At 46.0% G+C, this 288,358-nt stretch overlaps 1 protein-coding gene across 1 annotated transcript; it reads right to left on the reverse strand.

Annotated features, from left to right (window-relative positions):
• Positions 1–23,944: 23,944 nt before the first annotated feature.
• Positions 23,945–130,324, reverse strand: RPL22 (ribosomal protein L22). Its single transcript, XM_069610285.1, has 4 exons — positions 130,148–130,324; positions 119,297–119,401; positions 82,344–82,468; positions 23,945–24,148 (listed from the first exon to the last, which is right to left on the reverse strand). Exons 1-4 carry the CDS (start codon positions 130,157–130,159, stop codon positions 24,004–24,006), a joined length of 387 nt encoding a protein of 128 aa, XP_069466386.1. The 5' UTR covers positions 130,160–130,324; the 3' UTR covers positions 23,945–24,003.
• Positions 130,325–288,358: the final 158,034 nt, after the last annotated feature.

Here is a 288,358-nt window from a genome sequence, read left to right on the forward strand (position 1 = left end):
GCAGTGGTTTCATTTTCCTACCATTGTGCATTTTTAGCACAGGCTGAATCCTCAGCTGCAGTATTGCACCCAAGGGTGCCTATTTTGTCAAAATAGCCCAGTCTTTTTTCACCATTTGTTTGCGAGGTCTTTTTTGGGTTTTACGTGCCTAACCAGGTTTTACCCTTTTGTTCGTTTTGCCTTTGGCGGACTTCAGTGTTGAAACCCACTTCTGGCAGGCCAGCAAGCAAGGGAGGTGCCCGAAACTCCCTGTCCTTAGTCTCCTTGGTTACCTGAATGCACCTAGTGGTGATTGGCTGGCTGGCTGGCTGGCTGGCTGGCTGGCTGGCCTTGCTATTGACCGATAGCTGTAACCGGCAGCTAAAACCAGGCAGTGCAGCTGAATTGGAAAGATCCCATAGCTGCCAAAGACCTTCAAACCACAGTGCAGGAGTCCCCAGACGTCCTCCCTCTTGTCCCCACGACTGAGGCCCAGAAACCCAGGACCTGCAGGACTGCAACAGGAACAGAAGCCAGCTGGATCCTCTTCCAACCAAAAGGTACTGTCTTGACAAAAGGGGTACTTACTTACCTTACTACTTGGGTCTAGCTTGCTTGCCCTAACTTGAGACTTGAAGTAGCTGCTTTTTGCAGAGTTGATTCTAGATCTGTCCTTCACAAGCCTTACAGTTTGTGGCCCGACAGTGATTCTTTTTACTACAAACTCTAATAACAGTGTGCAAGACTTTTGTACTATTTGAAGAAGTGCCTCAGCTCCATAGACATTGCACAAAGTGACTTTGGCTGTCCTGGCTCCCTGCACTCTCCTAAACCATTGACTTTGATTCCAACTGTCCCTCATAGGTGGTACATAGGTATCGTTGTATTGCTGGGAAAGATCTAATCTAGACTTCATTGGGAGATTGAAAAGTATTTACATGCTCTGAGAAACTGTTAACATTTTCCGATACCTCAGTATTTCAAACAAGCGGTGTATTAATGCCAAATGTTGTCCTAGCAATTGAAGTCACCACAGGGTGTAGGAAGTGTGCGTGAGGCATCCTAAAAGGATATCTACTTGTTGATTTTAAATCTGAGAATGTGTCACAAAGTGTATTTTTATTGTTGCATATTGCCCTTTCCAAAGAAGGCTTATTTAAAACTGACCGTTAAATAATTACTTTACTAGAAAACCTTGAGTGTAAGTGATATAGCTGTGAATCTCAATGTTACCTCTCATTTACCCTTCTTGAGATAAGTCTGGCTGCTCAGTCACTACCAACTTGTGTAGTACAGAAATATTCCAATATGTGGGCTAGCTATTAATAAGAGGACAAGGCTGGCGTGGTCTTCCACGGGGTTACTGCATCCAATCTTGCCTAACCGATCTTAAGATAGCCAGTCTGTCTCGCCTAGAAGATATACAAAGATAGCCAGTCTATTTACACTTAAGACTTTGAAGGTAGCCGATCTATAGTGCCTGGAAGAGCCTGCGAAGGTAGCTGGTCTTTTTCACACCAACAACCTGATCACACAGCAAGATCAAAGATGAGCTTTGTGATGCTGGAAATGCATTGGAGGGACAGGGCATCCATGTCCTCGCCCTGTTCTCCTTTTATCATGCGTGTTCTGTGTTTTTTTTCTTTACAGGAGTCCATGTGGGACTCCTGGCAGTGCAGCCCTTCCTCATTTTGGTTTGAACAGACCCTTAGGATACCCTTATGGCACCCATGGGTTGGGGTACAACCCTGTACCCTTAGTATATGTTTTTGGGCACCTGTGTGTGGCTCACAAAACAGGGTATGGGCTGGTGGCAGCTCCATGCCGATTTGACAGGTGCTCCAAGTATCTTCCAGTTTGGGATACCCAGGCCCTACCATTGGAATCAGTGGATTCCTGATAGGAGACGAGATGGCCCCTGTGGCCTCTTGCTTTCTATTGCTCGTTACCTTATTTTCCCAAAGACCTGGGAAGCCCCGACTCGGTCCCTTCCCCTGACTGGCCATTGGGTGGAAGTTCCGTATATGGCATTGTGAGGAAATCCAGGCCAGACTGGCTGAAGCCTTCCCAGTGACTATGTTGTGGGTAAACCCTTGGGGTGGGTCCTGGGTGAATGAAGTACACACTGCATGTTATGGGTGTCTGGTTTCTGGTGTTTGACACAATGACCGAGACAGCCCTGCCCAAAACTGGTATGAATGCAGTGTGGAGTGCTGAACGGCAGAGTGCTTGTCACAATCCACATACCTTGTTGTGAGTGTCTGGAAGGAGAAGAATGGCCTGAATGCACTGTGAGCCTGCCTGACTGCTGAATGCCCTTCTGAGTGATTGGTTGCTGTGACCCAGCAGAATTAATGAGACCAAACAATTTATCTGGGGACCGCTCACTGATGGAAATCATCCAGAAGCTCAAGTGGAAACTTGATGCTTACTCTCGAAGCCAGGCCGGAAGAAGGTTTACTGCCGTTTCCCTTCGACGCAATTTGAAAGCTGCTGTGCCTTCAAGAAACTGATCCAAGAGAGGACCTGGCTAAGAGACCTCTTCCCGAGCTACAAGGGAACATCTTGCAGACCGATAACCTTCACCAAAGCGCCCTGGAAGCCAACCTTCGAAAGACTGTTGACCGAAGACGTGGACCGGTGAGGAATCTCAAAGTAAGCACTGGGACATCGAGGTCCATTGTTGCCGTCGACCAGGGTTCAGAGGATGACAATGACCGCTGGAAGCCGTCAAAGCCGTGTTGCCCAGATGCAGGGACAGCTTGACACTGTGCTGCCGATGACCGCAGCCGCAATGCTCCATTGCCTAAGAACACTTTGAATCAAGGACTCCTTTGCTCATCACCATCAACAGCTTTGTCCCGCCAGAGAAAGTCAAGGTGGCCGACATACTGAGGGGAATCCGCCGGTGGGGTTCCTGCCACCCAAAGACGCCGACAACCCGACACCCTTGCTGGGCCAAAGTTCTTCATGGACTCTTTGCGGCAAACAAACTATAGTCGTTGAGGTGCACCGCACACCTCATCTTCGCAGGAAGTCCACAACCAATCGTCAATGATCACCGCAAGGACTGAAGCTGCTGCCTCAACGCCATCGTTCATCTTTTCTTCGAAGGATCTCAAAAATCCATGGCTCCAGCCTTAAAAGCAGTTCACTCAAGAAGGATCCATCGATGACCAGACGTCAAAATGTGCTAAACCAGGTACATTGGGGTGGTAGAACTTTATAGTAGAAAATAAGACTCTGATAAACAATATATGGACTGGGCTTGTTTATCTTATTAACAGGTTTCCCAGGTGGGGGGATCCTCACACGAGCTGTGCCTGGTGGTAGGGGCCCAGTATTCTGCCAATTGTTTAACCATTAATTTTCCTCCTCAAGTCTAGTGTTGGTTCACATTATTAATTGATTTGTATGACATTTTGAACTGTCTACAGATGGTGCATTTTAATGGAATCAAAGAGGTAATTGTGGAACCACATATATACTGTATATATTTATCATTATAGAATTGCCTGAGCACAAAGTGTGTTATTTTATGTGTACATAATCAAAGCCTTATTTATATAAAGAACTGTTTTCACAAACAGTGTGTGGACATTCCTTTGTGGGTGCTTGGGGGCTATACTGTACTTAAGAATCAGCCTGCATCACCTCCTGAGAGCCTAAGCCTTGATTGCTCGTCCAACGTTACCAAATAGAAAATTTTGGCTGGGGTGCTCTGTGCTTCTACTCTGCTATATAGAGAGCAGGTGTACAGATTCCCCCCTCCAGTCCTTTACAAGCTCCATCTGAGCTTAAGGTAAGTATAAACGCACCACTCTGTCGCAGGGACTGCTATCCAGCCACACACATTAGAATGCAGCTACGACTATGACAAATTCTGTCTAGCTGGACACGCAATGTCTTTGCTTCCTTACACAAGACTTGCCTCAATACCTCTGCTGTTCGAATGCAGCAACAACCCTCTAGCATACCCTCATGACCCATCCACATGCCTAACCTTGGGGTGCTTACTGGAGCCTAGCCAGCCCACCCAATTTCTAATGTTGGCCAAATGCACATACGCATTCCAAGCTTTTCTGAGAATGTTAACATACCTGGACTTTGGTCCCTGAGGGCATTCCCACCACAAGCACGTTGAGGCCATACAAAAATGGGAAAAGGTGCTACATAAAGGACTACTCCTACACTACTTGCTCCTATATTCAAATGTTCAAATTTCTCTTGGGATATTTCCTTTCTGTTTCAAAGTGTCTGCTGTCAACAATGCTGGATGGCGCTCTGAGAAACTGTCCCTTTTCAAATTCCCACTACTCCTTTTCGAATCCATTCATGGGTTAGTCTCCCACTCACCTATCAAACAGTCACTTACTCATCTGCTCTAGCACAGTCCTTTCCCTCTGGCTTGTGCCCCACTGGAATGCAATACCTTCCCAAAGCAAACATCCACTATGATCCTCCCAAACCTGCAGTGATGAGACACCTCCCTCTCCCCCCCCCAAGCCTACAAAGAGCACCCTAAAGCTTACCCCCCCCCCCCCCACTCTATTTAGGACCTTGTACAGTGACCCACCTTGACATCCGTCATTGCATAGAGGGGTACATCCTCTGTTGCAATGACCCCAACAAGGCAAACTACCAGTGCCCAGATGCATGGAGCAAGAACCATCAATATTGAGTGGAGTGAGCAGATGTTCGGCAGGAGAATGAGTAAGTTGCTTCATGGGTAGCACTCAAGGAGAAGCCAGAAATGTATGCAGGAATGGAGGGAACAGGGGAGATTAAGGCAGCAACATTTTTACAGGCGACTGGAGTCGTGTGTGGCAAGTAGGAACAGGCAGGTGAAGGTGGTCTCCTTCCGCCCCCCTATTCTAGGACTGGCCAAGCAGTATCACCAAGACTGCACGGTGGGGGGCAGAGACCCACAGTTCAAATCTCTAAACCAACAATACCCCCACCGCCCCAACAAAGGGAATGCAAGAATATAGGAACACAGATGCTGGTTTTTCCCAATGCAAGGTAAGCATTCCCAACTAACGGCCTGAAACGTTTGCCATTTTGGTGTTTTTTTTTTATTTTATTTTTTATCAGCATCCTTATCAGCATCCCATGGCAGCCCTCTGCCCAACAGCCCCTGCAGCTAAGGGCCACAAGGCAAAGGGTGGCTCCTAAAGCAGCAGCTCCAAACTGTCTGCAGGTGTCAGCAAGGGAGGACAGCCGTCAACCAGCAGCAACCATCAAGGTAGGTGTGGAGTAGAGCAATCACTCTACTCCAGAAGCCCTGCCACTCAACTTACCCTCAGAACATAGCAGACCAGGATATTAATACTAACCAGCTTAAAAAGTAGATAGAACTGTGAATATTAGCCTGCGTCACATCTAAACAAGATTGTGAATGTTGGCCTGCGTCACATCTAGACCGGATTGTGAATGTTAGCCTGCATCACATTTAGATAGAATTGTGAATATTAAATCGCATCACTTCTACAGGATAGTAAATATTGGCTTGCGTTGCTTCTAGACACAAACAGAAGCTGCCAACAGCACATCACTGCTCTCTTGCACTTTTCTCGCTCTGTCGCACTAACTCACCCAGCCAGCCCCCCCTGTCCAGATCCACCAAAGCGCCAGAGGACCACTCCAGTTGCGATAGCGCACGGTACAAATATCCTTTAATATTAACATGCATAGATCGCGATACAGGACAGGGTGCAGCAGAGACATGAAACCACTCGTGCAGAGCCAGTCCCCTCGGACCACTGTTCTCTAGGCCAGTGTCTGGTTTATGCAATGTGTTCCCTAGTCTCCACTTGTCAATCCCTCATAATTCCCTTTTATGCAAGGCACTTAAGTAGCACCATATATTGTCACAACCAGAAAAAACTACTCAAACATTGTTTCCGCGAAGAAATACAAGGGGCCTGCGAGAGTCTTACCTACATGTCACCTTGGCGCATGACCACATTCATTTTTCATTGTACATCCCAACATTGTAGTCATTGACCACCACCCAAGGGTTCTGCATTAGCTTCCTGTACCCAATGAAAAATATTTTGGCATATATTCGATCAGCTTGGCAGTCCATTACCTGCCATAAGCTATCCAGTTAAGCAGTGGAGTCCCATAAGCAGCAAAGGCAGACTCAATGTTTAGGCCTTTTCTGATCTAGCCGGCCCAGTGCTATACGACCCGATTAACACCGGCATCAGGATGTTCTCAAGAGCCAAAAAAAAAAAAAAATACATCAACTGCTCCATATTTGGTGCCATCTGTGCATGTGGAGCCCTCAAGACCATGTCCTTATCTTGGACTATTCTCCAAGCACTATGTTCCTGCATATCCAGCCTAACTGCCCTTTATACCCCCCACCTGCAGGCAACATGTCCCCCACCGCTACCCCCGTCCCAACAAATTCTTGTTCACTGCCTGCAACACCACAGGTTACAACATATATCTTTTCCACCTCCTCTCCCCATCATCTCCTGCTCTCCCACTCACCTCCCCACCTCGGTGACCGTCTCCAACAAAATCAGCTCCTCTGCCTTTTCTCACCATTTCATTACAAACACATCACTGCCCAGCTTCTGGTACCAACCCCTCTAATTTCATTAGGTTGTGATGTGTACAGTGCACTGGTGGCATTTGCACGGCCTACAGGCACACTGGCAGATCTGGAAATGTGGGTTTGGTTAGTTGGGAGGAGATGCATTATTGTAGTACTTTGTGTTGATGTTGTTACCATAGCAGAAAAGGCTGCGCCTCCATGGCTGCTTCTGCAAAAGCAGATTTAATAGTCATTTTCTGATCTTCAGTCTCTGGTTAGTAGAGAGATTTTGTTTGGAGGAATTCTGCTCTTTCACCTTTGGTGCTCTAATACACTGAAGCATTTTGCCTTAAAGGCAACTTGCTGCAATGGATTAGTCCAAAATAAGCCTGCCATCATGGGTCCAATCCAGGCTGCTTTAACAAGTGTCCTTTGCCTTCTTACATCATGCCTGTTACTTCCTGTTCTTCCTACAACAAACTGGCCTGTCGCCTGCTACAAAGGCAATACCGACTCCCTGTCCTCACCAAGAAGAGAGTCCACATTCAAGCTCATGTCTCGGCAGCATCTAACAACTCAGCCGATCTCTTTAAAATCTGCAAGGAGCTGACCAACCCTGCTGCAGTCTCTACACCTCCTGTTGCCTCCAAGGCTCTTTGCAATGCCCTTGCCTCTCACTTCATTTAAAAAACCCAGGACATCCTGTCCACCCTCTCCAACCACGCCCCTCTTCCCGCTCCATCGGTGCTTGCTGACACTGCTTTAGCCACCCCCACACCATCCTTCTCGTCCTTTCCTCTTTTCTCCCCTGACGAGGTCGCTAGACAAGCCGATCTATGAAAGCCTTGTCAAAACAGGTTCATCCCTGTTCCTCTAAAACCATCAAGGGCCACATTGACACACGCACTCCGGCCATTGCTGATTTTTGCAACCACTCCTTTGCCTCGGGATTCTTCCACTCCCCTCTGAAGCACTCCTTTGTCCATCCTCTTCAAGAAACCCACAGCTGATCCTTCTTGTCCAGCTATCACCTGATTTCCTTTACTCCCTTTCTTGGCAAACTCCTGGACAAGTTGGCCATCTCTCAGCTTAACCTTCATTCCAATTCTGTTGGCTGTCTCCATGACCACCAGTCTGGCTTCAGAGGTGCCAGAATCACAGACACTGCTCTCCTGAACATTCGTGAAAATCTGCTCTCCAACCTTGACTAACATTCCCTCTGTCCTCTTCTGCCTTCGAAACGGTCAACCATACCATCCCGCTCAACCGTCTGTGAAAACCTGAGTATCACTGATCGGGCTCTGGCGTGCCCGACCTCTTTCCGCTCAGATCAACCCTCCCATGTCCAACTTAGGTCCTTCCTTTCATCCATCTTCCTCTCTACCTGTGGTGCTGCCCAGGGGTCTAACCTCTCGTGCTGGCTTTTCAACCAATACCTGGCAACTCTCACCCACGGCATTGCCACTTTCTGCTCAAATTTCTAGTGCTACGCTGATGACAACTCAATTTCAGGCTGCCCTCTGCCAACTCCTCTCCCTCATCTCCGATTGCCTAACTGCCATTCAAGATTGGTGTGCCACCAATGATCTTTGTCTGAATGCCAGCAAGACAGAGATCCTCCTCATCAACACACCTTCACCATCCTTTCCCCTCACTCTCTGGCCGGCCTCCCTTTGCCCTCCTACCCCCACCTGCGAGGCTAAGGACCTTGGGGTCATCTTTGACTCCACCCTTTCCTTCTCCCCCCACATCTGAGGTCTCTAAAAAGTCAATTTTCCGACTGCACCTCCTCAGAGGTACTCTGCCTTTCCTCTCCTTCCCCCAGAAGCTCATGGTATCCCAAGGTCTGGTTCACTCTAGCTTGAACTATTGCAACAGCCTCTTTCTAAATCTACCTGCCTCTACTCTCCGCCCTCTGCAACCAATCCAGAACAGGACTGCGAGACTTGGCCTTGGCCTCAAGCCCTGGGATCGTATCTCTCCAGCTTTGAAATCTTTCCATTGGCTCCCAGTGGATGCAAGGATTAAATTCAAAACCCTCTGCATTGTCCACAAGGCTTTCTGGGGCCTGGGTCCAAAATACCTTCAGCTCTTCGCTCCTCTACCTCCAACTCCCTTAGGGTCAGTCGTTTTTCAAAGAAACAAGCTGGGGGTAGATCTACATCTTCGGCTGGGGCCTCCCTCTGGAACAGCCTCCCTGCCACTCTAAAACTTGAGAACCATCTCCAGTTCCAGAAGCACCTCAAGACCTTCCTCTTTTCTTCTGCCTTCACTCCCCTTCTCCCCTGCTGATCTGTTCTCTTGGCACCGTGCACCTGGCCACCCTCTGTCCTCTGGGCCCAGGTACCTGTTCACCCTGCCACCCTCCTGCACTGTCTGCAGGCCACCCCTTGCACTGGGGTCTGTATCTGTACCCATACACCCTTCCCCCCCTTTTTCTTCCTGCACTTATCAGACCTACCCAGTCTGCTGCCTTATACCTAGCACTTGCAAATTGCTGGCTGTACTACCACGGTTTGTTGCCTTTATTATTTATGTTTCTCCTCTGCTTCACACTTTCCACTTCTCCCCCCTTCCATGCACTTTTCCCCTCCCGCTCTCCCATGCACTTGCACGTTCTCAATGTCACTGGGCCTAGTAAAATCGCTGTTTTGTTCTCCCATGTGCTCCTCCGTTGCCTTGTCATGCTCTGAAACACTGGAGAACGAGCTTGATAGAAAGAAAATATCAATACCCAAAGTACTTGGTCTGTAGGAAATCCTTTTTCATGGACAACTCTGCTTAGCAACAGAGTGCCCCTGCTCATCAGTCTGCAATCTCCAAATCGTACAGGGGTGGGCATTTGATATTGCTGATTAGCTGAATGCATGCATTTAAAGTCCCTGTTTTTATAGAAACTTCCCTCTTGCACTAATGCAGTTGGCGTTGCTACTGTCATTATCTCACATCCCTCCTGAAGATAAAGCTTTTCCACAGCCTGTGCTACCAAAACAGGCTAAGTAGTTATGCCACTGTGCCAACCTTATGATTGGCATCACTGCTGGTTTAGTACTAGGGTTTGGCATAGCAGGCAGTAGAGCGACTATTCATCCCTGTACTCCTGCAGAGCAGTAGTCATTTCGTCACAGTAATACAAACTACTTTCCAGCAGTGTTACAGGGATGAGGTCACATTTTTTTAACCTATAAACACTTTGCTATAGCGTAGATGTGCACGAGAGACTGGTGCAGTAAGCCTTGTTTTTTCAAATGCACCTTTTCCTTAAGCAGCGCCATATACTGAAAATGGTGGTAATCGTGGTATAAGCCATGTCTTTTGACCATCTTTTTGGCAGTCTTCCTCCAGAAACTCCTCAAAAGGTAATGTTCCAGCACTGGATTCCTGGTCAGTGCTTGAAACTGGGAGGGGGACAGACTGATCACAAGCAGCATTTCAGGTAAGGGGCATCTGTTGCTTACCAAATAGGAATCATCTGCAGCAACCAGAAGACCTTAATGGGTGCCTTCAGCCACTAGACTGGTGGCTGAGCCACTGTTGTGCTGCACTGCTTTGCTACCATCAGTGTATTTCACAATTGTCGTTTGAACGTTCTGACATCCACTGAAGGCGCATTATCGCTTCAACTGAGTCCTTCCTACAAGTGACACTTGGAAGATCCTAGTCACCTGCAGAAGCTGCTTACTTTTGAAGGGGTGCTCGCCTGGAGCCTGCATTTCACCACCATCAGGCACTGTGTCTGCAGAGCACTGGGGACTGTCCGTAATGGGGTCAGTGGTCTTTCAAGATAGCCAGTTATAGTGAATTTTGAACCACTTCCGGAGGTCATAACTGCTGCTAGACAGACGAAAAACCGACACGGAACCAGACCCAACTGCAACCCCTGGGCCCGGACCAAAGCCGTGTAGATGGCCCCCAAGTGATTCCTACTTTTTGTGGGGCGTTGTGAACCAGAGTTAATGGGCCAAAAGAACGCACCATTCGTGGTGACACCTTCCATAGAGTTTTAATGGGCGAGGACTAATCCCTGGTTACTACCCTTAGCCAACAATGGGAGGTGAAGTCCTGTTGAGGGATTCCTTCCTGGGGTACCCTCAGTAAGGAAGTCCTGTTGAGGTATTCCTTCCTGGGGTACCCTCAGTAAGGTGTAATTGATAGTTGAAAGCAGTTTCCAAAAATGAGCGATTAAACACAAACTAGAGCCATGTTTTGTGAAAGGGCGACTTGGCAACTTCCTAAGCCCCTATTCAGGAACTTTCCAGTAACTATTTTGTAAGCACCTAGGGACTTAACTGGCTTGGGAAAGGAGCGTTTAACCTTCCATGGTTAACTATCGTAAAATTATAAAGCATCGTTTTACTTGCTAAATGTTCTTGTCCCCTTTTAACAGTTGCCACTGTTGCTTACAGCAGTGTATAATGTGTTGGAAGCCCTGGCTCGCGCCCCGCTTTGGGGTTACCCATAGTGTATAGTTTATGGTAGCCTTTATTTTGATCTGTTTCTAACATATTTTTTGTACATTTGTGTAGATCCCCAAATACTAGGCAGTAACTTAATTGTGGCAACTGGCAAATTCCTAAGTGTAAGCCTTGCTGCTCAGACCAAGCTACCCAGAAAAGGTGGTTGGACTAAGTGTCAAACACTATCCATTAGGATGTTCTCTCCATATCCTTCACCAGTGTAGATTCTGAAAAGCCTAACATTTTGGTTCAGTTAGCAGAATTTGACAATCTTCGTGTCTACCATATCCACCCCACTATATTTAAATAAATGCGTCATGTTTTACTCAACCCCCATATCAGACTTTTGTAAGCATTTTTTATTTCAGCTGGCCATATATCCCAGTCCACAATGTTCGCAACAATTGCATCAAATCTAAAATGGTTTCAAGTTTGAGGAACAAGTGGTGACTTCAAACTATCCAACACATAAGATTTAAGTATTGGTATTTATAATGCACCTATACAGCAAAGGGCGTTTCAAGGTACATCAAAACAAGCAGGTTTGGGGGAACAGGGATGAAGAAAAACAAGGTTCCTAATGGGCCTTGAAACATTGGGATCGTGCAAGTGCTGTAACATGAAATGCAGGGGAGAGGGCACATACAGGTAGGGGAGAAAGAAGAAATAAGGAGGGTGGTACATTATGTTTAAGGGAACAGGTTCAAACACAGCAAGGCTAGAATGAAGCATCAATTGGAGAAGGTGCATGTAGAGACTCCCGTAGTTAGAATGTTTGTGCCTAGCTAAGGTGTCTATCTGTCTGTCTGTCTCTCTCTCTCTCTCTCTCTCATATATATATATATTCTGGTGGGCGAGAGCCGCGTGACCTGAGAGGGGCAGTTGGGCGTTTGAAAGACGAGCGCTGGCTGGGGCTTCGGGGAGCTCCGTAATAAAGAGGAACTCACCAAAACTTACTGTGTCCCCGTGCCTCTTTCAGTGCAGTTAGGGAAAGCCTTGCCTCATGGTATAGGGGCTACATCAAGTATGCAGGTACAAGTAGGTACCTTTTGTGTGGAGAACAGAAAGTATGAAGGGAAGAGTAGGTAAAATGCAGCAGAGGAATGCCACGCCTAATGGTGCAGGGGGGGGGGGGGGGGCTAATACAGGTACACAAAAGATCAGGTAGGAGCAGAAAGGCAAGAAACAAAGCACTGCTAAGCTGAATTAAGTTCAGATAGGAAGCAAGCACATTGGTCGGGCAGAAGGGAACAAGGAAGGTGCCAAGCAGCCAATGTAAGCTGCAAAAGATATAAAAGAAGATATCCAGCAGCAAACATGTACAGGGGGAGGAAATAAGGTGGTGAAGGGCAGAAACATATGCCACCAGTGGCAAACTGGTGGGTGCTGAGCAAAAAGGAGCAAGGCGGAAATCAAGCGGTTAGGGGCCCAGGTAGCTTACTGGTGCGGTGCAAGCAGGAAGCAAGTCAGCAGGCAGGTGTGTAGACTCAAGCACATCGGGATATGAAAGTCTTCACCTTCCAGAAAGTGAGGTTGAGCCTCTCAGAGTAGTGAAGCTGATGCGATCCAGCGAGAGATCAGAGTTCCATAAAGTCGGTGGCACAATGGTAAGTGGGCATAGGAAAAGGCCTGAAGCGCCGTACACATCCAGACACGGGCTACATAAGATATTCCTGCCCATGGTTAATCGCAATTTGCAGAAGCGGGCTGAAAGGAGGCTGCATGTCTACAGCTTCGAGGCTGCTCTGGCGGACATGATGGAGCGATCGGCCCGCTCAATCTTAATCTTGGGAGCCGCAAGGGCTCATCAGCAGCTCGGTGTTCTGGGCATGTTGGTTCTCTGGCACGGACAGAGCTGCAATTTTTGGCTGCACCAACTGCAATTTTTCTTTGCTCTACTATTTGTCAGCAAAACAATGACAGTGCAATGCAGACGCTAAAATACATAACATGAAATACAAAAATATTGATATCTTAAATTACAAAATAGATCTCGGAAGTAGATAATCTGATGAGCCAAGATTAAGCGATCCACAGCAAACTACGCTCATGGCTCGGCACAGATTTTCAGCCCTAAAGTCGCTTACTTGCAAAATGTGAAAGCATAGACAAAGCACAAAATAAAAGGCATTAGAAAAGGCAAGATACAAGCACAAAAACAAATCCCAAGATGGCATGAACACTGCCACTAAAGCACTCCTAAACTAAGTGTGTAATAACGGGGAGGGGCACTGTTTGCCCTTTCAGATGGGCACATCAACTGAATATCAAGCAATGGGCCGCCCTTGCTAGTTGAAGGACCTCATCGCTGCCTTATTTCCTGCAAGACCACTGCATCACCTCTTAAGCTTCTAGACAAAATTCAATTACATCCAGACACTAACTAGAGAGGACACCACTTTCCCCACTGGCATCACCTTGGTATAAAAGTTTCTCATTTGCATTTTTTATTCACAGCAGGATGCAAGTGGCAGCAGCAAAAAATAATTTTAAAAAAATCCTTTGCCATTCTTGCCAACAAAACGGCAGCATCTGCATATAGAAAAAAGTGAACCAAAATACAAGATTATGAATAAATCAGAGTAAGAAAAACATGATACCCAAAATGTCTTTGTTTCACATATAGTGCCTCCATAAAATTCATCCATGTGTGATCCTAAATTTAGGCTATTTAAAAAATTACCAGTGGCCGAGTATGAAATTTTGTTAGTGCACAAAATATGACCATTGATGGGTATCATCCAGAGAACCTAAATAATCACAATGAAGCTTAAAATAGATTCTACGAGCCACCAGCATTGGACAAAGCGATATTAAATGTTCTAATGATTCAGATACATTTTGATTCAAACAAAACCAACAGAAGTTCATCGCTTTGCATATTAGTTTTCGCCTTGCTTGCATCTCTCTGGTGGGCCACAGGTTGAAACACACTCGCAATATGGCAGAACATATCGCTGGTGAAGGCGACCTTAACAAGTAGGGTTCCATAGTTCTAACATGTTTGGGGTGAAAGGAGGCCACCATTATGTTTATATTCAAGACTTTCGGAACAAGTTTTAATCCAATCAACTATATAACGTTCTTTGCCTCATCTGGATTGCTAATTAAAGTTTCAATGGAAATATCAGCATTGCTTAGAGTGGTACACCTCCTTCATCCAGCTTTGTACAAACTTGTGTGTTGATGAAAACATACGACATGGTTTGTAACATTATATTGGGTTGATAAAGCATTTGCGGAATAATGCACAAAGTCTCCAGTGATACAAAGCGTAGAGGGGACACCAAACCCAACTCTTATCTAATCCACGCTCCCAGAGTACACTGTGGCAGGTGAACAGACTTCCAGAATTTGGACTCCCATTTGTTTAGTAGTTTAGGCCAAATTGGTTCGGTTTCTAGGCCATATAAAAAGGCATGGAATGGCTTTTTGTTTCCAGTATAGTAGTGCTGGATTTATGGTAAATTTGCCAAATCAATATAAAATAATTAGTTTGGGAAATGGCAGGGTTTAGCTTCTGTGCCACGCTAACTGACCTTATGACAACCTTCAAAGATTATTCCTAGATGCATATATCTTGGTACAATTTCTAATGTGCTTTGGTTAATCCTCCATATAAATTTGTTCCATTGAGTTTAGCAGGGTGAATAGGTCACTATTTGGGTCTTGTGTGTTTTATGAGTTGGTTAGAAGCAATGTAGGTTTCAAATACCGAAAGTAATTTCTGAAGACCTATAGGTGTTTTGGCAACGAGAACCAAATCTGCATAGATTGTTTTGATTGGAATGCCAGTAAGAATCAGAGCATCTGCCAATATCACTGAGAAGGTTTCGGTGATGTCATGAATGAAATTAAAAATTGCAGATTCCAATAAGCAACCTTGTTTGAGGCCCTGTGCCGTGGCAATTGGGGTTGATAGACCGTCTAAATTCAAGCGAATGTGGATGGAAGTTTGTGAGTGCAGTGCATGAATTATTTCACATAATGTGCTCAGGCACTGGTCTCTTGCCAGTTTGGCCATTAGAAACACACAAGATCAAATCAAACACTGCGTGTAGGTCTATGAAAGCACAATAGACGGCCTGTTTGATTGCTTGGCATTGATTTTTAATCGCATTCAGAGAGATTAATGGTTGTGCCCATGCCAGCCACAAAGCCCGACTGTTGTGGGTCTCGAAAGTGCTGGTGCTCAGTCCAGGCACTGAAATCGCACAAAATGAGTTTGGCAAAGAGTTTACCAGGGGCATCCAACAATGCGATGGGACGATCATTTTCAGGTAGTGTGCGATCGCATTTTTATAAATTGGGACAATTATCAAGGTTTTCCAAGACAGGTATTCTCATCTTTAAAATGTGCTGGAAGATTTTATCCACAATCATAGCCCACTGAGTAGGGTTGGTTTTAAACCTTGCATTGTTGAGCCCATCTGGGCCAGCGGCTCTAGATGCACTAGTAGTCTTGATAAACTGCTCAATAATTGCGGGTGAACACAACAAGCCACTTTCTGATCGAATAGGCAAGACAATTCATAGTCCGCATCAGCATAGAGGGCAGAACAAAAAAAATCCATTGCTGTTCCTTTACGTTGTTAATTGGGCTTCTCCTTGTCTAAGGTTGGAGCACCGATTAGCGCCCATGTGTCTGCTGAGGTTTTTAGTGGCAATGGTTTGAAGCATTTATTCACCATCTCTGATATTGATAGGCTTTACGGCTCCTCAGCTATGATATGCTCTATGCGCTTTCCTCAAAGCCTCTGCTGTATGGTCATCTTGTTTATTCAAAATCATTCTCCATTGTTTACGATATTCAGCTTTTTTGATCTTTACTTCTGGATCAAATTCATGGATATGTGGGGTCCTCTGATGGTGCAACATTTTGATCATGCTTTGAAAGGGTGTCATGCTGGTATATCTAAGATTATGTTGTGGTCAATTCTACCCAAGCTTCTTAAATTGGTGGATGACCATCGGAAACACGTTTTAACAGGATTAGTTTATGCATTCAAGATTTTTTAGTAGGTTTCATGTCCCACCTTATACCCGCAGATACTAGATTGTGATCGCTTTGAGCTTGGGATATAATTTCAAAGTGCTGTATTTGCTTAAACAAATTTGCAGCAAGTCAATTATGCTTGTCATGGAATTGCGTTGCCATGTGGGTTTCAGTGGTAGGTCACCCTCTATTGCGCCATTGAGCATATAGACGTTTCTTTCGCTCATTAGGGAGATCCATCTGTCTACGTCTTGATTGGATTTGCTTTTTTTCTAAGCAATCCAGGTTCAGTTCAACAATTATGGAATCAGTGATCTCAGTGGTCATCAAGATTAAGTCCAATAAACGTACTAAACATGCGTAAAAATCATCACTTAAGGCAGCCGGATTTCGATATACATTCACAAGGGCAAAAACAAGTTGAGAACATTCAATTCTGACTGATTGGATATAAGAACTTACTGAGTCCCATGCACTAATTGAGAACCCAGCACTTATATTGACTCCCACCAGGCCCGAGGATGGTCTGCCTTTGTCACCTCCCTTAGCTGGTAAGAAGGCCATGTCATAGCTGTCCCAGGAGGGTGTATGTACCAGCCATGTTTCTTGCAAGGCAATGAGGTTATAGTTTATAGGAAAATTATGTATCGAGTCTTGTAGTTGTGAATGGCCTCATGTTCCAGCTAGCCACCATTAATGATTGAGTCGGAGAGATTGATGGTTAGCTTCCTTCGGGAATAGCAACTGACATGGGATTGTTATCTTGCAAGCACCTAAAGTCTGTAGGAGATGTTGCTGTGCATGTTTTGTGGTTCTTTCTGGATCTGGAGTTAAGAAACCCATTCCAAATAAGGGCATTTTTACTTTACAGATTGTATTAAGAACACCACCAGATGGAATCCATAAATGCTTGAATATGTCTCGTCAGAGAAACTCAATCTGATCGATGTCTCTAGACAAGACATCAAGTTCAGCCAGATCTCCAAAGATGTTAAGTACACTGTCCGTTTAGAACATATGAATCAAAGGGACCATCTCTACATTTCATAATGTGATATTCAGAATTTTCTGGATGGGCATAACATGATCTGTCTTGTGCATATGTGCCAGCTCGTTGGCCATCCAAATTAACATGGGGATTCGCATTGTTAGCAGGACAGGCCTATGGTTGGAAGGCAGGGATAAATCTGTGGTCGCATTAGTGGCAGACGTCCATGGTCTCACCGGATTACTACTTGAAGGTTCAAACAATTGTGTAAAGTGTTTATCTGTATTTATGCTTGGTAAATTTGTGGATGAGGATGCTAAACGCTGTGCCAGGTTTATGTCCACAGCTGGTTTCAAATTGTCAAGCGACAGCATTCTATCAGAATCTTCTCTGTGGAAGCTCTGCTCGGACAGTTTTTTGTGCAGATTTTCTAAGCCTGTGTTTTTTTGGCATTCTTGGCTGTGGTAATCTTTGTTGGATCTCATACCAGATTGTTATGGGGTGGATATGACAAGGGGACATTTGCCACAGGTTTTATCTTAGGGGGAGCACGGTGGCAGTACATTGGTCAGACAGGGTTTTAAAGCAGCTGCCCAATCGCTTAAAAGGAACTCAGCGAGTTCTTAGTATGTCTAGTGGCCAGCATATTTTTTTGATAAGGTTGCGGGCCCCCCAGAAGCAGATTGTCTCTTCGATATGGTGAATTTTCACTGGGTTGCAAGGGTGTTCAGTGATAACCGTATTATTTGGCACTACTTGCCCATGAGTCATTTACGCCTGGAACAGCCTGAATGACTATGGGCTCCATAATAGGTCGAATGTCTTGGAAGGGAATAGTTTCTTACCTGTAACTCCATTTCTCCAGCATTGGTATCTTTCATGGATTCACATGCTTAGAATATTCCCCGTCAGACTGGGACCCCTCGGTACACCTATATAGCCTTTTCCAATAGGAAAAGCTTCCGACACTTTTGTGTCCTATGTCCTTTTAGGACCCGCCTACGCATGCTCCGTAGGCCGTCCAAGTATAAGAGGCCCGCCCTCTGCGGCTCCCCTTCAGATTTCGGCCCCTCCAAAGTAGGAAGGGTTAAACTTATCAATACATTACATTCCGGGGAGGTTGGCAGGCGCATGTGAATCCATGAAAGATACCAATGCTGGAGAAATGGAGTTACAGGTAAGAAACTATTCCCTTCTTCAGCATTGGATCTTTCATGGATTCACATGCTTAGAATAGATTGTATAGCAGTAACACTTGAAACGGCGGTGAGAATGTAATGTAATATACCCTCACCATACTACACAATGCATATGTACAGTAGGAATAAGTTAACTCATATAACCTTTCCCACATAAAATATACTGTCATTAAAAAGGTAGACAGATTCTCCACAGCGTGGAGCTTACCTTACTGAAACAGATGGCGCAGGACAGCTCTTCCCATCTGCACCTCGTCCGCATGCTGCCTGGCAAGGCAGTAATGGCGGGTAAACGTGTGGTTCACTGACCATGCCGCAGCTTGGCATATGTCCGTCAACAGAATTCCTGCCCATAAAGCTGAGGAGGACATCGATCTTGTAGAATGGGCTCTAGGATGTCCTTGCAGTGGCCTTTCGGCCTTAGAGTGACAAAACGCAATCGTCGATGAGACCCATCGAGCCATTCCTTGTTTAGAGATTGCTTTTCCTCTCGTCTACGGACCATATGCGACGAACAGTTGTCGAGTAGACCTGAGTTCTTGTGTACGTTGTAGATAAAATTTCAGAGCCCTCTTAACGTCCAGGGTATGAAGAGCTCTTTCTGCTGCCGATGATGGTGTGGCGAAGAAAGTAGGGAGAACAATGGACGAGCGTTTGTGATACACTGTCGGAACGAACAAAGGATTAGTTGCCAGGACTACTTTGTCCTTAAAGAATCTTAGGTATGGCGGGTCTACGACCAGCGCTTGCAGTTCCGAGATTCTTCTAGCTGATGTGATAGCAATCAAGAATGCCAACTTCCACGAAATGAATTTTATGTCAGATGTGGCCATAGGCTCAAAAGGCGGTTTCATTAAGCCTGCCAACACTGTTGAGACTCCAAGTCGGGGGGGGGGGGAACGTTTTACCGGGGGGGAAAGCTCGAAATAAACCCCTCATGAATACAAGTCTGAAGCTAAATAGAGGAGACGACTGCCTCTTCCTTGTGAGCCTCGAGATGGCCGCCAGGTGAACCTTTATCGATGTGAAGGATAATCCCCTCTCCGCCAAGAGGAGCAGGTAAGGTAGAACTTGTTCCAGCGTCACCAACAACGGTTGTAGGCCCTGTTGTCCTCGACACCACAGAACCTCCGCCACTTATAGGAGTAAGATTTGTTTGTAGCAGGGGCTCTAGCCGCCTGCAGAATTTTTTTTTGACAATCCTCCGGAACGTCTAAAGCACCGAACTCCGAAAAGTCAGGAGCCAGGTTGTAAGGTTGAGACTGTCCGGGTCGTGATGCCACACCGTGCCTTTGTCCCGGGATAGTAGGTTCGGGACTTTCGGAAACGCTATGGGATGTTCCAGCGACGGGTGAAGCAGGTCGGAGAACCACGGTTGCCTTGGCCAGTATGGTGTCACTAGAATTACCCGGCAATTGTATCTGCGTATCCACTGTATTGTCCTCCGTATGAGGGGGAACGGGGGGGAAAAGCATAGAGGAACATGTCCGTCCATGGGAAGGAGAATGCCTCCCCCATGGAACCCTCTTGAGGCCATCTGCTTGCAAATTGCTCGCATTTCTTGTCTTTGGTCGCGAAGGCGTCCGGGGGGGGGGGACCCCATTTCTCGAACACTTTCATCAGATGAACTGTGTCCATTTCCCACTCGTGTATCTGGGCCATGCTTCTGCTGCGGGAGGTGATGAGCCACAATGGAAATTTCGTGCTTTAATGCCCAATGCCATGTTTTCTGGGCTTCTATGGAAAGAGTTCTTGATCGCGTCCCTCCTTGTTTCCTCAGATAAAACATGGCCGTTGTATTGTCGGTCAGTATTCGTACTCGTGAACCCTTGATGTGTGGTAGGAATGCCTTCAAGGCCCATCGTACTGCTCTGAGCTCTAACACGTTTATGTGTAGGAGTGACTCCGTTGGAGACCAGCAACCTTGCGTTTGGAGAGCACCCATGTGAGCTCCCCATTCAGTTAGTGACGCATCCGTGACTATGGTTCGCTGAAACTCCGGCTCCTGTAAGGGTACACCGTTGTTTAGATTGTGGAAACTCTGCCACCACTGAAGGGTCCGAAGCAGGTTGTCGTCGATGGTTATCTTGTCTGACCACGATCCTTGAGCCTGCGTCCATCGGTCCGCGAGGAATTCCTGGACTGGCCTCATGAATAGGCGACAGTTTTCCACCAGATGGATGCAGGATGCCATGGCCCCTAGGAGCGAAACGTATTTTCTCACTGAGATCTTGGTGTTTCGCCGTAGTCGGCACGCTTGTTGAGTCTTGAGGTTCTGTCGAGAGAAGGTTTCACTAACCCTAACTGGGTCTCGAACTGTGCCCCCAGGAATACCAGCATTCTCGATGGCCGCAGAGAGGATTTTTCGAAGTTTATGGCGAATCCCAGCTGTTGTAGAAGCTGCATGGTGGCTTGTAAACTTGTGTTGGTCGACGCTGGGGAGGATCCCCTTACCAGCCAGTCGTCGAGGTATGGGTATACATGGTGGCCTTGCTTCCTTAGCCAGGCCCCTACTGGAGCCAGGCATTTCGTGAATGTTCTGGGGGAGGTCTTGAGCCCAAAAGGAAGAACCGTGAATTGGTAGCGAGTCCGCCCTATTACAAATCTTAGGAATTTCCTGTGTTTGACGCATTGGAATATGGAAATACGTCCTGTAAATCCAGGGACGCTAGAAAATCCCCCTCTTGAACGGCGCGGATCACTTCCTGCAGAGTGAGCATCTTGAATTTTAGGCTCTTTAAAGACTTGAGATCGCGTAAGTCTAAAATGGGACGCCATTTGCCGTTCGACTTTTTTACGACGAAATATCTTGAGTAGACTCCTTGACCTCTCTGATGTTGGAACTAATTCTATCACGGCCTTTGCTAACATGAGTGTTACCTCTTGTTGCAGTATCTTCAGATGGGAATGAGCGGTGAACGCAGGTTTTGCGGAGGGCTGTGTTTGAATTGTAGAGTGTCCATTTCTTATAGTGTCCAGCACCCATTGATCCGTCGTTATTCGTTCCCATTCGTCGACATATGCTGAAACTCTTCCCCCCCAGAAGGGTGTGTTGTATGTCACTGCTGATCTTTATTTTGCTCGTCTCTCGACGATGACGGATATGATGGTCTTTTCCTGGAAGTCTGGAAGTTCTGGCGACGGTTTGCCGTTTGGGAGGCACATCTGTAACCCTGGGAGGGGTAAGCCGATCTGCCAAAGGATCGGTCTCCAGACGCAGAGAATCTTGAATTACCTGAAGCCCCTCTAAAGAGACGAAAAGACTTGTAGCTTCTGCCACTCTGGAGGGCACCCAATGAACGTGCCGTGTCCGAGTCCTTTCATTCCCTTTAGGGCTTAGTCTACCTTCTCACCGAAAAGAATGACTCCCTCAAAGGGCATATCTAAAACTTTGTATTTTACTTCTGTCCTGAAGTAGGTACACTTAAGCCATGACTGTCGACATAATACGACCCCATTATTGACTTGCTTGAAGCCTGACTCAGCGAGGTTCACCGCGATGTTTATTGCGTAATTTGAGGCTTCCTCACCTTCTCGGACAAGTAACATCACTGCCTTCCTATGCTCTTCCGGAAGATGATCAAGCAACGGAGCTAGCCTGTGCCACATCTCCCTATCGTATCTGGCAACAATTGCCAGAGAGTTTGCGGCCTTTACTGTGGTCGCTCCCACGGATAGCACTTTTTTCCCCAAAGGCATCTTGGCGTCTCGCTTCGTTTTCAGGCGGAGTCGTGCACTTGTGCTGGGCCTTCGCCTTCCTCGCCGCTGCCGCCGACACCGAGTCTGGCGTTGGTTGGGAGGATAAACACTTGGGGGTAGGTAGACTCTGGAGCCTTTTTTCCAGGCGACCTTTCACTGCCGGCTCTGAAAACGGGTGACGCATTGTCTGCAACCCCTCCTTCCACACATGGTCTAGTATTGGTATCGAGCACACAGACCTTCTCTTACCCATGTGGTCGAACATAAAAAAAACAGTCCTTTTCTGTTCTTCCTGGGACAAACCAAATTCTTTGCATGCCTTCTCCATCATAGAATGGAATGACGCAATGTCGTCCGGAGGGGACGGGTGAGCTCGGCTTCTAGGGGTTCCCAACTCCACCTCTGACTCCCAGGTTGGATCCCTGGAAGGGGATGATGAGATATCCGACATGGCTCCCCTGTCAGACTCCGAATCTGGCAGCTCACCTTCCTCTTGTGCCAGTGCCGAGATTGGCGTCCGTAGGCTGACGGGACGGGCCCGGCTCGTCGACGGGTGACTGTGGCATGTTTGCCTGAGGTAGTCTCTGATCCAACGACTGTAACAGACTGAAGCGTGGACAGAATTTCCAACAACAAAACAGATTGAGGATTGAGAAGAGGGGCAGATACCGGTATAACGGATCCCCTCGTCGACGACTTGTCAGCCACTCGTAGCCCTAGGTCTGCTGGGCCAGCTATTCTCTCGTTCTCGTCCTCCGAGGACAGCAACACAGCCTGTTCTTGTAGTAAAGTATCCGGGGGGGATCGGATCAAAAACTTCAGGCCTCCAGGCCTCCCGTAGGACCCCCGTCGACGAGGCCATCGTCGACGCCGTTGTCGGTGGGATGGTGGATGCCACCTGCGTAAGTGGCAGGATGGAGGCCGATGACTGGACTGCCGTCGACAACAGTGACTTAGCAGGTGGTTTTGGCGGTCCCGCCTTTTCCACACTTGGTTTGCTTTTACTCGACTCGTGGTCGATCTATGATGATCGCCCGAGGAGGATTTCCTTTCCTTCTCCTGCTTTTTTGATGAAGATGATTTCTTTGACGAGGATTCTAGTTGATTGACTTCCAGACGACTTTTTCCGTCGGTCGAGATTTCTTTGCCGGTGGTTCCGACGAGGTAGCGCGGCGTGATGTTTTCGCCGATTGTGTGGAGCCTACCTCCGAAGGGGGGTATGCCCCTGCTCCATCATTCAGCCATGCCACCAGTCGTCAACTCCGGTCTTTGAGGGTTTTTTGAGAAAACCCTTTGCATATGTCGGTTATCCACCGAATGATGAGGGTGGAATCCATAGGTCCGTCCCCCTCGTAAACTTTTTTCAGGCCGCACGTCGCGCATGGACGGAACAGCGCCTTTCCTGACACGGAGGACATTTTCTTTACTCAAAAGTAATGCAACCGTGTACAAAATAGTAAGACAACGCGAGGAGATCCCACTACTTTGGAGACGGTTGAAATCTGAAGGGGAGCCGCGGGGGCGGGCCTCTTATACTGGGACGGCCTACGGAGCATGCGTAGGCGGGTCCTAAAAGGACGTAGAAAGTTTTTCCTATTGGAAAAGGCTGTGTGTACCGAGGGGTCCCAGTCTGACGACGGGGAATATTCTAAGCATGTGAATCCATGAAAGATCCAATGCTGGAGAAGCTTGGTAACGCAGCGGAGAAGACGTAGCGTGTATGGAGCCATTGATTTCAATAATGGAGGTATCTTGTGTTGTAGGTAGAGTATGCTGTATTGGCTCGAGTGGTGTAAAGCATGGTCTCAAGCACTTGCGCTCCAGCCATTGTGATTGTTGCTCAATCTGGAGTCCTTGGTTATTTAATTTGGACTCCAGAGATTAAAAAAACTAGTGTTAGTAACGTGCTGTTAATAGCTATAAGAGCCACTTGAAGCATGGGAGACGTCATGTTCGAGGCATCTACAGATGGAATGTAGCTAATCTGTAGAACATGGAGAAATAGATATGTAAAACTACATAGTAAAACTACATAATGCAATGTCCCTATTTAATAAGATGCTAAAAAAAAGAAACGGGTCATTTTTTCCAACATTTATTTCAGGAAATTAATGTACAAAAATGTTTCCAATATGCGTTTAATCTTCGTCCTCTTCCTCCTCTTCATCCTGATTAATTTGGAAGTATCGCAATTCATAGCTCTCCTTGCTGTTTGCAACCACTCTTAACCAATCACGAAGATTATTTTTCTTCAGATATTTCTTAGTCAGATACTTCAGGTACCTGTAAAAATATTGAAAAAAGAAAAAACCCCATTAGAATAAATACCTACATTTGAAGGACTTTAATGCAAGCGGACCATTTTAAATTAGTTAACAAAATCAGCCCAATCCTTTAACATGGGAGTGAAAAGTGTTAATGTAATGAAACGTAGGAGCTGCCGCATCAAAGTCCCTGTACCAATTCACCAATGTGTGTGCAAAGATAATTAAGAATCTGAGATAAAGTACTACTGGGGCAAATGAATACAATTTAAATAAGTACTCTGCTGCAGGCAGTGGTGCATATGGTAGGACAGTTTTACATATGCCCTCTAAACACAAAACCTTTGGTTGCATTACTGGGTTTTATACCATGCTACTCATCTGCATGGTTTCTTGGCATCCTCGCAAATCTGAGGCGCTGGGTCTAGGAGCAAAAACAGTAGCCAAACCAGTGAGACACCTATGAGCAAAATGAGAGGCAAAATGTATGGTCGGACACAGGAGACCAATTAAAGGGTAGAAATAATGCAGGAAACCTGGAAGCACTATAAACGTGTGACAGTACAATGGTGAGCAGGGTAGTAAGAGGTAGAAACAATCAAGAAGCCACAAGGCATAGAAAAGGATGGAACGGTGCAACAGGCCAAACATGCTCCTATATTCACAAATGGCAAGTTTTGAATCGACCTCCCACTAAAAGACGTCTGCCACAATATATACCAAAAGGGGATGAGAGTGGTCCCACATCTCAAACCTTGGGCAAAGGGTCACACAGTGACTAAGGGGAGTATTTTGTGACTGGGGCGGGTGGGGAGGGGAACAAAATGCGTGACTGCCACTAGGAGGCTTGCCAAAAATGTGAGAAGAGTGGGTTGGTTGTTGAGGGTTACGATTAAGTGGAAGCAGACAGCTTGAGCAGCAGAGTAGCCACACCTGCCATTTCCTGCAAGTTAAGGAATAAGGCACATTTTAAAATTATGAATGTGGTGGCTTTAATAAATCATGTTGCTGCACAGGTCAAGAATATTTCTGAAAACGGTGTCCAATAAGAATTATTGCCTTACTCAGTGCAGGAAACTTTCTAACTTCTATAGTGCTTTCAGGGTTTCTGCAGCAATTCTACCCTCTAATTTTTTCAGTGGAGCGGTGAATAGTTCATATTCCACTTTAAAATGATGCGTCATGCCCAGACCGCCTGAATCACCAGCATGTTTTTAACTGGATGGTGGAGAACCATGCCAATGGGAAAAAGGAACAAGTACTTACTTGTAACTGTTCCCCAGCATTGATTCACATGCTCATGAATATTCTCAGTCTAGCTGGGAATCCTCAGTAAAGAAAAAAAAAATTAAGTTTCACTTCTGAACTGTCTTTATCCTAAAAACCAATCACTGGTCTCTGGGTCATACTGCTCCCAGCCAATGACTGCCCTCTCCCTAAACCCTCCTCTGGCGTTGATCTTCAGATTTTGTAGCATGTAAAGTGGCAGTAGGACCAACCCCAGTGGGGGCGGTGGGAGGATTCAATGTGAATCCATACCAGACCTATGCTGGAGAACAACCGTTACAAGTAAGTAACTTGTTCCTTCGAGCATAGGGTCTGGCATTGATTCACATGCTCATGAATATAGAATACATAGCAGTACACAGATGCAACCACGGGAGGTGGCAAGGCTCAACATTGAACAGGTTGCGCAGCACTGCTTGGCCGTCTCTCGACTCCCTGTCGACGCTTGTGAGGGTGTGCAACCACCACATAGCAGCCCTGCAGATGTCCGGCAGGGGCACACCAGAGAGGAATGCTGTAGTTGCAGCAATCGCTCTGGTCGAGTGGGCTCTCGGATGGCCAGGCAACGGTTTGCCAACCGGTGACAATGGGTGATGCAGCCGCAGAGCAACCTGGAAATGGAAGCCTTGAGAGGGCCTTAATTCCCAAACAGCTGACGTCTTCTGAAAACTGCAGTCCACGTTCGACTTCAGCACTCTAGCCACATCCAGCGAGTGCAAATCACTCAGCTGGCGACGGGAAGAAAACGGGCAACACCAAGGGCGTGTTGAGATTAAATTCCAACAGCACCTTGGGCATGAAGGAGGGATGTGTCTGTAGCACTACCCTCGTCTCGTGAAATGTTAAGTACGGTGGTTTACAAGAGAGGGCCTGATCGCTCCCACTCGTGTGGAGGTGATGGCCACAAGAAACTCAGTCTTCCACAGTAAGAATTTCAGTGGCGTTGCATGCATAGGCTCGAACGGTGGACCCATGAGCCTAGTCAGTACCATAATGAGCTCCCACGCCGTGGCTGAAGCCTTCACCGGGGAGAATGAAAGGAAAAGTCCTTTGACCAGGCGGTGTGACCACAGCGCCGACAGTCCCGGAGTTCTGGTGTAGCGGGAGATAGCCGCCAGATGAACCTTGATGGAAGCATGCACCAGTCCTGCTTTGGCCAGCGACAGCAAATACGACAGCACGGCACCAGACTACAAACCTCTTCCACTTTGGTCAGTAGCATCTCAGTTTAGATGAAGCCCTGGCCTTGGCAAGTACCTCCTCGCAGTCCGCCATGATCTCATATCCAAACTCTAGCGCTGCAGGAGCCAGGCCTGCAAGTTTAGCGACCCTGGGTCGTGATGCTGGATCATACCTTCTCGTGAGAAGATCCGCGACCACCGGAAGCTTGACTGGAGGCGATGCTGACGTTCGGGTACCACATCTGTCTTGGCCATGCCGGTGCGACGAGGATCATCCTGCACTGGGACTGCGAGTTGATGAGTCGTAGAAGCAACGGCAACAGTGGGAACGTATAGAGAAACAGGCCGTACCTGGGGAATGAGAATGCATCCCCCATGCTCCCCGGCTGGGGAAACCTGCTGGCGAACCTCCGGCACTTGGTGTTCGTCGCAAACAGATCGATGTGGGATTGCCCCATCAGCGGAACAGAAGACCCACTTGGTCCTGCCGAAGCTCCCACTCGTGGCACGAGCGCAGCTCCCTGCTGAGGCAATCGGTGATGTTCTTCACTCCTGCCAGATGAAATGATCGAGGAACATCCCCACCGCAACTGCCCAGTGCCATAGGTCTTGCGCCTCACTGGAGATCTGGTGCCCCCCCCCTGCTTCCGGATGTGGAACATCATGGTGGTATTGTCCGTGAAGACCTGCATCACCTTGCCCTTGAGGGACGGAAAGACTTGAGGGCCCAAAACACTGCCCGTAGCTCCAGTACGTTGATATGCAACAACTCCTTCGGTAGCCACAGGCCTCTTGCGTGGAGACTTCGTGTGCGTGCCCCATCCCTCCAGGGAGGCGTCCGTCGTGACAGTCTCCTGATGAGGTGAGGTCTGGAAGTCCGAGCCCGCCGACAGATGCGTGCAGACACCCCGCCATCTTATCGCTTGACAGAAATGCTCATCGGGAGTGCTCTTGTCCTCGAAGCTTTCAGATACCTGAATCCAACAGGCGTCAAGGAACTCTTGCAGTGGCTGCAGCCGCAGCCTGCACAGCCGAATGAGGTATATGCATGACAACAACATCATGCCAAGAAGGGACTTGATGGACCGGAACCATGCAATCTTCAGAGTCAGCCGTTTTACCTTGCCCAGGATGGCAGCTATCCTCTCCTCCAACGGAGACACCAGGCATGACACTGTCGAGCCGAGACCCCAGAAACAGTGCGACTTGCGGTGGCACCAAGCACGACTTTGCATAGTTCACAGAGAACCCCAGACCCAACAGCAGCTGGACAGTTTCCGCCATGTGTGCGACAGCGATTTCATCCAGTCATCCAGGTAGGGGTAAACATGGATCCCACATAGACGCAGCTGAGCCGCCAGGCACTTGGTGAAAACCCTTGGCGCCGACTTCAATCCGAAGGGAAGGGCCTTGAACTGAAAGTGTTGCCCTTGAACCGCAAAGTGCAGAAACTTTGTGTCCCTTGTGAATGGGGATGTAAAAGTAGGCATCCTCCAAGTCCAGAGACAGGATCCTTCTTCCAGCTGTCCCAGCACGTGCTGAAGGGTGACCATCGAAACTTCTGGGATCTGATGTACCTGTTCATATGGCGGAGGTCCAGGACAGGCCTCCAACCGCCAGTCTTCTTGATGAGGAAGTACACAGTACACAGAGCCCTGGAGTCTCTTGGGACCAGCTCGATCGTGCCCTTCAGCATGGCCCGCACCTCCAGCAAAAGCTGAGGGGATATGGTTTTCCTGCCTGGCCTCCTTCCAAATGTTGTCCAACAGAGGAATCGACAGCACAGTCTTACTCTTTGCCTTGTGGCATTAGTACATGAACCCCTCGTTTTCTCGAGGGGTGGAGGTGGAACAGCTGAAACAGGTCCGAGGCCCTAGAGATCATGGCATGGAACGAGCCTATCTGGTCGGGCAGGGAGGCTCTGGCCGACGGAGAGTCTCCTAACCTGCAGCCATCCGTGCCCGTTCTTTGTCGTCACCGTGCCCAGGTCCGTATCCTCCCTTGGGGGAGGGGAGGGAGACTTGAAAAGGTGGTGGAGGGTGCACTCTCCTCTTCGCACCTGATGGTGGCCCTGGTATCTTCCAGCGCCACGGGATCCTCTGTCGGCGGAAGGGGCATCCTCGTCCGAATACAAGGTGTGAAGTGCCTGGAGAATGTCCACCAAAGGATCTGCTGGGGGTTGCAGTGGTTGCTGAGGAGGCAGAGGCGGGTGCGACAGTGGCAGCACTGTCGGGTACTCCCAACTCCTCCACGTCTGCTCCTCCTAGCCAGACTCGTTGCCACTCTCGATGCCTCCCTCGTCGTGGTCCCTCCAGTAGGCCTTGGCCTCAACAAATTTCTCCTCCCAAATGGTCCAGTGAGTCGAAAGCTCCTCATAGGAGTCGTCTGTGCCCTGCAGGACTACCGTGCCACCCCCCCCCTTCTGTTTGACCAGGGTAGAAGGTTTCAGGGAGATGACGGGCATCACCTTCTCCGGCGTCTTCTCTATGGGCTGGAACAACGATTCCCTCCTGGCAGGCAGGCAAACTAGTCTTGGGGACCGTACGGAACATCACCACACCTTCAATGGATGGCTTCGCCAGGTGAATCAGGGCATGCAAGACCTTGGTCGAGCTAGGGGCCTTCACCTTGGGGGGTAGGGTCAGCGCCCCACTCTCCCTTGGCCTTCTCAGACTGACCCCGTCCGGGGCTTCTCCAGAAGCTTGCCTGGGTGGTCCAACTTCCTCGCCAAATGTTGGCTCGTGGTTGAAGGAGCAAGGGCGGCTGTGCCCACCCTGGCCGCCAGGGAGCCTGTCGCAACAGTGCTCCCGGTGCCCCTGGACTCGCAGTGCTTGGCCTTAAGTTGGGCCCCTGTCGCCAGGGCGCCCTCAAGGTCTTGACTGCTCAGTTTTCTTCTTGTGGATGGGGGAGGCATGCTGCTGGGACTCACCTGCAGCTACCCCGTGAGACGCCTCCGCCGATCCTTCATGGTGCAGGGGACCATCTCCTGGCAAAATAGTCATTCTCCATGTGCGATTGGTCGGAATGCAGGCAGTAGAGGCCCACGGAATGCCATCGTCCAAGTAGATGTTCCGCAGGCCACATCCTGGACAAATCCTGGACCGAGGCGTCAAGTCTTCCTTCTCTGCCATGTCCACGCGGGGTAAGCCTCAAAAAAGTGCCTGGAATCCTCCAAGAAGAAACTAGAGTACTCGAACTTGAGGGGCGCTGAAGAATCCAAAAACGGGTCCCCATTAATCGGAAGATGGATTGGAAAAAAATAGAGTAGAATGAATAAAAAATAATAATCGCAAATGCAGTAAAAGCTTAAGAGCTATAGCACAAGGACTCCCAACACTTGAATGTGCGGTAAAAATCTGAAGATGGCTGCCAGAGGAGGGGCTTAGGTAGAGGGCAGTCATTGGCTGGGGCAGCATGACCCAGAGACCAGTGATTGGTTGTTAGGAGAAAGTTCAGAAGTGAAACAAACTGATTTTCTCTTTACCGAGGATTCCCAGCCTGACAAAAGGGAATATTCATGAGCGTGTGGATCCATGCCAGACCCCAAGCTGGAGAAGTAACTTCAAGCAGCACTTGAGCGCATGCAGTTGGGCTGCAAACCTTTTCACATGTTGGATGTAGGAGTACATGACTGGGTGGCATAATCTGTTATTGTTGCCCAACGACAATCTTTGGGCATATATATATATATATATATATATATATATATATATATATATATATATATATATATATATATATATATATATATATATATAGACAGCCATTGCCCCACTGCATTCAGACAATGAACACAACGTTCAGGGGTTGCAATCAAATGCAGTTGCGACTGGATGTTGCTTACAATTAACACTGCCTTTAGGAAAAGTGCGCTAGTGGGTGACGAGATTGACCAAGCGTAATCAGCTTTTGCTTTAGACAAGACTATAAACATCAAGGAGAAATTGGATTTGATCGAGAAACTAAGGAATTTATCAAATTGAGCACGAATAAAAAAATGGATACATTGAAAAAAGATATCCAAGCCCTTTCCAAGGAAAGTGCCCATCCATACTGAGCGCAGAGTATGCAAGTCCTGGGTATTGGCATGACCCAATCACTGCAATAATGAACAAGCCTTCTAGAAGTAAAGGGTCACCTTTTCAGACACCTCTTCAGATAGGAGTGTTTCTTATCCCAACAAGAACCCCTGAGGGTCTAGAGGCCGCCATTGGAACAGAGGCTAAAACAGGGGAAGAGGGCGTCGATATTGGCAAAATCAACATTATGGTCAACCATCAAACTTTGCCCCTCAAGGGACATTACCACCAATCTCCCTTTTCCTTCCGCAGATCTAGGGCCACCTCCAATAGAAAACTTTTGAGACCAGGAGCAGAGCCTACCAGAGGTAGCTAAACCTTCAGCTGTGAATAAGATTTCAAACAAGATCTTGGAGCAAGGACGAAATATTGATCCTTGAAAAGGGGGTTTTCATTTATCCCAGTGAGGAATCCTAGTAAAATGGAGCTTGAAATGAAAAATTTCCTGCAAAATTCATCTAAAAGATTACTTCGAAAGTAACAGTCAAATTAACATCCAATTTCACCCCGACAGACGATTTAAAAGGAAACTGCCATTTTCGAAAGGAGCAGTGCTGAAGGATTTCAATTCCATCTATTCATCTCCTACAAAACGTAATCAAAACGAGCTATAACTTTTCAAAAATAAAAGAATGAGATTGTCTTTGCAAATTGAGAGATGACTTCTTAAAACAGGAGGACAAGGTTGGTTGTCTGCGATGCAGACAACTAGGAAACTCCTCTTACTTTAAATTAAGAGGTGAGCATACAGAGCATTAGGAAGGAAATTATCTCTTCTCTATAGATAATATATAGCTCTCTCTATATAACTATTTCCAGTTTAAAGAGTTCCATTTACAGATGAAGGGGACTGCTATGGGGCAGCTTTTGCCCCCAATTATGCCACTTTATATATGTGGATTTTTGAAAACATACTCACTTTTGACTACTAATCCCTTCAAGCAAGCAATCATTTACAAAAGATACATTGTCTTTATCCCAAATGATGATGATATCGTCAATCATGAAGAATTTTTGGCATGACACTTTGAAAGCTCATTCATGCTTCACCATGTCCTCTAGTAATCAATACCATTCTTGGACCTGCTAGTCAAGATTCAGGATGGACATACTGTCGTGGACCTGTACCGCAAGGTGACTGACAGGAACACAATCCTTCACTTTGATAGCTTCCATCCTAAATCTCTACGCGAAAGCATACCCTATGGCCAATTCGTAAGAGCCAGACGCAATAGCACCAACACTGCAGTTTTTCCATCCAAGCAGATATACAGGACAGATGGTCAAATAGAGGACATCTGTCGCATGTACTACGACAATCCTATGAGAGGGCCAGGAACCAACATCGCGAAATACTACTAGCCAATAATACCAAAGACAATTTGACCAATGCACAGATTGTGCACAATGACTTAGCACATACCATAACACTATTAAAAAAGATATTTGCAAGCAGTGGCCTTTGCTGCAATTAAACAATCCTACCCTAGGATTCCCTATCCACGCTTTTGAGAAAGGAAAAATAAATCTTAAGTGAAACAAAGCCTAAAAACCATTCCGGGCCTTTGGGGATGTAAACTAATTTGGGGACATTTTCCATGCGGCTTTTGTTGCGAGTCCACCAGTGCATGCACTTCAGTTACCATCAATAAGAAATTATAGGCTCTTAAATATTATACCACATGCAATGTTATGTTTATATTGCGCTGCAGCCCGCAGGCATCAGAGCGCATTACATTAAGACAGACTAAAATATACAAAACAGGACACGGCGGGGGCCACAAAGCAGGACAAAAGATGTAGGGCTAACTCAAGAAACTAAGGTAAGCCATTTGAAGAGAAGTGTCTTTAATTGTTTTCTGAAGAGTAGGTGGTTGGTTTCCAATCTCAGTGTGGGAGGGAGTTTGTCCCATTTAAGGACCGCTTTGGTCGTAAAAGCCCTACCTAATCCTTTTGCTTTTTTTGTTGGAATAACTTGGATGAGACCAGTTTTGTTTGATCTCAGGTTGCGGTTTGATTCATACCACGTGAATTTTTTTTTTTGGTAGATTGGCGCTTTTCCATACAAACATCGATGTACTAGGGTAAGGGCTTTAAATATGATGCGTTCCTCGATCGCCAGCCAATGTAGATCTTTTCTGTCCTTTGTGACATGTTCTCTTTTAGGTTTACCGGTGATTGTTCTCATAGTGTTGTTTTGGATCACTTGGCCCTGTTTTAGAAATGTGCTGCTGGGTCCCATTAGTAAAGAGTTGCCATAATCCAATCGGGAGAGAATTGTGGCTCTTCGTATTGTTGTGCTGTTTTGTAAGCTCAGCAAGGGTCTGATTTTTTTCAATAGTCTGATTGACAGTTCCTCTTGAGGTAAGCGGCGTGGGCTTCTGCTCCTAAGGATGCCTGTAGATAAATGCCTACTGTTTTCACTTTATCTACTATAGGGATTTGAGTCTTTGGATCATCTCATGGCAGAAAAAAACTAAGTCCGCAATACACAGCATTTAAGATCAAATATCATGAGCTCTGTTTTGGTGGCATTGAAGCACATCCAATTGTCCTTCATCCAACTTTCGATGTTATAAATTCGTGAGTTTTTCGCTGTCCTGTTCGTAGTTAACACTAAGTTCAAACACCAGTTGGGTGTCGTCAGCGAAGTTGGTGAAAAATATACCGAGTTGGGTTAGCAGTGAGCATAGGCAACGCATGTATAAATTGAATAAGGGGGAGAAGCTTGCGCCTTGAGGGACTCCACAGTCAACTGGTTTTGGTTTAGAGGAATGTTTCCCCCAGACAATCTTAGACTGCCTGTCCTGTACAAAAAAGAGGGCACCCAGTCTATGGCCTCTTTAGAGCAGTTTCCTGATTGATCTAAGGCCTCTCGTAGCCTCTGATGATCCAGCAGATCAAAGGCTGCCGAGATGTCCAATAAGATCAGCAACCCAGTTTTGCCTTGGTCGAGGATGCCAAGCATTTCTGTTTGCAGATCCAATAGTGCGGATTCCGTGCTGTGGGCTATCCTAAAGCCCGATTGTTGAGGATGTAGTAGTTTGTTGACATCCACAAAATGCTGAAGTTGTTCGGTGGCGATCCTGTCCAGTATTTTTTTAATAGGAAGTTGCAGTTGGTAATGAGCCATAGGTTTGCAGGTTCTTGTTGATTGAGTTCAGGTTTTTTAGGCAGTGGTGTAACCGTGACAGTTTTGATGATGGCAGGGACATTGCCATCTCTAAACGAAGCATTTGCCATTCTTGTAAGAAAGGGCGCAAAGGTTGCAGCATTCTCAAGAATTAGTTTGGTGGCAGTACATTCTCAGTGCATGAGGTACTTTTAATACTTGAAAGGGTTTTATTAATGTCTTCCAATGATATTGGTTTAAAATGGAATTTAGGACTTTGTGAGTCGGTCTTGTTTTCTCCTGTATTGTCTGGGATGGGAATGTTAGTTGCATTACAGTTGGAGATTGTCTCTCGTGCCTTGATAATTTTATTGTGAAAGGCAGTTTGGACTGCTTCACAGTCCTTTCCAGTGGGCTGAAATGGGGGGGAATAGTGCTATAGGTTTTTCAATGTTCGAGTATCTGGAAAAGTTTCCCAGCCGAGTTAGATGCAGTAGCGATCTGTTCGTTATGATTTTTCTTTAGGTCAGTTATTTTAGTCCTGTATTTAGTGTCAGCAATTTGCCAGTTCTTTTTGTTACTTACTGTGGGGTTTTTTAGCCATGTCCTTTCATGTCTGTTTATCCTTTGAGTTTCAAAGCTTCTGAATTGAACCATTTTTGGTGGTTTATATTGGGTCGAACTTGCTTGTTTTTTAGTGGGGCATGTTGGTTTAGTAGATCATTCATGTGTTTATTGTTTATGGATATAATACTTTCACAGGTATCCTCATCCTTAGTCTCGCGCATGATTTGCGCAATACCTTCTGAGAGGATGGATGTCGTGATTTTTTTTAGGTTTCTAAGACCATTTTCGGGGAATTGTTTGGTTTGACTGCTTTTGATCTGAGCACGAACTTCGATTCTATTTTGTGATGGTCTGACCATATGCAGGGATATGTTCCTAGTACTGTCATGTCCATATTATTTGTAACTATCCAGTCTAGCTGGTTGCCCGTAGTGGCTGTGGGCTCCGTATTTATTATGGTGTAAGAGCAATTAGATAGGTCTTCTAGGCTTCTAGCATCCGGGTCAATGCTAAGAACATTTACGTTATCTGTCCTCGCGCTAGGCAAAACATCTAGGCCTGTCAATTTAGAATTACTGAGCATTAAGTCCAAAATTAGGACCAAAAATATCACATTACCTTTAGTGTCCCACTTTATTGAAAACCACCATAGCTGCGAGCAGCTTAAATGGTGGGTACTTGACATGCGAGGGGCGTGTACTCCAATTCCATTGCTAGCAAATTATCTCAACAAGAGCAATGGTGGATGTACAACAGTTACCACACTGGCCTTAACCAGCAAGAGTGGTTGCTATGCGCCTAATATGGTCACTAGATTACTTTGCCGTCTACTGTTGGTCATTGATTGCCTTCAAGACTGGAATTCACCCCTGGAGAATCCTAGGTTTTTCTACAGCCCGTTTCCATCTTTTATGCTTTTTTTATATATATATATATATATATATATATATATATATATATATATATATATATATATATATATATATATATATATATATATATATATATATATACATACACACACACACACACACTTTTAGATTCATTTACGGGTCTATATATATTTTATGGTGCGTCATTATCCACTGCACAGCATGCGCTGTTCCTTTGCCATGCCAAGAAGGATTGTACCGGTCTTTTCAATACCCAGTAGCAGATTAGACACGACTTTTCAGTCAATCACACCACGAGAGAGGTGGGTGCGTGTTGCAGATATGATCAGCTGGTTTCACTCTTCCAGCTTTACGAAATTAGACCGACATCATGTGCTCCATTCTGACATTTCCACGCAGCCTGCCCACATAAGATATATTCACGTATATCTAGTGAGGTAGTTAACTACAGCGACAAACCCTTGACGGCTTTCTACGCAGCACACCATTCGAAAGCTGACGTTCGTCACATCCATACTTTTTCTCGGTTTCTTTTGATCCCTGTAGTTTGATTCTATACTCTATACGCCATTCCTAGTCAACGACTAATATATATGCCGTTGGGCAGCCAATATACGAGGGCTCTAGACATGACGCCAGCACGTTTTTTTTGGGTCATATAATGGTCAACAGTTTGGCTACACTTTGATTCCAACATCCACTAAAGCGTCCTTGACCTCTTCTGGGCCCAGGACTCACGTTACTAGGAGCCCCTCTTCTGATGCTTTTGCATGGCTACACTGTCCTTGAATTTGCTTAATAGCAGAAGCCATTCAAGACCCGACTAACATTTTCAGTTTCACCCCCATTAGATATTCATTTACTTACACAGCATTTTATGCTCTCTTGCAGCGATCACGTACCTTGTACCGCCACAAGACAATGTCCATAATAGAGCGGACCGGCACACTTTATGATTCAATCTGGCCTTTTGGCATGCCTTGCTGATTTTCGAATTGCGATACATTAAGCCACTTCTGGCTTTGTCCGACAGGTGAGCGTCTGTGCTTCACAGTCTGAATCCACTTTATTTAGCCCTGTGCTGAGAGGGCGTTTGCGGATTCTCATTTTTTAACTAGGGTTTGTATTTTACCCAGTTCCCTTTTGTCCTTTGTCTACACAGATTCAATTAGGTCTGTTTCTTGGACCAGGCTTGATACTGCAAGGAATGTTTGCCCAGTTCAGCCTTTTGGTATATATTGTTCTCCCCTTCAATTTGTATTGTACTTTATTGAACTTCAGTTTTGCTGTGCAGAGAGGTTTGCTTGGTCAGAGTTTGACAGGTTTGGTTTGCATTTCCTTTTGACAGAATGTGTGTTTTTAAAATCACATCACAAAACTTGCTGTCTGAATTAGAGCGACACAAACAAGTTGTGATACCTCAGCAGCAGCTATTACTGTTACCATCATCTTTAAATGTGATATTTTGTTTTTAGTTTGAGTGCTTTGTCCTGAGGAAGACGATTATCAGTCTTTCAAGAATAGACGTATTCAATAGTCAAAACTACTAATCTGGTTTCACCCAGCCACCTTCTGTGTTAAGGATGGCAGGTTATCGACCTTCAGTAATTATGAAGAGGCCGAGGCTTTCCTGAATGACTTGGACAAGGAAGGGGATTTGGAACAACCCATCGAAGTTGTTGCCTCTACCTCAGATCGGTGCCATTTAAGAAGAAAAGATTAGCATAATCTGTCATTTGTGTTCAGGTACATTTATGGTCTTTTACTTAATTGCCAAGTTCATACTTTACAATGATATCACGGCCGCAACGGATCTCTCAAGCCATTGCAGTTTACATTCAGATTTTTGAGCCGCGAGCCATCAGAAAAAGGCCCTAGCGGCGTTCGTCACATTGCGTGAAGGAATGTGTATGTGTAAGCGCCAGGTCTGGGAGCCGGCACAGGAGAGAGAGACTCTACTCCGTGTATCAGATATTGGGGTTAAACCGTAATGGAAAAGCTCAATTGTCGCGGACGTTGGAACGATGTTATATGTTAAAGGCATTTGAACCGCGCACCTTCACCAATGGAATTGGTCCCCAGGCGCTCTGGCGGTCTAAACAATAAGGTGGGATGGGTTAGTAAGGTGAAGAGGGAGTAGGATAGTGAGAGGAGTGGTGTTCTGTTGGCAGCTTCAACTCGGTATACACCGGGTGCTGAGCTTTGGTGCGGGTATTGGATCGTGTCAGTCTGCGTATGCTGTTGCTCCGGCTTGTGTTGTAGCAGTGGTGTGAAGTGCGTGCAGCTTGTGGTGCGAGATGGTTGTGTGAGCTTTTGAGTGAGATAAGTATGCAGAGTTTGAGATTATATTGGTTAGTGGGTTACCTGACCTTTAGCATGCTAACATTCACAGTTTTGTCCAAGTGTGGCACTTGTTGGCCTTCACAATCTTTAGATACGGCACAGGCTGGTGTTCACAGTTCTAAGTGTGGCACATGCCAACATTCAAGTTTCATCTCGGCGCGGGCCTGCTATCCTTCAATCAAAATCCTATCTGGATGTGACGCAGGCTAATGTTCACAATTCTATCCAAGTGTGGACATGCTAATATTATGGCATTATGTTATTGGGAGGTAAGATAGAGTGGCAGTGGTTTTCTGGAGTAGAGTAATTGCTCTACTCCCCACCCATGCCACACTCACAGTTTTTGTTGGTGTCTGTTAGCTGGTGGCTTCCTTGGCGTCCCCTGCAGACACATCTTGGAGCCGCCAATGTCGGAGCTGCCCTTGGCCTTGGGGCCCTTAGCCACAGGGGCTGCGGGCTGCCCTGGAAGGGTTCATGATGTGGCCAGGAGACCAATCAGGGTGCCGGGGGGAGGGTTGGGAGGCGGGTTTGGGCTGGGGGAAGGAGGGGGGAGGAGGAAGGGTACTGGAGTGCTGAGCGCGCTGCAATGCTATTTTAAACACTTTTACAGTGTTTAAAATGGTAGACGGGGCATCTGGGGGCAAACTCACCGTGGCCAGCCTAATGTATATAAACATTCTAAAACCTCAGAAAAATGGAATATTTTCATACATATATAAAAAAACTATTTCATCCCTCCCTTCCTGTGGGTGTTAAATCTATTTCCCGCTTATTCATCCTCTTGCTTATTTTATTTCATGCAGCAAACGGAGGTCTGAATAACCCCGACAGGTTCACAGTACGCCACTCCAAAGACAAGCCTAGTTGCTCTGCAACTTCTACGATGGGGATGTGGTGAAATATAAAAATATAGCATAGGATTTAAAAGAAAATGCTTTCAAATAGAGAACCAAACCGAGCATGAAAAGATGTGTCAAGTCAACCATTACACAGTAATATTAACAAATGCATAAACAAACATTTCCAAATTATTTACTATCTCGTCTAAAAAGAATTCAAGAAGATTTAAAATATTTGTGTTAGCTTACTTACATATAAGAGGGGAGAAGTGCAACAACGGCTTGGGTATCCTCAATGCTCAAAAAATTGATGCTTAGAAGCCTTTCTTGTTCCAATACTTTGTTCAGTACCTACTAGCATTAAGTACTTTGCACAACATGGTTTCAAACATAAAAACCACTTGATCAGCAATTTCATTAATAGAAATGAATACCAGACTTGCTCCTGGAAGCCGATTCTAGATACCAGATGGAAAAGAAATCGTGCTGAGAAACTAGTACTACGCGACGAGTGAAGCACAGACCACCCCGATCCTGTATGTCACACTGTGCGCTGATAAGGTGAGGGGACTCTTTACAAGACTGGGCTGAGTAGTATTGTCCAAATGGAGCCTGACTGATCATTTAATCGGTGATCGTGGATGTGGGTCCCATTCCCATTATAAACACGGACATAGCCCATGGTGAGGAAAAAGGTCAGGCATTATTAGTGCACTTCAACAGGAGAATTGGACATGGCACGGTTTCAATTTTTAAGATGTATAAGGAGGAGCAGTGGCCAAGTCTGCCTACTGCAAATGTAACTGCAGAGTGATTGATCATGGTTTAAGGAGATTATCACGTCGCATGTCAAGCAAACTCTTCTATTGTGCAAGATTTGTGTGTGCTGGAAATGGGCATGTGTGAAACGTATTCTGCAAACTTTCACTCCACATCTGACGAAGTTCTGTTGTGTGACAACAGGCAGGGGGTATTTGGGCTAGCAAGGGGGACTGTGATGAGATGTTCATTTCTATTATTCTGCTGTGGGCACGTGGATTTGCTAAGCAGGGGAAGCTTATATACATATAGAAATTAAAAAGAGCAGGGCCTGAAGTTTGTAGATTTGTTTGTGTGCTCCATTTGTCTTCAATCCTAAGTGGATTCCATTTAAAACTGCACAATGGTCATCGAATAAGAGGGATTTAAGACTTGGTTATGGGTAGCCGCTTCTGAAGGTGCTGCTCCCAGGATAATTGTCATGGAGTAGTGCTGTTTTCCATTGATTACTGCTGTGGAGTGCATGTTGCCGTCTTGTTATGTTTATGCACGGACTATAGGTGGCCATTTAATAATCCTGTCACATGCTTACTGGGAGAAACAGTGAGTCATAACGAAGTGTCATTCACAATGGTTTGTTTTGCACAATTAGTGTGGTGGTATTAACTCCTACATACGTTGCGGGTGCATGAAATGAAAAATAGTGAGGACTATGTCTGCAATGCGACAAGAGTAAAGTATGCAATAAAGGTAGTGGGATGCTATTCTAGCTAGCTATGTGTTTCAACTGTAGGTGGATTAACTCAGATGGTGGGTATGCATATTCTATAATATGGTAGAAAGTATATAATAAGTTACAGCATGAGAGTTATAAATTTTGACATTGGAGGAGCTGATCGTGTGCAACCCGACCCAGGATACTCAGTAAGGACTATGGTTTGAGCTGAAACTGATTGGCTATAGAGATGGATTTGGACCTCTATCGATGACAGGAACGGGAGGATAATTCCTTGCCAGTTATATAGGTTTTAGTATGGGGAAATGAATAGGGTGATGTAATTTAGGAGTTTGTCAAATGAACTTAGGGATCTTTGAAAATGGTGGGGGTGGGATGGGAATGATTATTATATTGTGCTTATTGAAACAAGGAACCAGGTGTAGGCTTTGGGGTAATTCCAGTTCAAGAAGTTGGTTTTTGTAAATAGCGACACTCAATATCACCTTGCAATGATAAAGTTTCATCTGTATAGGTTGTGTGATGTGTATTTGTCCATGTTGTATGTTGTCTTGTGGGCGCCTGTACGATTCACGCCATCTGAATCTCCCCCCCCCCCCCCCTTTCATCCTGTGAAAAGGATGGAATTTGGATTACGTGGTTAGGTACATATCTGGAAGGGACGGTTGATGGGCGATTTAAATGTGTGCTTGTGGAATGTTAAAGGTCTCAACATCCCAAGGAAGAGAAAGGAGGTACTGACCAGACTGAAGAGGGAAAAGAAATCGTGCCTTGGTTCAGGAGATTCATCTGCTAGATGAATCAAAGCATCTACTGAAGAATAATTGGTACACAAAGACTTGAATTGTTACTATACCAAATCTAGGAGGAGTAGGTATACTGCTAGGCAAAGGTCTAAATTTGAAGATGGAAAAAGCAGTGATAGATGGGGAGGGTAATTCTAATGGAAGCCAAGTATGAAGAGACTAATTACAATAGGGTCTATTTATGGGCCATGTACTAGTGCTTTCTTTAAGAAAATATTGCTTTTAAGAGAAATGAATGGAGAATGCACAATCGGGTGACTAACTTATTGATTGAAAAATGGATTGTTCGGCACAGTGTAGATATACGGCTGAGCGCACGAGTAAGACATTGAATGAATTTTTAGAAGTTCTGAATCTGGTTGACGCTTGGAAGTTTTTGCATCCAAGGGAGAGGGAGTTCTTTTGTTCGCCAGTCCATGAATCACCCAAGGATTGATTACTTCCTGAGAGGTTGGCTGAAAAGGTCCATAGTGGGAATATCAAAGAAAGAGGAATATCAGATCATTCGTTGATAACGATGCAGAAGAATATGGGGCTAGAAAACTCTGGGTTTTCAAAGTGGTGTCTAAAAACCTCCATAATAAAAGAACAAGGGGTGATTAAATCTCTAGAAGGATTCACAAAATAGGTCTTTGAAATAAATGAGGGCTCAGCTTCTGATGTTCTAGTCTGGGACAGTTATAGGGCAGCTGTAAGGAGGTGAGGAACTAATGAATATTACATCCTGAGTAAGGAACAAGGGAATGGCTGAGCTTAAGAGGTTGGAGGACGAGTTGGGTGTGTCCCAAAAGCAGTGCGTAATATCAAAAAGTGATTAGGATAAAGTAAAAAGTGGGAAGGCTTAGGGAACAACTTAAAGAAATGGATATTCAATATGAGAAAGGCATGTTCAGGAGTCAAAAATTCTGGGAACAAGGAGACAAAAATGGTAGGCTACTGGCAAATATACTACGTGGCCTTACAGAGAGTTCCTTTGTCCAGAAATTAGGAGAGAATAGAGAGTATAAAATCGAAAATGGTGAGATGTTAAGGCTTTAGGAGATTTTATGAATCTTTATATAAGTAAAACAATTCCCAAAGACTGAGCATATTGGCTTATTTTTTGATAACCTTGTTTTGCCATGGTTAGAGGAAGAGTCCTATTATGGAAGAGGAATTATTGACAGCGATTAAAACAACTCAAAGGTAAAACGCCAGGCCGGGATGGCCTCCTGGTTGATTTTTACTAGGCATTGGGTGGGGTGTTGTGTCGTTTTTGTGCACCCTGTATATGGTTTCATAAGGGATGGGGTAGTCTGTCCCACAATGAGAGAGGCGTGTATTGTAGTACTTCCAAAACTGGGAAAAGAAAATGCAAACATCGGCCGGTTTCGCTATTGAATGTTGATCTTAAGTTTATTTACATGGATTCTAATAGGCAAGATGCATGCATTGGTAACCTAATCAGTAGCTCTCAGGTTGGATTTATGAGAGGTAGATATGGGTGTGACCATATTAGAACGCTAATTGACATTATGGGATTACCAAAGTCAAAAATCCAGGATACCTTAATTTTTTTATGGATGCAGAAAAGGTCTTTGATAGGGTCAACTGGTCTTTTCTGTACCGCACCCTTAAGAAAATGGGATTTGGGGACACATTCATAAAAAACTTTGAACTCCTCTATTAGTGCAAAGGTCTGGGTAAATGGTGTTATGTCTTCTAATTTTTATTGTCCAGGGGTACTAGACAAGGATGCCCAATGTCATCGTATCCGTTTAATTTAGCATTGGAACCACTCATTGCATACATAAAACAAGAACAGTCTTCATGGTCTTAAATTCAGAGATAGCAAAGTTAAATATTGTGTTACGCAGACGACATGACTAATCAAATCCAGGAGGGATGTGAGAAACAAAACCAAAAAGTACCTGTAAAAGGATGGGGGATTTGGGTATCCAAACCAGAAGTACTGCACTGGATGTGTCCAAAAAGTCTACATCTTATTTCTCTGAAGTAAACAATTATGTTCCCAATTGGCATGTTATTGAAAACGCTCAATTTATGCTTTCTGCTCTGAGCGATATGTATTCCATGTCAAAAATGCTGAACTACGAAGTAAAGCCACCTACTCGGGATGCATTACGAAGTTTTATGATAGAGGGGAAATCTGGGTACATTATGATGCATCTTTGTGGCATAATATGGGGTTGATAATGGCAAATAAAACCTTGTGCTGGAAAAGTTGGATCAAAATGGGCATACTTAAAATTTGTGACATGTGGCAAAATGATGGCACGATTCCCTTTGATCGATGAATCCTTTGGGATTGGGTTAGGGAGCGTGAACGTTATAGGACTTTGAAGGTTCTTTTGAAGAAATGAATGTTGAATGATGTTATGAAAGAGACCCTCAGTATGTGAGATCATTTGCTCTGCCCTGTGTGCTGTATCCACATACATGAAGCTAATGTCAATGGAAAGGTCTAATGGAGGCATGAGAAGCTTAGTCAAGCTTGGATGGAGGATCTTGATAGATCTTCCTATGGAGGAATGGGAATATCTGCTTCATGTTAGACAAAGTATCCTTTACAGGCTATATTGGACACCATCTAAAATGGCCAGTTTAGGACTTTTGGAAGCAGATGCCTGTTGGGGTTGTGGATGTGGTGGAGGTACTCTAATGCACATGTGTGAAAGTAGGCACCTTTTGGTCTTAAGTACTAGATAGACTGGGCATCGTACTTCCTCTATGAAAATAAAATTGTCAAATAGAAAGAGGGAATAAGGCCTGAGGAAGAACAGATTGGATTAGGAACAAGTTACTTACCTGTAACTGTTGTTCTCCAGCATGGGTCTGGCATGGATTCACATGCTCATGAATATTCCCCGTCAGGCTGGGAATCCTCGGTAAAGAAAAAACCAGTATCAGTTTCGTTTCTGATCTGTCTTTCGTAGTAGTAACCAATCATTGGTCTCTGCGTCATACTGACCACAGCCAATGACTGCCCTCTACCTAAGCACCGCCTCTGGCAGCCATCTTCAGATTTGGTAGCACGTGAAGTGGCAGTATGACCAAGTGAAGAGCCGCAGAGGGGTAGGCGGGAGGGTTCGCATGTGAATCCATGCCAGACCCATGCTGGAGAACAACAGTTACAGGTAAGTAACTTGTTCCTTCTCCAGCATTGGGTCTGGCATGGATTCACATGCTCATGAATAAAGAATACATAGCAGTACACACATGCACAACCACGGGAGGTGGCAAAGGCTCAACATTAAGCATCACATCAAACTCAACATTAAGCATCTTACCTCCTCACCAGGCTCACCTCAGGCGAACAGGTTGCGCAGCACTGCTTGGCCGACCCTGGACTCCTCCCTGGAATCACGATCGACGCAGTAGAATTTCGTGAAGGTGTGCGTCGACCTCCACGTAGCAGCCCTACATATGTCCAGCAGGGGCACACCAGAAAGGAACGCCGTGGTAGCTGCGATCGCTCTGGTGGAATGGGCTCTCGGACGGCCAGGCAGCGGTCGGTTTGCCAACCGATGACAGTACATGATACAGCCGGAGAGTCATCTGGAAATGGAAGCCTTCGAGAGAGCCTTCCCCTGAATGACAGGTCCAAAGTTCACAAAGAGTTGTGACGTCTTCCGAAAACACTTCGTGCGGTCCACGTAGAACTTCAGCGCTCTAGCCACATCCAGCGAGTGCAAAGTCCTCTCAGCCGGCGATGAAGGCGACGGGAAGAACACAGGCAACACCAAGGGTTCGTTGAGATGGAAGTCCGACGGTACCTTGGGCATGAAGGAGGGGTGCGTCCTGAGCACTACCCTCGTGTCGTGAAAAGTCAAGTACGGGGCCTTGCAGGAAAGGGCCTGGATCTCTCCCACCCGTCGTGCGGAGGTGATGGCCACAAGAAACGCTGTTTTCCACGACAGAAACTTCAACGGGGCCGAGTGCAGAGGCTCGAACGGAGGTCCCATGAGCTTGGTCAGCACCACGTTGAGCTCCCACGCCGGGGCCGGAGCCTTCACCGGCGGGAACGATCTGAACAGTCCCTTCATGAACTCTTTCACCAGACGATGAGACCACAAGGACGTCCGCCCCGTGGTTCTGGTGTATCGGGAGATCGCAGCAAGATGAATCTTGATGGACGCGTGTGCCAGTCCAGCTTTGGCCAGCGTCAGCAGGTACGGCAGTACCTGGGGAGCCATAATCCGTAGAGGGTTAATCTTCTGTGTGTGGCACCAGACAGAGAACCTCTTCCATTTGTGTCCGTAGCTTTTAAGAGTCGAGGACGCCCTGGCCTTTGCAAGAACCTCTCTGCAGTCGGCCGGTATGTCGTATCCTCCAAACTCTAGCGCTGCAGGAGCCAGGCCTGCAAGTTCAGCGATTTCGGGTCGTGGTGGAGGATGGCGCCTCCTTCCCTGGAGAGAAGATCCACGTCCACCGGCAGCTTGATTGGCGGGGACGTTGACAAGTCCAGAAGGTCCGGGAACCATATCTGCCTCGGCCACGCAGGTGCGACGAGGATCATCCTGCACCGTGACCTCTTGAGCTGGTTGACGAGCCGGATTAGCAGTGGCAAAGGAGGGAACGCGTAGAGGAACAGGCCCTCCCAGGGGAACGAGAAAGCATCGCCCATGCTCCTCGCCTGGGGAAACCTGCTGGCGAACCTCCGGCACTTGGAGTTCGTCGCCGTCGCGAACAGGTCGATCTGGGGTGTGCCCCACCGTCGGAAGAGGCGATCCACTAGATCCTGCCGTAGTTCCCACTCATGGCACGAGCGCAGCTCCCTGCTGAGTGAGTCGGCGATGGTGTTTTTTATCCCTGCCAGATGAAACGGCACCAGAAACATCCTTTGGGCGATGGCCCAATGCCACAGGTCCTGCGCCTCCTTGGACAGTGCTGGGGACCTGGTTCCGCCCTGTTTCCTGATGTAAAACATGGTGGTAGTGTTGTCGGTGAAGATCCTCACCACCTTGCCCTTGAGGGACGGAAGGAAGGACCTGAGGGCCCAGAACACTGCACGGAGCTCCAGGACGTTGATATGGAGGGAACTTCTCCGTCGGGAGCCAAAGGCCTCTCGCATGCAGATTTTCGGTGTGCGCTCCCCACACTTCCAGGGAGGCATCCGTGGTCACTGTCTCCTGGTGGTCTGGGGTCTGGAAGTCCATGCCCATCCGTCAGATGCGCGCGGGTGCCCCACCACCGGACCGCTCGGCGGAAACACTCGTCGAGTGTGATCCTCTCCTTGAAGCCGCCCGTCGTTTGGATCCAGCGCGCGTCCAGGAACTCCTGCAACGGGCGCATCCGGAGCCTGCACATGGGAATGAGGTAGATGCAAGAAGACATCATTCCGAGGAGGGACTTCATGGACCTCACCTTGGCCGCGTCGGAAGCCAACATCCGCTGTACCTTGCCCAGGATGGACCTGGTCCTTTCCTCCGAAGGGGAGGCCAGAAGGGACACTGTCGAGCTTCGCTCCCAGAAACAGTGCGTTTTGCGCGGGTACCAGGTGGGACTTGGCGTAGTTCACGGAGAATCCCAGGTCCGTGAGAAGTTGGACGGTCCTGGCCGTGTGCTCCACGGCGAGCTCCCTCGTCTTGGCTCGGATGAGCCAGTCGTCCAGGTAGGGGTAGACGTGGATCCCCTCGCGGCGCAGATGCGCCGCCACCGGTGCAAGGCACTTGGTGAATACCCTGGGTGCCGACCGTAGTCCGAAGGGGAGGGCTTTGAACTGGTAGTGATGCCCTTGGACCACAAGCCTGAGGAATTTTCGGTGCCCCTTTAGGATGGGAATATGGAAGTAGGCATCCTCCAAATCCAAAGACAGGAATTCTCCTTCCTCCAGCTGACCCAGGACGTGCTGGAGGGTAACCATCCGGAACTTCTGCGCCTTGATGAATTTGTTCAGACGTCGCAGGTCTAGGATGGGGCGCCATCCTCCCGTCTTCTTCACGAGGAAGTATCTCGAGTAAACTCCGGAGCCCCGAAGCCTCTTTGGGACGAGTTCGATGGCGCCCTTCCTGAGCATCACCCTTACCTCCAGGAGAAGCTGAGGGACGTGAAGCCCTTTCCTGGCGACGGGGGGTGGAGGGGAACGCGCGGGCACCTTTGAAACTCGAGCGCGTGGCCCCGGGCTAAGGCGTCCAGCACCCAACGGTCGGTGGAGATGGACTCCCACACGCTGACGAAGCTCGCCAGCCAGCCTCCCACCGGGGTGCATCGGTGGGGGTCCGACCCCACGGTCGGTTCAATCCTGTTTCGACGAGGCTTTGCCGCCTTGACCTCCTTGGCGACGACGGCGGGGTCCGCCAGACTTGCCTCGTCCTCTGTAGGCCTCCTGAGACGACAAGCGGGCCGCTTGACGGTAGGTGGAGAAACCGCCGCCGGAACCTTTGGAGGCGCCCTTGCCTCCGCTGCTCCGAAAGGGCGTCCGTCGTTGCTGCAGAACCCCAAGGGCCCGGGCCGTCTCAGTGTCCGCTTTAATGGCCTGAAGGGAATCGTCCACTGTTTTCCCAAACAGGTTGTTCCCATCGAACGGCATGTCCAGGACTCTGGTCTGTACGTCTTGACGGAAGTCCGTAGCCTTGAGCCATCCACGCCGCCTAAGGCACACGCCGTTGCCCAACTGGCGAAACCCAGTGTCGGCGATGTCCGTCGCAATAGTGATGGCGTGGTCCGACGCCACCTCACCCTCCTGTAGGATCTCCAGGGCATCCGCCCTCTTGTCGTCCGGTAGGAAGTCCAGCAGGGGAGCCAGTTTGTACCATAGCTCCCTGTCGTAGCGGGCCACGATAGCCAAGGCGTTGGCCGCTTTAATCGTCGTCGCTGCAGACGAGATGACCCTGCGTCCCATAGTGTCCAATTTCCTTCCCTCGCCGTCCGGTGGGGAAGTCGATGTGGAGGCCGCACCCCCCCCACCCCGCTTTCTTCCTGGCCGCCGCGGAGACGACGGAGTCCGGGGTAGGCTGCGCCCGGAGGCACAGGGGGGCCGCGTCCAGGACCCGGTACTTCTTCTCGTACACGTCTCTTCTAGCTGGCGTAGTGGAAGGGTTCTTGAGGAGGGCGAGGCCCTCATCCCAAATGTCGTCCAGTAGAGGCACCGCAAGGACCGTCTTCCTCTTGGCCTCGCGCCGTTGATAAACGAATCCTTCCTTTTTCTTCTCCTCAGGGCAGAGTTGGAAAAGCTCGGATGCCCTGGCGATCATGGAGTGGAACGAACCAATCTCGTCGGGCGGAGAAGCCCTGGTGGGAGGTGATGACGGTAGATCCTCGTCGTATACCTCGTCGTCCGTACCCGTCGCTGCCGTGTCAGTCCCCGTATCATCCCCTCGGGTGGACGGGGAGGAGGGCTGGACGGTGCGCGACGGCTGAAAAGGAGGTGGAGGGTGAATCCTTTTCTTGGGCGGGGGAACACCAGAAGGTCCCGGTTCATGATCCCCCGACGGGAGAGGTTCCTCCGTCGGCAACGGTAGTCTCGTCCTTATCTCTGAGCATAAGGACTATATAGCCAACAAAATGGCCGCAGAGTTGTCTTGCAGCGCTGGCAGAGGGGAATCCGACGGGCGATCAGGGGCCCCGTCGGCACCCTCGACGATGTCGTCGTCACCTGCGTCGGGATCCATCCCGACAGGCCGGTCTTCTTCCACGCCAAGGCCGTGGCTTAAGACCTCGATCAGCTCTTCCTCCGAGGTTGAAGCCGAATCTACGACGACGCCCTGCCCCCCCTTTTTCTTCCCCGCCGGGGATTTCACGGGGGTCCTATCGATGGGCACAAAAGAGGACTCCCTCCGAGGTGGCAGGGAGACTCTGAGCCTCGAGGTCGCCACCACTGGTGTAGCCTCCACAGGCTGAGCCAGGGTCGCCGCGACAGTATCGATAGAGGGCTTGGCCGGATGGATTAAGGCCTTCACCACCTTAGGTGCGCTCACCGCCTTATCCTTGAAGGGGGGGGGGGGAACACTGCCTCGCTCCCCCTCCGATGGGGCCTTCGAGCTCGACCGGGGCCTCTCCAGGAGCTTTTCCGGGTGCTCGCCCTTCCTCTTACCCGACCCAGAGCGTTGGCTCGTGGTTGATGGTGCCGGGGAGGGTGCGCCCTGCCTGGCGCCCGTAGAGCCCAACCGTTCGGCGCTCCCGGTGCCAGCGGACTCGCAGTGCTTGGCCTTGTGTTGGACCCCCGTCGCGTCCTCAAAGGTCTTAGAAGACCGCTCGGATTTCTTCCTCTTCTCGCCTGACGGGCTCTTCCCTTCCAGCCAGTTGGCGAGACGTTGATGGCGGTCCTTTCATGGTCCGCTCCGACATATTGCCGCAAAACGCACAGTCCTTCTCCACGTGCGTCTTGTCCTCATGTAAGCAGTAGAGACAAAAGGAGTGCTCGTCCTCCTTAAAGACGTTCTGCCGCTGGCATCCAGGGCAGACCCTGAACAGCTTTCCGGGCGTCGAGCTTCCCTTCTCCTGGGCCATGTCCGGGCCTGAGAAGCTTCTGGAGTCCTCCAAAGCGTAGCTCGACGAAATCTTCACCCTTGAGGGGTGCAGACGAATCCGACACGGGTCCCCGTTGATCGGATGGAGAGTCGGTGGAGCTTGAGACTCTTTTGACCGAAAAAATGAAGTTTTTGAGCAAAAAACGTGAAAAAATAGCACTAACGCTCGAGAGCAATAGCACGAGGATCCCAACACATGAACGTGCGGTAAAAATCTGAAGATGGCTGCCAGAGGCGGTGCTTAGGTAGAGGGCAGTCATTGGCTGTGGTCAGTATGACGCAGAGACCAGTGATTGGTTACTACTACGAAAGACAGATCAGAAACGAAACGGATACTGGTTTTTTCTTTACCGAGGATTCCCAGCCTGACGACGGGGAATATTCATGAGCATGTGAATCCATGCCAGAGAAATAGGGTTTTGGTAATGGCGGTACTAAGAGTTTGGAAATCAAGAAAAAGCCAAATGTGGATGAAAAATGTATGCTGTTAAAACAGGGAAGAGAGTTATTCTCGGATTTGGGGAACCTTTCATGAATTGTATAAAAGCCAAAGACCACGTTTATTAACGTTTGTATATATCAATTAGGGGCTTAGTTTTGATCGTTATATGGAGCATTTATGGTGTCCATCTATGTTGTTTTGTTTGTTGCAAGTCAAACGTCTATAAATTGATTGTATAATAGTGCTTTGTAATTGCCATTAGTTTCTCCATTTCATAAATTTAGGATTAGTAATGTATGTTTTTTGGCAGAGTTGTGTATTTTACAAACAAGATGCAAGGTTATGATGCAATTTTGTTTTGATCTTTGTAATTTCATTTTAACACAATAAAGTGGATAAAAAAAAACTACAAAAAAACTACTAATCTAAGGATTTGCTTGGGTGCCATTTTGGCTTATGTTTGTGTACCCAGAACGTGCAGTTGACTCGATTCACCTCATTTGACTCTAGATTTACGCAGGTCAAGATTCAGTGCACCTTAATGACTCCATGAACATTAATGGATTGTCGATTAAAGGTACTTTTGACAATATGCACTTTAATTGATTAGTTAATGGGTCTCAGATTTAATGCACTTTAATCTATGTACTGCATTTTATTACTGATCAAGTTTCAGTGTTGCTCTATTATAGACCTCAGAGTCAGACTTTATACGTGAACCTCGGATCACAGCTATTCGGTCCTGTTCCCTCAGCCATTTCCACACTGGCACATACTGCACAATAGGTCTGTATTGTTAGATTCTAGGCATCAGTTTCTACAATCTGTTGTGTTTTTTAGAATCTTTTGAGGCCCCACATGAATTATGGGCAGAATATCTAGACTGCTAGTTTTTATCTTTATTATGCGAATAAAAATAAAAATTGATTATTGGACTTGTATGTTGTATTGACTGTCTTCATCTCAGCCATCCGTTCAAAGTCCATTACACATTAGTAAACAAATATTTGTTTACAGTTCAGCGAGACAACCTCCCCTTCATATTTTACACACTGTAGTCTTGGGCAACATTAAACCGAACGCCTGACCTGTAAACTAGCACCACCTTTGTTTGTTTTGTATTCTGAAGATAAACTACATTTTTTAATTAGTGCTAGCCAAAACCTGTGCACTTCCCAAACAAGCTGTATACATGAGAAACTGGGTGAGATCACCAGCGTTGGCCACGCCCTTTTAGTAATCACTACATGTACACAGTTCGATAAATTCAATCTTTTGTTACATTACAGCTCCTGCATTTGCATACTGTCCTCTGTGGTAGATACAATAGACAATGGCCAATGCATTTCAGACCTTTTGTCCTTTGTAAGGTCAGTCTGTTATCATACAGAGTATCTCAGCCTTCACCCACTGGTCTTGGGTAGCACACTACTTGGTTTGAAGGGGGAGGGGGGAGAGATCAATGCTACCTAGGCCAATATGTGGAAGTGCTCCCACAAATATGGTGTTGTGTGGGCCAAAAGGGGTTGGCATGGCCAAAAGACCAAATTAGTAGCAAGGGTAATGTGGGTGACTACTATAGTATCCCGAATAATTGCTAAGTGGACAGTGGCCAGTGGGCCCTGGCAAAGATTAAGCATTACAAAAGCCTAATATTTAGTGCAAAAACTCGAGTTAGGATAATCCAATTCATTGCAACAAAACAAAGTAGGGAACCGTTGAAAATCTCTGCAACCAGAGGCCTTCACTACCACCATTCTGGCAGAATGCATCAAGGGTTTGATGATTAAAACGAATGACTGATGTCCCGAGACACTGATTAACACCGATAATGAAGAAATCATAGTTCTGTTAGACCAGACTGCTCCATTAAAAGCCAGAACGGTCAGAGATTCACCAAAACACCAGAAGTGGTTCTCCCCAGCCTTAATGGAACTTAAAGCTTAAAAAGAAAAAATTTAAAAAAAAGGTGAGGCAGAGCATGTTTGGGTGAGAGAAGACTCCTTGGAAAACTTGACAGCCTGGAAACTTAAAGATAAAGAATATAATGCCAAGATTATAGAAGCTAAAAGCAGCTTCTATAACTATCAACTTAACCATGCCGGGAATCAAACGAAGGCGCTCTTCTATTTAGGTCTTGGTAAAAACCTGCAGCTAACAGTCCCTCCATTAAACCAACTAATGAGGACTAAGAGTGCATGCAGAAAGCTTTTGCTGAAAAACTGCAAAAGGCTCAAAAAAGATCATGGAGGAATCAAGGATTATCCCCCCTCCCTGTAGCCACTACAGCAAATTGTAACAAGACAATGAAAAAAGAGGATCTTGTTAACACTCAAATGAGACCCCCCCCCCCCCAAATACCTGGAACAAGAAACTAAAACACAGCCGGAAACTCACACTGGGTTTTAAGGACTTACCCACGGCAGAGATGCACAACGTCCTTCAATCTGTCCATCCTACCAATTGCCCAGGAGACGGATTCCCATCTAAAAATATCTTGGAGCACAAGGACCGCTTTGCTCCATTCCTCTGTAGCTTTGTAAACTCGTTGTTCCAAACTAGCCTTATCCCACAGTCCATAAGTGTGGCAGTCACCCCACTACTAAAAAAGGTGGGCTTAGAACCAGATGACGCAGCCAACCACAGGCCCAAACACACTTTTTCAATAAGCTAATGTATAAGGTTGCCACCCTACAGCTTCAGTTCTATGTTCTCGGAGCTGGCATCCTGCATAAGAAACAAAAAGGCTTCGGAGCATTCATGGCACCGAAAGTGTGCTGCTTAAACGGCAGATCAACATGCTCTCTAAGTTGTAACATAGCAAGTCAGGGCTGCTGATGCTGTTGGATTTGTCGGCAGTCTGGACTTGCTAGATCATGGAATCCTAATCGACAGGATTGCCATTGTGGGGGGCGTCTCCATGGAGGCAATAAGGTGGCTTGAGTCTTTTGAGGACTGCTGTTAGTCAGTCCATTGGGGTGACAGTGTGTCAGAAGTAGAAATGTGGTGTGCCTCAGGGGGCCTGACTTTCTCCTTTGTTTAACATTTACATTCTCCCAGTGTGCAGGGACCTGGAGTCCTTAGACATTCTTCTGCAACTATGCTGATTATATTCAGCTCACTCTGGAGATCAGTGGGGACCACGAAAAGGACAAACTGATGCTGGACTCCGTGTATCAGACCATTAAGTGCTGGATGTCAATCAACTGGCTTTGCCTGAATGCGACAAAGACCGAACTCATGTTCGGCCCTCGTCAAGCCAGAGATGGATTGGGTCATTTGTATGCCAGCTTTGAAATTGATGGCAGTCAGATTATGGTAGTGCATAAGGTAAAGACCCTAGGCACTTATTTGGGCATTTCCAAAGAAACACTTGGGGCAACAACGCCCATGTTGCAGCCATTACTAAAAGCACCTACTACTGCAAGTCGCTCCTATCTACTAGTTAGAACGGTGATCCTCCCTCGTGTAGACTATTGCAATGCCCTGTTGGGAGGCGCCAACAGGACAGACATTCAAGTACTGCAAAAGATACAAAATGCTGCTATTCATATTATATACCAGATGAAGTGTTCAGAACCAAATTCGGCAGCACGAAAGAAATTGCACTGGTTGCCATTATCAGCACAGATCCAGTTCAAGCTGCTGTCCATCTGCCACAAGTGGGTCTTTGGAGATGCCCCAGTTTACTTGAAAGACTGAATGTCTACCAACCCAGAAGAAATCTGCGATCTGAGGCCCGTCTGCTGGAAGTAAATCACGTAAAGCAAGCTCGTGGATACAGCCGCGCCTTTCATGTACAGGCTGCACAGGCATGTAATGCCCTACCAGCAGTTACGCAAAACAGAAGATCACCTGGTTTTCAGAAAGCAGCTGAAAACTGCTTTATTCCTGAATAATGAATACAATTGCAGTCTTTACATCCGGCTCTCACCATCCCAGTCTTATTGCACCTGGATGGCTTGGGCACATAATATACAAAAAAATTAAAAAATAAAAACAGGGGTGGGGTGTGTAGGGGGAATCAACGCCCAAGAATACATACACGAGATCACAGCAGGGAACAATGGGATCCAATTGACATGGGGACGGAGAGAGTTAAGATGCAGTCACTCCCCCAAACGGAAATTCCGGGACTGGATCATCTTAACGTAGCCTTGAACTAAAGTGTTATACAAACACACTTTAACGACTTAGCAAATGCTTTTGATGGAGAATTTAACTTGGAAGTGTAAACTTGATATTTGCTTATTTGGCTGGATCCAGTGGATCAAAAGTTGGGAAATAAACTTGTATTATGCCATTCAAGCATAGTTCAAAGATTGAAGTTTAAGGAAAACCATCTTTCTCGTGAAAAATATGGAACCATATGAAGTAGTACTTGCTCCTGGAGTACAGCAAATGTAATTATCGGATACTATGGTCTAATTATCGGATACCATTACTAAGATTAGAAAGTGTTGCAAGCGACTAGTAGCAGTAACATTTTGCATGGTTTGAAATTCAAGGTTGCAGGGTGCAAATCACTCATGACAACCAATTTATTGCAGGGTGGGAGGTTTCCACCTTTCTCAGGATTTGTCTGTTTCTTTTGCCAGGACACAGTGGGTTTAAAATACTAGCAAACCTTTTGCCAAGAGGTGAACATCTGTCTAGAACATGAATGTAATTGAGCTAAAAACTGAATAATCTATTGCTGATGCAAATTCTCCCACTGCTAAAAATAACTGAAGCCGTCAGACTAGAATCAGCCAGATGAAAAAATAGGTTATAGGTCAAAGTTGACTCAAAAGGGTCGAATGACAGAAGGGCAGAGTCAATTCGACCGAAAAAAGGCTTTTTTGCCCCCCCTACACCCCCATGAGAGGTTGCTGCTTTCTTTAGAACAGGATCTGCAGGGCATTATTTGGCTTTTCAATGATAACTCACACTTTTAACAAATTCAGTGGGCTTAATGGGGCGGATGGGCATTTAATGGGGTAGGTGGGCTGCTCCTCGGATAGAGACCTATACATTTCTGGGTTCAGTACACAATAGCTTTGAGTGATCCGAGATGCAAGGAAAAAAAAAAATTCTCAAATCTTTTATAAATCAAATCACAAAAATTCAAGCTTTTCCCCGCAATACAAAACGACAGTATTCACAATATGAAGATTTATTTTAACATAATTTGGATTGAGATTCAAGTTTCTGAAGAGGTTTTGAATGTGAGCACACTAGCAGGTTTTAGACTTGGTAAGGAAAATATCTTGGTAAGGAAAATATCTTGTTCAACAGTTACTCCTAAAAAAAAAGAATTCAAAACGTTTAACAGCGTTTATTAGATGACTGAGGACTAATGCAGTGAATTTAATATGTCCGTGAAAATCTGTTTTGTCCATTATTTCCCACACCCCCGAGCTGCCATTACCTGGTCTATTACGAGTTGAGTGCTCTGTGCCTCATTTCCATGGCAACTGAATATGAAATGGCATGCGTTTTGAAAATGAAAAGGTTTGCATTGACCCTTTGTTGCTCCAAGAAGGGAGCTCAAAAGCAATTCACACAGGCAGTACAGAAATGATCACAAGAGTTCAATTTACGCCTGAAAAGCTCCAATAGTGTTTCCAGGTGGGATACATTTCCAGAGTAAATGTAAAGCATTTTAGCATATTTAAAAACTATATCAGCTTATGAATCGACTTTATCGAGCCTCAAAAACAGGAACAAGCCTAAAAGTACTCCAGAACGTAAACATGGGACATGCATTCAAAGGAAAAATTGAAGGTGGGAGAAAAATGAAGCGTTTCCTGCATAATTGCAAACAGTACCATATTGACATTCGATTAATTTACCAGGGATACATTCCTTAAGGCCAAGGTTTCCAACCACTAGATAGCAAACCACTGGTAGCTCGCCTCAGGCTACCCAGTAAGCCCCATAAGCACTGTTTATTTTGGTGTCTGAAATCCCTGGGCCTCTTCCCACTAAGCGGCCCTCCCCCCAACAGAAACCCCCTCATCTCTTCCTGACACGCAGTGAAAATCTGTGTGCTTGGTCGAGAAAAGCTTCATCCGGGCTTGAAGGGCTTGGGGCAGTGTCCCAAAAAAGGGTTAACTTGTCAATAACAAATGTGGCCATTGTTCACCAAGATGGCAGAACAGAAAGAAGGAGTGCATAAATCTGCATGACATGTGAAACAAATCGGGGCCTGTGATCATTTCGGTCTCACCGTTTTAGATGCATTTCGTTTAGCACTACTTTGAGCTTTCAATCAGAATGGGTAACAAAGCTAAAGCTAGAATTGTTTTTGCGCTGCGCATGTGTAGAAAAAAAGGCATTCCGTGAGACCCCGCCCATAAGAAAAAAGAAAAGTTACATTTAAGGGTACACGTTGCAATTATGGTAAAACAATTATTTGAAGATACATAGTTACAGTTTTAAGACGGTAGTAACCAGATTGTGTTTAAGGTTAAGAGGAATTTGCAGTGATATGGACTTCTATGCATGACCCAAGACAAGCATTCAAGCGCGAACTGCAATTTTACACGAAAAATTACAAGCTGCACTGCATTCTGTTGGTCCACTTCCATTTATAAAAGGAATTATTTGCCATCAATAAGGACTTTAAAAACATGTTTCACGTTAGGAAACAAAAGGTGAGAGGTAAGTGGTGTGCATGTATATATTTTTATATGTATAGGATTAATGTACCTTAAGCCTAATCGAAGTGACAGCACTGTGCAAAACAGGGTGAATATAGGAAGAGAGCCACAACGGGAAAAATGTGGAAAGGGTTGATCCCCTACACAAACCAAGAGATGTGGGCAACCTCCATGCATGTGTTCCAAGTCTTGTAGGGGCTTTACAGCCTTTCAAAAGCAAGTTGAAATGGTGCAATTTAAGGGCACCATCTGTGCAAAAACATTGGCAATTCGATTACTGAGCACTGGTAGATAGCATGCAGGGTCCGGTTTCACATTGAGAGTCTCAAATGGTTTCCTATATTCCCGATATGCTTAACAATCTTTAGGAGACAGCTACCAATACAAAATGAAATCAATGTTTTTGAAATTAGTGTCATGGTAAATGAATCCTTTTTACAAAGAGCTAACGAACCACCCCAACAAATATTAGTACACATTCTCCTACTCTAATCACCACCCCAGTAGCTCCCACCTACTGGCCATTAACTACAAGTAGCTCTTGCTAACGTAAAGGTTGGAGACCCTCTACCTTATAGGAAGTCAAAACCATTACCATATATACAATCACATTAGTTTTAGCAGCCAAGGGGCAGGGCAGTGGCATACAAGTAGCTCTTGCTAACCTAAAGGTTGGAGACCTACCTTATAGGAAATCGAAACCATATTGGCAGATTACCATATATACTTATTCACATTAGTTTTATCAGCCAACTGGCAGGGCAGTAGCAAGGATTAGGTGCCCCAAAACCCCAACACTGCCACAAGCACAGCGGAACATTGAGGGCCGACTAGCAATTTTTGGGCTTGGCAAATTAGGTAGTCAGGGGCTGGACAATCCTCAAACGTAGAAAGAAAAAAATTCAGTAATTTGTGGATTCACAGCCGTTCAGTGTTGCCCGGCTGTTTTACAGAACAGGTCAGTGATAAGGGTAGCAGTGATCAGGGTACAAGGAAGAGCAAGCATAGCCATCTGAAAGATGGCTGTGTGAGGCGCAGAAAGCAGTGCCAGTCGACCCGAGCAGGGAAAGTGTACAAATGTCTGCTGCAGCAATTCAAAGCAAGTACCAGTAAATAGTCCCTAGAAAACCTAGCTCCCAATTGGCTAAAACCCATACCGTTCTCAAAAGGGTGCCAATAAAAGTTACGGATGCAAAAACGTACAAGCATATCCAAGACCTCTTCCAGAGGACTTCTGGCAAGAGTTTGTCCCCAACTTCTACCACCTCTTTACCAAAATGATGCAGGCTTGAGGTTTGTGAAGCAGATTGTGCTTACAAAAATAAATAAACCCAAGTCCCCTCCAGCAAGTAGGCATGGCACAAACCTTCCACAGGCAATATGTTTGCCGGGGTGCCAGTAAACTCAGTCAAATGTGACCAGTTTATCTCTGTGCTAGATTCAGAGGTATTAACTGTGAATCAAAAAAGGATTTGTTGACCAGGAGCAAAAAGCAGCTCCCGTTTCACCAGTTGGGTAGGAGCTAACTTAACAAGGAGCCAGTGCATAGCACACAGCAAATCCAACATGTGTGCAAGATTTAACTTTTGTCCACTAAATACGATATCCTTTCAAAAAGGTCCCTTGTGTTTTTTTTTAATTCACCTTTAAGTATATTCCAAAATCTACAAAGTTAATAGCTATGTTTGTATTGCACCACTTGCCTGGTTTAGCAAAAAGTATCCGTTGCAAACCAAGCAGGCTCCCGTTGGCAATAACAGCAGCTAAATAGCTTGCAGCATTTTCGAAACCTACCTACAATTATTGTTCAAATCCTGTGATCAGTTAGGTCCTTATGGGAGGGGTGAGCCTATGGAAGCGGGGCAAAGTAAGAGTTGAACGTATGATCTTAACCTGAACAATTTACAACTCCACAATAAAGTGTCTAGCCATTTGAAAGAACCTAAAGCAGAGGTCCCAACCTTCTGTGGCCAACAAGCATCATTTGCTTACGAAATGAAATGTGGAGCCAAAAAAAAAAAAAAAAAAAAAAAAAAAAAAAATCGTACCTCAACAGAATAAAGCCTTTCAGTTGGTGGCAAAATATAACAGTACATAGAACATTAATAGAACAAGTTAACGTGCAACAATTAAAAGTAGTCAAGGTGAAAATTTAGTCCGATGCCCTCTGCATTGTCCACAAGGCTTTGAGGCCTGGGACCTACCTATCTGCAACAATGCCTACCTAAATACTCTCCCTTCCAAGCTCTCTTCCCCCATCTACCTCCAATTTCTGCGACTGAGCCGGTTCTCCAAGTAGAGATTTGGAGGGAGATCCTTATCCTCAGCTGGTCGCCTCCCTCTGGAATAGCCTGTACTATTATCACTCATGTATTTTCCAAACGATTTGGATTCTGTATTCTCCATTTTTGGAGTCTGACAAACTCCATAGGCATCTACTTCTTATGGTGACAGCACCTTCAGTGCAGTGTCAGAGAAGTCCCTTTGAAACTACTTAGTTAAGTGAAATTGACTTTACTTACCTTTTCTCTGTAAACCCAGCACACACCATTTTATGTGGAGTGTTTTGGGGTGAGAGGGGGGGGGAACTTAGCCCTTTTTGTTCACTTACTCAGGTAACATTTTTTATGTTACCCTCACGACTTAATAGCTGGTGGCAGGGTTTTTATTTTCCTACCATTGTGCGTTTACACCACAGGCTGAATCCTCAGCTGCACTGTTGCACCCATGGGTGCCCATTTAGTCAAAAATGGCCCCGTTGTCTTTTTCGACATTTCTTGCTTGTGAGGTCTTTCTAGAGTTTTACTCTACGCGCCAAACCAGGTTGAACCCTTTGTTCATTTTGTCTTTGGTGTGCTTTGGGTGCTGAAACCAGCCTCTGGTGCCAGTGTCTGGCAGGGCAGCGAGGGAGGTGCCGCAACTCAGTCTTTAGTCTTCTTGGTTACCTGAATGCACCCAGTGATGATTGGCTGGCTGGATACCTTTGCAGGACAGCCACCCCGCGTGAGTGACAGCTAGGCTGTGCATAAATGGGAGAAACGTGCATAAAAGGCGAGGTCTCTTGAACAGAAGGTAGAGTCATCCACTGGCTGAAACAGACGAAAGAAACTGGAAGAGAAGCTTGATGCAACCTCCTGGACCGGTTAACTGCCCGGTGAAGCCCTGCTGCAGTGCTGAAGTTCCAATTTCATATAGACTAGAAAATCCCAGAACGGAAAACTGGTTCGGTGGGACCAACAAAACTTTGCTGAGACCTCTCTCCCTGCTGGCTGCACTTCTTGCTGCGGCTGGAACAGAGTGCCAGGGGTCAGGAAAACCATAATCTACTCCATCGTCTTTACACTGGACCAGAGCTACAGGAAAATCCGAGGACCCTCCTGAAGCAGGACGACCCAAGCCCGAGCCACCAGAGTGCTGGCCTCCAGAAGCAAGGGACGCCCATCAAGTGTCCAACATCCACAGTGGTGCCATTTGCTGGTAGCTGAAACTGCGAAGGGCCGCTGAATTGGAAAAAGCCCTTAGCTGCTGCCGACCTTCAAACCGCAGTGCAGAGTCCCCAGACGTCCTCCCTCTTGTCCCCACAACTGAGACTCAGGATCTGCAGGGCTGCAACAGGCACAGAAGCCAGCTGGATCCTCCTCCTTCAAACCAAAGGTACTGTGCTGATTAAGGTGTCGACTTTCAGTAGCTGCTTTTTGCAGATCCGATTTCAGCTCTGCCTTTCAAAAGGCACACAACTTGTGGCCCAACAGTGATTCCTGTGTTCTACAAACTCTAAAACATTGTGCAAGACTCGTGCTATCTAAAGAAGTGCCTCAGCTCTATAGACATTGTTCAACTGGACTTTGGCTGTCCTGGCTCCCAGAACTGTTCTAACCGAAATGACTTTGGTTCTAACTGTCCCTCACAGGTGGTACATAAGTTAACTTGTATTGCTGGGAAAGATCCAATCTAGACTTAATTGGGAGATTGAAAAGTATTCACATGCTCTGAGAATCTGTTAACTTTCCTTCCCTAACCTTTTACTTCTCCCCCCCCCCCACACTCAGCATTGACCCCAGCTGGGGGGCCCTCCCCCGGAGTACCGCCTGCAGTAACAGCGCCCTAGCCCCACCTCGAGCCCAGGCCTCCCCTCTCTGGAAAAGTGTGAGCCATATGATCAGGTAGCAATCCAGGGACCCAGGCAGAAGATCCCAGACCTGTCGCTACCTCACTCCTCCCAGTGCTCCCCCAGGCACATCTACCACTGAACTCCAGGCACTCTACCTCCTTGCGTCCGCCCATGAACTGAGCAGCCTCCCTTCAAAAATTCAGACATGGTCAGGGACACGCTCCAGCTCAGCCAACCACACTGGTGGCCACTGTAGAGGAGACCCAGCCGATGAGCAAAGGAATGGCAGCTCTTAAGAAATTAGAGGGGGTTCAGGGCCGATATAGGCAAGAGGCTGGATAAGAAAGTTGACAACATGGACGACCGTCTACAAGACCTAAAAACCAACCAAACCTTGGTGGAACTACTGGAAAACCAATTTGACAGGAGACTCTTGGAATTGGAGAAGAGACGTGCGCGCAAAATATTTTTTGAAAATCATGAACGTCGCAATACCCATTTTTAGGCTTTCCGGAACGTGAGGGAGAGACCCAGAATTACATCATTAGAGCCATAAAGGCGATGTCAGCAAGCTGTTTAATGAAGGAAATACCAACAAACCCATCATAGACAAGAGCTCACAGAGCAGGAGGGAGCTCCGGAGGGCCACGGTCTGTACTAGCAGGATTCCACTACTTCTCTGAGAAGACAAAGATCTTGGAACTGCCAAGGAAGAGGGTCCCAATGGAGAACTCCCAAATAGCGGTGTATCAAGAACTCTTGACCTTCACCCTCTCGAGGAGGCAGGTTTGTGCCCACCGCCCCCGACAAAGTGGCTTAATGCCAAAGGAGTTTGTTACAGGTGGGGGATTTTCCTTTTCCCTTCGAGTACGAGGGATACAAATACAACCTTGAAACAAGACAACATCCAGAGAGTGGCACAGGAACTGTGGGGCGATGCGGCCTCAGTCGCTGCACCGGAGCAATTGTTCTTTGAAGGAAAGTTCAAGCATTAAGCTACCAAGCAGTAGCTGTCCAGACTGGAGTTTTGTCGCAGCTAGTAAGGTACCAGAGAGCGTGCCTGGGGTGAGTTGCGTATCCCATCGCTATCATGAGCGGTATGAGAGCAGGCTACGCCCCAGATGACAGACTATACTGGCGTTGGGTTCGCTTAATGTGAGGTATGAACTCCCCCACACAAGCGCCTTAAGGATGCAAGAATTCAATAGGCTAAAGCTAGACTTTAGGTTTACACAGGAGACCCATTGGCAGGAAAGGAACTCTGAAAGCAAGGTCCCTAGGGGTGTTCCACACATCAGGCCAAACTAAGTCTAAAATGAGTCGCTTTGTTGATATCTATTAGGTTACACTTTGAATTACAGGCGCAGTCACAGGATCCAGAAGGCCAGTTCGTCATGGTAAAGTGGGATAGCGGGGATGGCCCCTTACGGTGGTCTCAGTTTACTGTCCAAATGAAGCCCCGGGCCATTGGGACTCTGTTAAGTGTGAAATCCAAACCTTTGCGGAAGGTTCACTAATAGCAGGGGATTTAAACATGGTCATACACCCCAAAAGCGACAAAGATTAGCCCCCCTGCACTAACATGAGCACACTATGTCTTCAGAGCGCTTCAAAAGGCTAACATGGAATTGGGAGTAACAGATACCCACAAGGGAGCAGGGTCGGAACCCACTTTCTACATACTACTCACAGGTCCATAACGCCTTCTCAAGAATAGATTATATACAAGTAGAACCCCAAAATAATGGAGCACTTGAGTGAGACCACTGTGGAGGTAATTCTGTGGTCCAATTACGACCTGGTGAGAGTATGAATGGGGGTTCTCCACTTGGTGGAGCACAACGGCTGGTTGTCGTGCAACAGCGATCAGTTGCAAGAAAACTAGCCCAGTCACTTCTGAAAGGGATTATAGAATTCTTCTAAATCAATGACAATGGGGAGGCAGGGACCTCAGGTTCTGGGAGGCATTTAAGGCCACTACCAGGGGTATCCTGATCGGGATGGGGCAAGAAAAAAGGAAAGAGCGTGCAAGGATAGAGACCTGGTTGGGCGTGTGAGGAATGGAGTCTATACAGCCAGGGGGGGACTGAAAAGCCAAATATTCCCAGGGCAATGGGCTAAATCGCAAGAATAAATAACCAAGTTGAAGGCCCTCATGGTCTGCAAACAGAAAACGTTCCCTTTTCAAACAAATACATGGAAAAGGGTGACCAGGCCGATAAGATGCTGGCTTGGAGGCTGAGAGAGCAGAGCAGGAAGGTGGACGTCATCAGCTCAAAGGGAGGTGAAAAACTGCTTGAAGACCCGCAAATAGGTGAGTTTTGATTATATTACAAACTCTATACCTCAAAATACAATGGGGATGGTCAGACGTTTATAGGTTTCTAGACTCTGATTCCACGTCTCCCAGCGGAGAATGCAGAACCCATGGAAGCACCCATTACTGCCCATGAAGTGATTGACAATTAGTGGCATGAAAGGGGGCACTACCCCAGGGGAAGATGGATTATGGTGACTTTTGGTTCAGTTCTACCGCCGGTCATTGCAAAGCTGTTCAACAGCGCTTGAGTCAGGGACCCTCCCTCAGTCGATGCTGGTGGCACTGATAGTGGCGCTTCTAAAGAGCCAATTTTATAGGCCCATTTCTCTGCTGAACTTAGATGTCGAAATAATGGCAAAGCTACTAGCCAACAGACTCGCCCGTCACATGGCTTCACTGGGGTATGGGGATCAGGTGGGATTCATCCCGGGGCACCAGTGGGCCAGCTAACATAAGGAAGTTCATTAACCTAATGCATGAGGTGAGGGTTAGGGGGCTGGAGGCACACCTGATATACTCACAAAAAGTCTGATTGGGTTGAGTGGCAGTACATGGGTAAGGTTCTACAGAAAATGGGCCTTGGTGTGAACTTTAGGCGGCAGATATCAAAACAGCCCCTTGGCAAAGGTGGCTGTTAACGGCTCAGTCTCCTCTCCCCTTTAGCTCTCTAAAAGGTACTCTCCTCTGCTGTACGCCCTGGCGATGGAGCCCCTGGCGATCGTCATTAGGGAGAACCAGGGGATTTCAGGAATTCAATGCAGTGAGGTAGAATGTAAACTATTTGCCAACAATATCCTTTGCTAACTGACGAAGCTGTCGGAATCTCTCCCCTAACTCTTATGCCAGATAGGTGACTTTGGTAGATTCTCTGGCCTGAAAATTTCAGTCCAATGTGATGTCGATAGGAGCAGTGACCACAGGCAGCAAAACTACCTGTGTAATGAGTCTCGAAGGCTCATCCTCCCCGTACTTTGGTATTTCCCAGTGACCTAGTAGACGTGAACTATTCCCCCCCCCCCCCCCCCCACTCACCCATCTTGGAAAAAATATGACTAGATCTTTGATGAGCACCCCTTACCCTCTTGGTTGGGGCAGATGTCAGTGAAAATGAATATTCTCCCCCGCCTAGATCTATGTGCCGCTCTCCCCTCACCCCTTCCAGACTTTGTGAAACTACAAGCCATGGTGAACCAGTTTGCATGGGAAGGTAAGGCCTAGATTTAAGTATTCCACATTGGGGGCTTCGGCCTCCCGGACTTCATGTTCTACTACAAGGCAGTGCAGCTACAAGCCATGTTTGAGCTTGTGAGACAATATGGGGACCTATTGGTCATACATAGAAGACAGACAAGTTAGAGACCTCGTGGGCCTGCCCCTCTGAGATACTGCCCCACCTCTATCCCCACCCGAACCCATCAGTGCTATGGGGAATTTGGAAGCAGAACAAAACGAACGCTTCTCTCATGGCAATTGGCACCGAGCTTGCTGTGGGGGCCTCCGTTCAATCTGGGAAACAAGGGCTTCCGGAACATGCAGCAATGGTCGGATAGGGGACCGAGTACCCCAGGCGGGGGGGGGCGGGGGAGAAACGTCCTGGAATACCTGTGCCTGAAGGGCATCCTTACCGATCCCAAGTGGCATGCTAACACATCACACACCCTTACCCCCTTTGAGAAAATCATTTGTGAATCCAAACCGAGGAAGGGTGTTCTAAGATTTACAGGGTTCTGGTCACGGCTGGGGAGGCAGAACTTTAAGCAATGCTGGGAGACAAGGGCAGGGTAGGAGATGCCAGGCGATATGTGGGAGGGTGGGGTACTAGGGAATTTGTATACATCGGCCATGGAACACAAATTTAAGATCCTGCACTCCTGGCACCTGCACCCAGCGAGACTTCCTAAATTTTCAAGCAGGTCCTCCCCACTTTGCTCAATGGAGTGTGGGGTAACATGGTACCACATGTGGTGGGAGTGTCCAGCAGTGCAAGTATATTGGCCAGAAGTCATTAGTTGGATAAAGGGCCTGGTCGGTTCGGCTCCACCCTGTGCCCCCTTCAGGTATTAGTTAGGCATACCGCCTGTTGACTCTGAAACCCCTAGGTTCCCAGAAATTGTGGAAGCAATGTTGAGAGCCGGAACAGCAGCCCTAGCCCAGAAATGGAAAGAACCACCCCCAACTAAGAAGGAATTATAAAAGGTGGGACTCACGTACGACAAGTTGACCTCGATGATTAATAAGATGGAAAGTTTGACGGAGTGGAGTGCATTTCTGCTGCAAAAGGGAGGGGGAACCAAAGCCTACTTGAGGGACCGGATGCAAGGCCCCCTCTGGCCTCGTGTTGGCAGGGACTGCTGTGAATAGCAATCGACCCTACAGCGCCAGGTTCAGCGGTTTTCTTTTTCTGTTTTATATCGATCTGTGGTCTCAGCTCTAGAGTCACGTTGGACAGACAGGTATGGTAGCCAGTGTGAGGGGGAAGAGGGTGGGGATAAAATTGATTGTCGCTTGAAAAAACACATATTCCTTATTGAAAATCTTAATAAAAACCAAAGTTAAAAAAAAGGAGACTGGAAGGCCAAGCAGACCAGTTAAGCCGAGAAAAGAGTACATCAACTGTTTAGTAGCACGAAGCGAGGAAAGGTTGGGTGCGGCAGAGATTGTATAGGTGAAACAGGCAGTGTCGGGTGAGAAGTGGAGACTAGGAAGGAAAGACCAGAAGGGGCAGCAGGGAGAGGGGGGGGGAAATACCGATTCTGAAGAGTCAAGATGAAGACATTGAGGCCATACAGGATTCGACTGCCGAGGGACAGGAGGAAACATTGGCATGAAGCGATTTAGGAAAATGTGTGCGTCATCAGCATAAAAATGAGCTAGATAGTTAAGTGGGCAGAGAGGAATGTGTAGACTGAGAAGGAGGGGACCGAGACCAGAACCCTGTGGAACACCAGAAGCAGAAAGGAGAGTTGACCAACCCAAGAGGCAGAATAAGCGGTTAGACAATCTGAGAAACCACTTTAGGACAGGCCCAGAGACAGAGGAGAGAAGAATAGAATGCTTGACAGTGTAAAACTCAGCGGAAAGCTCAAGTAGAATAAGAATGTTTTATCTGTGTTGGGCAAGAATTGATGCAGTAAAACCCCGTGGGAGACTACACCAGTCTTTCCCTCTTGATATTAGGTAACCCACCTATTTGTGTTATAGGTCTGTACTACACAATTGGTAGTGTAACTGAGCCGCCAGACTTCAAGAGGGGTAAATGTGATCTGTAGAGTTGTAGCATCGAAACGCACAAATATAAGTATCCAAATAAAACTACACCCAAGGTTTCCTAGTACAGCAAGTAATAGTTACTTACCTGTAACTGTTCACCACCATGGGTTCATAAGCTCATGAATATTCCACATCAGGCTGGGAATCATTGGTAAAAGAAAGACATTTTCACTTTGTTTACAAACTGTCTTTCTCCTATTAACCAATCACTGAGCTCTGGGTCATACTGCCCCCAGCAATGACTGCCCTCTCCCTAAGCCCCTCCCCTGGCAGCCATCTTCAGATTTGGCAGCACGTAAAATGGCAGTAGGACCAAGAGAAGAGCCGCAGGCGGGAGTGCTTGCATGCAAATTCATGCCAGACCCAGGCTGGAGACAGTTACAGGCAAGTAACTTGTTCCTTCTCCAGCATGGGGTCTGGCATGGATTCGCATGCTCATGAATAAAGAATACATAGCAGTACATAATTACCACAGGAGGTGGCAAGGCTCAGCAATCGCTACCTCCTCACCAGGCTCACCGTCAAGCGAACAGTTTACGCAGCACTGTTGGGCCGACTCTGGATTCCTCCCTGGAATCCCTGTCAACCCAGCAGAATTTCGTGAAGATGTGCGTCGACCTCCACGTAGCAACCCTGCAAATGTCAGCAGGGGCACACAAGACAGGAACACCGTTGTCGCAGCGATCACTCTGGTCGAACGGGCTCTTGGACGGCCAGGTTGCCAACCGGTAACAATGTGTGATGCAGCCAGAGAGTCACCTGGAAATGGAAGCCTTGGACAAGGCCTTCCCATGGTTCACAGGGCTAAAGTTCACAAATAGCTTCTGGAAACCCTTTGCGCGGGCCACATAAAACTGCTCGAGCCACATCCAGAGAGTGCAAAGTCATTTCAGCCGGGACCAAGGGTTCGTTGAGATGCAATTCCGACAGAACATTGGGAATGAAGGAGGGGTGCGTCCGCAGCACCACCCTCGTCTCGCGGAAAGTCAAGTAAAGCCCCTTGCAGGACAGGGCCTGGATCTCACCTACTCTTGGCAGAGGCGATTGCCACAAGGAAAGCGGTCTTCCAAGACAGAAACTTAAGAGCTTGATGCATAGGCTCGAATGGGGGCCACATGACAGCACCATAGATTTCCCATGCCGAAGCCTTCACCGGCGGTAACAAACAGTCCCTTGATTAACTCTTTGATGAGACGGTGCAACCAAAGGGAAGATCGGGTGTAGCAGGAGATATCCTTCAGATGCTCTTTGGAGGCGTGGGCAAGCCCTGATTCAGCCAACAGGGCCCATGAACCTCGAACTGGCTTTATGTCTGTAGCACTACAAAGTGAACACCACCATGGCAAGGACCTCCCTGCAGTCTGCTGGCAGCGCATAACCACTGAAGTCTAGCACAGCAGGAGCCAGGCCTTCAGGTTCAGAGGGCCTGGGTTGTGGTGCAGAATTGCGCCTCCCTCCCTGGTGAGGAGATGTGACCACTGGCTGCTTGACTGGGGGGGGCGCTGACATGCTGAGAAGGTCCGGGTACCACATCTGCCTCAGCCACACTGGTGCGACAAGGGTCATCCTGCACCGGTACTGTCTGAGTTGACTGATGACTTGTAGCAGCAGAGGCAATGGCAGGGGTGCGGGAGGTTTGTGTCGAATGCGTACACAACAGGTCTTCCAAAGGGAAGGAGAATGTGTCCCCCATGCTCCCGGCTGGGGAAACCTGCTGGCAAACCTCCTGCACTTGGTGTTCGTCGTCATAAACAGATCGATCTGGGGACTGGCCCACTTGGAGAAAAGGTTGTCCACTTGATCCTGACTAAGTTCCCACTTGTGGCAATAGTGACTGTTCTTTACTTCTGCCAGGTAAAATGGAAAGGGGAACATCCCTTGGGCGACGGCCCAGTGCCACAGGTCCTGCACCTCTTTGGAGAGCGCAGGGGATCTGGTGCCCCTAGCTTGCAGATTTAAGACATTGTGGTGTATTGTCCATGAAGACCTTCAGCACTTTGCCCTTGAGGGACGGAAGGAACTTCTTCAGGGCTCAAAACACTGCTTGTAGTTACAGTACTTTGATGTGCAGCGTCTTCTCCGGCAGCCACAGGCCGCTGGCATGAAGACGCCTGTGTGTGCTCCCCATCCTTCTAGGGAATCTGTTGTGACGATCTCTTGGTATGGGGGCGACTCAAGTCCGTACCTCTGGCAATGTTGGAGCGCATGCCCCACAGAACTCATTGAGCGCAATCCTGTTCTGGAAGCCAATTCCTGTAGTGGACACATCTGCAATCTGCAGAGACGGATAAAGTATATACACATGATCATGCAGAGCGACTTGAGGGTCCTCACTGTGGCAACGTTCAGTGCCAACAGCCATTGCACCTTGCCCAAAATGGCTACTATCCACTCCTCTAATGGTGCCGCCAGGCAAGACACTGTAGTGAGCTTGGATCCCAGGAACAGCAGCACATCCTGTGATGGAGCCAAGCAGAACTTGGCATTATTCACCAAGAACCCCAGGTCCATCAGCAGTCGGACAGTCCTCGCCGTGTGATCAAAGATGTCCCTTGACTTGGCCCGGAGGAGCCAGTCGCCGAGGTAAGGATACACATGAATTCCCCGTAGTCTCAGATAGGCCGCCCCCGGCGTGAAGACTCTGGGCGCCGAGCCGACTTCAGTCTGAAGGGGAGAGCCGACTTCAGTCTGAAGGGGAGAGCCGACTTCAGTCTGAAGGGGAGAGCCTTGAACTGGTAATGCTTCCCTTGTACGACAAAGCGCAGAAACTTGCAGTGCTTCTCATGGATGGGACGTGGAAGTACGTGCCCTCTAGATCCAGCAACAGAAAGTCTCCCTCCTCCAGTTGGCCGAGCACTTGCTACAGAGTGACCATCCTGAACTTCTGGAATTTATGTAGTTCAAGGATGGCCTGCAGCCCCCGGTCTTTTTTCTTACGACAAAGTATCTTGAGTAGACTCAAACCCGGAGTAGCTTTGGAACTAGCTCTAAACCCCCCCCCTTTTTAAAAGATGGCCCAAAACTCCAGCAGCAGCTGAGGATGTGTTTTTCCTGTCAGGCCACCAGTTGTATCCGCAGACACTTCTGGAGTGTGTCCGTGGGCGAGAGCTTCCAGCACCCATCGATCAGTGAAGATGATCTCCCACATGCTGAAGTTTGCCAGCTGGCGACCCACTGGGGTGTAGGGATGGGGCCCAGACGCTTTGGCCGGTTTCAGTCCTGCATGGAGGCCAGTGCCCCTTGACGACGGCAGCCACCTCCGAAGGCCTAGCAGCAACCCCCGTTTGCTTCCTGGGTCGTGGAACGTGAGGAATGGCGGTAAAATGAGCCCCGGCCGAAACCCCCTCGTGGACCTTCTAGACTTCCCTCCTGAGGATCGAAAGGACGGACAGTGCTGCTGTAGTGTGCCCAGGGCCCAGGCTGTCGCAGCATCAGTCTTGATGGCCTGGAGGGATTTGGCCTTCACAAAAGGTTGTTCCCATCGAAAGGCATGCCCAGGACCCTCGTCTGGACGTGCTGAAAGTTGTGCCATTGAGCCAACCACGACCCAGCAAGCAAACATCCCATATGGTGGAAATCCATGTATGCAATGTCCAGTGCTAGTGATGGCGTGGTCTGCCACCACCTCACCTTCCTGAAGTATCTTCAATGCCTCGACCAGCTTTCAGGGGAGGAACTCAAGGAAGGCCATCTTATACCAAAGCTCCCGGTCATACCTTGCCACGATCGCTAGGGCGTTGGCCGCCTTGGCCTTAATCGCCACTGAGTAGATGACCTTTTATTATTTATTCACATTTATATAGCACACAGCAGCCCTGGGGCACCATGGCGCCGTTACATATAGTCATGACTGGTTACATGGCAGAAGCATACTTAAGTTACGTGACAATGTAGTAGAACATACATACTTTGTTAGCTGTGCGTTTACGCACAGCTATTTCCTTTTGAATGTCTTAGGCACTGCCTGTAACGAAGACGTGCAGGATTCAAAGCGGTGTGACTGGAGTTTTAGTTGTGGTTTTGAGCGGAAAGCTGAGGGTAAGTTTCAGCACAGAGTGTTGTGCAAGGCGTTCCAAAGTTTGGGAACTAAGTGAGGAAAGCCGAGCCCCATCCCTCCATCCCCCGCCCCACCCCGGCTTTGGCCATTTTGATCGTTTAGTGTAGTGGGTTCTTTTTGGACATGCAGAGGTATCTGATGTTTCAGCTAGGTAGGGAGGGGCCGAGAGGCTTAGGCATTTATGTGTTAATGCGAGTGTCTTAAATGTGATTCTCTCCTTTACTGGGAGCCAGTGGGCATCCTGTCTAGCCTGTGTGATGGTTTCTTTTGGGGATGTCGAGTGCTGCTCCAAGTGCGTTATTGTGGACTATTTGGAGCAGATTTAGGTTTTTGGATGAGGTGCCTGCAAGAAGGGCATTGCAATAGTCTAATATGCCTCCAATGGTGGCTCGACCGATGGATAGGCAGTTTTGGTTGGAAAGGAATGGTTTAATGGCATTTAAGTTTGGTGGTGTGGGCAGAGGCGAAGCAATGGCACTATCCCGTCGGTTCATGGACCGGATGGAGTCCAGATAAACCCCAAGGGTCTTCACTGAGGAAGATGATGGGATGATTGTGTTGTCAATGGTGAAATTGTTGCGTTTATGGTTGTTTGGACAGTATGTCTCTGTTTTGTCCCCATTAAGACAAAGCCTGTCTGCCATCCAAGCTTGGATGGTGGAGTATATTTGGAGAAGGGTTGCAGAGTTGAGGTTGTATGAGCCAGTGAGAGGGAGTACTTTAGTATCGTCGGCATAGTTGGTGTAAGCTATGCCGAGGGAGAAGTATGCCAAACAGGGGCTTGGTAAACAGACTGTAGAGGGTTGGCGCTGTGCAGGAGCCCTGGGGAACTCTGCAGTGGATGGTGGCAGGGGCTGCGTTTGCCTGGTCAGAGAAGACCTTCATGGCTCTACCTTTTAGGAAAGAGGAAATCCAGGAGGAGGCCTGTTTGGCGAAGTGGGCTTCATTTGTGAGGTGGGCGGTAAGAGTAGTATGATCAACGAGATCGAACACGGCCGAAACGTCCAAGAGCTGTAAGTGGGCTGGTTTGCCTTTGTCCATAATCTCAGTTTTGATTTTTAAAATGCAGAAGGGCTGTTTCCGTGCCATGGCCTTCGGAATCCAGATTGCCTTTTCCCTAGGTTGGCATTGGATTCTAAGAAATGTTGGATCTGGTTGTGGGCAGCTTTATCTATGATTTTAAGGAGAAATGGGTTGGTGGTGATAGGGCGGTAGTTATTAGAGGATGAAGGGTCTAGGTAGGTTTCTTTTTTTTTAAGGAGGGGGCGGATCCAAGTTAGGCTGGGTGGGACAGTGCAGGTGTTAAAAGGCACTAATACATGCTGTGGAGAGGAGCCAGGGATTCTCGCAGTCTTAATGATGTTGGGTGGACAGATGTCTCCTTTACACGTGGAGGGTTTGAGATGTTATCTATGACTTCCGATTCTGAAACGTCTCTGAAGGAGACTAGGGGGTGGGAAAGAGACCTGTCGGGGCACAATGTGCAGCAGGGTGGTTGGACTCATGTAGGGCTTTGCGTTGTGTTTGTATTTTGTCTTGAAGGGTAATTTTACTTAGCATGGCTGCCTGTAGGCTGGAGTACCAGGCTTTGGCTAGTGGGTGGGGAGACCTTTACAAAGGGAGAATATAGTTTTAGATTTAGCATCAAGATCCGTAAGTTGAATGCGTTGCATTGAATATCGCTTTTTGTATAGCGTGGATAGCCTTTTGAATTCCATCCTGGTGGAATCACAGGTGTTGGTCTGCCAGTTGTTGCTTTCTAACCTTGGAATCCAATTTCTTCCCCTCGTTGTCTGGGGTGTAGATAAGAAGCCGATTAGAGCTTGCCGACTTCTTCCTGGCAGCCGAGACCAGAGTTCGGTGACGGTTGAGACTGCAGGCACTTGGCACATGCTCCAGAAGCCGGTATTTCTTTTCCAGTCAGTCCCTCTTGGCCAGGGGTGAGGGGTTCTTCAGAAGGGCCAGTCCCTCGTCCCAAACATCGTCCAAGAGCGGTACCTTTTCCTCTTTGCCCCCGGCGCTGGTAGAGAAAACCTCTTCCAAGGGGAGCTGAAGAGCTCAGACACATGGGCGATCATGGAATGAAGGTTCCAACTCGTCGGGCAGGGTAGCCTGGGGTGGAGTGGACATCCCACCGCTGTCTGTCCGTGCCCCCAGGGGAGAAGGGTGGTGCCAGTTGGAATGGAGGCATAGGTTGCCTCCTCTTCGGTGGTGGAGGCCCCGGTGTCAATGAGGTTGTCGCCAGTGGTGCCACCGGCATCCTAGTTTGAATCTGCAACACCAGCGTGTGGAGGGTCGAGAGGATATCCTGCGTCAGGCCAGAGGAATCTGGGGAACAGGGCCACTAGGACCAGCATCCATAGTCATCCCTGTCGACGTTCTTGTTGTAATCAGACATTGTCATAGCCGTTGCAGTTATCACCCTCCGGGCTGGTGTGGAAAAACTCTCCATCCCGGATGAAGAAATGTCTGTGCCCTTAAGTTCTCACCCACCCCTGATTTACCCCCCCACTTCCCTCCCTCCCATCCCCCTTCGGGTCTGGGGCTGAGGTCCGGCATCCTCTTCTCCAGAGGATTTTCTCTTGGCTTGACCGAAGACTCACCTGGCGGAGAGTCACTCTGGCCGCCACCGGGGCACCCTGGACTGGGGCCATCCAGTTTGCCTTCGAAAGGGAGACCACCACCAACTCGAGCGAGGACTATTGTCCTGTGCCACCTAGGCCTTCACGGGCTGGTTGGACACCTGGTCCTGCTTGGCCTCCTCTGGTTTCTCCCGCAGCATCCGAGGGTAGCCGACTTACTATAGGACGAAGAGTTGAGCAGTGACTCGACAAAGGCAGACGAACACGCCCAGCCCGTCTCATGATCAGCATGCGCGACGACCGACGGAAGCGGACTTGCAGTGCTTGAACTCGTCTTGGGCCCCCACGAATGGAGCGCCCTAAAAAGGTCTTAGAAGCCCGCTCTGGCTGGCTGGATCCGGCCTGCCCCTGTGAACCACCCAGGGTAGCGACTCCGGCCTTAAGCCACGTCGCCAGCCGGACGTGTCGATCTCATTGTGCGCTTGATGAAGCCACAGCAGATCTCACAATCTTCTTCCTTGTGTCGGGTGCAGGCATTACAGGAACTGGGAATGCTTGTCCGCGACCACATTCCGCAAACCACAGCTGGAGCAGAGCTTGAAGAGTGAAGTGCTGTCCTCCGACTTGGTCCGGTGTGGTGTAGGACCGATTCTCTGCTTCCACAAAGAAAATTAGACGATGTTGCCCTTGAGGGGCGATGAAAGATGGCGAAAAATGGGTCCCCGTCGGATGACTAGACGAACAGGCATGAACAAAATGAGGATTTCTATCTATCAAAAAAGTGCAAAAAAAATAAAACGCAGAAAGCTCCGAGCTAAACACGATGGCTCCCAACACTTGAACGTGTTGTAAAAATCTGAAGCTGGCTGCCAGATTAGGGGCTTAGTGAGAGGGCAGTCATTGGCTGGGGGCAGAATGACCAAGAGCTCAGTGATTGGTGTAGAAGAGAAAGACAGTAATCGAAAGTGAACGTTTTTCTCTTTTATAGAGGATTCCCAGCCTGACAGGGGAAATGTTCATGAGCATTGAATCCATGACAGACCCCATGCTGGAGAATTTATTTAACGATCAGCTTTAAATAAGCATTCTTTAAAAAGGTCAACTGTCAATAAAATACACTCAGAATCAAGTCAAACAATATACTGTTTAGAGATGCTTCGTGTACACTACACCCCAAGGTGGCTTCACTATTTGGCATTTATATATCACTTTCATACTTTGTAAAATTCTGAGGTTGGCAAAAAGGCAAGGCTACCAGAAGGAAAAAGGTTAATAGGTTCTCCGAGCATGTGAGCCCTTTTAAATCTCCCAATGAAGCCTAGATACAAACTTCCCCCCCCCCCCCCATCAACAACTTTTCCCAGCAATATTAGTTAAAAAGCAATGCATCACATATGAGGGACAGTAAGAATAAAAATGAATGTGGCGTCTGCTGGGAGCCAGGACAGCCAAAGTCAATTTGGAGCAAAGTTTATGGAGTTGAGGCACCAATTAAAGAGCAAAAAAAGTCTTGCAAAGTTAGAGAGTATGTTGTAGAAAAATCACTGTTGGGCCACAAGCGGTTACACTTGTGAAAGTTAAGAATTAGAACTAACTCTAGAAAGCAGCTACTGCAAGCCTCAACTGAGTAAAGCAAACTACAGACCAAGAGGTAAATACCCTTAGTCAGAACAGTACCTTAGGTTAGAAGAGGATCCAACTGGCTTCTGTGTTTATGGGCCTCAGTAGTGGGGACAAGAGGGAGGCTGTTGCAGCAGCTACTGGCTCCTTTGGGACACCGGTTGGGCTTCCTTCACTCCTCGAGTCCAGCACTCTGGTTAGGTGACTCGAGCTTGGGTCGTCCGGCTTTGGGAGGGTCCTCAGGAGACTCCTGGAGCTTTTGGCCAGCTTACAGACGTTGCACTATACTATGGATGTGTCGACCCCTGGCACTCCGTTCCAGCAGCAAAGTAGTATAGCCAATTGGGTAAGGTCTTCCAGCAAAGTTAGTCTCTGAGTTAGTTGGTCCCACAAACCCAAGGGGAGAAGTTGATCCTTCTGGAGCTTCTCTTGTTGATTAGGAAAGTTTCAGCAGAGCAGCAGGGCTTCACGGGGCAGTTCAATGGTCCAGGAGGATGCAGCATGCTTCTCTTCACGATTCCTTCGACAGATGTTTCTTCCAGTGGCCGAAGCATCACCTTTTATGCAGGTTTCTCCCATTTATGTACAGCCTAGCCGTCACTCACAGCAGGGTGTCCTGCAATCAGGACTGGGTGCATTCAGGTAATCAAGAGACGCGGACCGGGGAGTTTCGGGCACCTCCCCTACTTCCATTCCAGCCCTGCCAGACACACTGGGGTCAGAGGCAGGTTTCAGCACTGAATCCAGCCAAAGGAAAAAAGGAACAAAGGGATTAAACCTGGTTTGGCGTGCAGAGTAAAACCCAAAAGAGACATCAAGCAAGAAAGGGCAAAAAAAAAATAAAAAAGACCACACCATAGGTGCTACACTGCAGCTGAGGATTGATCCTGCAGTAGAAAAGCAGAACGGTAGGAAATGGGGCTAAGTAACCCTGCAGCACTTCACATAAAATGGGGTGTGCTGTACCAAAGAGAAAGGGCAAGTAAAGTCAATTTCACTTTACTATTCTTGGGAACTGTCGTTGACCCCAGAAAAGGTGTTTAAACCTTGAGAAATACAAAGGATTTCTCAGTGACACTGCACTGAAGGTGCGGTGTGTCGCCATACAAAAAGTAGATGCCTATGGAGTTTGTCAGACTCCAAAAACAAAGAAAATATAAAATCCAAATCAGATCCAAGAGCATGAGGGAGAAAAAGGGCTCACTTACTCCAGGGTTAAAATTAAGAAGTCCTAAAGTCCAGCAAAAGCGCTGGGGGAATTGGCACAGAAGAACAAGTTACTTCTTACCTTGTAACGTTCTTTCGACGGGATGTTCCTCCGAGGTATTCCTCATCTTAGATATCTCCTTCCAGCTTTGCTGGAAGGAGATATCTAAGATGAGGAATACGTCGGAGGACACAATCCCTTCGAAATGAGAATTCTCCCCGTCTAATATGAACTCGTTAGGACGGGGGGTGGGTCGGGGCAAGGGCGGGGGGGGGGGGTGTCGTTCAACTTGCTGCTCCCCAGAGGTTTTGGACTGCAAACCCCAGGATTCCTCACCATGGACTGTGCTGGCAAGGATGGAACAAGTTACTTACCTGTAACTGTTGTTCTCCAGCATGGGTCTGGCATGGATTCACATGCTCATGAATATTCCCCGTCAGGCTGGGAATCCTCGGTAAAGAAAAAAAATCAGTATCAGTTTCGTTTCTGATCTGTCTTTCGTAGTAGTAACCAATCACTGATCTCTGCGTCATACTGAACACAGCCAATGACTGCCCTCTACCTAAACCCTGCCTCTGGCAGCCATCTTCAGATTTGGTAGCAAGTGAAGTGGCAGTATGACCAAGTGAAGAGCCGCAGAGAGGTAGGCGGGAGGGTTCGCATGTGAATCCATGCCAGACCCATGCTGGAGAACAACAGTTACAGGCAAGTAACTTGTTCCTTCTCCAGCATGGGGTCTGGCATGGATTCACATGCTCATGAATAAAGAATACATAGCAGTACACACATGCACAACCACGGGAAGTGGCAAAGGCTCAACATTAAGCAATTCTTACCTCCTCACCAGGCTCACCTTAGGCGAACAGGTTGCGCAGCACTGCTTGGCCGACCCTGGACTCCTCCCTGGAATCCCGATCGACGCAGTAGAATCTCGTGAAGGTGTGCGTCGACCTCCACGTAGCAGCCCTGCAGATGTTCAGCAAGGGCACACCAGATAGGAACGCCGTGGTAGCTGCGCTCGCTCTGGTGGAATGGGCTCTCGGACGGCCAGGCAGCGGTCGGTTTGCCAACCGATGACAGTACATGATACAGCCGGAGAGCCATCTGGAAATGGAAGCCTTCGAGAGAGAGCCTTCCCCCGATTGACAGGTCCAAAGTTCAAAGAGTTGTGACGTCTTCCGGAAACACTGTGGTCCACGTAGAACTTCAGCGCTGTAGCCACATCCAGCGAGTGCAAAGTCCTTTCAGCCGGCGACGAAGGCGACGGGAAGAAAACAGGCAACACCAAGGGTTCGTTGAGGTGGAAGTCCGACGGCATCCTGGGTATGAAGGAGGGGTGCGTCCTGAGCACTACCCTCATGTCATGAAAAGTCAAGTACGGGGCCTTGCAGGAAAGGGCCTGGATCTCTCCCACCCGCCGTGCTGAGGTGATGGCCACAAGAACGCTGTTTTCCACGACAAGAACTTCAACGGAGCCGAGTGCAGAGGCTCGAACGGAGGTCCCATGAGCTTGGTCAGCACCACGTTGAGCTCCCACGCCGGGGCCGGAGCCTTCACTGGTGGGAACGATTTGAACAGTCCCTTCATGAACTCTTTCACCAGACGAGACCACAAAGACGTCCGCCCCGTGGTTCTGGTGTATCGGGAGATCGCAGGATGAATCTTGATGGACGCGTGCGCCAGTCCAGCTTTGGCCAGCGTCAGTAGGTACGGCAGTACTTGGGGAGCCGTAATCCGTAGAGGGTTAATCTTCTGTGCGTGGCACCAGACAGAACCTCTTCCATTTGTTTCCATAGCATTTAAGAGTTGAGGACGCCCTGGCCTTTGCAAGAACCTCTCTACAGTCGGCCGGTATGTCGTATCCTCCAAACTCTAACGCTGCAGGAGCCAGGCCTGCAAGTTCAGCGACTTCGGGTTGTGATGGAGGATGGCGCCTCCTTCCCTGGAGAGAAGTTCCGCGTCCACTGGCAGCTTGATTGACGGGGACGCTGACAAGTCCAGAAGGTCCAGGAACCATATCTGCCTCGGCCACGCAGGTGCGACTAGGATCATCCTGCACCGTGACATCTTGAGCTGGTTGATGAGCCGGATCAGCAATGGCAGTGGAGGGAACGCGTATAGAAACAGGCCCTCCCAGGGGAACGAGAAAGCATCGCCCATGCTCCTCGGCTGGGGAAACCTGCTGGCAAACCTCTGGCACTTGGAGTTCGTCGCCGTCGCGAACAGATCGATCTGGGGTGTGCCCCACCGTCGGAAGAGGCGGTCCACTAGATCCTGTCGTAGTTCCCACTCGTGGCATGAGCGCAGCTCCCTGCTGAGTGAGTCTGCGATTGTGTTTTTTATCCCTGCCAGATGAAACGGCACCAGAAACATCCCTTGGGCGACGGCCCAATGCCACAGATCCTGCGCCTCCCTGGACAGGGCTGGGGACCTGGTTCCGCCCTGTTTCCTGATGTAGAACATGGTGGTGGTGTTGTCGGTGAAGATCCTCACCACCTTGCCCTTGAGGGACGGAAGAAAGGACCTGAGGGCCCAAAACACTGCACGGAGCTCCAGGACGTTGATATGGAGGGACTTCTCCGTCGGGAGTTAAAGGCCTCTCGCGTGCAGATTTTCGGTGTGCGCTCCCCACCCTTCCAGGGAGGCATCCGTGGTCACTGTCTCCTGGTGGCCAGGGGTCTGGAAGTCCATGCCCGCCGTCAGATGCGCGCGGGTGCCCCACCACCGGATCGCTCGTCGGAAACTCTCGTCCAGTGTGATCTCTCCTCGAAGCTGCCCGTCTGGATCCAGCGCGCGTCCAGGAACTCCTGCAACGGGCGCATCCGCAGCCTGCACAGGCGGATGAGGTAACTGCAAGACATCATTCCGAGGAGGGACTTGATTGACCTCACTATGGCCGCGTCCGCAACCAGCATCCGCTGCACCTTGCCCAAGATGGCCCTCGTCCTTTCCTCCGACGGAGAGCCCAGAAGCGACACTGTCGAGCTTCGCTCCCAGAAACAGTGCGTCTTGCGCGGGCACCAGGTGGGACTTGGCGTAGTTTATGGAGAATCCCAGGTCCGTGAGAAGTTGGACGGTCCTTGCCGTGTGCTCCACGGCGAGCTCCTTAGTCTTCGCTCGGATGAGCCAGTCGTCCAGGTAGGGGTAGACGTGGATCCCCTCTCGGCGCAGCCACCGGTGCGAGGCACTTGGTGAACACCCTGGGTGCCGACCTCAGTCCGAAAGGAAGGGCTCTGAACTGATAGTGACGCCCTTGGACCACGAACCTGAGAAACTTTCGGTGTCAAGAGAAGTTGAGGGACGTGATGTTCTTTCCTGGCCACAGGGGGGACGCGCGGGCACCTCTTTAGAAACTCGAGCGCGTGACCCTGGGCTAGGGCGTCCAGCACCCAAGGGTCGGTGGAGACTCCCACACGCTGACTAAGATTGCCAGCCGGCCTCCCACCGCGGTGCTTCGGTGGGGGCCCGACCCCACGGCTGGTTCAGTCCTGCTTCGACGAGGCTTTGCCACCTTGTCCTCCTTGGCGGCGACGACAGCGGGGTCCGCCTGACTTGCCTCGTCCCCTGTAAGCTTCCTGCGACGACGAACGGGCCGCTTGACGGTAGGTGGAAAATCTGCCGCCGGAACCTTTGGAGGCACCCTGTTTGCCTCGGCCGCTCCGAAAGGGCGGCCGCCGTTGCTGGAGAACCCCAAGAGCCCGGGCCGTCTCCGTGTCTGCCTTGATGGCTTGAAGGGAATCGTCCACTGTTTTCCCAAACGGGTTGTTTCCGTCGAACGGCATGTCCAAGACTCTGGTCTGCACGTCCTGACAGAAGTCAGTATCCTTGAGCCATCCACGCCGCCTAAGGCACACACCGTTGCCCAACTGGCAAAATCCAGTGTCAGCGATGTCCGTCGCAATCGTAATGGCGTGGTCCGACGCCACCTCTCGTTCCTGTAAGATCTCTAGGGCATCCGCCCTCTTGTCGTCCGGTAGGAAGTCCAGCAGGGGGGCCAGTTTGTACCACAACTCCGTCGTAGCGGGCTACGATAGCCAAGGTGTTGGCCGCCTTAATCGTCGTCGCTGCAGACGAGGTGACTGCGTCCCATCGTGTCCAATTTCTTTCCCTCGCCGTCCGGCGGGGAGGTCGACGTAGAGGCCGCCCCCCCCCCCCCGCTTTCTTCCTGGCCGCCGCAGAAACGACCGAGTCCGGGGTCGGCTGTGCCCAAAGGCACAAGGGGGCCGCGTCCGGGACCCGGTACTTCTCGTACAGATCCCTTCTAGCCGGCGTCGTGGATGGGTTCTTGAGGAGGGCGAGGCCCTCATCCCAAATATCGTCCAGTAGAGGTACGGAGAGGACCGTCTTCCTCTTGGCCTCGCGCCGTTGATAAAGGAAACCTTCCTTCTTCTCTTCCGGGCAGAGCTGGAAAAGCTCGGATGCCCTGGCGATCATGGAGTGAAACGATCCAATCTCGTCGGGCAGGGAAGCCCGGGTGGGAGGTGACGACGGCAGATCCTCGACGTAAACCTAGTCATCGTACCCGTCGCGGCCGTGTCAGTCCCCGTATCATCCCCACGAGGCGTGGACGGGGAGGAGGGCTGAACAGGGCGCGATGGCTGAAAAGGAGGTGGAGGATGAATCCTTCTCTTAGGGGGAGGGCTCCCAGAAGGGCCTGGCTCCGGGTCCCCCCGTCAGGAGTGGTTCCTCCGCTGGTGGTAACGGCAGTCTCGTCCTTATCTCCGAGCATAAGGACTGTATAGCCAACAAAATGGCCGCCGAGTTGTCTTGCGGCACTGGTTGAGGGGAGTCCGACGGGCGGTCAGGGGCATGTCTGCACCCTCGATGTTATCGTCATCTCCTACGACGGGGTCCCTCCCGACGGGCTGGTCTTCTTCCACGCCAACGCCGTGGCTTAAGACTTCGATCAGCTCTTCCTCAGAGGTTGAGGCCGAATCCACAACGACCTCCTGCCCCCCCCTTTTTCTTCTCCGACAGAGGTTTCACAGGGGTCCTGTCGATGGGCATAAAAGAGGACTCCCTCCGCGGTGGCAGGGAGACTGAGCCCCGAGGTCGCCACCACTGGTGTAGCCTCCACAGGCTGAGCCAGGGCAGCCGCGACTGTCTCGATAAAAGGCCTTGGCCGGATGGATTAAGGCTTTCACCACCTTCGGTGCGCTCACCGCCTTCTCCTTGGGGGGGGGGGGGTCACTGCCTCGCTCTCCCTCCGATGGGGCCTTCAAGCTCGACCGGGGCCTCTCCAGGAGCTTCGCCGGGTGCTCGGCCTTCCTCTTACCCAAACCAGAGCGTTGGCTCGTGGTTGATGGTGCCGGGGAGGATGCGCCCTGTCTGGCGCCCGTAGAGCCCGACCGTTAGGCGCTTGGCCTTGTGTTGGACCCCCGTCGCTGGGGCGTCCTCAAAAGGTCTTAGAAGACCGCTCGGACTTCTCGCCAGACGGGCTCTTCCCTTCCAGCCAGTTGGCGAGACGTTGATGGCGGTCCTTCATGGTCCGCTCCGACATTGCCGCAAAACGCACAGTCCTTCTGCACTGCGTCTTGTCCTCATGTAGGCAGTAAAGACAAAAGGAGTGTTCGTCCTCAAAGACATTCTGAAGCTGGCATCCATGGCAGACCCTGAACAGCTTTCCAGGCGTCGAGCTTCCCTTCTCCTGGGCCATGTCCGAGATGGGCCTGAGAAACTTCTGGAGTCCTCCAAAAGCGTGGCTCGACGAAATCTTCACCCTTGAGGGGCATACACGAATCAGACACGGGTCCCCGTTGATCGGATGAAGAAACGGTGGAGCTTGAGGCTCTCTTGACTGAAAAATCGAAGTTTTTGAGAAAAAAACGTGAAAAAAATAGCACCAACGCTCGAGAGCAATAGCACGAGGATCCCAACACTTGAACGTGCGGTAAAAATCTGAAGATGGCTGCCATAGGCGGGGCTTAGGTAGAGGGCAGTCATTGGCTGTGGTCAATATGACGCAGAGATCAGCCATTGGTTACTACTACGAAAGACAGATCAGAAACGAAACTGATACTGATTTTTTCTTTACCGAGGATGCTCAGCCTGACGGGGAATATTCATGGAGCATGTGAATTCCATGCCAGACCCCATGCTGGAGAAAGCTAGGAATCAGTCTCGGCATAGCCAAAGGTTGCAGACCTCTGCTTTATGAACAGGTGTCCAGGTTTGTCAGTACGTGTTAAGGGCACAGAATGTTTAAATCCTGCCACCTACAAGTGGAGTTAGGATTAAGGGATCTAAATGCACATCATTTTATTAGGGCATATATATGCATCATTCAGCAGTGTTAAAACATGTCCGTTCACATGTACAAACATTTTTTATTTCCAGCAAATTCAGAAATACTGATATTTGACTGAATCACTCAAACGCAAATATAACTCTTCCTAGGTCAGCTGCACATATGACTTGTTACGTAGTGGGAGATGCTCAATGGATCGAGAAGGCTTTGGTGGTTGCTGTGAAGTTAATCCTTAGGGTTTGGAAAACTAGGAAAAAGCCCACTACAGAAGACTGGATAGTAGAGATGCAAATATCAAGTGGTATTGCTATTAAATAAGGATCACAAAGACCTACATCTTCATTATGGAATCATTTCAATTTATGAGTGATTTTTTGTGTGTTACATTTTTCTTTGATGGATATAATGTGCACTGCCACGGTTATGTTAAGGGTAGATTGCTTAAGATGGTTATAATTTATGGTAGTCCATTCTTAATATATTGATAAGTTATTAGTATTTTTGAAGTCTTACACTTGTGATGCTACTGATATCCATTTGGATTGGAAGCACATGTTTCTAAGAAAAAATATAATGCATTCAAAATAAAACTGATATTTGAATCAATGAACCACAAATGAAACTCTTAAAATCAAACCTACCTTTTGGAAAAAGGGACCTCTGATGTTACACTAATTTTACTCTTGCTTCTTTCGATAGTCACAACGCCACCGCCTAGATTACCAGCCTTCCCGTTCACTTTGATGCGCTCTTGCAAGAATTGCTCCTGTAAAAAGTGTACAATCGTTACGATCATAAGTGAGCAATATGTTCAGCATAAACACAAGGTTGGTAATTGCAGAAATGTTACAACCAATCATGTTACAGAATCGCCAAGCTTTTCCAAGGTTCTTATAAAAGGGGACATAGGACAGAACTCTTTTGGAATTCTCTGGACCCACTTGGTCAGATCCGAAACATTTGCTGACCAGTTTTGTTTTTACTACACTTCTGTGGCCAGCTTTTCACATGGCACCCTGCCACTGCAAGCTTTTTCTGTTGTGTTGCCCTGATAAACCAAAGACTTCCAGTGATGGGGCCAGGGTAATTACATTACCCTGCAAACACGTTGGGGAGTAGGCTGATGGCAGCCACTTAAGTTTTGGCTTCAGAGGTTCAGTCACTTACCACCAGTAAAAGGTATTCTGGGTACTGACTATTTGTAAAGCCCAACTTTCTGCCATCACTGTGTGGACTATGAGGCAGGCCAAAAATGGATGTACTTATGTAGGCTCTGTTGGAGCACAGCACCGTACCGTCTAGAGTCGTGCAAGCCCTGTTTTCTGTCCCAGTCATGCCCAATACATATCTTGTGGGTGGACCCCAAGTGTTAGTGGGTTTTAGTTTTTGCCAGATTGGCTAGGAATTCTAATTTCTGTGCTAATTCTCTTCAACCTTAGAGACCCCAAGCTCTTTTGCTGGACTTTTTAATTTCAACCCTGGAGCGAGACTCTCCCTCATGTATTCTGACCTGATTTGGATTGTGTTTTTCCTCTGTTTTTGGAGTCTGACAAACTCCATAGGCATCTACTTTTTGTATGGTGACACACAACACCTTCAGTGCAGTGTCACTGAGTAATCCTTTAGATGTCAAAGGGAAATTGACTTAACTTCCCTCTGTAGGTCCAGCACACCATCTTATGTGGAGTGCTGGGGTTACCTAATAGCCCCTTATCCTACAATCTCATGTAACATTTTTACGTAACCCTCACTATTTAAATGGCTTGTGGCGGTTTATTTTTCCTACCATTGTGCTTTTCTGCTGCAGGCTGAACCATCAGCTGCAGTATAGCACCGATGGGTGGCCATTCCGTCAAAACGGCCCCAGTCTTTTTTTCACTATTTTCTGTTTGTGAGGTCTCTTTCATGGGTTTTACTTTGTTCGTCGAGGGAGAGTTGAGCCCTTTGTTCGTTTTGCCTTTGGCGGCTTCAGCCCTGAAGCCCGCCTCTGCCTCCAGTATGTCTGGAAAGGCAGGATGTGAGTGAGGTACCCGAAACTCCCGTCCTTTGTCTCTAGAATGCCTAAATGCAACCAGTCTTGATTGGCTGGCTGGCCTTTGAGGACAGCCACCCTGCTGTGAGATTGACAGCCTAGGATGTGCATGAATGGGAGAAATCTGCTTAAAAAGGTGCGGGTTTTGGGATGAGTCCGAGTCGACCACTGGGAGAAACACCAGACGAAAAAAAACATGAACAAAGCTTGCTGCATCCTCTTGGTCCTTTGACTTGCCCGGTGAAGCTCTGCTGCTGTGCTAAAACCAGACAAGAGAAGCTCCAGAGGGACAACTTCTTCCCTTGGGTTAGTGGGACCAACTAACCCCGAGACACTCCACTGGACCATCTTTCCAGAATGGCTGTACTTTGCTGCTGCAAGAACCGAGTGCCAGGGGTCGAGAAATCCATAGTTCAGAGCAATGTCTGAAATCCATCCAGAAGCTCCAGGAGTCGCCCAAGGGCCCTCCAGAAGCAGGACAACCAGAGCTAGAGTCCTCTCCAAGTGCAGGATTCCAAGGAGTGAAGGAATCCCAGTGCTGCTGATCCAAACAGAGTCTTTAGCTGCCGACGACCTCTAAATTGCTGCCACAGGAGCCCTCCAGACACCCCCCCACACCCTCTTGTCCCCACAACAGAGGCTCAGGTATCCAGGTTCTGCACCACCGCAACAGGACACAATCCAGCTGGACGACTTCAAACCAGAGGTACCGTTTAGACTTCGGGTACTTACCATGTCTTTATTCTCAGTTGAAAGTTGCAGTGGTTTACCTTTAGAGCGGCTTTTCACAGGCTTAACAGCTTGTGACCCTACAAGCGATTTCTAACTTTATGCAAGACTCATTATCTAATAAGTGCTTCAGCTCCATAGACCGCTCCAATTGAGCTTGGCTGTCCTGGCTCCCTGCAGCCTCTTCTAGTCCATTGACTGATATTACTATCCCTCACTGGTGTTATACTGTCATTGCTGGGAAAGGCTTGTCTAGACTTCATTGGAAGATTTAAGTAAACTCATATACCCGGAGAACCTGCAACCTTTGCTTCCTTCCTTTAACATTTACTTTCTGCAAACCCAGAATCTGCAGAGTATAACTAGTGATAAATGCCATTACTGTCCTTGTAAATGAAGTCACCTCGGGATGTAGGACGTGTGTAAAAAGGATATTGAAAGAGTATCCTCTAACTTGTGCTGATTTTGGAAAAGTATTTGATTGTTACATGTCTTGCCCTTTCTAAAGAACGCTAATTTTAAAATTTATGTTAAACGATTTATAACTGAAACCTTGAGTGTTACTTGTATTTGCAAATTGCATTGCTACAGTTCCAATTTCTTTGTGCCCAGTTACCTCCGGGTTCGGTGGGCCTTACAAATTAATAAACAAATCAGTTCACATTTACCCCTCTTGAGATAGGCCTGGCTGCTCAGTCACACTACCAACTTGTGTGTTACGGACCTATACCAAAAGTTGGGTTACCAGTAGCAAGCAGATAAGTAGTCAGTGTTACTACACCAATTCTTATCCAACTGCACACTTCCGCATCTGCTGAGGGCTCGCTTAAGACAACCAGAGTGAGTGTGCTTAGAGGAAGACCCTGTGAATTCCTCAGATATGATGTTCCCCTGAATTGTTGTGAAGATAAGGTGGCTGCTCAAGAGGACCTGGATTCACCAGATTGGCTGGACCCTGGCTCCTTCATCCTTCACCTGCTGGAACCCTTGCTGGGTGTTTTCGGGTCCTCCTTGTTGTCCTGCCCTGTGACAATTTCTTGGTTGTTTTGCTGCCACCAAGCAAAAATCTCCTAGTTCAAGTAAGTCAAGGTAGGGGAGTCACACGGGCCTAAGGAACCATACAAGTGCGACAGTACAAGACTCCACTCTTAGTATAAGGCTGTACCACCTGAGTTTATGGTATGCAGTGATAAAATCGCGGCAGAAATGTCGCCAGAGAAGAAAAAACAAAAAAACAAAAAAAAGCTGCAAGAAAGCTGTGGTTTGACACATTAAAGGCATACCCCATTACACCATTTAAGGGAAGCGGCGGTGTCCCCGCTCCCCTTGGTATAATGGGTCCGGTGGTGTCCCCCGCATCCTTTGCATGGATTGCAGCAGAAAAACCACAGCCTTTTTGCTGCAATATGTTGTGTCCATGGCCATTTTTGCCGCAATTTTAACACATGGAACAGAGTATATGGTAGCGTAGACGGAGCAGCCAGGCTTATCTTAGGAGGGAGAGAGGGCTGTAGGAAAGTACACATACCTTGTAGTATATCAAGGATTCAATAGAAACACTGAACCAGAAGTAAGGTTTATTATAAATACAATTAGGCCAAGTTAGTCTTGGGGTAAGTAAGAGTCAAAACAATAAAAAAACACCACAATGCTTGAAGGTACACAGACCCAAAGATTAAAACCTTCAGAATACCCAACAGTAATGCTAGAGAAGTCAGCCCTTGTTATAAACATTTATTTTAGGCCACCCGTATTCATGGGGAGTAAAAAACATGTTACCCTGTCGGTTATGCAGTGACAAAGAAATCACAATCAACCAACCCTGTTACCGCAGTACTTTTCTGAATAGTGGAACAGCGATTCAATTAACAGTATATAGCTCTATATTTATGATAGCAGTTCAACTTGGTAAGTAAGACCTTTTGGTTTAATATACAATTCCAGTTGCTTTGCAGCTCAGTGGAACACATTCTAAGATGAGCAATAACTTACTACGCTATTTTAGGATGGCACAGAGCCAACTCAAGGCAAGTGAAATCTATATACTTTTTAAAGGAGCTATCCTATAAGCAACTAAGGCAGATTTATTCTAGACAGGCTAACAGCAACTCAGGGGAAGCAAGACCCAATTGAGACACTTGCATTTAAATCCCAACAGGAATAGTAAAGTGAAGCCCACAGCATTACTTTTGCGAAGAGATACAACCGATCCACAGGTGCATAAAATAACCTTACATATACTTTCAGAAAGGCAGAACACATTCAAGGTTAAGTAAGAACTTTTGTAACTGTTCACTCTAAGAGTTACAGTTACCAACTAACTTTTACAAGTAAGTACACTTTTCAACAATTGTTATAATTTAAGGCAGACTGCTTTAATTATCCAGCCCTTCCCTATTCTATGGCATGAGTTCTGAGGCAGAAAAGGGGCCCTAGTGGTCTAGGAGGCAGCTGTGGCAGGGTGAGATAGGGTTCAGTTGGCGGCAAAGTCAGAGTTCCACGGGAACACTGTTCAAACAAGTAAGTATTCCACTTTAGTTAGTTGAGGGGCCAGGGACTTAACAGAAGCCCCCCTACCCCCCCCCCAAAGGATTCCAGCCGTGGGCCTGGGTAAACAAGAGAGGCCTCCCAATCATAAGAAACACCCCAAAGCTACACAGGAATCACGTAAACACCACAGCCCACACGGTACCGTAGCAGGGAAGAGTTGCAGCAAGACTACTTCAGGATCAGCTGCCAAAAACCTGGTTGAAATTCTTTCATCATGAAGATCAGACAGGACACTGGCAGGGTTTCTGCAGCACAGATAACAGGCAAGAGTTTCTTCGAATCTTGACGTGGCTCTGACTTCAGCGCCCTGTTACAGGAGCCAGAAGACTATCGCCGACTGGATTCACTTGGAAGGTCCAGCACGCAAGGGGACTTTTAGGACTCAAATTATGTCTCTAAAGTTCCAGCAGGATGCCCAAGTTTCAGCGTGATTCTGAATTTAAAGTCCATGCACAGCACAAAGGAGAGAGTTCCCAGGGTATTGCAGACCCGCAAGGTCGGAGCACGTAATGGGATGGCTCAAAATGCAGGTCTTTGAGTCTAGTGGATCTAACCAGGCTCCGTTTCCAGAATCCCCAAGTAGATTGGAAGGAGTTACACAGCATGCTCTCCGGTTGCTGGAAATCTGAAATCCTTTACCGCCGTGGTTTCTTCCTCTTTGGATTTGGTTCCAGTGGCTATCTCTTTAGCTTCCAAGATCGAATTTTTATGCAGGAACCCAGCCAACCAGTTTCTACTGGATTCTCTCAGGTAGGGCAGAAGACAAAGGGGGGGCAAAGTTTTGGACTCCTCCCTCGCTTCCTGCCTTCAGAATTGAGCCTGGGCGGGCTTGAGCGAGGTCTCTCGCCAAAGATTTAAAAATCACAGAAAGGAATGTCCCACCCTGAATGTCAGGATAAGGAACAAGAAATGACAAGGAACACTGAAATGGCAAATTTTGGTAAGATGAGCACCCATTGGTGCCTTTACCAGGGCTGTGGAAACAGCCTGCGTTAAAGGTGCACCGAATTAGTAAAAAGGTTCCCTGCCACCAGCCATTAAAAGGTAAGCTTGTCCCTGTAACTAAACAGTTAACATGAAAAAGAGGATACATTACATAAGTGGGGGTGCTGTATCTCGATGGGAACTGTAGTTCTCACAACGTTGTCAGAGAAAGTTTAAAAGGGGGAGCCCCAAGGGCAACAATAGGTAGCATGTGCAAAATGGTTGTCAAAGAGGATAAAATTAGACACCATGGAGTCTTAAAAATGACACCCATAAAAAGAGTAAAAGATCGACAAGTGTGGAAAAAGGTTCCCACTCACTGAGGTTTAGGGAAAAATAATCCACCAGTAAACCAAAAAGATTTATCATTGCTATGAAAAGCGTACCCTATGAAAAGCGTACCCAACAGTGGGTCGCCACTACCCTGCCTCAGCACCATTCTGGGCCCTCCTAGGTAATTTCTTCTTGCTGCCCCAGTTTGGGCAGGGGAGTGGGGGGGGGGGAGGTGGGGGGGGGGGGGGGGAGAACTGTGCTTTGTTGGCTAGCTGTCCAGTATTGCCCGCTAGAGCTACCGGATCTCCTTGGTCTGGAACCTCAGTGTTCCTGGTGTGCTCTACATTGCTGCCTGGTACATCATCCTCCTGGGTACAGGAAATATTCTTGTTTGGCCATGTGGGTTTAAGCCCCTGGGTACCAGATATCCTAGCTTTGTAAAAGCTTTACTATCTAGGTTCTCCCGCCACTTGAGATGCATCTCCAATGACTGGCTCCATAAGTAGGTGTCCCCAAGTCCTGACATTCTTTGTAATAGCTCTAAGGAGTCACTGAAGCCCAGAAATAGTGGGGTTGCTGCAGGCTCTGTATGCCCTATTCTCACAGGAGTTATGGCTAGCAGTCTATACTCAAGGATAGGGTGGTTAAAAAGATACAGGGTCAGTTGCAATAAAAAAAAAAGAATGTGTGAATAAAATAAAGGAGCGTGTGCACGAATATGCAAGCATACTCTTTATAAAAGCCATGGCAGAAATAATAAAGGCAGCATGTTACCAGTGAGCAGCTTTTTGCCAGTCTTTGGGTTGGTGGCTTCCAAAGAAAAATCTACAGAAACGTCTACGGGTCCAGTCTAGTTTCATAAGGGCTTTTACAAGTTTGGTAGATGCACTTCAATGTTACAAAGTCAACAGTAATGCACAGCAGTATTGGTAAAGTTATTACCAATGTTAGGACAGACAAGCTGAAAGCCCTGGGTGTTAAAAGGAAAGGTATCAAAGCAGGGTACGGCAGAGGCGGTGCAGGTTGTGATGGAACAGTGCCTGGCCAAGGTGGACATCACATGGACCTTGGATGACTGCTGGAGGAAAGAACCACCAAATGCACAAGTAGAGTACAACTGCTTCAGTAGCCCAGACTGCAGGCTTTGGCCGATGTAGTGCAGAGAGGGGCCCAGTGCTTCAAAAACACATGCAAGGTGTTGGGCAGTAAAAGGTCATACTCAACCTTTGCCAATTCTTTCCTAGAGAGTCAGGTCCGTAAAGGAAGGGAGAAATGTGTGGTTCCCTTTCATTGTGTGTTCAGTAGATGCAGAGTAGTATTTTGTCGAACTACATTCAGGAGCATTTGCACAGCCTATCTTCCTTTAGTAATATGCTACAGGTCAAGTTCCAGCAACTGATAAAGCTGGAGATCCTTAGCAATGTTGCAAATCAGGTACACAAGACGGGCACAGATAAAAGGGTTTTTCCAAGAGGGGCCATGTAATCTGTAATGCTGTTATGTTTTTCAAATGCTTTATATTCCATCTTTGCCTGAGGAAATGAAGGCATTTCACGAAAGCTCGCAAATATGCAAAATGACTGTTAGCCTAAGGTATTAACTGTTTTTCTTTTGGATATATGCTGCATTATCCAATTGCAGATTATCTGCACTCAATGTCAAATTTTTTAAATAAAATTTGCCAAACATTTATGATGTTCCTGGTTCTCTTTTCTCAACGCTACCTTTCTTCTGGTAGGCGGGGCAAATAGTATCTGCACTGTGCACATCATTGGTGGCGTTCATTCACCATGGTCGGAATGGTTTAAAGTTGACTTGCATTCCTTAATCACTGTACTGTTATATCAGTACAGTGCAGCTAGTTAACACTTAAATTGTATACATAGTACAAGGCAGTCAGATCTGTTAATATATTAATGGTGCATTAATTGTTGCACTGCCAACTAAGGATTACAATATGGCTGCCCTTCCCAAATGTATATTACATAGACACGCAACAGTGGAAACTAAGAAAGGACATTTTGTATATAGAAGTTGATCAAGCATTTATTGGTCATGCCATCAAGCACCAGGAAAGTGCAAAAAGAGTTGCTTGGGTGGCTAACTTTATTCTCGCCGTAAAGTTGAAGGTAAAATACTGTGACCATTACATCACAATATCTTGTTGGGTCCACCAGAGTTCGGTCTTGGGGCGGTCAGTCAGTCTCTCCTGTTTAATATATATATGCACACATACTGGGGGCGCAGAGTTGGTACTCACTTCCCACATATCACTGAATTTCAATGATTTGGTTGTGTTGAATCTGATCACCTTAACACCCTTTCAAACGTGGTCATTACAAGGGTTTTTATACTATAGTTTCTTCAGGGCCCACACTAGCCATGGCCTTTGGCAAAGGCCAGTGGCCACAGCTTCCCTCAGTATCCCCGCGGGATTGCATCAAGCAAAAACAACAATTTCTGAAAAGTCTCTGCTGCAAAGCACCACAGAATATGAAATATATGGGATACACCGTAATCTTATTCCTGATGCTTTTATCTGCTTAGATTCACATGCTGTGCATAGGCCGACATCTAGTGGAAGCTGCAGAGTATTACAGTTTTCAAAATTCGAAAAGGGACATCGCCAGGGTGTGCCAGTAATACGATCCCTAGTGTGACGACCACTGTACCCATGGTCCTTCATGCGTTGAGGTCCCTCAGATTATTTTTCTGACATGAGGTAGCATGAAGTGTACAGATGTATCCAAGTGCGAGTACAGATGTATCCAAGCAGATAATATCAGACAAGCTCATAAGCATCCATGTGCCTTCTCTCCGAGGGGAGAGGGTGGGTGCATGCAAATCCAAGCAGATACCGTAATCCTATTTATGATGCTTGTGAGTAATTTATCCCTTCTGAGGCTTGTGGAACTTGCATAGATCATATGCTGTGCATGGTGTCCAGTCATAATATCGAATGTAATAATTTCGAAAGTCAAAATGTCGAAAGTCAAAATGTCGAAAGTCAAAATGTCGAAAGTCAAAATGTCGAAAGTCAAAATGTCGAAAGTCAAAATGTCGAAAGTCAAAATGTCGAATTACAAAAATGTCAAATTTTTTACGATTTTTTTCGAATTGATGTTAATACAATTTAAGTGTTAAATATGTTTTATTATGCATTTTTGAACATTGCTATTATTTACTATGTTTTATTAAGTATTCTTGAACAGCAATTGCATATTCCATGTAATATTTTCCTTAATTATATATATATATATATATATATATATATATATATATATATATATAAGTTAAATATATATTTATTGTAAACTTCAATTATAAATAAATAACAAATTGCAAACTGATAACGTTGAACATTTAGTATACTTTTTTTTCCAATAGATGGCGCTATTGTTTAAGAAATGAGAATGACCATTTTGTTTATATATGGTAATTGCATGCTACGTAAGGTTGCGTTACTGTACGTATACGTAGGCACCATTTTTAAAGTTCATTCGTGCAGCGTTTCCATCGCGTTCGGGTCTCCGTGCTTTCGTGTGGATTTCTTTTTGGATTTTCAAGGTTTTTCACCCTTTTCATGGATCCAATGGAGTTTTTTTTACTGGATTCGATGGATGTTTTGGTTTTTCCTAGCCATGGATTTTTTTTCGTGTTGGATCGGTGATTTTTTTTCACGGACTTTCTTGGATCGTCAACTTTTTTTCCTTTCCGGATTTCACTGTTATGGATCGCACATGTGGATTTCTTTTTGGATGGCGATTTTCCCTGGCTAACTTTTTGGATTATGGGTTCCTTGGATTTTGCTGCTTGGTGCCATTTACGGGTATCGCTTGGATTTGTCATGGTGGATTGGTGATTTCTTAAAAACGTGAGTACCTTTAACATTTTAAATTATACGCTATTGAATCTAGGTAGTTGTCTTTGTCATTTTCATTAAAATTTTGTACTATTTGCTCAAGGCGTTGTTCATAGTCTCTGTATTTTTTCTTTTTTACCTCTGTGTTTGCGAGTGAAATTGCTTGGGAGACTCGAAATTCCTGATGTGATTGTTCTTTGTTTAATTCTTTCAAAAAAATGCCACAAATTAGGATTACTTGTGTTGAAAGTTTTATTAATACTGCTGTGCCAACCCTCAAGTGAATTTTTTGTTCTAGGTCGCCCTTCCAAGGTTGCTTTGTAGCAATTCCATAAGTTTATATTGTATTTTGGCCTTCTTCTGGTGCCATTCCTTGTTAACTGTCCAATCCATGTAATCTAGCATGTCCGAATTTTCTTCCTCATGATTTTTAAAATAGTCAGTGTCAAGTAAATGTTCATAGTAATGTATAACCTGATCTTCTTTCACAAATGCTAATCCGAATAGTTTTTTTATGTTATGTTGAAATATGCTGTCGTCTGTGCATTTACTACTTAGTCCAAGTTTTTGTAGTTTTTTCCATATCGACTGAGTAAAATGGAAAAAGCAGCCTTGTATGCTAGAATCAGTGTATATTGAAGAAAATGCCTTAATCTGTGCTAATTCAAAATCCATGATTATGTTCTTGGGTTTTGAATTTGGTACAGTGTCCTTGATTTTGTTCAACATGATTCTGTAGGTTTCTTCATTTTTTTTGGGCATTAAAACATAAACAAGTGGAATTAGTTTGTTATTTATTGTTCCATGTAGTGAATAAAGTTGTTGGAAGGGGTTCGGACAGGCTTTGAAAGTTGCGTCACCTTGCCACTGGGCACTTTCACTTAGATGCTTGAAATTGGTAGCAGTTGAAAATATCAACATTTTTTCGTCTCGTACATCAACGGTAGAATGGTGGAAATTTTCTCCATTAGCTGTCACTCTAAACACTTCTGGTATGGTCATGTCATTGTATGTTGTAGGTGCTGGTGGTTGATTTTCCTTTTGCCGTTTCTTGCGGTTTACTGTTCGTTGCATATGTTTTTCACTAGGCATCTGCGCAGATGTGTGAAGGTAACGTGTCGCATACCGTTGATATTACCAAACCGCTTGCCTGTCCGGGTTGTTCTATTGCCTTTCTTTTTAGCTCGTGGAGAGTTTGTTTTATTACTATATTTGTCTTGTCCGGTAGATGGTTGTGTTCTCCCTTTATTTTTGTATTGGAACATTCAACTATAACTCGTGCGGCACATTTTGATCGCCCATATTCAATGCACTTCCAGTACGAGCGTTCATTTTTTTCCAATTCCTTACTATAAATGTAACCGTTCAAAACCAGCTGTTTTCCGCCTTTTTGTGAGGTTATGTATTCAACCCTTTCTGTCATGTTCAATCTAAAATAACGGAAAAAAATGTTTTACTATGTTTGCCATACACTAATAGGAATATATTTTACGATTTAAATATCTAGTCACATTTTTTTTTTTAAATTACCTGATTGTTTGCCTGACGTAGCTGAATCGAATCCACGTTAGTTCACTCTGACTCTGGTCCTGTCAGGTAATGACAGTTGTCCCCAACCGTCATCTGTTCCTTTTGTGTTTAGGCAAGGTTCTTTACTTGTGGGTGTCACATATTGGCTTAACCCTTACGACAGAAGGATGCTATGGGGTTTTCGTTAGTCATAATGTACCTTATTTACACATTGGCAAAAGGTTATGTGTTGGTGGTCGAGAGGAGGGTGGGAGAGTTTCGGTGTAGAGGTAAGGGGGGGTTGGAAGCAGGTAACCCCTCCCCATAAAAATGGACGATTAGCATTACTTCACATTGGTATGTTAGTATTATCGTTCGACTTTTTTTTCGACATTTTTGTTTCGACTATTTGACTTTTCCTATTATATTTATATATTTGACATTTTTGTTTTCGACTTTTTTTTTCGACATTTTTGTATTTCGGTATTATGTTTGACATTATGACTATAAACCGCTGTGCATAATACCCAGAGGTACCTAAGAACGGACCCGGGGAATCGAACCTGTGTTGCCCCGTGTGTTAGGTAAGATTTCCACAGAGCTGGTAAAATCTTCCTCTCCTGGTTCAACACCAGAACTTTTTGCTTTTCTAGTGGGATATTTTTCATTAATACCTCAGTGAGTGGGAACCTTTTCCACACTCACCTAATCTATCTTTTTATGGGTGTAATTTTTAAGACTCTATAGTGTCTCATATCCAACAACTTATTGGCAATAAGTGCCTGTTGCTGGGTTGCCCTAGGAGCAACCCATTTAACTTTCCTGTGCTAACCTTGAGTGAACTACAGTTCCCACGGGAAGAAAGGTTCTTTGGATCCCTTTTACATTTTATTCTGTGAAACCAGCACACCCCACCTTATGTGAAGTGCTGGGGAGATAGTTTTAATGTGAAAGGGGATACATTGTAACAATCCTGTTACAGTGACAAGCTTACTGTTAATGGTTTGTGGCAGTGATACCTTTTACTAATTTGGTGCACCTTTACTGCGGGCTGTAATCACAGCTGCAGTAAAGGCACCTATGGGTGCTCATTTTACCAAAATGGCCCCAGTCTTCTTTTTCTGCCATTTTAGGGTTTCTTGTTCCTTCCCCTGACATCCAGGGCAGGAAATTCCTTTGTTTGAGTTTTGTCTTAGGTGGGAGTCCCCTGGACACCCCGCCCAGGCTCCAGTCAGTCTGTAAGCACAGGAAGTGGGGGAGGAGTCCAAAACTTCCCGCTCCTTTGTCTTACGCCTTCCTTCGACTGGGACACAACCCAGTGGGGGCGGGGGGGCTGGCTGTCCTGATTGGACAGCCAGACGCCCCTTTCTTGTAAAATGCGGGGAAAGAATGCAGAGGTTGTGCTGTAGTTCCTGATAAATACTGGAAACCGGGAAGCTGAAGTCATGTCAACCACTGGAACAGAAAACCGAAGAGGATGATGGAAAAGCGGCGGGTATGATTTCTAGCGACCCGAAACCCTGCTGTGTAACTGGAGCCTGCTGCAGCCCTTCCTTCCAATTGACCTGGGGTCTCCGAAAACGACCCTAGAGCCTGGTGAGACCCACTAGACTCCAGATGTACCTGCATTTTGAATCATCCCACAGGTTGCTGCAACCTTGCGTTCTTGCAATACGCTGGGACCTCCAGCCACTGAGCAGTGCACGGTCTTCCGAATTCCGAATCTCGCTGAAACTTCGTGGGTATCCTGGTGCATCTCCAGAGATACAAATCGAGTCTGTCCCCTCACAAGAGTGCTGGACCTTTTAAACAACGAGAATTCAACTGCGATTTTCTGTCTTCTGTGCTCCTTGAAAAGGTGCCAAACATGCAGAACCGCATTCAGCCGCGAGAGAAATCTTGCCTAGAGCCTTCATCGAACCCTGCTGTAAAGTTCCTTCTGAGGTCTTGTGTTCAGTCTTCAGGACAAGGAATCCACTGACCGGGTATTTGGCTGCAGTCCCTGAAGTTCTCCTGCTGCAATCTCTTCATTGCTGAGGTACTGTGTTGGCTTGGGTATATACTTACCTGAAGCCTGTTGGGATTTCCGTGTAGTCCTGGGGTGTTTCCTGTGATTGGGAGGTCCCTGATCCAGTGCACCCAGTCCCACTGCTAGAATCCTGCTGGGGTGTCTTCTGTGAAGCCCCTGGACCCTCTAACCCTAGAAGTAAAGTATTCACCAGTTTGCCAGTTTTCCTAAGGAAACTATACTTTTGCTACTAAAAAACATTCCAACACTGCCTGTTGGTCACTAGTCCTAGTGACCCCCCCTCCCCCCCTTCTGCCACTGAGAACACTCATGCTCTAATAAGGGGAAGACTTTGAAGGGATTGGGACACTTGCCTAGAAAAGAAAGTGTTTTACGAAGAGTTGGTGGGTAACTAATTCTAAGAGTGAACAGTTACAAAAGTTCTTACTGATCTTGAATGTGTGATGCACTATTCTTAAAAGTAGGGTTAACATCTTTTCTTCCTTAGCCAATGTTTTGCCAGTCTAAAAGAAAGTAGATGTAAAGGTGTTTTACTCTCCTGTGATTAGGTTGTGCCTCTTTACAAAAGTAATGTCATGGTTTCACCAGACTATTCCTGAAGGGTAATTGTACGAGTGTCCTCCAACTGTTGGTATCACCAGGTTAGTCCTGTTAGGATAACTGAGTTTCCCCCAACTGGGTCTTGCTTCCCGACGACTTGCCGATAGCCTGTCCTTAAGTCTATATTAGGCTATTACTATTCAGTAAAGTGTGACATTGGGTTTTACTTTCGCCTTCATTGTGAAGTTAAAGTATGTAGGTTTTACTTACCTTGTTTTAGCTGTGCGCCACCCAAAACAAGTTACCAGAGTTATTGCTTACCTCAATCTGGGGTTCTCCGATTTCAAAAGCATCTTTAATTGTATGTTACATCCTTAGGTTATACCAGGTGAGTAAAAGCTATGACAAAAGTAGTTTTAGGTTTCTACTGCACCTAGAATAAGTGTTTCACTATTCACCAAAAAGTATATTGTCCAGTTGACTGTATGCGATTTGTTCCAAGAGTCACTGTACAACTGAAAGGGCCTACTGCCCTGGTATTACCAAATGTAATCTGAAAGTAACCATTGGTCTTTTACTCCCAAAGAATAGGCATGACCTATACCAAATGTGTATAACAAGGTTTTGACTTCCCTAGAACTACTGTTAGGTGTTCCAAATAAGGTTTAAACTTGGGTCTGTGTGCTTTCAAGTATAGTGTTGTGTTTTATATTGTGATTTCATATGTGTTAGTACTTACTTAACCCCTAGATTTATCTGGGCCTACCTTTATTTAAATAAATCCTTTATTTTTACAATACATAGTGGTCAGTGTTTCTTTGGATCATTTGTATTACAATTTTCACTTGTACTATATCTACTTCCCTCTCTCCCTCCTAAGATAAACCTGGCTGCTCTGTCTACGCTACCCTGAACTCAGGTGGTACAGCCTTATACTAAGAGTGGAGTCTTGTACTGCCTCATTTGAATGGTTTTACTAAGCCCTTAGTTGGACTTCAGAAACTGTCCTAACACCGTGTCATCTTGCTTCCAAGGCGAGCATGTTGCCTCCGAGCTATCCTCCCAAGACTAAGATGAACGAGCAGTGTCTCGGGTGGTGGGTTATGAGAAGGTTCATGGGCGAACAGATGTCTTGGAACCGCTTGTCCCACCTGTGCAAATGCTGTCTAAGGGGGCATTTGCAATGAAAGCCAGCATAGCGCCTGTGCTCCTTGTGGAGTGAGCTCTTGGCATGAAAGGCAGTTGTATGAACCAGACTATCCATCTGGAGATGGATTCTTGGAAATGTGATCCCTTCTCTGCCGGTGCTACAGTGAAACAGTTGATCTGTTTTTCTTAGTGGTCTGGTGTTTACATAGTAAAGCACCGCCCTCCTTACATCAAATGTGTAGATCTTAACCTCAGCTGAGCTCTTTGGGTTCTGGAAGAAGGCCAGGAGCTCAATGGACTGGTTTATATGAAATTTAGAGATTAACTTAAGGGAGACACTAGGATGTGTACGTAAAACCAGTTTGTCCTTGTGTAGGATAATGAAAGGATCCTGCACTGAATGCTTTAATTCACCAACGCTTCTTATAGAAGAAATAGCCACTAAGAAGGCAATCTTTTACGTCAGGTGCTTAAGGCTTGACTTATGCATCGGTTCAAATGAAGGCACCATGAGCTTGTTATGTTAAGCGCACTGTCACCAACGGAATTGGTCCCCCGGCGCTCTGGCGGATCTGTAAAAAAGGAGGGCGGGAAGGGTTAGTCGGGTGGAGGCCAGTAGGAGAGTGGGAGAAGTGGTGTGCTGTTGGCAGCTTCAACTCGGTATACACTGTGCGCTGAGCTTTGTTCCAAGTATCGGATCGTGTGACTTTTAGGTGGGTTGAGTATGCAGAGATTTGAAAGTTGAGTTGGTGGTCTGTATCCTGGTTATAGCACCTTGTTCCGTTTGAGCTGTAGTCCTGTGGGTGGGGTTGCTGCCGATTCCTTATAGGCCGTCTCACTGTAGTGTGTGATGGTGCAGCGTGGACCCTGCCGTTTCCCAATGAGCACTGTATGGTGTGATCGGTGTGCAATTTCTCTCCTTCGAGTGTGGTAGCTGAGGTTGGTGCCACATGTTCTCTTGCCATCTATTGTGACATTTGTCTGGAGCTTGGAATGGTTCAGGGTGCTGTTAATGAGACGTCCTAGTACTTCCTTCTTGGTCAGCCTATGAATTCAGTCATTAGTTTCCTCTATCATGACTGTTAATCGTTTTATTTTTCGTGGGGGTGTCTTCCTTAAAACCATTGTTTGGTAGTTGCTTGTGTGTGATGGCGCAGCGTGCTCCCCGCTGTATCTTAATTTGATTGGTTATGTCTATTTCTCACCCTCTGGTTCAGAGCTGATGGTTGGGTGTTCCCTATTCTCTTGCTATCCGTCATGACGAGGGTGTGTTGGGGTATGGCTATGGTTTAGGGCCAGGGTGCTATTGATATTAGCAAGTACTAAATGGAGATTCCATCCTGGTGGGGGGTTTGATTTGGAGGCAAGATGGAGGGTTGAGTCTCTTTACTCCTCCATTAATGCCTCGATTATGGTACCTTCCACCATTGTTGCGGGAGGAGGTTAGGCTGACAAGGCTGGACCTTTAAAGAGTCGATTACTAACCCTGAAGTGAATGTGTGATGGTGTACATTCTATGGGGTTAAATTGTTTAGACTTGCAAATTACAAATCGCTTCCACTTGTGTTGGCCTTTCGTGCTTCTTTGGTTGAGATGTCCGAACTCCACGACTTCAGGAGCCATGGTGCCAAGTTCAAAGAGTGAGGCTGTCCCGTGTTGAGCAAGCAGTTTGTTCATGAATGGGAGTTTGATGGAACTGCACATCGTTAGGTTGTACAGATGTGGATTCAACAAAGACATTGGGCTTTTACCTCAACCATGCTCTCTCTTGACAAACAAAGTGAAATCAACGGCCTCTGCTACTGCCTACACTTGCAAGCTCATTAGGGCTGGCAAACATTCCTGTCTAATGATAACTGCATGATCTTAGCCAGAGCTCTGGGCTAGATTATTGTAGTGCCCTCTACATCGGAGCTAATAAGGCTATTGTTCAGAGGATACAAATCCTAGAGAACAATGCCCCGAGAGCCGCTCTAGGAATATCCAAAAGATCACATTTCAGCAACCAGGCACCCTAATAACTGGCTCTCAACCCAAAACAAAATCCTTTAAAAACTACATCCCTTACCCACAAAGCATTAAACAATGCCTCCCCCAGCTACCTCACAGATTCCAGAGAACAACATCCACTAGACTATGAGAATAGGCAACGTCAATTGCCTCACTGTTCCCAGATGAAGTCTTTCCAGGGCTGGTGGCAGCAGCTTTCCTGTTAAAGCAGCCAAACTATGGATCTCTCTGCCTCACCCCCTCAGAGAGGATCAACCCTATCTGACTTTTAGACAAGTACATCAATCTGCTCAAATCCACGGATTTGTAGGCTCGTCTGGTGTAACATTTTGACACAGGTCTGCTGTAAATACGAATTTCACATGTCTAGAACTGTACATATATTTCAGTTCTGCCCATTTTTGTTGAAACATAAGCCTTGCACCTGCTTTTACCGCTGCGCCCGATACCTCCGGGTCTGGTGCGCATTAGAAATACACAGACATGGTTGTCTTGCCCATATAGGAGCAACTTTGTGGATCTTGTTCACCACCATGTTCATGTGGGGTGTTTTGGGGAAGAGGGAGCGTAAGCAAATTTACCTGACCAGTTCATCCATAGGGCGTTCCCCTTGGAGCCTGGTTGGGGGGAACCTGAATGCAAAGTCTGGGCATTGACTTTTTTCGCTTGTAGCTAACAAGGCTATTGTGGGGAAACCCCATTAAGAGTTGCTCAACGACTTCTGAGTCTAGTTGCCGCTCGTGTTCCTCTGGTAGGGGGAAATCTCTGCTCAGTGTCGGCCAGAGTGTCGAGTCCCCTGGATCATGCTGAAATGTTTGAGTGCACATTTCTAAATTTGTTGCACTAGCTTGGACCGATTTGGAGAACGTGTGCCCCCTTGTTTGTTGATGTAAAACATTGTCATAGTGCTGTCTGAGGACTTGCACTGCCTGGTTTAGCAGGTGTATCTTGCACCTTTGAAGGGCTTTGAACACCGCTAGTAGTTCAGCAGATTGATGTGATTCTGCGCCGTAGCATCGAGTCCACAGACCTTGAGCTGTGTGATGAAGGTATGAGCCCCCCCCCCCCCCCCGATCCGGCGAGCCAGGAGTCTTGTGACAATTGCCTGTACTTCCTGATCAAGGAAGGGCTTTCCATTCTCTCCCGTCCACTAGCAAAAGGTTGATTACTAGGGTTAGTGAAACGACCACTAGAATGCCCCACGGACCACTTGCCTGAGACCATTGTTTCGCCAACCACTCCTGCATGGGTCACAGGCGCGTGTGGTGCCAGGTAAATGCAAGACTCCATCATGCCTAGCAAACGCATAGCTTTGCATACGCTTATCTGGCGGCTGGCTTGATGTGGAATTTGCAGTAGCTCGTTTTGGAATCTTTCCTCTGATGTAAAGACCAACCCGTCTTCGGAGTTTATTACATCTCCTAGGAACTGTTTTGTTGTGCTTGGCACAAGGCTTGATTTTTTTCTCGTTTATTGAGAAGCCCAATTGAAAGAAGGTCTATTGTATTTTGAATGTTTTGCCTGCAAACCTGGGGAGTCTTCCCCCTTAATCAGCCAGTCGTCCAGGTAAGGGTACACTGGGATTGCCTCCCTGCGCAGGTGCGCTGCCACCACCGCCTACCTTTGTGAATACCCTTGGTGCAGATGCTATTCCAAGGGTAGCACTTTGAATTGGTAGTGCTGGTTTGCTACCTTGAACCAGCAAGAATCTTCTGTGCACAGAGAACATTGAAATATGAAAATAAGCATCTTATATCCAATGCTGCCATGTAATCCCTCCCGCTTTAGAAGAGGGATTACTTCTTGTAGCGTAGTCATGCAGAACTTTTGTGGCCTGAGATATGTTTGCAGGGAGTAAGTCTAATACTGGGCGTCTTGGATCTTTCTTTGGCACAAGGAACCAGGTTGAATAAATACCCGTTTACCTGGTTGGCCGGGACGACTTCTATGGCGTCCTTTTGGAGCAGCGTGGCGATATTTCCTCAAGGAGGAAGCGTTGGTCTTCTTTGGAGTGAATTTTCTGGCGCAGTGGATGGTTCCGTGGGTCACTCGAGGAGCTCCACACAATAACCGCCCGCCACGGTGGACAGCACCCATGTGTCTGAGGTGATTCCATCCCATGCTTGGATGAAGTTTGAAATAAGCCCTCCTACTGGAGAGGCTTGGGAGGGCTCCTGGAGCAGGTAGTCACTGTGTGCTAGCACCTCTAGAGGAGGAGCCCCTGCCCTGTCTAAGATCTGCGCGGACACCTCTGGTAACTTTAAGAGGCTTGGCCTTTACTGTAACCCCATGATGTTTCTTGATACTGTAGCTTGAACGTTGTTGGGAATTCTGTCCACGTGAGCAATTTCTGCAACACCGACTCCATTACTTGATAATGGCGAAGGGTGCTGGGTCTAAAAAAGGGGGAAGCCATGGAACGTTCTACCACACAGGCTCCAAAAAGCACAGGCGGCAAGGATGAGATGAAGCCCACCACCCGGGCCTCGTGGTCAGCGAACCCATTGGATTTACATCATACGAGACGATGCAACAAGGATTTGCATTGGGCAATATCAAGTTGGACAAAATCACGACCGTCTCCATGATACGGGCCCAGCATTAGAGAAACAGCGCATCATAGAGGCAAAAGGGCCGATCAACACAGTGGAAGACGGTATGGAGTGACTACAGGCAGCAGAGACCACACTTACGGCATGTGGCAGATAAAGTCAAAATGTGAAGTTTAGAATCAAGATCTAGCAGGAATAATGTACGCATTGAGTCCCAGAGGACATGCTCTATGGAAATGTAGAGAAAGGAACAAGTTACTTGTCTCAGCATGGGTCTGGCATGGACCCATGCTCATGAATGTTCCCCGTCAGGCTGGGAATCCTTGGTTAAAAACGAAAATCAGTTTTATTTCTAAATCTTTGTTCTAGCAACCAATCACTGAGCTCTGGGTCATACTGCACTAGCCAATGACTGCCCTCTACCTAAACCCCTCCTCTGGCAGCCATCTTCAGATTACCACCACACGTTCAAGTGTTGGTGTCCTCATGCTTTGCTCAGATTTCTGCCCCCACGCCCCCCTCCCCCCCCCATTTTATTTTTTTAGCTTTTCGGTAGAAATTCCAATTTTTCTTCGGCGTGACTGTGCTCCATCTACTCATCAGATTACAGGGAACCAGTTTTCGGCATCTTTCATCGCACCCTCAAGAGCAGAAATCGTCAAGTGTTCTTACACCGTGCCAGATAATGTCCAAGGAGGACAGTTTCTCTCTTCAAGCTGTGCACCAGCTGCGGTTGCAGAATGTTTATTCGGATGACTAACATTCCCAGTGCCTGTATGGTCTACACCCGGTGCATAAAGAGGATTGTAAGAGCTGCTGTGGCTTCTGCAAGCACAAGAAAACACTAGGAGGTAGAGGGGAAAATTTGTAGTCACAAGCAAACCCTCACAATAAGGGTAGAACCCTTGGCAACAACAAAAAGGCTTGTGACTCAAGACTACCGCTTTCTTGGAGAGATGTGAAGTACTATCTCATGTACTCAACTGGCATCAAATTCATCAATGATAAAGGACAACAGGGTTGAGAAATCTAAAACAATTTTATTGATATTCAATGCAGTAATATTTAAGTTAAACACAAAAACAATGGAAATATCCTCTCATAGGACTAGTCAAGTGTTATTAAAGAGAAAAAACAGAAAACATCACTGTACATGAATGACACAATGTAATTCCACTGATGGAGCCTTGATGGTTAAGTGGCTTATACACAGTGATGTGATCAAAATTCACTTAACTCTCCCACTTCATAAGTACCATACACTCATACATGAATTATTAATCATACATACACAAAATTTGGACAATAATAAAAACAAGCTCAACATGTTTCTTCCCTTCAGGGGATTGTTCCAGGAAATTCCATCAGGGGCGGAATTAAAATTGAAATCAATGCATGATGGCAGTAACTAGATTCTTTTACAATCAATAACTCTTCAAAGTCCAAGTGCTTTGGTTAGTAGAGATTCCAATCTTTATATTCAGGGAATTCTAAGTACCCAACTTAACGGGATAGTTTCTGGCACCATGAAGGATCGACACAGCCGGCTGTCGACGTGGCTCCAGGCCAGGGTCTCTAGCCCAGGTGCTTCATAGGGGCATGCTTCTTCCGGATCCAGCCTACCCGAGCGGGCTTCTAAGACGACGCTCCATCTGTGGGGGCCAAACACAAGGCCAAGCACTAGTCCGCGGTAGCAGCGACCCAGACGGAAGCGAAGCTCCCTGCTTAGAGTCAGCGACCGTGTTCTTTACACCTGCTAGATGAACCGGGATGAGAACATCCCTAAGCAACGGCCCAATGTCCTGCGCCTCTTAGCCCCTGCCCCCCCCCCCCCCCCCGACACACTGATGTAAAACATTGTCCGTGAAGAACCGCACCACCTTGCCGTTGAGGGACAGCGGGAAGGATTTGAGGGTCCAAAACACTGCCCGTAGCTCCAGAACGTTGATGTGCAACGTCTTCTCCTCCAGCATGCCACAGGCCTCTGGCATGAAGACTTCCCGTGTGGGCTCCCTATCCTTCCAGGGAAGTGTTGTTACCGTCTCCTGGTGCGGCAGGGCCTGGAAATCCACACCTCTGGTCAGATGAGAGCGCACGCCCCACCACCTGATCACCCGACAGAACACCTTGTCGAGCGCGATCTTGTCCTGAAGCTTCAGGTGCATCCGTAATGAGATAAATGCAGGACGACATACCGAGCAGAGACGTGATGGCCCTCACCGTGGCAATCTTCAGAGTGATCGGCCGTTGCACCTTGCCCAAAATGTCTGCTACTCCTCCGAAAGGGACGCTAGGCATGACACCACATAAGACGGGATCCCAGGAACAGCGCGTTCTGCTATGGAGTCAAGCAGGACTTTGCATAATTCACTGAGAACCCCAGATCAGTAGGCGGACAGTCCTCGCCGTGTGGTCGACGGCGATGCTCCTTGAGCTGGCCTGGATGAGCCAGTCGTCCAAGTAAGGGTAGAAGTGGATCCCGTGTCACAGATGAGCCGCCACCGGCGCCAGGCACTTGAAGATTCTGGGTGCCGACTTCAGTCCGAAAGGCAGGGCCTTGAATTGGTAAAGCTTCCCTGAACGACGTAGCGCAGAAACTTGCGGTGTCCTTTGTGAATGGGGATGTGGAAGTACACATCCTCCAGATCCAACGACGACAGAGTCTCCCTCTGTCCCAGCACGTGTTGAAGAGTGACCATTCAGAACTTTGGGACTATATGCATTTATTTAGTCGTCGCCTCCAGCCCCCGGTCCTTTTGCACAAAAAAGTACCTTGAATAAACTCTGGGAGCCACAGAGCCGCTTCGGATCTAGCTCTATCGCCCCTTTCTTTAGCAAGGCTCGAATTTCCGGCAGAAGCTGAGGGATATTACTCACCCTAATAGCATTTCTGATGATTTTTATCTGCTCAGATTCACATGCTGTGCATTTGGTCCGACATCCAGTGGTAACCGGTGTATTGCATCTCGTCTTTCGTGGACCGAAAGGGGTCGTCGGCATAGGAGTGTCTTTAACACTATCCCTATTGTGACGTGTAGTATACACAAAATCCTTCAAGGGCCAAGGTGCCTCCGATTGCATCTTTTCTGCTATGAGGGAGCCTGAAGCTATTGTGATTGAGTACGTGAAGAAAAAGTAGTAAGACGTCTATGTTCCTTCCACCCAGAGCGGGGAGGCAGGGAGGGCGCATGTGAATCTATGCAGATACAATCATCAGAAATGCTATTATGGTGAGTATTGCATGTCTTCTGTGCATAGACTAGTGAGCAGTACCCGAAGTCGGAGGTGGGTTATGAGAAGGATCAGTAGAGAAAAGATAGTCTTAATACAGCTTGTCCCACCCGAGAGTCAGATCTAGAATGAGTGTCTAGGTAATAGTGTTTTGTAAAAGTGTGTACAGAACTCCATGCAAATGGACTAGAGGGGAACATTTGGAATGAATGCTATGGAAGCCTCAATGCCCACAGAAGAGTGAAGGGCAGTTATCTCTTAGCAAGAGTAACAGCGTGATGCATTTGACAACCCACCTTGAGATAGTTGATTTAGAGACATGATCCCCTTCTCTGCCAGCTGCCACTGAAACGAAAAACTAGTTTGTTATCCTCCGTGGTTTAATTCTTTCCAGGTACAACATGACTGCCCTGCACACATCTAGTGTGTTTAGGCTTCTTTCGGTCATGCGAGTGGGTTTCTGGAAGAAAGTGAGTAGTTCGATCGATTGGTTCACATGGAACTTCGAGATGAATTTAGGTGCAAATCTGGGATGAGTGCGCAGAACCACCTCATTACTGTGGACTGTTACAAGGGTCTAGAACAGAAAGGGCCTGTAGTTCGCTAACCCTTCTAATAGAAGTGATAGCCACTATGAAGGCTCTTTAAGATCTTTTAGACTTGCTTAATGCATTGGCTCAAAGGGAGATCCCATGAATCTGGTTAAAACCACATTTAGATCCCATCCAGGAGCTGGGTGAGAAATGGGGGCGGGGGTGGATTCTCTTAACCCCTTCAATAAAGGCCTTAATAACTGCTATTTTCCACCATGACACTTTCTGTTGTGACGTGGTGTAGGCTGAGAGCGGCAAGGTGAACATTTAGGGAATTGGAAGACCAGTCCTGCGGGTATCAGGTAATAAAATCGTGGCAAAAATGCTGTGGTTTGACCTGGTAAAGGTGTACCCCAATATACCATTTAAGGTGAGCGGGGGCTGTGGGGTGTCCCCCGCATCCTTTACATGATTGTGCAGCAAAATCACAGCATTGTTGCAGCAATATTTTGTATTCACAGCCATTTTTGCCGCGCTTTTAAGACACAGAACCATCCTGCATCTAACAAATGGGTTAGTACAGCACAATGTGTGTGGGTGAGCAATAGACGTATTGACGCCCTTGGTATTACACCAGATGAAAGCGTTTCCATTTACTGGAACAATAATAGCGCATGTTAGGTCAGTTTGGACACCTACAGCTTCCTCAGATGCATGGACATACTCAGGGAAGCTAGGAAACCTAAGTTCAGAGTTTGTGGGCATGGGTGTAGGGTCTCCCCTGTCCCGAGACATGTTATACGGGCAGGGTAGTTTTACTGGTGGTGAGAGGGACATTTCCATTAGATGAGCGAACCAGGGTTGGCGGGCCCACATGAGGCAACCAGAATCATGGTGACTGGTTCCTGGTGCATCTTTGTTGAGTAGGGAGTCGTGGGGAAAAGCGTAGACGAATTTCCCCGAGCATGTTAACCGGAGTCCATTCCCCTTGGAGCAGTTCTGGGGGTACCTGGAGGCGTAGTCTTGGAATTGGGCGTTATTCTGGGTTGCGAACAGGTCTATCCCTGGGAAGCCCCGTTCAGCGAAAACATTGCAGATTTCTTCGTGCAGACGCCATTCGTATTCTACAGGCAGTGGGAAATGTCTGCTGAGCACGTCTGCCAGAAGATTGAGTTCCCCTGGAACATGTTGGGACAACAGAAACATCTTGCGTTTGAGAGCCCACATCCAAATGTTTTGGGACAGCTTGGATAGCCCTAGAGAAGAGTGTGCCCCCTTGTTCGCTTAGGTAATACATGGCTGTGGTGCTGTCCGAACCGAAAGGCTTTTAGTGCCTTGAACACTGCTAATAGCTCTAGCAGATTTATATTGGTTGGATGCTACTAGTGGGGACCACACTCATGCGCTGTCTGCTGAAGCAGGTGAGCCCCCAGCCATGTGAGAGACGAGTGTTGCAAGTGTGGCTTCCACTGCAGGGGTGGTGAAGGACTTCGCCTTAAAGAGGTTTTCCCTTGACCACCACTGCAGAGAGAGAACAAGGGCTGGCTAGACTACTAGATCTTCCCACTGTCCGCTGGCCTGGCACCACTAGCTGTTGAGCCACTCTTGCATGGGATGCAGTTGCGCGTGGGGAACCAAGTATATGCATGCCATCATACCTAGCAATCGCATGGCCTTGCGTACCGTCACCTCTCCACTGGCCACATACTGGTGTATCTGAAAAAGCATGTTATGAACCCTCTCGTTGGAGGGCAAGATGAGGCCATCCTTAGTCCGATTAGAGCCCCCAGAAATTGTTTTACTTGACTGAAGACTAGACTGGACTTCTTTTCATTGATAGAGAATCCCAGACTGAATAGGTCTATGGCTTCTGGTTCAAAAAGCATGAGTCGCAAGAGTCCCCCGTTACAAGCCAGTCGTTGATGTTGGTCCGTTGGTCATTTCTGACCAGAGGCTGCAGCTCCTCTGGGGTTGGAACCTCTGCCTTTGCCGCGTCGTTGACCCCTAGGTGGGTCTTGGGCTTACGGATGCTTGTGCAGAGTGCCACTACCTGTATTGTAGTTATTTTGACCTGAACGGGATTGGCCTCGAAAGGACCGACTAGAACCGCCTCCCCTCTCGGGGGAAGTTTCTGTGTTATTTGTTGTAAGGACTAAAGTCTGCTCTTTCTTGGCTGTCTCCAGAGTACCGTTGACCGCTTTACCCAAGAGCTGGTCTCTTCTATGGGTTCGTTAATAAGAGCGGCCTGTGTTGCAGGCTTGAACCGAGTTGCGGAGCCAAGCGTGCCGCTTGAGTAGTGTGCCCTAGTGTGCCCTGGGCTAGGGACCTGCCTTCCGTCTCCACAGTGTCTAGAGTGTTTAATTATATTTTGATTTACTTGCCTTCCCTCGGCCACGATAGTGAGTAGTCTGGAACTAGCTGGTTCAGGAACCTCCTGGAGACCTTCTTGTACCAAGTTCCATTGTGCGTCTGCATAACTGGCAAGCGACGTAGTGTTATTTGCTATGCGTGTGGTGGATGCAGCTGCCGAGGGAACACATTTACCTAAGGCGTACAACCTTTTAGATTCCTTATCCAAAAGGTGCCTCCCCCGTAGCAAGGGGTACCCCTGGCCGTTTCCGGGTGGTAACTACCAAGGAGTCGGGGGTGGCGTGGCCTTAAATATATTGAGGGTCAGTAGGAGATGGCCGAAATAGTTTTTCTACCCTTTGATTCACTGCCCAGGTCTGTGCTGGTGTGACCAAGGAGGGGCCCAACATTTTAACAGGGTTCAGGAGAGGAATGGCTTGGTTTGTGGGGGAATTTCTCTTTGAGAAGGTCCTCCACAAAATCTTGTTAACGCCTCCTGGGTGGTGATCTTAGTGCTCTGCTGCCTTCCTTAAGATGGCATTGAAAGCCTTTTGATCATCCACAGACGAGGCCTGGCGGGCCGGAGTGGAAGGAGGGGAATCCAGGCATAGGACAGTGTCCTGATCTTGCGTAGGGAGCGCCCATGGCTACGTCTCCACTTGCTGGGTCTCCTCCCAGTTGCCCATGGCATCCACCTGATCATCAGGGTAGTCTTGTAGGAAGGAGGGGTCTTCTTCCTCAGATGTCACAGTGGACAGAAGCCGAAGGGTCTTTAGAGTCAGGGAAACGTGAAGCAGACACCAAAAGAGGGTCTACACGAGATCGCTTAGGGAAAAGGATGCTCTGAACGCGAGAATCCTTTCTAGGCGGTCCATGCACCATTCAAACTTTTCCCTGGTCCACTTAGACGAACCAGAAGGGGCAAAAAGGCATCTCGCTGGAGTCGAAGTTTGTTTCCTCCCCTCTTAGGTGCCGAAATCCACTGCCGTAGAAGCTTCCCGCATTCGCCAAAGTTGCTTGAATAACCGTAAAAATGACTTACGTTAATGTTAAAGGATATTTGTACCGCACACTATCACCACCGGAGTGGTCCCCTGGTGGCTCTGAAAAAGGGAGTGGGCGGTGGGGGGGGTGTGGGGTGAGTTAGTGGGAATGAGCTGGAGAAGTGCAAGATAACAGTGATGTGCTATTGGCAGTCGTCGTGTGCTGTTGTGCGAGTGTGCGTTTTTTTGTTGTTGCAGTGTAGTGAAGTTTGTGCGGTTTGCTGCTTTAAGGCTTGTGGTTCTGTTTGGTTCGAGTGGTATAGGCAGGAGTGAAGTTGTTAGTGGATTGGTTATTGATTCATGATTGTACGCTAGGTCCAGGCTAGGCAGGAGAGTCATATCAGTCATTGAATAACTTTTCTATCTAGATGTGGCGTATGGTAGGCTAAAGAGTTCCCTCTATGTGAGCACATGCTAACATTCACAATTACATCTAGATGTGGCGCATGCTAATGATTATTACACCAGTTTAAGGTGACACAGGCTGATCTGGACCGTTCTCTATAGGTCAGTTAACATTGGCTTTTCCAAATGGTATATAAAGCGCTATATAAATGCCACGTATCATAACATAACAGTATGTTAAGTGTGTAGTGCAGTGCTACATTTATAGTTCAGCCAAGGAGGCATTTTGGTTGGTGGTCATTCATTTCTTTAGTGTGCATATTGTAATTTTATGACAGTCAACTTTATGGTAATGTAGAGTGGCAGGGGCTTTCTGGGGTAGAGTGATTGCTCTATCCCCCACCCATGCCACACTTAAAGTTGTTGGTGTCTGTTGGCTTCCCTTGCTTCCCCTGCGGACACCTGGTGACACTTCTTGGAGCCGCCCTTAGCCGAAGGGGCAGCCCTGGGAGGAACCGTTAATGCCAGGGGAGCAACCAATCAGGGGTGGGGAAGGCTGGGGATTTGGGACGGGAAAACAGGGGAGGGAGCCAGGCTGCGAGGCAGCTTGCAGGGGACTGGGCTACACACAGGCTACAGGGCAAAGGCCCAAGATTTCGCTGGGGCTAGGGGCCTCCAGGGGACTGCCGGATGGTTAAGCTTGTGGGGAAAAAAAACGACAAAGTCGGTATAAAGATAAACAATGTCTCTTATGAAGATCTCTTCTATAGTGCAACTAGTTATCTGGGTGGAAAAAAGAATCTGAGGGACCTCGGCACGTGAGGGATTTTGGGTACACGATAGGGATAGACACGCCTATACCGACGTCCCCCTTCGGTCCCCGAAAGACAAGACTCAGTACTCTGCGGTTACCACTGGATGTCGGGCCATATGCACAGCATGCGATTCTAAGCAGATTTACAAGCATCAGAAGTGGTTTTCCTGCCAGGCCACCACCGGTGGTATCCAGGGACACTGTTGGAACTCCAGTGTGTGTCCATGGGTGAGAGCGTCCAGCACCCAGTGATCGGGTGCTGGATGCTTCTGACCTCTTATCGTCAGGGAGCAAGTCCAGCAGAGGTGCAAGCTTGAACCACAGCTCCCGGTTGTAGCGCGCTACAATAGGGTCGTCGCTGAAGAGTAGATAACTCCGTCCCATTGCATTCAATTTCTTTCCCTTGTTGTCGTCAGGTAGGGTGAACGCGACGACTTCTTGGCCGCTGCAGAGACCAGAGTCCGGTGACGGTTGGGCCCGCAAGCACTTAAGCGCAGAGTCAGCACCCTGTACTTTTCTAGGCGGTCCCTCTTTACTTGGGCCGTAGAAGGGTTCTTCATGAGCGCCAGCCCTTCACCCCAAATGCCGTCCAAGAGTGGGACTGAAATGATGGTCTTCCTCTTCACCTCGCTGATATAAGAAGCCCTACTTCTCTGGCGCAAGCTGGAAGAGCTCTGATGCTCTGGGGAGATCATCGCATGGAACGAGCCCATCTCGTCCGGCGGGGAGGAAGTGACGGGAGGTCCCCCATCCCACCCAGAGCTCACTACAATTCACACACTTGGAACACCGAAACTGATGGAAGGCCAACACGTGTGTTCATTGCATACTGTGTGGGAGAAGTCCTCCTGGTAAAAGTTTATGGGCCTAACATTGATGATATTTTCCGAGGTGTTTAAATGGCCTTGTTGATAGTGGGGGCAACCTGAACATGATACCGTGCAGAAAGATTGATCGCACGTCAGATACACCTAGGGAGATTAAGTGGCCGGTGTCAAAATACCCACATGCTGGATTTCGATCGGATCGATGCATAGAGGCGTTGCATGTGAAGGAGGGAGCTACACGTATTCGTCAGTGCACAACATGCTAGTGACAGATAACGATTCTCCCTTGTACATTTTCAACCATTTCCCAATTTTATCATTACACCTAGGTCGCTGGGTTGGAGTTGGCGATCGTGGCGCTTTAAATGAGCAGCATTGAAAGATCCTCCGACAGAACAGCTAGCACTATTTCAAAACCAATGAGGCAATATGGAATCCAATATTTTCTCTACAGAATTTGGTGAGCTGAAAACTATTAGAGGGAAAGGCTACACTCGGGACAAACATGCAATAAACACCACACCTCAGCTTAGACACGATATGAAAGTAGGGTTTGATGCGTTCAGGGAGGCTGCAGACAGGAACTGCAGTATATGCAGCAGCCAATGGTAGCGAGACTACAGGAAGTACTAGCCTGCACCACTAAGAAGTGGGGACGACATTCTGTGCACAGTTGACACTGATGCGACGCACAGCACATACAGACTAGGATATACATGGTTTTATGCTTTGCTATACTCTCCCCAAAGTGAGACGACTGAATCAGAACTCGCCCACTATCCGATTGAGAGTCAGACAACGTTATCAGATGAGACCAGGGAATCACTAGAAACTCACCGACATTGGACGAAATTTTAAAAAACTATAACGGACGCAAAGGGAAAGCGCTGGGGTCGGACAGCTTTGGGGTGGAGTTAGTTTAGGTACATATTAGCCCCTTACTTGCTGAAGGTGTGTGAGGAAGCTCTTGGATCCGGGATATTGACAGACTCTTGAAACCTGAAAGAGAGGTTATGGAGTGTGCGTCTTCTAGACCCTGGTCACTCAAATAGATGAAAAAATATTTGCCAATGCGATCACTACACGGCTCTCTCCATTGATGCCACACAAGGTTCATAGTGATCAGTCTGGTTTTATACATGCTAACGAGGGTCCTTATGGAGAGTCAGGCTGTCGCGGTAGATATGCAGAAGGCCTTCGACACCATCTCTTTGCCTTTTTTCCTTCACTTATTACTCAACTACGGGTTTGGCCAATATCTCAACTCATGTACAAGACTGCTATACGCGCAACCATTTGCTCGCGTTTGTACAAACAATAAGTGATCCCTGTAGTAGTGTTGGGCGGTGGTATGAGGCAGGGTTGCCCTTTGTCGCTGTTTGCATTGGTGATGTGTGGCCTGGTAGATCAAACTCATGAGTATATGCTTTTTTGTTTGGGCAGAGAAATTGGTGCGCATAGAGTGGGCGCAGCTAACTCAACCATATGAGAGGGGGCGGGGGGGGGGGGGAAGAAGAGGGGTTTAGCAGCTTTAGACTTAGAAATATATTTATAGTGGCACAGCTTCATTACGCAACATATTGGGCAGAGGACGAACGGGACATGCCAAATAGAGAATAGCTGGGGGGAGCCCAACATGTTCCAGACCCGGTTGGGGCAACAAGGGACGCTTGGGGTAGACTGTAGAAGGTGCAGGTATTACACCCATAAGATAGAAGCCTACCACTATGGGGAATGACAGAGGTGAACCCCACTACTGACAAATCCATAGAAAGAATATGGAAGGGTGAGTTCAGCGATTCTAGCGATAGGAACCCTGTGTTGCAGGAAAATGTTGAATGGGATGCAGTGAACTCTTACGTCGTAGATACACCACTACAGAGGATGCAATATTTGCATACAAGGTTGGCTATTGCGGGCACTGGCCTCAGTTCCCGGCTGAACCTAGTTACTATGTTAATCTTAAAGGATATTTGTACCGCGCACTATCACCACCGGAGTGGTCCCCTGGCGCGGCTCTGAAAAAGGGAGAAGTGGGGGGTGAATTAGCGGGAATAAGCTTGAAAAGTGCAAGAGTGCAGTATTGTGCTGTTGGCAACCTCAGCCCGGTGGGTCCGTTGGCTGGGCGTGGGGTGTTTCACGGTCGGTAGTCATTGTGTGCTGTTGTGCAAGTCTATGTGTGTTTTGTTGCAGTAAAGTGAAGTTTGTGCGGATTGCTGCGTTTTACGTTCATGGATGCGTTTGGTTCATGGTTGTGTTTGGTTAGAGTTTGAGGTGTATTCAGAGGGATGAAATTGTTTTGGTTAGTTGGTATTGCTGTCCTTGCAATTGTGTCTAGGTGTGATGTTTGATATTCACTATTTCATCCGAGTGTGGCCCATGCTAATCTTCAATATTCTGTCTAGATGTGAGGCAGTGATAACGATTCTATCGTGTGGCACTTGTAATCATCAGTTTCATTTAAGTGTGGCGCATGCTAACATTCACATTTCTATCTAGATGTGACAGAAGCAAAAGTTAAGAATTCCATCCAAGTGTGGCACATGCTAACTTTGTTACACCTGTCTAAAGAGATGCAGGGTGATCTTGACCGGTCTCTTATGTGTGGCACTAGTTAACATTGGTTAGTACGCTGGTGTGTAGTGGAATGCCACATTTAGAGTTCAGCCAATAATGGATTGAGGCTGGTGGTCACAAAAGTTCTCTAGGTATGCAATGTGCAATTCTATGGCAGTTTACGCTAAGACAGAGTGGCAAGGGCTTTCTGGAGTAGAGCGATTGCTCTACACCCCACCCATGCCACACAAGGTGTGAAGGACCAGACAATAGACTGAAATGGTCAACTAACCTGGGGACTGAGATCTCTGAGGCAATGTGGACATGTCGATTTATAGAAAGGGGCGTCACTGAATTCAAGGCACCGCCTTAATCACTTTAATATTGTAAAGAGTTTACACTACACTCCTGCTGCATTGTTTAGGTTTAGTTCATCTGGAGTTAAGACGTTCTAGCCAGGATGCTGATATCATGCACATGCTGTGGGACTGTCCCGTACTACAGAAATATTGGAGTGGGGTTAGGGGCGCATTAGAGAATATTTTCAAGTGTGCAATGTCTTGAGAATATACTGAGAAAATGAGGAAGGTACAAAGTAAATTGTTTAATCTTTTACAACACTGGACATGGAAGCATCCCCCGTGGCAGGACTGGCTGTTGGTGGTGATTTGGGCTACACCACAGAAGAGCTACATGTAGCATCGATATCAGATACTCAATGCTCCAAGGACATGGCACGACTTCCGGGCATATCGGGCCAAGGCTAATCATGATTGGTAAGATAATTTGCTAGAAGATAATCCCCAGTCCCTTTTGTGTACATGCTCACTCGCAGTGACTCGTTCTGGGATAACAGGCTGAATGTTACATTTACACCAGGTAATGCTTCACCACGTTTCTTTCATGAACTGTACACCAAGTGCATAATTTTTTTTAAAAAGTAATTCGCACCAGAATCTGTGTACAATGGTTTCACTTTAACTATACTTCACGCACATCAGACCTTAACAGACTAGGCCACTCCCCCAGGTGATTCACCCCAGCTCTCAAAACATAAAACTACCTCCCAGAATGAAGATGGCAGGCAGACTTCAGAGAATAGAATGTTGTGCACACAACAGATCTAAGCCTACAGGGCACTAATTCTGAGGGTCAAAAAATAATTTTACTGAAACAGAATCACTAAAGCACCCTCCCACACATGCATGAACTAAGATCTCAGAATTCAAGGCCCCGCTTTGCACCACTTCCTACCATTCCCACACCCAAGCACTCAGTGATGGTCCGTCAGACCACTTCCACAACATGTTTGTGGAAAGAATCCTCACCACAGGCTCTAAATTAGCACTGTTCCCGCCCTTTGCAGCATCCACATCCAAGCTCTACCAGCTAGCAGCTGTCCCTCAGGATCCCCTAGAGACTCCGGACCCCCTAAAATAAATATTCCATAACCTGTGCCTGCAGCATGGAAGATTTTGTCAGGCTCCCTTCTGCCATCTCTTCATCTCGGACTATTCCATCCAGTAGTGGTGTACTGCCAATGATCTCGGCCTTAATGACAGTAAGACAGATTCTCCTTATTGGCACACCAACTCCCTCCTTTCCTGCCACTCTCTGGCCGGCCTCTCTTGGCCCTCTTCCTGCTCCGTGAGGCTAAAAACCTCGGGTATTTTCAAAACCACACTTTCCTTCTCTCCTCACATCTCCAAGAAGTCACAGTACCAGCAGCACCTGCTCAGGAGGTATTCTTCCCTTCCTCTTCTTCCGCCAGAAGCTCAGTCTCTCCAGAGCACTGGTTCTCTCTAGGCTGGATTAATGCAACAGCCTCTTTCAAAATCTGCCTTCCTCTACTCTCCACCCTCTGCAACTTATCCAAGACAGAACTGTGCGACTGGTCCTTGGCCTCCAGTCCAGGGATAGCATCTCGCCAGGACTGACATATCTGCATTGGCTCCCAGTGGCAGCGAGTTTTCAGTTCAAAACCCTCTGCATTGTCCACAAGGCCTTCTGGGACCTGGTACCTCAATAACTTCAACTCTCTCTTCCTAAATCTCTTCGCTCATCTGCCTCCATCAGGGTTAGTCGCTTTTCCAAGCAGCGAGTTGGTAGTAGATCTTTCTTCTGCTGGGGCCTCTCTTTGGAACAGCCTCCCTGAAACGAGGAGAACCATCTCTGTTCCGGAAGCACCCCAAGACCTTCCTCTTTGCTTCTACTTTCTCTCCTCTCCCTTAAGGATCTCCTGGCTGAATCTTACCTGGCTAACCTGTGATCTCGTGCCCAGGTCCCCTCCCCGCCAGTTGCACACTTGCTCTGCCCCCATGGCTTCCCTTGCACCCGGGGACTGTTTCTGTATCCCTACAGCCCCTACTAGCACTGACACCTGATGTCTGTACTTACCCTTGCACTGGGCGCACTTATTTATTGCCTTTATTTACCCACTGTTATCCTATATACTGCACTGTCCCCTCCTCTTCCCTCCCCCCCCTGCACCTGCGTCTAGTAGGATCGTTGTCTCAGTCTTTCCCGTTAGCCCTCCTTGCCTCGTCGCGCCTTGAATCACTTGTGTATAGGCGCGTTATAAATGCCATTTCATCGATTATTAATACCTCACTTCATGCACGTTTCCCCAGCAGATTTCACAAAATCTCACCCTGCTCAACCCCTCCACCCCTTCTAGCTGTCAAACGCAGACCAATCTCAAAGAACCATTTCATAGCCAAACTAATTGACCACCTACTACACCCAGCTATGCCTTTTCACAGAATCTACCCTCCGCCTCAAACCTGCAGTCTGGCTCTAGACCCGTACGAGGAACAATCATTCCTAGTTTCTATCTCGGATGATCTCAAACCTCAGACTAAGGTTGTGCAGCACTAATACTTCTTGACCTCACGGCAGCTTTCAACACCAACCCCACTGGCAGACTCCACTCCCTCGGCAGGGATGTGGATCTCCTCCTTCCTCTCCAACCGATACCAAACACATGCATCCTTTTTCCTCTACCTCGCGTGCTGTTACCAGCAGAGTACCACAGTGCACCCCTCTCACACTATCTTTAACCTCTACGCCGAGCCCGCACACAGCTATTATCCAGTCTCAAAGCCTATCTTGCTACAACTACGCAGATGGCACCCAAATCATATTCCAAAGGATCCCCCATAGTCCACCCCCAACCTTGCCTCACAGATCGACCATTGGATAATGACATCACCCCCCTTCACAACACAGGAAAAATTGAAGTCATTATCTGCGGGAAGACTGCCCTCTTCCCCAAACCCAACCCTTGGCCATCATCCCTAGCCCCCCACCACCCCCCGGCGACTTCTAACTGTAAAGAACCTTTGATGCCCCATGGACTCAGATCTGACAGTCACATCAACGCTGTCTCAAAATCCTTCTATCTACTCATATGCATTGTCCGATGCGCCATCCCACACCTTACCTACCCACACAAAAGTCGCCACAATCGGGACCATTGTCTCTCGCCTAGACTAGGCCCATGCATCGCAACTTAGAAAACTCTGAATCCAAAACACTGGAGCTAGGCTCCTTCTTGCCCTAGGCCCCAGAGATCACATCACACCCACCCCGTGTCCTTCACTGGCTCCTGGTGGAGCAAGGGTCAACCTTCAAGACCACGTGCATCACCCACCAAGCCCTGCACAGGACCACAACACAAGCTTATCCCCAACAGACCGAAAACAGAAAACTGAGATCAGGCACAGCTTGCGTCCTGGTCATCCCAATAACAATAGAGAAAAAAAAAAAAGCCCCGGAAGAGATCCTCTTTTCCATCCAAGTACCCCCATCCCTTTTACCATCTCCACCATAGAGTATCTCTTTGCCTTCCTTAAATGGGACTGCCAGTGCCCAGGAAAGCTGAGGCTTTTCACAGGCTACTGCAAGGCCATGTGCATTTGCTGCCAGGAAGTTGATTGGAACTGTCTCTTCCCGATCCACCAACTGGTTTGTGTGTCTGAATGCTATGAATGAGTTGTGCCACCAGATGTCTCGATTGGACCACTGTTGGGGTGTGTGTGGGCCAGATCAGATTGGCAAGTGGGAGTTTTAACTTTTACTTGCCTTTTGGATAAGACAAGGAGATCCTAGAACAAACCTGCACGAGCCAAGTATCCTGTCCAGCAGGACAACATTCAAGGAGACGGTGGACCCATTGGAAGAAGGATTGGCAACCAATTTCTGCTGCAGTCCTGAAAGAGCCCCCTCTTGCAGGCGATCTCCAGAAGGCCTGCGAGGGATCATCCATTTCCAACATCTGCCCATGGTCCTACAAAGATCCTTCGGAAGGGTCCCTGAGCCAATCTGGGGCTGACTAGCTCAGAGCTTGGACTACCATGCTGCAGCCGTCAGTTTCATGTTGAGGCCCGGAACTTGGGGGTCCACAGCATATTTCATGGTTCTGGCATCACACGGACCCGAAGTCTGAATGTGACAGTGCATCGGTGGTAGTCATACAAATCAGCTTTCCTGCATCCAGTCCTGCGCAAAGAGGGGCCCTGCATCGAGTTCTTCTGCATTCTCAAGACCTTGCACTGGCATTTGCCGCCGCCGCCGAATGGACAAGTGATTGAAGGTGCAAGCCCTGGACATCGAGGACGTAAATACTGCGCAGACTGCGCGGAAAAGCGTCTGTGGACCTTCTTCTGATGACCTGCCAAGTCTTAAGAATTGGAGCATGGGAGGGGGAGTTGTAACAGTATTTACATGAATCCAATATCCCTCTGAAAAGTTTGGTAACTTTTGAACATTTTTTGAACAGTTTGGCTTTGCCATAGCTTGCTCATGCAAGCATTCCGAAAGTGGGGGACACTTACTCACTACAACAACTTGTACTAGTCCTAGGAACCCTTCATTGGACCCCAAAAGCCCTTCACTAACTTCCCCATCTCACAAAAAAGTGGGAAACTGTGTACTTGGTGGCACAAGGCTCCATACATCTTAGAGATGTGCGTAAGGTTAGTGTTGCATCTCTGTGGACCTGTAGTGCTGCATACTAATACTTAACTTCCTTTGCAGGTGTTTATGGGGTTATTTTGCCCTGCTCCAGCGTTTGTATACATGTATCATTTATTTTGTTAGCATAATAATACATCATGCTAGCAGTCATTTTGACTAGTGTTCTATGGCTATAAATAACTACTCTTATAACTTTGTCCAAGTGTGTTCCTTAACATTTCACTGTGCGCTTATTCAGGGGCCCTTACAAAGCTCACCCTTCTTGAGACTTGGCCTTGACACTCCATGCTACCTTGAACTTGTTTGGCTACAGCTCCCAGAGTTGTCACTAAACTAGGTTGGCCTCTCCTATAACTCCAGTCCCAACACCATACCAATGGCATTAGGCGCTTTACAAATACCACAGAACATAACATAGGGAGGCGACTGCTGCCCTCCCTTAGCTATAGCAAAAGGAAAGGTGACAAAAGTTTAGCTGTCAATTGTATGACTAACTGCCACTAAAAACCCTTTCTGGGAATACATAAACACAAATTTGCTTAGTTATTAGAAAGGATTGGTAGAGGGACCTGGGCATGTGTGTTCACTGAAAATCCTGTAGGTTGCTCAATACGCCGAGCAGGCCGCAATGGTTCTCCAACAGAACTAAATGCAGCAGCGCCAATTGCCCCAAATACAAACATTCAACAAATATACTTACAAAGTTAGAAGCATCCATGATGCCATCTTCAACAGGATGGGTGCAATCCAAAGTAAATTTCAGAACCTGCTTCTTTTTTTTGCTGCCCTTTGTTGCAGGCTTCTTCTACAAATTAAAAACACAAAATAGATATTTACTGTTGGATACGGTCAGATGAATATTTTGATTATGAGGAAAACAAACATTTAATTGCTTTATGGGGCTTAATCCCTGATCCTATGCACTTTGGTTGTGCAACACAATTCCTGACAAGGAACATGTTATGGGGCATTTGTCATTTGCCTAGCGCCTTACCATTGGAACGATTCCAAAGCGCTGTGAGACCGTAGTAGTCCAGGTAAGTGGAGAGTAGTGTAGTACATGGTGATCGGGTGCACTCTGTTAAGTGTGCAGCCAGGGTGGATTAAGTGGTTTGCAGCTACATTCTAGGTGTGGTGCAGTGATTGTGCAAGATCAGAAGAATGTGTAGTAAGGCCAATTGGACTAGAGTTTGTGAATGGGTTTGTGCACCTAGGCTGATCATGTGGTATAGCTGCGTTCTAAAGACCATTGAGGTGATCATGGGGGTGTACAAGTATGTGTGCAGCTAGAAAGAAAAAAAAAGTGTTGCAACCATCAAAGCTCTCCCTTGGCGACAGCTCTTAGAACAACATGGTTGTCAGCATGAGTAGTTCCCAAATCGTTGTGTGGCTGCTACACAATCAAGAATGCTAAAAATATATTGAAATGAGAACAGGTTTACTCAAATGCGCAAACTTGAGGTTTGAAGTTTGCATTGGCGAGTCAAATGATCTTCTAGTAAAACACATTTTAAAGTTCAATTCTTGTTTTCAAAAAGAAAATTCCATATAGATCGTGCTTTTCAAAGTTCTTCAATTAGGTGAAACAAGGAAAATATTTCTACCCTGGTGTTATCACATCTGGTAGCAGAAAAAAAAAAACTAATTGTGTCTGCCCAAGTGTTATTGTCACACCTGGTAACTTTCAAGTAGATTCTAACTCAGTAGGTTCTCACTCAACACGGGTTTCCCCATTGCAAATATCAATGGTCCATCAGGAGAGAGAATGTTTTCCTGTTTTATTATGAAAATCGCTTACAAATGCCTCGGGAGTTCTTGACAACTTCAAATTTATTCAATGGTTTTACTTGGTTATTATAATGTTTTCCAAATATTCGTTGATTGAAAAAATAACCGGGCTGGTTGTGCGGTCGTTTGTCTCCGTGCTTATCAAGGCATAAAGGATATTTTCAGCCCCGTTCTGGACTGAGATTGAAAACTTTTGGTCAATCAACAAATATTTGGAAGAAAACATATTTGCAATGGGGAAACACATGTTGAGTGAGAACCTGCTTGTAGAGAGGATCTACTTGAAAGTTACCAGGTGCGACACCACCACTTAACAGAAAAAAACAAATTGTGTCTGCCCATCAGATGTAGTAACACCAGGGTAGAATTTTTTTGTTTCTATAACTAGATACCTAATTAAAGAACTTTGAAAAGCACCATCTATATGGAATTTTCTTTTTGAAAACAAGAATTGAACTCTAAAATGTGTTTACTAGAAGATCATTTGACTCACCAATACAAACTTCAAACCTCAAGTTGGCGCATTAAAGTAAACCTTTTCTCATTTCAATATATATTTTGCATATATGTGCAGCTAGGCCGAATCAATCAAGGGCTATAGCTACATTCTATCGTTTATTGGTGCAGAGGAGAGAGCGAGCATATTGGTGTGCTTGCGGGTGTGTATTGGCGGGCGACCCTGTTCCTGATCTTCCAGTGCCTCTCGCAGTCACTTTATCTCCATTTGGAGCCATTAGGCTATGGCCATTCCTGGTCTGCAATTGTTATCGGAGTACCACTGCATCACCAAACCCACAACCTAATGTGCCCCACATGAACCCATCAGGAAATAGGCAAAACATGCCCATTTACAATCAGTTCCCAGGAGGAATTGCATTCTAGGACACACAAGGGAAGCATCCTCACTTCAAGAAACATGAATGCAAGCACTCATATTTATTGTTTGCTTGTTAAACGCTAATACAAGGAGTGAATACTGTTTTAAAGCATGTACAGGGCAACAGGGAGGGGACAACTGGGATGTAAAATGATTTAAATACATAAATTATTAATACATTGGGAGGGGGAAACAAACCTACTATGCTTTGTGAGTGTCCAGAACGTGCACGTGCAGAAGGGAAGGGGAATGGGATCGGTGCTGTGGTGCTCATGTGTGAAGTGCGATAAGTGCGAGCCTCCAGGGTGGAGGGTGAACCAAGGCAAATGATGAGGACAAACAGAAGTTGGGGGGGGGAATTCACTGCGGTTGGTCAGAGTCCCGGGGATGCACAAGGGCCCTGAACACCAAACAATCAACTGAGATTAGCTGAGGAGAGTGTGAGGGGTGGAGGTAAAGAGGAGCTTCCAGAATTTAAGAGTCCTGCTCAAGACTAAGAGGGAGGCTGTTCCAAAGAAGGAAACAAGCTGAGGAATGAGAAAATGAGATTGACCTCCTGCCCTCTGTTTAGCGAAACGATTTACACAAAGAGCTGGTGCCAGAAGGGCGCAGGGGTCTAGAGGGGGAATATCTAGTAAGAGTTGCAGATAGTGTGGTCCCCGGCCCCAGAAAGCCTTGTGGATGACAGAGGGATTTGAATTTAATCTGTAAAGCAGGAAGAGATCTACATATACTACAGACAAAGGCAGTTCACAAGTAACATTTCAGATCGCTAGACACGAGATGACTAGGCGTTAACAGGACACAAGCGACAACCCCATGAGGTTAGAAATTAGCATCCCTGTCCAACTCCAGCCAACAACCTCACCCACTAACGCTACCAAGTGCCATACTTGGATGGAATTGTGAATGTTAGTTGCCAAATACGGACGAGTTGTGGACGTTGGCATGCGCCGGGCCAGAAAGGAGTTGCGAGTGTTGGCATGTGCCACGCGTGGATGGGAGTATGAACAGCAGCCTGCATGAATGAATGACTGGACGGGATTGAGAATGTCGACCACTGCCACATCTGGCTAGAGGAGCAGTTGTTTACCGATGCCATGCCTGGACTGCATTGGGAATGCTACCAAGGCCACACTAGCTTGCACATAGAGAAGTCCCTCCCACCCCCCATGCATGTCGGCAAGGGCCGAATTTGGCCACAGTTGTGAATATTGGTGGCCGTCATATGGAAGCGATTGTGAATGTTGGCCAGTGCCGAATCTAGATAGAAATGCAGATTCATGCGCCACACCCAGAAAGAACACGGAAATTAAGCATTTCACTTCTAGACAGCGATGCCAATAACCAACCCACTAACAATTTAAACACACTGCATACACACCTCAAACTCCAAACAAACAGAAGCACAACCCTATAGCACAACAAACCGCACAAACTTCACTACACCGCAACAAATAAACCACAAAGACTAACAGCACACGACGGCCACCAATCGGAAAACACCCAAAGCCCAGCAAACAGTGTTAACAGGGCTGAGGTTGCCAACGGCACATCACGGCTCACACTCCCCCCCCCCCCCCCACCTCACCCCGCTCCCTTTCCAGAGCACCAGAGGACCACCCCGGTGGTGATAGTGCACGGTACAAATATCCTTTCACATTAAACAAAACCAAGGGGACCAGTTATGCGTATTTGATGCAGTGTTAGTGGGAAAATGACCTTCTGCAAAAGTGGTAGCAGTATATGATTCAGGGACACCCACTAAGTCCATGAGCAGGGAGTCATTGTATTGGCCATCATGCACACAAGCATAATCAAATTTCTTCCTATTTATGGACTCTGTACCCCTCAGGCATGAATCCTACAGCACGTTCACATATTGATGGTGAAGGGCGCTATAAAAATGACGCATTACTTTAAATGAAGGGTCCCCAAGGATAAAGAAACAATTGAAAAAAGGAGCACCAACGAGTCAGGAGAGATAACCTGGGTTCTTCAAAGCATTTCTGCAGGAGTGGTTGGGTGGTTTTCAGAAACAATCATTGCGCACATTGCCTGGCAACCACCTCAGGTTTCAACGATATCACACTAAAATGACAATTCTCCCCTCCCCCCCAACAAACAAAAAAAAAATTAAAAAAGAAAGTACAGAAAAAAAACACGAATGCCTGTTACAGCGCATTCCTCAGTATCGAAACTGTTGAGAGCCCATCATACTGTATACGGGAGGCAGGGGTCCCCCCCGCTTACAAGTGTGAAAAAAAGTGCAAGATCTCGCAAGAAAACAAACATCTTGCTTTAATTTCAGGAAAAGCAGAAACGAACAGGACCATCAAGGCTGGCCGACACATAATAGACAAGGTAAACCATGAAGAGATGAGGGCAGGGGTGTGGGCATCTGCGCACACAAATTCCTTAATTGAACCCTTTCGGATTCTGAACGAGGCGACTATGTGATCACTGTGCGCTGCTGTATAAGTCAGGATTTTTGCATTCAGTATTTTTGGCGGCGCAGTGATCACAGATCAGACTCAACGACACTGGTGCAGAAGGAACCCCAAGACTCCTGGGAAGACCAAGTATAAAATATGAGGTTGTTCCATAGCCCGAGCTGGTGAAAGGACAAGACCCAGAAGTTGCCATCGATCCAGGGTGCTCACATCTTCAGGCACAATATTCCGCTTCAGAGGATGGTGTTGGCTTGAGAAAAGCGAGAAAGAACCTACATTGAAGATAAGCTCCAACCAGAGCAGCCAGCTAAGAAATTACCAGTTTGGTGGTGAGTTTGCAGGATAGGAGGCAGCAAAGGTCCTTGGAGCTTCCCGGACAGTGGGGATGGAACTAGGATGCTTGCCTGACGACGTGGTTTGGTTCAGCACAGAGTATTCAGAATTCTAGTTACTAAGATGCACACCCAGTTCTGAATGAGGTAGTACAGGCTTTGTCAGGAGCTTCAGGTAAAATGCACCTTTGAGCAGGAGCTGCGATCCGGTTGTCTCCACTGGATCATGGGGATAGAGTGCTGCAGTCTGTTCTCCCTGGATAGGGAAGAGCTTTGCTGTGTAATTTGGCAGAGCAAAGAGTGCTGGTTCCGTGAGTAGGTCCTGGCACAAGCAGCAGGCCTTCCAGGAACACAATGCAGAGTTCCAGCAGAGGCAGCAAGTGAATAGCACCCAATCACAAACCAAGCATCATTCAAACCGAGGGGTGGTCAGCTAATGGCATACTATCCCGACAAACACATCCATGCATTCTCGAAGGACTTGTACAAAAGTGAATCCACACTATCCCAGGGAGGCATGGTTTCAGGTGGATAGTAGCCCTTAGTCAGAGCGACCATATTACATGGGGGAAGGGGTGAGAAAAAACTGCCTCCAGGCTGGCCACTTCAATAACAGAGAAGGATACCCACCTCTAGGATAATATGGGATTGCTTTGGGGTAAGACTGCCTTCTTTGGAGTCATCAAGCAGACAAAGGAACCATGCTCCCAGTTAGGGTTCGCTTGGATTAACCTTCACCTGAGGAAACTCAAAAACCCAGAAAAGGCAGCAAATCACAGCACATCAGTTAAAACGTGGCCTTTCTACCCAACACACAGGCAGTGCAATTGTGAAGTAGAGAAAGCCCCACAATATAATAGTGCATAAATCGCATGAATGAAGAATAGCTTATCATTTTTCCTTAGTGTGTGACCGACATCACAAAAACTGAGCAGTGTCAGAACTATACGAACCTCTAACCAATACATCTTGCTGGTCATCACTGTTATGGTCCACTTACTAGAAAAAGGGCACAAACATCTCATTGCTGAACACCACACTATCTCAACACAACGTTTAATCATAACTTGTTCTAGGTAGCCATACCCTGCATTTAACCAAGTTGTACTAGGAAGGAATATTTATTATACCTAGAGTTAGGAAGTATATTGTTGAGTCAAAGTCAAGTCTGCGTTTTTACCCTTTGCTGTGGCCAAAGTAAGATCTAACACATTTCCTGTTCGCTCAGCCAAAGTTTGATCTAGGTGTTTATACAGCAATACCAGAGTTAAATCAGAGCCTTCCCAAAGTAATTTACTATTTGCTTCGCTGTTGCCAAAGTAAGATCCAAGCCATTTTTCCCTCGTTCAACCAAAGTTTAACCTGGATGTTTGTATAGCAATAACCATCATGCACACCTCAATGCCCACGAAGAAAATATGAAATAATAATCTGCCTAGCTGTACACATAAACAAGCACCGCCTCTACTAGAATGCAGCTACCCAAGACAATTCGGCCTAGCTGCACACATACTATTGGTCTCACAAAACCTCCACACTACTAGCATTAGAATGCAGCTGCTCACCACAAAATGTGTTATAGCTGCACACATTTATCACCCCACTTTCTCCACCGATCTGAACTACGGTCCCTGAGGGCGTTCAACCCACATCGCGTTGAGATCATACCAATGGTGAAAAGTTGCTAGACAAATACCCAATAGCATAACACCAATACACTATGTGGACAAGGAGCAGAATCCCTACAAAAGAAAATAGCAATCTACAAGCCAATGAGACTCCTCTGGTCAAGCAAAGAAATCCGCCTGGAACTAAAGCCGTACCTTCAGAAAAAACTTGGAGGCACCCCCTACCACTTAGCCGCAAAAAATAAACACCACCAAAGATCACCTAAAATTCAGAAAACTGCTCAAAACCTGGCTCTTCAACACCACCGAGAAACTGAAAACAAACAGAAAGGAAAATAATCTAAACCGGAAAGGACGCTGACAAGCCCCAGAACCGACTGAAAAACACTCACTGCACCTGGACAGGCAACACCCAGAGGCGGATTTAACAACCCCAGCCAATCCCATCCAAGATCTTCAGTCGGCCTTAGTAGCTATTAGGTACCACACTTGTGACATTATCGGGATTTGCCAATCACCACACTAAGTTGTGGACACTGGCCATTTGAGTGGGTTGGGAGGACAGGTGGAGGCGAGATGTGAAAGGACTCTGAATGCCGGACGGTCCAAGATCAGGACAAAGGCTCAGGGTGCCCCAGTCCCATCTGGAGAGACTATGCTAGCCCAACCGGCTAATTCAGGATAGAGATGCCAACCTCTGCATACACCTCTCAAACTCCTAACCAAACACAACCACAAACCTACAGCACAACAAAAAGCACAAACTTCACTACACTGCAACAAAACAAAAACACACAGACTAACAGTACACGACGACTACCGGCCACAAACACCCCAGGCCCAGCCAACGGACACACCAGGCTGAGGCCGCCAACAGCACATCACTCCTCTCTTGCACTTTTCCAGCTTCCTCCCACTAACTCACCCTCCCTTCCTCTTTCAGAGCCGCCAGGGAACCACTCCGGTGGCGATAGTGCGTGGTACAAATGTCCTTTAACATTAACTATGCAGAATTATCGTCAAGTACATGGAACACATCCACACAGGTCCATAACCTTATTAGCAGATAAAACAAATTGTTTCAAATCAAACGTGAGTCAACAGCATTCCAAGGTGTTTGATTCATGGTTGGGATCACTTATGGAGCCCTTCAGAGCTTTGTTAGTCTGGCAACGGATCAGTGTAGACAGATTTTAAAAATGTGTCTCGGTTCATGTTTTAGGGTCTGAGCAGAATGTGTCTAATAAGGAAGAAATCAAGGTCCTGTGATCGAGTATGCACGATTTGAAGATGACCACTTTACTGGTAACTGTAAATCTGGGAATCATAGCAGGTGGCTGTCCAGCCACGCACCCGGAAAGCATAGTGGACGGAAGCCAAAGCGACGGGGGAAGAGTGCATGATTGAGTAAATATGATGGATTCACTCCCCAGGTTTGCATGGAGAAGGCAGGAAAGCCACATTTCTATGGCTGGTTGGGTACAATGTGGGAAAGGAGAACTGGAAGACATGCATCTGGATTTTGAGGAAGAAAAATGAAAAAGTTTTAATTTAGGCGTCAAGAACAAGAGGTTTGCCCTTTTAGTAAACCCTAGGGCCTGCTTATTTTGACTAATCCGGAGTTTGGATCAGAACTTTTGCTATAGATTACGGTCTTCGTTTCACCAGGGTTTTGGTTTAGTGGTGTCCGACAATGATTCATCTGCCCCATGCGAGTGCTGTCTGCGCAGTTTAAGCATGGCATACTGAGGGCAGATGAGGAAAGCTGAGATAGGGGCATTGTACTGCACAGGCAAAAGGAGAATGTGGGCTCTCAGATTTCAATTTTATCTACAATAGAATTGAAATCCAAACCATTATACAGAACACACTAAAAAGGTTAAACAATATTTCAAAAGCCGTTACCCTGCCTGCAGTGGTGTAAAACTTTCATAAAGAATCGATAAGTGGAGGGACAGGGCTGTGCTAAGAAATTGCTCCATCTTAGCAATAAGGGTTTGGACAATACAACTGCTGTTAAATTAACCATTCTGATTTTACTGATAATCAGTCAAAGTGTCACCTCTCCACACGAATATTAGTGCGGTGTGTGGCTGCAATGCCCCCAACACACAATGGGGAAAACGCGTGGTCTCTTGATTTGGATGTTAAGCATATAAGAGGCATCCATGTCTCCCCGTTCATTGCTACCAGACAAAGAACATGGCAAACCCGTCCAGCATTTCTCCTCCTGGGTCAGATTGCCATGCTGTGCTTCTGCCGTTTAGAGCATGCCTAGAAACCTTGCATTGCGTTACTGGGAAGGAGAATCTCCCTCTAGCAATATGCAACCCCTCCCCGCGCCTCAATAAAACGGTGCCCACACTTAAAATGTTTACTTGTTCTGGAAATTCAGAAGCCGTTGGGCCAGAAAGAACAGTAGAAAGAGCATGCAGCATACATTGAGATGTACTGGGTTCACCCTGCTACCAACTGCAGAAGGAGGGTGGATAGCAGTGGCATGTGCAGATATTTGCAAGAGCCCATTAACAGATTAAGAGACCAATAATCCACAATCGCCCCATGCATTCCACTCCGGGCCAAAATGACTTCAGGTACTTTTCTCCACAGAAAACCTCCCTACTAAAGTGCAACCTCACATGAGTGTTTTAAGGGCCACTTTGCTATGCTTAATGTAGAATTGGGCATTCTGAATGAAGGAGCTGTGGGTCCATCAGATCAGACATTTGCGTAGGGATTCACGGTCCTTAAACGCCCCCTTTGAATGAAACATTAGACCTATGTTGCACAGCTGTGCCAAACGAAATATGAAACAAGGGCCAGTATCCTCAGTCGAGTTCTTAGTGTTTGTTGGCAACATTTGTACTCCTCTTTGGTGAAATTGCCAATTTTTAGAGCGAAAAAAACAAACAGTTAAGCAGTGTAACTGTAATACTACTAAATAAAAGCTACGGAAAAAAAGACCTCCCACCCCAGCCCCCCTCCCCCGGCCAATCTGTTCGTCTTCCCCTCCCGGCAACTAAGTGTCCCTACTCCCTAGGTTTATGGGAAACTAATGAATCCTACCATGCGTCTTTAATAAGCACTGCATTTAAAAAAGGAAACGGCCTCAGAGAAGATCCCCTTGCTTTGAATCAGCAGTACTGGTAATGCCTCAATACTAGGTTAGTGGGTGTCATTTTAAGAAAGCAGCTGAATGCAGTTTGAGACTTCAGTAATTTTGGCAGTCGTTTAGAAGGCAGACCAATCGTTCATTGGCACATAGCACCTGTGAAAAGGTAAGGTGAAGGTCCAAGGTTCCTCGCTACCCGCGCAGCCACAATAGAAAGAACATGTTTTGACTTCCTGTGGCGCGCACACACAAACCAAAATCGTATGCCTACATGCAACTCTGTAAAGATTAGGTGCAAAGGAACTGGCACTTAATTGAAGACTATTCATTTGATATATTAAAAAGAAAATTATCACAAGACTTAGGACTGCACCAAAAAATAGGACATTGGAAGATGGCTCAGCGGGTTAAACGCCTGCTGTGATCTGTTTTTGATCTGCAGGTACAAATCCCGGAAAGCCCAACTCAGCCCTTCATTCTTCCGAGGTCGATAAATGAGTACTCATTTCGATTGGGTTATACAAGTAATGTATCGTATGTAATCTACTATATTAAAACAATTATTACATTCCCAGGAGAGTGGTATACACTAGTGCATAGCTACGGTACTGTGCAATGTAACAAGTATACAAAAAAGGGGAGATCTATAAGAAACCCTGAACGTTTAGTACCATTATATCACAGTAGTTGCTAAAACAGCTGTTCAAGGCTTGGATGGAGGCAGACCATTTCTACCGTGCAAAGTAATTTCTTCAAGTACTCAATTTAAGACACACCTTGACCAATTCATTTGGACACGGCAGCCATAACTCTACAGCTACCACCACAAACTGTTAGCACACTCAGTAAGCTGGTGCATCAACATCGGGCAGCAACCTTAATATGGTACAGGGGGGGTGGGGGGTGGGGGTTTATGACAAGTAGACCACTTCTCCATCAACTCCGTGAATGTGCTTACTTAATGTGAGAAAATCATACTCCAGAAACATGGTGTCAGTCTGACAGTCATACACTGTGCCGCTCCCCACTCACAACTACTCCTTCGCCCATGCAGTAGACCGTTCCCATCTCCGAAACTCAAGACAACCCCTATAGACACTCGAATATTCCGACCAAAACAACAACAGATGAGTGCATACGAAGTCCCCGATTAAGTCGGGAACCAGCAAAGGGCCCGCGCGATCCCAGCGTGCGTCTTCCGCCAAACAATGACAAATTAAAGGCCGAATGCATCCTGAATTTCCGCAAAAGCAAGGCGGCTACTATCGGCGAGGCCCCGGAAGGCTACGGGTACAGTATAGCGAGGAAATGCCTTGAAAAACCGATAAACGGACATAAAAACGCGATCCCATAATACTGACCACAGGCGCCATTGCGACTCGATAAGGCAGAAAGGAAGAAAGGCTTGCACGCAGGCGCAAAGTACAGCTGAGAGCAGGCAGAAAGCATCGAACCAGGCACTAAGATGATCACCGGAGATCGATTTACAAAACACCATGGCCCAACCCCTCAACGTGTCAAGGGCTTCCGTAAAATGTGGCCGCCATAGCACACACGGTAGAGTTGTACCATGTCTATACCGGAATATGCGTGTGAAATAAAAACATATTTCATCTATTTGGTTAATTCTCGGGTCAGCTGCATTTCTAAACAGCGGATTTCCGGATAAAGCAAAAGATAACGATATATCAAATTTGCTATTTCAACACATGAAAAATGCAATTGGGTACAACTGATGACGTTTTGAAACAGATTTGCAATTTCTAATATGTTGCCGTATTGGTAAACCGCCTCCATGCGCCACACTGCCTATCAGGTATACTTGACGATTTCGCCGATGAATCTTTCTTTTGTGTCTATGTCACATTGGCTAAAGTGTGCTGGATGATGCGGCGGCCATCTTGGAAATGCAGTATTTTTAAGTGACTTGAACTTGTAGCAAAAAATAATCATAAGGCAAGCTAGGGATTTTCACTTCGAAGAGTTTTATTGAATTTATAACAGAGAATTCAGTATTCATTACAAATCTATTGCCAAAGCCCTCACAGAGGGAAACAGAAGGTATTAAATGACCAGATAAAGGAGTATATAGTAAGAGACAAGGCTACAGGTTACATACCTCTCAACTTTCCCGCTTTTGACATGTGTCACATACTTGCCAACCCTACAGATTTAGTCAGTAGGCTACTGCTTTTGAAGCAGCCCTACCGCCTACAGATTTCAATGACAGATCCATAGCTCTCAACTCACCCGCTTTTGGCGGGTGTCACCCGCCTTCAAAGCAGACAAATCACCCACCAAGTTCATACATGCCAACAATTTGACATACCTGGGAGGGAGATTTCCCCAAGGAAATCGGGAGACATGCATTTTCCCATAGGAATGCATTGGGGGTTAAGGATATTTTAGGCGGGAGAGCGTGAAAAATAGCAATATTTTTCACTGAAAAATCGGGACTCTCCCGCCTAAATCGGGAGGGTTGGCATGTATGCAAGTTCCTCATACGCCCATTCACTTCAATGGGCCTCTCACCCGCCAAAAAAAATCATGTGTTTTCACCCGCCTAGGTGACAAAAAAGGTTGGGAGCTATGCAGATCCTACTGCTTTTTACATACATGGCAACATTCTGTGACCAAAAATCTGTAGGAATCTTAAAGTTTCAAAAATAGTCAGGCGAGGAGGTAATGCTAGGAATAAGGTGCGTCAGCAACCCATTGTCATTGAATGAGCCCGCCACCGCGGGTGCATTCAATGACAATGAGGCACCTGCCACCCCTTCTGCCACCACTCCAGCTCGGGGGAGCCCTTGAAAGACTCCCCTGAGCTGGCGTGGTGGGGGGCTAATGGCACCTTTTGTCAAAGGCACCCCCGGCGGAGGGGCGCACTTAGCCCACCGCCGTGGCGCCTTTTACATCAAAAGCCTGCATGCTGCGCCTTCTCCCGCTACGCTAGCTCAGGGAAGGCCTTGAAAGACTCCCCTGAGCTGGCGTGGTGGGGGGCTAATGGCACCTTTTGACATCAAACACCTGCATGCCGCGCCTTCTCCCGCTACGCCAGCTCGGGGGAGCCCTTGAAAGACTCCCTCGAGCTGGCGTGGGCAAAAAAAAAATGTAAAAAAAAACAACATTTTTTTAAAAAATAATAAATCGGTATTTGTTGCCAATAAAGCGGTAGGTGGTAGGACTGCTTAAAAAGCGGTACCCCACAGCCTAAATCGTTAGGGTTGGCAAGTATGTTTTTATAGTGGCTAGTAATTTATGTGATTTTAAGCAGGCTCCAGGACAGAGCATGCAACACATTAATTAGTCTGTTTATACAGTGGACTGGTAGGTGATTACTTTGATTGCACTCAGACCAATCCACTGACCCGACAGCTGCGTGACTCTGTCCTGCACTGTTGCCGGTACAACACTTAGGTGAACCAGCAGTGAACGCAAGTGGCAGAGTGTAACACCATCACACAGCATCTGCCGACAATTTGGTGTTAGCATTCCGAATTATACATTTTTAACATTTCAACATCTTTCCATGTTGTGCTGTTTGTATATTTTGTATTTTCCTGTGAAGTCATTGTTATGGGAATTATTCGTTTTCAAATTTGAAAAATCCTATATCTTTTTGGTCACCAAATGTTGGCAAGTATGGTGTCACCCACCAGAGAAAGTGTTCACACACGCACCAAACTCTTTATCTGTCTATTCTGTTCAATGAACTCTCACCCGCTTGAAACAGAATTGTGTGTTTTCACCCGCCTTTTTTACTTGAGAGGTTGAGACCTACTTAGGAGGAGCCACAGCATACCATTCAAATGCATGGAATGAACGAAGAAGAAATCATTGACAATTAATTGAACTGTGACAGACTGTAGGGAGGTCGCGAGACGTGGCATAGCGTAGTCTTTCAAGACTTCCCATGTGACTGTGCGACAGCCCTGCAAAGTGGGCAAATCAATATTCCAAAGGCCCTGACACACAGGAGCAGGTGGCGCTCCCGGTGCTACTCCTAACAATGGACTAAAGACTGCCATAATACCCCAGAGCAGCGCAGGACAGCTCAGTCCTGTATTACTTACTGTCCCAGCCCATGAACATTGAGTGGACACAGTTTCATTGTTAACTAGCTGTTTGTTACCACCACTAATAAAGTTGTCAAATCCAGCAGCCTGCATCCTCTTCATTATACAACACAGACTCTATTACATGGTGTCGGTAAGAACAATATAAAGAACTTCTTTCAGAAAGAGAAATATAGTGTTTGTTTGTGAAAGCATTTGTGAAATTGTTTACCTGTGCGGGTGCGCTCCTGTGCGTACGAAAAATAGAGGATACAATGGAATTGAATGTTGCTACTGAGAACAGGCTAAGAGAAAAAATTAGATGTGAAGAAAGGACGAAAGTACGAGTGCAAAGGAAGGAAGGGGCAAGGAACCCATCTTAAGTGAACTACTGAGTGGTTCCTTACTGACTCTTAAAGGATTCTTCTGAGGTGGTGAAAGTGTGTTGTATGTGTAGGGTACCTGTAGTGCATTGGATCGGGCGAGTGAAGCTCGAAGATCCTTGTGGCTGATGTGCCAAGGGGAGCAGCATTGGGAGGGTTGTGCAGGGAGAGCGGCAAGGGGAACCCAGCTGTGGTGTGGGCCTGGAGCAGGGCCTACACGCTCTGCGCGGGGGCCGGGACAAACAGACACAGACACAGGATAGCCAGTGGCTGGAGCGGGAACTGCCGTTTGGCAGGCTCTCGCTTCCCTTTATTCTCTTGTCCACGTGATCTCTGTCACGTGGACATCACTTCCCTTATCAATTTAGATAAACATTTAACATGTGAAACATTAACAATATTCAGGTAATGACAACTGGAACAGAGTCTTAGCTTGCAGTGGTGGGCTGGCTCGGGGTTCAGCCTCTCGGGCCCACTTAAATGCCATTAAGGACATAGCCTTTTAGCCTTGTGGATGGCACTGGTCGTTTCCAGAGTGCGTAGTGTTCTCCTCGTTCTCGGTGGGGAGTTTGAGTTGTGGCTATGTTTCTCTCTTCTTCATTTTGGTCTGGAGGGCTCTGGGTTGATTCCTCTTCGTGTCTTTCTCTCGCCCTTGGGCGACTTGCTTGTGGCGGTTGTTCCTCTGTGGGACTGTTGTTTGCCTTCTCTTCTTCCCATATGATCGGCGGGACTTTCTGGAAGTGTGAGACGTTTCTGGTCACTGATTCGTGCCCTCGGGTGGCTGATACGAGGCCGTGCTCTCGATGGGATACTGTCCACGGTGCCTACCCGTATGGGAGTGACATCTTTCCTTTCTGGGCTCTGGTCCTCACCAGTACCGTGTCCCTGATTTGGAGATCATTGGGTGTTGCTCTTCTGACTTGGTCTTCTTTGGCATTGTGCCTGCACCTTCTGACTTCCACACTCTCTGAGTCAACTGGGGGAGGTCCCCAGGAGTGGTGTAGAGGTAGACTCCCTTGAATGGGGACACCGAACATCATGGCCGCTGTACTGATACGCATTGAGGAGTGGGGTGTCAACCAATATGCATGTAGGAATTTGTAGATCACTGGGAGCCACGGGCAATCTTTGTCCTTGGCAATTCTCACTGTTTTGTTAATAGACGCATGAATCCTTCGGCGTCTATGTTGGCTTGTGGCCAGTATGGGGTCACATGATGATGGCGTATTCCTAGGTCATCCATGAAGCGTCTGAAGCCCCTGATTGTAAAGGGTGGTCCGTTGTCGCTCCGGATCGCTGACAGGATGCCATGTGTCAGAATTCTTTTTTCTAGCGCCGTGGTGACAGACGTGGCGTCTGTGGAAGAGACAGGTTCGACCTCCGGATACCTGGTGTGCTCGTCAATTGCTACGAGCAGGTATGTTTCGTTTGCGATTGTACAAAAGTCAATGCTGATGGAGTCCCACCTACGGTTGCTCCGGGGTGGGCATTCCATGGGTTCCGGCGGTCCTGGTCGGCGTGTGGGCAGGCATGCGGAGCAGGTTTCTACGAGGGCCATGACTCTTCACTGCATTTGGGGCAGCCATAAGAGTGATTTGAGGTATGCCTGTGTTTTTACGATCCCCTTGTGCCCCTCATGCGCGAGTTGGAGGGCCCTCTCATGTAGAAACATTGGTAGCACGATTCTGTGTCCTTTTAGGATTAGGCCATCCACTGACATGGACAACTCATGACGTATCCCAAAAAGTGCGTGTATGAGCTCATGGGCTCGGGCCATCCTGCGGGTGACGGCTGTCAGGAATGTCTTCCATTCTCCTGACAGGATAGCAATTTTTGTTAGTTGCAGGCACGGGTCTTTGTCTGTCTCTGCTTGTATCTCCTCCAGTGTCATGGTTTTTGGCCTGGCACATTCACCTATCTGGCAGACGTGTTCCTCCTTGATTTTCGCTGCCTCGCGTTCAGTCGTGGTGGCTGGGCGGGGATGGCCGGACAGGAAGTCTGCTGGGTTGTCAGCGCCTGCCCGGTATTGGACGTCTAGCTTGAACTGTTGTACTTGTAGAAGCTAGCGCTCAATCCTGGCGGGGTGGGGGATGTGGTGCTGAGACTCCGAAGATAGGGATGAGCGGCTTGTGGTAGGTTAGCACCTTCGCTGGGTGTCCCAAGATGTATACCTGGAAGTGTTTGCACCGCCAGATGATTGCCAACGCCTCTTTTTCGATATGGGCGTAGTTTTTCTCCGTCGTGTGAGTGCTCTGCTCGCGAATGCGATGGTGAAGACTGTTCCTTCTCTGTCTCTTGGTGTCAACACAGCCCCTTATCCTACAGGGCTGGCGTCCACAAGTAATTCTGTGGTGCGGTTGATGTCGAAAAATGCCATGGTGTTGTCACTGGAAAGGGAGTCTTTGATCTTCCTGAACGCCTGTTCTTGTTCGACACCCGCTGCCATGGAGCTTTCCTTTTTGTGAGTTCACTTAAGGGGGCAGCGGTGGTGGCTAGGCCAGGAATGAAACAAAAGGGGAAAATTCGAGAAATTAACCCAAAACGGGTAGTTGCACACAAACTCGAAAAGTAAATACTGTAGGTTGTCTTAAGACTAGATCTCAACAGGTTGCTGCAGTAGTGGGGCACGGAAGGGTAATTCCTCGAAACCCCTTCCTGAGATAAAAACTGCAAAAACAACTAGGGAGAGCCCCACTTGCTGCGCTCCTGACTCGTGGTTATTTGTGAAAAAAGAATATATCAAAGGAGATAAAGAAACATCACAAATTGCATTGAAATCAAGGGAAAACTGATAACAAACAGAGATTTAAAGGTCCATGGTTGTTAATCCACTGAAAAAACGCCACGCCAACACGTGCTTCAGCCCTCTCTGGGCCGTCCTCAGGGCGTTATAAATAGTGTTTCCTTTCCACAGTGTGTTACAAAATTGTACATGTGCTTAACACGTTAAACAAGAAACATAGATTGTGCCACTGATAGCTCTAACCATGTATATGGTCTTCCATAGATTATAATTGAGGGCGTAGATTACCCATAGGTTCACTAGTAGGCTCCCAAATTTTCATATCAGCAGGTAATTTGCTTTCTGAACAGAGTCATTGTACGATGGTTCGGTGTGCCATTATTGACATTATTGATTGTCGAATTGACACAAACGCATTGAAGCTGTTAACAAGTACATAGGAACCTATAAGAGGATCCAAGACAAAGATACTAATGGCACACCGAACCATTGTACAATGACTCTGTTCAGAAAGCAAATTACCTGCTGTCTATCAGTGGCACAATTTATGTTTCTTATTTAACGTGTTAAGCACATGTACAATTTTGTAACACACTGTGGAAAGGAAACACTATTTATAATGCCCTGAGGATGGCCCAGAGAGGGCTGAAACACTTGTTAGCGTGGTGTTGTTTCAGTGGAATAAAAACCATGGACCTTTAAAACTCTTTTTTTATCAGTTTTCCCTTGATTTCAATGTAATTTGTGATGTTTCTTTATCTCTTTTGATATATTCTTTTTTCACAAATAACCACGAGTCAGGAGCACAGCAAGTGCGGCACTCCCTACTTGTTTTTGCAGGAATGAAACGACCACAGTAGGTGGCCATTCCTAGGAAAATTCTGACCTCTAACGCTGTGGAAGGGGCTCGCGCATTTTTGATGTCGTTGACTTTGCTGGGGTCCAGGGAGACTCCATGCTCAGGAATGTGTTATTGGGTGTGGAGTCAGGGAGGAACTTGCATGAGTAATTCTCCAAAGGGTTCCATATTTCTAAGAACTTAATAGTCTCGAAGGTGTCTATATATATTGCTTTTTCCAAGCCTGGGGTAGTGGAAGTGACATCACATGACCCTTCACCCCCTGATGACATCAGAGGAATTATGTAATTTGACCCCGTCCCAAGTGACATCACAGGAAGTAATGGCAAAGGACCTTCAGAATTTTTAGATGCATCTAGCACCCATGTTTCCATGTGCTCTCTTTTTAACCAGATATAAGAACCGAGGCACAGAGGGAGGCATGATTTGTCCACGATTACCCATTTGGAGAATGCTATTTTCCAATTTCGACGTGGGGTCTAAATGTAAAACATACATAATTCAATATTTCTAATAGGGTAACCGAAATCTGTAACACAGGCTACCGTTAGTGTATGCAACATCTATAGATGAATGGACATAGAAGTATGTGTTATCTTTGGCATTGCTGTGTTAAACAAGCCAAAAAAGCACTGACATGGGGAGGCATTCACTGCTGTTTACCCAGGAGAAACATTTTGCACGAGCAAGGCCTGAAAATTAAATCATTGACCAGGATCTAGTATCAACAAAATTCCCTGGTTATAAATGTATATATGATTCAGCTACTACTACGATAGAAGAAACCTATTCGACTGGTCTGCGCTGCATGCACAGAGGGGAGTGCACCTGATAATGTTATCTTTGGTGGAGTATATACCTGGGAAAGTTTTATTCAATATACCCAATACCCTCCCCCCCATAGTTTTTATTATCTAAGCATAATGCTGGGTGCCAGAGGGCTTAAAAAAAAACAATCCCATTTAATGTAATATCGTTGCAACACACATAAATTCATAGCACCACACAGTTATTTAAAATTGAAAACACCCAAGAGTTGCTTCTCATCCGGGGACTTACTGGCAGACTTGAAGGCGCGCACTGTACACTACCTCTTTGTCAAACCCAGTGGTGCCCAATGGTGTAGCACAAAATATGGCAGCTCCCCTGCGAGCCATACTATGGGGGCCCCCCAAGCTCCTTTAAGCACACAGCACGCCACACCTGGGCCGGTCCGGACCACCACGTGTGCAGAATATCCATGATGATTATCTAGCTGCAGGGGCATGCACTTCTACAAGTGAAAGAAGTAAATATGTTTTTTAATCAAAGCTTAAATCCTTAACATAACATAGAGAGAAGGGGGTGGTGCCTGGTCCACGAATATACCATATTAAACAAAAAGGGGATGCCCTATTCCAAACCTGGTCCTTCAGGCTATACAATATATATAGAAACAACACAGTGGACCAGTGGATGAGCGATGAGAGCTTATACGAAGTTCATCTTTTCATGTATATCGATAAACAATTTTTTCAATACAAAATCAACTTTAATTATTACAAATGATTAAAAAATGAATTAATTCACATAACATCAATTTGTGCAATTTCATTGGTATCGCATCACAATACCATCAGTAAAGTTCAAATTCAAATAAAAATCTCTCAGCTCACTCACACCTATTCCCACCATTCATTCCCTCTCATTCTCTCTTCACATACCCCTCATTCTCCATACTAATGTGACAACCTCTATTGGTCACTCTATACAGTTTATAATATGTCACAATATCTGGCTCCTTTTTTCAATTTTAAGATAACCCAATCTGTGTATCCCTTTTCCCATAGGTTTTTTTCTCTAAACGTGTTTCGGTTATCGTTGGACTCCTTGTTTGTGTCCGTCCATAGTGCAACCTTCTTCAGGACAGAAAAAAAGGACTCTCTTTATATCCTATTTCACATGGTAGGGTGAGCCACACCGCCTCCACATCAGAGTCAGCGGGGGCAATTCAGAGATTCTGGATGTATCCGGCTTTCACTTTCAGGTTAGGACCATACAATGTCTGTAATTGTAATAATTAAAGTTGATTTTGTATTGAAAACATTGTTTATCGATATATATGAAAAGATGAACTTGGTATAAGCTGTCATCCCTCATCCACTGGTCCACTGTGTTGTTTTCACAAATATACCAGCCACCAGTGGCGGCTGGTGAGTTGTTTTTTGGAGGGTGTAAATATGTGCCAGAAGTATGTGATTGCGACTGAGCATAGCGAGGGAGCCTGAACTAACAAAAATGGGTTGGGGGAGGACCAGGGGGATTCTTCTGCCTCCCCAGAGTAAATGTTTTGAATAATGGGTTAAAATGGTGCATTACAAAGCACACTTTCTGGGAACATTTGGGTAAAAGGCCAACAATGTGGGTAAAAGGCCAACAATCGGTTTAATAGGGTGTAGGTTAAATCATAAGTACAATAGATGCAAGTCACCCAAAGTGCACAGTGCATTTCCCAATGCATTATCATGCCGGTCCCTGCAATATATGCCAGTATAAAAAACATTTGTATGCTGGCTGTGCCCATCCATTTCCATGCTGGCGCCACCAATATATGCTAGTATTCCCATATAAGACCATACTTATGTTCGCTTTAAGACGTTTTTCTATAGTATCGTTACTGGCACTGGGCACAAAACTGGCTCTGCCAATATATGCCAGTACTCCTATGTAAGTACATACTCTTGTTGGTTTGTCCATTAAAAGTGACATGTCACAAGAGGAAAACCCGTCCAAACTGGTTCCAATGTAAGCCAGTCTAGACCCATAAGAACACTTATCTTGATTGATTCATCATAGATGCTCAGTTAATAAAAAGTCATGCTACATTGAAGAATACAAAGGCCGCTACGCCAAACCATCAGTCTAGCGAGGTAACACTCCTTCTCATGCTTACTTTTTTAAAGATGCTGAGTAATACATTTCATGCCACAGTAAGCAATGGGTAGACTGACTGCACCAAAATGCCAGTCTAGTCAGGGAATGGCAGATCTGAACGAACTTGCCTTTGCCCAAAAATACCAGTAAAACATGCAAAGTCAATAAAGGATGTGGCAAAAATGCTCCAGTGATCCCCTGTCTCCCAGGGCCTTACACACCACATGCATTCCCTTTCACCCACCGGTCACTCACCCATACATCTCCTCTCGCACTCGTTCACACTCACACTGGATTCACCACACAGGCACACACAAAACCCCACCCAGAAAATTCAAACACAAACTACCACATGAATGCTCATTCACCCACCAGTCACTCACTCACACCTTCTCTTACATGCACTCATTGCATTCTCTACACAGGCACACACCCACCCACCCAGAACATTCAAAAACACGACATTCACATTCATACTCATTCACCCACCAGTCACTCAATCATACACCTTTTCTTACCTCCACTCATTGCATTTTCTACACAGGCGCTGCACACACCCACCCAACCACCCAGAACACACCTATCCACTCATTGAATTCTCCACAAAGGCACACACCCAGCCACCTAGAACATTCAAAAGCACACATCACATCACTTCTCATTCACCCACCGTCACTCACACCTACTATTACATCCACTCATTGCATTTTCTACACAGGCGCCACACACATACACCCACCCAGAACACTAAGAATCACACCATCACATTCATACTCATTCACCCACCAGTCACTCACACACACATTCTCTTACCTCCATTCATTGCATTTTCTGCACAGGCACACACCCATCCACCCATTGCATTCTCTACACAGCCACACACCCACACACACAGAACATTCAAAAACACACATCACATCACTTCCCATCCACCCACCAGTCACTTACACTTTCTCTTGCATCCACTCATTACATTCTCTACACAGGCACATACCCACCCACCTAGAACATTCAAAAGCACACATCACATCACTTCTCATTCACCCACCAGTCACTCACACCTACTATTACATCCACTCATTGCATTTTCTACACAGGCGCCACACACATACACCCACCCAGAACATTAAAAATCACACCATCACATTCATACTCATTCACCCACCAGTCACTCACACACACATTCTCTTACCTCCACTCATTGCATTTTCTGCACAGGCACACACCCATCCACCCATTGCATTCTCTACACAGCCACACACCCACGCACACAGAACATTCAAAAACACACATCACATCACTTCCCATCCACCCACTAGTCACTTACACTTTCTCTTGCATCCACTCATTACATTCTCTACACAGGCACACACCCACCCACCAGAACATTCAAAAACACACATTACACCACTACTCATTCACCCACCAGTCGCTCACACTTTCTCTTACATGTACTCATTGCATTCTCTACACAGGCCCACACCCACCCACCCAGAACATTCAAAAACACGACATTCACATTCATACTCATTCACCCACCAGTCACACAATCATACACCTTTTCTTACCTCCACTCATTGCATTTTCTACACAGGCACTGCACACACCCACCCAACCACCCAGAACACACCTATCCACTCATTGAATTCTCTACACAGGCACACACCCACCCACCCAGAACATTCAAAAGCACACATCACATCACTTCTCATTCTCCGCCAGTCACTCACACCTTCTATTATATCCACTCATTGCATTTTCTACACAAGCGCCACACACATACACCCACCCAGAACATTCAAAATCACACCATCACATTCATACTCATTCACCCACCAGTCACTCACACACACATTCTCTTACCTCCACTCATTGCATTTTCTGCACAGGCACACACCCATCCACCCATTGCATTCTCTACACAGGCACACACCCACCCACCCAGAACATTCAAAAACACACATCACATCACTTGCCATCCACCCACCAGTCACTTACATTTTCTCTTGCATCCACTCATTACATTCTCTACACAGGCACATACCCACCCACCAGAACATTCAAAAACACACATTACATCACTACTCATTCAGCCACCAGTCACTCACACTTTCTCTTACATCCACTCATTGCATTCTGTACATGGGCACACACCCACACACCCACCCAGAACATTCAAAAACACACATTACATCACTACTCATTCACCCACAAGTCACTCACACGTTCTCTTCCATCCACTCATTACATTCTCTACACAGGTACACACCCACCAATCCAAAACATTCAAAAACACATTACATCACTACTCATTCAGCCACCAGTCACTCACACTTTCTCTTACATCCACTCATTGCATTCTCTACATGGGCACACACCCACAAACCCACCCAGAACATTCAAAAACACACATCACATCACGTCTCATTCCCCCACCATTCACATATATACATCTGACACGCACTTCACACATATGTTAGGAAAGATTTCTTAATTGTGGGTAATTTTCCTTCCATGTGGCAACCCCTAAACCTTTTGCTGTTGTTTTCACCATGATCTAGCCTTTGCCAGAGAAGTGCAGCCTTCTGCGGCACTCCTCTGGGCTTTCGCTCCATTCTTATGGGGAAACTGACATGCCCTTAAGACAGTCAGTACCGGGGAACGTTGTTTTCCGTAGTTTCTTTATCATGTTGCAGCTTTCGTGCAACATGACACAAGAGGGCACTGTAAGCTAAGTTACTTCTCTCTTGGGTCTCTAGTCTTCTACAGGCCCTAGATACTCTTTTTGGATTGTAAATGATCGGTGCAAGTGAATCACGGACGGGACTGGTGGCAGCGATCGTTTCTTGTGTTTTTGAGCTCCTTTTGGCATTTTAAGCGTGTTCCTCGCGCTTAGCACAAAATGGTGGCCTGGCTCCCAAAATGGCCAGACCACGAGGCTCTTTGTCCTGTCTGCTGACCGGCTTGCCCCCTTCACCTTCCCCAGGTCGAGCCGACCCGGGGCCTTCCTTATTTGGGCATGTACTTTCCCACGAAACACAGATGCTTTCGCAGGCTTCTACAGGCCTTGTGTATGCCTCCAGGATGTGGGCTGGGATGTCTGGTCCCAATACACATCCTGGATGCCAGAGAGTCTAGTGTGGTATGAATGCCTGGGACCACCGTGGTCCGTGATAGGACCACGTATGGTGTGAGTGTTTTGTGAGCAGATCTCCCATTGGGTCCTCTCTGTTTTGGTGCGAAGGGAACCGTGGATAAGAGGAGGCTGGAAACACCACTAGCAGGTCGATCTCCTGAGTTCTCACGAACAAAGGAATACAGGAGCCAAGTATCCTGCAACCACGAGGCTGAACCGAGGAATCGCTGGTGACCCGCTGAAGGACTGCTCCTCTGCACTGCTGTCGCTTTGTGAAACCCTTTCTACCTCTGATCGAACGAGAAGGCCCGTACTGGTACTTCGACCCTTGGAATAGTGGGAACAACTATTCTCGGCATCTTCACCATCTCCTGCACGTAAGCCTTCGGAAGTGTCTCTGGGCCATCCAGCAGACTGACCAGCCTACCCAGGAGTCTTGCTCTGTAACCGCCGTCAGGTTGTGTTGTATTTTGAGTCCTTGTCACTCTCACACGATTCGTACACTTGGCATTCCCAGGTTTGAAGTGAGTAGTGTACATTTGGCTGAGATACACACGGCCACTCCGTTGCCCTGCTGTGGTAACAAACTGTGCGGGTTCACTGCGTTTGGGACGCCCTCAACTTAACTCTGCTGCTGCAGAATCTACACGACGACGAGACGTCCCCTGCTCCTATCTGAACCTGCCAGCACTGAAACGGATGCGGAGAAGCCTGGGTCTGCCTGCATCGGGGACAGGTGAGTAGCATAGCTAGGAACTGGTCGCCCTCCTGCAGTAGCCCATAGCCTATCCTTGATGTGTCAAACAGCACGCCTTTCCGTACTCGCGCTCTGCTTCTGCCCACAGTGGAGGCTGCGCTTGAGTCGCGGAGCTCTGTTCATCTTCATTTGTTCACCGAACTGAACTGCCTGATTCCCTCGAAGAGACTCCCCTTTTTGCCCGTTGGCACCAGCGTGTGCAGGTACTTTTGAGCACAAGGCTCCACTCTTCGTAGGGCTTGGACTTCCTTTTAGTTAGGTGCCTCTGAAGGCGGACTGGGTCTGATTATTATTCGCACTGCCTGTTTTCCTCCCCTCTAGGTGGTCTACACATTTTGTGCGTCTAACACGTTAGACTCGTTTGTATTTGTATATATTTTGTGTTGGTGTGGTATGTGTTGGTTTACTTGAGTTTTATTGTGATTTCTCGCTACGGTCATTGTTGCAAAGGCCTTGGAATAAATGTGTCTATATTTTTAATATAACACCTGTTTGGAGTAATTTGTAAGTGTCCTTGCTGTGTGTGCTCATTGCGGGCTTTCAGTCACCCTCACCACTCTTGAGACCTAGTCTTGACCTACGCGATCGCTACCCTGATTGGTCTGGCTTGTCCAGAGGTTACCCTGTTCCAAGAAACTAGGCTGGCCTTCTGAACCTCTGCGCCTCCAGGACAGAGTTCAGAAATCCGTCTTAACAACATACAAAACACACATCGGGCCTCATTCCGAGTATGGTGGTAAGGGATAGCGGCCATCGGTAACGGGACCGGTGGCGGTATTCCCTTACCGCCATACTCCGAGTTCCCTCTGCGCCCTCGCCCTTAACGCCTGCTTTGAGCAGGTGTTAAAGTCGAGGGCGCAAAGGGGCCTCCAAGCCAATAACGGTGACCGTAATGAACGGTCACCGTTATTTGCATCTTCCCCATTCCCATTGAGCCCTATGGGGGCTCATTTGGGAATGGGGAAGAGCCTTGGTGAATGGGGAATTACCGCCCCGCCAACCTTGGAATGGGGCGGTGATTCCGCCATCCACCAAGGCGCTGCCGGTCCGGGTACGGCGTCAACCAAGGCGTTAATAGCGCCATTGGTTAGCGCCGTACTCGGAATGAGGCCCATCATATTACAAAAATAAGCCTTCTTACCTTTTTTCTTGCTGCTTTGGTACTTCCTTCCAGGCCCCCCCCCCCCGGCTCCTCCGTGCTGCTCACAAACAGGAACCAGGAAGTTGCGAGAGCTTCATGTTTCTGTATGTGAGCTGCAAGGAAGCCGAGGGAGAAGGGGTTGGAGCTGAACGTGGCATGTGCCACATATCACGGTCAGCTCCAACCCCTACATGAGGGCCACCCCAGCCCTACCCTGATGGGTAAGGACTGGGCCGGGGACCCACCAAACCTGGTGTGGTGGGTCCAGCCGCGCCGTGGGAGGGTTATACAGTTGCAAATTATTTTCCTTTTTAAATTTGGGGTTGCAAGGGAGTCCCAGGAGTTGCAACTGTGGCCCCCAGGGGTCGCAGTTGCGTCCCCTGTTGACCCCCAAATGACATCCCTGACCCCACCTGATGAAACATTAAGTGGTTACTGTCTGAAAAGGACTTGCATCTGTGCACTACAGTATGGTGTTTATTGTAGGGAAGCAATATTATGGCTGTCACCCATGCTGTGGGGGCCGGGCATGGCTGGTAACGGCATGCCAGCCTGAGCCTAGGTAGGCCCCAGTGAAATGAGCGCCTCAGTGAGGGCTGGGAGGCCATTACCGACCATGTCCACCCCCAAAGTGGGGATGAAAGCCATTTGCACCCCGGGGTGCATTTGGGATTCAATGGTTTATATTTTTTTTCCATTTGAGATAGGCCTCAGCTGCGCAGCCAATCTGCCGAGGGGTGTAAAAAAAAGGGGCCGCCACCATAGAGAAAAGTGACTAGCTCCCTTTTCCATTTCTGTGGCAGCGGCCAGGAGATGGGAGGATCACCTGGACTGGAGCACAACGCTCCAGTCCAGCAGGTAAATGGGGAGGAAGAGAGATGTTGGGGAATGGGTATGGATTGTTTTAGGTGTTGGGGAGGCAACAGGGAGAGATTCCTTTTTGCCACCCCACATTAAAACAAAATAAGATGGGGCCACCTGGTGAAGGATCTCAGGTGGCTGGAAACAGCAGGCGGAGAATGTGTATTCTCGGCCACTGTTCCAGCCACTTGATTGGAAGAGCTCCCTTTTCCATTTCTGTGGCAGCGGCCAGGAGATGGGAGGATCACCTGGACTGGAGCACAACACTCCAGTCCAGCAGGTAAATGGGGAAGAAGAGAGATGTTGGGGAATGGGTATGGATTGTTTTAGGTGTTGGGGAGGCAACAGGGAGAGATTCCTTTTTGCCACCCCACATTAAAACAAAATAAGATGGGGCCACCTGGTGAAGGATCTCAGGTGGCTGGAAACAGCGGGCGGAGAATGTGTATTCTCGCCCACTGTTCCAGCCACTTGATTGGAAGAGCACCCTTCCCCGGGTGCGTATGTTATTTTTAAAATATGTTTGCCTCATTCAAATGCATTTTGGGGTTTTAACTTCTTATTTTGTTTCATTGCTTTGGAAAATATACTGTCCATGGACATTTTGAAACTGAGATTGACCACTGCACCTACCCTGCCAGCCTTACCAGGTCTTATAACTGAATATAGGATCTAGCACAGGACCGACAGTAGAGAATACTTTGTGGGTTCTGTGACGAATTGTGGGAATGTGTCACTTCTTCATAAGGTGGAGCCCCACCATGAGGTTAGGGAGGTGAGCCCACTTTGCTACACCCTCTGTAGGGTTCAAGGCAAGTGATACCTCACTTGGAGAGACTCTCAACTGTGGGACAAGGACTCCCATTCCTGTGCAGAACTCCCAATAGGATATCCCGAAATAATCTCCTTAGGAACACCATACAGATACTTGTATGAAGAGAGAACAACCATGTGTTACTGTCATCAAGAAACATTGCATATCATTAAATGAAAAGCTCAATTTAACTGGGATGAGGAGGATGGAACTGGAAGAAGAGATGCTGAAAAAAACAGAGAGAGAGAGAGAGAGAGAGAGAGAGAGAGAGAGAGAGAGAGAGAGAGAGAGAGAGAGAGAGAGAGACACGAACATCTGCCAGGGAAGCCCCGCAACAACGTAGTACCTGAGAGGGGAGGAGACTGTCAAACCGAGTAAGCCAGCCAGTTGCAAAACTGCTTGCCGACCGAAAGCAGTGAGCTGGACGCACAGCTCCCTGGAGGGTGGAGAGAGATCGAGAACCAGAATGTGGTAGCATGACCACTGAGATCTTGCGGTGGACTGGCACTCCCCACAACTACGCCAAGGCCACTGCATGGTTTAAGCCGCATAACGTCCCAACACCTGAAGAGCCGGACGTCTGCCCGAAGGAGAATACGCAGTACGGGACATCGAAGTATTCAGAGAAGCCATGCAGGTGAAGAGCACAACAGACCCCAAGCAAAGAGAGGCCCCAATGACGTTATGCCTGAGAATACCAGGTAACAGGGAAAAGGGAGACCCAGGAGGCAGCCGGGGGATCGTTATGGGACTACTCATACTCATCCCAGTCAAGTTATCGAAAGTATAACATGGAAAGCAAGGGAAATTAATAAGGATCGTTATGGCACTGCTCATGCTCGTCCCAGTCAAGTTAACGAAAGTATAATATGAGTTAACGAAAGTATAATATGGAGAGCAAGAGAATTGAAAAATGGGACTGAGACAAACCATAAGAACTAACAGAGAAAATAAATCTGCAGGAGAAACGCCTGAGGAGAAAGGCAGAGTGACATATATGTTCAACGGCAGAGACTATAAAGAGAAAGAATATTATGAATTAAGCAGAAGAGAAGAGAATCTGAAGAAGGAGAATTGTATAGGTTGGATAACAATACCCTGGGAAAAGTCGAACCATACCCCCTTATTTATAATCAAAGGGAGGAACCACAAGCAAACAGAAACCATTAATACAGGACAAGATAGAAGGGTAAGGTCAAACAGACCTGGTTTTCAGAAGAAACAAAATTATATTAGTACCTGGCGAGGGTCAAACAGAATGTAACAATCAATCTGATTGGTCCTCGCTGGGGCTTTACCTGACCGGGAATCCCTCTCCCCACTACATTCCTTCATGTCCCTGGCTGGGGGTGTGGCAGCCACTCGGCCAATGAGGAGGCTTGGAACAGGGTAATCCCCACTCTGAGCCATCACGCAGCTGGAGGCTGCCATCTTCACCCACTAGGGAGCGAGGTAAGTGTTTTTCCTACCCCTGCGCCCCCACAATCCAAAAAATCGCCTTCCCGCCCTCCCAACCCCACTTACCTTCTTTTGGGTCCATTTCGGGAGCAGACGCACTGGGAATATGTCTGTCCCCAGCGCGTCCTCTCCCGATATGCGATGGGCCATCATGGAAAGGATGAAGGGACTACACGCAGTCTCTTCACTCCTTTCAATGGCGGACATTTTTTTTGTTTACTTTTTTTCTATTTTTTTCAATGGCCGCCATGGAAAGGGAAAACTGACTTTGTATTCCCTTACCCGGTGGGCATTTTTGTAACATTTTTTTCTGTTCTGAAACGCCAGAGCATTTCAGTACAGAAAAAAAATACTTTTAGTACCCTGGTCTAATGGGCCAGGGTACTAATAGCAATAAGCCCCTCGCTGCAAGGGCATCACCAAGTCAGGTAATGCCCCTGCGGCTCGGGGCTTATTGCTTAAATAAAATACTGAAAGAGTTACACAAACTGATCAAAGAAGTCACGAAAGACTATTTAAAAATCACCCATAAAGAAGAACCAGGAAGAAAAGGTTTGCAAGAAGCAAAGGCCAGGAGAAGGGAGTCATCTTCTGTCTTTAGTGTTAGAATAGTGGTAGGGTCAGTTAGGGTTAGTTTGGAGCGTGGACAGTTTCTTTTGGACATTCACAGATGACTGACTAGCACCTTATTTAGTTTGTTAGGTAGGGAACACTCTTTAGCAATAGAGAAAGTTAGCCCTATTCTTATTCTTTAATAAAAACTGCTTTGAAATGTCCTCTAAGAGTAGCGTCCTTCTTCTGACCACCCACAGTTCCAAAAGATGACCCAAATGAGAGCATTTATATGTGTTGCTTGTTGGTCTTCCTGCAGAACCTGATATATATATATATATATATTTATATATATATATATATATATATATATATATATATATATATATATATATATATATTTTACACAGCCACAGTAGTGGCTGTGTAGTTGTGGTTAAATTGCTGTTTCCATAGGAAGAGCACTTTTTGGGCGGCTTATAACTCCGCTTCCCCTGGACGAATCCTCACCAAACAGTGCACAAAAGGTATATGGCCCACTCTGAATTTATTTGCAAAGTTTGGTGAGGTTTGGTCCACGGGGGGAAAAGTTATAGGGGGGGTCCCAAAACATCTTTTCTCCCATAGACTGCTTGGGGGGAAAAGTTTACGCACGCCTAGAGCCCAAACCACTGGACGGATTTTCACCAAATTTGCAGCAGGAGCAGGAGCTTGGTCCCGAAAGCGTGCTTTTGTAAATTTGGTGAGAATCCGTCCAGTAGTTTTGTTTAAAACGACCAAAAAATATGTCTAAACAAAATTAGTGATATCTATGTCCGTTCCGCGGTCACTCTTCCCTTTTTCACTCCGCGGACAAGATACCGATTGGCTAATCTGTAGCATCATGTCTGCGGACATGTGATGCGTTCACTGATTGGATGTTGAAGAGCGTGAAGTGCGTCAGATTATTTCGATGCGCCCGCCATCTTTCATTCGTGTTTTGGTGTATGCGGCCATTGCCGCTAAAACATATAAAATGACACAACATTGCACTTCTTAAACTTATGAAATACTATCTCGGAAGTTGAGTGTTAATGAGGCTGGGATGGGATGTGGCAGCAGGAAGTCAAAAAGTGGTGTGTTTTTGTCACCAAAGTCATACGGTAAATTGGAAGTTGTTGCTCAATATAATGTCCGTAAAGTACAGGCGAGGAATTACTGTGTCTGTGTTACAATGTATTTAAAATAATATTGCAGTCAGACTGGCGCCCTGCAGTGTTTGATGGAAACAGCGGGTCTGCAAGTGTATGGCAGTATCAGTTTTCATGAATGCATTGAGACATGTTGTTGCAAAGTCAGAATGTATTTGGATTCTGAGTGAAGGTCACTTGCTTTGCTTTTTTGGTTGCGAGCTCAGTAGGCCCATGCATACGACTGAACCCATAAGGGTCAATTGTTTTTTGACCTTGAGAGAAAGGGAACATTCTGTAAGAATGCAGGGAGTGAAAGTTTGCAAAAACGACCATTTGATAAGGTTATGCATTCAAAACGTTTGTAAGGCACGTGTAATATCAGTTCATGAAGAATCTTTGGTGCAAACACATTGCTGTCTGAGTTTCACGAAGACAATGGAGACGGTCAATATCGTGTTGGTTTGCTTTTAACGACTGTACACCAGAACGAGATTTAATTTTTTATTACCTGAACATTAATTTTGGCAATGTAACTGAAGTATTATCTTTCTGTGTAGTTGTCATTTTGTTTTAGTTATGGAGAGTGCAGATTCTCGGCGTTTGTATACCATCACTAGATTCACCCATGTTCAACGCTAATATTTCTTTAAAATGTCATGTATGACCACATCAATTTGTCTATCAGTTTCCACGTTCTTTTTGTCTTTTTTGAAATTGTTTGCTAAAGGTTGGGTATTGATATGTATTTTCTGTTATGTTTTCCAAATAGCTACATCCTGCCTTACTGCGATTGTCATGGATTCCAGATGCCAAGTGATGGATTTTTCGCACGCCAGATGCACGTGCTCGTGACCGGCTATCTAACCGTGACTGTTTTGTGGGACGATCGTGCAGGACCCATTTGTCCGTACGCTGTAGTGGCAATTAGGAGTAACATAACATATTTTATGGTGGTCTAGGCCCAAGTTCATGCCGATGTCCTGGAATTCACTGTGCGACCGAAGCGGTTGCTTTATCGAAAACAAATACTTTGCTTATGGGAAAAGAACAACGTGTGCCTCACGATTGACATTTTCGATGACGACCGAAGAAACAAAGTTACAATTTGATTGAACATGGGAATAGTCCAATGGTCTTGGACACTTTATTGTGAAATAAAAGTACTTTACAAATTGTAAAGTGTTAATGTTTTTTTTAAGAAACCAGTTTATTATTTGAAAATGTGACGTGCTATGTTGTAAATCGCTGTGTGTTCATTTTTAGGTGCCTATGGGCGCGTTTGGCTACGCTGGAGAGGAACGTCATCCAAAAAAGGTGTAGAATATCATTAGGGTTGGTTATGTGATGGTCAGGGGCGGCCCATATGATTTAGTGATGTCATTTATGTTAGGCAGATGCAGCAATGGACAAGAATAGTGATTGCCAATGATTTTACAAAGTTTGTAGGAATTTTGTGCACACGTAATATGACAAATTATTTGTGTATTCTTTTGACAGTTTTGAAAAAAAAACGTGGATGGATTTACAGTAAATTTGCATAAGGCTGATTGGCAACGACCGAAAAGCACGGTGCTGGAGATGTGGGAGTGTTTTCGTATTTGACAAGTGTCATAATCTAGTTAAAAAAAATAGCGGTATACCTCTACTGACTGAGGGGTAGGCTGTAGTCATGCGGAGTGGGCAGCATGTCGGGTCATGATATAAGGTCATGATCTGCACAATGTGGCTACTGGGCATGACCAGAAGGGAGAAAGGATAGGATTAAAGTGGACATGTCCACCTGGGACTGGCTTTGTGGAAAAGTCATTCGACATTAGGATACATTTGAAAGGGAAGAAAAAAGTGCTTGTGGTAATATGTTAACAGGGGATTCCTTTTTGCTTTTTGCAGGGTGCCATGGAAAGCGAAGAGGGACCCTGTATGGAACACCTGCCTTCCCTTTCTGTGGTGGCCATTTTGGAAAAGGATTTTCTTTCCTAAACCGGGACGCTGCAGGCATCCCGGTTTAGGACGAAAAATCCTCTTTTTTAGTAGCACGGGTTACTGCTTTGGAAATCTAGATTGTTAATGGCATTCATCCCCCATTTTAGGGGTTGAAGGGGGCTAGTGATCCAGATATCTCGTTTTGCACTCTCGCTTCGATTGGGCTGATAACTTGGCCTGCTGGCCCTTTATTCAACGTTCCAGTCCCTGGAACAGAGGATGAACGCTACAATATTCCCATTAGTATACCACAAACTGCAAATAGAAATGTTGGAACATTTTATTGCATCTATGTACTTTACTGAGAAATATAAAGTAGATGGAGTCTATGCGATTTTTTTTGTTATATTTTTTAACTGTGAAAGGTGGTTCTTAAAGGAACATTTATTTTGTTTACGGATGGCTGTTTCTTTGGGAGGAGGAGAACGAAAGTTGTGGACGGAAATGAGCAAAGAGGCACCAAACAGTAATATGGAGGGGTAGGTGGACGGGGGAATTTGTTGTGCGTGTGTTATTTGTAAGGTAGGGGCAGTGTTTCACATGCTCCTTCATTACAGCAGTGGTGCTGTTTCTTGGGGAGGAGGGATGGCCTTAGCTCATGTCGTTTTCAGGTAAATAGTACTTTTGCTAAAAGTATGTACTGTGTACTAGATTGTTAATGGCTGAGTATGAATAGGTGTTGGAGCTGTGCAAGGGAAATGTTGAAGTTGCAAGTTCCCACATCAGTAAAAAATGTGGTTCCACACTGTCCACGAGGCATAGATCTTATTCTTAAGTGTGTACGGGTTCTCGGACACATCACCATGCTGTGCGCCAGCATATGGTCATGTGGCATTCTCCGGAAGATGTGCAAAGAAGTCAGATGTTCGTTTACATTATGGTTATGTGCCACTACTAGAAACCTATGAACTTCAGTAAAAAAACTTTGCTAAAGGGACGTTATGGTTCCAAGTAAAACCGAAAAACCCTTAAAATGTTCCAGTTATGGTAAGCTAAGCAACCATAACCTGCGCCACCACTGTGCACTGCTAAGACTAACACCCAGTACATCAAAGATGACATTACATGTCTGGCTCCCCCTTTTTTCATTTACTGACATAGCTAGGCTACATGGTTTTCTTCAGTAACAGTTAGGAATGAAAAATTGAAAAGGTACTATATTTGTAGACTTATCCTTGAAGTATGTTCTTACAGTAATTCCCTTAGGGTCCAGTCAAATCATGTGATACATATGCACAGGGGAAGTAGCAGCTTTGAAACAGAGCAATCATTTATCTGCATAAAGGTAATCAGTTAGGTTATGAACACTTTCTGCTACTACTGCTGCTTTTTCCTTACTTCAATTTCCTGTATATACTCACATTTGTATGTGTTGTTGTTTCTTTGTGTTTTGTCTATAATAATGCAATTATGTACTAAGTGGGTTTTATTACCTACTTATCACATGTTTCACAGTACAAAAAACTCTAGTAAACTAATAAGAAAACAGTTATGATTTCTCTATTCAACATGACAAGATTATGAATATTGCACCTCCATCAAGTATGCTGCACACAATGCCTATGTTTCTACATGGGTAGCTTAGTATACTGGATAGAATTTCATAATAGAATGCTATTTACATCAATGCATTGCTTAATGCACTAATTAGCACTTGATATTTATTCCAATGATCCTTGACACTTTTTGGTCAACATTATAATAAGAATCTCTTCTACAGAGTGTTCATGAAAAGTAAATGCACATGTGATGTCATCAGTGATGTCATCAATGACATTTGTGATGTCATCTTTGATGTCCTGGGTGTTTGTCTTAGCAGTGCACAATGGTGGTGCGAGTTATGGTTGCGTAGCTTACCATAACTGGCGAATTTTAAGGGTTTTTCAGTTTTACTTGGAACCATATTGTCACGTTAGCAACGTTTTTTTAGTGATTTTCATAGGTTTTTAGTAGCGCAACTTAACCATAACGTCCCTTTAACAAAGTTTTGTTTACTGAATATATATATATATATATGTATTCAAAACAAAAGGAAAAGATAATTCCACTTTTCCAACGAGGACGGCACTCAAAGCTGTCAGGACGTCAAAGATAATCTTCAAAATAAATCCACCATTCGCCAACAAGGTTACTTATGCCATATCCAGTTTTATTAAAGGCATAACAGAGCTGACGCGTTTCGCAACGATCCCGTTGCTTGATCACATATAAAATGAGTGATTTGCACAGCGTTTAAATACAATCAGAGAAGAAAGTTTCAAACTCTATGGTTTTGCCCAATACAATTAGTCCCTTTTCTCTTTCGACTTTTCCCCAATCCATGTAGATTCTCTCCTGTGTAACTGCAGGCGGCCATTTTAAAGTATATTTCAAGCCATTCCCGTTATGTTTGATGTGAATACCAGATAACAAGTTTTTTGGTAAGCCGGCAGTTTTTGTTAATGGTGTTAATAGAAATATTGTGACACTAGTGGACAACGCAAGAAATACTACGTACTTGGTTTCAATATACCTTATTAACACGCTTACTAGCAAACCAACTGGATTTCCCCATCTTAATGAACGATAAAATGAATAAGCTGCTGTTTCAAATTCAATTAGAGATCTCCTTTTCTTTAAGCATATTGTCCCGTAGATATAAGAAAACAGAGAGGAAACATGATTGAAAGTGCATAGTGCTGTAAACATTGGTTCTAAGTAAAACCAGAAATTTATAAAGTGCATAGTGCCATCATTATTCCTTATATACGGGCAATAGCTTGGTTGTCGATAAACTCATTAATTGTACAAGCAGAAGGTATTCTCAATAAAGTGCATAGTGCTGTAAACATCCATTGCCACTGTAAAACAGTGTGCAATATAGGTTATAATAAAACCAGAATTTGGGGAAATACATGCCGGATTTTAAACGAAAGGGGAAGTATAGAGAGAGAAGGGATAAAAAGAGCTGTGCAGTTTTCACTAAAAAGGTCAATACATATACAAAAAAGTTTATACAATTTACAAAATATTAGAAAATGTTAAAATGAGCTCAAGTATCAAAAATATTAAGCAAGGCATTGCCATTAGTGGTGAGCTACAAAAAACTTGTCAGAGTTCAAATGGGAAAGGTGCACTATGTCCCAAGGAAAGTATACAGTTCTTCATCCAGGTTGTGTCCTCCTGGTTTTTTGGTTTGAAAGTCTAAGATGCAGCATGTTTCCATCTGTCGCAGTGCAAGCTCTCGGTTACCACCACGTGGATTGAGTTTAATATGGTACACACCAAAAAATCTGAAACTGTCCAACTTGCTCTGATGTTGATCTCTAAAATGTACTGCCATGGGGTATGAGGCATCTACGTTCTTTATGGCACGCATATGCTGCAAGAGCCTTAATTTCAGCTTGCCGATGGTGCTGCCTACATACCAAAGATTGCATGAGCATACTAAAACATATACCACAAATTCAGTGTTACATGTTATTTTAGCTTTAATTTCAACATCATGTCCCAGTATCGGATGTGTATAACTGGTTTTATTAAGGGCAAATTGGCAGGCTTTGCATTTGGTGCATTTCAGAAAACCAGTATTTCTCTTACTCAACCATGTGAGTTCCGCTTGCATTGCATTTTTCTGTGCCATGAAACTTGTTACTAATGTGTCTTTGATGGAAATTGACTTTCGGTAGGTTATATTGGCACGTTGCCCCATGAAAGGAGATAGAGCTTCATCGATTTTCAGGACATGCCAATGTTTTTGTAATATTTGCCTTATTCTTTTAGCATGTGAACCATAGGTGAGTATCAGTCTTACATCATCAGTTTCAGATGGTTGTTCGGGTATTCGATTAGTGGAGAGCAATACTGCTCGATCTAAATTTCGGACTTTGATGTAAGCTCTTTCAATGACAGCCTTAGGATATCTTTGTTTACTGAAATTCCGGGCTGTGATTTTACACTCTCTATCAAAGCAATCCAGTTTACTACAATTGCGTTGAATCCTAATGAACTCATCATATGGTATACTCCATTTAAGCAGAGTCGGATGATTGCTTGTCGCAAATAATGGCATGTCCGAACTTGTAGGTTTACGGTGAAGTTCAGTGCTGATTTCTTTTTTGTCCGTTTTTACCACGACATCCAAGAAAATGAATGATTCTTGGCTGTGGGTCTCAGTAAATCTAAGATTTAAGTTGTTAACATTCAATACAGACACGAAATCTAGCCAGTCTTGTTCTTCACCATTCCATAGGACAAACAAATCGTCAATATACCGTAACCAAAGGACAACTTGGTCTGTGTATTTACTATTAACATCAGTCCAGACAATGAATTTTTCCCACCATCCCATGGTAAGGTTTGCATATGATGGCGCAAAGCTTGTGCCCATTGCCGTACCACGTAATTGGTTGTAGTAAACGTTGTCAAAGAGAAATACGTTGTTGGTCAAGCATAAATCTACCATTTCCATAACCATTTCTCCATGGCTCAAATAGTTTAGCGATCTGCTATCCAAAAAATATTTACATGCTTTTTTACCATCGTTATGTTGGATTGACGTATACAATGATACTACGTCCAATGTGGCAAACATAAAATTTCTTTCCCAGGTGATTCCTTCAATTCTACTGAGGAAGTCTTTCGTGTCACGTAGGTAAGAAGGTAACGTTAAAACTAAAGGTAGTAATGTTTGATCAACGTACTTAGACATATTTTCTAATGAAGCACCGTTTAGGGTGACAATGGGTCTTCCAGGGGGGCAGATAGGGTTTTTATGTATCTTTGGAAAGAAGTAGATTGTTGGGATGATGGGGGTTTTATTGAAAAGGTATTTCCAGTCATCATCATCAAGGATATTCAGTTCCTGCCATTTGTGCAGAAAACACTCAACTTTCGTTTTAATGGATTCCAATGGATTATCTTCAAGCTTTTCATAGCAATGTTCGTCGCCAAGTTGGCGTTGTGCTTCCTTCACATAGTCTTCTCTGTCGAGAATTACAATGTTACTTCCTTTGTCTGAGGCTTTTATGATTACATGGTCGATTTCTTGCAGTTCTTTGAGAATTTTTCTTTCTTTCAATGAGAAATTTGGCTTCATGTTGTTTTTATGTGACCTGGCTTTCTTCAGGTCGTGAATTACCAGGTCCTGAAATGCTTCAATTTTGCCACCTGGCTGAAACATGGGGTTAAATTTTGATTTGGCTTTTAAAGTACTCTCAATAGGCCAATCAGTCTCAATGTTTAGCATTTCTGGGGTGATGTCAATACCTATATCGGTTGACACATCCGTAAATTCCAATTCCGCCAGAGCAGTTAATGCGTCAAAGTCCTCAATTGCTACTGCTGTATGACCAGATGAATTTGATTTGGGTTTCATTTTAGGTGGATTCAAAATGAAACATTTCTTCAAATGAATTTTTCTCATGTATTTGAAGAAATCTATTCTGGTTTCCATGTAGTCATAACCTGCTGTAGGGCAAAAATTAAATCCATATTGAAGAACTTTTATTTGATCCTGATTGAGTGCATACTTTGACAAATTGATGATGCTTCTGTCAGAGTTGCTGGGTTCTATTGTGTCTTCTTCCTCCCAGAGCGTGTTCTTGTACCTTGCTCTGACTCTGAGCTGCTTGTGCCCTTGTCCCCTCCTTGTTTTCTTCTTCCTCCTGACCCTTGGGATTTGCCCCGTCCTTTGCCCATATTTTTGGTGGGTTTTTTTCTTCCATCTAGACTGAGCATCCTCATCTCTTCTAAAAAATTAGTTTTCTTGGGTGGATTTTCGTTGGTGCTGGTTGATGCTTCTGAATCTGAAGTTGTTGCTGCTTCACTCGAAACTGGGGTTATTTCTTTGCTCTCAATACTTTGGTTAGCTATGTTTTTTCTCAAATTGTCGAATCGGCGTGCAAAGGTGTAAACTCTTCCTCTTGAGTAATCTTCTTTGTCACGAAGGAACTTCCTCTGTTTACGCACTTTTATATCTTCCTCATAAGTTTTGAGGGTTATTTCCATACTTTTTCTGAGTTTGTTACCTTCATCACTAGGTTGAATAACGGACAATTGCTCATTGATTTCTTCAATTCTCGTTAACACCTTGTCTCTGTCAATTCGGGCATATTTAATCAATATATTTAAGAACTGTCCAGAGCACATATTAGTGGAGTCACCCCATTCCTTGAGCATCTCTGGGTCTTGTTCCTCAAAGGAGGGTGATATTAAGATTCTAAGCCCACGTGGAATCCTCCCAACATCCACATAGTTCTGAAGAGAATGCTCCTCCCACCATTTGCTCACTTCCTTTTTCTGTAGTTTTTCCAACTCTTTAAGTAGGCTAATTTCATTTTTGTCAATTATATTGTTTTCTGTTGTATTTTTGCTTGCTGTTTTGAATTGCTGAGCTTCGCTAAATAGATTATGTGCCTCTTCGCGGCGTGTATTTTCTTTCTCGAGTTGCGATGCCATGTTCCTTCTAGAATCTCTCTTTCATACAATATACTGGATGGGAATGGCGCTCGATGGAAAATTTCAGACACACTCGATCTGAATATGTTCAATGCGAAGACTTTGACGTTATACCCTGGCAGCAGTGATATGTGCGAGTGAAGTCAAACGCACTTTCCGCCTAACAGACCATTAAAGATAGGGATATTGCAGTGTGTAGGCAGCTCGAGAGTACACTCACCAAAAACGTTGGTGTCTCCGTTCACCCTCCGATGAGGCCGGGTCTACCTTCGATTGGTCGAGTCCCTCCCGGCGGCAGCAGCACACGCTTTCTCCCTTGGTTCAGTTCCTGGACTGGAGCGAAGGCGGGCAGCCCATGTGCGACACGGTACTCCTTCTTTGCTTCGGTGATGCCAGCTGGTGCTCGTCCAGCGCCTGTCGTTAGGCGCGAAAATATTAAAAACAAAAGGAAAAGATAATTCCACTTTTCCAACGAGGACGGCACTCAAAGCTGTCAGGACGTCAAAGATAATCTTCAAAATAAATCCACCATTCGCCAACAAGGTTACTTATGCCATATCCAGTTTTATTAAGGGAATAACAGAGCTGACGCGTTTCGCAACAATCCCGTTGCTTGATCACATATAAAATGAGTGATTTGCACAGCGTTTAAATACAATCAGAGAAGAAAGTTTCAAACTCTATGGTTTTGCCCAATACAATTAGTCCCTTTTCTCTTTCGACTTTTCCCCAATCCATGTAGATTCTCTCCTGTGTAACTGCAGGCGGCCATTTTAAAGTATATTTCAAGCCATTCTCGTTATGTTTGATGTGAATACCAGATAACAAGTTTTTTGGTAAGCCGGCAGTTTTTGTTAATGGTGTTAATAGAAATATTGTGACACTAGTGGTCAACGCAAGAAATACTGCCTACGCGGTATCAATATACCTTATTAACACGCTTACTAGCAAACCAACTGGATTTCCCCATCTTAATGAACGATAAAATGAATAAGCTGCTGTTTCAAATACAATTAGAGATCTCCTTTTCTTTAGGCATATTGTCCCGTAGTGATATGAAAACAGAGAGGAAACATGATGATTGAAAGTGCATAGTGCTGTAAACATTGGTTCTAAGTAAAACCAGAAATGTATAAAGTGCATAGTGCCATCATTATTCCTTATATACGGGCAATAGCTTGGTTGTCGATAAACTCATTAATTGTACAAGCAGAAGGTATTCTCAATATATATGTACTACCATAGTCTGACACCTCAAAGCACCATCTCAGCTGTGCAGTGGGGCCCCACAAAGGTATATGTGACTTTGGAAGAGTCCTTTGATTTTTCCTTTAATTGCAAGTAGTCTTAGATCCTGTGTCCTCCACGAAGAAACTTTTGAGACTGTGACACAAATCTATTTACTCTCCAATTTTTTCCTTTGAGAAAATACTTCCCTTTCTATCATTATTTGTATCCTTTCATCTGTCCTAGTAATGATATTGGATTCGTTTTTTCTGTCCCCATATGTGTGTGACCTCATCACCTTTCCTTATCCCGATCTCTGAAAAGCTGCGGGGTATAGACCTTGTCATGGTGCAGTAGCTCAGGACATGGTAATTAAGCAGCAACAATGAGCTGTTGTTAGCTCTTAACTTAGTCTCAGCGCAGTGGCGCTGGTATTGTGAAAGAGCACAGACCCCTATGAAAGGCTTTCCTTGTTTCAGAATGGAAGCTGGTCAGTTTTATTGTATGTACATAAATTACTCCCCTACACTTGGATGAGGCCACTAAACAATTCTCAAAGGACGGCACATTTTATTTGTATAAAATTGTTAGATTTGGAGGACATTAGAATCCTGTAAAGTCAAGGTCCCCCACATGCAATGGTACGCCTTTTGGGACTGGTAGACTGAAACCACTAAACAACATACCAAGTCAAATGCAAGGGCACTGAAAGATGCTCCATGCAAGTTACGAGATAAGCTCAAGGAAATAAAAGACTTCAGAGCAAATTTAGCTATTTTGAAAACTAAAAAAAGGTTATAGTGAGCTATGTCCATCATTGCAAGGGTATCCTCACCAAAGGAATCATCTATTCTTGACTTTTGCAATCCATCCTTATTGAATCCACCACCCGTCTGACCAGTACCAAAGGCATCTGCACCCCTCTCCAGCGCAGTGAAAAGATTGAGTTAAACAACCAACATTCTACCATAGGTCACCCTCCAGCTTATCACCAAACCACTCTCATGAAACCACCAATGAGACTTACAGCTCATCCATGCACAACCCTCTCTCTGACTTTTAACAGAAAAGGGATCTCAACTGTTTTTTATACTACCACCTCTGAGGGAGCAACTTTGACTTTTGATGGCTTCCCTAACCACACAGCTCAAGCAATCTTCCTAGAAATACCTCTGCAACAATTGCCCGGAGTAGGGAACATGCTTGTGACTGTCCATATCCCATGGAGGGGCACATATCTGTTTAACCGTGTTCAGTCATTCCCTAAAATAGGTGATGATTCAGTTACGTTCCTAGAAAAACTCTTAGAGATATTTGACAGTTATAATTGTACTTGCACTGCTTTAAATCAAATACTCTGAGCTGCTCTAACCCAGATACACTCACTCTAGTTTGACTCAAATGCAGTTAGCCCCATTGGGAACGTGCATGGGAAAATAATCTTCTCTGCATTATTTTAGAGATTTCCCCTAAGGAAGTTTACTGGAGTAAGATCAATGCATGAAATCAAAATAAAAATGAAAGTCCAGTTTACTATTAAACCTGGTTGAAACAATGTTTCAAACAGTATTCTGGCATAACTTGTACCGCAGAGCAGGCACATGGAGGCATTGAATATTTCTTTGTAAAGAGGCTGCAGCCCAAGATCGCAAATGGCATTAAGGGTGTATTAAAATGATGGGAAGTAAAATAATTGACTGATTTCTTGTTAGCTGATCAACATTTCAATGAAAAGGCATCAGAATGCCCAAACTAACCAGCACAACATACTTCCCAGCTTTTCCTCCACCTCCACCCCCATTTTCTTGTATTGCCCGATAGCACAGCCAAAGGACCAGTAACATCTCTGCTCAGCTTATCCACTTAATCTGTCTGCTCCTTATGAACAATGTTCTGCGTGTGGTAGAAATTTGTCATGTATGGACAAAGGAGCTTCACACTTAACGCTAATGGTTTCAGATTTTCTACAGGTTCATGTTCAGTTAAAGTTATACATTTAATTGGTATGGGAGATCATCCCATTCCTCACACTGTTGCCCAAACCTAGACTGTTACATCAGGTCCTATTTCTGAACACAATATTGTACTGTTCAGTCCTTCTGCACTGACGAACCTCCTGGAATTATATCGGCTATGTAAAATGCCGTGCTCTTTTTTATTACTCTCCAAATTTTATTTATTTAGAGGTACCCGGACATTGGGAATTTGAGTTTTAGACTGTGTTACAGGACTCATCTGCTCTGAAGAGAAAACCAGAGAACATCCCTCCCTCATAGTAATGGTGAGAGATGGAACGGGTTCCTCAACAATCATGGTCATCTCAAGCAAACTAGGTAGGGCAGATATTGACTGTAGAACTTGGGCTCATTACTCTGAACCAAGCCTAACCAATTTTGCATGTCCCATAATATGCCATTTCCAAAGAGGAAGAACAATGCATAAAGGCGGTTATTGAATCTCTGATTCTGCAAGGGATTCTAGTACAGACCCAAATCCCTAGCAATACCCCTATACTACGCATTAAGAAACCTCAAAAAGATGCTTCTCATTTTGTGCAAGACCTCTGGGCTGTGAATGCAGGGGTTCTAGTCACCTTTCCCATTGTCCCAAATCTTGCAACCATTCTGCCTTGCATGCTTGCGGAAGCAACCCATTTCACTGTGGTAGATCGCTGATCAGCCTTCTTCTCTGTGCCTATACATTCTTATAACCATTATTTGTTTGCCTTTACCTATACATCTTTGCAGTACCTATTCACAAGTCTTCCTCAAGGGTTTGCAGAGAGTCTGACCCTCTTCCCAGATTTTAAAGAGTGATCTATATTCTCTTGTGTTCAGAGGAGTGTCTGTGTTGATTAATCATGTTGATGATATATTGTTAGCAGCAGCATCGCCAGAAACATGTCAACAAGATTTTGTAGTATCGGGGGATGGTAAAGAAGACATCTGGATTCAGGTAAGGCACAGGAGACCAGTGTGTATAAAAGGAGTATGTTTATTTATAAGTTAGAGAGTTACAGGGCTAGTTATATAGAAAGGGGCAGAGAGCTAAACAGATGACATCCTTTCAGTCATGTTCTCCCATCCTGTGTTCTCAACTGTAGTTCCTGGAACCCTCAGGTCCCATCACATTCCATATGACATAGCTGTATTCTACTAGCAGCACTGTGTGCACCCAGTGCAAATAGATAGGTACAATACTACACATCTCCCTCTCTTCAATTGAACACCAAACAAAGTATCACAAACCAAGCATTAAAAAAGGCTTTCAAAATTACACACTCCTGCACATCCGTAAAACCTATACAACATTCACACCCAGAAAGCGTATCCACATTCACGTAACTAACAATCAAAACAATCAAGTACACAATTCACCACCTGCCCGGGACTGCCACTCCCGGGCCTCACAACTGACACTTGCGAGCACATACGTTCCTTGCCACACTCTCAACCATCAGAGCGTATCTCCTCTCACTCCATCTGCCACCTGGAGACAAGGGTCTGCCACACCCAGCACAACCGCGTACTCACGCAACCATCAGGAACTATCTAACATTCATATGAACCTATTATATTTTATCCTTAACAACATTTGCCTCACAACCATAACTGCATAACTACATACACCACCATTCCTCTCAGAAATACCTGTGGTTTGCGCCATCACATATTCACATAGACACCCTGCCATAAGAAACAATGAAAAGTGGGAAAATGCAGAAAAGAAAACTCACAAAACAAAGATCACATTAAAACAACGCGCTGGAAAAGAACAGCGCGAGAAGAGAATACACCGCGACAGAGACTGATCAGATCTGAGTCCAAGTGCAAAAGATCTTTGAAAACAAAATTGTTTTGAATGCAGCCAAAAAAATGAAAGCATCAAAGGTTTAAAAAACATGTTAGGCCAAGGAAAATAAACCGGTAATATCTTCACATGCATGCCATATGTAATATGCCCAAAAAAATTAGTATACATACCATGCAACATTCATGTCACATTTAACCATAGGGCTATCTCCTTTAACATGGAGATCACTCAGCAATTTCACTTATATATTTCATGACATCAGAACGATACTGTGCCACTTAAATTATACTTATTCCAATCCACATCTTGGATAATATATTATTAATTCACATATTTCCCCTTGGAAATAACACATTTAAAATATCAATATGCATTGCAAACATATATGAAATACAGCATTTGAAAACCTGAAAATCCTATAATATTGTTAAACACTACACGCAGGAAAAAACATTTTTTTTCTTTGTGTTGTTTGTTGGTTAGGTTGTTGGTGTGATATAGTGTTATGCATAAATACACCCACTCATCCTCATATAGTAAATGCAATCACCTATTGCACTCTGTCACCCTTTTAAATATTAGGACCTACCATTCCATACAATCATGGCACAATCCACTTCATAAATTACATCAGCTTAAACCATAAATGGTATCAATACATTGCATTTCCATAACTAGTAAGAAAAGTTATGTGTATTTAAAACCCATTCAAAATGAACAGACATAACTTGTATAAAAAAACAGCAAAAATGTCCATGAATTTCACAAAGAAAATCTTTGCAGCAAATCGAAAACAAACAGTTCCATGGTGCCTTCATTTCAACATTAGATACGTGCATGTAAATACCTAAAAAAATTGAAGTTCATGAATTGCACGAAGATAAACATCTGCAGCAAAAACAGAATCAGAACATTGCTCTTGCTGCAACCCCCACAGTCTTACCATCCTGTGTCACATATACAATTACTGCATACGTTTAAATGCCATCAGAAAAAAACATTCAACTGCATCACAGTAAAAACTCCTTGCAGTCCATGAATTTCACGAGGAATATAGGAATAGAAATACATAACATTTTCTTTTATAAATCCATGCGAAAAGCATTGCTAACACTCCCACGTGTAGCATTATTATTTGCAAGCTTGTGCCCCGACAACAGGATTCAAATTAGCTGCCTCCGATTCAAACTCCATGAACCGCTGAGGCAGCTGACACAAAATCAGAACGCTTTCTTCTTCTTATTCTGATGATTAATATAATGTACAACTGACGGTTGTACATATCCTTTGAAGAGGAGCATTCATACGATGCTCGCAGTCGGAAGAACTGTATTTACTTCGCAGGCTTCTGCATACGTCATCACGTTCATGCACGCTGAAATGACCGTTCCTCTAATGTTTTCCTCCTACACATACGAGAAGAATCCAACAACGGTCCTCAGGAATAGAACGCCTCGTAGAAGAATACTTGGAGAAACAACGTTCTGGTCACTACCATTACCGCACACCAGCAGCATACGTCATCATTCATCCCAAGTGAGTGATAATGTGCACATCGGGAGTGCACCGGAAAAGAGCAACATCAATGTCCCATGAGAAGCATTGATTAGCGTGAAATACGCCCAAATCTGCTCACAAGGAAGACGAGAGTGGCGTGAAGCATCACCTTCTCACTAGACTCATAATCAAAGCACCCTTTTAACGCAGCCCTTAAGAATGCCAAACACGGCGCTCGTATTGATTATTAAACAGTACCTTGCATTGGGAGCACTTCTCACAGCCATCATAATATGTGCCAAATGGCACGCCGTCTTCTGGCTGCCTGCAGTTCATCATGAAGGGCTTATACCAGATTGAAGCCCCCTATCCCTGTAACTCGGCAGCCGCAATGGGCACCCTAGCCCTTAATTAACCGCTGCTGCAACTCCCCAGCCATGCCGCACAGTACCTTAATTGATATGGATGCTCCTCAATTGATTGCGTGCCGGCTGCCTGCCATATAGATACAAAAATAGCAGGACTTATACCTTGTGTAGGCTGATGTATGAAGTCATCTCACTGGAAGCAGGCGCTGGGCTGTGCCACTGCTGGGCTCATCATGGACCTCTGCCAAGAGCATTTTTATGATGCCAGGAGTCATCAGAATTTCCATCAGTGGGTCCTTTTATCTTGGGATCAACAGGCAAACATATATCAATCCAACTGGAACCAGCAACCGCCTGTTAATCCCATCCTCGTCGCCATTTGTAGTATCGGGGATGGTAAAGAAGACATCTGGATTCAGGTAAGGCACAGGAGACCAGTGTGTATAAAAGGAGTATGTTTATTTATAAGTTAGAGAGTTACAGGGCTAGTTATATAGAAAGGGGCAGAGAGCTAAACAGATGACATCCTTTCAGTCAGGTTCTCCCATCCTGTGTTCCCAACTGTAGTTCCTGGAACCCTCAGGTCCCATCACATTCCATATGACATAGCTGTATTCTACTAGCAGCACTGTGTGCACCCAGTGCAAATAGATAGGTACAATACTACAGATTCCCTTGATTTGTTAATTGCACCAGCACTGAAGTTGCCTCGAAGGAAAAGCTTTGAATGTGTCAAACCCAGGTCCATCGCAGTGGGAGAGAGACATCTGTCTCAGGCCTGAATGTATGTCCTTCTCTGACTTTCCAAACCTGTGACTCACAAACAGATGATACGATTAGTTGGAATAGCTAGCTGTTGCAGACATGTTATTCTGTGTTACCCTGTTATTATGAAGCCTTTATCATAGATTCAGCACCTGAACCTCTCCTCTGGGAACTAGAAGCAGAGGAAGTATTCACAAAAATCAAATTAAACAAGAGTCTGGCTAGAGCACTATCTCTAATTCTTCACAATTACCAGAAACCCTTTACGGTGTACTGTGATGGTATTGGTTTAGGAGTTCTGGCCCAGTTACATGTAACAAGCACCACCCTATTGTCCATTTAAGCTCAACTCTAGATCCTGTAGTGGCAGGTTTGACACCCTTTCTCTGATCTGTGGCCGCTACTGTCTTGCTAGTAGAAAAGGCAGATATCCTAGTCTTAGGACACCCAATTGTTGATGCAGCACCCAGTGCTGTTACTTCCTCACTTCTTAAGAAGACTCAACATATTTCTAATTTCTGTTCGACCAACTATGAGAAACTATTACATTCTGCTTCCAATGTGACTATACCTGAACCCAGCTTCCCTGTTCCCTACACCCTCTGATGGCGAAACACATGATTGTCTAATGGATGCAGAACACGTTCGAACCCTGATCTGAAATATTTACCACTGCAAAACCCTAAATTCATTCTTTATGTATATGGGTCGTGTTATAGAGACTAACAGGGGTAGATAACATTTGGCTATGGGTTTTGTGCACAGTATGAGCATGATGGGTTCATATCAAAACTTCATTTAATACAAAACCCAATGATAGTAATACATCCTTCCACTAAAAATACGCAAGAACATAAAAAGAAAATATATTATTAAAATGTATCAATCTTTTTTTAGCTTAATTGAAAAGGTGACCATTTTAATTAATAGCTCATTTGGTTGAACGGAGAAAATGAGTGTCCAAAAGATCAATGTGTTTAGGAAACGCTCCTCAAAGACATACTATATAAACAGTTATATTATCAGTTCCTGAAAGTGGCAACAGCCAATAAGAAGATGTTTTAATAATAATAATAATAATGTGCATATATATATATATAGAAGTCAGGCACCTAAAATGTAAGTCCCCATTCCCACAGAGTCCTATAGGACTCAATGGGAGTGGGGATTGGGAAGCGCCGGCACCGTTGAAAACGGTGCCGGCGCTTCCGTGACCAGCCTGCCTACCGTGGCTGCTGCGCTTGGCAAGTTCAGACCTGTCGGGCACAGCAGCTCAGGCAGTAATACTCCTACTTTGCCGGTTTGGAATCAAGCGTGCTGGTGAGCGTACTGGCACCCTTGCTTATTGACCGGCAAACTTGTAATGAGGCCCACTGTATTAAATACTTTGGGAGTACATTTCTCTTTTTCTGCTCAAAACTGAGGTCACTAAGTAGTGTATATGAGGTTCTCTTTTCACATGTTTGTATCCAGTCACTTTCTAGTAGTTTCCTATTTATTAAAGTATAAGTAAAACAACTGGCTTCCTCTTGCAGTTCATTTTACTCGAGAATACCTTTCCTCGTTAAAAACATATTGCTTGGCTAATCCCCAATCCACCCAGGTTGCTGAGTTTACTGCTCTTACTGGTGCTTGCATTTTAGCAAAGGATACATCCACTACCACTTATAGAGACCCCAGTTATGCCCATGGAGACATCCATAGTTTTGGCTTGTTGTGGAAGCAGCAAGGTTTCCTAACCTCAGCTGGTAACCCTATAAGCTACATGGCTTGATGCTTTATTGTTCTACTATAGCTATAGTCAAATGCAAAGGAAATGCCCTCTATGGCCCTTGGCTCTTAATATTGTACTTATGTAGATTGCTCTAAACCAGTACCCTATTATTTCATTCTGTAAGCTACCTTTATTGCAGGATTTAGCTCCTAAACAAGAGAAGGCATACTGGTCTCGCAAAGGATGTAAAATTCTCGCATCTTAAGTTTTGCTACCCTAACTTGCCAGCCTGAGCCAATCCATAGTCTATACGGGTAAACAGGTATGATGAAATGTATTAATTATAATTGGTTTGCTCCTTAGGTCCCCACAATGGCTCATCATTATTGTAGCAACTGTTTCCTTTCTTTATCCCACACCATTGATCAATTTGGTAAAACTTTGCTTGCTGCATATATGTCTCCAGAAGAGCCTTTCTAAATATACAGGCAGACTTTGTGCACCTTTCAAGAGTTTGTCAAATGAATATGTGTAGGTCACAGTAGATTTATTTTATGGATGCATAGAAGCATATAACTGTAGAAAGGCAGACACCATTACAATACTAAAGAAGCTGTTTACAGACTTTCGTCCGTGCTTCAGTCTCCCTGTTACCATACATAGCGACGGAAGCCCCCAATTCACTAGTCAAGTGATTAGCGATATCTGCAGTATTTTGAACATCGCCAGCAACTACACCGTGCATATAACCCTCAATCAAGTGGTACTATAGAACGCTACAATGATGAGATCAAAATAATCTTGTCAAAGATTTGTTAGGAGACTGGCCTCATATTGCCTGAAACACTGCACTTGCATTACTCCGTATTCAAACTAACGCAAAACATGAATATGGGTTATCACCACATGAAATCCTATCAAGGCGTTCCATAGTTTGCCAATTACCTCTCCACTAGCTCTGTGTAACATGAACCTGCATTTAGAATACTGGAATGTCCTGAATTACTGTAAATTGTTAATGAAGGCTGTCAGATGCTTTTACTTTCAGGTGAAAGAAGCGCTGCCTAAAGCCCCTGAAGGCCTCTTCATTCACTTGTGCCTGACGATTGGATGTACACCCTTGTGCACCACAAAAATGTGGCTTTCTGACCGAGATGGAAGGGCCCTTTTCAAGTAACATTGTGCCTCATTCCGAGATTGGAGGCAGCCATGGCGCTAATAGCGCCATGGCTGCCTCCAATAACGGTACCGAGTCCGCCCTCATTCAATGGGGACTTACCGGCCTATTCAGACATTTGCGGGACCGGTAAATCCCCATTGAACATACCATTCCGCATTCCCATTTGTGCCCCAATAGGGCTCAATGGGAATGGGGAAGGTGCAAATAACGGTACCGCAATTTGCGGTACCGTTATTTGCTCCCAGGACCCTTTGCGGCTCCCGCTAAGGCCGCCTGGTAAAACCAGGCGGACCCACGTAGGGACCTCGGAATAGAGCGCAAAGGGATTACCGGCACTGGTGTCCTTACCGGTGCCAGTATCCCTTTGCGCCAGCCTCGGAATTAGGCCTATTGTCTACGAACACTGCGGTCACGTGTTGAGGACATTAGTCATGGCCCATGTTTCTGCATGCACGAAGATATCACCACCACTGGAGGCCCCAGTGCTCCAAGCACTTACTCCAGTGGCTGCAAATCATCAGCAGCCTGCACCCGTAGCAGTTCCACCACCATGCATGCTCCAGAGACGCATTTCATCAGCTGGATGCTCTGGTGGCTGGCCAGCTCTCACCATTAGCTCTTACACCAGCTGCAGCTTCTGCATCATCTCCAGTAACATCACATTCATCTGTAGAGTAGGAACACAAGCACATCCCTGCTGGTGGTGTAGACCCAACCGCCTTGTCTTGGTATCACCTCATCTTGGGGAGTAATTATTTGCATGACTGCTGTGAATTTGAACTATTCGTATACTTCACCAGACATCCAACACAGTGCCTGCTGGCATAATGTTTTTTTGTCGATGTAGATGAAGATGCTGCAGAAAGGATAAAGAGCTGAAAAGAACTCATGTGCTCACATCATTTATACATACATCTCTACATTACTGAAGCGCTGCTCATGTGGACCATTGGATGTCTCCTTTTGGTGTTAATGCACAATTTTCAATAAAGCAGACTGACAACAATTCTGATGCACTGCTGCCAGTGCAACCTCAAGACTACCTTTGCCTCTGGGTAGCCCTGTTAGTCTTCATATATTTGGGTGTTAATTATGCCTGCATGATCTTTGAAGCACTACACGGAACTGACCAATAAACAAACTGTTTGGGACTTTTATTGTGCAAATTAAAAATTGACAGTGTATAATAGAACACCCAACATGGCTTTCTTTCATCTTGTTATGCTTCCAGTATTGACCGCTTTAGCTTTTGATAGTGTTTGTCATATGCTCACAGATCCACAGACATTGACGTTCATCGGTGGATTGAGAGTAAGAACAGTTACCTGCTTTCGATCTGGCTGTACATTTCCATCAGAACCTATCTGACTGTTAAGTCTTCACATATCAGCCGCACGATTTAGACTCTGGAGTTTCAATGGTACCTGTCCCCTTGCATTGGTGAGGGCCTCTGTCATGACTTGAGACTTATCATTGAGTCTGAAGGACCTTTCAGTTAAGCTTTACTGGGTCAAAAAATGTCCCTCCACCCACTGAAGTGGATACGAAAACTGCACCTCTCCTGTAAATGGTCTCCTTTATAATGCTAACAATGGCACCCAATGTACGGGCATTAGCGAATGTGATTATAACTTATCAACCTCAAAGTACATTATGATTAATTACATCCTTTCTTTCTTTGATGCAGGATTCTCTTTTACAGAACCCAGTTAGACAGCTTATCATGCTACATATTGTATCTGTCTGACCTATGCCAACCCCTCTCCGACATATGAGAGATTCTAGGTGGGACAAGTGTGCTGAAGGTATGGGTCGTCTATCACCCTAGTAAGGTATTCATCTAAACAGAAATACCATTTGTGGGCTGTCAATAATGTTAGAGAAACTTGCTAATAACACATCCGATGCCCAAGCCCTAATGAACAGTAAACAGGTAGCCTTGTGTATGATGGTTCTACTGAAGCGCATGGCTTTGGATTGCCATAGTGTCCTCACATGAAGGAGTGGCTTTGGATGCCATACTGTCCCCCCATGGAGGAATAAGCTTAATCAGTTGTGAGTATTGCACATGTGTTGGTGACCACTCTAGCAACATTTCTGATATTATCTCTCATATCTGTAATTCAGCTACTGACCTGCTCAAAGAAAACAGACAATTTGGTCCTTATAGGGTTGGCTTACCGGATAAGTAGGGTTCTTGGGATCCACATTTTGCGTGGAATTCTGATCCCAGTCGCATCATTGGTTGGAATGTATTGTGCAATTCTTCTTTTAAAATGTGTTCATAACAGCACTGTCAAAAATGCTGCAAGTGCTATGAAGGTAAGGAAAAGCTAATGGTAATGAAAATAATGGAAGGACTGTCAAGAGGAAGTGATGATGGTTACCTAGAAATATCAATGGATCACGTTTAAAGGATGGTAAGGATCTTTTTTTGTAAAAACCTCAAAGGAGGGAAACTGTTGAGTAAAAACAAAATTCGATTGTCATACAAGGTGCAGAGACCTGCCAGACAGAACATACTTGAAACCATTTTGACTGGTGCTCTGTAATGAGGGAAATGAAGAAGTTCAAAACAAGTAAATCTATCTTATCAGTATTAATATAGACCTCTTTCACAAGAGACGTTTTAAGGATTGCATGCCCTAATAATACACCTCTTGCTAACTGGCATTGCCTGGTTCAAAATCACAATTATGTGTAACATTAATTGAATATACGCCACCACAACTGCAAGCTTCCTGTCTACCAACGAAAGCCATGGCATTCAGTAAAAGCTAAGCGGAATGAACTAAATGAACTGTAACATCTTCACTTTGCGCTTTTACTGATGTCAAAGAATGTTCTAGTGCGTTCGTCTATTTACCATTTTCCAATCTAAAACTTACAACAGATTATTGAAATATGGACGCACATTTCCTGAAGTCCCTGAGGAAAAACTGTCCTTTCAGGTCCTATCTACCACAGCACTGTTGTTCTCAGAATAAGAGATTTCTGACATGCACTGAGCCAAGTTCTGAGTTCTAAGTTTTTGTTATATGACAGGAGCATTCTATCTCGAGAACTTGTTGCTGTACATGAATGAACACAATGTAATGAGCAACATCACTAGCTGGTGGGACCACATAAGAACAAAAACAGACACAATCTACATGTGAATATACCAGTGTAGCATAAATACTCTGACAAATCTGGACGATTCGTCCCAAGCCCCCCTCCCCCCCCCCCCCACCCCCTTGCCGAGGGAGCCCCTGTGAGACTAGGGAGGTGTGCCGGCTCTGCAAGATCCTTCCCAGGAGTCTGTGAAAGTGGGACATCACTGGGAGTTACTCCCCCCTAAGGGACAAAGACTCCCAGTCCAATGAGGACCTCCCTGCATGGGCTACATTGCAAGACTAGGCTACATGGGACTTGAAAAACTGTTTGTTCTCAGATTTTAACTATAAATATCAGCAATCCTCCTACCACCCGGTTGGCTTCAGTTAATGCTGACTTTCATCTGAAGTCTGCCGTAGAGGAAGGACACATATTTTTTGATTGTGATGACATATGTACACCCAATAAGAATTGTGAATGGGGTGTGACATCAGGAGAAGACACCATGTGTGACTCCTACGGTGGGAGCAGAATCCAGGGCACGCAGAGGCGAGCCTCTGTGAACACGTCCTGGAGGGGCAGAGCTATACGCAGCCGCGGAGCCAGTGGCCGCATAGTGGGAGACAGACCCACTAGATGGAGGCCATGAAGTCGGTAACCTGACCAAGCAAGAGGCTCCGGTCAGGAAAGGGGCCTAGATGGGAAGTAAACAGTCTTTCCCGGTGGCGTGACCACTCGGGCACAGGGGTGGCCTGGGTGCTCAGCAAACAACTCTGAGACCAGAAGAAAGCAAGGAGCCTGAGTCCCCAAGCTCCACACAGTGCGTATCGGTACTAGCAAGATGAGGACAACGAGGGAACTGAAAGCTCCCATCGTGAGGATGCCAGCATGGGCTGTAAACTGTGGGGTCAAAGCCTGCCAATGCCATTGACGGTGCGAGAAGCTGGCAACCGGAACGGGCACAAGACCCAGGTAATATGCAGTGAGAGCGATGTGAATATTGCATACGACGGCTGGTGAAGAAGCCATGAGCGTGGAAGCTTGAAAGAGTGGAACGGGCATGTGAACCAAGTAAACAAGAGTGAAAGAAATACAAAGACTGCCTATGAGGGCTGGGGAAGCCGTTCACAGTATCAGAAAGTGAGAGATTTTTTATAAGAAAACACATCTATGATCCAGGGAGTGAAAGGAATATGTGTGCTTCATATCGAGGCTGAGGAAGCCAACACATGTATCAAAATAATTAGACTGAGAACCAATAATCCTACTAAAGAGCCACCGGTGGAACACGGAAAAGTACATGCAAAGTAATCCTGGAGGGATTTTACTACTGGTAAAAGGGTAAACAGCAGAATAACTGTTTGTCTTTTGTTGTTTGTCTTTTCCCAGAGAGGGGAAATGAGAACTGTCTAGAAGATCTTTATAATTTTAACCGACGAACTACACAAAAGGACTGGACACTGTCTGGAGACATTTTCACAGAACATTGAGACTGATAATAAGTCATCTAAGAGCCAGGTTAGGCAGAAACCTGTTCCGAGGCTGTTTTGCAAACCTCCTTTACTTTTTTGTTAGATTTTTGTAAGTGATAGGGCCAGTTAGTAATTAGGTATTTGGACCCAGGACTCTTTATTTTGGACTACGACAAGCACCATTCATTTTGTTTTTTGAAGGCAGGGAATTTCCCTCATAGCGATAGTCATTTAGCCATTTTTCCTTTTATTTGAACCAATCAATTTTCACCACAAGTCATTGTAGTCCGAGTCCTTCTTCTGTTTGGCCACATATGGTATCAGACGTGGGATGCTAGTGACCCAACAAAGAGTCAGACCCTCGCCCATAGCAAATGGTCAATACCATTGACCACCTTCCACTGATAAGCCAATTGGGAATTAAGCCATAATTAGGGGCGCAGCCCAAATGTCAAACAATAGAAAAGTCAGGAAATACCGTCCTTTTCACCCAACTCCCCATTGAAGGCGACTTTTAATCCACTCCCTCAGAATTCCCCCCCACCCAGAACAGTTTGCTGATCCTAGAATCTAGATGTCATCTCTCAAGACCCTGCTAGAGACGGTGATTGAAAATCAGGCCTGGGCCAAACAACGCCACCAAGAAAATCTTAGGGGAACCGAGAACTGTCTAGAAGACATTCATAATTTTAACTAATGAACTACACCAGTGGACTGATAATAAGTCTTTGAAGAGCCGGGTAAGGCAGAAGCCCATTCTGAGGCTGTTGTGCAAGCCTCCTTTGCTTTCTTAGTTAGGTTTTTCTAAAGTGGTAGGGCTAGTTAGTAATTAGGAGTTTGGACTCTTTATTCTGAAGTACAACAAGCACCCTTAGTTTTTGTTTTAGAAGGAAGGGAATTTCCCTCATAACGACGGTTCCAGGTAGTCATTTTTGTGGTTCGCCACAGTACATGCACATGAAATATCCATGCTATTCATACCACAATTTAAATAGATCAACGTTCAGAATTGTATGGTGTGCAAGATGCTATCACCAGAAACAGTCTGAACCCCCAACAGAACTGGAGAAAACAAAAAAACATTGTAACATAATTAATTATAATTATAATTGTTTATTTATAATGTGCTTAGTACCCAGAGGTTTCTAAGCGCAGATCTGGGGATCAAACCTGTGATGCTCCATGTCTGTGTCGTCTTGCTTCCAAGGCAAGCGCATTGCCCATGAGCTATCCTCCCAAAACATACATTTCTACACCCTGAGGCAGAGTTAATTTTGAAACACGTATCTATGTAGGTATTGTCAATAGTCAAATAACGGCACAAACAAAAAAAACTCATAACAAATGGTGAGGCAATATCCATCTTTGGCTGATGTAATTAATGATTAATACGGACAATACTTTTGAGCATAAAGAGCACAGAAAAATTGATCCTGAGAAACTCATTTTTTGTATTTTTCAATGATCTTGGAATAATATTCGGTAAACCCTATAAAGAATTTGAGCTGTTCTTTGGTTTCTGGAGTTGGTGCCTTCAAAATGTCTTGCACTAAGCTCTATCTGGGGTTCTAGACTTGAAATGGCATAGCCAAGATATTCAACCTCTTCTTTTTTCTTTAACCAAAACTTTTCCCTGCATAGTGTAAATCTAGCACCCTTCTGTTTGCTTAACATGATTTCTAGCATGCTGTTGTTGTTTTGAGTATACCTCTTTAGATTCAAATGCAATCCTGGAAATAAGGAACATTAGTGATCTTGCTCAGGAGATACTTGATAATTTGTTGAGAATCAGAGGATGTGGACCAAAGGCAAAATAGCATGTGCGTTGTGACGAAGTGCTCTGCCTTGATCTAGTAGTTTGGGATAGGTTAAATGTTAAATGTTAAAGGTATTTGTACCGCACACAGTTACCAACGGAGTTGGTCCCCAGGCGCTCTGGCGGATCTGCAAACGAGTAGGTGGGATGGGTTAGTAGGTGAAGCGGGAGTAGGATCGTGAGAGGAGTGGTGTTCTGTTGGCAGCTTCAACTCGGTATACACCGGGTGCTGAGCCTTGGTGCGAGTATCGGATCGATGTCAGTCCTCGTGTGCTGTTGGTGCGGCTTATGTGCTGTTGCGGTGTTGTGAAGTGCGTGCGGGTTGTTTAACATGCTAACATTCAGAACTCTGTCCGAGTGTGGCGCTCGCCAATCCTCCCTATCGCATCAGGATGTGCGAAGGGGTTACACCTGGCCGGGTTTTAGGTTTGTGTCAAGCGCTCCCTGTGCTGTTCTAACACATTCTGTAAGTGTTCTAATTCTGATGGAATGAGTGTTGTGGGTTGGGTTTTAGTAGGTGCGATGCGCTCGCCGTTCTGTTCTAGCGCGCTCTGTACGTGTTCTAGTGCTGATGGGTTAGTTAATGTGGGTTGGATGTCTATTCTCCTCCTTGGGTGTTGGAGCAGGTGTTGTGGTCTCCTCTTACAAACTCCTATCTAAATGTGTCTGCTGGGGGTTTGGATATGGTATGGCCGGGAGGCAGTGGATAGGTGACGAAGGGTGCCTGGTACCTCCATGTGCTATGTGATGCCTGGCCGGAGGGTTGCATTGGTACAATCACATGGTCTCCTCCACTCCATCTGTGAACTTGGCAGGGGCCTGTCTCGAGTATGGCCCCTTTAAGGAGGTTAGCTCAACTGGTAGAATTGCAGGGAGTCGCAATGGAGAAGCAAACCCCATGGGGAAGCAAACCCCATTCAACAAAGTTTCACAAATGCACACTATCCTGCCAATAGCTCACAAGCCCCTTGCAGAATCCAACTTGTTCACCAGCACTGGGAAACACAAGCTCAAAAGCCCCACTTGCCCATACGTTACAGAACAGGTTTAGGAAAGCCAAGTGAAGAATGTACATGGACTGTGGACCACCTGAAACACCCTCCAATCCTATAACGGTCGCAAATCCAAGATGGGTGATCGCCGCTAAGAAGGCTTGCTCTGTGAAGAATTAAGAGGTGTTATGGAGACACGAACACCAATGATAGACAACCCCGGAGGAAGCTCTGCCTCACCACCAACCTTGTGTCTGGAATTCACACACCTGATACCATTTCAGCATTGCACCAAGACCAGCCCAGAAGGCATGGTTGAAGGTGAATAAAGGCCAAACAAGGACCTGCAAGTGTGAGAGCTTAGTAATGGAGACAAGGAGAAGGAGCATTCTGGAGGCAAGGAAGAGATTACTTTGGTGGTGGCTGGAGGAGAGGAGAAGAGAAGGAAGAAAGTTGGAGGCGAGGAGGTGCCTGGGATGGAGGAGGAGATACATTGGGAGAAGGTGACTGGAAGAGAGGAGGAGGAGGAGGAAAGTTGGAGGACAACAGCAAGATAGGCTTGAGAGCAGGAATCAGGAGGTGAGCAGGAATCAGGAGGTGAAGTAGATCAGAGAGGTTCTGCAGAGAGATAGAACCAAGAGTCTGGGGAGGGGAAAGAACCCAGAGGCTGGAGAGAGAACCCAGTGGTTGTGGAGAGAGACATCACAGACATTGGGTAGAGCAAAGTTCAGAAGAATGAAAGGAAGCACGTCCAGCAGATTGGGGGAAGAAAAGACGAGAGTGAGCCTCAAGAAAAGAGAAAGCTAAAGAAATGGAAGACCACAAAGGAAGCTTGGAGAGACGGAGAGGAAAGATCTCACAGATATGCCATACATCTCCCATGTCTGCGAGTTGTTGATGTATTGATTTCTAGCTGCAGGGCTGTGAGCTTGCAGGGGTTCTGCTACCCTCCCTCAATCGTGTGTTGGTCATCTTCTTAGTTTGCTTAATGTGAGGCAAACAGGTACGGCACTATCTCTATTCTCAGCAACTTGAAATAGAATGCACAGGTTCACCAATTGTTTCACGTATAATACATTTTATTCATCAAAAAACAACATAAAACAATTAAGAAACATATGTGTGCCTTTTACATTCTGCACATTTCCTTTTTAAATGGATACTATTGACTTCATATAGACGCTTTGTGCAATCAGTGAGATTAGTATGTGAGACGTCTGTTATCAATACACAGTGTGTTACACAACACTTTTTTTTGAGAACTTGCTTCTCTTTGTTGGTCACGATATTTTTCCGTTCTTTCTTTTTTTCAAAACCAAACCTTATAAGGTTCTTAGTTTATCCTGGTTGTCTAATTTCACCCCTCAAGATATGTCAAAGTGCCTATAAGAAGTCAATAGTATCCATATAAAAATGAAAGTGTGCAGAATTTAAAGGCACACAAGTGTTTCTTAATGGTTTTTATGTTGTTTTTTGATGTATAAAATGTATTATACGTGAAACAATTGGTGAACCTATGCATTCTATTTCAAGTTGCTGAGAATAGAAATAGTGCCATACATGTTTGCCTCAAATTAAGAAGGATTGAGAAAGGGATAGTTGTTCTGATCTGTTCTTTTTTCGCACATATTGTCCCTATATCAGACCACCCCCCTTATAACCTCCTCCAAAACAAACCCATAAAGTATCACAATCTTCTCAGTTTGGCATCCTGGGCCTGTTTCCATGCTCATGCCAGCTGTTTTGCTCACATTCTCCTGGAGCACTCTGACATCGCCAGTGCATGCATCCAGGGCCAACGGTCTGCATGAGTTTCCACTCTTGCATAGTCAAATGTCTACTCACAGCAGACATGTCAGTATGGAATGAATGGTGCATCAGCCTTTCAAGGGACCACCTTTTGGCATGTCTGATACTTAAATGTTTGGTCCAAATGTGAGAGATGGGTTATGAGGTTTGGAAATTGCTGACTCTAATGCCAGATAACTGTTCATTAACTTGGCTGGTTATGATGTGGACGCTTTGTTATGTATGTTTTTGACAGATGAGAAAAAGTCATATAAGTGCATGAACAAATATATGGTTGAGAAATGTGCTCACTAAAGAAACCTGGATTATAAAAAGGTACACATTCAACATGGCATGCAATTGTCTGGCTAATCGTCGACATGTTTGCTATGTGGTTGAGAAAGCTAGTAGCTCACAGTTATTTCCATGACTTCAGGCATAAGTAGGCCATTCCAATATGGATCATTGAGGGATGCTTGTCTGTGATCTTGTGTATGAAACCTTAGAAGGAAGCAGTGACACTGGTCAATATCCCCTAGAGGACACGAAAAGAAGCAAATGCCTAGGGACAGGCAGTAATGTGAGTACCTTTGCAAAATTCTGCAGACCTGCATTGAAAAGCTACATGATACTGATTGGGAAGGCCTCCAAGAGACACATCCATGGCATAGAAGTCACACATGAAGATTACACAGCATCTGGCTTGGAGAGCAAATCTGAAAAGTACATATGCATAATGTCAGTCCATGACGACACAGAAAGCAGCAATATAGATCTTGTTATAGGAGATCATTAGGCCAATTTCATGATTGATACAACAAAAAGAGGCGATCCACCAAATTATTCTAATTGAGGACCTGAAAGAGTGGGATCAAACTGAGAGACAAAACAGGCAAACAGGCCGTGACCATCTGCATTTAAAGTAAACTTTCTCATGTTGCATAGAAAAACTGCAACATTCTGTTTCAACATACATTGTTTAAATCCTGTTTGTTCAAAGAGCAACATTATGAAAAAAAGCTTGCAATCCCCTGCAAAAAAACAAAATTCGCTGGCCATTGTAAACAAACTGCTGTTAGATTTGACTGAACTGAATGGCTCTCTAACCTCAAAACCAGCCATAGCCATTGAATCAAAAAGCAATCTAGAAGAAATACACAGTGAACCATGTCGAACACAGCAAACACCACCGATACCAGTTAAAGAATCTACCCCGCGGAATCACTGGTTAGGTGGTGCAAGAAAAAGAAGACGGGTAGCTGAAAGTCTGTCACCTCCGTTCGAATGCTCACAGAATAGACCCAGGCAAATCGATATTACTCCTTCGACAAACGTAAACGGCAATCATCAAGAGAGATGCTCCTCACCTAAGATTATTCTCAGCCTAAGTACAGAAAAACGGCCAGCCTCATCTAGCAATGATGAATCTCTCTCATACTCTCCAGAAGAACAAAGGCATAATTCAAAACCAAAACGATTGAGTAATAGAGTTCCATCAAATCAAAGTAGGAACGATGCAAACGTTCAGAAATTAATCAAGGAGGCTTTAAATGAATTAAGACCTTTTGTCATGTCTTCGCTGACAATAGCGATAGCCCCTATGCTTAAGATGTATGAGCAAATTAACGAGAATATAAAAGATCTCTCAACCCTGTCTGCTTTGATGAATTCAAAACTGCCTCTCGCAGATACCCAGGGAGCTATGACAACTGCCAAACTATGGGGAAACATCCAAAGAATAGACCAGTCCATTAAGGACCTTGCAGACCAAAAGAGAAATAATACTGAAGACAAGAGGGTTTTAGCTGAGGTGACCAGAGAGGCACTGGGGCTATTAAAACAAAGTCAAAAACTGAGAAGGGATGAAGTTGATCCAAATACGATGACATCCCAGCAATCTTCATCGAGGTCTGTTGTTACCCAAATGAAAGGATTTGAGGGGCTGAATCAACAACCAGTGAGCCGGACCGGTACGGCAATACCATATCTGTCTGGACACCCAGACAAAGAAACAACACAAGTTCGTCCTGGAGTAATGGAAGGCATGGAACCGTCTATCGTGGGAACTATATGTCCCACGTTGATGCAAACTATACAGGTTTCCTGCCCATCGTCAAATATGGCGAATGTTACTCATAATCTTTACCCTGTAACGTGCCAACCAAACATTTGCAATCAATTGGAAAAAGAGAAGACTGCAGCCGTCCAGGATTCTACCCCCCAAACAGAAGTGTGTCCAACAACTTCTGCCAATGCCGATGGCATCACAGAGTCCGGTGACCTCAATTCGCAAGTTCTACATGTTAATCAAAATCCTCAGTCTACAGGTGAAAAGAAAAAGATTGTAAGCATCCTCAACACACCAAATGAAACGGACCTTACATCCCCATGTCCGACAAATGAAGTGGAGGTCTCTAATTCAAGTGGAGGAAATATTTCTGGTCAAAATTTAAGTAAGACTAAAACTTACGATATATTTCAGAAACCGAACCTGGCCACTTCAAGTCAAGAACTGGAAAAGAAAACAAAAAATCAAAAATGCAAGAGAAAACGAAATAATCTCGGCTCAAGAAAATTTCTCAGGAATCTGAAGGCAGTGAATGTCTTTGTAAACACAGAACAGCCAAGTGTAAGTCTCAAAAAAGCTCTGCCAAATCCTAAAACAAATGAAAAAACCATTGTTGATGAAACAATTGTCGTAGATGAAAGCGTAGAAATTGCACAGAGCAAACTACTTGATCTCTCTACCTACGAGGATGGTTCATGCTATGAGGAAACTGATGAGCAAACTGCTGAGGACTCTGCCAATCAAAGTTTTCCACAAATTGAGAACAAGCAGCTGGTAAAACACACACAAGATATGGCAAACTGTGGAAGAATCTGCCAACTAATATTGCCCATTGAAGACTTAAAAGCCCCAGACCCAGTACAACAAGAGACCAAATTCGAGACAATGGATGAGAAAAGAAAACGGCTAAGAGCTGGTAACGGTTTGATTGAAATATCACACAACAGAAATGATACAGGGACTATAACAAAAAGTCTAAAGGTGAAGGATGCTGCTGGAACACCGAGATGCCACACTCCACCAGGTAAATCCTTACTTAAAACATGCTCAAAGGATCTTACAATAGGATCAACCGCCAAAAAGAATGACGGAACCTGGAGGCAAGCCATCCAAAAAAATAGCCTACAAAACGGGAAACACAAAAAGCCTGGGAGGCACGTATTGATCCTGGAACGAATTTTAGATACAAAAGATGGCCTAACGTTAAATAGAAATAACGTATTACGCCTATTACATCATGTGCCCGGCCTTCGCTCCATAGAGTCAAATGATATTCAAACAGTCAAATTTGTAAGTGATTATCGAAATGACAAAGTCCGGCTTCACATTGACTCCAGATTAATAAGTGACCTGCTCATGAACGCAATCCAGTTTCTGCTGTCCATGGGATTTGACATCCATGAAGAAAGAAATACGTCCCGGGAAGATGTATTTTCCATCGATACCCAAAGTGGAAGTCCGGAAGACTCCAAAAGTCAGGATAGACATGCCGAGAAATCTGGTGTGGCCCAAATAGGGTCTACAAGCGAGCAGGCAGCAGAGCGACCAGTAACACTCCAGATTGAAAAGGAGTTTAGTGATAAAAATCATGCACGCTTTACACCCGGCGAACAAATAAAAATTACAATAAATGGAAACATAAGCACTGCAACAAATGAAAACGATGCAACACAAGACATAGAAAATCCAAATAAGAGATCAAATTGGAACTGGTTAGCGGGTGCCCTAGGCAGTAAATCGAGCTAATGCCAACAAGGGCCAGTCGGCCCGACCATTAACATTCTTTCTTGGAATACAAGAGGCTTCATTCACCTATTTAATGACCCAAAAAACTGGAGCAACGATCAAACCGTTATCTGCTTGCAAGAAACATGGATGGCAAATTGTCCTGTGTCCGACGTATACGAGATAGCTATAAACCCGGCTATTACAAGAGCCAAGGGACGTCCATCTGCCGGTCTCTTAACAATGATAAAGAAGAACTCTGGTTGGAAATTAGAGAAAACAATAAACGTATCACCCTTCATACAGTATTCTGTGATTGCCGCGAAAAATGAGATGAACAACAACAGAACCCAAATTCACATCATCAATATCTATTGGCATCACAAGAATGCAGGAAAACATAAATTTATAACAATGGTGTGTGATCTAATTGATGGAATAAACAGTGCTCACCATAATCCAAACATTATCTGTTGTGGTGATCTTAATCTGGACTGCGTGAATGAGGCAAAGACGCCTGGGCCTAAAACCCTGCTACCTTAAGCTGGCAAAAAAATGGTGTGACGATCTAGAGGAAAGAAATGTCACCATCTTAAATGGGAACATCATGGGGGATATTCCGCCAAAAAAAAGGTGGAGATTTCTGAAGCAGTCCTCCACCATAGATTATTTCTTCATATCTGATAATCTGCAACAACGCGTCATTGCTCTCAACATCACAGCAAACTTAAACAGTGACCACAGCCAACTAGAACTGACAATTAAAATGTCAAACATTAAGAAGCCCCAACAATGGCACAGTCAGATCTCTGTCGAACCTAACAGATCTCGGCTGAGAATAAAACCTCAAGAAGTCAAGGCATTAACAAAATCCTATAACAAGTATGTACTGAGTGCAACAGAATCGAGAGCTGAATATAGTTGCCTTCTACAACAATTTATGACGGTAGACTTGGGGCTGAGAAAACCCTCCATTCTACCAATACATCGTTTTGATAAACAAGTTCGGGAAAGAAAACAACAACTGCGAAAGGAATTGAGGCAACATAGAAACCTGAATGTTGAACAACGAAAGAAGGCAGTTAAAATCAGCAAACAGAAATACAAAAACTGGCAAATCTCGCATAAAGCAGTCATGTACCAAAACGACAGCGAAACAATGCTTGCAAGCCTTAACAACAAACATTCCTCAGAGTTTTGGAAACTAATAAACAACCTTAACTGCATGCAAGACGCAATTCAATCAAATATGGTGAATGAAAAAGATTGGATCAACCACTATAACTTGGTATACGAGAAAAAAAGTACCACCATCGACCCGATACTCCCTGAGCTCTCAAAATGGGATTTGTACTTCGATAAAGAGGACATCCTACAGAGTATCCAAAGATGCTCCAACTCCAGGGCACCGGGACCAGATGGCCTGACGAACTTTATTCTCAAACAAAACCCTGAAGAGTGGGCAAACTTCTTATCAAAACTGTTTGCCACAATTGCTAATGAAGCAAAAGTCCCAACAAGTTGGAAAACCGCAATTGTCATTCCAATCTTTAAAAAAGGCAATAGAGCTGAACCTAAAAACTACAGACCCATTGCCTTGCTGGACGTTGTGGGAAAAATATTCGCGTCTCAAATACAGAAACAACTACAAGAGTGGATCCAAGAGTCAAGTCATCTGGACATCCGTCAAGCGGGTTTTGTCAAAGGTGTAGGCTGTGGCCTAAACCTTTTTCTGCTAAACCTACTTAAGATGGATGCAATACAAAGAAACAAAAAAATCTATTTGGCATTTGTGGACTTATCGCAAGCCTTTGACAGCATAGACAGAGAGTTACTTTGGAAAAAAATGTTTGATTGGCAATGTCCAATTAGTCTACTTTCAGCAATAAAAGCATTACACACCGATACGGAGATAATAATAAAGCTAGATAAAAGTGGCACCCTATCGGCTCCAATAAAAACATATCGAGGAGTAAAACAAGGGTGCCCTCTGGCTTCTGTCATCTTCAATCTGTTTATCTCAGACTTGGGCGATGCATACAAAGGTGCAAACACTTTTCCTCCAAAAGTTAATGGAAAAGATCTTCATTGGCTTCTGTACGCGGATGACCTTGTTCTCTTGGACTTGACGCCAATAGGTCTGCAACGAAAACTCGGGATTTTAGCACAATATATCCAGCTAAACGGCCTAAATGTGAACACACAAAAATCAGAAATTTTAATCCTGCAAGATCTGCAAAAGAACAAAGATCCTATTGGGAAAAAAAAGTTCACGTGGAAACTGGATGATGGCAAAATTGAGCTAAAAAAACAATCACTGTACTTGGGTATGTTGCTCAGCTCAAGTATAAACGATGCCCCATGGGTAGGAAAAGTCAAGTCAAAATGTAAACAACTGACAGCGCAGGCTTGCATTGTAAACGCAAAATTCGGGAAACACTCATTAACACCTGTTTTAACATTCTATAAGGCAAAAGTCATACCGGCCTTGATCCATGGAGCTGAATGTGCCTTTGGCTGCCCAGCAGAGCTATGGGCCTCTTTGGAACACTCGTTTTGGTCGAAAGTCTTGTGTCTACCCCCTGGCGTACCAACCGCCTGTATAAGATATGAGCTGAGCCTCCCATCTATTAATGGAAGGATAAAGTGGGACACCCTAAATGAATTCCGCAAAGTATCTGCTGAAAAGCCGATCATCCAATATAACATCTTAAAAACTTCAGTTATAGAGCATGATAATTTTGTGCTCTCAATGTGGCTCCAACGTTGTGAAAAAATCCTCAGCGACATAGGAGCAGGCAAAAATCTACTGCAAGAAAATCCGAATAAGGTCAAATCCTTGTTGTGGATCCAAGACTGGATTGACACGGGTGATACGTGCAAAAAACACAGAATAATGAAGCTGATGCCAAACAGAGAGAGAAAATTGAACATAACCCAGCCATACTTACACAAATTTCCAGATAAAAAACGTAGAGCACTGTTCATGAAATATCGTCTCAACCAATTTCCAACCAAAGAAAATCTAAACATACGGAACGGCATGGATCAAACCTCTACAACGTGCCGACTCTGTGGGAAAGATACTGAAACGTTGAAACATCTGACGCTGGAATGCAGTCACCTGATACAGGAACGCACAAAGCATTTTGGAAGGTTTATAATGGCAAAGCCTTCATTGTCCGCTGAAGAATGGTGGACACGAATCTCTCAAGACTCAGATCGCAGCCTAACAATTGAACTAACCTTCTTTTTAGAATTAATGATGGAGAAGCTACTAAAGGCAGAACCTAATTTGGAAATACAATCGTCGAAGTTATCAGAGGCGGATGTTTAATCAGCATCAGTGAAAGAACTGTCTCTTTCCTATAAACACCTAGCTTTGAAGTTTTGACGAATGTAAAACCAACCCAAAACATTGTCCCAACAAATCTATGTCGCATGAGGGACTCACTGACTGATTCTGTCCTTTTGTGGGCGCTCTAGTTTGGTGGCTTTTTCTAGTCTTCTCCTATGTATTTCTTTTCTTATTTTTTAAAGGTTTGTAACAAACCAATAAAAAAAAAAAAATACATTGTTTACAAAGAAAACATGTAAGCAATCAAAACTAGAATATTCAAAAAATAGAATCAGATGTGTTGTTAAACATAAAAGGTTGTCAATCGGCTGAGAAGCAACGTGCCCACAGAGCACCTGAGCAAAGATTGCTCGAGATGTGCTATCATCACCACAGAAAAAATGAAGTGGAAAAGGGAAAATCACTTAGTTAAAACAGGAGACAGACTTAACAATCGTATGAAAATATACACCTGGAGTCACACTGCAGTGTTGACCCCGTGCAGCCAAAGATTTAATCATGCCAACAATTGTAAAATCAAGGGGTCAATGGCTCGAAAATAGCTGTTATCCCCACATCACCTCAAGAATCGAAGCTGAGAGTATTGGTGCTGGCAATGTGTGCCAACAAGTGCCACAATTGTGTGGTATGAGTGTGTGGGCTGACTGCATGTTCTTGCATGTTTTGACTTCGAGTGCTGGAAATAATTAAATTGAAACTTCCTGTTTTTTTTTTTTTTTAAATAAAACGACCTTTGAACCTAACTGACCTAAATTGCCTAGCAAGAAATCGTAGCGTTTACTAAACTGAAGAAATAGAACTGCCTCCTAGATTTTGAGTTGACAGTTAGACTGTTCTCTCAGACTGTGATTCATTTTGTTACTTAGCAGCCGCACCTCGTGCTACTAGCATTCTGTAGTCGAATGAACTACATTTCCCAGCAAGTGCAAGGCTTATATCATTCCGTTGTCGGCGCGTTAGCGGTGGCGCGTTTGGGCTGGTCTGCGCACATAATGTACATCTGATTGTTTCGCCGCCAAGGAATTGTGTGGTACGAGTGTGTGGGCTGACTGTATGTTCCATCATATTTTGACTTGGAGTGCTGGAAAGAATAAAATTGAAAATGCCTGTTTTAAAAAAAAAAAAACACCTTTGAGCCTAATTGACCTAAATTGCATTCCAAGAAATTGTAGCGTTTACTGAACTGAAAAAATACAACTGCCTCCTAGATTTGGAGTTGACAGACAGTTTTCTCAGACTCTGCATAATTTTGTTACCTAGCAGCCGCACCTCACACTACTAGCATTCTGTAGTTGAATAAACTACATTTCCCAGCTGGCACAAGGCTTCATTCCCTTGTCAGTGCGTTAGCGCCGGCGCGCTTGGGCTGGTCTCAGCTGGTCCGTGTAAGGTATGTGTGGACTTGAGGTTTCCCCCCGGCGGAGTACCTGTGCTTTCACTCCAAGATAAAGTGTACCCTCTTTCAGACCATGTCGTTCAGCTACCAGGGCACTAATTCATGATAAGGGAAACCAGAGCCGTGCTTCTCGCCGGATCTGTACTTCTGGCTCTAAGAACCCCAAAACATCTACTTGCCCTAAGTCTTGATTAGAAACTAGAACAGTTCATCATACCAACAATGAGTCCCTACAGAAACCAACATAAATATGTGTATATAATCATTACCAGATCCTGGGGAAAAGGGATTAAAGAACCATAAAGAACTAAAAATAGCCTTACTGAACACAAGATCAGTGCCAAAACACGCACTGGATATTCATGACTACATCATTGAAAAGCAATATCCTTACGGAAACATGGTTACAAAAAGAAAATGGCCTGGCTATTGACACAGTGACACCAGAAAGCTACAGATTTTTGAGGAAAACATCGCCTATTGGGTATAGGAGGAGGGGTGGCTATTGTAATCAATAAAGAACTGGGGCTTTTTGAAGCCAACATGAACTGTGCTAGCTGTCAAATTCTCCATGTCAAATTATCCCCTACAAATAATACATGCATACATTTCATCCTCATTTACCGTCCCCCAGTATAATATGCCATCATTTTATGAGGAGCTATTAAACCTCCTAAACCCATTGCACCGACCTAAAACTTCAACAATCTTACTTGGAGACATCAACCGCTGGAAATGAGACCCACAAGACAAAGAACATACTGAATTGGAGCTAATTTTGGCTAAGAGTGACATCCTCGTTATCAACCATGAACCAACACATAGTAAAGGGCATATCTTGCATTGGGTCGCTACATGTAACATCTCCACCAGCACGGTAAACATTGTACCATGTATTTGGTCTGACCACAGGATTATAAGCTGCAGGATAAACCTCCCAAAAATGATCGGGCCACGTATTGCACCTCCTAAAAAAGTCCTTAATAGGAATCTCAATAAACTGACCACCGCTGACCTAAGCCTATGCCTGTTGGCCATTATGACAACTTCCTCTGATTTAGACCCACCACAGCAGCTAGCGGAAGTTTATAAACAACATATGTTCATTCTACTAGAAAACAAAGCCCCACTGAGATCACTAACAGTACGTGACTGCCCTAATAAGCAGAACTGGTTTCCCCGGGACTTAATCTCCTAAGGAATGAAAAAAGGCAGGCGGAAAGAACATGGGCCAAAGACAGCGGCCCTCATTACAAGTTAGCCGGTCCGGATTTAACGGTGTGGGTAAACCTATACCGGCACTGTTTAGTGGACCGGCTCATTCTGACCCACGATGCCGGAAACACCATCACCGCAAAGCGACTCCCGTGGTGTCAACGCACCTGGTAGCTCTGTGGATGTAAACAGCGGGACGACTCGCTGGCGCACCCCCAATCACCATCAATGCGCATTACGAGTAGCACCGACATGGAAACACCACCATGATCATGGCGTAAATACCGTGAACAATGTGCCGGTACCGCCGGCACCGCAGACATGGCGTTAAACAGTGGCAGGCGAGCTAAAACTGGCCCCAGGTGAGCACAATGAGGCTGCTGCACATCATAGGCCACTAGGAGCCTACAAAAGGTCCACTCCCACACCCAAGCCACCTTCCAACACAACCATGCTGTCAGCCGCCCTAGCAGCATTTGGGATAGGGAACCTACAAGCAGCAGTGCAGATTGAGGCAGCACTGAGGCAGATGAGGAGGAGGAGGCGTAGGCACAGGAGGCAAATCAGTAACCCGGTGGCCATCCAAAACATCAATGTGCTGCAGGTACCACCCCGCAGGCAGCCAGCAATACCCTGCATCAGGGCCTCACCCTGGAACCTGACCCCAAGTCAAATCCACACATTATACTGGCTTGACAGGGCCTCAATCATATCTGTGGTTTGAAAGATCACTTCAGCAAAAATGATCATACTCTGTGCACACTTTTAGGCATAAACATGCAAAACACATTATCTTAGTGCAATTTTTGCTTTCACATTTTATTCTTAACCAAAAACAATGACCCGTGAAGGTCTGGTTAGTATCTCTATTCAGTTTTGTTAGTGATTCAAAAAATACCCATTTTACAACAAAATGTTACATGCAGTCTCGTGTTTAAAACAATTTTCAATAAACCAAACAATATATCCGTGTTTTCACAGCTTTTTAAATCCGAAAGTGTTTCTAATGTCTCTTTAAAACTCTTTTTCTTGTTGATCTTTACAGTTTAAAGTCCATAGTTCTCAAATGAAATCAAGGGACTATTGATCAAATAGTCTCTTCTCTTTTCGTTGATGCACAACGCGTTTCGGGCTCTCTCTTAGCCCTTCATCAGGTGCGACCAAATTCTATACTTCAATCTGATGTATATATATTTCTATTTAGACCCTCAGTTCATGTTCCATATAGCTTCACAATTTCTTATGACTAAATAGACCAATGTACCTGTAGTACTGTGGATCTCTCCCATCTGTCAGTCTCTAATACTTGTGACTTTTATTCCAGTATCGTTTATTCATCCACTCTTGTGTTTGTCTTGAATATTACGCCTCATCTGTAAAGAATTAACATGACGTGGTTTTTCTACATGAATTTTGAATGTTTATGAGCGGGTTTGGTGCTGGGAACAGTCGCTACATCATAGCGCTGTGCCCCAGTCACCCAACCCTAATTCAGCGTTTTTCATGCTTTACTTTCATATCGTGTCCCCGTTGTCTCACCTGACTATGCGGACCGCTGTCGGCTACTTTCTTTGGCTTGCCGTACGTGCGAGCTCGTTGTCGTCCGCTCAGCACTGCCGCAAGCCGCTCGCGTTGCTGTCTCGTGCCGTTCACGATTTTAATTTTCTCCTTCCCTTGGTCCGCGCTCTCCTGTTCCATTCACAGCATGTGTGTCTCCTTGAGGTAGCTCCAGGGTTGCCTTGATTGTGTTTCTTTGAACTCCCTAGATGTAGTCCCTTCTTGCTTTCTACCAAGCTGTCAACTGGCTAGTTTTCCGTGATTGCATGGCCACCATCTTGGAATAGTTTCAATAACTGTGGTTTAAATTCCTGTGGTGTGGTGGTTGCTTCTAGATCGTCGCTACAGAAGTCTACGGATGTTGCTAAACATGATGTTTGTTATTTTAAGTGTTGCATGGCTCATTAGAGAGCACTCAAAAATGTTTTTTATTTATTTCATATGCATTTGTCTTGTACCAGCCTGATTTTTTACAGATACAATTCTGTACGCGGGGAGCTATTTAGATTCTTGCTGTCCGGTTGGTGTTTCTGTGCTCTTTTATAGAAAGCAACTTAAATCCCAATCTGCGTTCATACCATTGGGTTGCATTGAGTTCAATTTGTCGATCCAGTATGTTTCTCTTTGCAGAAGAATTTTGTTTAGATTTCCGCCCCTTCTTGATATTTTTATCTGTTCCAGAATGATGAATCTTATTTGAGAGATATTGTGTCTTTCTTTTTTGAAATGTTGAGTAACTGGTGATTTTATTGCTCCTGTCCTGATGTTTGACTTGTGTTCGGACCACCTTATTTTCGCCTTCCTCATTGTGTCACTCGCAGTCGCGGCCATCGCCGTGACTGGCGATTTCTTCCGCGTTGGAGTTTGAGGAGACGCAGAGGAAGGTTACTTTAGTCCCTTTTCTGTGTTCGCAGCCGCCGCTCCAAACGCGGGACGCTGCCGGGAGTATTTAAATCCCCTCCTCCCTGCAGGTCGTTGCGTTGCAACCCCCTCTGTTGTTTACCTTTCGACTCTGGGCCCTTCGCTCTTCCTCTGCACCTCGCTTTGGAATTACTCAGGAGTTTTTTCCCCGTGGTTACTTTCTCCGGTGTCCCTGTCCCCGGAACACCGTACTTTTGTTTTCCGTTTCTCTCCGCCACCTTCCCTGGGCGGCGCTAGCTGTGCCTTTTTCTCCGGCGGTCGGGCTCTCTCTCTCTCTCTCTCTCTCTCTCTATCTCTCTCTCTCACCCTTTTTCTTTCCCTTGCTCTTTGAGTCCAGTCAGCGTGGGGTTTTTCTCCCGTGCTTCTCCGCAGTGCTTTCTTGGAAGATTTCTACCTCCACCTCAGCCGTCAGCTATTGCCTTCTCCGCCTGCTCTTCAGGCCTAGTGCTACCATTGGACTTGGACGTTTTGAGGGCCACTACCCTCAGTGTTGGAGATCCTTCGCTTCCTTCTTCATCTGTGGACAACTGGCCTTCTGAGACAAGTCTTGACACCTCTTATCAGGGTTTTTTTTCCCTTGCGGGTTTTTCCCTGTATTTTCTGGCTTGATTCCGGAAAGGAGGTCACTGTGCCACTGTTCTCACCCAGCGGCCACAGTGGCTTCTCTCCATGACAAGCCCACGCACCAGAAGAAGGAGAGAGACTACCTGGCACGTCGAGGCCTGCAAGATACCATCGACTCGGAAAGCTCAGGTGAGGAGAGCATGTGCACAGGGGGGACTCAGCCAAGGGTACCGTTCAAGTCACAGATTGCAACGCCAAAGAGTATCACGATGTCAGCTGAGGAACAGGTCCAAGAGCTGTGGAAGGCTTTCCAGGCCATGTCCCAGGATCTACAAGGTGTCAAAACTGAGAACGCTTTGCTTAAACAAATGGTTGCGGCTAGGGAACCGACTCCCTCGGAATTGCCACCCATGGCGCTGTCCTCTGGGAAATTTGATGGCTCCCCCAAGAAGGTAAAGGAGTTTCTTGAAGCATGCTTGGTTCATTTCACATTCAGACCCCGTACCTTTGCTACAGATCAGGCCCGGGTGGGTTTCCTAATATCCAACATGACTGGAAACGCTCTGTCCTGGGCCACCCCATTGGTGACTAGTGGAAACGCCATTCTGCAGGACTATTCAGGGTTTCAGAATCTTCTCAAGCAGACCTTCGAACGACCAGAGCTCTCCTTTACAGCCTGCGAAGACCTGTTGGATGTCAGACAAGGCTCGCTAGACGTTTTGTCATACATCTCCTCTTTCAAAACATTAGCAGCCGGAGCAGGATGGCCCGAGACAGCGCAGTATGCCATTTTCAGAAGAGGACTAAAGGAGGAAATTAAAGACGAGCTGGCCAGATCCCCTCGTTCTCCTACATTCTCAGATCTGCTTTCTGCTGCCCTTCATATTGAGTATCGCCTTCAAGAGAGACGAGTTGAACGTCGTAAGCAAAGGACTCCTCGTTATACCTCAGACCCCTCTGTACCCGTTCTCCCTGGTCGCTCTACTAACATTAATACCGAAGAACCAATGCAGATTGGTGCCACCAGGGCGCCCTTGTCCGCAGCTGAAAGACGTCGCAGAAGAGAGAAAGGGCTGTGTGCCTACTGCGGATCAGAGCAACATCTTCTCAGAGACTGTACAGAACTGCCAAGCAAGAGGTCGGGAAACGACTACCCTCGGCGTCAGTAGGGACAAGCGACCGAGGGTCTTCGAGCAATCTTCATCGTCCCTATGTCTCTCTGTCAGTGACCTCTTCCGAATCTAAGGAGGACTCCAGGCTGATGGTCATTCCAATACAACTCAACCTCGGAAACCATCAGGTGGAAACACTGGCTCTATTGGACTGTGGCGCGGCAGGGAACTTCGTCGACACCCTGTGGGCAGACAGGGTGGGTCTCCGTCGGATCCCCCGGGCAGAAGGACAGAAGGTGGAAGGTGTGGACGGTTCGCCTTTGTCTTCAGGTCCCATCACCCATACCACTGAGGATCTCTCCTTGACGATCAACCAACATAAGGAAGTTTTGTGTTTTGATATTATCAGGGCTGCCCATTTCCCCATCATCTTGGGCATTACATGGCTCCGTCGACATAATCCTCTGATTAACTGGACCGAGAATCAGATACGTTTCAGTTCCCCGTATTGCGCAACCAACTGTTTTTCACTGGAAGGTCGAGCTGATCTTCAGCCAGTCAAAGTGTTTCCCAACAACCATGTGGGTGTCCATGCTTTACCCAATTTCTGCTCTGGGTTTTCAGAGGTTTTTCAGGAGTGCCTCCATGCCAGACTTCCACCCCATCGGCCAGAGGACTGCACCATCGATCTGGAGCCCAATGCCTTGGTTCCATTCGGACAGATGTTCGCTCTCACCCAAACCGAGAGACAAGTTCTTCGGAGATACTTGGATACCAACATGGAGAATGGTCTCATCCAACCTTCAAAGTCTCCAGCAGGAGCCCCTTTGTTTTTCATCAAGAAAAGAGATTCCGCCGACCTTAGACCCTGCATTGACTACAGGGGCCTAAATACAGTGACAGTCCGTGACCGGTATCCTATGCCCCTAATCACGGACATTATTGAGGCGGTGCAAGGTGCTCGAGTCTTTACCAAACTGGATCTTCGCAACGCATACCATCTGTTGGGATTTCCAAGGGTGACGAATGGAAAACCGCATTTCGTACTCCTCTGGGCTTATTTGAGTATAAGGTTATGCCGTTCGGTTTGGTGAACGCCCCAGCGGTATTCCAGAGGTTCATGGACCGAATGTTCTCTGACATGCTTTCCATCTCTGTCATCATCTATTTAGATGATATCTTGGTTTTTTCCCCTAACATGAGAGAACACATTGTACAAGTACGACGAGTTTTGGAGCGTCTTAAGGAGAACAATCTACTGGTCAAGGAGGAGAAGTGCAGATTCGCTGTACCTTCGGTACATTATCTGGGATATGTTCTGTCAGAAGGAGGGATCGCCATGGATCCGGACAAGGTGCACGTTATTCTTGACTGGCCGGCCCCGACCTCCGTCCGGGAGGTCCAGAGGTTCTTGGGTCTTTCGAATTACTACAGGAGATTCATTCCAAACTTTTCGGAGGTGGTGTTTCCCATCACCCGTCTACTCAAGAAGACGGCCTATCCTTTTTCCTGGTCCACTGAGGCGGAAAGAAGTTTCTGTCACCTGAAAACCCTCTTCTGCTCTGCCCCGATTCTGCAGCATCCCAACCAAACTCTTCCATTTATTCTGGAGACGGACGCCTCCGTTATAGCTGTCGGAGCTGTGTTGCTTCAGTCCATCAACATGGTGGAGCATCCTGTCGCCTATCTCTCTAAGACTCTTTCTCCCAGCCAACTCAACTACTCGGTTCTGGAGAAGGAATTGTTGGCAATGAAGTTGGCTTGTGAGGAATGGAGGCACCTTCTCATGGGTGCCCGTCATCGGTTCCTCATTCGCACCGACCATAAGAACCTAAAGGCCTTACAGGACATGGAATGTTCGAACTCCAGGCAGGCTAGATGGGCCTACCTGTTTTCGCAGTACGACTTCCAGATCACGTACATCCCTGGGTCTCTCAATCGTCTAGCTGACGCTTTGTCTCGCAAGGATTCTCACTTGGAAACGGTAGCTGTCAAGTCTGAGCCATTTTTCCACAGAAATCGGATCCTAGCCACGGCGGGTTCTTTCCTTCAGGAAGTCAAGGCTGCTGTCGCACAAGAGGCTCCTCATATCTCTTTTTCCGCTGATTCCCCTTTCCAATTCAAGGACGGTTGGGTCTTCTACAAGAAGAGGTGGTATATCCCTGAAGGGTCGCTGCGCCGGAAAGTCCTAAAATGGTGTCACGACTCACGTCTAGGCGGACACAGAAGTGGAAATGGTACGTTGGAACTTATCTCGAGGTCGTTTCTTTGGCCCAACATCAGGAGAGACGTGTTCAACTACGTAAAGACCTGCCCGACTTGTGCCAGAGTCAAATATGCCTCGGGGAAGCCCCTAGGACTTCTCACCCAAGTGGAGATGCCGACTCGCCCGTGGGGACTCATCTCCACGGACTTCATAGTGGAGCTTCCTGAGTCTGAGTCATGCACATGTATCATGGTTACAGTGGACGCTTTATCCAAGTTAGCCCATTTCTCTCCTCTTCCGGGACTCCCTTCTGCCACCAAGATGGCAGAAACATTTGCCCGAGATATCTTGAAGCTTCATGGCCTCCCCGACAAGATAATATCCGATCGAGGAAGCCAGTACATTTCCAAATTCTGGACGGCTTTATGTACTCGATTGGGAGTGGAAAGGGCCCTTTCCTCTGGGTTTCACCCACAGACAAACGGCCAAACGGAACGACTCAACGCAAACCTGGAGCAGTACTTGCAATGCTTTATTTCCCAGCATCAAGATAATTGGGTTTCTCTACTCCCTACTGCGGAATTTGTTTACAACAACTCCAGGCACACTGCCACAGGCCTATCCCCTTTTTTTTGTACCTACGGTGTTCACCCGCGTTAATTACTGCCCGAGGTGCCCGGTTTCTCCAACTCTCCAACTGCTGAAGAGGTGCTAAGAAATATCAAGGAGGCCAGGGACAATGCATTGCTAAGTTTGGTGAATAGTAGACAGCGGAATAAGATTGAAGCCGACAAACATCGCAGGGAAGCTCCTTCATGGAAACCTGGGGACAAGGTGTGGTTGTCCACCAGATTCCTTCCCAGATGGACAAGACCTTCTAAACTGTCTCCACGTTTCTTGGGACCTTTCCCCATTCTCTCTAAGGTCAATCCTGTTGCCTATCGTCTACAACTCTCTCCATCTCTCAGACGCATACACCCTGTTTTTCACGCCTCTCTTCTTAAACCCTACTATTCAGATGCACATCGCCGGCCTCTCCACTGGAATCTTCCTGTCACTGCAGCCGACCAGGAAGAATACGAAGTTTCTGCCATTCGTGATTCTAGATTCCTTCGTGGTCGGTTGGAATACCTCCTGTCATGGAAGGGTTACCCGGTATCGGAGGATTCCTGGGAGCCAGCTTCCCAAGTACATGCCCCTCAGCTGTTGGCCAGGTTCCATCGCTTGCACCCGGGTAAGCCTGGGTGGTTGCACTCTAGGGGGGGGCATACTGTCACTCGCAGTCGCGGCCATCGCCGTGACTGGCGATTTCTTCCGCGTTGGAGTTTGAGGAGACGCAGAGGAAGGTTACTTTAGTCCCTTTTCTGTGTTCGCAGCCGCCGCTCCAAACGCGGGACGCAACGCTGCCGGGAGTATTTAAATCCCTGCCTCCCGGCAGGTCGTTGCGTTGCAACCCCCTCGGTTGTTTACCTTTCGACTCTGGGTCCTTCGCTCTTCCTCTGCACCTCGCTTTGGAATTACTCAGGAGTTTTTCCCCGTGGTTACTTTCTCCGGTGTCCCTGTCCCCGGAACACCGTACTTTTGTTTTCCGTTTCTCTCCGCCGCCTTCCCTGGGCGGCGCTAGCTGTGCCTTTTTCTCCGCGGTCGGGCTCTCTCTCTCTCTCTCTCTCTCTCTCTCTCTCTCACCCTTTTTCTTTCCCTTGCTCTTTGAGTCCAGACAGCGTGGGGTTTTTCTCCTGTGCTTCTCCGCAGTGCTTTCTTGGAAGATTTCTACCTCCACCTCAGCTGTCAGCTGTTGCCTTCTCCGCCTGCTCTTCAGGCCTAGTGCTACCATTGGACTTGGACGTTTTGAGGGCCACTACCCTCAGTGTTGGAGATCCTTCGCTTCCTTCTTCATCTGTGGACAACTGGCCTTCTGAGACAAGCCTTGACACCTCTTATCAGGGTTTTTTTTCCCTTGCGGGTTTTTCCCTGTATTTTCTGGCTTGATTCCGGAAAGGAGGTCACTGTGCCGCTGTTCTCACCCAGCGGCCACAGTGGCTTCTCTCTGTGACAAGCCCACACACCAGAAGAAGGAGAGAGACTACCTGGCACGTCGAGGCCTGCAAGATACCATCGACTCGGAAAGCTCAGGTGAGGAGAGCGTGTGCACACGGGGGACTCAGCCAAGGGTACTGTTCAAGTCACACATTGTCATGCCTACGTAATAAATTCCACATGGACATTTTATACCATAGATTACATTTTTTGAATCACAGGTCGAAGAATGATACAAATTAATTTTGTAACCTTTATGGGGGTGAAGGATGGTGTTGCCTGTTATTAAGTTATTGCAGTTGTTGCAATTGTGACATGGGGTCACCCAAATTGATCCTCAATCATATCTCTCTTCACCCTCATTGAAGAGGACATCAGCAGCCGCATCGGCATCCAGACTGCAACCCCCTCCCCTGCTGAAGGCAATCTACATACTGCATTTCCTCGCCACCGGAACCTATCAGCACATTGTTGGGGAGCTGCATGGGTTGTCACAACCCTATTTTTCCAGGATACTGATCCAGGTACTGGATGCGCTGCTGCGCCATGCATCAGAGTACATTTTCCTACCCCGTACCCCAGCCCAGGTCATTGCCACCAAAGTGGCCTTCCATGCCATTGTGGGCATGCCTAATGGTATAGGCACATTAGATTGCACACACGTGGAGCTGAATGTCAGACATGCAATTGAGGCGTTGTACCGCAATCGGAATCAATTCCACTCACTGAATGTCCAGATGGTCTGTGATGCCCAACAAGTGATCACGTATTGCTGTGCACGTTTCCCGCGGTCCACACACAACTCAATGGTCATGCAGAATTCATCATTGCCTCGCTACATGGAACATTATGCCGGACAAAGCACCTGTCTGTTGGGTGACTACAACTGCCAATTCATGACCGCTGTGTATTGGGGGTGGGGTAGTCAAGGCCCACAGTGTCGCAGACAGTTGGGCGAGCACAACTGCCAATGCATGACCCCTGTGTATTGGGGGGTGGGAGGAATAGTCAAGGCCCAGAGTGTCCCAGGCAGTTGGGCGAGCACAACTGCCAATGCATGACCCCTGTGTATTGGGGGGGATAGACAAGCACCAGAATCCACACAGCTCACCATGGCAACTTGAAAATTTCCCCATGCCATGTCACGCAAAAACATGCCCTGCCTATCTCCATGTACACCCTAGCCATGGGGTGGCCCTACATGCAATATCAACCTGAGGATGTGAGTCCCACCCTCGCGCAATGTACATTTGCTACTCCCATGCACACGATGGGCGCATCTCTTGCTGTGTGCAGTGGTCACATCTTTGCAGTGATCTGTGTCTGCCTGATGCAGATCTCCCCATCACATCGCAATGCCGGAGTCACCCACCACATCTGAACGCATGTACATTACAATGATTGCAACATGTTCTTGCCTAACATCACTCCACAAATCTAAGCATCGCAGACCCCAGCATGGAAATGTGATCCAAGTGTGCTCAATAGATGATTCATACATCGGATTACCAGAAGGGATATCAGTGGACTGCATCTGATTCAGACAGTAATACCACACACAGTAACATGTGCCCTTGCCTTCACTCCCATGCAGGTGATGCCGGATATGCACTCATGCCATGGCTGAAAACACCCATACCACGGCCACGGAACAGGCATGAGGAGGCCTACAACCGGGCACACATACGCACACGTGGCATGATAGAGCGGACCTTTGGACTGCTGAAGGCCAGGTTCCGCTGCCTGAGCAGCTAAGGTGGCGCATTGCAGTACCGCCCGGTGCAGACAGGGAAAATAGTACTTTCATGTGCTATGCTGCACAATCTGTGCATACGCAGGAACGTTCCACTGCCCCCAGACATCGAGGCAGCCGATGAGGATGATTGTGATGGGATGGGTGCACTACCAGGCCGGGGTGCTATTGATGGACAACATGCACGTGCAGCACTCATACTCAATTTCTTCTGATACACTTCCTATGCACATTCAGCACTTCATGTGGTAGCACTACAGTAAATGGTTTGCATACACACAAAATTAGATTTTCCACATGTCATTTGCATTTTCCCACCAGTGTATTTTAGAATTAACAGGGAAAACAGGTATTGGATTGCAATGAAGTACACACGTGCCCCCCCACTTCTCCAACGGACCCACCACCAACCAGGCCCACACTGACTAACCCCGCTAAAGACCACCCCACCATCCCAATGTACCCACCCACCAACCAGGCCCAAACTGACTGACACCACTAAGGACCACCCCCACTTCCCCAACATACCCACCCAACAACCAGGCCCAAACTAACTAACCCCACTGAGGACCACTCCCACCTCTCCAACGCAACCACCCACCAACCAGGCCCAAACTGACTAACCCCACTAAGGACCACCCCCACCTCCCCAACGTACCCACCCACCAACCTGGACCACATCACAACTAGTGGGACAACAGTTCTGGAATGCACAGCCTATTTTTGGCTGCGCTTGTGCCCATGGTTGTTCTTTCCAGAGGCTCCTGACAGCTGTGATGACCTCCTACGAGGGCTGCTGGTCACTGAACTCGAGGGTGTGCTACTGGTGGAGGGAAAAGTAGGGTTTGTTGGTTGCACATGGCCCAGGAAAGCCTGCTGGGCTACCAGCATTGTCTCCTCAATGTTGGACATAATGTTTTTGCCCTCCCTCACCCGCTGTGATATCACCATGTTTGTCGTGGCAAAGCGCTTGATCGCACGTGAGAGGCGGTGCACAGAGGTGGCAGTGCTCTCCCGTTATAGACATGCCTCCACCCATTGCAGCCTTGACTCCTGGAGCTGTTGCTCGACAAGCTGTGTCAGACTTGCCTGGTGCTCCTCGATGAGCTTTAGGCGGGCGCAGAGTACCTCGATGGAAGGTGTGGGGGAGCGCAATGGACTGTGAAGTCCCATGGGGTTGAATATGGCCACCTGTTCTGGTGTGGTGTTGCCCCCGCCATTCGCATTTTCGGGTGCGTCAGCGCCCTGTTCTCCAGGCGCACTTTTGATGCTGGCTGTGTCATTGTTGCAGTCTTGCCCAAAGGCAGTTGTGGGTGCAATGGAAGGGGCTGCAGGTGTATTTGGCGTTGCCACATGCTGGACTGCAGGCTCAGCGGGTATGGTGGTGTCCGTGTAATCAGGCACTGACACCGTGGCGGATGCTTGTGTGCCGGAGGTGCTGGCAGTGGCGTCCTGGGATTGCCTTGACCAATGGCCTCGTGAAGTCCCCCTTGCCCCCTTGCCGAGTCACTGCCGGTTGATGTGCCTGTGGGGGAATGTAGGGCATGCTGTTAGTCGTGACAGGATGTGAATGGGGCAGTCACATGCAACGCACTACTCATACTTGGTCCAATTGCATGTACACACATTGATGGGTGGTGCACTCAGGTGTGTAGATCACGGCTTGCACACAGTTGCACGCCGCCTGCCTGTCCTGGTTGTGTTTTCACATGGGGGTGTTGTGTGTGGTAGGGTCAATGGTGGATGTGTTGTGTGCCTCAAGGCCCTAGCTGAGGGGGGTAAATAGTGGATGTGTTGTGTGCCTCTAGGCCATGGCTGGGGGGGGTTTGCTGGTGGATGTGTTGTGTGCCCCTAGGCCCTGGCTTGGGGGGGGGTCAATGGTGGATATGTTTTGTGCCTCTAGGCCCTGGCTGGAGAGTGCATAGGGTGGTCTTTCATCATTCACACTCATGGCTTTGCACTAGGTGTACTTACCTCCCTCAATCCCCTCTAGGTGCTTGATGCTGCAGCACCTCTCCTCCCAGGTCTGGAATTTCAGTGGGGAAGGTGGTCCCCCTTCTGTGCCAGTACTGTGCTGCCTGTGTGCTGCCATCAAGTTACAGACACGCAGCCGCAGATCATCGCACCGCTTGTGGCAGTCCTTCACCATGCGCACTGTGACACCAACTGCTGTGCACTTCTGTGCAGCGGCTGACCAGATCTCCTTACGCTTCTGCTGTGTGCTGCGCCTTTGATCTGCACTGGACAGCAGTGCTGCATTGTCCACAATGTGCTCCATGAGCACTGTCAGTTCCGCCTCGCTAAAGCGGGGTTTGCGCTTGTGGGTGGCTGGAATCCTTGATGACATCTCAGTAGTTGTTTGTCAGCAGTCACAGGAGCTGTAGGCCTTGTGGTTACTGAGGATTACAGTGGATTGTGGTTGAAGTAATGGCCGCCGCTCTCTTTCCGGTTTTCACAATCACAGTGTTTCCGGCACTGGTATTTCCGTATCCGGTACGGACGTGGCGGAAACGGATGTACCGCTACCATTGTACCCAGTGCATCCGTATCTGTGGGTGTTTGCGTTACGGCAGTGACACCGTTTCCGTAATGGTCTGGTGCACTTGAACGACAAACCGTAATCGCACCTTACTTCTGCAAGCTTGCGGTCGTGGAAACGGTGTCACCGCCTTCACGGTAACACCGGATTCTGGACCGTCGAACTTTTAATGAGGGCCAATTTATTGGAAAATAGAGAGAAATGCAAACAGCTAGAAAGAGGTTATAAAATCAAACTTTGGGAGACAAAAAAACGTTTTCGTGATGAGCAATTGGAAAGCGCAGGAAACAGCACTCGCAAGCTGTTCAAAATGTATACAAACTGGGAAAAAACAGCAGCTCTATTCCTATCCTTCTCTCCTGATGCTACTGATTGTGAAAAAGTCCAGAAAGCACTGGAAAGCAAAGTGCTTTTGGCACGAAATAAAATCCAAGCCCGCCGTGATCTACTTAACATTTCGGTAGATCTGGCCCCCGAATCAGAGCCCAGGAAAGACAGCTCATACCTAGGTTTTTCCTCTAAAAATATATCCATCATGGATATGGAAAACACCCTTACCAAAATGAGACCAACGTCATGTCCAGGAGAATTATTACCATCAAAAATAATACTAGCAAATAATAAACTGTTCCCCCCTTTCTGACTAGATTTTTCAATGCCTCTATTAAACATAAAAACGCACCAAACTCCATCAAGGAGGTGGCTGTCACCCCCCCCTAATCAAGAAACCGGGTTTTGATCTGAAGGACCCCGCTAATTTAAGACCTGTTACCAATACACTATTCCTTCTAAAAATCTTGGATACGGTTACCTCCAATTAATTTTAGATCCATTTGGAAAATTCCACCATCCTACATCCTAGTCAATAGGGCTTTAGGAGCCATCACTAGACAGAAAGTGCCCTGCTTAATCTACAAGCACAAATGCTGGAAAGACTAGAGGGGAGCAAAACTGGTTTGCTAATCCTGTTGGATTTATCAGCTGCGTTTGATCTGTTGGATCACTCCTCCTTACTTAAAACGGTGGCTACCTTCCTTAGTGAGAGACAATCTAAAATCTGTTGGGGTATTGCATGCTCCAAATTAGTCCCAATCAAATATGGTGTTCCTCAGGGCGCCTGTATCTCTCCAGGTCTATTCAACCTGTACATTAAACACTTGTGTGCAGAGCTTGATTCTTGGGACCTGCAATTCACTGATTATGCAGATGACTTCCAGCTTCTTATGGACCTTAGCGGGGACCATGAGTCGGACTCAGTGAATCTTGCTGCCATCTACGCATTGATCCAAACGTGGATGGTAAAAAATGGGATGTGCCTAAACGGGTCAAAAATAGAATTTATGATTTTTGTTACAAACCTAGCAAGAAACAAGCTAGATACAGCATATGATGAGTTTCTGTTAGATGGCTCTAGGATCCCAGTAGTAAAAAAAGTGAAAACCATGGGCACAGTGGTAGAAGCTTCGATGAGTCCTCATGCGCACGCAAACAATATTGTAAAAAATGCCCAGTACCACCTATAAATGTTATATCAGGTTAACCCCCTTCTCTCCCGAAGAAATTGCGAAACCCTAGTCCGCGCAATTATCATGCCAAGGCTGGACTACTGCAATGCACTCCTTAGGGGTGCTACTCAGACTCCATATCGTCCAAAATAATACGGTGAGAATAGTCTGTAACATTCCCAGAGGGAGCATGTCTCTGGCTATAGAAGAAATCTCCACTGGCTGCCGGTTGCCGAGAGGATCCGGTTTAGGATCCTTGCTTTAGTTCATGAATGCCTGTTTGGCAAGTCATCTACATACCTTACACAAATGTTAACCAAACATGTGCCGACTCAAGCATTACGCTCTAGTACAGCAAACCTGCTTGTCGTTCCGCAGGTTAAAAGAGCAAGAAGTAAAGTTTACAGTTAAAGCATCTATGGCGTGGAATGCCCTCCCTGAGCCCCTTCGCAAGGAAGACAATTTTATCCAATTTAGAAGAAAGCTCAAAACATTGTTGTTTAGCTAAGTGTCTGGCTCCCGTCACAGCGCTGTATTGTAAGTGTCTTCTCTATATTGCGCCCTGATGCCTGTGGGCTATGGCACATGATAAACAAATAAATAAATAAACTCGAGTTTTGACTTATAACGTCCTAATGAGTCCTACAGGTCATCCTTCCTCAGGGCGAAGCAACATGACAGAAGAAAAAAGGCGGACAGACAGTTGTCTGACAACGATTTCTTTGTGTGTTCTTAACAATAATTAAAGTTGCATAGCTTGAAGCTTAAACAGTACTTTTCATGAAGGAAACCATTGAATGTCAAATCCCCTATGGGGAACCATTACTGACTCAGGTAAATTGCAGGCAAAAAAGGTCAGCATTGGAACGGGTCGTAGACAAACTCAGTTGTTGCTGTGTCAGACCTCCATTCAGGACTTCTACGATCTTAAATGATTGACACTGGTACACTGCCAAATCTAATGTACATTACTGAATACTGTGGTAGATCAGAATCAGGAGACAGACAGGGTGGCATTTTTGCAAACTCTCTTTTATTCACACTCACAAAACCTAACCTTTTCCTATAGCTAGGAATATTTGCCCTTTTCTATGAAGGAAACTCAAGGAACGGGTGCTTGTTAGGATGCCTTTACAAAACCTGGAAAGTCCTCCATCCAGAATCCTACACTAACCTGAATCTGTTCCAACCACTGTAAAAAGAAACACACAAAAAAGCATAACTGCTGTCTTTTCTAGGCTGGTTATGAGCTGGTTTCTTATTTTTTTATGTTTTATGCTTGTTGTTTATCTTTGTGCATTGTCGTTTTTTAATGTATTATGTTTATATATTTTATTTGTACCATGCCTTGATACTGCTCACCCAGTGATAAGTTGTGCTTTATTAATACATTTGACTGCTACTACTAAATATACCATTAGGCCCCTTGGTCCTGTCAAGGGAATGGTATCTGGTTTCTGACCCCCATCCTTGTGCCTCTTTCATAAGAGGGCTCCTCAACCCTGGTGCACAGTATAAGCCGGTAGGCTAGAAGTCTTTTTTTACACAGTGCCATCAAGTCTGCACAACAAAGGACTCCTGTCACCCTTTCCTTTGACGCCTGGGTCTCTCACTCTGCTTTGATTGCTTTTTATGTCTCTCATCCTGCCTTTTAGTCTTCTGTGTTTCACGCCACCATGGGGTCTTGTATCTTTCACCCTGCCTTGGGGTTTCAATTCTCTTACCCTGAGACTTTCCTCACCCCGCTTGGAGCCTCGTCAGTAGCGGAGGCAGCTTTTGGTGCCAGGAGGGCAATAATAAGGCACTAGCGGGAGGCTGGGAGCGCACTCAGCACCAGAGGGGACCAAAGGCGGCCTAAGCATTAGGCTTCTCTTACCCTGCCTTGGGGTCTTATTTCCTTCACCCCGCCTTGGGGCCTTATCTCTCTCACCTTGGCCTGGGGTTTCAACTCCCACCCTGCCATGGGGTCCTGTTTCCTTCACCCTGCCTTGGGTCCTGCTTCCTTCCCCCCAACTTGGGGTCTTATCCCCATCACCATGCCTTGGGGTTTTCCCCCTGGGTGACTGCATATCTTTAGTCTCACGGTGTTGCTCCCTTTGAGAATTGGGCAGTCGGCACTTGTAAAAGTGCTTCTCTTTCTTTCTCCCAGCACTCGGCTTCGGGCAACGATTGTCATTCTTTCCCACTATCCTCTGGCTGGTCTCCGGTGTTGGGCTTCCAGCCTGCCGTCTGTCGGGCATCTGCGGCTCCTTGCTGCTCCTTTCTGCCAAATGGTCCTGCATTCAGCTCTGCCAGGTCAGTCGGTGAGCTGGGTGAACCTAGAGGGTCGGAAACACTGTCAGCCATTCTTACAGAATGTTTCTAGTCATCACATAGGTCAACTCCCATATAGTCAATTCGGATACTTGGGTTTTAATCCCTTTTAATCATAGGGAGAATTATTTACATCCCTTTCTAAGGGCCTCTGGTCTTCCAAGGAGGGGTTGCCTCCAGTGAGATCCTGCTTGCCCGGTCCCCTAGGGGGTATTAAGCTTAGTGGTCTCAAGACCCTTGTCCAAAAGGCGGTGGCTACCTCTTGGGGAGAGGGGTAAAATTCCCTCTATTTGTCACAATACGAAAAAATGAAAGCATAGCCTACTTGGATGCCTTCTGACCTGTTAATGTAGGCTTCAAGGGGCTTTGTACTGAATTGTTGGAAGTTGATTATAACATTAAGTCACAAAGACAATATGACAGCTGGTGAAGTTCATGGCCTGAAAGGAGTAGAGGTGCCTAGAAGGAACTTACAAGTGTGCCTCACAGCAAATTAAATAGGAATAGCTATCAACAACTGTACAGAACAACTTGTAGCAGTACTTATCCTAGTTCAATTGAAGGAATTGTGAAACTAAGACATGTGTTGAGCTATTTGGTGATTCTTCTATCTTTTCACCAAGTGGCAATCTCTGATATAATGCTCCCTGGTATACAGTCCCACCCCACAATTCTGGGACAAGAAACGAGCTGTGCATATAATTGAAACTCAAATGTATTTAAATAAAACAAGGTCAAAGTTGTCCCCACAATAAGATACATACGATTTGATAATGTGTTTACCCAATTAGAATTGACCTGCCTGTGGCAATCTCGCTATGAGGTAGCAAACATACGCAGTCATACCATATAAAAATGAATTATATTTTTTACATTTCTAATGGTAAATAATACAATGCCACCTCTTAGCAGAATTTTAAATGTTATGACAACCTTGCTGCATATTGGTCAGTATATTAAAACTCTTTTTAGTTAACGTTTACATAAAATTAGCTTCCTTTAATAAAGAGCAAATTAAAACATTTGTTTTCTCTAGTATTAAAAACAAGTATTGATATCGGAGAAAATGTGCATAGAAAAAAATATATTTATGTAAACACATCTAAATGAATGCACCCCGCTCCCCCCTTTTGAATCTCCGGTTGTGGGTTTCTAACATATGCATGAATGTACAATACTCTTTAGAATATACAGAATGTGTTTAGTAAAACTGTTAGCAATTTAAGGCGCACATCATTGATTTATCTTTTTCTACTCTATGTATCCACCCCAGATTCTGACTTTCTGAAAGGACAACAGTTTCACCCATTCTTCTTAAATTCCTTGGGTATTGTGACGAATCAAGGGATTCAGTCACATTCTCCAAGGGGTAGCCCCTTCCTCTGAGGCTAGGAAGGTGAGCCCGCTAGGCAACATTCCCCCTATGGTTGGCAGTAAGCAGGACCTCACAGGCAGAGACTCTCCTCTTTGGGCTAAGGACTCCCTTTCTAATTGTAATTGGTTATTTATAATGTTCTTAATAGCCAGAGGTTTCTAAGCGTCGACCCAGGGATAGAATATGTTGCTTCCAAGATCAGCGTGTTGCCACTGAGCTCTCCTACCGAGACTTTCCAATGAGGAATTCCCTTTTCATTAACCTCCTACACCTAATACCATTCTATCAGTTAACAATCAGACTCCTTTTACATATGTTATTTGTGATGTAATACCAGAAGAAAAGTATCTGCATGGTACTGTGAAGAGTAAGAGCCTAGGAGTGAAAATGCACACTTTTGTGCTGACAGATTGAACTTACTTTGAGCCCAGAACTGTACATGTATTAAATCGACATCGGAACTGTTTTTAGTATTTTAATATTGTATAATCATTTATATATCTTCTGTGTTTCAAGACATGGAGGCGCTCACAGGTTAAAAAGCCTCTTAAGAAGGTAATAGTGCTTTACATTTTGCTTTAGGTCCGCTACGTTTTCCACTTAGATTTGAAAATTGAAAGAAGCCCAACCTGTTGTAGGAAATCTTCTGCATACACTCTATTGGAATGAACTACATCTCCCAAGGGAGCTGTAGTTCCTCCCACTTTATTTTTGTCCATCAGGTGCGACAGCGCCGCCGCGTCATATCAGGCTGTTCTGTGGCGGCCCGTGGTGGTACAGGTGTACACCGTGATTCTCTGCCTCTCTACAGTTTTTATCTGGTGTGTACATGTGTTATACCTGCTCTGACACGAGGAAAGACAATCATATTCAAGTGAATCTACATTTGGTACTGGATCTTACAGCACATACATACAAAATGAAATGCCCAAATGTTATTCCAGAGACACATTGTTATCACTTAGAGACTCGCCATATGGATCTTTCTCACTAGGCACTCTGAATACAATTAGACTTCAAAACATTTATCACGGTCACTCTGCGACCACATGTTAAGAAGACCATTACATTGATTTATGCTGGATAAGCAATCAAAAATGCTATTATTATAATACATGATCTCATCCAAAACAGTGATGTTGATATTTGTTTTATTACTAAGTCTTGGTTCACTCCCACCTGTATGTCCTCCTTTCACCTGTTAGTGCCAGATAAATATCATATTAAATAGCTCAACAGGGAACAACATAGGGGAGGTGGAGTGGCTATTATATACAAACAATTTCTTGATTTCCAGATCTTTCAAACTTTACACTGGGACACCACATCCCAGATACTCTCCTGGACGTGTCAGTTTACTCCCAACAACTCATGCAAACTAATATTATGTTACAGACCCCCTGGATCTGCTAGTCTCTTTTTGGATACCATGGATGCCTATTTAGGGGCAGTAGCACTTTGCCACCCCAATCTAGTCACCCTTGGGGATCTAAATATTTGGTGCAATAAATACGATGATGCTGATTGTAAACACCTAATGGGTATTCTTGAAACCCACAATCTATGCCTTCTCTATGACATAAAAATGGACACTGCCTGGGCTCTATACGGTGCAGAGGTTTAAATTTGCATCACACTGATGATGAACCAGTTAGCTGGTCATATCATTATTTGGTACATTTTACTTTGGTCACTGACTATACCCCAGTTAGAACTAAGGTAATTGCCACCCCAGAATTCCGTTGCTGTCAAAAGGATCTCGATGGAATCTCAGATGATGTACATGTATATAATTTTCCCGTAGTACAATCTGAATCTACCTGTACGTTATTTTCTACAGATCTGATATGATATGATATGATATGGCATTTATAACGCGCCTATACACAGGTGTTTCAAGGCACGAGCTGATGCTACAATTACAGAACAATTACAAAATTGTGGCCCCTCTTAAAAAGATTACAACACGAAATCAACGTAATAATCAGTGGTATAGTGGACAATTAAAAACTCTTAAGAGTCTATACCGTAAAACTGGGAAAAAATGGCTCAGGAATAGATCAGACTCTGCCCTCATTAATGCTAAGCTCGCATTGAAAAGGTGCAAGGACAATATTGTAATGGCCAACTCTATATGTTTTCAAAGACAGTTTAATTTAGCAAATAATCTGACCAAAAGCCTTGTTTATGGCCATAATATTTTTTTCTAATCCAACTTGCATTAATGCTAGCTTGCCCATATTGCAAAAGATGCTCAATGATTTTAACCTAGTTTTCTCAAACAAAATAGATCTCATCAGATCTAATATAGATGCCCACGCTCCAAACACTCCCTGAGGGTCCCTCTGAGGTCACGACTGGCCCGATGGCTGACCGCCCAAAGACCATATCAAAGTTTGTTTTCTCACCAGTTACTGAGGAAAGTATCGAGAAACTGAATGCGAACCTCAAACCCACCAATCATAGCTATGACCCTATTCCGGTCTACCTGACTTAACAACATGCAGGTGCTCTTAGTAAATCCATCCAGACCGTGGTGAATTTGTCACTCATCCAAGGTAGTGTACCTGAAAAATAAAAAAATAAATCATATGTTACACCACTATTAAGAAACCTTCCTTCGACTAAAAAGTATTGTCCAATTACAGTTCAATCACAGGCCTCTTATGGCTAGCATAAATTATGGAAAAAGTGGTGACAACACAGCTGCAAGAATTTTTGGAAAAACATAACGTCCTTGATTCGTTCCTGTCAGGATTCAGGCAAGGTCATGGCACAGAGACAGCCCTTCTGGCTCTCTGGGACGACTTGTTGGAGGCTGCTGATCAGGGGGACATTAGCATGCTTTTCATGCTCGACCTGTCGGCAGCCTTCGACACAGGGTTTTTGGAATACTTCAATCCAGAATGCAATCACTGGCTCATGTATCTGAAGAAGCCATTCAATGGTTCTCTTTCTTTTTGTCGGACCGTACTCAACAGATTGAAGCCGGTTCCTACATCTCTGAGACTCTACCAGTGACATGTGGAGTACCACACGGCTCCTCTCTGTCGCCCCTGCTTTTTATTGTGTATATCCGCATGCTCCTTAACATCTTTGCTCAATTCAATCTGCAATATCATTCATATGCGGATGACACGCAAATGTATGTTCATTTAAAACAACCACTGGAGGCATTGAAGCACATTCTAAAGTGTGCTGAAAATATCCAAGTCTGGATGCTGGAAAATAAACTCCAGCTAAAACAGAGATTATTGTCTTTGGACCAAAAAATAAACTGGCCAATCTGCTACCCTCAATCCCTTTCCAAAGCTTATTTGGAACGGCAACTAAATATAGCCAGTCAGTGAGAAACCTGGGCTGCATCTGGCAGTCCAGTTTGAGTTGTAACTTACAAGTTAATCAAACAATAAAGTCATCTTATTATCAATTGAAACTCCCTAAACCACTCTTACCTCTTGTTGCTGAGAATGACCGACCTATGGTGGTGGGAACTCTAGGAAATAGAAAACTTGATTACTGTAAGGCCCTGCTATCTGGCATACAGCAATATCAACTTCGGCGCCTTCAGGTGGCCCAAAATTCACCAGCGCGTCTGATTTTTTTCTTTACCACGAAAGACGCCTATCTCTGACTTTTGTTGAAGTCTACATTGGGTGCTGGTGCAGCAACGGATACAGTTTAAAATACTGTGCCTTGTTTTTAAATGCATCCATGGCCTTGCACCGTCTTATCTGGCATCTAAAATTGTGCAGCACTGCACCACTTGCAGATTGCGATCTTTGGGACAAGGTTTATTGGTAACTCCACTCACCAGAGCCACCATCTGGGGAGATAGATGCTTTTCTTCTGCAGGGTCCGAGCCAGGAATTCTCTTCCTGTACAACTACGACAGATTAATTCCCTAGCCATCTTCAGGAAACAATTAAAAATATACCTGTTCAGATAAATCTCCGGGCTCTGCAAGCAAGCTAACAAGGAGCACCATGTATTCCATCTGCGCCTATGTACAGTTTTTCTGCTAGGTTCCTTTTCTTGGATATGCACAAAATAAATTCAAAAATCAAATCTGATCAGTGATAAAGAATATCTGTCTGGCAGGCACTGAGACGAAGAAACCTACAGGAGTTATGAAAAACACAACTCCAACACAAAGGAAGGATTATACGCAGAAGCTGGGGAAGCCCCAGCATTGCTTGATAAAAGTGAGTGGGCCAAGAAACCAGAAAGAGAGACCCAGGAGTTTTAAACTGGCTGTTCGGATGAGGCTGGTAACTCGGGGAGAATGCTTATTTGCACAGCGGCAACCCACAACCGAGACGCGGTCCTGAGGTGTACTGTTCAGAGAGCAGAGTGGAGGAAGCCTGCCAAGAGGCTGATAGTCTCTGGAGGGAGCTTTGCCACAGGCTGACTATGAGCCCCAACCCTGACCTCCCTGAAGCAAAGCACGCAAGGATCAGACCGCGACAGGTCTAGCAATCCGAATCAAATCCCAGGAGGGAACTGAGTGAGTGTAACGCTCACCTGGTATCTACAGGGAAGTCACTCAGCCTGTTCTGACCTCTTACGACCTCAAACCCTTCCCTGGAGGCTACTCGACTGGAGACTGGGCCTGAAACACAGGATTGGTAGAGCTTAACTCCCTATTGTCTCTGTGTGCTTGAACCCCTTCTTCCCCCGGGGTCCAACCCTTCCCTTTGATCCACAGCTCACCTTGTTTTCTTGGATAGTGTGATCTCCGTCCTGCCTTCAGTGCAGAGGCGCGTTGATTGATGCAGGCTCGTTGCTGCCTAGTTACTTCACTGGCAAGAGCCCGACAGGTAAGTATAATGAGTCTTTTGAACAGTTCTCTAACTTTGTTCCTTTCCTTCCTTAGATGATGGCTGGCGTCCGGGGATGGCGGCGTGCTGCTGAGATGAGTAGCGCTGAAGGTGAGTGGGAGTGCGATGCGCGATGCACCCCTTTCGTATTTGCATTGAACTGAGTTATTTTTCTGTGTCTTTTATGTGCCGCAATGTTTTCAGCGTGTATGCCGGTTATGAAGAACAAATGCGGTGGGTAAGCGCGGTATGTGGCACATCAAGATGTTTCCACGCTAACCTGTAGTGTCTTTTCCCTCTTGCAGATGAATGAGAAGTTCCGGAGACAGAGTTCCCCTAGAGTGGCTGGGATTCAGGTAAGCGTTTGAAGCTCGTACAGTATTTAAAAATAAGCCAAGATTTGCAGAATGCTTACTAATGCCTTTTTTCTGTTTTTTTGCCTTTTCCTTAGGAAGCGGCGTGCCGGGATGGGAATGACACCGCCGAAGATGCCCGCAGAACAGAAGGAGCAATGACTGATGGGCAGAAGCGCCGCAATAATTATCTATAGACCCCCCAAGAGAAACTCCTCTTTTTGAGGAACAACTGCTAGCTCACATAGGAAGTATATGTAAAACTAATACTGCGGCTGTTATTTTAGGAGATTTCAACCTAAAGGCAAATAACCTTCAAGACAGAGAAGTCCAATCCCTTCTTCAAACACTCTCCTCCATAGGGTTTGTACAGTCAGTGGATAAACCAACCCACAAAGCTGGAAACACTCTTGATTGGATTCTTACTAGGAATATCACACCTAGTGTAACTAACATAGATCCATGCCCTTGGTCCGACCACCTCCTGGTACACTTTGCACTAGCACTAAAATGTAATCTTACCCTGAAAAAAACTAGTAGTATAAATGAATCACGTAATATAAAAAATATTACAGCTGATACATTTAAATCTACCATAAAGCCCATGCGACCACCCCTAGGAGGTAACTTATCCTTGGAAGATTTTACCATTGCCTTTAGAAACGCAACCAACAAGGCCTTTGATATTCTTGCCCCCTCCGACAGGAAAGAAGGAAGAAGAAGCAAGGCTTTAAACTTCAACTCACCCCGGATATAATCTCTGCTAGGAAAAACAAACGGAGATGTGAACGCCAGTGGCGCAACCACCCATCCCCCTCCGCCCTACTGACCTATCAAGTCGCAGCCAGAGAATACAAACGTCTTGTGCTTGCGGCCAAAAAACTGTCTCTTAATTACAGAATTGAAAAAGCCGCAATAAAATCTAAAGAACTCTTTACAGTCCTTAACAAACTCAAAAATCCCAACACCGAACATAGGATCACTATAAACAATGAATGGTGTCAAAACATACTTGATAGTTTTACTCATAAAACCGAACTCCATCAAGGACGTATTAGGGATCAAATTGAATCTCAGTGTTTAACTGAATCATCACTACCATCTCTGCCAGAACTGCCGCATCACGGTATAACACCTTTTTCTTTTACTAGCATGACAGAACCAGAGGTCCTAGCGATTATTGAAGGCCTAAAGCCTACATCATGTAAAGGAGATATCTTTCCGACTACACTTTTTAAGGAATTCGCTAACACCCTTACCCCATGGGTAACAGAACCTGTCAATCGCTCTTTTCAGGAAGCTGTTGTTCCTGCTAGCATAAAGGAGGCATGGATCACCCCTCTACTTAAAAAGGACAATCTCGATCCTCTGCTACCTGAGAACTATGGTCCCATCACAAATGTTCCCTTTATACTTAAAATACTGGACAAAATAGCCTATATACAGCTGGAGAAATTTGTCGAAAATAATAACATTCTTGCCAGGGAACAGTCCGGTTTCAGAGCCAACCATGGAACGGAGATGGCGCTATTAGACCTTAAGGCCAATATAACAGAAATACTTGAGGAGGGCAATTCTGCTTTATTTATGGATCTCTCCTCTGCGTTCGACTTGGTCGACCATGAATTACTAGCTGAAAGACTAAAAAAAAAACGGCCTATGCTCTCTTGAAGCAGTACTCTGGCTAAAATCTGTTCTGAGTCCTAGGAATGCGTGTGTCGCAAAGGGATCTTTTAAATCCCTAAAAATTCCCGTGACATGTGGTGTGCCTCAGGGATCCTGCTTATCCCCATTACTTTTTAATAACTACATCAAATGCCTATGTGATCTGCTGAAATCAATAGGCATACAATTTGCTAATTACGCCGACGACACACAGATAGTGATTAAACTATCTGGGGTCTACAAGCATGATTTGGCTATTGTAAATGAAATTTATGATACCATTCAAAAATGGATGGCTCTTAACTCTCTTGCACTTAATGATAAAAAAAAACAGAGCTGCTGGTCATCAGTACACCATTTAGGCATAAAAACATGGACCCAGATTACACAGCTTTCGTAATTGGCAGCAACAACATTCATTTATCAGATTCTGTAAAAACGCTGGGAGTATACTTTGATACCTATCTTACATTTCAGAAGCACCTATCTTACCTCAAGTCATCTTGCAGCTTCTTTACACATCTCCTATCCATTGCAGCAGCCATAGTTAATACCAAGCTGGACTACTGCAACAGCCTCCTGATAGGTACCGCTAAAAGAAACAGTAGGAGTCTCCAAACTATACAGAACGGAGCTGTTCGAGCTGTATGTGGCCTAAGTCGCCAAAGTCACATTACAGAGCATCGGAAAAAGTTACACTGGCCTCCATTGAGCAGCTGCTTAAATTCAAAGGACTAGTAATAGTTTTTAAATGCCTCTCAGGCAAAGCCCTGGATTATCTAAAAACTAGGCTACAGACAGCTATTCCTAAGCGTACGTTACGCTCAAACAGTCTTCTGCTATTGGCACAACCACGTACCCTTCTGAAGAAAGTGGGTGAAGCAAGTTTTGGGGCCTGGGGCCCTAAGAACGGGAATACAATCCCTCTTCATCTCAAACAGTCCACCACACTGCAACAATTCAGAAAACATCTTAAGACCTTTCTTTTTGATGTCTAACCTCCATTTGATGCCTTAAGATCATTGGCTAGCCCTCAGGACGTGTTAGTCGCCATGGCGGCTACTTTCTTCCCTTCTTCTAGTTTATGTTATATGTCTGTATATGTTCATGTAAGCGCCCTGAGACCTTGGGTGAGTGATTGCGCTATATAAGAAACTCCTTAGTTAGTTAGTTAGTTAGTTAGTTAGTTAGCAAGGCAAGGCTGTTCCTAACGGTGTTCTTGTTCTTACAGGAGCTGAGCGCAGAAGAAAGATGCAGGCCTACTGGAGACAGATCCGAACACGGTGAGTGTCACGCTGCAGGTGCAGAAAACGCAAAGCATGTTTCTCAGCCTGGGTGTGGCTTAAATAGTTTCTGGGTATCCCAGGTGCCTCTTGGTTGAACCACACCCAAAAGACTAGACCGCACATGCAGTTCTGGGAACCGAAATATGTGGGGGCATCCATCTTGTCCCCATCAATGCACTACAAGTCCAATCCCCAATGTTATCCTATGGGAGTGAGTGAGTCTGGTGCCACAAGCGCCAAGTCTGACTCCAAATGGGTCTTTGGAGGGATGGAGAGGCCCTTGAGGGCCATGTAGGTGATTGTGGCCTGGTTCCAGCCTGACATCTTGGAGGGCTGGGGAGATGAGGGGCAGGAACCATGACAGTGAGACAGGTGGTGGCATGAAAGGAGAGAGACGAACGAGCCCTGATGTTGCTGATACCACACACAGACACCGAAGTGTGGCTCCAAAGATAACGGAAGAAGGCAGAGAAGATGCCCTGAAGAACAACAAAAAAGAAGCTAAGAAGCATGCCAACACGGTCACATAGCCCCACTGCACCCAAGGTTAAGGGGAGAACATCAGACCCGGGGAAAAGGGTGTGAGAGTTAAATGGGACAGTCATATCCATATCCAAGAATGTTGGGAAACCGAATATAAAGATTGCACTAATCATACTTGTCCCAGTGAATGGCAAAGTCATAAGAAGACTGAGAATCACACAGGGACTAATCATACTCGTCCCAGTGAATGGCAAAGTCATAGGAAGAGTGAGACTTACACAGTGACTAATCATATTAGTGCCAGTGAATGGCAAGATCATAAGAAGAGTAAGAGTCCAACAAAGGCTCAACCTGTGTGATTCAATAACAAGACGAATAAAGAAAAGAGAGAGAGTTGTTACAAAAATAAGAGTCAAAGGAACTAATACGCAATAGCCTGGAAGAGCCCCTTGAAAGAACTGGAAGACTTGTTACAAGTGATAGCGAAGGACTATCTGAAGATCCCGTATTGAGAAGAACTGTGCTGAAAAGCATTCCAGGAGAATGGAGTCATTCTCCTGCAATTTCCGTTGTTTAGTAATAGTGGTAGGTCCAGCCTATGTTACCTTTGGGATGGAGGACAGACTTTTTTTTTAATCAAAATGTTTTTATTACATTTTCCACGCATACATAAACATTACACATAACACTGTGCATTGCAGGGGAAGGAAGAAACAGAGCGTAAACCATAGGGGGGGTCAAAACAAAATTGGGGAGGGACCTCTGCCACTTGGACCCTCTAGTCTTTGATGAGGGAACACAGGGCACAGTCCCCGTGCGCCAGGCCCGCCAGTCCGTGGGCACCTTGCCCTTAACGCTCCCATTGGCAGTGACGCTGCTTCAGGGGCTTAGCCATTGTCTTCCCATCTCTGCCAGATTTTGCTCGCGTTCTGGGGGCATCCCCTTGCTGCGTATACCCTGCGCTCCATTGTCACACAGATGTCCAAGTCTGCGACCCATTGATCATAACTAGGTGTTCTTTCCGATCCCCATAGCTGCGCAATGTTCCTTCTCAGTATCGCTGTAGCGGTTGACCAGAGCAGTTTCTCATACCGGGTCAGGTCACATTCATCAGAGATCCCTTACAGGAGTTGCTTTGGTCCCCTTTGTATTGGCTTGCCCAAGACTCTGGACAGTTTGTCACAGCATTTCCGCCATAGTTGCTGTATTTCGTCGCATTCCCATATGATGTGGAAGAAGGTTCCTTCCTCACGCCTGCATCGTATGCATCGCGGGTCCGAGACCTTGCCCCACCGGAAGAGTGCCACTCTCGGATAGTAAATACGATGTAGGATCTTGAGTTGGACCAGTCGGAGCCTCGATGAAATGGTCGCCTCACGAGGGTACATCAAGGCTTCTATCCAGTCTTCCGATTGTAGAGGGCCAACGTCTCGCTCTCACCTGGCCCTCAAGCTGACGAGCTCGGGTGTAGCAAAGGATGTGATTACGTTATACATGGTTGAAGTGACTTTTCTTTTTAGTTGGTCCTGGACTATGTTACGCTCCAGCGGTGTACATTCTAGCGTGTCGCTGATGATCTGTTGATGGGCGTGCAGTGCGTGTTTCAGTTGCGTATAATGGTATCCTTCCGAGGATGGGAGGGCGAATTCCGAACGCAGTGTTTCAAAGGGGACCAATTTCTCCTCTTTTATTACGTCTCCTACTTTGGTGATGTCACGTTGGGCCCAGGCGGGCCATTTCGGCAGCTTCTGTAACTCGGGGAGAAGCCTGTTGTTCCACAATGGTTGGGGCAGCGTCAGTTTCGATTCCAAGCCTACATTCCGGTGTGCTTCCGCCCAGATTCGTGTGATGTGCGTTTCCATGGTAGGAGCTGATGTGAGGCCCATGCCACAGTATAGAAGTTCCAGGGGTGTTATGCTGCTGTTGGTGTTAAACCTTCTGATATGCGGCAGGTTCCTTTCCCATGGAGCATGTCATTCACCACCGTCATCTGGCTGGCCCAGTTGTAAGTTTGCAGCCTGGGCAGCCCGATCCCCCCCTCCCAGACAGATCTCTGAAGGGTGGAAAGAGCGATCCGCGGGGGCCCTCCACTCCAAAGCAGTTTCTGGAGGATAGGGTCTATTTTGAGGAATTCCTGGTGCGGGATATGCAGCGGTGCATTTTGCAGAACATACAAGGACTTGGGAAGGGCGATCATTTTGAATAGGGCAGCTCTTCCCATCAGTGTCAGTGGCAGGGAGCTCCAATGGCGGGTGTCCTCAGCGAATCTCGCCACGATTGGTTGTAGATTCAGAGCTGTGTAGTCTGTGAGGTGCTTCGTGATTTTCACCCCTAGGTATTTGAACTGATCAGTAACAATTTGGTAGGGGCAGTCTATGGGGCAAGTGGCAGCTACGCTTCCTATGGGAAATAGGATGGATTTTGACCAGTTCACGCGTAGGCCACTGAAGACTCCGTATCTTTTCAGCATTTGTGTAACATTTTGGCAGGAGTTGCGTGGGTCTTTCAAGTAGATAAGCAAGTCAACCGCGTAGAGGGACACTCTATCCTCCCTTGTTTCTGACCACTAGAAGCCCTCCCAGAGTGGGGTATTTCGTAAAAGGATGGCCAGTGGATTTATGGCAAGTGCAAAAATCATGGCCGACAGGGGACAACCTTGCCTCGTTCCTCTGTCCGATCTAAAAGGGTCTGATTGCCAGCCGTTGACCTTAGTTCTGGCTATTGGACCTTCGTATGGTAGTTGCACCCAGCCGATAAAGTTTGCGCCAAAACCCATGTGCCTCATTATGTCCCAGATGGCCTCCCACCTCACCGAATCAAAAGCGTTTTCAAATTCTATTGGCAACAAAGCCAGCAGACCCTGTATGCTGCCGGCTTTTTCTAGTGCTGAGTGCAGCCTGTAGAAATTCATGTGTGTCGATCTCTCGGGCATGAAGCCGCATTGGCCAGGGTGGACCAGGGAGGGGATGACTTGTTGTAGCCGGTTTGCCAGGATCTTCGCAAGTATTTTGGTTTCGCTGTTTATAAGTGAAATGGGCCTGTAAGAGCTGCAGTGTTCAGGGGGTTTGTCCGGTTTGGGTAGTACTATTATTGTGGCTTCCGTAAGATCTGGGGAAAGGGTGCCCTGTTCTCTTGCATGTTGGAACATTTGCAGTAGGGTGTGAAGCAATCACATTGGTTCCCACTTTCCACCACAGCTCAATCGGGAAGCCGTTTGGACATGGGGACTTGCCAGCTTGGAGGCCGGACATGGCATTCGACACCTCATCCTCCGTTATGTCTCTTTCCAACAATTCTTGTTGTGTTATGCTCAAGGTGGGGAAGTTAATGTCCTCTATGATTGAGGTATTTGTGGGGATGTTAGGTGCCTTATACAGTTCAGCATAGTAATTTGCGAAGCCCCTCGTGATGTCCTGATCTACCACAAGTGGGGTTGTGCCCGCTGTCGTAGCTGCTGGACATGGCTGCGTCCCTGCTCCTTGCGTTCTAACCATGCTAGCTTTTTCCTGGCTTTATCGCACGTTTCATAAACTCTTGCACGCATTGTCAAGTGTGCATGTCTGGCATTATCCAGTGCAGTGTTCTGGAGCTGCTTTTGTGCCAGGAGCAGGGCCCGGTTTGTGTCGGGCGTGTTCTGGGTTATGTGCGCTACCTCTGCTTGTTGCACCTGTTGATCCGCTTTGTGTACCTTGAGTAGGTATTGTTTTCTCTGTGCAGTCGTCCATGAGATGAGTTCACCCCTCAGTACTGCCTTGTAGGCCTCCCATAGTGACACTGGGTCTGATGAAACTCTGTGTTCAGCTCAAAGTATGTCTGCATTGTCTCTTGGAGCCTGACCACCAGGTCTGGATTGCCCAGGTAGTAATTATTCAGGCGCCAGCTGGGCGGGGGTGTCGGCCTGGATGTTGTGATTTGCATCACCAGTGGGGAGTGGTTGGAGATGCCTCTGGGGAGTAGGCATGCTTCATGTGCCCTGTATAGGTCAGTTGCTGGGAGAAAGAAGTAGTCCAATCTAGAGAGCGAGGCGTGAGCCCCTGAGTGGAAGGAGTATTCCCTGATATTAGGGTGGAGTTCTCTCCATAAGTCACATAGGCCCATGGCGTTCGTGAACGTTGCAAGTTTGGTAGGCACGCTAGGGTTTCTATTTCGAAGGTGTGAGCGATCCCGGGATATGTCCATGACTTTGTTGAAGTCCCCTCCTATTATCATGATGTTGGAGGTGTCTGCGGTAATCAGGGTGAAATGTCGGCGAGTAGCGGTGACAACAAAGTGGGCGGTGCGTAAATCGCTAGTAGTGTGACAGAGTGCTCCCAGAGTGTGCCAGCCACATATACATATCTTACTCCAGTGTCCTGGGTTACTGTGTTCAGGTGGAAAGGGAGATTCTTGTGTATCAGTACCATGACCCCCCTTGAGCCCATTGTGAATCCTGCGTGGACTGCAAGTCTATAATTTGTGCGTCTGAATAGGGAGCATTCCATGCTTGCAAGGTGTGTTTCGGACAGGAAAGCGACGTCCGGTGCGTGCCTGTTCAGGTATTGCCCCACCAATCACTGCTTGATTGCATTGCCGAGGCCATTGACGTTCCAGGTCATACATTTGAGTGTTCTGGTTGTGTTTGTATTACGTGATGCCATATCTATCCGTGGCTAATGGAGTGTGTGCTGCTGATGACGGCGCCTGGTACCCAGCAACCGCGGCCTCCATGTTATAACCCTCTTATGTGATTTTAGTGTGTTATGTGCTAGACTGGTCCTTCCCCTAACTAAACTCAACAATCCCAACCCCACCCTCCCTATACTTCTCCCAACTAGGAGCATCGGTCGCCCGAACTTTAACACTACCGGCTGTCAACTGAACAGCTTACATAATACAATCGCAGCCTAAGGCTCAGGTGGTCACCCTACAAACTATGACTGGGGGGGGGTGACACCTTTAGCGCTAAACTTGAAACTTACTAGCCGAGGGGGAGGCCCTCCAAAGCGCGTGTGTGAGACGTTCCCGCAACCACCACATTCAAGTATGTGTTACCTTAAGTTGGGTATTGCGGTATGTCGCATAAGGTGCCATAATACAGTTCGAGCTTACTGTTGAGTACCGGGGCACTGGATAGAGGTTTAGGCATGGGTCAGCCACCTATGTCTTCTGGTGGGTCTTGTGCTGGAGGCTGACGGGGCTCGCGCTGTTGGGCAGGCGGGGGCACGTGGTTCCTTCCCCCTCTGCCACGCGAAGACGACCAGTCGCCCTCTATATGCTATTCAGCCCAGCGCCGTGCTTCTTTGGGGTCATTAAAGTGGACCGTGGTTCCCTTATAGTAGATCTTTAATTGTGCAGGAAAGAGCAGCCCATACTTCACTCCCACTGATTGTAGTTGCTTCTTGAGGTGGGCAAAGGATTGTCTTGCCCTCTGCACTTCCCTAGTGTAGTCAGGGAAAAAGGCGATCCTGGAACCATTAAAGGTAATCGTGCCCTTGGCGCGTGCATGTTGTCTCGGTCCCTGAAGTTTAGAAACTTTGCAATTACTGTGCGCGGGGGAGCCCCAGGCACTCTGTGCGCTCGCTCTATAGAGAAGAACTTGGAGAATGAGTCCGGGTCGAACAGGTCAGCGAGCAGCTGTTCCAAAAACAGTTCCATGCAGGCGCCTTCTGCTTTCTCGGGGATACCAAGTATTCGCACATTATTGCGTCTAGATCTCCCCTCTCCACCTTCAATTCTATCCTCCAGCACCTTGAGCTTGGACATGGCACTCTGGAGTTGTTGTCTCATGTTGTGAATCCCATCTTCTGTGTTCGAGATGCATTGTTTGGCCTCTCCCGTGCATGCCGTTTGCTTTTGGAGGTCATGTCTGAGGAGGGACACGTCCATGCTTATTCCGTCCATGCTCTGCTCCATGGAGGTGCGGGATTCCGCTATGGTGGTCATTATGCTTTGAGGGAGATCGTATTGTCTGTTTCCACCTCCTCCGAGGACAATGAGTGGAGGTCGGGAGCTTGTGGAGGAGGAATTGTGTATTGGTCCATGCTGCTTTGCGTGGGCAGTCTTCTAGATCTGTCTTTCCCCATGTTTCTTACTGCGCCTAGTGGGTCTGGATTTTGCACAGAAATCGCCATGCAGCAACCGGACTGCGGACTAAGCTGTTGCCTCTGTGTTGCGTACTGGCCTGCTCCGGCATCGGGACTGGTCATGGATTGCCCGCCCAATCTGGCCCTGGTGAGTTCCACCACTTTGGTCCCGGGGTCCACGCACCATTGCTATCTGCGGGGTGGAGGAGCGTGTGATGGCCGCCTCACAACCTGGCGAGTCAGCTTTGCGCCTTTACCCCCTTCCCCTGGCGGATTCTTGGCCTGTTGGCCTGGCCGATGCAAGTGGTGGGGCTGCGGGACTGCTACTCACGTCTGCTCTCCAGTGCCGCTTGCCTGTTTCTGAGATGTAGCTTCTTTTTGGGGTGCCCACGCCCTCGCCACAGGCGGTGCGGTTGTTGGTCTTGTGTAGTGCAGCTCTCCTGGAATCCACGATGTAGGCCTCAGGGCCCTGTGCTCTTGGCGGTGAGTGTGCTCCTGTGCTTAGGGCCCTTGCTGCGGGTGGCCTCCAGCAGTCCAGTGCCGCCCTAGCCCCGGTTACCCCCCACCAGTGGAGGAGTGTTGGATTCACAGCTTTCCGGTAGGCTGCAAGGCGGTGCAGCGCACTGTTCTTGGGGGGTGTTGTCAGTGTGCTTGCTGCTGTGCTTTGGGACTCTGCCCCGGCCAGCCCCCGGTGGGCACCTCTATTTCTGCTCGTCGCTGACCCTCCTGGCCTGTGGTTGAGCGAGTGCAGCCGGCTGCTCGCGTTCACTCATCCGCCGGCCCGCTCACTACGATGGCAGGTTCGCACCCCCCTTCCACCGGCGTGGGCCGCGTATCTAGGCCGCCTCGGCTCGGGTGTCTTCCCCAACGCAGGTGCGCAGGATTGTAGTTCTTCCGACAGGCTGGTCAGTTGTTGCATATAAGTCAGATCTTCGCCTGTCCTTGATGTCGACAGAGGGCAGGCAGCAAGCCGAGTCCCCCAGCCATACAGCTCCGCTTCTCTGGCACAGAGTTAGTGCTCACCCCTGGTGGCCATCTTGAAGTCGGGCCGGTTGGCACAGCTCAGATTTCTTCTCGCCCGTAGCTCCGTGATACAGCCGCGGTTTCAGCTGCTTTACGGCTCACTTTAGCCCGGGGGGTCCGACACCCATCCGGAGTGTTTATGCCTCTATAGCATGCTGGAATCAGGCAATTTAATCAGGATGTGTTTGTCGGTCACGGGAGCCGGAGAGACTCACGTCTTTCCCATCGCACTACTGGCCACGCCCCCACAGACAGACTTTTGATTACAGACTTCACTATTGATGATGAGCACCGCAGTTTAGTTCTGTTAGGCAGGGAAACCCTTAGGATAGGGAAAGTTAGGCATTTTCTTTATTGTTTTCTAATACACTGGGCCTCATTACACGGAAGGCGGTAAGGGTTAACGGTCACCGGTAATGGTACCGGTGACCGTTAACCCTTACCGCCTTACTATGAGGTCCCTTTGCGGGTAGGTACTTTAACCCCTGCTGTTTAGCAGGCGTTAAAAACCAACCCGCAAAGGGACCAGGGTGCTAATTACGGTACCGCAATTTGCGGCACCGTAATTAGCGCCTTCCCCATTCCTATAGAGCCCTATGGGGCAAAAATGCGAATGGGGAAGGGCAATGGGGGAAGGGGGAATTACCGCCCCGCCAACCTTGGAATAGGGCGGTAATTCCCCTTTCTACCAAGGCGGTGCCGGTATTTTACCGGCATGGACCAAGGTGCTAATAGCACCTTGGTCCTCCGCCTACCGTGTAATGAGGCCCACTGTGTTGAATATGGCACCCATTGATCTGTCTCCTCATTCTGACCTACCACAGTATATTTGGTTATGGGTCCTCTCAATCCAACACAAATTCATTGGTGAAATCATAGTGTTTATTTGGAAGTGAATTTTTCTTACAGATGCTAAACTCCCTTCCATTCCATTCTCTCTTTTTAAATATCTATGTCTTTCACAGGTGATGATTTATGAATTTCCTTCATAGGCTATGACGGGTGGCCACTGATTCACAGCCAAAAGTGTTTGACTATACCTGTGAATATCACATGATTCAGTTTATTTTAGCTATCATTTACAAAATGCTGCACTGTCGGCACTGGGTAGTGTTCCCTGTTTTACACAGCGCACACAGCACAAAGAAAACCATTTTTATTCTTATTTAAATGTAATCTCCCTCTGCTTTTGTACAGTGAAAATAGGCTTTAACTCACACCAGCAAATTGCAATACCCTATTTTCATTCTATTAATAATAATGTATCAGCCCCTGTGCTTGGTGCACAGAAAAGGCTATGTTGTCTCCAAGAAGTCAAATCTCACTTGGCTTCGAATATAGTGAAAAAGTACTGTTGCATTTCACAGAAAAACATCAAGATATTATATTTGAAATAAGTTTGCCTTGTGGAAACCACCTCCCCAGTTCCCTCTGATTCTAGCAACTTAGCAGGACAATGGTCCCAGGGGATTTATTGAATTAAATGTAGGTAAATTTGCATACTCCTTTTGAAATCATTATTTAAGGTGCTGGGTCAGAATGGGCTCTCATGACTTTTCAGGAAATTCCCAGTTAGCCTCTCCTCCTAGTTGCAAAGCAGGTAATAGTCTCATCATGGATAGGGCCCAATGCACCAGGTAAAATCTAGGCTAATCTCATATTAATTTAGAACAGGTGTTATCCCTTATATGCAGTGTTTCATTCTTGAGTGAGATCCCTATTGCCCTTATGGTTCTCTTTTAACTGTGAGTATTATTTCCATGCTTTGTCATTAATGAAATTGCACACATCTTTCATTTGAAAAACCCATAGAAAACACTCCTGCAATCTTCATCGGTTCATCACAATTCCGAAATGAAATAGGGAGGGGGCTAATATGCTTTTAAAACTTTTAACTGCAAAATCATTTGTATTCCATATCTCCTCATAGCAACATGCAACATTGATGAAATATGGATTTCTGTGATGCCTGGCACTCATGAATGTTGAGACACGGGACAGAACTGTGTACGGTATTTGTTTTGTGAAGTTCTTAATATTAATATTTTTGTTTATGATTAAAACACATAGGCATAGAGGAGAATGTCACATTCGTAACACACTTATGTGTTTGTTTCTAGGTTAAATGGTTTTGGATTTATAAGCATAATTCATTTTTAAATGCATGAATAGTGTTCATTCAAATAGCCCTTATTTTCTTGCAACAGATTTCAAGCCTTAAGCTTCATTTCTTAGATTTGTGAAACCCTTGTGCTAACATCATGAGTCATAAGTCATGTAAACAGCTCTCAGACGCCCAATTCTCTATTTTCTATTAATGGACATCTGGTCAGCTTTATTGCCTTTACGTATGTCAAAGGTGACTGTCTAAGTGCAAACATGTTTCTTTGTAGCTCAGCATTAGCAGAACAGGCTAGTTTGCCCTGTGAGCAATTCTGATTCCCATTAGCTTAAGACCATGTAGATTCACTCTTGGCGGAATTCTGCATTTTATTTTATTTTAATATTCACTTGAAATGGGCTCCCAGGGATGGGTGCACCTCATTAACTCAGTGGTCTTGGTGCAGATGACCCTTTGCTCTGCAAACTCAATGTGTTTTCATGATTGAAAGAAAACAAACTTTACTCACTCATGATGAGCCAGTCACATCTCCTTGGACGCTTAATTCCCCTCCATTTGAACATGTGAGCAGGGTTAAACAGAATACATTTCTTTGTCAGGGATTTCACTAGAGAGCTAACCAGCATTGCAGAAAGACCACATTAGAAAACCATTTATTTCTCACACATTCAAACAATAATGTATTCCCTATTTTTAAAATGTTGCATGTACAAATCATTGTGCAGTTAGAATAGGTTTCTACATACATTTATATTGGTGTCACTTTTTGGACTTATAGGATTGTCGTCTGTAGTGCTTCATTTGAAAACACACACCAACATTTTGGTTCATAACAGGTCAAGATGGTTTGCTTTTATAAGCACAAGCAGTTACATTTGCAGTCCCTTTCAATAATGCAAACTAAGGGCCTCATTACGCGTTTCGTGGTAATTTCACCCCAGTGGAATTAAAGTTACTGCTGTGGTGTCTTTTGTAATACCGCTGTATTGCAAGTCACCAGGAGCATGCAACATTGGCAGTAACAGTAATTCTGTCTGGCAGAAGTACTACCATAAAGAGGTTTTGGGTGATAATTCTGTCCAGATTTGTCGGAATTACCATTATCAGCAGCATATTCAGCGCTAATTCTGCCAGCAGAATAGTGCCAGGGATAATTACATGCAATGTTGGCGGTAATTCTGCCTTAGCGCCAACTCCTAATTCTGTGGTATGGTAAAAGTGGCTGTAATTCCATTACAGCCACTTTTACTGTTTTTACCAGTTCTCTTCTGTGCTTATCCACGTTTCTCACACATTTCTTTTCAAGATGAATTATTAATGTTATGATTTACATTATCTTCTTGTGTAGCAGAAAGCAGAAACGTAGTTACTCAAAAAACAATCTTTTGAGCCTAGAAGACATTTTCACCTTACAACTCAGTAATGCTCCCTATGTGTGGCAAACTCTGCGCCATTTGTCAGATGCTGTCTCTCAGGTCAGCAAGTAACTACATGCATCTCGCAGGATCACACTGTTCGTGGTAACTGGAGAGAGCACAAATCATGAATGTGGCAATGCAATATTCCATTACCTCTTTACATTAAACTGAGACACTCTCCATGACTCTTAATTTTGGTTCTACATATGGAAGTGTCTCTTTCCATAGATGAATCTCTAATCAATTATTCAATGTCACAGAAGAGTGTCGATTCATCTAGATGCTCAGCAGAAGAGGAAATAACAAACCTCCTCAGTCAAGACATTATGGAGCCAAAATAGGGGCCAATCCGGTAAGTTTTACATATTTCAGCAGTGCCCAAATAGACCTTTAGTATCAAGAAAACATATATGATATGTTATGTTATGTCAAGATATGATGATTTATACTACGCACAGCTGTGATTTGCATAGTCTCCAGGCGCTCATGTGGCGCTGTAAGAAAAGGGGCTGGGTGGGTTAGTGAGGGAAGAGGGATAGGATATGAGTTGTGCTCTGCTGTTGATGCTTGCAGAACCAGGAGAAACTGGCATCTGTGTGTGTGTCAGATTTCTGAATGTGCTTTGTTGTGCGCACTGGGCTTGTTGTGTCCGGAGGAGTAGTGTCCAGTGTCTACTGTTTGGTCTTGTGGCGTGGTTAGCCGTGGGTGTGTGCTTTGTGTGTTTATGTGTGTGGTTTTGCTGGCCCTTTTGGGCATGTGTAGTACCTGAGGGGGAGGCGGGTGGTTTGTCTGTTTCTGTTTGTCTTTGGGTGTGTGATTGTTTTATTGTTAGATCCATATTGTCCCATGCTTGCTTTGGTCCCAGAGTATAGTTTGTGGGGCTGCATGTTTTTATACTTGTCTCTGTAAGTTGAATGGCCAGGTTTCCAGTCATTTTCTGAAAGTTAGGTGGTCTTCCATCGTTCTTATTTCCTTCAGTACCAAGTTCTATAGTTTGGCTGCCGAATAGGAGAATGTGGTTACTCCGAATTTCCTTTTCTCATAGTGTTTCATTTCAATTTGGACATTGTTGCTTGATCTTGGGGTTCTTACTGGTTGGTAGGGGTTGATTTTAGCTTGGAGAAATGTGTCTCCTTGTCCGTGTAGAGATTTGTGAGCGATACATAGGGCTTTTTTACTGGTAGCCATTGTAGACTTCCCAGGGTTGGCTTGATGTGTCTCTTCTATTTAGTCTCAGGAGTAGTCTTGCTGCAGTATTTTGGAGGCGTTGTCATTTTTTGTGAGATGTTCTGGCATTCCAAGGTAGAGCCAAGGTAGAGCCTGTTTGTGTAGTTGTCACAGCGACCCGTTGGTCACTGTGGCATCGCTGGTGTAAAGGGCAACGAGCGCTCCATTATGCGTTAATACGCTCCAGAGCTGAGAGTGTTCCATCCCGTTGTCAACCTATCTGCTGCAACAGTCTAGTCGTAATCCAAGATGGGCGCTCGCATCTCTGCATTACCTCCTATGCCAGTGAAGTACCAACATGCATTGCGTTGCGACCCTGATCACCCCACTGTTTGGGTAAGACGCTAGTGCCTTTCTTTCGGTGCTCCTTCCTTTTTGCATCCTTGAATTCTCCTCGCTTCCTGGCTTCTTGCTGTGGCTTACTCTCCTGCCTCCAGTGTTTCCCGCTCTTTTTCCTGTCCTATTGCTCCGCTTTCTGTTGCTTCTGTCATGTGCTCTCCTGTGTTCCCTTTTCCTCACGGTTCTCGTCTCCATCCCTCCATCTGGTCTGGACTGCTTACCTCATCATTTCTTATCCAATCCTCACAGAAGACATACATAGTTTGAGGATCCCATTCTCTTTTGCCAGGCAAACTGCTCTAGTAAAGCACTTTAGCGTTTCCCACAATGTCCCGGCCGAGGTCACTGATCCCTGACTGATTTCTAGGAAAGTCGCTATTTCTGTTCAGAGTTCCTTTGCGAAGACCGTGTCCTGCAAAGCTCTGGGTTTAAATCTCCAGTGGGGTTTGGTATTGCCTGTTCGTGATGTGATGCATTCCAGGGTTACTGCTGAGTGATCCGATAGGGATCTGGGCAGGATTTTGCAGTCGCCGCACTGAAGGCGACTGTGCGAGGATACAAAGAGGTAGTCTAGCCTTGAGTTATTTTTGTGGACCCAGGAGTAGAAGGTGTAGTTGTGGGTGTTCGGGTGTTTGTCTCTCCAGATGTCTATGAGGTTGTAAGCCTTGCAGATCTCAGTGATTTGTAAGCTCGCTTTGGAAGGTGGAATCGCTGTGTTGTGACACTTGTCTTTAATCGGATTGAGTGGCGTGTGGAGGTCTCTGCCCCAGATGACTGTGGATTGCATGTTTTTTGCTAGATGTGTCATCACCCACTCAAAGTTGTTGGGGCTATCAGTGTTTGGGCCACAGGAGTTTACTAGGAGTTTACTAGGTTGATTTCTATTCCGTTGACTGTTCCATGCACCAAGAGTGACCTGCCCTCTGTATCTTTTTCAGTCGATATGAGTCTGAAGTTGGTTGTCTTGCTGATAAGGATGGCTACCCCTCTAGCGTATGAGGAGTACCAGGCAAAGTACCTGTGGCATCCCCAGTCTCTGGCCCAGAGGCTTTCGGATGTAGGGCGCAGGTATGTCTCCTGAATGAAGGCTACATCTATTTTGTGCCGGCGTAGGTACTGTATCACTTTCCTCATTTTGGTTGGTAGGTTGCCCCCTTTGATGTTCCACGTGGCTAGGTTGAATGTGTCGTCCTTTATTTAATTCATTTAGCTGGGTTTTCTGGTGTTGCCTCTGGGGCGTGGCGGTGGCTGGGAATTCTGTGGTGGGGTTGGACGTGGCATAGCTCGCTTGTGACCGGTGCATGTGTACGAAAACAGCCTCTACGTAATTTAACATACCCCAACTTGTGTGGATTTCCCTCCCATTCTTCGCGAGCAACCCCCAACTTGCTCTTCATCTTCGCCCAGCCCTCAAACATTTAACTGGTGGAATTTATCTTTGTTGCGCAAGGGGCGCTCAGGGCCTTCCAAGTCACGTGGCCCATGGGTAGATATTACCCAAGTGATGTGTTCCGGTGGGGATGTTGCTGGCGAGGTAGTGTTGTTCGGTTGACTGTTTCTGATCATGGGGGGTTTCTTTGAGCCCTCTCTCTGTCTGTGGCCGTGCTAGGTTGTTGTTTGGTGGACCGCAGCCGCCTGGTCTAGGTATGAATTAGCCTCCTTTGGTGTCTGGAAGAATTGGGCCTTTCCGTTGTGTTGTATTCTGAGCCGGGCAGGAAAGAGCATTGAATAGGGTATCTGATTGTCACAGAGTCTGTGTTTAATGTTCGTAAAGGTTCTTCTCTGTGCTCGCATAACTGGCGAGAAGTCCAGATAGAAATGGACAGTATCGCCGTCGTGCTATAGCTCCCCTTTTTCCCTTGCCAATCGTAGGATCGCGTCTCTGTCTTTGTAGTGAAGTAATTTTGCTATGGTTGGGCGCGGTGGGGCTCCTGGGACTGGCTTTGTTGCTGGGGTCCTATGAGCTCTTTCCACAACAAATAGGTGAGAGAGAACCTCTGCTCCAAAAAGCTCCCTGCATTCGCTTCTACGTGATCTTCCATTTTTGTCTGTATTTTGTTTTTCTCTAACCCCTGACAATTCTCACGTTGTTCCTCCTGGAACGTCCCTCCAAGTCCTCTTTTCATGCTTTAGCTATTTTCATCTGTGATTCTAGTGTGGATACTCTGGCGGACAGGGCTGTCGTGCCGTCGTCAAGGTCGGATATGCGCTGTTCGGCTGCGTCTAGCCGTTTGGTGTGTCTATCAAGCCGGTGCTGCAATTGGTCCACTCAGGAGGAGAGGCTGTCGATTTTGCTGCCGAGGCCTCTGATTCCTGACTTTAGTTCTAAAAGGATGTTCCTGATATCAAGGGTTTGGGAGGGGTCGACTTTGTGAGGAAGCACCTGAGTTGGAGACTCCAGCTCACCACTAAGCTGTGGTGTTTTAGATGTAGTCCCAGCTTCGAAGTTCCGCTTTCACTGTGACTTATCGGTCTTTCCCATAACTCTTAAATAATGGGAGGTGTTACTCAGTGACTTGGAGCAGTGGGGGGGTGGCACCTTGGGCTGCTGGTGCTGAGTGACGTGATTGTTCGCTTATGTCCGATATTATTGGGGGCCCGGCGGGATCAGCACGCCATTGCGCTATCTCAGGCGTTGGATTCCCAGTGACTGTACAGCGAATGTGTAATCATGGGTGTTGGGGTTCCAAAATGGCTGTTGCAGTTGCGCTGCTATAGGATAAGTTGTGGGTGGCAGCCCATGTCGCACTTACTTCTGGCCGGAGAGTGACTCGTCCAGATGTCGTACTATGGTGTCTGAAAGACTCAAAGGGTAGAGCTGGCTAGGTTGCAGCAGAGCGTCAGTAGGATCTTCAGCTTGATGTGTGTGGTCTTATTTGGGTTACGCCTTGATGACTATTCGTCGCAGACTACTCCGATTTGTGCTTGGGCAGGTGGAAGTTCTGTGATATAGTGGTAAAGGAAGTAGTCACTGTAATATTTGGCCTGCATCTGGTTGCATCGTCGGAGCAGAATGACATGTGGATGGGGGTCGTGGTTTGGTGTGTGGCATCAGTGACATGAAAACTTGAGTCATCGATACTAAGAGAGTTCTCACCTCTTATGATGCCCTCTGGTGTCAGACATTCATGTGCAGTCTTTGAATTAGCTGGGTGTGTGCAGGTCTTTGCGATCGTTGGACTCGGAGGTTGTGCAGTTTTGTCTTTGTCTCCTGTTTTGCAGCCTGGATGCTCACGATTCTGTGTAGCTCGTTTGTATGTTGGCGGGGCTCTCGGCTCTGTATCATGCATTTTCGGTATCTGCGGTTGACGGGTGCCCGCTTTTGTCTAGTTCAATGCTGTTAGTTCATAATAAGAGCAATATATGCAGCACGGAGGGGTCGCCTGTCTCACTGCTACTGTTGTTGTTAATTGATTGTTGCTGCGACTGCTGGGCTCGGCTGGTAGGAGGAACTCGGGGGACCGGAGCCTCGATTTATCTTGCTCAGCCAGCTCCCTACCTCCCTCCGTGGCTCGTGCCGCACCGAAGGTCGTGGTGTTCGCTCAGCCTGGGTGTTCGTGGCCGCTGTAGAGAGGGGCCGCGCCGACCCACTCGCACTCCGCAGGTTCTCCGTCCGGCTCCTGTCCGCCTCCGTCCAGTGAAGTGTCTCGCATCGGGGAAGCCCTCCTGGTGTTCCGCCCGCAATCGCTAGCCGCAGGCTGTATACGTGGCGCAGTCGCTCGTCAGTTGCAGAGGGTACGTGGGAGATCCGGCCCAGGGCTAGTCACCGCTGTGGTGTCAGGCTCTCTTCTTTCTTATCGCCAGGATGTGAGCGGCTTCCCAGGCAGACCCGAAGGACAGTGGCGGTCTGTCGTCCAAGCCGGAGGGGGGTTCCGCTCGCCAAAAGTTTCTGGTTTCTCTTATGTGGTGGTCTTCACCGATGTATATGGATGCAGAATTAGGTTATCTTCCCAACGGAAAGCAGGGATGAAGCAGGATTTAATCAGGGCCGCGGAGGAGTTCACTAGGGAGCGGCCATCTTGGTCGGCTCTCTAGCACCCTCTGGTGGATGATATGTCTGGTAGTATGTGGGCAAATTGAGTGCTGTTGTCTACGTTTATTTTTAGGTCGTCCCATATGGAGAGGAGTGCTGATTCCATTCCTCTGATGGGTATGAAGCCGACTTGGGAGTGGTTGAGTATTCCGTTGCTTTCTACATGTTTGGTATCCATGCATAGGAGACAGGCCAACAGTGCAATTACAAGACAATTGCATGAAAGTATGCACATCAATGATATGATCAGCTATCTCAATGGATGGTTTTCCCTAAGCTGGACCTTAAAACAGGCTTCCATCAGCTCAATATTAGCAACCCTTTCAAGCATCTAGAGCTCTAGCAACATACATGGCTTACTTTTGGTGTGTCTTCAGTGGCTTAAATGTCCCATTAAACAATTAGGAAAGAAATAAAAGCCATGGCAACTGTTTCAACTGCAATGATGAAATTGTGGTGTATGTTCAAACTTAGGAACAACATAATCAAGCACTAGATAGTGTATGCACTGACCTCCAACTATTCCAACTATGACCATTCACAAAGACAAATATGAATCTAACAAGCAAGAATTGAAATCTGTTTGCCACATTTTTACTTTATCAGCAAGTGCATGAAGTCTGATCTTGAGAAGGTAGAGGCTATTGCCATCACTCGCTTGCTGGCAGATACATGACCTGCGTTCATTCTTTGGCATGGGTAGCTACTGTACCAGATACCTCAAAGTCTTTGTAACCATGACCACCCCACTGAGGGAGCTAAACAATTGTGATAGTATTTCAGACAGAGATATCAGCCAAGGATCAGATGCTCTGAGATGGGTTTTAGCAAAATAATCATATTTGATTTAAACCACAGGGAAGGTTAGAGTAAGGATAACCAAAGCCCGAGATGTCTACCTAAAAGAGCACGAGAGCTCAGGATCAACAAAAACAAGTACAAAGTATGTTAATAAAGTCCATAGCCAGGCACCTAATAGGACCATTTTCCAAAGTTTAAAAGGGCTCTTAGACAACAGTTCATGATCAGGGTAAAATGTCCAGATCTAGGTTTTGAGCCACATGCAGGTCTCAAGTTCTTGGGGTATCCGCACCACTCATGGTTGCTGTTGGAAAATGTTGGACATCCTAAGGAGTGTGAGCCTGGCTTGCAAATGGCAGACTATTTATTTGTCATCCGTTGTTGGTAAATTTTCAGGGCATCATCATTATTACCCCCAGCCAAAGCCAAATGCATAAGCTGAGGTTTTTGAGCCCTTATGGCTTCATGTCTGTAGCAGTCTGCACAAATCACATTTAAAGTGTTTGGTGAACATTGTGTGGGAAAGTCTTGAACAGCTAGGACCAGAACCTTGGAATCAGGTGGCCCTCTGATGGGAGATACCTGATTCTGAGATGCCCCCCTCCATCCAGGGTCAGTCTCAGTAGACTTCCCCAGTTTATTACTTTCAATGTTTGGAACTTTTGTTGCTTTCAGTGTACTCCCTAACGCCTAGTGACATTGTGGTCACAGACTGTTTTACACTCATTGTTATGCCTCTCTCCTCTGCAACTGCTGCATGCTCATGGGCATAAACATATAACTATAATCATGAGGGATATTTGTCTCTGTCTAAACACCTTTCACGCTTGTGGTTTGCAGGTACCCACGAGGCCAGGTGACAGAAGTCAAGAATGAGGGATCCCCTGGAAACCTCCTCAGGGGTAGCATCACAGAGTGAGGGGCCTCCTAGTGACTCTGTCACATATCTTCCCCCTTTTATCTGGCTTCCCCAAGTCTCCTCTTAATGCAGCAACAGATGTTGACTAAGAAAGTAGACATTCAACTCTAGTTTTCCCTCCATGCATTCCACTGTGAAAGTGAAAGGTTGAAGGGTTAGAAGCCCCCACATGATTCATGGTAGTTTTATTTATTTCCAGCCAGGCTGATAAGGGATGCTCTTTGATCAGTTGAAACTGACACCTTGTCAGATCATATTTTAGGGCTTTACCAACCCATTTAATGGCCATACACTCTAATTGGATAGTGGCGTAATTGTGTTCTTTCAGGAATAGTTTTCTACTAATCAGTACAATGCATTTCTCAATTCTGTCTTTTTCCTAGGATATTGAAAGTCCTCAACCCCATATGTAATGCATACATTTGGAGAATTACCGATTGTGACAAATCAAGTATTATAAAAAGTAGCAGATGGCACAGGGAATTCTTCAATTGCTAGAACGTATCCCAAATAGCTTTTCCCATTGGAGTTGTCTGGTCTTATTGGCTTTAACTTAATGTGCGAGAGGTCCTGCAAGGGTTGGAAATTGAGGAGTACAATGTCTATTGTAAAGCAGTAGCTCCAGGATTGCCTTGGCTCCTTTTTGGTGGTGGGTAATGAAATCCACAGGATAGCCTCTATTTTACAGAGTTGTTGTTGCACTAGTCTGTTGTTAACCTTTACAACAAAGTATTTAAGTGTTGACTGTACAAGATGGCACTTTGCTGAGTTGGCAGTGCAGTGAGCAGGCCTTCCTAAATGCCTAGGATACCAAGTAGAGATGCCCATGTATTCGTTGTGTCACTAAATGTGTATGGCATTAGCATCAATGTATGCCCCAATCAAAAGCACAAATTGCTTGTAGATGGACATCCATAAGACTTTGAAATGTGGCAGGTGCCACATGTTACCTAAATGGCAGCATGGTAAACTGGAAATGCCCATCAGAAGTGGAAAACACATTTTTTCTTTATTTTCTGTTGCTAGCGTGACCTGGCCGGTATTCTTTTGCAAGATCCCTGGTGGATATGTATGTATATATCCAACTTCTTCATCATCTCATCCATACGTGGCATGGGGGAAGGCTTGGCACTCTGATGTTTTGTTTACTTTTTAGAAGTCACCCTGTGTTTGCTATCTTCATTCTGGTCTCCATTACTATTGGAGAGCATCACTGGCTTTGGGATTGCTCAATAATGCACATGGCAAACATTTTTTGAAATGTGTCTGTGATTATTTGCCATTGGGCTTCTGCGTTCTGGTAAGGACTCAAGTGAAGTGACTTCCCTGGTAGGGTGGGGATATGATGAAAGTATACAGTCTCTTGCTTAGACTGGTCCAATGACAGACATGGGAAATAGGCTACAAAGTCCTGTAGTTTTCAGTCCCTCAGTAACCTGTCGGGGGTCTTTACCCAAGCTTGATTTTTTCCAGTTTCTTACCCATTGTCACAACAGTGGGTTCATCACTGTTTTTCCAATTCTTTTTGACAGGTTCATGTGATAGATTTGGGAAGGCCTCCAGTGATCCATCTGTTGTACACATTAATTCACATCATGTATTGCCTCCATAACCTGACAGGATACATGCCATCTGGCCAACAGCTTATTTTCAGAGATAGGCAGGAACACTAATACCTTATCCCCCACTTTGAATTTCCTTTGTTTAGTCTTCTATTGTTTCCTGTTTATGTTGGGCTTATTTTAGGAATTGATAACCAGTTCACATACCGATGGTATCCGATCTTTGGTTCATTGAACAAATTGTGGTGTGGTCACTGATGAACTCCCTTGAGCTCCAACTGTTCTTGAGCATGCCTACATTGTAGGAGATACTTGCCAAACACTACCTCAAAAGGTGAGATCCCTGTCGAGGGTTGGGGTGTTTTTTGGAACACAAATGTATCCCAGGGCAGTGTAGGTTATAGTTCTTTGGTTCTATGTGAAAAGACCTAATTTTAAAGGTCTCAAGAGAAAAAGACTGATTTACAATTCCCAATATTCTTTTGATCGTAAAAACAGCATTGTGAAGGTCTATTTCTCTTGAGACCTTTAAAATGTGTTTTTTTATTTAAAAAAAAAAACAAATATTCAGGGATTTCCGCCCTGTCCCCTCCATTGTTCATCCCTGCCCCCCCTCCACCCCATCCCTCTCCTGTGGGATTTCAGCCACCCCCTGGCCGCCACCACACACCCAAACCAAAACACATACATAGACACAACACAAACACACAAGCACCCACACACTTACCCGGTCTCCTCATCCTGCACTTCCGAGTCCCGACTTGCCTGTCAGCCCCTGCGCACACTTGTGTGCGGCAGATGCGTGACAGTTCGTTTTGGGGACTGCTCCATGTGGTCACGAAGCGGTCTTTCTAAATCGATCTTTTGGTGAAAAGATCTTGGTAAAAAGATCTTTTCAATCAAAACAAGTTCTTCCCATCTTCTGCCAACAGCTTATTCAGCATATCTTTCAGGTTTTGATTGAATCGTGACTAGACCTTATGTCTGAGGTTGGTATGTTGTCTAGCTGTGTATATTGTTTGGATTTGTAATAATGACTTTCACTGCCCACATAAGTTTGGACATAAAGGTGTATCCTGGGTCAGTGAGGATCTCCTTTGGAAATCCTACCAACGTAAAGAATGCTACTAGGTTTTTAAGCATTTGCTTGTAGTGTTATTTCAGAGGGGAAAGACCTCTGTTTAGTGAGTGGCATAATCCATCATGTCCAATATGTATCAATTCCCTGCCTGGGGGTTTCTAGGTGTCCCATAATGTCCATTGCTAGTCTGGAAAATGGAGCTTCAATGATAGGGAGTTGTTGGAGGTTGTGGACCCTACATGCATCTGCTCTCAAAGTATTGTGGCAGAACAAACATGTCTCACAATGGAGGTGGGGCTGCCTATAAATCTGTTAGGAGGCAAATGAATATGTCATCCATAGCTTCCGCCCCTCCCCCGGCCTAATATTTCACAGGTAAGAAATGGTACTCGCTGAGGCAACTGTTCCACTCTTACCCCACGCAGGTACAGCAGGAGATGGGCACAATCTGAGCTAAAGATGTCAAGAGTAACAAAACTAATGTTGTGACAATACAGGTGCATGCATTAGACACAATTGAGCGCCTGCGGACCAATTCCATTGGTGACGGTGCGCGGTACAAATACCTTTAACATTATTAAAGCAAACATGCACTCAACATGGAGAACGCCTACATTAGGTAATATATGCATTTAATACATAGAGAATATTAACATAGCATCCATAAGACATGCAGAATACTAACATAAGCAATGTATAAGTTGAATGCAACATCAACAACACGCAAATATAGCTCACTAACATAGAAACCCAACAATAGCGGGCAGCCATCTTTTCCAAAATGGCAGCCACAACATGTTTCTAATTAAACAAAGGCCCTCAAGGCTCAAGAGAACTCAAAATGCCGAAAGCACAGGAATACAGGTCTGTGCAGAGCTCAGGTAGGAGCAGACAACCACAGCCAGGGTTATTGTGAATTAAGCAAGGGTCAGAACGTTGCACTGAAAGTGAAAGATAGCAATTCCAATGACGCAAGAAGGATCCTCCCAGATTAATAAAATTGTTAGAGTACAACCAGCCTTTGCAATACGGATGCAGGGCAACCATTAGCCAAATGAGTCTGTGTAGAATGACTCAAGAGTGTCCCCAGTGGCAATCCATATTAGCTAAAATCCCAATAAATGCAGAGTGAAATAATTCCAAACACGGTACAACATAATTGGAGAACACTGTCTATTCATTAGCAACAAACACAGATCGGACACCTGCCTTACCCTTTACATGTATCCCCAGACACGAGACACCACACAAGGCCAAATACAAAGAAATCACCCTGGCTCTTGGCTTAGAAATGTGGGATGGTATCTTCTTTAATTGAAAGGACAGCAGTCCATGGACCTCTCTCCCCCTACTCCTGTCTGGCTTATGTCTTGATGATCTGCCAGTTGTACAAAGTTGGTCAGTACGAATCCAACCAATGAAACTCCCCAATGTTACGCCTCCCATGAAGTAAGGTGCCAGCCATTACATAGTGCAGAGATTATGTCTTTTTTACCTTCATCAATTTAGAGGTGGTCACAGAAAGAGCCATCAGACAAGCGTTACCCATTTAGGAATGTAACCTCTATAGAATGTTTATGTAATCAACACTCATTATCCAATCCCTGTTCCCGTAAGTTTTGGTAGCCAAGATTACAGTAGGAGGTCAGTAATGACAAATGTTGAAAATATTAACCATTGTTTTTATGTAACGGATGCGAGCGCCAAGAATGTTATGTTTGTATGCTGTCCCTGGTTTATTCTGATAATTTTGATGATAATAAAGCTGTATTTTGCCTTTCACTTTGTCTATTTCCGTTATTGAGTCCGGTCTGACCTGGCTTTAAAACCTCTGTGTAATTGTGGGACTTTCCAGGCCATTGTTACGCTCACATGGTATCCACGGGGATGCCACCCAGTCCTGGTTGGATGAATTCCACTCTCGAACCCTCTCCCGGTCCCTTGGTAATGCCTCTGGTTAAAGATGGGTCTGCAATATAGGAGAGCTGGATTCAATACCAGATTGTCTTTATGTTTTCCGACCTCCCTTGGCCACAGCTCCTTCCTCCCACTTGGGCCTTCTCCTCACCTTAATATTGTAAAAGGTGGATTCTCCGTCCTGCTCCTTGTGGCAGGGGCGCGTGGATGTGGGGGCGAGCAGCGACCAAGTTTCTTCACTGGTGCAAGCCCCCCTGTGGGAATCCAGGCCTGCTGCGACTCCATAGGTTTGCTGCTTTACAGTCTTTATATGCAGCTCTTATGTTCCTCTAAGTTCGAATAATAATGTCTTGCTTCTTTCCTTTTAGGTATGGAAAGGTATTTTGGTGTTGTCATGCAGTTTGAAGATGAGCATGGGCCGGTAGGCGAAAGCGCGGTGTGCGCGATGCTGTCCGGTGAGTAATGCGCGATGCACGGCGCTGTTTCGCCTTTTATATTGCTAACCTGCGTCCTTTCTCTCCTTGCAGGTTGCGATGTTCCTCGCCGGGTGCCGTAATGTTCCAGCAATGATACTGACCAGGAGATGACTACCCAGGTAAGAATTGTGTGACTTTCTTCATTCGGGAGGAAACGTGAGTAAACGCTTACTAATTCTGTCTTTCTTTCTCCTCTTTTCAATTTTGGTATTCCAGGATGCATGCGGTGCCGGATGATGGAGTTCGTACCTTCAGGTGAGTGGAACTGAAGTCAGCGATGGATTGAAGACAGGATACTGTTCCAGGTAACGATGGGTCTGCAATATAGAATATGTGACTTGCCAGTGAGGGCCAGGGGCAAGGGTCATGACAGTACTTCCCCCCCCAAACCCCCTCTCACAGTGGCACTTCTGCCTGGTCCTGGTTTGGCTGGGTAATTCTGATGGAACTTTTTAATTAAGCGAGGTTCATGGATGTATTCACTAGGTTCCCATGATCTGTCTTGAGAGCCGTATCCCTTCCAATCAACTAAGTAGTATAGTTTGGATCTGGTGTATTTTGAGTCTAGGATATCCTTTGCTTCAAACTCTGGTTCTCCATCAACTAATACTGGTTTTGGTGGTATTGTAACCCGAGTACCGGGTTGTACCAGTTTCAGGAGTGATACGTGAAACACAGGATGAATCTGTATAGCGGGTGGTAGGTCTAATTTAACTGCCACTGGATTTATTATGGATTCAATAGAATAAGGTCCCAGATATCGGGGACGAAAGGTCCGAGTTCCTTTTATGGGCACATATTCTGATGCTAATCAGACCTTGTCTCCAATTTGATAGTCGGGGGCTTTACTACGAAGTTGGACAGCAAATTTCTTTTGTCTGTTCTTGGCTTGGAGTAAATGTTCTGCTGCTTCTTTGAAGGCCTGGGAAATAGTCATATGTAGGGTTTTAACCGATGACATTTCCAAAGGGGTTGGGAGATCCAATTCTGAAGTACGTGGATGTCTACTATATATAGTGTAGACAGGGGTTTGTCCAGTGCTGGTGTGTAATGAATTATTATAGGCATATTCAGCTATCCATAACAAGTCATTCCAATTTCTTTCCACTTGATGTAACATGCAACGTAAGTATTGCTCAAGGGTTTGGTTTGTTCTTTCTGTTTGGCCATTTGTTTGAAGATGGTGACTTGTGGATAGTCGAATGTCAATTTGGGCCATTGAACAGCATTTCCTACAGAAGTTGGATACAAAGTGACTACCTCGATCTGAGATCAAGACCGAGGGAAAGCCATGTAGCCGTACGATTTCCTTCAGGAATACCTTTGCTAAATTGGATACATTTGGGAGACCCTTAAAAGGAATAAAGTGTGCCATTTTAGAGAACAAGTCTACAACTACTAAGATGGTTTTGAATCCTTGACTGCGAGGTAGATCTGTAATGAAATCAAGGGAGAGTCTGTGCCATGGTGCGGGAGGAATTTCCAATGGTTGGAGAAGACCAGCTGGTTTCTGCTTTTTGGACTTGTTTTGTGCACACACACCGCAAGATCGAATAAATTGTATGATGTCTTTACGCCATGTGGGCCACCAATAGTTTTGTTTTACTTTAGCTAGAGTTTTGGCAATTCCAGATGACTGTTACAGACTTGATGGTCGTGCAGAGTAAGAATACCTCCGTCCCCAAGTACCGCACAGATAACACCAGAAATACTGCCTGTGTGGTCTTTGAGGCCACAGGTGAAGTGGTTCGTAGGCCTGGATTCGGGAACAGCCGGAAAAGGACCCCTCGAACGCTGTAAAGCAATGGGTTATAGGATAAGCACAGAGCAGTTGGCAAGAGCAGAACCCCAGGGAAATGATCCGAAATGGCTTACCTAATGTGTTGGCAAAGATGCTCAATACAGCAGAGAGGCGTTGGGAATTCCCCAAATGGTGGAGGGCAGATGGTGGGTATGTAGACAGGCAAGCGCCCAGCGTGAGGCCAGAGACCAAGAATCCAGGACAAGAAACAAAATCCGTAGGGCAAACCAGGGACAGTCCAATGGTCAGGCAGCGAGAAAACCAACAGTTCCAAAACGAGGTAACAAGAAGCAAAGGCAATAGGAATCCGATTGGGTAAAGGTAGTCCGGTAACTGGTGATCCAAAGTCAATACTTGGGCAAGGCAAAGGCAATCCGTGATACAAAAAACGTGGTCGAGCAAATCCGTAGAGTCAAAAGCGAAACGAGCGTCACGGAATCCAGGTGGAAACAGCTGTGAAGCGACGCTCATTGTTTCCCGGAAGCTTTTAACCAATCAAGGCGTATCACGTGATGGGGATGGCAGAAGTCACGTGATACGGAGTTGTTGTGAGGACGTATCACGTGATGGGGATGGCAGTAATCACGTGATACGAAAGTATTGCTGCAATGGAGAGTCACGTGACGCATGACGCGCGGATCCTCTGAGGTCCATTCAGGGCACCATGGTGATGTGGAAGCCTCCAGTGTAACTGCCAGGAGCGGGAGGGAAGGTAAATGCCAGGTCTATGAGTAAACCCCCGGGTATGATGACTGAACGGGCGCATGAACGTGCGTGCAATCGGGTGTGTATGTGAACGAGTGGGACGGCAAGAGGCCGAGGGTGGGGGTGTGGCACTTGCAGAGGGGGTGTTAGGTGTAGGAGACGTGACAATGACCTTCAATCAGGGAGTCGTGATAACCCGAAATAACCTGCTCTTCTAAATCTTTACTTGGCAAGTATAGACGGTTCCTAAAATATGGTAACTGGTCTTTAATGGTGTAATGTTCTCCTTGAGTACACCACTCTTGTGAGAAAGTGGGATCCATTAAGAGTTGGAACTTGCTTTGAAGTTCACCCTGTTTCAACGTTGTCGTAAGACCCAGGAGTTGGTCTTCTGGAATGATGGCTACTGGATCTGGAGTTATGTATACCTTTTCATCAACACCCATGTGGGCAAGGCGTCAGCCTTTCCGTTTTGGACTCCTGGACGGTAGGTATTCACATAGTCATATTCAGCGAAGAAAAGAGCCCACCACAGTTGACGGGATGATTGAGCCTTTGCTGTTTTTAAGTATTGCAGGTTTCGATGATCAGTTATGACCGTGACAGTATGTCTAGCACCAAGGAGATAGTGTCGCCATGCATTGAAAGCTGATTTTATAGCCAAGTGTCAAACTCGCAAAGGGAGTACAGGGCACGCGACCCCCTCTCCCAAACCACAGATGCCGAATAGATTGACCCTCCCACCGTGGTTGGCACGGGCGCCTGATAATGATTAACACAGGAAGCCATGTGGCAGCCAATGGGGGGAAGACGGAGTTAGGAAAAGGGGGTGGAATGACAAAGGAAAGGAGGGGAAAAACATAAAAAGCAAGTACAGAACAATATCTACTATGTAAGTCAATACTCATATACTGACAGCCTTATTCCTGAACACCTAACCTGATCTCCTAAAACTGAATTCAACCTTCAGCATGTTAAATCATATTAGTAGAGGCCATAACATAACATGTCTTAAATACTTATAATAGACAACCCTCTCCTAATACAGAACATGAGGTTAATGCATAGACATGACACAATACTGAGCTAAATGGTAGAATTTTCAACTCAGCACATAGACATTTGCACATAAGCCGGATGGCACAAACAAAAAGGGATATCCCTTGCATGAAGAACACAAGACTCATGGCCAATGGGGCACAATGAAGCGACAAACGAAGAGTCACAACATATTACACAACACACGTGCCCTCTTGCTGTGGGACATGATGTAATGTTTACAAAATCAAATAAACTAGAGATGAATCTCTCCTTGTGACTGAATACTGAGTCAGGCGTAATGTTTGTCAGTTTTAGATAAATGGCGTGGTTTCTACCACGCTCTCAGCAAGAGACTTGTGGAGCGGAATAAGCAACTAAACATGAAGAGCACGCTTCATCTACAATGCCAAAGAAGTAAAACACTTAACTGGCGGTCCGGATGCCTCACGAGGACACCCGGACCCTGAAGTATGCTGCCTGAAAAAAAGTTTACAGCTGGTTCACCGCCGCAGCCCAGGCTCCTTCTCCTTAATGCCTGTCATGCTGAAAATCACTGCCGCAGCCCGGGGAGAAAACTTCAAGTCCTTCGGCGTTCCAACGTGCTTCCTCTGCTGGCGTTCTCAGCTGCCGCCGCCCGTGCTGTTAACTGCAATTACCTGCACTCAGGCACGGGCGGCTGCGAACTTTAAGCAACATCTTAATTAAACCCAGCTGAGTGCCGCGCGAAAGCGCTGAACTACATATTCCCAAAGCATGCTGGGAAGTGTAGTTTTTGTCATAATATCGTCCTTTTGGATGCAAAAAACGCCGTCCCTTGCCCCAAACCTTAACCCTGACACAAGAGTTCTTTGTCTGTGATAGCATAGTTGAGTTCCAGAGGTGAGAATTTTCGTGACCAGAAGGCCACAGGGTGTGACTGGCCAGTTCCTGGGTCCCTTTGCGAGAGAACAGCTCACATTGCCATGCTAGAGGCATCTGCTTCAACTATATAAGGGAGGTCTGGGCAAGTATGCCGTAGAACTGGAGCAGAAGTAAATGTTTTCTTAAGTTCTTCAAAGGCCTTCTCTGCTTCTTCGGTCCAGTGGAACTTTTTATTGTTTTTTCTCAATAGTGATGTCATTGGATGCACTATTTGGGAAACATCTGTGATGAATTGACAGTAAAAGTTTGCAAAGCCCAACATACTCTGGATTCCTTTAAATGAAGTTGGTGACGGCCAGTTAAGAATGGCATCTACCTTGTGCCTATCCATTCTGATAGCTTTTGGTGTGAGGGTAAAACCGAGGAACTCCACTTCAGTGACATGAAAAGAGCATTTTTTGAGTTTAGCATACAGTTTATGTTGGCAGAGTTTAGTAAGAACGGAGCGGACATGCCTGACATGGTCTTCTTTTGTAGCAGAATACACTAAGATCTCATCAATGTAAACCAGGGCGCAAATGTCGATTAACTCCCGCAAAACATCATTCATAAAGTACTGGAATGCAGCAGGAGCGTTGCAAAGTCCAAAAGGCATTACCTGGTATTCATACAAGCCGTATTTGGTACAAAAGGCGGTTTTCCATTCGTCTCCTTTCTTCACTCGAACAAGATGGTATGCCCCCCTAACGTCCAGTTTGGTATAGATTTGGGCGTCTTTGACTTGATCCAATAATTCAGGAATAAGGGGCAGTGGATAACGTTTTTTTACTGTGATCGGGTTTAATGCGCGATAGTCGATGCAAGTCCGAAAATCTCCTTCCTTCTTTGGTATGAAGAATAAGGGACTGGCTGCCGGTGATTTGGATGGGCGGATAAATCCATTTGCCAGGTACTGATCAAGATAAGATTTCAAATGGAGTTTTTTCTGGTTCAGTAAGTGCATAGATTCGACCACAAGGAATTTGAGCACCAGGTATGAGGTCGATCTGACAATCATAGGGCCTGTGCGGTGGTAGAGTATTGGCTTGAAAATCTTGGTATTCATTTGGTAGAGTACTAGTCACACCTAGTACAATCGCTGCCGTTCTGGGAGTAGCAGATGTACACAAGTCTGTTACAGATGCGAGCACAATCATCGGAAAAGGCCAACTTCTTGGCACGCCAATATATTAGAGGGTTGTGAGCTACCAACCATGGCATCCCTAAGATTAGTCGAAACTGAGGAGCTTTGATGAGATCGAATGCAATAGATTCTCGGTGTCCATCCTGGTACATTACTGGTCCGGAAGCTATTTCTGTCCCATCAACAGTAGTAACTTTTTCAGTAGTCGACTTAGAGCATAAGGGAAACCCCATCTCTGCTGCCAGATCTTGGTCTACATAATTCCCAACTGCTCCGCTGTCTATGTATGCTTTGACAGCATGCATCCGAGACGGTTGTTGGTGATTGATCAAAATTACTGGTAATGCAAAGTGTGAGGTCTGTGGCTCATCCTTCTCGTTCGACAAGCGGACCTCTACGCTTGCCGAGCTTGGTAGTTTTCCGACTCCTTGTTATTATCTTCCTTCTCTGTGGCTCCAACAGTTCTCCTTGGTGGTTTCACTGGACATTGTTTGAGGAAGTCATGTAACAACGGGTTATCCTGACTTACCAATGGTACCGACCAATCTGCAGCACTGCCACTCAGATATGACAAGACAAAAGCAACCCGCACTTGGTCGTTAGGAAAAGCCCCAGGTCTGCAAAGGAAATGAAGACGACACTGGTTCATGAACATTGCGTAATTCTTGGGGTCCCCTGTAAATCGTTCAGGTGGAGCTAAAGGAACTGTCCCAGGAAGGGTTATTTGTACTGGATTGGTGGAAGAAGTTGGTACAGGTGCTGCTGGAATGTTACCAGGCAATGGGGTCTGTCCTGCCTGTGATTGGAGCAATTGTCTACTTATTTTGTCGGTACGAACCTTAGTAACAATCAAATCCCTCCTAAGAGCGTTGGTTGCTTGCATGGATAAATGTACTTCAACGACTAATTGTCCCAACAACTGAACTAACTGGTCAGTCTCTGAAGTCTCCATGACGGCCAGTTGGATAATATTATTGAGTCTTTGCATTCTGTTACGCTCACCTGGTATCCACTGGGACGCTACCCAGCCCCGGTTGGATGATTTGCACTCTCGAACCCTCTCCCGGTCCCTTGGTAATGCCTCTGGTTAAAGATGGGTCTGCAATATAGGAGAGCTGGATTCAATACCAGATTGTCTTTATGTTTTCCCACCTCCCTTGGCCTCAACTCCTTCCTGCCCCTTGGGCCTTCTCCTCACCTTAATATTGTAAAATGTGGATTCTCCGTCCTGCTCCTCGTGGCAGAGGCACGTAGATGTGGGTGCGAACAGCGACCAAGTTCCTTCACTGGTGCAAGCCCCCCTGTGGGAATCCAGGCCTGCTGCGACTCTGTAGGTTTGATGCTTTACAGTCTTTATATGCAGTTCTTATGTTCCTCTTAGTTCGAATAATAATGTCTTGCTTCTTTCCTTTTAGGTATGGAAAGGTATTTTGGTGTTGTCATGCAGTTTGAAGATGAGCATGGGTCGGTAGGCGAAAGCGCAGTGTGCGCGATGCTGTCCGGTGAGTAATGCGCAATGCGCTGCGCTGTTTCGCCTTTTATATTGCTAACCTGTGTCTTTTCTCTCCTTGCAGATTGCGATGTTCCTCGCCGAGCGCCGTAATGATCCAGCAATGATAGTGACCAGGAGATGACTACCCAGGTAAGGATTGTGTGGCTTTCTTCATTCGGGAGGAAACGTGAGTAAACGCTTACTAATGCTGTCTTTCTTTCTCCTCTTTCCAGGTTATGGTATTCCAGGATGCATGCAGTGCCGGATGATGGAGTTCGTACCTTCAGGGGAGTGGAACTGAAGTCAGTGATGGATTGAAGACAGGATACTGTTCCAGGTGAGTTTCGTAGTGTTCTTTCTCTCTCTGCAGGTCCTTGGTTTCAGGTAAGCTGGCATCAAAGAACTGGGCACGGTGAGCGTTACGCTGCCCACAGCAGAATAACGCAAAACATGTTCTGCTGTTTGGGTGTGGTTTAAATAGTCTCAGGTAAAGTAGTCCAGGTAAAATAGTCCCAGGCCTGCCATACCCAAAGTAGTCCAGGTAAAGTAGTCCCAGGCCTGCCACACCCAAAAGACTAGACCGCATATCTCAGTTCCTTGTAACTGAGCTATGTGTGTGTCTCCATGTTGGCTGAACCCCCCTCAAGTTAAATAGTCTCAAGTAAATAGTTCCATTCGAATGTTGGTCTTCATGATGGTTATGAGCCTGGCGCCAAAGGCGCTAGGACTGACTCCAAGAGTGTCTTGGATGAGGTTTTATGGCCTTTGAATTGGCCCTAACTGGAAGGATGACTTGCCAGTGAGGGCTAAGGGCAAGGGTCATGACAGCCATCTACTACCTCGAACACTCTGGATGTCCTTGTCCCTGTCATGAGGACCCGCTTGAAGCCCAAATCCAAGTGCAACTCCTGGTACAATTCTGACCTTGCCAACCTTAAAACGCAAATGTAGGGCGGCAGAGAGGAAGTGGAAGGCATCGGGCGCACCACGTGACAAACTGGCCTGCCCTCTGCTCCAAAGGCAGTACAGACTATCTGTCCTCTCTAAGAAGAGAGCCTACACCCTAGCCTGCAACTCAGCGGCATCTAACAACTCGGCTGAACTTTTCAAAATCTGAAAAGAGCTGGCCAATCCTGCTGCAGTCTCTACCTCTCCTGTTCCCTCCCAGGCCCTCTGAACAGCCTTGGCCTCTCATTTCACTACTAAAACTCAGGACATCCTATCCACCCTTTCGTCCTCTACCTCCTCTTCCTCCTCCTCTACCACACCTGGCCTGTATGAGGCTGTTTCTCCTTCTCTTTACTCCTCATGTCCCCTGTTCACCCCTGATGATGTTTCTAGACAATAGAACAAAAATAAGTTCCCAACATAGGAACTTACGTCCCCTGCACACTATCTAGTATCTGGATGACCAGACCAACATTTATAGAAAGAGTAGTAAAGTAACTCTATGAAGTAAAGTCTTAATAAAGGACGTGTTGGCATGAAAAGAATACAAATTCTTAAAAAAGGACAACATTCAATCGTTTAAGGTCACAAGAAACAGTCTTCATTATTTATTCTTGATAGTGCAGCTGTGGTAGGCCCAACGCGTTTCGAGTGAAACAGACACTCTTCATCAGGGGCAAAAACAATGATTCTAGGAAAAAATATGCACAATATTTAGTATAGAATAATGTATAAATCCAAGTGAAAACTTTTTACCAAATGTCTTTTCTGACTCGACAAAGCAAGTGGTCCCATGATTTTTGTACAGTAATTAAAACCCTAGAACATTCAACATGTATGAGATTTGCTGGATACAGAAGAGTAACTGACAACAAGTAAATACTTATTCATATATTCTGGAAAAAACAGACATTAATTGTTTAGATAATAAATAATATAGTGTTAATGTGGATCACAAAACAGATATGTCACAAAAGCATGAAGAAAAAAAGGGGGAAAGAGAAAAATCTAACCTTGTATGTTTTATATAAAAAAGGGGGACTGGACGGGGACTGTGACAGGAAACCCAGTCATTCGTGTATGCAAGGAACCCTTTATCTGAAAAAGTAGAGCATAACCAAACTCAGTTCAGTCAGAAGTGAGTTAGAGGTCTGAAACAGGTCAAAACAAGGAGATACACTTACATGCTTAATTGTTCATCTGGATGGGGGAAACCATCAATTGAAAAAATAAACGGATCAGTAAGCAGAGGGTCTTGTAGTAGTGCAAGGGCTTGAACACTATGGATAAAAGTCCAAAGACAGAAAGTCAGGGTGAGGAAAACTATATGGAATGGAAAAAAGCGGGTTCAGCAGAACCCAAAAGGTAATATAACTTACCTAACTTACTACAGCGTTGCAGACAGAGGGCAGGAAACCGGCAGTTAATCCGATTCCACCTACAACTCCGCCGCCATTTATGTACTATTCGTTAGTATGACGTCACCATGCGCATGCGCGTGATCCGTCATTAATAGAGCAGCTGTGAAAGCGCAATAAAATTATGCGAAAATAGATGGCATTGCCCCGTATACGGAACGGATAGTGCCTTTGTCCAGAAAAAGCGAAAAATAGGTATAGATGTGTGACTACCAGTTTGGGAGTGTTGATACTCTGACGTCATCACGCAGACGCGTGCATGACGCTACTTGTAAACAACCAGTTGGTATAGGAAAAAACAGTTTAGAGAAGAGGAGGTGCTATGTTCAACAAGGCCTAGAAGTTGTCCAGGAAGTAGCATGAAACGATCAAATGTCAAAATACTAAGTTCAAGGAATCGCTAAGGATAAGGTATGAATAGAGCAGTACCTAAGGAAGGGCAAAAGCCGAAGGAGGCGTAGAGGTGTATGTCGGGGAATTAAAGAGGAGCTCACTGCAATCTGATGACTTAGTAGAGACAGTTAATATTAGATGGTATAATAAAGGTGTTTCACAGGATTGACAAAGTCCCGAACTGCAGAAGGACATTAATTCAAAGAAGCATGGACATGATGACAATAGAAGTATTAATCAAAAAATACAATTGTTATAAAGTGCCTAAATCCATGTTCCATTAGGTAACATCTTAACAACATGTCTCAACATGTTAACATCTTACATTAGGTCACTTTTTAAAGAGTGTCTCAAGCCCAAAAAGGCAATCTGAATGCACCACCAGCGCTATTGTCTAACTTTCTATGTAGTCAAAACATAGAAAAAAACACTGCCCACAAATGTGGTTCACATACTTATGATTAAGTTATAATCTATTTAACAGAGAAACCACATATATGGAAATGTCAGATGTGTCTACATGAAATCTTTAAACTGATAGACATTTTGGACAAGTGTACCCTACAGATGACTGCCAACAAGCTGCCCCTAGGAATGGTTCACAGTCTTTAGGTTAGGATCTGGTCTTCTCAACTATCATTAGTTGTGGAAGAATTTGCCTAATATTCACATGGAATAATCCAGGTAAAAGGAAGAGTAAGGAATAGTATATGCTCAGATAAATGGGCCTAGGTAGTAGTCCTCATTGAGCCCAAGAGGGGCCATTGCATCTAGCCTATGTATCCAATACAGTTCCCTTTGTGCCAGTAGTTTTGGTAAGTCACCACCTCGTTGGAGGGGATGTACCACTTCTAGTACTGCAAATCTCAACTGTGAGATGTTGTGTTTATGGTCTCTAAAATGCCTGAAAACCGGTGATTTGACATTTTTAGTTCTGATTTGGGATTTATGTTCAGTCCACCTTTCCTTCGCTTTTCTACTGGTTTTCCCAACATAATATTTCCCACAAGGGCATCTGATGGTGTAGATGACATTTTTGGAATCGCAAGTAGCAAAGCTTTTTAAAGGGATCTTGTTGCCATTATTCGGGTGCCTAATATAATTGCCTTTAATGATGTTTGAGCAATGCTGACAATTTAAGCATGGAAAAGTGCCATTTTTTAATTTTGTCAATACCCTTTGGGTGGATTTTTTAGGTCTTTCTGCTCTGATTAACGTATCTCTGAAGTTTCTTCCCCTTTTATACGCTAACATTGGAGGATTTGGAAAATGGCGGTTGAGATTGGGATCTGATTTGATCAGGTCCCAATTCTTCATAATGATTTTTTTGACTTGATAACTCTGTGCAGAGTATTTCAATGTATAGATCAAATTCGATTTCTTCTGTGTGGGTTGTTTGTTAAGAAGTTGATCACGAGGATATGATTCAGTCCTCGTAATTGCTTGTGTCAACACTTCCTCCGGGAAGCCTCTTTCCAGGAATCTTGATCTCATAGTGTCAAATTCTGTCTGAAGTCTCTGTGTGTTGGAAGTAATCCTTTTCGCACGTAGCAGTTGACTGAATGGTAAATTTTCTTTTAAGTGTCTCGGATGGAAGCTATTGAAGTGTAGGGAGCTATTAACATCAGTCGGTTTTCTAAACATAGATGTAATCAAGACCGTGTCTTGCCATTCTACAGTTACATCCAAAAAATTCACACATGGTGAACCGATTTCCATAGTGAATTTGATCCGGGGGTTACACTGGTTGAGATATTGCCAAAAATCGGTCAGCTCTTGTTTTGTGCCTTTCCAAATCCCGAAGACATCATCAATGTATCTTAGCCAACAGTGTATTTTATCTTTCCAATGTGGGTGGTCTAAGACATACGTCATCTCAAAATGGAACATAAAAATGTTCGCATATGAGGGGGCTACTGCTGAGCCCATAGAGGTACCTGCGATTTGAAGGTAGTACTGTTCATTAAATCTGAAGTAGTTGTTATAGAGTATCAGATTAATAAGTTCAATGGCGAAGTTTTTTTGGATCTGGATTTCGTCATGTTTTAGAATGAACCATTCCAGGGCAGCTATGCCCTCATCGTGGGGGATTGAAGTGTAAAGACTACTCACATCCATGGAGAATATTAATGGATCATCAAAATTGATCTGAAGGTTCTTGATACTTTGAAGGAAATGTGTAGTGTCTTTCAAATATGTAGGTATTTTTTGTACCAGTGGTTGTAGAGCCGTATCAAGGTAGACAGCCAAGGGTTGGAATATGCTGTCAGTACCAGCAACAATCGGTCTAAATGGGGGGTCTGTGGAGTTTTTATGAATTTTGGGTAATCCATAGAACACAGGAATTATTGGATTGCTTTTAATCAAGAATTCTTCGGTTTTATCTGAAATCCAATCCATAGTACTAGCTTTCTCTACTGCTTGTTTGATGATAATGCTGATGTCATTTGTGGGGTCATGGTCCAATGGTAATTAAGACTTTACTTCATAGAGTTACTTTACTACTCTTTCTATAAATGTTGGTCTGGTCATCCAGATACTAGATAGTGTGCAGGGGACGTAAAATACCTACATATTTGAAAGACACTACACATTTCCTTCAAAGTATCAAGAACCTTCAGATCAATTTTGATGATCCATTAATATTCTCCATGGATGTGAGTAGTCTTTACACTTCAATCCCCCACGATGAGGGCATAGCTGCCCTGGAATGGTTCATTCTAAAACATGACGAAATCCAGATCCAAAAAAACTTCCCCATTGAACTTATTAATCTGATACTCTATAACAACTACTTCAGATTTAATGAACAGTACTACCTTCAAATCGCAGGTACCTCTATGGGCTCAGCAGTAGCCCCCTCATATGCGAACATTTTTATGTTCCATTTTGAGATGACGTATGTCTTAGACCACCCACATTGGAAAGATAAAATACACTGTTGGCTAAGATACATTGATGATGTCTTCGGGATTTGGAAAGGCACAAAACAAGAGCTGACCGATTTTTGGCAATATCTCAACCAGTGTAACCCCCGGATCAAATTCACTATGGAAATCGGTTCACCATGTGTGAATTTTTTGGATGTAACTGTAGAATGGCAAGACACGGTCTTGATTACATCTATGTTTAGAAAACCGACTGATGTTAATAGCTCCCTACACTTCAATAGCTTCCATCCGAGACACTTAAAAGAAAATTTACCATTCAGTCAACTGCTACGTGCGAAAAGGATTACTTCCAACACACAGAGACTTCAGACAGAATTTGACACTATGAGATCAAGATTCCTGGAAAGAGGCTTCCCGGAGGAAGTGTTGACACAAGCAATTACGAGGACTGAATCATATCCTCGTGATCAACTTCTTAACAAACAACCCACACAGAAGAAATCGAATTTGATCTATACATTGAAATACTCTGCACAGAGTTATCAAGTCAAAAAAATCATTATGAAGAATTGGGACCTGATCAAATCAGATCCCAATCTCAACCGCCTTTTTCCAAATCCTCCAATGTTAGCGTATAAAAGGGGAAGAAACTTCAGAGATACGTTAATCAGAGCAGAAAGACCTAAAAAATCCACCCAAAGGGTATTGACAAAATTAAAAAATGGCACTTTTCCATGCTTAAATTGTCAGCATTGCTCAAACATCATTAAAGGCAATTATATTAGGCACCCGAATAATGGCAACAAGATCCCTTTAAAAAGCTTTGCTACTTGCGATTCCAAAAATGTCATCTACACCATCAGATGCCCTTGTGGGAAATATTATGTTGGGAAAACCAGTAGAAAAGCGAAGGAAAGGTGGACTGAACATAAATCCCAAATCAGAACTAAAAATGTCAAATCACCGGTTTTCAGGCATTTTAGAGACCATAAACACAACATCTCACAGTTGAGATTTGCAGTACTAGAAGTGGTACATCCCCTCCAACGAGGTGGTGACTTACCAAAACTACTGGCACAAAGGGAACTGTATTGGATACATAGGCTAGATGCAATGGCCCCTCTTGGGCTCAATGAGGACTACTACCTAGGCCCATTTATCTGAGCATATACTATTCCTTACTCTTCCTTTTACCTGGATTATTCCATGTGAATATTAGGCAAATTCTTCCACAACTAATGATAGTTGAGAAGACCAGATCCTAACCTAAAGACTGTGAACCATTCCTAGGGGCAGCTTGTTGGCAGTCATCTGTAGGGTACACTTGTCCAAAATGTCTATCAGTTTAAAGATTTCATGTAGACACATCTGACATTTCCATATATGTGGTTTCTCTGTTAAATAGATTATAACTTAATCATAAGTATGTGAACCACATTTGTGGGCAGTGTTTTTTTCTATGTTTTGACTACATAGAAAGTTAGACAATAGCGCTGGTGGTGCATTCAGATTGCCTTTTTGGGCTTGAGACACTCTTTAAAAAGTGACCTAATGTAAGATGTTAACATGTTGAGACATGTTGTTAAGATGTTACCTAATGGAACATGGATTTAGGCACTTTATAACAATTGTATTTTTTGATTAATACTTCTATTGTCATCATGTCCATGCTTCTTTGAATTAATGTCCTTCTGCAGTTCGGGACTTTGTCAATCCTGTGAAACACCTTTATTATACCATCTAATATTAACTGTCTCTACTAAGTCATCAGATTGCAGTGAGCTCCTCTTTAATTCCCCGACATACACCTCTACGCCTCCTTCGGCTTTTGCCCTTCCTTAGGTACTGCTCTATTCATACCTTATCCTTAGCGATTCCTTGAACTTAGTATTTTGACATTTGATCGTTTCATGCTACTTCCTGGACAACTTCTAGGCCTTGTTGAACATAGCACCTCCTCTTCTCTAAACTGTTTTTTCCTATACCAACTGGTTGTTTACAAGTAGCGTCATGCACGCGTCTGCGTGATGACGTCAGAGTATCAACACTCCCAAACTGGTAGTCACACATCTATACCTATTTTTCGCTTTTTCTGGACAAAGGCACTATCCGTTCCGTATACGGGGCAATGCCATCTATTTTCGCATAATTTTATTGCGCTTTCACAGCTGCTCTATTAATGACGGATCACGCGCATGCGCATGGTGACGTCATACTAACGAATAGTACATAAATGGCGGCGGAGTTGTAGGTGGAATCGGATTACCTGCCGGTTTCCTGCCCTCTGTCTGCAACGCTGTAGTAAGTTAGGTAAGTTATATTACCTTTTGGGTTCTGCTGAACCCGCTTTTTTCCATTCCATATAGTTTTCCTCACCCTGACTTTCTGTCTTTGGACTTTTATCCATAGTGTTCAAGCCCTTGCACTACTACAAGACCCTCTGCTTACTGATCCGTTTATTTTTTCAATTGATGGTTTCCCCCATCCAGATGAACAATTAAGCATGTAAGTGTATCTCCTTGTTTTGACCTGTTTCAGACCTCTAACTCACTTCTGACTGAACTGAGTTTGGTTATGCTCTACTTTTTCAGATAAAGGGTTCCTTGCATACACGAATGACTGGGTTTCCTGTCACAGTCCCCGTCCAGTCCCCCTTTTTTATATAAAACATACAAGGTTAGATTTTTCTCTTTCCCCCTTTTTTTCTTCATGCTTTTGTGACATATCTGTTTTGTGATCCACATTAACACTATATTATTTATTATCTAAACAATTAGTCTGTTTTTTCCAGAATATATGAATAAGTATTTACTTGTTGTCAGTTACTCTTCTGTATCCAGCAAATCTCATACATGTTGAATGTTCTAGGGTTTTAATTACTGTACAAAAATCATGGGACCACTTGCTTTGTCGAGTCAGAAAAGACATTTGGTAAAAAGTTTTCACTTGGATTTATACATTATTCTATACTAAATATTGTGCATATTTTTTCCTAGAATCATTGTTTTTGCCCCTGATGAAGAGTGTCTGTTTCACTCGAAACGCGTTGGGCCTACCACAGCTGCACTATCAAGAATAAATAATGAAGACTGTTTCTTGTGACCTTAAACGATTGAATGTTGTCCTTTTTTAAGAATTTGTATTCTTTTCATGCCAACACGTCCTTTATTAAGACTTTACTTCATAGAGTTACTTTACTACTCTTTCTATAAATGTTGGTCTGGTCATCCAGATACTAGATAGTGTGCAGGGGACGTAAGTTCCTATGTTGGGAACTTATTTTTGTTCTATTATTAGTGCAACCTAGGTGTCAAGGTTGCCTTTCTCTCCTCTGCACCTCTTACCTCTTTTTACTTAGTTTCCTAACAAACTTGAAACCTACCCCATCTTCTCAAATTTACCACTCCTGTGACTAGGGTGTGCCTATGGGTCCTATTCTCCTCTTTCGATGTTTCTAGACAAGTCTGATATATGAAAGTCTTGTCAAAGCAGGTTCTCCCCTGCTCATCCCGAACCATCAAGGACCATATCAACACCCTTGCTCCAGCATTGGCCGATTTCTGCACTCCTTTGCCACTGGAACTTTCTCCTCCCCTTTAAGCACTCTCTTGTGCAACTCCTTCTAAAGAAACCCTTGGCCGATCCTTCCTCTCCGAATAACTATCACCCGATCTCCATCACTCCTTTCCTGGGCAGACTCTTGGAAATGCTGGCCATCTTCCAGCTTAATCTACATACTGAATCTGTTGGTTGCCTCCATGATCATTAGTCTGGCTTCAGAGCTGCCAGAAGCATGGAAACTGCTCTCCTGAACACCCGTGAAGACTTGCTCTAAAATCTTGACTCTAATCTCCCTTCTGTCCTCATTCTCCTCAATCTATCCTCTGATTTTGACATGGTAAACCATCCAACAGAGGTCTTTCCTCTCTTCTATCTCTCTCTCTACTTGTGGTGTTCCCCAGGGGTCTAGCCTCTCTCCCTGGCTCTTCAACCACTACCTGGCACCTCTTGCCCACCGCATTGCTACTTTCTGCTCCAATTTTCAATGTTATGTGGATGACACTCAGCTCTCTTTCAGGCTCTCTTCAGCCACCTCTGCTTTTTCTCTCATACCAGACTGTCTGACCACAATTCAGGATCGGTGTGTCGCCAATGATCTCTTCCTTAATGCCAGTAAGACTGAGATTCTCCTCATTGGGACACCCGCTCCCTCCTTTCCTCTCTCTCTCTGGCTGCCCTCTTCCTGCTCCTTCCTGTGAGGCTAAGAACTGTAGTGTCATCTTGGCCCCCACCTGCTCCTTCTCCCCTCACATCTCTGACGTTTCTAAGAAGTCAAACTATCAGCTGCACCTCCTCAGGGATATTCTTCCTTTTCTCACTTTCCCCCAGGAGCACACTGTCTCCAGAGCTCTGGTCCTCTCTAGGTTGGACTATTGCAACAGCTTTTTTCTAAATCTTCCTGCCTCTACTCTTCGACCTTTACAACTTATTCAGAACAGGACTGCAAGACTTGTCTTTGGTATCAAGCCCAGGGATCGCATATCTCCAGCTCTGAAATCTGTTTTCACTGGCTCCCCGTGGCTGCAAGGATCAACATCAAGACCCTCTGCATTGTCCACAAGGCTTTCTGGGCCCTGGGACCGCTCTACCTCCAATTTACTATTCCAAAACATCTTCCTTCTCGAGCTCTCTGCTCATCCACCTCCAACTCTCTGAGGGTCAGACGCTTCTCCAAGCAGAGAGTTGGGGGCAGATCTATCTGCTTGGCTGGGGCCTCCTTCTGGAACAGCCTCCCTGCCTCTCTGAAAATTGAGCAGAACCACCTCTGGTTCCGGGAGCAACTCAAGACCTTCCTTTCGCTTCCGCTTTCTCTCTTCCTCTCCCCTGCTGATGCACCTGACTGCTCTACGCACTGGTCACCTGGTCACCCTCTGAACTCGGGCCCAGGCTCCTGTCTGTCCAGTTGCCCTTGCACTGCCCCCATGTGCCCCAGCACTTAAGGGTCTGTATCTGCAATCCTACAGTCCCGTCCCTCTGCACTTATGGGCCACCCGTTGGCTGCACCCGTGAGCTAACCGCACTTCCTCTTCCACTCCCCCCTGGCACCTCTCCCCTTACCTCTTCCCTGCACTTGCGCGATCTGAATGACACAAGGCCTAGTAAGATCGCAATTTTGTCCTCCCTTTGTTTCCCCCTCCTTGTCTTGTTGCACCTAGAAACACTTGTGTATGGACGCGTTATAAATGCCAGATCATATCATATCATCTTAACACATCCATGGGCATCATAACAGTTTTGAAACATAATCCAGTTTCTTTGCAATGCACTGTTGTACTGGAGTTAAATGGAAATGGGTCACTTGAAGGACTCGTGTTTGCAAGGTACCATGTGGTGCCATCCCCCTTTATGTTTTTTCCACTCGATGTAACAGACCATCCTTTTCTATTAAAAACACAGGCCTTGATTCTCGGCTCGCTGATCTAAGGAAATCACCTGTCAAAAAGTCTCTTAAAATGTGGCGCCCTTTTTTCACACCATCATCAGGCGAAGTCTTGAGGTTACCTGATAGGATGGGATGGGGCTGCTACCAGAGGGTGTGCGGATCCAAAACTTCACTTTCATCTTCAAGTCGGGGATAATTCCTTAACTTCTAATACGCCAGGGTTGTGTATGAGCTTGCAAAGGAGCTGGGTGTTTGCAGCCCCCTATTGAAGCAGAAAGTGGTGGACAGCTTATTTAATAAGCAATTCAATTAACACCCATGAATCCTCTGTCAATCGCCTATCAATTGCCCTTGTCCTTATGCCAGTCCTCTGAGTAGCAAAACAACCCAGACTTGTGAGCTATTCTATCGCACGTGCCGTCGGGAACCTTTATTTTTACATCTTTGGAGACTAAGGTGCAGATTCGGAAATCTGTTTGGGGGCATGTTAGGACACATACTTGTGGTTTTCATAACTTGTGCCAAACAAAGGAGAAGCAAAATTCACACAGGGCATCTGAATACGCACATCTTTCCACCCTTTGCGCAAATCAGGGACATTTCAGTGCATTTTAAAGCACACACTGAAATAAAAAACGAGATGTGATTTTAAATGCACAGAAACGAGGGTCCTCTCTGCACCCGTGGAACAAAGGTGCAGGGGGAAGGTGCACATCATAACAGAAATGCCAGACATTAGTCTGTCATGAAACTTTCTTTAAGTGTGATAGCCACCGATGGTTGCTGGGAGTCCGTCATGCATTAGCATCTGGAGAGTATGCAAGCGTGATGACTATACAGCACACCTTTGTACTACTGTACAGCCCCTCCTGAAATGAGCAGGTCACCTTTGAGAATAAGGTGACCTGGGCATTGATAAAAGTAGCACAAATTAAACGAAGGGATTCTCTGCGCTCCTTCAATTTGCACTACGTTTTGAGAACATGTCCCTAAAACACTATCTCCTGCATACAGCACTGTGTCCTCTGCATTTTATAGTTTAAATTTGGCAGCTTCTGGAGTGCATCAATCACAGCAGATTCGTCCAAGGAGAGAAGACAACATTCCCTACCTCTCAATTCCAGACCAGGGTTTTCTTCCCCAGAGGGTTTCCCTGGGCAGTTTGCCTCTCTCCGTATCCTGTAACAAATCAGGCGGATGGAGGCAAGGCTCCAAGGGGAATTTTCCTGTCGTCAAGGGCGATCTGCTGACGAGGTTAGTGTTCACTGCTGGGTGTCTTTGTTATAATTGTTATAGTTGTTTAAATGTTCACTATATATATTTGATGTATTGTCACTGTGACATAATGACTTCTGCCCTGCTGGAGTATAAGGATGGGTAATGGATAAACCAACTACTTGGCCTTCACACCTCTACAAAACAAGAGTGAGCATAATCATAGAGGTGAAAAAGGCACATGTAAGAGATATACCTCCTTTGCCTTTTCTGGTAATATGGGCCGAGGGCAGGCTATACTCGTAAGAGGGGTGTGGTAGTGAAACAGTATCAACTCAAACATCAAAAATAAACAGTCCAAAATAAAGGAATGTCCATTCAAATTCTATAAACATATGTATACTTTAAATAAATACACCATATGCACAAACAATGAAACTAGAACACAACACATGCACACCCCTGTGGACAGGACACAGAATATGCAAGATATAGAAGGGTGCAGCACTCTGGACAATGAAACGAGGTGGAAGATAATCAATAATCACAATGTTTGTAAAAGGATATGCCTAGTGTGAGAAATGGGATCAAAGGTGACTTAATCAGGTTCTAGAGCCCAAAGCTGAACTAGAGGGTCAGTTAAGAGGCAATAATAAGGTTGCAATGTTCTTGGCAGTTGGGCAGTATTGACCAAGGCTTCTACTCATTCAAGCACTTCAAATGAGGTTTGGATTCAGGGAGTTTCGGTGATCCAGACGGGGAGCAGGCGTCGACTTGAATTTTAAAGAAAGGCTTATTGGATTTGAAGCAGCCTTCGAATGAAGTGGGTCGATGGAGCTAGCAGGGTCAGTTTGATATTTCAGCTTGGGTCAAAGATGAAGATGCTGGTGACTTGAGGCACTTGGTTGAGACACAGCGATTTGAAGTCTTCTTGCCTCAGCAAGCGTCTGGTTAGTGCTGAGGAAACGATGCTCTGAGCTAGTGCAGTGCAGCAGCAAACTGGCTTAAAATTGCAGTGACAGCGGGTCAAAGATCAAGAGAGTGCCAAAAGCAGCAATGGTGGGACATATTGGTTCAAACAGTGTCCAACAAGTTTGAATATGTCTCAAAGTGGTTCAATGACGAAAATCAAGGATCCTGGTTGTTTTGGCTATCAGGATACTGTGAGTCCCAATCCAGGGGCTCAGGGACAATATGAGTCCTTGTTCTCTGTTCTTCCAACATGGGGAAGGCTGGCAAACATCTGCAGAAGTCCTTCAACTCGAGTGAGTTCCTGAGTACTGTGAAGAATTAGAGATGATTCTCCCCAGAAACCTGCTCTGGGACCCTCCTCGTGTGGCCAGGGAAAGGCAGACGCTTCCTGATCCTAACCATGGGGGTGGTGTACTGCGGGATCACATGTGGGGGAAAACAGACTAGGGAGATTGGGATAACCTCCTATTCAACTTTCCCCGTAATGCCACCCTTTTAATGGCTCTTTGCGAGACTGTAGAAGTTGAAAAACCTAACTTTTGCAGAAGAAGCTACGAGTGCCAGAAGTCTAGATGGACTAAGACGAGGACTGAAGAGGCATGCAGATGTAGTAGTCAGGCAATTATGCCTAGTAGCCATTGCAGGAGCCAGGCAACCAAAGATTATGGCTCACACCTGAAGCCTATTACACAAGCTGGGAGACATAAAAGACCCCAGCAAGAAAGCAGGAGTAGAAGGAGCTGGAATGTGGACTGGAATCCTGGCTGCAGTAGCAGTAGTAGAGGAGAAGCCCAAGGCTGGTAAATCAGTAAAAAGTGGCAGAATAGAAGGGATACCGGAACGTGGAGACAGTAGATTTCACCTGCAAGCTCTGATGGAGTCCCTTTCTGTCAAACTCTCAATTGCAGAGGCTGCACCATGGAAGAAGTGTAAGAGGCTGAGTTTTCCCCATGTGAGCTGTTTGCAGTGATTGCAGAGCTGTAGAAATGCAGCAGACTAAGGCCAGAAGCAGAAGGCAAGCTGAAGGTCTAAGGGGAAAAGGAAACTCTCACATCAACTGGTCGGACGACACCAGTGCTGGAGTAGGGTGTGGGTCCTCAGCAAGCCAGGAGTAGTAAAGGAAGTGGAGGAAGTTGGGGAAGCAGTGAAATTGCAGGACCAGTGTAATTGAAGCCGATGAGTGAAGCACGGCATTCAGGTGCGCTGCGCGAGCCTTGCCGGTAACTGTAACCAGTTTCTAATTGACTTGTGTTTAAGTTAATGCAAGGAAAAGGAGTTTGTTGTAGCAGAAGTTTATTTTATTTATTTCATTGTTTTTTTATAACGTACCTAATACCATACCTGAGTTTGGTTTCTAGGTGCAGATCCAGGATTCGAACCTCTGTTGCGCTGTGTGGTCTTGTTCCAAGACCAGCATGCTGTCCCTGTGCTATCCTCAGTCTCCCAATCAATGCAATTGTAGGACCTGGGTGTAACTTTGAATATCACTACTCGTTAGAAGCTAAATCACTTGAAACCCATTGTTGGTGTATCTAAGACTGTTTGCTGTAGCACAAAGCTGTCATGTGTATCTAATTAAGCTGAGAGGATGCTTCCTAAATATTACTGGATGCCGAACCTTGTCTGTATATGAGTTACAAGTAGCAGGGTGAAAACTATAACAAAAGATGATCACGTGATCACTTGCACCTAATTACAATTCCTGAAAGAAGTCTGATCTTCATTCTTTACCATTATATGGGAACACAAGGTTTTATTCAATTTTAAACCTCAGAAACTGCGTGGGAGAAAGGTTGTGTGTGCCCTATTGTGTTTTTACCTCAAAGACCGAACACTTTAATATATCCAGAATTGAAATGTATTCTATTTCAAGAAGTAAAGAATATAAAATCCCTAAAGAGATGAACACACATTACCCAAGCCAGTAGACCTCCCTTTTTAGTGTGAAACCTGCTTTGCCAAACGTGAAAGAATTAACTAACTGTCTTGTGAAGTGGTTATCAGTCAAGTGGAATCAGAAGCAAGTACCCTATTGTTACCTGAAGCTGTGAGAGTGGCTCATATGCTTATGGGTAATAACTTGTGCTAATAACTGGCAGAAAGGTGAGGACAAAGCTGGGATCTCAAATGCTTGTGAAGAATACTCTGAAGTAGAAGACAGCCCGTGGTTCAACAGACTGCAGAAGATAGAAGGGAAAGAGACTTGTGAGCAGAAGAGGGTTGTTATTGTGGTAGTTAGACCAACTGAAGAGGCATATAGGCTGCCCCTTTTAAGAAAGTCATTAAAAGGAATAGTGCCTTGCCTACCTGAAGAGGTTGAGTGTCCGGTTAAAAAGCTACCTAATAATTCACAAATACTGAGGCAGTAGTAGTTACACTTGAACTGTGGTGGTATATAAAGTTGTAAGCAGATGTCACATTGAAGTGGTTGAAGCAGTAATGTACTGTGAGACAAAGGTGACTGTTCTCACAGTGCCAACAGTAGGGGTGTTATTTTCGGAAATAGAAGCAGCAGCACAGAGAAAACATCCTGACAAATATACCAAATGTAAAGTTGTAACAGAAGAAGTTGTAAAGAACTGTATATTATTGACCAGGAATATCACACTTTCTTTTGAACTGTGGCAAGTTAGTCAGAAGATCCAGAAGCAGGGACAATTAATTTTCATAACCAGGATTGCCAGTGGTCCTATTTTCTTTCTGGAACTAGCAAGGGGACCTTTTCACCCAGGAACAAAGAATTGTTGCCAGTACATTTCTGTTTGGTGACATTTTGTTTTGACTTTGAACTTTCAAGCAATGGTTCAAAACCTTTCTTTGCTTTTGTTGAATATCTTGAAGTGACTTTGAAGCCTGGGCGAGGGACCTTACCGTGGAGAGAAGAACGCCATTCCGATAAAGTGTTAATATTATTTATTATATTGTTTTGCTATATCATTTCTGTTGTATATTGGTTGCTTAGTGTGAGGGCCAGTTTACCCATGCCAGAGGTTTACCCATGCCAGAGAATGTTCCCTTAGCCTTTAGACTAGGTAGGTAATTCCTCTGTAGAGTAGGGCACGCAAGGTATTTTCTCACTGTATTTTCTTTAATAAAGTGGCATATTTTGAGAAATATACAAGCAGTTGTCTGCCTCGTATTACTGACCCCTCACAGTACTCATTTGGCTGGCAGAGAGGCAGGTCTTGCTCCAGCACCAGGCCAAATCCAGTGTGCCCTTGGAGTGTTTAGGGTGCAGAACTTGCCTCTGCCTTGGAACACTCGTTCTTCCCTTCACTGGTTAAGGGCTCTGGAAAGGTTAACTCTCCCAAAAGAGGTCCAAATGAATTATTCTTGAAGGTCCAAATTAAATCTCAAAATGAATCAAAGGAGGAGTGCGTGACCTCCTCTTTTATAGGCAAATGCCCACAGGTGGTTGGATAAAAGCATGCCTGCTTTAAAGGGCACAAGCCATGTCCTTGTGATATGTGTCCTTGTCTTGTTGCTTCATACCCAGAGTGCTTTGTGTCAAAGGAAATGGTGAAGACGGGAACGATGTAGAGGTACAGAGAGAAACAAGATGGTGAATCCTTCCCCCACTTTTCTGAGCTCCTCTTGTCTGCACTAACCCTAACCCCTTGTCAGACACAGAATCAAAGGTTCTTTCATAGGCAACATGCTGGTGTGAGCTTAATTTGTGCAAGGTGTGCCCTTTGATTCCTGTTTCCCAAGACAGCTCCTGCTGAGGGGGTATCCTACTGGGGAGAGGTTTTACCTAACTTCACAAAGGATCAAAAGAGAAGCACAATATCGCAGTCCCCTATCCTGCTTCCTGGCAGGGACTGGTTGTCTTTCTAGAAAACATGCAACCTTTCCACAGCTGTCTTGCTCTCACAATGTTGACCATGATGCAGATCAGATGTTGCTTCAATAATTATGTGGGTTATCCACTATACTGCAAACTCAGGTAATGCTTATGTTTAAAGTTTAAACAGACATGAAACACAGCCACTGTGCTGAAGTGACAAGGATGTCACAGCAGCTGTGAAAAGGGCATTTGGGATCTTTAAACCTGTTCTGTGCCACTGAAGAGCAGGTGCTGCAGATCAGGATTCTAATGCAGCAGGGCATGGGTGTGCACTTTGAAGCTTTGTGAAAGGAAGTTCTGGGTAGTGCCCCCCTTTCTGAAATGGAATTACCTGCCTCCTTTTATTATTTTATAAAAAACAAAAAGCCAGATTTTCTACACCCTTGCCAGATGGCAATTCCGCACAATCACGCTCTGCTATGTGTGGGAAACCTGCATGCAAAAAGCTTTGGATGATATAAAGATAAGACTGAGGCTCCATGAATATGACTTCAAAGTATTACACAAGCACGGAAAGGAATTCAATCTTTTAGATCTCATGTCTTCTCACCTGCAATAGTGTGAAAAGGTCCCCTCATTTCTTAGTGAAGAAAACAGGAACTATAAAATGCCATGTATATTAGTGGGGCCAGTGACTTTTACACAGGTTGACAGAAGGCACCAAAAATTATCCGACTTGCGTGTTGATGTCATATAAACTGTGGAAATATGTAATATATGTGAAAGGATGCATGGCAGCTATGTATGGGGATACGTTTCAGTTTTTCAAACATGTTCATGATAAGCCCTCCACATCAATAATTTGGGTGATCTTTCATCTGCACCACATCATTATCTCAAAGAAGGTTCAGCAGTAGATTGTATACACTGATCATGAGGCTCACTGGGGCATTGTGGCAACAAAGAGGTATATTTGCGGCACACTGTTGTTGCTCACACTTGATGTCATGGTGAGAAGAACATTGAAGCAAAACATTGTTGGCAATGCACCAGCAACCCAAACAACCCTTAACCACTGCCAATGCCAGAATTATTATTGGCTGTCTAGATGCTAGCTTCATCAGAGTGCTCCAAGATAAACAGTGCCTCCTGGTCCTGATGCAGGAGCACTCCAGATTTCCGATAGTGAAACACATTCCGTGAATAGCTGCGCGTGCTGTTGTTCCAATTATGGATTCAATTTTCTCCGAATGGGGCACCCAGTGGTTCTTAAAACAGACAATGGTTCGCCTTTAAATAGACATGTTTGCAAGGTTCATGAATAACATTGTTACGACTTTCTACAAGGTTCCTTGGGTATATCACACTCGATATAGCGTGTTGCCTAGTTTCATCGAAGGACTCCCATTCCAAGATGGCCACTGTCATGGTTTGTTTTTTAGCACATCCAAGATGGCCGCCGTCCTGATTTGTTCCTCAGCCCATCCGAAGATTGTCATCACCCACACGAGCACGCAACAAAGGAATGTGACAATCAACTGAGATACAGGGAGTTATCCACAGGTGGTGGCTGTTCTCCTGTGCGTTTCAACGCTCCATGAGTATACTGAGCGTACGCTTGCTTGTTCCTTCCTTCCCTTGGTCCTGTTCCTGGCTCTTCAATTTGCCTCTCACCTTCCGTGGCTGGCTCCATCCTGGCCCTTGAGCTGGTGCCTTCCTGGTTTCCTCTTCCCTTCCTTGGCTATATCCAGGGGTGTTGCTAGGTCTGGAAAAGATCCGGGGCTACGCTAATTTTGGGACCGTCGGTACTGGGGGCTAGCTAGCCTTTTTGGTTGTTATCCCTGAGCTTCTATCCGGGGCTACAACCAAAAGACCTGGGGTTATACCCCCTTAAGCCCACCTAGCAATGCCTCTGGCTAATCCATTCTGTCTATGGCTAGTCCCATCTTAGCCCCTGAGCCTGTGGTTCCTGGCTTATATTCATCTGCCGGTATTTCATTGGACCATCCTCTCCCCCTTCCTTGGCAGTCTCATTCCTGGCACTTGGAGCCTCTGCCTGGACCTACATATTAAGCTCTGTGACTGGGCAATCAACAAAACTCCTACTTCTCCACAGTCACCAATTGGATTAATCAAGAATACCGGTGTAACCAATTTTTTTCTGCACAGTGTGTTTTTCCCCGTTGATTGCTCCATCTTAGTTTCCATCGGTCAAGGGATGTTCCTATTCATGCTGCAGTGGATTCCTGGTAGGGCTTGCCTTCACCTCTTACAACCTGCTCGATTCCAATACGATCAGTTAAGTCCATTTGTGACACACATGGACACAACTCACACAGTATTCATGCCTCGCTGGTTGTCGGCTAACTGGAGGGTGGAATGATCCACCAGACTCTTAAGAGAACCATTCAATATAGTGAATCAAGCAGATTGACATTTTCTCAGTGGCTATATAAGCTACAGAACTACAGAACATCCTCAATGTCCACTTCCAAGCTATACAAAAATGTGACATGCAAGCCAAAGTGATTAAATCTTATACCAATCACAAAAGGCATGCTCAGTCAACTCGCACTAAGAGTGGTAATGCTGGGTTGGTGAGGAAATGATACAATCAAAAAGTTGGATGCAATGCTTGACACCATGCCAAAGACTGTGATTGCCACCAAATGATCAATGGTCATAGGAAGTACTTATGGAAAGACCATCACCAGGAAAAGATTTCAATTCAAGAAATACCTGACACCAGTAAATAATAAACCTAGTTGGGGGGATGAATAACTTTCCAGTTTTCTGAATGTGTCTATTGTTAGGGAGAATTCTCTGTTTAGGCTGAATGTTCTAACCTAGTGAGTCCCCCAGCAGCTTTGCTGGATTTCTGGAGTTTGTTTTTTTCATCCTGCCAAGAGTGAAACTCTTTTCTCCCACTCTTGGACATGATTTGTGGTAAATTGCTTTGAATGTCAATGTGTTCAATGGGCTATGGGGTATTTTACTCCATAGGGCCTCATGTGTGTTACACAGCACCCTCCGTGCCATAACACTGGGGTGTCCTAGGTGACCCCCACCATAGACTCCATACCCTGGGACTGACTACTGTCTCCCAGGGCATGTAAAGTCACCATTGGCTTTATTAGACCTAAATTTACTAACAGAACCTGTACAAACCATCCTATTGTGGACGTACTGGTAGGGGTAATTCGATTACCCCTGGGTCTGTTGTTCGAGGGGGCACTGTCCTGTCCCCCCTCGTCGAGTTTTGGCTGGTGGCAGTGGAAACTACTTTTTATATTCGACCCCGAATATATTCCTATGGGATTCTTCCCATTGTTGGAGGCTAATACTTTTTCACGTTAGTCTCTAACATACCGCCAGTTTATTTATCTTAAATAAATCCACCGGTTGGGATTTTCTGCCAGAACTCGGTTTTTAAAATGGCGTATGTGTTCGCCTCTGTAACTCCGAAACCAAAGGTTGAGCCCTTTGTTCCACTTTTGGCAGGCTTCTGCACAGAGGCCCTCCAAAGTGGTGCCATTCTGTCTGGGTACCACAGGGGGTGTGGGAGGGGGTTTAGGCACCCTGAACTGAGTTGCCTTGCCAACTCAAGTCGCACTCTGGTGTGATTGGCCCAAGTGGTGAGCCACCCCGGTCACCACTTAGCGTGGTTTGATTGACAGCTAGGCTGAATGAATGGGGGTTTTCTGCATAAAAGCAGGGCTTTTGGGACTGGATCTTCAGAAGTCGCCACAGGACCTAAGAATCCGACGAGGGTAAAGCTGAGCCGACCTGCAACGACGACACCTCCGGTGGAGCCCTGCTGAACCGACTCACCACTTCCCAACGACAGAGGAGATCTCCCTGCTGGAGAGTCTTCTTCCCCTGACTGGTGGGAACAACCAGTCCCTTTGCTTTTTCTTCGCTTCCAGGGCGTAGTGGTCGCATTGTCCGTGCTGAGCGCCCTGGCAACCGGATAGCCACTAGCCCGTACCATGACCAAAAGGTGGTGCCTTGTGACGGAGCACTCTGCGGCTGGTCTCTTCCCTGGTGGTGCAACGATCTTCAACTTTCCTTCGACGACAAGACCATCTCATCTCTTGGCAAAGCCCCGACTTGCATCCACCACCAGCAACAACTGCCCCCGCCGGAGCTGTCTCTTCACTTACAAGGTACTGTGTCCGCCTGGCTTCCCTTGTGACGGTTAGCGTGAGGTGTCTTAAATCCTTAACTTTCCATTGGGTCGTCTCCAGACCTTCTTAACTTTTTGTTCTAAACTGGTCCAACCTTTCTGTGACAATTTGCTACAAAGACTCGAAGTGCATTTCCACTGTGATACTTTTTGGAACATATCGCCTTGCCTCTCTCCGAGTGGGCCTGGCCTCTGAACTTTGTGATCTACAGTAGACCCTGCCTTACTTGCCTTGCATTTGCTTCGTAAAAGTGTTGGTACCGAGTTGGTTTCATACCCTGCCTTTTCTCTCCTGTTCTAACGAATATTAGAGTGCCATCTAGGTTAAAGCATTCACCTCTGTCTGCAAATAAGTGGTGCCGTTGAACCTAGACTTGTCAAAATATTGTTAGGGGATTGATATACTTATAGTAATTGTAATTGAAGTTGTTTGCCGTATTAGTGCCAGTGTGTTTTTCATAGATGTGTTTTTATAAATGAATAATTATATATCTTTACACCCAAGCTCTGTTCCGTGTCTGCTTGTTCTACTGTGTAAATTGCCCTATCTTGTATACTCCACATACTGCCTAACTCTTCTTGAGGGAAGTCTGACTGCTCAGCCACAGCTACCAAGTGAATCTGTGTGGTACAGACTGCTACCAAGTGGGTTTACTGCCAAACACCTGTAGGCCTAAATCTTTTGCATTGGTCCCAGAGGGAACTGCACAGGTTTCTGCTTAACACTGGTGTACAGCGGTGGGATTTGTATCGAGTATACAGTTTAGAGTGCTTTTCAACACTTTAGGATAACTAACCACAAAGCTTAGCACGAAAAAGCAACTTTCAAAAAACATGTCTACTCAAAAGAGAATTCTAATAACTCACATTCCAAAGAGGGCCCCAAACAAAACCAGAAGGGTAAGCCACAAGGAAAACCACAGCAGAATAGTGTACCTTCTGGTGCCAAACCAGAGGGAGGCCAGAAAAAGCCACCATTCCAGAAAGCATTCGTTAAATGCTTTGTTTGTGGTTCTACTGACCATGTGAAAGGAGATCCCAGATGCAAGGGTAAACCTTCAGGGGTCCAGCTTGTCTCCTTAGCCTTCGCTCTAGAGGAGGAAGTCCAAATGGCAAGTGGAACCTTTCTACTGCTGGCTGACGATCCCACTGGAGTCTCAGCCAGTGTTTCTTTAGTGTCTCTGGGTTTGTGGGAACAACAGAATTTAGATGTCTATAATTCTATCTCAGCTAATACTAAAGAGTATTATAAGGACAGTGTCCAGGTGAATGGTCAGGAGACTCCTGCCATTAGGGACACTGGGGCCAGAATAACTGTGGTGGAGAAATCTTTTTTTCAGGCTGAGGATGTTGATAAGGCACCCAAAAGCCTCACAAAGTTAGCTGGAGGGCCTGTGCAGATGCTTCCCCAATTACCAGTTCTCATCCAGTGTAATGACATGACTGTGAAGATACCTGTCAGCATACAGAGTGAGGTACCAGGACGTGTTCTGTTGGGTAACGATTTAAAAACTCTCGGAGTTGTGTCTCATACCCCCAGACCTCCTAGTAAACGGTTACAGGAGCTAACCAGACCTGCAAGGGAGAGAACCATGAGAGGTACTCCCCAGGAGATGATGAAGAAAGATATCACTCCTGCTCCACTGGAATTGTCAGCTGCTGTCTCAAAGAAATCAGAAGCGAAAGGGAAACCTAAGACTTCTATACCGAAACCAGTAGCCAGCATTTCAGTGCAGCCAACAAGGACTTCCCCGCGGTTGTCAAAAGTTACACCCGCTGAGGCTGAGAGGGTGGTACAACCCTGGTAGTAGAATTAGACTCTAAGGAAAAGCTAATGGAAGGCCAGGAGCTCATTGGAGATCTGGATCCTGTTGACCATCCTGAGCTGCAGTCTTTACTGGCAGAAGGTGGACCCAACAGGGCAGACTTCAGTAAGGGACAGAGAGAATGTCCAACTCTGGAAGGTCTTCGCCACCAGGCAGAAGCTCAGGCTGAAGGGCAAGAGCCTGGGAAATATAGGTTGCACTGGGAAGATGGCCTCTTCTACAGTAAACCGACCGAGTCTGCACCTGGAGACTACAAGCGACTTGTAGTACCCCAAGAGAACAGACAACAGTTCTTGCAGTTAGCCCACGAGATTCCTTTGGCTGGTGACTTGAGTTTCAAGAAGACTAAGGAAAGGCTCTCTCTCTACTTTTATTGGCCGAAGATGGGGGCCGAAGTAGAAAAACACTGCATGAGCTGCCACACCTGCCAGACCTCTGGTAAGGTTGGCTCCAAGAATGTGGCACCTTTAGTGCCTATCCCAGTTGTGGGAGTCCCATTTGAGAGAGTAGGGATTGACATTGTTGGTCCCCTTGATCCTCCAACCTCCTCAGGCAACAGGTTTATACTTGTTGTAGTAGATCATGCTACTAGGTATCCTGAGGCGATTCCTATGAGGACTGTTAAGGCTCCGGCTGTGGCTAAGGCCCTCCTTGGTATTTTTACCAGGGTCGGGTTTCCTAAGAAAGTAATCTCTGACAGGGGGTCCAACTTTATGTCCCACTACATGAAAGCCATGTGGAAAACCTGTGGAGTTACTTACAAGTTCTCAACAGCTTATCACCCACAAACCAATGGGTTGGTAGAAAGGTTCAACCGAACCATGAAGAGCATGATAGGTGCTTTAGAAGAACCCCTTAAACGGAAGTGGGACCTTCTACTGCCATGCCTTCTCTTTGCTTATAGAGAAGTCCCTCAGGAGGGAGTAGGTTATTCTCCCTTTGAGCTTCTCTATGGTCATCCCGTCAGAGGTCCATTGGCCCTGATTAAGGAGGGGTTGGAGAGTGCTCCTTCCCCCAAGCCAGTCAGAGTGACTGACTACGAGATAGGTCTCCGGAGGAGAATGTCGCACATGATGACGGAAGCAAGTGATAACTTGAAAGCTGGACAAGCATTGGTCAAGCACTGGCATGATCAAAAGGCTAACATGGTTGAGTTCACTCAAGACCAGCTAGTTCTCGTTATGATCCCAACAAGGCAGAGGGCCTTGCAAGACAAATGGATGGGACCCTTCAGAGTTGTGGGTAAACTCGGAGAGGTCAACTATCTGGTGGACTTGGGCAATCCCAAGGAGGCTCCGACAGTCTTCCACACCAACAGACTCAAAGCGTATGTCTCGAGACCTGATGTAGGAGCGTTGCTTCTAGCATCATCAGAGGAAGAAGAAGAGAGTGAAGCTCTTCCTGATCTCCTCAGAGGCTTACCTTTAGACGAAACAATTGAAGGAGTAAATCTCTCTTCAAATCTGACACCTGAGCAACAAGAAGAGTGCAAATCTATGTTGAATCAGTTTACCTCTCTGTTCTCACTTTCACCAGGATTGACCCCTTGGGGCCAGCCTGACATACTCACTGGTGACTGTCTGCCAGTCAAAAGCAGAGGATACAGAATGTCAGAAAATGTATGAACCCACATCAAAGGTGAGGTCAGCAAGATGCTTGATCTCGGGGTAATAGAGCCCTCTACTAGTCCATGGTCTAGCCCAGTTGTGTTAGTACCAAAGGCAGGATCTAAAGAACTTAGATTCTGCGTGGATTATAGAGCTCTTAATGCAGTCACCAAGACTGATGCCCACCCTTTGCCAAGAACAGATGAGTTGGTGGATAGACTTGGTTCAGCCAAGTTCCTCAGCACATTTGACTTGACGTCAGGCTATTGGCAAATAGCCCTGACAGACCATGCCAAGGAGAAAACTGCATTTTCTACCCCAGTTGGCTTATACCAGTTTAAGGTAATGTCTTTCGGATTGAAAAATGCACCTGCTACATTTCAACGGATGGTAAACCAGGTTCTTAATGGGATGGAGGACTTCTGCATGTCTCTCAGATTCAGTCTGATCCTTGTTATCTCCACCAACCCCCTCCTCACCTGAAGTCTTTATGGCTGAGGTACCGTCTGAATCAGAGTCCCAGGATTCATCCGTTGGTATCTCCGTTCTTCTCTGTCTCCAAAAGTCGCTGGGCTTCTTGTGCGTCCTTACCCCTGGTTTGGTGCGATGGGTATGGGCTCCACTAGAGGCCACTTTGCCTGAGATGCAATTTGCCTGGCAGTGGGGACCCCAGGGAGCCCACCCCAGACCAGGGAAAAAGCCTTGCCGAAAAAACCCTGGTAGGTTGTGATATCTTGCTGGGACTACTGATCCCAGAATGCACTGAGAAACTGAAGGAGTAGGGAAAGTACACAATAGCTCCAAATAAATACTCCAGAGAGCAGCAGCTGGATGCAGGGAGTCCGGAGGGGCTAGGTTGCAGAAGAGTAGCAGGTACCTCGCAAGAACTGCGAGCAAGGAAAGAGGGAGTTTCCAAGAAGGTAAGCAGTAGACAGCATACAGAGGAACAAGTGATAACTTCCGAGAACGGCAGAAACGGAAAGGGGAAGCCGTTCGGAAAGCAGCCAAGAGGAAAAAAGGAAAATTACACGCGAGCGCTGGGAAACACTTTCCAAAGTACTGGAAGTTGCAACGCGAGTGCGTTAGCAACTTCCGGGAATATAAAGTCAAAAGACTAGAATGTGCACAGCGAGTCCAGGGAAGGAGTCCTTCTTCTACCTCCTTTTCAGTCTCCATCTTAGGTATAGTCTCCACGGCAGGCGAGTTGTGACAGTATGACCCCTTCTCAGGCCTCCACCCCCTGGTTTTCCGGGATGAAGGCGATGGAATCTCCGTAGTAGACGAGGAGCAGAAATGTTCTTAACAGGTTCCCATGTGCATTCTGACTTTGGGTATCCCTTCCAAAAAACCAGGTATTGCAGTACACCTCTTTTGTATCTGGAATCCATAATGTCGGAAACTTCATATTCCTCAGTGGTCTTTGTGGTCTTTTGAGCGGATCTTTTTGTCTTTCGGGAATGAGGGTCCTCAATATATGGTTTAAGGAGTGAGGTATGAAAGACAGGATGAATTCTTTTGAGAATCGGGGGAAGGTCCAATCTATAAGCCACAGGATTGATCTTGGCTGAGATACAAAAGTGCCCAAGATACCTGGGTGCAAACTTTCCTGGATGAACCCATCTGGGTAAATACTTGGTGGATAACCACACCTGCCTTCCTACTTCCCACTGAGGATTTGGGCTTCTCTTTTGATCTGCCCATCTTTTACAGTCTTGTCGAGCTTTTGCGAGATTGGATTCTGATACTCGGTGCATCCTCTGTATGGTACCCAGTAGATGATCCACTGAAGGTGTGTTTTTAGGAGGGATACCAGAGAGAGGTATATGCTTTGGGTCATAACCATAGGTGCACTTGAAAGGACTCATACCTAGGGAGGTATGTCTTGTGTTGTTATAAGAGAACTCAGCCATGGGCAGAAGATGGAACCAGTCGTCTTGTTCTTGGTTACAAAAACACTGTATGTACTGTTCGAGAGTTGCGTTCAAACGTTCAGTTTGCCCATTGCTTTCCGGGTGGATCCCTGAGGAAATAGATCTCCTGATTCCTAATGTTCTGCACAGAACGGTCCAGAATTTGGACGTGAATTGAGCACCTCTATCTGAGACTATATTGGTGGGAATCCCATGAAGCCTGACTATGTCCTTCAGAAAGACTTCTGCAGTCGTGCTGGCAGTAGGGAGTCCTTTAAGAGGAGAAAAGTGAGCCAGTTTGCTAAAGGAATCGATTGTGACCATTATGGCGGTGTGTCCACAGGATTCCGGCAGCTCCACTATGAAATCCGTGGATATATGCTGCCAAGGTCCTTCGGGCTGTTTTTCTTGTTGTAGGAGTCCTAGGGGTTTGTGGTAATCGTACTTGTTTTGAGCACACACAGGGCAGGCCTTTACATACTCCTTCACATCCTTAGCCAGGGAAGGCCACCAAAATTGACGGGATGTTAACTCTAGTGTGGCTCTTTGGCCCTTGTGTCCAGCAGAAGGAATATCGTGACACCAGGACATTGCTTGTACTTGGAGTTCTCGAGTTGGTACATACAAAGCTTCCTTTCTAAAGAGAAAGTTGCCCTTCCCTTTCAAATCCATTTCTGAGCTCCTATTGTTCTGTTGTTCCGCCTTTACCCGTCGCAAAAATGTGTTTATGGTGGCGATGAATGTCTTTCCTGCTAACATGAGTTCCTGTTCTGGTAAATCTCCCGAATCTTCACCCATACTCCGAGAAAGGGCATCTGCCAGAGTGTTGTCCTTTCCTGGGAGATAGGTGATCACAAAGTCAAATTGTGAGAAGAAATACGCCCACCTGGCATGTCGTGAGTTGCGGCATTCCATCTTTTGAAGGACTTTAAGGTTTTTCTGATCCGTACGGACCAAAAACGGGACTACAGAGCCTTGTAGCAGATGTCTCCATTCCTCGCACGCTTGTCGGATGGCCAGGAGTTCCTTTTCTAACACGGAATAGTTGCGTTCACTAATGGTCAACGTGCGTGAAAAATAAGAGACAGGATGTTCTAAGCCATCTTCCTCCTTCTGTAGTAATGCTGCCCCGATAGCACCGAGGGAAGCATCAGTTTCCACTATGAACGGGCGTGTTTGATCTGGTTGTCTGAGGATCGGAGCTGTTACAAAGGATCTTTTCAAAGTTTGGAAGGCTTGTTCAGTGTCGGAATCCCAGAGGAATTTCACCCCCTTTTTCAGAAGATTGGTGATAGGAAGAATTATCTCAGAGAAATTGGGGATAAACTTTCTATAGAAGTTCGCTAGTCCTAAGAATCGTTGGATTCCTTTGACATTAGAGGGTACAGGCCAATTTGTAATGGCATCCGTCTTGGCTGGATCCATCTGTATGTTATCTGCAGATAATATAAAACCCAAATATGGTACTGTGGATGCCTCAAATATGCATTTTTCGGGTTTAGCTAGTAGACTGTTTCTCCTTAAACGTTGTAAGACTTCTGTTACCAAGACACGATGTTCAGCCAGAGTGGCAGAAAAGACAAGAATGTCGTCTAGGTAAATGACCACTGAGGAGTAGAGCATATCTGAAAACACATTGTCCATGAATCGTTGGAATTGTGCCGGTGCATTGACCAGTCCAAAAGGCATTACTCTATATTCGTAATGTCCTAGAGGTGTCCGGAAAGCCGTCTTCCACTCATCCCCTTCGCGGAGTCTTAAAAGGTGATAAGCTCCTCTCAAATCCAGCTTGGTGAAGACCCGGGCACCCTGGACGGCTTCAATGATGTCCTTCATCAATGGCATAGGGTATCTATCTCGCACTGTAAGACTATTCAGACCTCTGTAATCTATACAGGGACGTAGTTCTGTTGTTCCTTTTTTGGGAATAAAAAAGAGAGAAGCCCCTGCTGAGGAAGATGACTCTCTAATAAGGCCGTTCTCTAGGTTGGTGGCAAGGTACTCTTTCAGAGCTTCCTTTTCAGGTAGTGACAAGGGGAACATTCTCCCGAAATGCACAACTGCTTCCGGTGTCAGATCGATCTTGCAATCTTCTCTGCGATGTGGTGGTAGAAGACGGGGCTGTGTGTCTGTGAACACATCTATGAATTCCTGATATGGAGCTGGTATCATGTTGACACTGAATGAAGGATGCAGTGTTGCTTGAATGACCGGGGTGATTTCTGTTGTTAAGCAATGTTGATCGCAGTACTGTGATTTGAAGTCTACTGTGTTCAAACTCCAATCAATGTGGGGATTGTGCTTTCTCAACCAGGGAATTCCCAGTATTACCGGAAAATGTGCCGCCCTGATCAGATCGAATGAGAGGTATTCCTGATGATTAGCCATCTTTATCTTCATCTCCTGTGTTTCGTGACTAATGGGGCCTGATGTTAGTGGGGTACCATTGACTCCTTCCACCAGTATAGATCTGATCTTCGGTCGTCTGGGTAAGAGGTGTTCCTTGGCCCACTTGTCGTCCACAAAGTTGCCAGCCGCTCCACAGTCTAACATGGCTATGCACTCCACGGACCCTGTCGGTTCCCATTCTATTAGTACCTTGATCACCATAAGACTGCAACAGTCCAAAGCTGAAGGCTGTGCTAAGTGACAGGGATTTATGGTGTTCACCCCTTCCCTTTCCCTGTTTAAGGTTGGGGTCCTTTGTTTCCCTGTCTTCTGGGGGGGTACTTCAGGGTAATCTCTTAATAGATGGCTGTTTGACCCACAATACATACACAAGCCGAGGTCCCTTCTTCTCTTGCGTTCGCCAGTAGATAGAGGTCCTCGTGTGGTTCCAATTTACATAGGTTCTTCCGTGAATCTTTTTTCAGGTTTCGAAGAGGGGGTTTGGTCCTGATACAAAATTGCGTGGTCTTCTTCTTTCTGCCTTCCTTTCTGCCATACGGAACTCTACTTGTAAGACTAAGGAGACCAGGTCTTGGAAAGAATTAGGTCTGGCAACTCTCGCCAGTTCGTCCTTAATGTCTTCGTGGAGTCCTCTTCGGAATATAGTCTGTTGGGCAGTTTCGGGCCATCCTGCTTCTGCAGCTATCTTTTGAAATCTCACAAGGTACGTTTGGACATCAGATGACCCTTGTCGTATGTCGAGTAGATTTTCAAAGGCGGAACACAAGACCTCCGGTCTCTCGAACCTTTCTTTTAGTCGTTGTGTGAATAGGCCGTAATCAATGAGAACCGGATCTGAAGTAGTAACAAAAGGCGTAGCCCATGCCAGAGCGTTGCCTGTCAGATTGGATATTAAGAACCCAAACTTGGTTCTGTCTAACTCGTAGGTTCTGGGACGAAAGGTGAATTGGATTGTGCAGGCATCCAAGAATTCTTTTAATTTCTTTGGGTCCCCATCATATTTCCCACACGACAAGGGAAGAGGAGGTAGTTCTCCTCTGTTATCATCCCGTTGAGGTGCCTGTTGTCCCAACTGTTGAACCTGTTGCTGTAATGCCGTATTGTCAGCTCTTAGGGACTGTACTTCAGCCGTCAGGGCCTGGATGGCATTTACCATTTCTTGGTATTGTTCTAGGGAGGCCATTATCTCTGGGCGTTGCAATCTCTCAGATTCAGTCTGATCCTTGTTATCTCCACCAACCCCCTCCTCACCTGAAGTCTTTATGGCTGAGGTACCGTCTGAATCAGAGTCCCAGGATTCATCCGTTGGTATCTCCTTTCTTCTCTGTCTCCAAAAGTCGCTGGGCTTCTTGTGCGTCCTTACCCCTGGTTTGGTGCGATGGGTATGAGCTCCACTAGAGGCCACTTTGCCTGAGATGCAATTTGCCTGGCAGTGGGGACCCCAGGGAGCCCACCCCAGACCAGGGAAAAAGCCTTGCCGAAAAAACCCTGGTAGGTTGTGATATCTTGCTGGGACTACTGATCCCAGAATGCACTGAGAAACTGAAGGAATAGGGAAAGTACACAATAGCTCCAAATAAATACTCCAGAGAGCAGCAGCTGGGTGCAGGGAGTCCGGAGGGGCTAGGTTGCAGAAGAGTAGCAGGTACCTCACAAGAACTGCGAGCAAGGAAAGAGGGAGTTTCCAAGAAGGTAAGCAGTAGACAGCATACAGAGGAACAGCCGTCCGAGAACGGCAGAAACGGAAAGGGGAAGCCGTTCGGAAAGCGGCCAAGAGGAAAAAAGGAAAATTACACGCGAGCGCTGGGAAACACTTTCCAAAGTACTGGAAGTTGCAACGCGAGTGCGTTAGCAACTTCCGGGAATATAAAGTCAAAAGACTAGAATGGGCACAGCGAATCCAGGGAAGGAGTCCTTCTTCTACCTCCTTTTCAGTCTCCATCTTAGGTATAGTCTCCACGGCAGGCGAGTTGTGACAATGGCATACTTGGATGACATAGCAGTGTTCAGCAATTCCTGGGAAGAACATGTAACCCACCTAAGAGATGTTTTGCAGGCTCTTGGACAAGCCAATCTGACCATAAAGGCGAGTAAATGCCAAATTGTACAGAGTAAGGCAGTCTATCTTGGACATGAGGTAGGAGGTGGAGAAATAAGGCCTTTGCTCAGTAAGATTGAAACTGTGCAAAATTGGACAACACCTATTACTCAGACCCAGGTGAGAGCCTGCTTAGGTCTCACCGGGTATTACAGGAATTTCATTGAGAACTATGGGACCATAGCTTCTCCTCTGAATGTCATCTCCTCTCCAAAATTCCCTAAAAAGGTTATATGGAACGAGGAGTGCAATCAGGCTTTTGAAAACCTGAAAAAGGCTCTTTGCCAAGCCCCAGTACTCAGAGCTCCTGATTACCACCAAACTTTCATTGTGCAGACAGATGCTTCTAATGTAGTAATAGGTGCAGTACTCAGTCAACTGGATGGGATAGGTAGGGAGCACCCCGTTTGCTTCATCAGCCGCAAGCTGAAGGATCCTGAAACAAGGTGGGCAACAATCGAAAGAGAATGCTTTGCTATCGTGTGGGCGCTGAAGAAGTTTAGGCCATACTTGTATGGTTCTACTTTTGTCATTCAGACTGGCCACCAACCCTTGAGATGGTTAATGCAAATGAAAGGGGAAAACCCAAAACTACTGAGATGGTCAATCTGCCTGCAAGGGTTTGATTTCACCATTGAGCACAGGTCAGGGTGTCATCACCAAAATGCTGATGGTCTCTCTAGGATGTATGTCATCGACTAGAGGTATGGGATTCATCCAGGAGTGGATTACATCCTCATGTCCCTTAGTCTGGGTGGGGGGCGAGTGTTAGGGGGAATTCTCAGTTTAGGCTGAATTTCCTAACCTAGTGAGTCCCCCAGCAGCTTTGCTGGATTTCTGGAGTTTGTTTTTTTCATTCTGCCAAGAGTGAGCCTCTTTTCGCCCACTCTTGGACATGATTTGTGGTAAATTGCTTTGAATGTCAATGTGTTCGATGGGCTATGGGGTCTTTTACTCCATAGGGCCTCATGTGTTTTGCTATGTGTGTTACACAGCACCCTCCGTGCCGTAACACTGGGGTGTCCTAGGTGACCCCCACCATAGGCTCCATACCCTGGGACTGACTACTGTCTCCCAGGGCATGTAAAGTCACCATTGTCTTTACTAGACCTAACTTTACTAACAGAACCCGTACAAACCATCCTATTGTGGACGTACTGGTAGGGGAAATTCGATTACCCCTGGGTCTGTTGTTCGAGGGGGCACTGTCCCGTCCCCCCTCGTCGAGTTTTGGCTGGTGGCAGTGGAAACTACTTTTTATATTCGACCCCGAATATATTCCTATGGGATTCTTCCCATTGTTGGAGGCTAATACTTTTTCACGTTAGTCTCTAACATACCGCCGGTTTATTTATCTTAAATAAATCCACCGGTTGGTATTTTCTGCCAGAACTCGGTTTTTAAAATGGCGTATGTGTTCGCCTCTGTAACTCCGAAACCAAAGGTTGAGCCCTTTGTTCCACTTTTGGCGGGCTTCTGCACAGAGGCCCTCCAAAGTGGTGCCATTCTGTCTGGGTACCACAGGGGGTGTGGGAGGGGGTTAAGGCACCCTGGACTGAGTTGCCTTGCCAACTCAAGTCGCACTCTGGTGTGATTGGCCCAAGTGGTGAGCCACCCCGGTCACCACTTAGCGTGGTTTGATTGACAGCTAGGCTGAATGAATGGGGGTTTTCTGCATAAAAGCAGGGCTTTTGGTACTGGATCTTCAGAAGTCGCTACAGGACCTAAGAATCCGACGAGGGTAAAGCTGAGCCGACCTGCAACGACGACACCTACGGTGGAGCCCTGCTGAACCGACTCACCACTTCCCAACGACAGAGGAGATCTCCCTGCTGGAGAGTCTTCTTCCCCTGACTGGTGGGAACAACCAGTCCCTTTGCTTTTTCTTCGCTTCCAGGGCGTAGTGGTCACATTGCCCGTGCTGAGCACCCCGGCAACCGGATAGCCACTAGCCCGTACCGCGACCAAAAGGTGGTGCCTTGTGACGGAGCACTCCGCGGCTGGTCTTTTCCCTGGTGGTGCAACGATCTTCAACTTTCCTTCGACGACGAGACCATCTCATCTCTTGGCAAAGCCCCGACTTGCATCCACCACCAGGAACAACTGCCCCCGCCGGAGCTGTCTCTTCACTTACAAGGTACTGTGTCCGCCTGGCTTCCCTTGTGACGGTTAGCGTGAGGTGTCTTAAATCCTTACCTTTCCATTGGGTCGCCTCCAGACCTTCTTAACTTTTTGTTCTAAACTGGTTCAACCTTTCTGTGACAATTTGCTACAAAGACTCGAAGTGCATTTCCACTGTGATACTTTTTGGAACATATCGCCTTGCCTCTCTCCGAGTGGGCCTGGCCTCTGAACTTTGTGATCTACAGTAGACCCGCCTTACTTGCCTTGCATTTGCTTCGTAAAAGTGTTGGTACCGAGTTGGTTTCATACTCTGCCTTTTCTATCCCGTTCTAACGAATATTAGAGTGCCATCTAGGTTAAAGCATTCACCTCTGTCTGCAAATAAGTGGTGCCGTTGAACCTAGACTTGTCGAAATATTGTTAGGGGATTGATATACTTATAGTAATTGTAATTGAAGTTGTTTGCCGTATTAGTGCCAGTGTGTTTTTCATAGATGTATTTTTATAAATGAATAATTATATATCTTTACACCCAAGCTCTGTTCCGTGTCTGCTTGTTCTACTGTGTAAATTGCCCTATCTTGTATACTCCACATACTGCCTAACTCTTCTTGAGGGAAGTCTGACTGCTCAGCCACAGCTACCAAGTGAATCTGTGTGGTACAGACTGCTACCAAGTGGGTTTACTGCCAAACACCTGTAGGCCTAAATCTTTTGCCGTGGTCCCAGAGGGAAATGCACAGGTTTCTGCTTAACATCTATTCAGAGACAATCCTATTCCTTCCAGCAGTGGCCATAGGTATAAACACCTTTGGTTCAAACTGCCAAAGTTTGGTTGAAACAGCTTCCCAATTCAGGCCCCCAGAGAATTGAATGTGCTCCCATTAACAATGAGAGCTGTCAACTCTCTGTCAGTATTCAAGGGGGTAGTTAAAACACATCAGTTTAACCAGTAACTGGGTTACTCGTCAGAAATGACTAGGCTCCCCTGTTTATTTGATTCTTGCTTTGTTTGTCTTATTTTTGTTCATTGTGCGCCCTGAGGCCTACAGGCACGCGGCGCTTAGTAAGAAATAAAATAAATAACTAAATCCAGACGAGTCACCCAACATCCTAGAAGGTTGATAGAATAACTCTAGTGGCACAGCTATTTTCAAACCTGGGGGAGATGTGGAAGCTACCAGTGAAGATACACTATACCTGGTACCCTGTTTCTAGTAACACTTCTCATCTCATAGGACCTGGAGGGTACAAGGAAGGAGGAGGGCACCGCTGCTACACCCAATGCTGATCAAAATATAAAAGCTATGGGCACAAATTAAGCGATCTCAAAGCAGGGTATTTGAAAGCGAAATAAAGATAAGCAGTTATCACATAACCTGCGTTTATGTATCCTTGTATCAGAATTTTCCTAGGTTCAAGACAGGACTCACATTCAGTTCTCTGCCTCACATCATATTCTTGCAGAACTTTCAATCGTATTCCCTGCCCCGTAGGAAATACCCTTGCCTTTAATGTCCATATCCCTTGTCACACATCCAACTACCATGCCCCCGTATCCCCAGCTCCCCCACATTCACCTTCTTTTCTCTCAAGCCCTTCCTACCATGTCCTGCTCCTCATATAGTGTTTTGTCACACCTTCTCCTCTCTAGTCCCTCAAATGCTGAGCAAAAGATCTGCAATTGCATATGCAAACATATTTTGCAGTCCTGCAGCCAGGGAAACAAACCCATATTGGGGTATCAGCAAGGGTTCTACCATCCTCTGGCTTGGGAGGGTTTATGTCCTACAACTTTGAGGAGGTTGCAGGCAGAAGGCAGTACTCTGCCATGATGCTCAGACCGGAGTTCTGATCGGAATGGGGTGCAACCTCATTAGCCTGCCAAATTTCTCAACTGAGAGAGCAGAGTATTCACATTTAAACAATCAGCAACACGGCAGCCGCAATGGCAGCAGCAAACATACAGAAACATCCCAGGGCATATGAATGTAGCCCCTATTCTGATGAAGCCAAAGGCTTAACTGCTGGGCTTTAACAGCTTCTGAAGTGGGGTAAAAGATCCATCTAATACACCAAAGAAAGGCATAATATTGATTCAGCCTCCTGGGCTCTGAGGTGGGTCCTTCGACAGCCCAATGGTTTAATGGCACCACTCACTGCTAGCTTTCAAAAAGCTTTCAAAATGTTCATCCAGACCTACCCACTCCCATTAGATTTTGAGGCAATTTCTGCCTTGGAGCATCAGAATGTCCTTGAGGCACTGGGGGGGGGGTCCATGCTATGCCGGGTCCAGCTACTTTGCAACACCCAGGGCACAGAAAAGGGCGAGCTTGTTAAGCACTTTATTGCCATAGAAATTACAGAAGCATGGCGAGCGGGGTGCAGGACATTTTTCATGGTATTTTCTGCATAATGACATCTTTAGTGCAGTACTTTATAGTCTTAAAGTGTGAGTACCAGCAAGTCTTCTTGAGACAGGGAAAGACTAGGCTCCTTTTTCTGGTTGGGTAATCGCGAGTAAGGCACATTGGACCCCATCGCGGGTATGGTGGTAATTCCGCCTGGTTTACCGTTACCACCGTGATGTCTGATGGAATTACCACAGTTTCACAATTTGCAGGCAGCACGCACACACCGTCGGTAGTAATGGGAATTACATCCTGCAGAATTACTGCCGGAAATGGGCTTTGGCAGTAATTCTGCCAAGATTCAGCGGAATTACCATTATTATTACTATTATTGTACATGCCACTGCAGGCATTGCACCTGATGGCAGCACAACACACACAGCTGCAGGTGCTGCATTCCCGGCAGCTGCAACCGCCACTACACAGATGGCCCCTATAGTTGGGTCCAAGGAGCCGTATGCTGCCACAGCACACATCGATCTGCACCCACCCATCTGCCCAATGACTCCCCCTCATCACCTGAGCAACACGACCCAGAACATGTGCAGCATGACCTAGAATCAGAGGGTGACACTGATGCCAGTGGACCACACAACGGAGGTCACAGGGGTTCTGGGTCCCCCTGTTTCAGCTTCCCCATAGCCCGTTTCACAGCATTCGATCGATGCAATATGGAGGAGCCTGGACACGATGGAGCAGTGGCAGATTAATATGGGCACATTAGCATCTGAAAGGAATCCATTTCTTTGCAAGGAACCTCATGGAGGATTGCAAGGTCCTTGGACTGTGAGCGAAATCAATCGTTGGTGGCAACTGCTGTCCTAACTGTTGTAGGGCAGAGGGAGGGAGAGCTCATGATGGGCATCTCAGCATTTGTTAAATCGTTGCAGGCCAGCATGCTCCTGACCCTCCAACACATCCAGGGGCAAGAGTCTGACCTGTCATCATCAGCCAGCCCCACGGAGGGATCATCAGATGGCAGCCCACAGTGCTGCTCTTTGAGAAATGTGTCCCACACACAGCTGGAACAGCCCGGCAAGGCCAAGATGCCAAGGAAATAATTGTTTCCTCCTTACTCTTTTTCACCAGGCACGTGGGAGGTCATTGGGTATGGGTGTTGGGTCTGAGTAGGTGGCTATGGGTGTTGGGGATGGGAAGGTGGTTGGGTATAGATGTTGAGAATGTTTGTTTTTCACCCTGCACGATTAAATACTAGTCCACTTGAAGCACTGCTGGGACAATCCTTTTTCTGTGAATATGATGTTTTCAAAACGTGGCTATATACAAAGGTGAGCAGCAGGTGGTTAGCGATGTGATCAGAAATAATTGTCAATCAGTTCCTGCTGCACCAGACGACCATCCCTTCCCACCTCCCGCTCGCTGTGTGGGAGCACTGCACCTGCAGGTGGTGAGTCATCGTCGTTTGGGGGAGGCACGTCCTCATCAGGGGGAGCGGGACATTTTGCCTGCAGCAGATGTGCAGCATGGCACAGGCAAGACATATTTGGCCAAATGTCTCGGTCCTGTACATCAAGGTCCCACCAGTACTGTGTAGACATTGAAAACAACACTTCAGAAGGCCAAAGGTCGGCTCTGTGCACAGCCTGGTCCTGATATGCGCCCCATTGTAGGCCACTTCCTGTGGCATATACGTGAATTGCACACTGGGGTCAGAAGCCATGGTGGTTGGGGGTATCCAGTGTCACCTTCAATTGCAAAGGTCACAGGTGACAGTCACATTGCATTGCAGATGGTTGCCTTTTCTAAAGGCCTATTGCTGGACACTCTACATACATTTTTCATACTTCGTTCAACATGGCTTTCTGTCCCAGTAATTGATGTAGAGTAATTTAATATGGGGGAGCACATGCATTGTCGTGTTCTACCATGCACACAGCTCATAACCAGCATTTGGCACTTGCATGGTCTGTCTGTGATTGGCACTGCAGAGTGCATATTGCCTGTGTTGTGCCTGTGTGTTGCTATCATGCATGTGCTCTGATTGGTTGTTCTTGGGCATGTTTGCGGTGTCTGCCTTCCTTCCATTATAGCTTTGCATACATGGTTACCAGCTAACGTGACATTACTTTCTGGTAGAGTTTTATTGTTTTTGTACAATGTTAAAACTGTGACATTTGTGTGTAGGTATGTGTTCCCTTGCATTGTGGATCCTGCAGTCCTCTGAGTGCGTATTGCTTACTTCTTGGGATAATATGCATCGTCCATATACTACTGCATTGTCCTGCATGGCCTAGTCATGTGGGTTGGTTGCTGTCATGAGGACCAGTTTGGCATGTACAGGACCTTGACAGGGCATGCATTCATCAGTTGTGGTAATGCCTCCCCTCAACCCTTTCACATAGCATTTCAGCAGTTTTGCGAGATCAGTTTGTATGATGGCACTTCTACTTTCCCAGTATACACATCCGTTGGACTCAGTACATTAAAAAATGGGAGTCATCACATTAAAAAGTTACAAGTTGTTCAAAACAACGCCATTAGAGCCGCCCTAAACAGTCCTAGCCCTGAACACATCTCCTCCATCAGGAGAAATATCCACTGGCTTCCCGTCCAGCACAGAATCAATTTCAAAATCCTCACGCATACTTACAAATGCTTGGCTAACAAGACAACACTATACCTCAGCAATCTTATCCATAAAGCCCAATCCAACAGACCAACTCGCTCCCCGTGCACCAATCTGCTTATTATCTCTAAATTCAGGAGACAGAAAGCAGGAGGCTCAAGCTTCCCTACAATAGCACCTACACTGTGGAATACCCTCCCTACACACCTTAGAAAGAACACTTCCTTCTGGTCATTCCGAAAAAATCTAAAAACCCTACTCTTCATGACAGATCTATCTCAGTAGCTTCATAGATCTGGATCACTGTCGGCTCCACCTGTGTATATAAATGTATACTGTGTAATGTGTAATTATGTTTACTACGTAATGTGTAAATATGTAACCATGTAATGATGATGCTAAGTTCCTCAAACCTGTAACTAACCTCCTAAGCTTGTATCAGCACCTAGTTGTCTCTGGGCTTTGAGCGCTTTACAAATAAATAAATAAATAAATACATAAATGAAATAATTCTGTGGCTCTCTGTGTACGCAGGCAGTGTGCTCTTCCGCAGGACCATTGCATGGTGTGCAGAACCAGGAAAGTGGGCACAGCAGTGTGTGATCACGAGGTCAACATTTCAGGTGACCTGGACATTCATTGAGTGATACTGCTTCCTGTTGCGGTATGTCTATTCGAATGCCTTTGTGGCATTAATCTGTGCAGGATGGTGGGTAGGGAGATGTGGCAGGAGTGCCTCCAGCACCTGCCCAAGCACAAATGAAAATGAGTGCTGGAACATGCCATGCAGCAGGCCCACAGTATACTGGAAGGTGCCAGTAGCAAGGAAATGGAGGACCGACACAAGCTTCAGCAGCGAGCCTAAGGCATTTTTTTGTTAATCCTGCTCTGTATGTCATGAATTAGGGAGAGTAGCTCTACAATGGTCTCCCTGTTCATCCGGTACAGGGTAATCACCTGGATATCAGTCAATATCCAGGGTGAGGGCCTGACCCAGGAATATGCCGTCGCCTTGCATGGCGTCTTCTCCTCCTCTCTGCGCCCTGTGCTGCTGTTCCTGTCACTGTAGCTCAATGTGGAGCAGGGGGAGCTGAATGTCCCAGTTAGCGATAGCCAGTGGCAGTGTGGTGTTGGAAAGTGTGTTTGGTCAGGTGCAGACCATTTGTAGTTGTTCAAAGTGGATTGGGTGCACCTCTGGGAGGTAACTGCACTGTGTTTTCGGTGGAATTGCCACCCATTTTCAGTGGTATATCGGCAGTATTTTTACTTGTGATATGGTGGAAATACCGTTTGGCATCTTGGTAGTAATTATTCTGGAGGAATTAGCGCTGATGCCAATTCTGCCTGATGTTGGCAGTAATTCCACTGGTGATAATTCTGCCGGAGGAATGAACTCTATCCCCTAATTCGGTGGTGTGTTAAAAGTGAAAGTAATTCTGTTACTGCCACTTTTAATGTATACCGCCAAACTCATAATGAGCCACAGTGGGGAATCAAAGCGCCCTGCAGCATCTTATAGGTCATATAGTTCTAGGCCTCCTCAGGCATGGAAAAGGAACAAGTTGTTAAACGATCTCTTCCACTTTTGAAAACCCTGTACTTAAATACATTGGTGAAACGAACATTCAGTGAGCTAAAATAACAACACATAGGGGCATTTTATTTTTGCTTAAATGGCCAGCTATCCCAGTTGATCCAGGTTCAACCTTCTCACAGCAGGGGCCAGATTGATGAACATTCGCATCTGTCCTAAACATTGAGAACATTCAGTTAGCACCAGTTTAGCTGCTTGGGAATTTTTATATATATATATATATATATATATATATATATATATATATATATATATATATATATATATATATTGTGTGTTTGTGTGTTATAGTTTATATTCATGCATTACCTTATTTTGCCTATCAGTTAGCCATAGTAGTGCCCAAATATAAAGTAAAAACATAATACAAAATGTTCGATTTTTAGTTTGTACCAAAACGTTTCACACTTTCTAAACTTTCTTGACAAATGACAACATTTACATTCCTTTCCATGCTATTAATCTACACAATTTCATTGGGCCTCATTACGAGTGTGGCGGTCCGGAAAAAATATCTTTGTTTCCGGACCGCCACACTACGAGTCTGCCTGCAGGGGCTGTTGGCCCGGCAGGTCTGACCCTGCCGGGCACAACGGCCCCTCTAGGCAGACTTGTCAAGGAAGCACTGGCACCATCAGTGACGGTGCCGCTGCTTCCAAGTCCCCGTTCCCTAATGGGGACTTACACATCTGCTGCCTGACTTCCCGCTCCGCCAGGACTTGTAATGTCCCAGTGGCACTGGGAGTGAGGCGGCGGATTCAGTGTTACGGGGTTATCGCCAACCTCATAATGAGGCCCAATGTCTCTATTTGGGTCCAACAGAATAATCATTAATAGTACTTGTCTACCATTCAGGCATCTTTGGCAGAATATCACGTTTTTTAACATCAGTGTTAGGTATAAATCTACTTAAACTTGAGCAAATAATTTGGGGCTCATTACGAGTTTGGTGGTATCTTGGCGATAATACCACTGAGATACCACCAAACTGTATTACTGTTACAACCATTTGGCCTGGCGGTATTACCACAGGTGGTATTACCTACAGAGGTAATACCGCTGGGTTATAAGTGGTGGTTGGCTGGTGTATAACCCCATGTTATGGAATTCATAGTAGTCCATTGCAGATTTTTGCCGGTATTACCGCTGGTGGAGTAACCAGGTGGTTTTTTTTGCCAATTATTGCAGGTAAAGTGAAGGATCTACACTTTACCTCCAAAAAGCGGCAGAATGATCATCGGGTAAACTTGTAGTTTGGCGGTGCAAGGAAAAATGGAGGTTACATTAACTTTTTTCCCCTACACTACCAAAATCGTAATGAGGCCCAATGTGCCTTTTTCATTTGCATCAATTGTTGAAATGCGCAGATCACCTTATCCACAAAAGTTACCGGCACATTTCTTCGGGGCTGTGTGGCAGCGCAGAAAATGCGCTGGCCATCACTAATGTATGACAGGCTCCTACTAGAGACGTGGAAACTGGGAGCGCATTTCTCAATGATGGACCCTTAAAAGGACTGTCACTGTGAAATGCAAAGAAAGAAAAGCATTTCTATCCCAGTTTGAGGGGTGGAAATGCAAGTGGAACAGCAGCGGTTCTGTTACACTGAAAAAAAGAAATGTATAACAAGGTCAGGATGTGACGCTGTCTTGCAATGGGCATCCCCCAGCGCCTGTTCCATACAGGCTAGGGGATGGCTTTGTTTTTTGTGCATTTTAAAGCACTTCCTATTTCAGGATAGGGGATGCGTTTTAAAATGCACAGAAACGCCCCCTGATTTGCACAAATATGCAAAGGTGGTAGAGGAGGGCATTTAAATGTGCTCATCTATGAGGCGCACTTTCAAATGTCCTTTGAGGGTATGGCATCTCTTTGTTGACGCAAATGATGAGATACAGTAGCGTCTCTCATTAATTGCAGCAAAATATTTCTCAGAATCTACCTCGTAGGGCCTCTAGTGTCGAAATGAATGATCAGATATTTCATTGGTTCACGTTTCTTTGGATTCCTGCATACTACATTCCTGCAACAGCCCAACAGTTTATCACTAGGATGTATTCAAGGGGCCAGCACTTCCACTGTGCCCAGTAAATTCACCCCAAACATCATAAAAAAGCACAATTGAAATGGTCGATCTTACAGCAAATTTTCTGAAGACATTTTTAAAAAGCTTCCACATTTACAGGCAGTTCAGAAAGCATGAGACCTCGGCAACAGTCACCCAACCATGTCATTAAAAAGAAGAATGAGAACACTCAGACATGAGCCAGTTCGACGTATAATAACTGTTTATTCTTAGGTAATAAAAATGGGGAAGTTGGTAGGAAGAAATGGTACACAAACAAAATGATTGCCACCACAGCAGGGCAGAAGGATGCATCAGGGCGTAGAGGTAGGGGTTTCTTAACCCATGAACGCTGGCCAATCTGGCACCATTTAACCCAATGGGTTTCTGTGATAAAACCCAGTCACAAAAGGGAGGGAGAACCTCTTGCCGCAATCCAAGCATCAGGGCAGATTGATAGAAACTCCTGGAGGACCTAGGGGAATGTCTGACTAACATAAAAGGGAGATTCTTGGGGAAAGGTATAGGAGGTATAGCTTAAAATGAAAGGGGCTTATACTATGTGGACCTAATGTCCTTAGTCCAATGTCAGTCCCCTAATCTAATCTCACAGTTTAATGGCATCCACACCCAGGAAAACATAATTTAGGACACTCACCGCCTGTGGTGGTTTTAAATGTCCCAGCACATCCTACAATACCAGAGACCAGTAGGACAAGTGTCTTTGTAACTGGTCGACATTCCCCTATTTGCCTTACTGGTCACCTTGTCCTCCTACTGGGGCACGGGTTTGTAGTTTCCCCCAATTGCCCTAGTGATCTCTGCTAGCGTAGAGTGTTTTCCAGGCCTACCTGAGCCCTTCTCAGGCAGCAGTCATTTTAGCCCCTAGCCGCAGGCTCCTCACATGTTCTAAGTGATGCTAGTGGCTATGAAGTTGCCACCAGGATCTGGGCTAGAACACCCAGAAGGCTATTTAGTACATCTCTTCAGTATTCTCTGACTCTTGCCAGCTTCTGGGCCAAGCAAGTTCCTGGCTCTGGACTCCCCCTCTAAGCTTGAACCCTCTTACAGTGTGGCTTATTTGTCTTAGCCCCCTCATGCTCTTTAACTTTACCAAAGTGCAACCTATTGTGCCAGACGACCTCCTCCTGTCCTCTTCTTACCCGCTTCCTCTCTAACTGCTTCAAAACCAACTCCCTGAAATTCCTTCCTGGTACCCACTCAGTTTATTGGTGTTTGTCTCTTTTTATATGTTGACTTGAGTGCTGATTGTTCGATTGAGCATTGGGACTGGTTTGTCTGTTTCACCCCTAGCCTGGGTTCATGTGATTGCTGGGCCGAATGGATCCAACCTCCTTCTCAAGTGAGGGTGACTTCCCTCCTTGTATTTTGTGGTGATGTGCCTCATTACATAATTTCATTTTCCAGGGTTCAAATGTATTCAATCGGGTGTTGCAAGACAAGACTTGATTTGCTGAAGCCCTCAGAACTCAAAGGGAGTGCTTGCCATCTTGGAGTCATGCTCGGGCATCATGGCAGCCGGATGATGTTGCGTTCCGGCTGCCAATGCCTTTCCTGATGGCACTCGCTTGCCAATCTACAGTTCTCTCTGTGCGCATATTTGCTCTGTTATTCCTCTCTCTGCAAGCCCCTGTTCTGTTTCGGCTCCAATCCGGGACTTGCATGCACCGAAAAGTCTTGCTCTGCAAATGTGTACTTCCCGTGACAGCCTGGATCTGAGGGGGAATCTATCACACATGCAGTACCTGATGTGAACTAGTCTTCTCTGCTCTAAGCATGGCACTACAGGGCACTTCCTCACTCTCCAGGCAATACATGCTCTAGTGGTTTCTTCTTGCGAGTCCTTCCTGAATCTATAACTGCGGGGTGGGTTGTGCGACGCCTACGCTTTGACCCGGGAACTGCACATGGGCATCAAAACTGCTACGTTTGCAGTCTGAGGTAACTGGGCCAAGGCTATTGGTTTAAGACCAGTGCATCACGCTGCCCAGGCCAGATCGGACAATGAGCCGTTCATACAAGCCGGACATCGCCATGGGGGGCACTATCCCCCTGACGTGAGGAGGTGAGACCGGAAGCACATTGTTATATCCGCCTTGCGTCCCGCTACGCGGTGACGCAAGGTGCCCAAATAAACGCCCCGCCCCCGTGCCACAGAGGCAGTTCCAGGGCAAGACAGCAACACGAAGGTGTCCGCATCTTCATTGCTCCTGCCGGAGCCGCGCATCAAAGTGGGCATCATCGAGGAAGTGACGGTGCCCACGCCATGGGTCTCTCCCATGGTTGTCACAAACAAGCCAAAACAACCCGGGAAGGTCAGAATATGCATAGACATGCGGCTACCCAACGCAGCAATCAAG

Source organism: Ambystoma mexicanum, chromosome 8, assembly GCF_040938575.1.
Source record: "Ambystoma mexicanum isolate Mex_15411 chromosome 8, UKY_AmexF1_1, whole genome shotgun sequence".
NCBI classification, from domain to species: Eukaryota; Metazoa; Chordata; class Amphibia; order Caudata; family Ambystomatidae; genus Ambystoma; species Ambystoma mexicanum.

What these genes read in the sequence shown, in the direction of transcription:
- RPL22 (XM_069610285.1), bottom strand. An exon ending in TCATGGATGCTTCTAACTTT is followed by an intron (nt 82,469 to 119,296) that starts GTAAGTATATTT and finishes CACTTTTTACAG; the next exon opens with GAGCAATTCTTGCAAGAGCG. An exon ending in GAGGTCCCTTTTTCCAAAAG is followed by an intron (nt 24,149 to 82,343) that starts GTAGGTTTGATT and finishes ATATTTTTACAG; the next exon opens with GTACCTGAAGTATCTGACTA.